Raw genomic sequence first — 288,358 nt, 5'->3', positions numbered from 1 at the left:
TGACTAATAGTCACATAAATACCACTTGTTTTATGAAATTGTGTTAAATTCAGAGTGCAGTTGGTCACACTTTTTTAATTTTTCAGTAAAAGAAACATTTACTGGAACAGTGGTAAAGTTTAAAAAGGAGCTGGCAATTGTAAAGTTAACTGTTGTGCGACTAAAACTTGAACAAAAACTTGAAAACAGAATTTTTTTTTTAAGACACTATAGTCTGATAGAAGTTCTAAATATGTTTTATAGAAAATACTACTTGACCTTGAACAAAGAAAAAAACTATAGCCTTGTAAACTTGCAAAAAAAACCTGAAGTTTTCAGGGTGAGCTGCATGTGTGAACGCAAACAGCTGAATTTTTCACTCGAACTTATAAGGAGTTTCTCCTGCCAGCCCCCTAATATTTGTCCACATGAAGTCTGAGTGAGCTGGTGTGGAGTGCAGCAGAATATAATCTGGAGAATTCACTTCGCGTGAGTTGGAGTGGGTGGTCAAGTTTATTCCCCGAGATCAAACAACTAAATCAGGAGGATTTCAGGGACCGTCCTCCTGAAATTCTCTAGAAATTAATCAGGAGTGCATACGTAAAAGAGGCTTACATGTTGACTTTGTCAAAGACTTATTTTACAAGATTTTTCTTTTTTGAATGAATGCTATCAAGGCATATTATGTGATATATATATATGTATATATATATATATTTAAAAAATCAACACTGACTGTTGATTAATCGGCTGTGTATATGCTTGCATGCATCAGATATTTCTTTTGGTGTTTTTTCCCCATTTTTATTTTTTACATAGCAAGTTAAAATGTTCCACTGAATATTAAAAATCTAGTTGCAGTTTTGTGATCACCCTCTCCCAAAATTAAAATAATTGTTAAAAAGAATATATGGTGTAACTTTCATTAAGACTTACAGTTCAATTAAATGGAGAACACAGACAGGACTTTAAATTGCAATCATGTCTATACCTGAGAAAAACTGAACAATCTCCTCCTTGCTACAACCAAAGGGAAGGCCTCTGAGTCTCAGCATGCAGCCACTACAGCTGTCATAGTCGGCAGGACCGCTACGCTTCAGCACCCAGTCCATTTCACTGCGGTTAGACTTGAACACTGATTTAGAACAGAAAGACACTTGTCACAATCACACTACAGAACGGGTAATATATTGTTCAGATACTGTCTGGGAAATGTGTTTTTGTAGAGGAAATCAATTTAACAAAAACAAAACAATTCTTTACATGCATGGGAAACACACGGGCAACATCATCTCCATGGTGGGCTAATATGATGACAGCAACAGAGTAGGTTGCACTTTTACTTTTGTATCGGTAATGTAATATTATGTCCCTAACCCTAACTCCACACAGGGAAAACACTTAATGTTGTGTCATTCCCTTACGATGGTTATTTCTTACCCTCTATGTATCTGTGTCCCATGTATTTACGGTCCTTGGAAAGGGCATTCTTGAAATCCTCTGCCGTTATAAGCTCAATAAATGCCTCTCCACTGGGACGGCCTTCTTTAGAGTAGGTGAAACACACTCCATTCACTTTCCCAACGATGTCACAGTCTGTAAAGAAGTAAGAATACAAGATTGTTTTGTAATTGATGCCTACTCATGGACATTTTCTGGCATAAAGTAATAACTGAAACGGTGGACAAACTTCATTCAATTGTATCTGAGCAGTTAGAAGATTGTAGAATCAAATCTGACAAATGTTTTATTCACATCACCACTGAGACAGATGAGCAGCCAGGAATCAACATACTTTTAACACAAAATAGAGTATGTCTTTTAAATGTCATTTAAGACAATATATTCAAGCCTCAAGCTATAATGAAATCTGTGTGTACTCTCACCTGAGAAGAAACTGGCAACCTCCTCCTGTGTGCAGGACCAGGGTAGTCCTCTGATCCGGACAACATAACCCTCTTCATTCAGAGACATCCTCTCCCCCTCAGACAGCACAATACAGCAGCAACACTTCAAATTACTGTGTAAATGTCTTTTATTTATTAAAATATAAAGACACACCCACCAATTGTCAACATTAAATGAAGCCGTGCTGCATCCTCTGCCCTGCCTAGTCTTAACTCAAGAATGAACAAAGTTTCATTATAATGTCTTTATATTTCTGTCTGCCTTTTTTAAATTAGAAACAGTGTACCTAGACTTAAAACCACATGATATATGTAACAATGAAGCATTATAATGTGAGTTATGTGAGTTGTTAAACTAGTTAAACGCGCTAACATAAACATTAGTTACTTCCTCTTTGGTCGTGTTTTGGTTGTAAAGTCTATTTGTTGTCTTAACAAACGTAACCTCGGTCAAACTTCTACTCACGTTTAAATCTCCAAATCCTGACAACAAGACGGTATATTTCCACTGGTGAAGTTACTTCTCTGAAGTTCACCAGAAGCGATGTTATATATAGAGTTCAACCTTCACACCGAGTGAGCTAATGGTGCTAATGTTAGCTTGATAACATGAACAGTTAGCAGGCTACATGCTACATGCTAACGGGAGGACTGTCAGCGGTCAAACGTACAAGGCAAACTGGTTCAATTCCCAAAGGTCGTGCACTGTCACTGTTTGACAAAACAGGTTCTCTGATACAAATGTGTCAGTCGGATACAATAAATGTCAGAAAACTATGAAAATAGCTTACAGTCGTCTCTTGTCCCACGTCTCCTGCTCCTGTCCCGAGCCTCAGGTGTCACTTCCAGCAAACCAGCGCAGGTAGTCCGTCTTCTCGCGAGAGTTGGAAAATAAATAAATAGCAAACACAAAAACAAAAAGTAGTAAAGGTAATAATGTCCATTTTATATTTTACCTATTATATACTTATGAGGGGAGTTGAAGTAAATATATTTACTGTAGTTTTTGCACAGCCTAATAAAAGTATAATTTTGAGGAGCCTTAGGTCGCGCTTATTCAACAACCGAGTCATATTGTGATTTGGTAAAGAAATTAATTTTTAAGCTTTTCAATTCACTTAAAAATCCGAAAATTTTGTTATATTTGGCTTTATAAAGCAGCCCACATTTTAAATGTTATAGGCCTACTAGCTTTGAGTCATTAAGTAAAATTACCAACCATGCAAACTTTTTATATAAACATTATCAAAAATGTATAAATGAATCACACGTTGTCTAGACACCGTAATTATGGATCTGCCTGGCACTGGTTGACTGGACCTATTAATGAGTGTCAACCAGCCAAGCTGCTAAATCTCAAATCTAGGGGCAAATTATATAGCCTACTATACTCATATAGATATAGAATATCTGGCAACGCTGACGCTGAGTATGGAGGACGAGATCTGACAGAAGTATAAATAAATAAATACTGGAATAAAAGAATGAATAAATAAATAAATAATTAAATGCGTGAATAAATAAATAAAAACTGGTAAATAAATGGGGCATAAATAATTAAATGTCTTAAATGTATTTCTACATGTATTTATTTCCACATTTATTTATTTCTACATTTATTTATTTCCACATTTATTTATTTATACTTCTGTCAGATCTCGTCCTCCATAGCTGAGAGAATGACGCTGGGGGGCGTCTGCTGTCACCAAACTAACAGGGTAAAGTCCCCTGACAGCACTGGGACAACAAAGTCCACACTCGTCCTCAGTGGAAACTTTAGTTTCAACCCAGTTTACGGTGTACAATGGAGATTTCAGTATTTACGGTAGATGCCTTCACCAATTTACCTTTCAAAGGTAACCCCGCGGCTGTTTGTCCACTTTTGCATGTGAGTAAGAATATGTTGGTTAAATAAAGTAGGCATAATGTTACGATCTGCAGAAGAGGGCTTTGTGCATTTGTTTGAAGCATGATAATCGGACTTGTACAGTCAATAGATTTGGCAAGTTTTAGTCTCTCGTGTGTCACATCGTTTTATAATTCACTTCAACATAAACCACCGACATGCAAAAAACAGGCTGTTTAGATTATTTATTCTTATTTCGTGTGACAATAATATTTAGGCTAGTGTTTGTGTCGTGTCTATCATGTGTCTATCAGGAGGTGAGTGATGACTTGTATCAGAAGATAGCTACAGAGATGAACCTGGCAGAAACAGCCTTCATCACCAAGATCAACCCCTCTGACAATTTCACAACAGGTAAGGTATTATCAGTTTAACATATTACAATTGCATAATTTCATTTTTTTATCACAAATACTGCTTACAGTTTTTTAAGTGAAGTTAAGAGAAATACATTTTTCTGGGACATGTTAACATTTCATTGTAATAATCCATAAAGTTTTGCAATCCTGTATGTCCCATGCTTTGTTGTTGAAGCTGTTAAAATGGGGAATAAAGAACTGATCTATTAATAAAGATGTTAATAGCCGCCTGTGAGCAAACCTCACTGACTCTTTTCCTCTACATTGGGATACGTTTTGAAAGTCTAGGTTGACTGAAATAAAACAGACATTAAATGATGAGGGAAAGAAAGTTAATAAAGGACATTTTAGACCATGTTTTAAGACATTATTGTTACATATTAAGCTGTGGACTTCTTTACAGTTGAACTGAGCTTGGTATACGTGTTCTTGTGTGTGCACAAAATGAAAAAAGCATGTCCTCAGCAGGTAACACTGTTCAAAACACAGCTAAGAGTTGCATTGTTGTGACGGAGAAGAGCTGTGACAGTTCAAAATGCAGTGAGCAGTCATTTAGTGGTTTTGCACACCACTTAAGAATCTAAACTATGTTGCTAGATATTACATTTGGAAAAACATTTGACATTTAAGTGACGTTAAGCACGTTCCCTTTGTACCAAAAGACTTAAGTTTGGCACTATCAAAGGATTAGTATTTTAGTGTAATGAAAGCATGTATGTAGTACCTCCCATCTAAGAAATGTGTCATTGATCACTTATTACAACCCATCAACATTTTATTTTCAAACAGTCGTGGTGATAGTGTTGGCTGGATTTGGTAAACTTGATTTATGAGGTGAACTGCTGCTGAATTTAAAGTTAACCATTTTCTTTCAGCCGTTTCAGATAACTGTGGACTTTTTTACAAGTTATATGAAAATGTAAGAGTTAAGAATCTTTCTGACAGTGGGATGTGTTTAACAGGATCACGGTTCCGCCTTCGATGGTTTACACCCACCAATGAAGTGAATCTGTGTGGTCATGCAACTCTGGCCTCTGCAGCAGTGCTGTTCCAGAATAAGAGTAAGACACAGAACAAACACAAAGTGAACATGTAAATCAGTAAATCAGGCTTAAATTAATACTTAAAACAGTCAATGCATTGGCCTTGTCTGGAAAACTGGGAAATACACACAAAGAAGCATTTTCACCCCCGTAATTGTTTTTAACATGTAAACACTTGAATAAAGCTAGCTCACCAGCCGCTCTTTGAGCATTAAATTGTATTTGTGTATGCTATGTCTGATAGAAAATGAGAATTCTGTACTGGTGTTTGAGACCAGGAGTGGAGACCTGGCTGTCACCCATCAGGGAGAGCGGTACATCCTGGACTTTCCTCTTAATCCGCCTGCCCAGGAGGTACACTATGTCTCTGTCTACAGTCTGTGTCCTTGATCATTACATCATGATACAGTAGCAGAACCAGGCGATCCTGGTTTACTTCCACATTCATTCTAATCTGTCATTTAGTGTAGTATGCATTGTATGGCCTGAAAGATATGAACTCATAATTAACCCAATTCTATTGGGCTCCTAAAATAAAAGAACATGAACCTCCCCATTTCAGTCAGTACTGTTCATTCTTTTCATCAATCACAACCCTATTTCAATCAGCATCACTGTTAAACGCACAGCTTTTCTGAAACCCAAAACACACTCCAACCGTCCTACAACACTTTAACTCAAAGCTGCATCACTCATATTTGCTATCCTGACTTTGATTTCTCTCTCTCTCTAAAATGTGATTACTCAGGATCCCAATGACTTCAAAGACATCATCAAGGTCAGTCAAACCTATCTGTGAATGCAGATTCCTGTATCACTGTATACTTCAACCCTTTATCACTTATAACACTTATAAGATGTACAAGTGTGATTGTGTGTGTACATAGTGAACCTTCTCTCTGCTCCTGCATGTTTGATAAAGGCTGCAGTGGGAAATCACCCAATCCAGGATGTTTATCTGTGCTCCAACACCAAGAAACTTATGGTTCGACTGGCTGACAGCTGTGACAGGTTATAATAACACACACTCACAAATGGACAGATGGATAGACTCGGGTTGATGTTGAGGGACAATCTGGGATGAGCTAGAACGTTGATTTGTTATTTGGCTCATGTGCAGCATGTGTGTTTTCTAAAGGTCAGTGCTAACCAGTCTGAAGGTTGACCCTGCTGCTCTTCAGAGCAGTGAGAGGAGCGGGAGAGTCAAAGGACTAATCCTCACTATGAAAGGTAGTTTCAGTAGTGACTCTGTTGTATCATAATGTCCTCAATATACAACATGATAACAGAGCATTGTTGAGAGCAGCACTGTATGAAACGTCTAGCCATGTTTGATTAAACTGCCTCTCCTTTAAAGTCTTCTTTATCTGTCAATAGGATCCCCAGACTGCCAGCCAGGATACGACTTCTACTCTAGATATTTTTCCCCATGGAACGGCATCCCTGAGGATCCAGTCACAGGTAGACCCCTACTCATACAGCCCATACTAATGGACACAGACAGACCATCTTTGTTGGGTTACATTGTGATATCATGTGATTCTATAAATGGCTTGAATTGTTCAAGTATGTAAATTATGTTGTTTTTAATTACTAAGGCTCTTGTGAGATTTTAATAATACAGTTGTCTCTATAACATAATCCAGCCCATAAGGAAGAACATAGACTATTTCTGTAAAGTTATAGTCAATGTCTGAAATCACTGCCACTGGATCTGTGCAAACACGAGGGGCAGAATAGCACGCTGTCAAAACAACCTTTGTTTACAATTTTCCAAATGTAGACAGTTGTACTGTTGTGACCCTAGAGTGTTGCCATACTCTCGCGAGACTTGCAACACAAACGTGACTAGGCATGCAACTGTTGTCATGGTGTCAGTACGTTCACCTGGCACGCCAGCGTTCATGTGAATAAAGGATTCGGTTGGAATTCACTGACTCAGTCAATTAAACTACAGCAAAGAAAAGTTAAGAAGTAGATTTGATAATGAAAAGACAGGAGCATTTCTTCATTACATAATAATACTTAGGGATGTATAGGACCAGATAGGCAAAGAGGTAAGAGGAACTGCTTAGTCCACAGGTCTTACCATGATCGACACAAATTTAAGATCCTTAAGCAAACTTTAAGAAATCTGTATATTTGCATACAATTAACATGTTTTGTAAAATGACAACAAAAAAAACAAACTCTTTGACCAAGACTACAGATGTTTGACTGTCATGCAGTTGAGCTGAAAATGTAAACTTCCAATGTGCCTCTTGTGAAACGTGCCAGTAGATGTTATTAATGTCCCTGCAGGGTCTGCCCACACTGTGCTAGGAAGTTACTGGTCTAAGAAACTGGGAAAGAAGAAACTGCTGGGTAATATGATCATTCAGTATCGTAATTTATCACTTGTTCAACTCTCAACTAGTTCAAATTCAGTAAGCCATGAAACAATTAAGGTCAGAAATGAAGTAACTAACGGATACTCATTCTGTCCTGTGTGTGTTTGTTTTTGTCTAGCTTACCAGTGCTCTCGACGAGGCGGGGAGCTGGAACTAGAAGTGAGAGAGGACGGAAGAATCAACATAGCTGGACACGCTGTCTTTGTACTGCAGGGAACAATCACATTGTAGCCACACACACACAGTGTGTGCGGAACAGTCCTTACATTTCACTGCACATCTGTATGAGCATGTGACAAATAAAAATCTTGAAACACGGGCAAAGGAGAGGGCCATGGAGGATGGAACATAGTTATGTAGCTCATTTGATGAAAGAGATGGTTCAAATAAAATAAAACAATGTCCTCCAGATCGATTATAACTACTAGAACATCACTCATGCCAACATATTACAGGATGGAACAAGGAGCTCAAACTTTATTTGGACTGGAATTATTTATTCATAAAACACAACATCATCACTTACCAAATTAAGAGACAAAAACAAAACACAGAAACAAAGCATGGAAATATTGCATTCAACCAATCAAAGGCAGAATCACAGTTACTCTGGTCACTTTCGGGTGCTTTCGGGTATGACTTGAAATGTTCTATTACAGATAGTGACCCACCTTTTTTAAATAAGAAACAAAATGCTTCTAAACCCTTTTGTTCAGATTTTTTACTGAAGTAAAACAATAAAGTGAAGTGCCTTCAACTTAGTCATTGTCATCATTGACGTCCATCCACTTTATAAGAAATCACACAAAGCAGTAACCACCTCTCCCTTCACACAACATTCATTCAAGTTTTAGATGGTAAAATAAAGAATGTAGTTAAGACTTTAAATAGTACGAGATGTCGTGTTATTATATCACAGCTTTACTTTTCAGCTTTCAGACTCAGGTTTTTCATCCGTACATTGACATTCAGCCGACTGCTAGAAATGTCAGAGCTTATTTAAGCACTGTAGTCCAGTGACACTTAACTATAAACAAAACTGGTTTGGTTTGTAAAGGATCACGGAAAGCAGCAGGAGTCGAGCCTAAAACACTGTCACAGTTTATTGACTGAGGTATTTGATTGAAACTAGCAGTTAATAAACAGTAAATAATGTTAAATGAGTGTTGAGGCTCCGTACCCTTAGTGTCAGTTTAGCTGTACTGAGGTTTAAAGTACTCTTGTGTGACTCTACATTAGCCGTTTAGTTTCTCAATATCATATTTCATAGCATCAATATCAAGTATTTTGCATTGAAAACTGATAAGCGTCTTTGTACAAAGCTGTGGCTGGAAGGTCTCTCGTTCACAAAGCTTGTTGAGGTTCAGTCTTAGATCACGTTCATGAGGACCGGCCTTCAGCTTCCACTCATGTCAGTGAACATTTTTCAAGTCAAAACAGACCTGTAGATCTGCCGATGTGCAGAAATGGCAGAAGTTGCTGAATAGTGTTCAGCTCACAGTCATGTCGAGTTCTTTATAAAATAATGACTTTTATCTATTACAAAACCTAGAAGAGAAACTGTCTCCTTAAGTAGATCTTCAGTGACACTCAGGGGGGAACTCTAAATAACAGGAGGAGCTGTGACGTAAGGCGACAGGAAGGGATTGTAGGTTTGCATATTCCATTAAGATCGTTTTAATAGACTATTTATCCCAAAAGACAGAAATAAAAACAATATATGCTCTTATGTTTGATCACAGACCCTTGGCATTCAGTGTTTTTGCAGACTCAGGTGCTCCACTGACATTGAAACAGGCAGATACTGGCATCATGGAACAGCAGCATGGCTTCACAGACTTCAATCACAGGGACACGCTCGGTAAGGCTTTGTGGGCAGCCGGCGGGAGCTGAATAATGTGAAGTTAGCGTTAAGGAAAAAAAAACTGAAGACACTAAATACATAAGGTAAAAATGTGACAGTGACATGTTACACTGAAGCAGTTTTGTAGACACGTCCAGCATTTGTTTAAACATTGATGACTCGCTGTTCATCAGACTTTTAATTCAATTGCATGCCAAGATGAAACTGCTGAACAGTAGCAAAGTAAGAAGTGTGTTACCAATCTAACAATATATGGCTTTTAGTATCACATTTTGTATCTTTTAGCCATCTTTTAGTGAGTACCTCTCAGTTGGGATTCAAAGTCATTGTGACAAGTATGCCTTTTTGTAACGGTATAACAAGACCCAAAAATGTCATTTTTATGTTTAAAATTATTTTCTTGTATTTAAAGGATATCATGTTCTCCTGCTGGAGATGGTTCAGAAGTTTCTCCACAGGGGCGTAGCGTCGCAGTGTAGTGGCAGAGCCCACCATCAGCAGCTTGTGTTTGGCCCTGGTGATGGCCACATTCAGGCGACGCCAGTCCTTCAACAGTTCTCCTAACTGTGAGAATCAGTAGTTTATTTGCTTGTTCATGCAGAGATTTAAGCACAAAGAAAGGAGGAGGAAGAGGAGTTTAAAAAAAGAAAACACGACGAGACAAGAAACACTTACATGTCCCTCCTCTGCAGTGCTCCTGACAAAAGAAAAAATTATCAGACTTTTGTCTCGTCCCTGATATCTGTCCACTGTGTTCACCTCCACACCAGTGAAAGATGAGGACTGCAGCAGAGCAGAGATGCTCTTTAACTGCTGTCTGTAGGGGGCGATGACGCCTATGTCACTGGGTTTACATCCAGCCTGAAGAGAGAAAAATAAGCAGGACTCAGTACGATAAACTGCAACTGCATATATGTCTTTGTTTTCACACTTCTACTTTTATCCACTGAATTAAAATACTCATGACGCACACAAAAACAAAGCCAGACTTAACAAAACACTTCAATATACATCTGTTATAAACATGTCATACCTTTATCAGCAATGAAAGCAACTTGTGTATGAGAGCTGCCTCAGTGTGATTGCTAACACCTCCTTGCTCCACAGACTCGAGTGCTGGCACCTGAAGCAGGCAGAAGAGAAAAAAAAGATGAAAGAGCACAACACATCTAAAGTCTTTACTTATAACAATGTCCTTATTTGTAAAGCAGATGACTTATATCTTTAAACTTTTACAAGAAGTAGAACTAATAAACACTCTTCAGATCATCGGAGCTAAAACTAGCTGAAACACGTACCTCCTTTTGAAAGCATATCCCAACTTTTACATTTCAGTTTAACTCAAACTTTTGGAGGTGGATGTTTGACTGCAGTAACAAAACCTGTATTTACACAGCAGCTAGAACCTTTTATTTAGAATTCTAATTTTTAGGTCTAACCTCTCTGTCATTTCTACCTTATAGAAAACCTGTAGTGCAATGCAAATTATACCAACCATTGAGCAATCTAGGAAGCAAACAGGGTTGCTAGGCAACAATGTGGCCTGCACCCAAGCCAGGTAGTGCTGTGGATCAGTGTCAGAGCAGGACCTGAGCTCTGATTGGACAGAGAGCAGGAAGGGCAGAGTGAGCAGAGCCTCGGCTGTCCTCTCAGAGCCGCACTCCAGTCGACCCTCGTACATCAGGGAGTTACTGAGAGACATGATCTGCCTAAAACACAGAGCACACACACACACACACACACCCTTTATTATGGAGGGGCAATGCTTCTGAGTCTTACCATCTTGTTATGCATTTGTCATGTCGATACAGTTAAGATTTTTCTGTAATGCCAAAGCAGATTGTATTCAGTAAAAGTTTATATGATGAAGTTTAATGTGATGCTTTAGTCACGTAATGTTTTTTACAAACACAAATTGAAGCCTCATGTTCTCATGTATTGGTAGAAGAGCCTTAATGATGAGCTGATAATAAAAGACACTGTCAGTAGCACAGACTCAAACAGCTAACACGTGTATAACAATTGGTTAATGAGAGTCTTCACAAATTTAACCCCAACATCTCAGACCTATGTAACAGGTGTGGGGAGGACAAAGGTACATTTTACCATTGCGTATGGAAATGTCCAAAAATTAAAGAATTTTGGGATGAAGTCAGACGTGTAATGCAGTAGTTGTTATCATTTCAATTAGTTGTAGAACCTACGTTTTTTTCTTCTTGGTATCTACCCAAAAGGACATAGTATGACCCGGGTCTTTGTAGACCTCTGCATATTGCAGGCTAAAAGAACAATAGCATTAACATGGAAAACCAGTGGTAGATTTATCTACTTGTAATTGTGTGTCTTGAAAATGTTTTTAAAACTTAGTAAACATATTGTTAAAAATAAAAAGACACTGTCAGTGTGTTAAGAAGGTTTACCTGTTCATCCTGTACTGCACATTCAGTTGGACCACTGCTTCACTATGGAGCTCCAGTCGCTTAAACAGACTTTCATCCATCCCAAGTGACCTGCAGGAAAACATAAAGAAACATACAACTGCTGTTACTAACGACTCTCTCTTCTTTAGCATTACAAATCAAACTGAAGCTACAATATTAGCTACATGCTAAACCTTGAATTTAAACAGACACTTATGAGCAGAGTTTTGTGGTTGACCCTCAAGAAGAAAAACAACTTCTTACTCACCATGTCTACTTAAAGTTATTCATTTCTATTTGTAGAAATATGAACATGTTTTTACACAAACACATACTTTACCTAGCTTCCTGATTTTGCACTATTGGTGGCAGCTGTTGATGATCCCCGACCAGGACAAATCTCTTGGCGTAGCAGAGGGGTCCCACGCAGATTGGCTGGCTGATCTGTGAAGCTTCATCTACGATGCAGAAATCAAAGCGTCGGCGGGTGAAAATGGGATGTTTGATGCCCATACAGGTGGTTCCCACAACCAGCTGGAAAAGAGAGAGGAGCAGAATTGGGTTGTTGATGTTAATTTTTTTCATTTAGAAGTTTTAAGTTAAAAGATTTACATGTTACATATCTTGACAAAAATAACAAGTTTGAGATCAGATTTCAAAATGTAAAAAGCTTGGCACATTTGTATATCAATCAGGAAAAGTCTGAAGCTGTGGCAATGATATGCTGAATATTTACTCCTCACCTCCTTATTGTAAAGCTGCTCCAACTCTGACAGTGTGTGAACTCCCTTTTTCCTCAAACTTTCCTCTGTGTAAGGCCGAATGTCGGGATGAACCTGAAAAGGTGTCAGAAAGCAAAAGAGAAATCAGAGAGGTTCAGAGTGGCAAACACTGAGGGACAAAACAAGAGATCTAGACTTGATGTGAACTTATTTTAAAACTTCAAATGATTATGGAACTAAGATATTTAAGTGATTTTTGTTATACTCAGGATAGCTTTAGTTGCTAACATAGCTTTTTAAAGTCCATGTTGTGAAATACATTTTGGAAGTGAATAGTTATTTCCTCTACTTTTTGAATACCAATGTCAACAACAGCTCACCTTCTGCCCCTGCCCGAGACGCAGGAACCCAACCCGGAACCTCTTCAGCTTCAGCAGGATGTTGTCCACAGCAGAGTGTGTGTAGCTGGTCAGCAACACACTGAACCCACAGGCGTGAAGGATTCGAACCTGCAAGACAAATAAAGGGAAAGACAAAGTTTGAGCCTGCACCAGGTTTCTTAAGGTTTCGAAGTATAGGGGCTATTGCAGCTGATTTGAAAGAAGTGGGAACAAGACCAGAGGTGAGGGGGAAATGTATGATGACAATTATCAGGGAAGACAAAAGGGGTAAGCAGACTTTAACCAGTACAGTAGAAAGAGGGTCTAATGGACAGGTAGATGGCTTTGATTTCCGAATGAGGTCAAATATTTCAACAACAGAGGGAAGTTTGAAACTTGAAAGTGAGCGAGAGAGAGGGGGTAAGAAGACTGGAAAGAGATGAGATGTTAGGAGTCAGTTGCTGGTGAATCTTGTCTACTTTGGCAATAAAAAATGACATCAGAGAGTTACAATAAGCAGTTGAGTACAGATGAGGAGCAAGAGAGTCCGGTGGTCGCTGTATGTTGTTGACCATGGAGAACAGTGTCCTTGTATTCCCTTCACCTGAGCTGATGATACCTGCGTAGGGAGTTGATTTTGCTGTAGAGAGACTGTCCTTGTAGTGGAGAATGTGGTTATTGTATATTTGTGAATAACAAGTCCAGTTTTCTTGTAGAGACGTTCCAGGAGACGGCATTTTGTTTTGAGTTGGCAGAGTTCAGGCGTAAACCATGGAGCAGAGTGGGTGAAGGAAACAGTCCGGGTTTTTAAAGGAGCCAGGGCATTTAAGAAGACCATCATTGTAGTGGGAAACCAGTTCAACAGGGGGGATAAACAGTTTATGCTGGGGAGGCTTTCAATGCCACTGGAGAGAGCATTTAAGTTAATGTACTTGATGTTGCAATGTTAAATGGATAGAGTGATTTTGACATTGAGAGATATTAACATGTGATCAGAAATGGGAAAGGACATCTGTGACATCTTATTTGAACTTGTAACGGTCTGTACAGCTTAGTTTTTGTTCCTGCAACTCCCGTTTCTGAGCGCACCTGAATGCATCTCTCATTGTCTGAGCACCCCTGAATGCAGCACGCTGCTCACAGCGCGTCCCCTGAGTAACGGCAGAGGGAGACATGCCCTCTGCCGTCCAGACCTGTTCTATAGGAAAGTTATCCTTATGACTTCTGTTGTGATCTGGCGCTACATAGAAAATAAAATTAAATAACTGCGATTCGTTTTTTCAGAGTATCGACGTGAACCTTGACACTGCCTCATGATTAATCTTTACATGCCTACTAGAAACTGTTGGCATTTACAGGAGACTGTTAATGTCCATGGGCTGTCCTTCTCACGAGCAAATATGTCAGGCCAAGAAAGTCCTGAAGAATCACCTCCCTCGTCGATGAATGTTTTGAACTTTTTATGACTAAGGTGAGTTTTTGAGATCATAGTAAGACGGTTACCAGGGTGCAGATGGTGGTGGTTTTGCCTGTGCCTGGCATGCCAACAATCAGTGTGTAGTCTTTGGATAACAGCACCTTCTTCATGGCCTGCTTCTGGGGTTTGTTGAGACCTGCAAATCCATGAAATGACACAAGTCATCAGAAGTCACATAAGAAAGTTATGGACATGAAACGTTTCTATTAATGATTTAAAAAAAATAAACTTCTAGTAATTTTAATCAATAAAATGGGTCATTTATAGCAATATGGCCGACATTAACAGTAAGTAAAACAAACTTGAATTTGTGTAGGAGCATAAGGAAGTTAATAATAGTGATTAGTAAATGGGTAAAAAAAAAAGTGCAGAGAAACTTTATCACCTTTGAGGATGTTGGCCACGATGTCTTTGGCATCTCTTGGCAACACAGAACTGAGGTTTGAAATAAACGTTGGAGGACGAAGGTCAACAATCAGCTCCCTTAGACGATCACTGCACAGTCACACGAGACCAAACATCAAGATTTTTAACCATCAACCTTTTTCCCCATGATACGTTTGTTTTACTATAACATACACGTTTATTGACTATACCTATCCTGGCAGTTTTCCATCAGTCTGGAGAGGTTGGTTAGATGAGTGCTGAGGCCCACCACGCCTTCGTCACCATCCAATCGAAACAACACACCACTGAACTTTGACAAATCTCTGTAACACACATTTCACAACAAAATCGTTACAAATCGGGATATTGTCATTGACAAAGTCCAAACAAACCACTGTCCACTACATTTCTGCAGGTGTATGTGGGTTCACTTTCACCTGTCCAGGGTGCAGCTGACTGATGTTCTGCTGACTTCAGACAGGTATCCTGTTGCCAAACCAACCAGTCGACCTTCCTGGTCGCTAACAACAATACGATCCCCACTAGCCAAACCGCTGTTAGTCAAACCCTTCTGTTGACTTCCACTGCTCCGCTGGAAACGATGGAGGAAAACCCCGTCAGACTGCACAGTGACTGCACCGCTCAGCTGCACGTTCCCCAAACAGCTCCCACTCTTCTCACTAATGCCACAGGATAAAATAGGAGAATTTAAAGTCAACAGGTGCACACTAAAAGTGTTGAATACAATGAGTATAAAATGGAAGACTCCACGTGTCTACATATTAGAGACCAGCATCATACCTCTCCTCAGCTGTCTGGAGCCACACACGCTTTCTGCCACTCTTGGTCTCCATGGTTCCAGCCTCGAGGCAGCAGAGCAGCAGCCAATGGGAAAAGTAGTTTAGATGTTGTGGAAACAGGTGGCCTGTCTCCTGCTGCAAGAAGTCACGCACACCATCCTCAACAGCATCTGCAGAGCTGCTACCCATCGACCTGGATGAAGAGAGAGGGCAGGTGGGAAAAAAACGGTTGTCAGAAATACTCACCAAGACAAAGAGAGGGACTGGTGGCTGGTCTGACCATTAAAACTATTTTCTCAGGACTCTGCATTTGTATTTTATTTTATAAAGTTGGGTATGCAAGCTGATAGAGGTGAGATATCAATTCTAATGCTAGAGTTTTCCATTGCTTCAGCACTGGGTTACCTCTCATATAAAGCACAGTTCCTCCTCTGTGGACAGTACTGGCAGGTTTGTCTGTTTGTCAGGATGTCAGGAAGTCGCGCCAAACGACTTTGTTTCACTTCCTTCTCCACACAGTTGTGAATGTGATGAACCAAGGTGTTCCTCAGCTTCAGTAGCTCTAAATGAGAAGCGGACACAATGGGTCATCGGATGTTGAATCACAAAAGATAAACACATTTCCACCATTTAAAGTGATAAGAGTAATCTTTTTCATTTTAAACAACAGGTTGGTTAGACACATATGTATGGCTCACCTCTGCGGTCCATGTGACTGGCCACTACAGGGTGCATGTTGCCAGTTTTGAGGTAAAGCAGGAAGCCAGCTTCAGAGTTGTATCTCTCCATGCTCATCAGAGTGTAAAGAATCACCTACACATAGGAAAAACATGTGTGGGCATCTAAAGGCAAAAGTTAGTTACCTGGGCACCTCAATCAAATAAATGTGCCTTGGTTATTTAAAAACCTGTCTTTCACCAGTCTGTGTGTCTGTGTGTGTGTGTGTTTGTCGAGCTGAGCACACAGTGGTCTACCAACCTGACTGCGATGCTCTATAGAATTTGACTCCCGTCCAGTTTTCAGCTCCAGAGGGACAGTCCTCTCCTCCAGGGTTCTGTGAGTACCGTTTCGTGGCCTTTGGATTTGAACCCGTGCAGTCACATCGATTTTCCCCTTCAGACCAAACCTGGGTGACCACACATTCTCCTCTATGTCAGCCAGCTCTGTGACTGTGACCACTGTGGCTGAGTCCTGACCCCTGCTAGGAGCTCTGCTGCTGCTGCTTGGGCTGAAGTGTTTGAAACAGAGATCAAATGTCACACACTGTGTTTTCAGGTATTATGTATGACAGGTGATGAAATTGTGTTACTCTTTACTGCACTTAACTCAAACTCAAGAAAAAGTAAGAACAAATTCATTACACTGATTATCAGTTGGACAGCAGTCTCACTGAAACTTTGTTTATAACTCATCATGTGAAATCTTTTTTTTTAAATCCGTAGGACTGTGATAGTGTGTGTGTGTGTGTGTGTGTGTGTGTGTGTGTGTGTACATTTTGAGGCTGATAGCTTTTGGTGTTGGGGAGTTGAGGTAATCCTTCGCCCAATGCTCCAGTGAGGGCAGATATGCATGCAGCTCCTGCTTCATCTCTTCCTGGCTAACACCCAAACTGTACCTAAAAACACAAAGAAAACATAAAACACAAGGCGTGTAACGGTGTTGGTATGCATCCCAAACAAGTCACGGTACAGTCACGGTGCATAACAACCTCACAGACAAGTTAATCATGAATATGACAAATCGCTTCTTAAAGGCACACATTGTCTTATTGTACTTGAAATGTTTTTCATATTTTCAAATCAGGAGTTATTCATTTTTGTGTTGCATCATTTTGTTTTGCTTTACTCTCCTGTGTGTTTGATACACTACGGGCTGTAGCAACTATTGCAGGTCGTTCTAAACGTCAAAAGATAGAAAACTACTACTGTCGGTTCAAAACGAATTAGGAAAACATAGAATTATGCATTGTCGTTTTATTCCTGTTGTACTGAACTAGTGACCCCAAAAAGCAAAGTGTGTGTGTACTCTTACACCCCTAAAAACACACAACTGAACTAAGCCAAAGAGAAAATGTGATACATCACCCTGCAACACACAACAGAGCTTCTTGATGAGTCCTCTCTTCTGAACATCATCATGTTTCATCACAGAAAGGAAAGGCTCTGCAGCACCGTGTACTTTAAATTCTAACCACTCACATGTCTCCTAGGTACTGAGGACTATGCAGGGCCTGCTCAGCCAGCTTAGACAGCCCCTCCAAAGAAAAATCTTTCGCTCTAGCTGCTCTCTGGAAGACTTCATGGACAATGGTGCCGTTCAGCATTTGTTTGGAGCCGCCATCAAAACTCTGCAACACAGCAAACAGACGGAACAGGGGCAGATTAAAGTTTAGCGTTAAAGTTTGTGTTTAAAGTGTTCTGTAAAGTAGTTTAAATGTATGCACCAACATCCCACTTCTTAAATAAAACCCTGAAGAAGTCCAATAAAACATATTTTTAAAAGTTGAACTTGAAAATGATGACATTTACTGCAGGTTTATTGCATTTCATTGTAACACTGTTTCTGCTGATATGCATCGAAAGATGTACACGATTTGAGAACTTGAATGTGGCAGTCTCATTAGTGTGCATGAGTGTGATGTCATTAATCTGAAAAGTTAAAGTTAGCGTTCACAAAGTGCAGAGTGTTCAGTCCCCTTCAGATGTCGGACAAAAAAATACACAACAACCAACATAAACAATCAGGGAGTTAAATTCATTTTGTGTACAGCCTTCACCTTGAACATATCTCCCAGCACTGCTCGCCTCATGCAGCGGATGGAGCTGGAGATGCTGGTTCCTGAGATGAGACTGTCGGGTAGTAAAATCAGGAAGCCCTGCTCCCTGTCTACGGACCAGGACCCACCATCACGGCAGCCCTCTAGATGCACCACATCACCACGACAGACGGGCGTCATCTCCCTGGAAACACTCACAGAATCAATGAATAGGCATGCAAAGGGCTGACATAAATGTGGATTGAAGACCTATACTTAAACACACAAAACTACAGATGCTTATTTCATCAGACACTCACATTAATCATAGAAATCTACACATATACAGGGGCAACATATGACAACGTAAAGGGGTACGGAAACAAGGCTCTCCGTAAATAACTGTTTACATCCTTTACCTTCTCAAGCAGCGAACTAGCTTTGGGGGATGTTAGTTTATTTTTACCCTCTGATATTTTGAAGCTCATTTGGCTGATTGCTGATGCAAATACAGATATATTTTGAAGTGACAATTGCAGGGTGTGGGAATGAAATATGGGCTGCTTATGGCCCCTGAAGGGGAGAATGTGGTACACATGAGGATAAAAATGAGAAAATATGCAGCATTATGTAAAAGACAGCAGATCCCAAAATGCAGCATTACCATCCATCCTTCAGCACACACGTCTCAGTGGGATGTAGAGATTTGGAGCATGAGATGGTCAGCGTTTTACAGCCAGGCCTCTCCTCAATGTCTAAAACCCAGTAGCGGTTGTTGAGGCCTCCAGAGAGGATGACATGATCAGGCACCTTACTGTGGGGACAAAGAGCATTTTAACATACCTCCTTTCATTAAAGCTCATTTGTTAGCGGCCAACCTGAACAAACTGTTCTCCGAGTTAGTTAGTTCATGTGCTTCTTACTGGTGTTTTTTAGGTTTCTCCTCCGTCCCTCTGACAGGTCCTTCATTATGATCCATCTGGTCTGCAAACCAGCTCTCGTCCAGCTCCTCTTCATCAGGACACGCTGACGTCATTACTGTTTGTTTTTGTGTGGGAGGAGTAACAAAATAATAATTAAGGAGGAGATCAAAAGCAGCATGTACAGAAAGTGATGCATAAAAAAAAAAATCTGACTTTGTGTATCTGTATTATTGACATCATGATGCAACATTTACTGGTATTGTATAAGACCTTTAAAAGCATGTGTGTGTATGTTTGGAACAAAGAGTCCATAACACAAACACTTTGTGGTGCATGGATGGTAATGCTCGTGAAATCAGTGGTTTTTGATTAAAGATTCATCAAAGCAGGGTGTAAAAAGAAAAAAAAAAAGACCTGCCAATGTTTTAGTCAAAGTTGTGTAATATTTGATTAAAAGGCATACTGTAATTCTTACAATAATTTACTAAAACATCTTGCAGGTTTTGTTATCAAAATATATCAATGTACCTTCCCCTCGTTCCTGAACTGACGATGCCACTTTGTCTCCGACTCCTTTTGATGATGTCACTGCTGTTCTAACAGCCTCGGTCTCCTCTTCCTTTTTGTTGAGGTCGGTCTTTGCGCTGATTGAATTTCTCTTTGCTGCAGCTGTTTGTGTCCCTGGTTGGGCAGTCAGACTGTGAGTATCCTTAACCAGACCAGTTTGTGGATTTTCATTGGCTTTCAGTTCAGATATCTTCTGCTCTGATATCACCGTGAAACCAGAGTTGTTTTCATTCTTTCCTTCCTCTTGTTGATGATTTTTCTGTCGACCCTCTGACTGGTTACAGGAGAAAACAGGTGTCTTTAGAGGACCAATCACAGGCCTCGTCACCTTCAAGTTGCTGCCGATGGGGGTGAGTGGAGTTATTTGTGCGGGTGAATTGGGGGTTCTTGGTCTCTTTGCATTGCGGGACTCATGTGAAGGGCTGAAGAGCCTTTTTGAGGAGCTAGAACATCCCTCTTGTCTCTTCATTTTTGTTTCCTCCTCAGTCTTTACTCTCCCAACAAGCTGCCCTTTGGAGCGAGGACTACGACAGATAGGGGACAGATGGCCAAGCTTCTCCAAGCCTATCCCCCCTCTGCGGGGCACAGGACTCAGGCGACCGGGATCACTGGATGAAGAAGAAGCAGGTCTGATCTGACTGTTGGGGGTCTCAGGCACAGAGAGGAGAAGATCTGGTGAGGAGGGCAGGAGATTTTCAAGGTCCCCAAGGATACTCCTCTTTAAGGGGGACTGGGGTCCGATTGTTGAGGTTTGGCCCCGTTTGATCTGAGGTTCAACCTTGTAGAAAGCAATACCAGATAGCAAGTCCATAAAGAAGAACCACAGAGATATAAGACTTTTAGTGCATGACATTAAAGTCATTAGTGAAGAGTTGTTTCAATAAATACCAGAAGAAATGCAAAAAGTGCAGAAAACAAGAAAAGAAAGAAACACACTGGAAAGTAAATTAAAAACAGAAGATGTGGAAAGAGCCAAGAAATGATATAGAAGAGATAGCATACATAAGATGAAAAGCAAACACAAATGTGTTCACTAAAAATAATAGGATGTAACAAAAACACCAGTACAGTTAATCATCTGTCCAATCAAATGACTCATTTGTCTCAAGTACAAATAATGTAGTTTAGCATTATTATTTCACTTTTTTGACAAGCCTATGAAGAGCAAGTAGGTATTAGACAGTAATGAAAGGAAAAGAAATAGAGATATTTAAATAAATAATAAAATGTACCATGTGCTGGTTTTGAGAAGAGAAGAAGGATGAGATGTTCTTCTGTCCTCCTGGTACCTGAAAAACATTTCAACATATGTCCCAGATGCTTTTTACTTCATTTTTCATTCTGATTCAAAATAACAACATTCAACATATTTATCAATATCTGAAACAACTTGAAGTGAAACGTGAAGTCAGTAAGTATAAATACATGAGTGTTAGGAAAGATTTTTTTTTTTTTTGACTAGATAAAGAAAAGATGGCTGTATTGGCTGAATCAATTAAACCTGAAGGACAAACATACTGTTTAGTGACCAAGAGGCAGTAACACAATAAAGGAGGATAAATCTGGTTCAACTTGTGTCACTCTCAAACAAAAACAAATGTAAACGGAAACCTTCTGAGCTCACCTTTGATTTCTTTATCTTTGTCTTGTTCATGGTGATTCTGGTTGCAGGTGTGTGTATTTATAAGCAATTACTACCCGACGGCAAGCTTGTCTTCAAGAGGATCATTAGCGATATTGTTTCAGCTGACAAACCGATATTGTAGCTAACCGGCAGCTAACATCACAGATAGAGTTCATATTCCTAACATCTTCAAAATCAAAATATTATTGACTTCCGTAACACTTCCGCGATAGCTAATGTTACTTCACTGCCAAAACCAACGACCTAATTCAATGTTTGATTCATGTTTTTCTACGGTCTTTCTGCTTATTCCTCCAGTGTTATCGAGATGATTTCAAGTCTGCGGCGCCAAAGTTTTAGTTTCGCGCAACGGAAGTGACGTCAATTCACGTCCGCCTTCTTCTCATTATTTTATTTTGGCGGAGAACGGTAACGGGATCCAGTTTTACAAGATTAAAATACACAAACACCAATAACAACAACAAAAACAATAATTATAATGGGTGAAATAAAAAAGTAATTAAATAAATAACACATGTATTCCTGTCCTATAAGCATGTAGGCCTACAAAAATATGCATATAGGCTATAGACTGTATTCTAAATTAGTCACTTCTTACTAAGTAAGCTATTATATCTTTCCTGATCTCCCTAGTTCCCTCTAGTTAATGTCATAGTTAGTGAACTATGGAGCTGCTGCACAGTCACATCACTGTCTGGTGTCACTTCTTATCAGCTTCCATCATCTCAGCCGGATAAACCTGGAATAAAGTGTCAGTAAACTCACCTACATGGTGGTTGCCAGCTGCTGGATAGTACAGTCTAACAGTAATCATTTCACCGCCGCAAAGATCTAATCAATCATTAACAAGTCATAGACTATTACTACACACATCAGGAAATAGTTAGCCTACTTAAAAGGCTGAATTTAGTAGGCCTACAACATTTAGCACAGTATTCTGTGACACTCCTAAATATTCTATGTAAAGCAAAGCACTATGAAACAATATATGGTTAAAACAAAGTGCCCCCCCCCCCCTGAAAATAATGAATTCTCCAGAAAAGACTGAATTCAGAAGTTTGATGTTTTAGCTATTGTGCTTAATGCGGCATATTTGCATAGATGTGTATTGTTGATAAGTTGATATATGTGCACTGCTCAAGTCAATAAATTAAGTCAAAATACATTTTAATAAGTAAATGAGTAACTAGAATAACACAAACATTGTATACATGTCGTTGTGTTATGGGGAACTTAGCCTGCACTATCATTTGGACTGATTATATGGATATGCAAAGATTGTGCAAGAGTCGTCACTGGCTTTATTTTCAGACTTTGCTCATTTACACAATCCATGCAGGTGATGAAGAGCTGCCAGGTGAGGTGTGTGGTACAGACAGAGTGTAAGGCAGCCACTGATGTGTCTCCACCTGGCTCAGAGTTGGCTTACAAGTGCACACATTCTTCTTTGAGCTTTGTTTTATACATCACAACTTTTAGGTTGGAAGCAGCACACCTCTCTTTCAGGCCCTGTATTGTTTAAATGCAACATTTATAAATGAGACCTCCAGATCATTTCTTTGAAGAAACTCCCTCAGCTGGTTCATGATATAACAGAGCGTTTTAAAAAAGTAAAACATATCTAAAAGATTTACATCGATAAGCAGAATGAAGCTGCTCCGAGCTATGAGACTCTGAGCGGGCTGGCAAGAGGATTTAGCAACAAACACTTCTTGATTTTTTAAAAGGGATTTGGTTAAAATGAGAAAAAGAATCATCTGTGAATAAATGAAAAGACACCAATGACCAACTGATGCTGTTCGATGGAGGTCAAAATGACCGTTTCTTTATTTCACTAGAAAAATCTCTCCTGATTGAACTCTATACAAATGTTGGTCCCTTAGAAGAGGAAACAGTTTAACACCTTTCTGTGTGTATTGAACATTACAAAACTATATATTAACAACTTGTCAAAAAACGGATTTGTACATGATGTCAATCCTTTCAAAAGGGGGAAATAGACTTTATAGATCAAAACCATTCCCCTCTGCTTTGTAAGTGAATTAATACCAAACTGAGTCATATCTAAAGTCTAAAGATTTTCTCTTGTGTGAGTCTTCATATGAATGATTAAATGGGAGCGTCGGAAGAAACTTTTTCCACACGTGGTGCAACCAAAAGGCCTCTCCCCTGAATGAGTCATCATGTGGCGTGTCAGATTAGACTGAACTGTGAATTTCATATGACACACGGTGCAGATGAAGGGTTTCTCACCGCTGTGAATTACTCTGTGCTTAATCAGATCTGCCTTCTCTCTGAAGCTTTTGCCACAGTCGGAGCAGCTGTGGGGTTTCTCTCCCGTGTGGATGCGGATGTGGGCCTTCATGTTCCCGGCCTGTGTGAACCCTCTGCCACAGAAGCGGCACGTGTACGGCTTTTGTCCGGAGTGAGAGTTCAAGTGGGTCTGCAGGTACGAGCGCTGGATGAAGCTTTTGCCACAAACGCTGCAGCTGTGCGGTTTCTCTCCTGAGTGTGTCTTCATATGGCGAGTCAGGATAGATTTAATCTTGAAAGTCTTTTTGCAAACGCTGCAGGTGTACGGCCTGTCCGATGCTTCACCAGTCTGCTGTAATTTCTTACTTTTACCCCGAGAGTTAAATTCTCCACGCTCTCTCCATTCATCATCACTGAATCCACTCGTCTGGCAGTCGCTGGTTGGCTGAGAAACAAAAACATTAGGATCAGATTTTAACTGTTCACATGAGTTGCCAGGCAAAGAGTCTCCTTTATTTTGAAAGTCTTGGGCTTGATTTATGATCGGGTTTCCATCGTCACCACTTCTTTGCACATAAATGATATTGAACAAAGAGTTTTTGGTGTCAGTCTCCTGGTTTTCACTTTTCTGAGCAGCCCACAGTTCCTCCTCTCGTTCTTCTTTAATCTGCAGCGGCTCCTGGTCTTTCTCACACAGATCAGTCCTCCCACAGTGATCCTGCTCAAAGGGAGCATCATCCTCCTGGACACACAGCTGGAGGGGTGCTGACAGAAGCACACATGAGAAAAGAAAAGGAGGCTTTGTTTTACATCCCATCATAATGACACGCAGTCTAACAGCATAGAGGCACATACAGAGGCATTAAACCAAACTGCACACCAGTGTGATGGAGGTCAAATGATCAGAAAAACATCTGTCGCTGTATGTTTCTGAACTGTAGCTTCAGCATATTAGATTCACAACAAGCCTGTTTTATTTGACTTTGTGGAAAAGATTATTTGTAAATATATGTGTGTAACCATCTTATCAATGTTAATTAGACCTTCTTTAGCCACCACACATCAATAATTGTTAGATAAACAAAGGGAGATATTTTATACTAATAACAATGTTTGCTGTGCATTAACAAACACTTGTTTTTATAATAAGGAGATCATAGGCTACTTATAAATATCTCCTACTGACAACAAACAGCAAATCAAAAGGCCTTAATGTCCCATCTTCTTTCTCTCCATTCATCCTTCATCTCCTCTGACCTCTCAGGAGGTCCAACAGAGCTGGAAGAGAAAGGAAGAAGGTGATGCTTTTGAGAATGAGATACAAACCCTGACGCCATATTTCTCATTAATTCATTTATTCGGCAACTTGTGAAGACATAAAAACGTTTTATGCCCCTTGTGATTGTGAGTGACAGCCATTTTGCATCCCCCTCCCTTTAAGGGATGCAAAATGGACACACTGTGTGTCTCCTGTTTGTGTAGGAAGCTGTCAGGGAGACTGAAAGCTCCAGTGTACTTACAAAGATAAAACACTGAATACATGAGTCCACAGTTTGAGTCCTGTGCTATATGTTCATCGTTAACCTGAGTGAAGTTACCTTGCCACTCAACCAGTCTTCCTTGTTGTTCTTCCTCCTGCTTTGTCTCCTCGTAGTCCTTAAGAGTTTCCTCAAAGAAACTGAAAATCTCCTCAGCAGCCGCCGTCATTAATCAAAGCTCTTAGTTTCTCTGTTTTGAACATTTCCGCGGTTGACTGGGAGCTCTGGAGTCTTTTCCTGACTGGTTTATAGTAGACCGGACCGGTTAGCTGCTTCTTCTTCTAATGGAAATCCAGCAGGCTGTACGCTACAAGATGTAATGCTACCCTCCTCTGTAATTCAAATGAATTTATTAATAGAAAATGAAATAGAAAATGTAAATGTTTTTAAAGTAGGCTAACAAGAAACTGGTCAATTAGGACTACTGTATTAGGCTACATCAGCTGACAATGAACACAACTTCCTCATTTTTAATTAAGGCTTTAATTGGGTTCAAATTCAGGCAAGTGCAATTGCCCGAATAACAAGCAACCCACTGAACAAAGGCGCTTATTATAAACGGACATGGCAACAAAGGCTCAGTACTTCAGAAAGATAGAGCTTTGCTGCCACCCACTGGCCAATAAAGGAATCACTGAAGTAAGAGCAGATGAATTCACAACATAATGAGATAACTTTTCAAGGTCATTTGCCAGTTTATATCAGGTCAGAAATAAACTTCTGTTGCAGTTTAGATCTAATGTGAAAATTTTAAAGGATAAAATAAAATAATAAAAAAGAATTCAGGACTGTCAATCATGTGAAAATACCGACATACTTTACACCTAAAGAGACCTCAGTTCCCTCCTGCCTGCCTAGGTGAAAATAAACACCATTTGCAGTCTGCATCTGGACCAGGAGATGACAGCAAATATCAGGGTTAAAAAACAGCGACATATGACTTTAAACACACAAACAGACGAGGATATGTTGGAGTCACGTTTTGAGACTCTTTACTGCCTGATGTTAAACCTGATCCTGACTGTTTTGGCCATCCTTTTGCTTTTAGTTTATCTTAATTTCTGTGCTTTTTTTTTAAGGATTATATTATATTCTAAACTGAATCTGGCACAATAATACCTCTTTAGTATGAAACAAGAATGCTTTCTTCCATAACTACATTGTATAGCTTTATTATATTTTCCATACAAAAATGTAATCACATCAATGTATCTCTAGTATCTTTTTTTTACCTTCAAAATGCTATCTTTTTTTTCTTTAATACTATTTGTGCATACTTTAGTGTTACATTTGTTCTTGTTCAATTAAGCTAATTTCTTTATGTGTCTGCCAGCCGTTTGAAAAATACCAGACGTACCATTCATGGTATTGTTAGTTTAGGCGTGAGGATTAAAGTCCACTGTGTCAGTATGGTCTGACAATAACATACCAGTGAGGGGCTCATGCGTGCACGCACGCACACACACACACGCACACACACACACACACACACACACACACACGCCAGGGTCAGCCATCATGTAAACTTTACATGCCGATGTGACAGATGCTTTATTTCTGCACAGACCTCAGTGTGAGGTCTGTGCAGTGTCTGTACTGTGTCTGTTCTGTTCTCTGAGTCCTGCTAAAATGAAAATCCCAAGGTGATATAAAGTATGGTTGTCTGGGCTGGCAGTCCTCACACGTTGCACGGATGTTATATGGGATAAAGAAAAGTCAAAATAAATAACTTTTTAGTGAGTGTGTTCAGAGGTCGCACTGTAGTGAATATTAGTTAGAACATCCTGACACAGTGTGTTTACACTCTGCTGTGAGCTGGTTTAACATAAACACTTGCAAAAGAGGAGACGGGGTCTTTTAGCTGACACGTGTTACTTTCTAGTAAACAGCATTATCAGTGGTGTTGGGACAGAGAGACTTTTTTCTGTTTTCTGTTAAATCAATTAGTATTTTGAAAATAAGTTGGCCGACTGGACAAATTCCCATGATTGAATCAAATACACCAGATTGCTCTGCCTCTGTAAACAGCTGCCTACAAGACACTGTGATGTAACTTGTAAACTAGAGCAATCAGGTTTTTTTTTTTTCTTTCTACTGCGCAGTAATATAAGGAACGTGCCTCTCAACCACAACATTACTGTCTGGTGAAAATATTCCAGTGACATTTATAACATATATATCAAGTGTTCACCCTTCCTCAGCGTTTACTTGAGGGAGTCATGAGTGACCCTCTGAACGACTGGTTTATTAGATGTTGCTCTAGAGTGCAATTCACAGCTCCCTCAATTATTCTGCGTCTGGTAGCAGCTGACACCATCCTGAAATGTGACACTGCCTTAGTTTCTTCTTTTTAGATGCTATGTAAGATGCATGTTCATGCTTTCGATTTGATCAATCATTTCTTTGAAGCAACCTGTTCAACAGTACTTCTGTAACGTTTTATTTGCATAGCTTGAGACATATGACAGTGCTCTGATAAGGTGACTCAGCTGACAACATTAACAGTGACATATCAAAAAACAATATTAAGATAACTGTGGTGACATGGATGTCATAGAAACACTAATGAACACTCTCTCAGAATTAGCTTAATTATTGCCCAATGATCAATTTGTCATGACGATAAGAAAGAGACGCTTCCTGTTTGTTTCATTTACAGCTCTAATCACAGCATACACCGAAGATAATCCAATCTATTTACTTTTCTATCCTTTATTAACGGCAGAGAAAATAAATGTAGAATGGATTTCCTTTGTTACTCATTTTTATGACTGGTTGAAGCCCTAAACTAAGATGGTGATGCCTGTTGAGCGTTGTGTATAAATCTGCATGAGTTTAGCTGTAGGGTCACTGCTGCTGTAACGTTTGTTAGCTGTGGTTTTTATTGCATATGACGCTGTTTAACAGTGGTGACATACATTTCCCTACAGTAAACTACAGCTGTTTAAAAACAGGAGGCATTATGGACCCTGTCAGCACCTGAGTCCCATCAGACTTAAAGCTGTTTGTTTGCACTTGTTTCATCCTCTCTAGATCCTTGCTTGTATACTTACACTCAGTTGTATTTAGCTTTGGACAAAAGCATCTGCTAAATAAAATGTAGAATTGTAAAATATTCCAGTTCTAAACACACAGTGGAAACTTGTTCTGCATTCTTGTATTTTGGTTGTTTATTCTGAGCTGTGTGTTGATAAAGAGAACCAAGTGAGTTCACTCTAAAGAAATGTGATTTTGAAGTTATATTGTACTATAACACATTCTGATCCAGGTTCTCCGCTCACACACTCATTCATTCATTCCCTGTGTTTTTCTCTTTGTCTCTGGCTATGCATGCTATCCTGCTGTCAGCACAACTTTGAACAAAGGTCAAAGCCCAAGTTAAAAAAAGAGAAAGAAATAAAGGAAGTGAAGAGAGAAAAAGACAGAGAGGTAATGGTCTTAGGCAGACTCATTAGCAGCAAATACTTCACAAAGCCACCTGGATACCTGACTAAACTGACCTTTTGATCTCTATCTGCATATTAATCATTGAGCTTTTTAATACGCACAGTCATGTTCAGCTAATTAAACACTTGAAGTGGTTTATCAAAGACTTGATCCCTGAAAAGCCCTTCTCTAACTCCACAGGGCAAAACATTGAACTTTTGAATGTTTAAATTTGGCTCACAAGGAAAGCTTTTATTCCCTCTGAACTTTTACCTTCTCAGTTTGCACAAAGGGTAACGAAAGCCAGAGGACAAAATAAAAGCATTGATTAAAGAAATAGCAAATGAACATTGTTGGATTTTGAGATTTAAAGTCTTACATTTTGAAAATTAAAAAAAGGAGATTTTACTCAAGCTAATGTAAAAAAAAAAAAAAACTGAAGTGAAAAAGAAAAAGAATTGCTTCAGACGTATTTGAGCCCTCTATTTGCTATCAGGGAACCACAGTTTGACTGGAATGTGTTGTTGCTCTTTACATCTCTGTTTTTACTGCCTGACTTGCAAATGCAATGTACACCTCTGCAGCACACTTTGATGCAGGAGCATCCTTTTAATCAGGAAAGTATCTTCATTCTTTGTAGCTTTAATTGAGAAATTGAGAGAGTGGTTGAGATGAAAAAGAAGAGATTCAAAGAGGTGTTGAACAGACACACAACATGGCAGTGAGGCCATGCTTTTAGCTGATTAGATCTTTTTTAGTTACTGGCTGCTGACATATATTTCTCCTTCTAGGCAGTACACTGACACGCAATGACCAAAGAGTCAGGTGTTTCCATGGAAACACTTGAAGTTTCTTGACAGATGTCTTTTCAGTCACTAAAAAGGACATTGATTTAATCGTTGTCTTTTTGATTGTGTCAGTCTGGGTCTTATTTTCAATATGCAGTTCTTTACAGTATCATTTCTACCGTGGCACACTTTGAAACACAACCGTTTCATGGTAAAGAATACCAAGTTTACAGTCTTCAATTATTTGTGTGTTTTTGTTAGAAGACATCACTTCATGTAAGGATGGTTAACAAACAACTCATTTAGTAGAAGCAGAACATGTCAGTGCATGAAAGATGTTGGCATGCTGGTGCAGTTAAAGAATAGTTTTCTTTTATTTTGTATTTTTAAAGAAAACACGACTCCAAACAATACACCATGATGTATTAGGATTATAAAAGACAATATAAAAGATTATGGTGTGGTATGTGATGCTGCTGATGACCACAATGTGTGTGAATTTGGTACTGACGACTCTGTGTATGAAATGAGAGCGTACCCACACCAAAGAGGAGAATAAGGAATTGCTCTCCACTGATATTTTGTGAAGGTGCCTCGTGTTCCAAACGCTGCTGTGTGCCAAGACGGACTATCAAAAGCATAAAGAGTCCAGAACAAGTTTTGTGTGTAATTAGAGGTTGAGGCTGTGTAAGGCCTGTTTTTGATCTAGAAGCTAGTTATTGTTAGTTAGGTAAATTGATGGTGATTTCATAAATGCCAAAGTATTTCACTTGAGGTCATATTTTCATGACACAACACTGATCCCATTGGTCAGTTCTCCTGAATGTGTCCAACAGAGTAATCTACTTAAGTATAGATCATGAGCTTTCTGTGGTCAAACAATTCCAGTTTAACTGGAAAACCTTATTTTATTGAAATGATTTAATTCAAGAATAAAGTGACTGGTCAGCTGTAATAATGATTAAACTATGGAAACACAATCTACACCCATGCAACAGCGCCTGTCTTAAAGCCATCAAAAACCATATATCAGAGCGCTCTGTGCTTTATTAAGAGTGACAGATTCCAGACTCAACACTGTGACCTGTATAAATCTGTTGGTGTGCCGTCATTGGGTCAAAAGAGAAAGAAACATAGTATTCTGTTTATGCATAGCATTAACTGCTACACTCCCTCTGTAGGCTAGTCTCTAAAGAAACATCTCAAAACATCCAACCCCATCTCAAAACTGGGTCACTCTAAAAATACCAAGGTTTAGGACAGAAACTGCCTTCAGTATTGCTGCACCCATTATGTGAAATACATTTCAAACTAAACCCAAGCTGTCCCCCCTGTGTTCATATGGTGTTTTTGAAGGGGCTGGACTGGTAGAGGGAAATACTTACAATTGTTTTCAAGTGTGCAAATACAAAAAGTGGCTTGATTTGTAACTCTTATTTGTTATTTATAATTGTTTAGACTGTCTTTGTTCATGTAGCCTGTGTTGAGGAAATTACTAAGACTTGACTCCATACAATAAAACTCAGTTGACTCAGATGGCTTACGTTGATGAAAGTTTATACATAAGAAGAATACTCATGAGGAGACATGGATCAACATCACACTTCTGTACTCGTGTCTTGCTCAATCACATCTGCAGAACTTCTCGAAAGGTATCGCATATATCCTAAAATACATTATCATTATCAGGGTCGTGTCACATTGACCCACCTAAACTAATCTGTGATGTCAATTACACTGGAGCAGACAATAAGTCTACCAAACATCCTTGCAGATATCAGGAAAAACAGTTGACACTCTCTAAGCTTTACTTGGTGTTCTAATAACAGCTGAACTCTGTCAGGTCTGACTGACACTAGAGAACAGTGAATAAACCTAATGACGTCTGTACATTATAATCTAAATAACTACAGCCTGTATTTATTTATGCTCTATCTTGTACTTTTTCAGTGCATGGCTGGTAAAGAGATCAGACTCTCTTTAAAAATACAGCAAACATTCAGGTAACACCTTTTGTCAGAGTAAGCGCAGGGTTGTTGAAGTTATTTGTAGGGTTCTCTACCTGAGGATGTCTACCACTCAAAGGAACTGACATATTATGACAGCTGGAATTTAGCTGGAGACCTTTATACATGTCAGGTTCTGCTCTCTCTCCCTCTCTCCCCCCCTCTCTCTCTCTTTCTCTTTCTCTCTCTCTTTCTCTCTCTCTCTCTCTCTCTCTCTTGCCATGTTTTGTTGTGAAAAAAAAAGTGATTGAAGCACATCAGCCATTTTTTTGCAAAGGTCATTGTCGCATAGCGGTCACATGAATGAAAGTTTGTCAGATGGTGTGAACCCCCTGCAGCTCATTCTAAATAATGTGCTTTTAAGAGCAACAACGGCATACTTGTGCTTTTTGTTAAAATATGTTTATAATACATTAAATGCTCTGAAGAAAGAAAACTTCTTCTCCATGTATTGTTGTGGTATATTTTATTGGCTATGTTGGATAATCTTTTTAAGTCAGGGTGAAAATCAGGGTGCTTTTCTCCAGTAATCTGGAAAATACCCTGATTACAAATGATAGCCTACTTTTTTTCACATCATACTTTTGACCAATGAAATGTTTTCACAGATTCCGGCCTGAGTGAGGTAACCCCCCTAAATCATTACGTAATAAAAAAAAACATACCTGCCTTTTAATGCCAAATACTCCTGGTTTCAGTCAAGTCTCGACCTTCTGTTTTTGACACATAAAACACAGGAATCAACAAAAACAGAAGCTCTAAAAGGCATTTGATGTTTGTACGCATGCATGCAGAAGCTGATATATGTGTGACTGTCTCTCTCTCTTTGTGTATGTGTGTGTGTGTGTGTGTGTGTGTGAAGGCATTTCTGTTGTTAACATGGTAACATGAGGGAATCTGACCAATCATAACAATCTTCTGTTGATGGAGCCAAAGAAGCAAGAGATTTATAAATGTCATCCTGGAAACAGTATTGTGGTTGAAGAAAGACGAAAAAATCATCAGACCACCTTCAAGCTGAATCTATAAATTGACACATTATGAAACATTTTCCCACGTCACGTCTCAATATTCTGAGCTGTGAATTTTCCATTTATTTTTTATTATCAACTGAGAGTGGTGATGCTGCCATCTTAAAATCACAGCGTTCACATTCCTTCAAGTCCTATAATAAAGTAACTTTACAACTGCTTTTTACATTATTCTTTCCTCCGTTTACACTGAGTATAATCTCCATCTTTTGTCATTTCTCTAGAGACACTTCTCTGTCTTTTTCTCTTTTCATGATGGGCATTGAGAGTTTACAGTGGGGTTGCAAAGTTGACTTGTCAGTTTCCAAAGTTATTATTTTCACACTGGGACATTTTAGAGATATAACAGAGAGTTATTAAGAATGTTTAGTGAAAACTGAGTTTGTGTGATGTCAAAAATGAACTTTTGAAATATGTGGTCATTGAAAGCATTTTTTGTCAAAATAAACCAACTGAGTTCAACATGGTTTTTTTTACACTAGATACTCTGACTTGATATATTAGTGCAGGAGTTACTAATGACATAAGCAAAGGCTCTCTATTATTCAAGTTTGAACCACAATGTGTGACATTATGACCCTGAAACCAAGGAGGCTAAATAGAATACAGATATTAATGTAGCTATTATAAATGTCATATTTTCAATAGAAGAATACATGGGGAGCTGGCAGATGACCTTCAACTTGCAATTAGAACACATTTAATGAACCTTTACATTTAGACATAGATTTAAACACCTCATGCAGTATGCTGTCTAAGTTTAACCAGCCGGAAATCAAGTGAAGGAATGAAAACAGACTCAGTGCAGAGTGGCATCAGGGCGACCTCCTGCACACAGACACCTAGATATATGTATGTGTGTGGGCATGTTGGGATGTGGCACAGGTGGTATGAATTAATTATATTTAATGAGTTTACTAGAATGTCAACACATATATTATTATAAAATGCTCTCTCTCTCTCTCTCTCTCTCTCTCTCTCATTTTTTTCCATAATAAAACTCTCTCTTATAATTTCTAATTTAATCTTTACATTCTTTAGGTATTGTATATCCCAGAATGTCTTAAATGGTATCACATACATAATCGGTGTAATTTCTGGCATTTACAATTTATGTGAGCATTGTTTGCCTACTTTTTCCCACATAACCGCTAACAAGGTTGTGAACCAGATCGTTTACTCTTTATTTTAGGAGTGGGGGAGAAGTGGGTTAGGTTTTTTTTTTACCCATATTCCCTCCATGTCCTCAAATTAGTTGTGGTGTTGTTTAACCATCTCCGTTGTCATTTCAGAATTAAGTTCCCTCTTCCTTTTTAGGTTAGGATATCTGACTGATACGGCCATCTTAGTATCCTCCCACTGTGCGTTGTAATCTTTGTCACACCACTTGATGACTGGTCTGAGTTGCGCTGCACGATAATATTGCTAACTTGTTTTCATGAATTGCAAATCGAAAGTGAATATTAAGATCATGTAACTCAATGCTTGATCTGAGGCTGGTCTTGTGCATCGGATTAATAAGCTAGTTAGTACTTTTAAAGACAGAACTTGTTAACTGTTATTCATCTGAACGTTGCAGACTTTAAGCGTATACCCAACAGCATGGATGAGCATAACAAGAATCATTACCACGCCATCAACTTAACAAATCTTCAAGGCAATGAAATGTGTGGTGGTTGGACATTTTTGTGTATTTTTCCTGGTTTGCTTTTGGTTTGGAGCTTGTGTTTTTTCTTTTAGAGGCTGGCTGTGGCTTATTGGCTGCTGGAGCTCTCTGCAATCACTCACCTGATCGTCATCTGTAATCACCGGCTGCAGCATTTATACCCTGGTTCACCTCTCCCAAGCTGCCAGATTATTTCCGCCTACACTGTGGTAGATCGGCTTTTCAGAAACAGTAAGACTGGCTGTACATTCGAATTACCTATGACTCATTATCCCTTGTCTTCTTTTTTCCCCAGTGCCTCCAACCAACGAGCTCCAGCGCCTCACCACCCAGCCTCTCATTCAAGCCTCTCATTTCAAGCCTCACCAGCCTTCACCAGCCTCACCAGCCTTCACCAGCCTCACCAGCCTTCACCAGCCTCACCTTAATAAATACCCCTTTTACCCACCACCCTGTTTTCCGGTCTTGCTTTTAGGTCCACTTCAAACCTTTTTAAGAAATGCAGAAATGCATGTCTTCCTTATTTTAATGGTAAGAGTTACTCTTTTCCATGTTACTGTTGTGTGGATTTTTAAACTTTAATTTGTGGAGTTTTCTCAAAAAAATATGCATCCTTTCCATTATTTTGTATATTTTCTGTCAATTAGACTCTCACACGTCAAAGTATCTTCTAATGCATAGTAACACAAACATGTGTTACTATGTTTTTACAGTTAACAGGTTTGCTTTTATGAGGGGTTCTATTAAAAATGAAATAGTTCTACCTCTTCACATTAAAAGAGTACACCCTCTACATTACAGTGTTGGCCATTGATCAGCTCTCGCAGAGCAGGTGGAAGGTGGCATCGTTTTCCAAGGACATCCAGACAGAGGTTATTTAAAGAGGCGAGGATGTTTTCAGCCTATTTATCAAGATGTACCCAGCCTTTAACTCTAGCCAGCGAGTCAAGGTCACAAGCCTGCCTTTTGTCTTTTCAGTATTCATAAACTACTGATCCTTTAGATCCTTACCACACGTAATCTCTGTACTGTTTCACAGTCACTGCACAGTTCAATGCTGAAAATTGGATTCCATTCATCAAACATATCGTGTGACAACAACCTGTGATAAAACTTTAATGAAATTCTACAATGTGCAATCCTACAAACCTGTACCACTATCACCTCCTCCTTCACCTCAGACAGAATAACATCATCCAATAAAATGAACTTCAATGAGAGTTTGTGTTATTTTCATAAAAACTAAACTGTTGGCAATACTGTCACAGCAATGCCCAATTTCAGAATACAATGATGATGCTATATACCCACATAAGTACATGACACCAATCATTACAGCAGCTGTGCAAATCACACATACTAAAGTGTGAATAGCGATATACAGCTGCAGATTATATGGCAAACTGTTCAAGGGAATTTCTGCCTTCAGGGTTTTCAGGTTGTCAGAAAAAAATGCTTCCAATAATGGTTTCTACAGAGCTCAAAGAGAGATCACTCAACTGTAAAATGTAAAATATATTGGAAGTGGTTGTCAAAGTATTTAAGAGTACTACAGGAGAAGGCTTTTACTATAATATATGGACTTCACTTATATAGTGCCCCTGTGTTGTGCAAACCATTGACAGTGCTTTATACCACATGTCATTCACTCTGTTAAAGTACACACTCACAAACCCATAGCACAGACCTCAATTAAGGGTTTGGTGCCCAAGGACTTTCCATTGCGGACTGGAAAAGCTGATCTTTTGATAAGTGGACAACCTGCTGTATACTTTGAACCATAACTGTCCCTTGGCCCAGAGGTAAAAAGGTACAGTAAAGGAAAATGCCAAAACAAATGAAAAACAAATCCCCATACTGCTGTTGTAGTTACAAACTGTGCTACACAGTTGGATGAACAGTATGTGGCATGATTTGGTTTTGTATTTTGTATATTTTCAGTGTTTCATTCTTTCCTAGTGTTGTATGTTTCCTAGTGTAGTCATTAGTGTTTCCTGGGTTCTTTTGTAATTTCTTGTCCTTGTGTCTCTCTGTGTTTTAGTGTGTTTTGTTACAGTCTTGAATTCTCTGTGTTTCATGATTTAGTTTGTAGTTGTCCTCAGTGTTTCTTGTATTGTATTCCTGCCTCTGTGTGTTTCCCTCCAGTGTTGATTGCCCTCATTGTCTTCACCTGTGTTATTAGTCTCACCTGTGTTTGATTACCACTGTGTCTATTTAGTCTGTGTTCCTTGCCTCGTGTTGTCAGATCATTGTTAGTTGTAAGTTGTTGTATGGTGGTCCCAGATGTAAGTTCTGCTCTTGCTCCTGTGTGATTCCTTGTGGCTCCCTTTGTTACCTTTTGTTGAGTAGTGAGTCTTGTTTTTGACTTTTGACTTTTTATTTAAATAAATAGTTAAGTTTGATTCTGCAATTGGGTCCACCTCCTTAGTTATTTCCAGACCATGACGGTATGATGGCAACAAGGCAGTCAGTCTGTGGATTGATCAACCACTTTGGTCCAGAGACAGATTGAAAAATCTCAACAACCATTGGTTGGATTACTATGCAATTTTGTATAACCATTCATATTTCCATAGGATTATACTATTTCATGAATTAAACAAATTCACCAGAAACCACCTGAAAACAGATGTATTGAACTTAACTCCTTCCAGGTCAATAGCCACTGTGGGTACAGAAGAGACAGGAAGAAAGGCTGCAGACGAGTGTTGACTGTGTTCCACCCCTCATAATGAAAACAACTATTTTCTACTGTGTTTTCAATTATCCTGTGATTACAGTTTTGATTACATCTTTGTTATGCTCGTTGCTGCCTCTCAATTTATTCCTCCTGTTAGATTATTGAGTGTTGTTGTCAGTGAGTAAATACCAGCATCACAGCGATCTGATTACCAGACTAATAAATGAGTCTCTCTTTGTATTGGTTGTTGGGTCATTTGGTTGATTTATGCAAAAACAGTATCATTGCTTGGTCTCCCTGCTTTTTTACTTTCCTATATTTAATGTTGACGTACATGAAAGCAAATATAAAACATGGCTGGCTGATGCAAGACTAATGACCAATCCCACAACAGTTATTGAGACATTTCTTGTTGTGGTTGTTGTTACTGTTACTCTCATTTCTACCCAGAACAGTTATAGGAGACTGCACATGTTATTTATGTAGCTGATCATCAGTCAGTTACGGCCAACTGTGTAAATAAACCATGTGGCTCTAAAGACCAACCTCAACCTCTGTGTTGTCTATATAACTAATTGGGTCAGTTTGTTACTGTGTGCAGGGCTAAATGTCAGCATCAAACCAGACACTGGGACAGCTACCAGACTAATAATAAATGACCAGCACCCTCCCACACAGTATTGGACACTTCAGGTGAGTCATGAGGTGACTTCCTTTGATTTGTGTTTCTTGTGAGCAGGAAGCCGAAAGCAAACTGTTAAGGTAAAAGTTATATTGTACATAAACTAGTTTAATCATTAATTTTGCTGTGACTAAAAGTGTCGGGTAGTCATTAGTAACTGGTAAAAGAGGTACATAACAAAGACAGATGAGCATCTTTGGTGAAACCTGCAGCTTGAAATCGAAACATGCGAAATGGCAAATCACTCCCCCAAACACATAAACAATCGCCCCCTCTTCACGACTGGTGACAGACAAGACCAAGAGAGAGTGTCATGGAGACCTCTGTAGTACTTCATCAAACAACCTTACTCTTTTTTTTTTTTTTTTTGCAACAGTGAGCAGATAAGCCTGCAGGTAAATGTACACAGTCAGGTAAGTATAGACCAATCATTTGACACATATCAGGCTTGTGACAGCCACAGGTACTGCATTTCTTTCTGTTTTTGACAGACCGTTTCAAATTATTGATTGCTGATGAGATGAAAAGAATTCTCAGCGCTTACGTAACTCTCATTAGTTACAGACACTGGGAGGAATTATGTGATTAAATTAAAGCTCCTGTTTGGAGTATTAAGCTGGTTATGAAAGAGACACTGAAATTAAAACTGATGCTTCTGTTATTCCGAACGCCTTTGACAGCTGCCATGGGCTGGGTGTCAGACAAGCAAATAACAGCATACTGAAGAAACAGCCTTATTTAACATCCATCTTTCCATGAAAAATATTCATAGTGAGTGATACTTTCGACCGTTAAACGAAAGCAGAGTAGGATTTCTATCTGAAAACAATACTTCACATATACAAGAAGAGTTCAGACAATAGATAAGGTACCACTTCGCCCACAGGGGGCGTCAAAATCAACACACACTAAAGCTCCTCACACAAGCTCTAATGACACAGATACAAATATTGATGTTTGCCATTAGGTTACGTCAGAATATGTTAGGTGATATATAAAATACAACATTTATTTTGTTGCATCTTTTCAATATAAGGAGGAATTTCTTCTGGTATATCTCCCCACAATGCTAAAGCTGTGGGGACAACTTTAAAGGCAAACCAAACAAAGGTAGGACGGCTTAAAAGCGACTGTCTTAACTTTTAGACTTGCTACATTCATCTTGGAGTATATATATTAAAATCTAGATAAGTTGTTTTGTATGATTTTGCACTGCTTTAGCCATAAACGTATCAATGCACAGTGTGTCACACCTGCAGCTAGCCGATGAAAAGGCAGATGGCTAAGTCCTTAGACAAGATTTTACATTGAATTAATGAACATTGATGGTGATAGTAGATTTGACTGGACTTACATCTGCCAATAAACTGTAACAATCAAACATCATACATATAATCTGAAGTCACATTTTAGCTGCTATTCATCATAAAGCTTTTCTTGAAATAGTATTACTTTGAGTCTTTGTACATTTCTCTTTGTATATTGATAACTACTGACCCAATGTGTGATTTTGATTAGTCCAATGTGACATGAAACACTTCAGTTCACTCCTTCACTACACTCGCTCTGATTTTTTATAGCATTGTCAACCATAGCAGATTTTTGAATTCGACAATACAGCACTTATTCTAGGACCATTAACTTCAAACTAGGAGTCCATTAGTAGAGGTTAAAGGGAGAAGAAAGTGTATTCTGTGTGTGTTTGTGTGTCACTAGAGGGGTGTGTGCTCCTGCAGTGTTATTTATCATCACTGTCAAACTTCAACCCAACTAAAGAAATCGGAAAAGTCACACAAGCTGTATTTTTCTGCTCTTTGTGGGACACTTTGGACCCCACCAAGCTAGCAACACACTCGCTCTCTCTCTCTCTCTCACACACACGCACACACACACACACACACACACACACACACACACAAACACACACTAACACACACACACACACTAACACACGCACACACGCACACACACACAAGCGCTCTCTACCTCTCACTTTATTTCCTCTCTCCAAACCGGGTCAGGTTCGACTTAACGTTTCAAATCTTTGTCAATGGGAGATGAGTTTGTTCAAACAAGGAAAGAAAATGTGTTTTTTTTGCTTCCACTACTCTTCTACAAGACAATTACCCAGTCCAAAAAACTGTTTTCACAAATAAAATCAGTATGTACCTTCTGGAATCATCACACAACACACGCCCTCATACAGCTTAACATTGAAACATATTTCAGTGGTGGATAACAGCGAACAGATGCGATTTTAAATTTCTAGCATAAGCAGCTCGAGTGAAATCTGTCAACTGGCCCTGAGCTGCCAGACACACTGAAGGAGTATTAATGCTTCTGCTTCAGTGTGCTATCACAACCTATAGTATGTTATTTCATTGTAGGGTTTGATATGAAATCATTAATGCTATATCAAAATATCCTGCAGAATTATCGCAGTAGTGGAGTATAGTTCTGGGAGAAATGTGAAGCAAACATCATCAGACTGGGTGGCTGACGGAGCAGCACATCCCTCTGCTCCCTGTACATCTGTCTGCTCATGTAGGTCAGAGTGAACAGCTGAAGAGTTGAGCTGGAAGTCAAGGGCGAGACAGATTGAGAGTGAAACAGCAGAGAGGACCAAAACTCTGTCAAGGTTAGTGACGGCACATATTGAAGAAACAAGAGACAGAATCTTGTCACATCTGTGGTAATGATTAGTCAGTGTTTGTTAGTAAAATAAGTCATATACATAGAACATGAAATAGTGCACTTTCCACCCTACTAAAAGCAGATAATTCTTGGTAAGACTGCAACTCTCATGTTGATAATAATTTCATACAACAATATCAAAAACTGTGTGATAAAGAAATCGTTATGGTAACTCTATAAGCCTAGTTATGTTTATTACCCTGAAAGAGGAAAGTTGAAACTCTGGCAGCTACAAAACTCAGTGATGTCTGTTTGAAATACAATATTTTTTATCTAATTTTTAACCATAATAAAGATTTACTATAGATCAAAAATATTGGTCAGAACTGACAGGTGAAACAGACAGGAATACATGTCAAAAAATTAAATCCAGTATTAACCTCCCTGCAGGAAGCAGTGAGTCCTTAAAGGAAGAATGTGCAACATTTTACACATGAACACAGCAGAAATCAAGTATACCCTGTGTAAATGTCTCTCTGAGTCATGACTGTCTACAATGAGTGAGAAGCGTGAGTCCCGCCAGCTGTACTGTTGTCGTGTTTACATCATGTTTACATGGATGGGACGGCCTTACGTATAAAGCTGTTTCAGTCAAGGACTAGAGAAAATAAGAAAGACATAACCTACTCATTGCTTATTTGGATGTCACGTAAGTGTGTGTAGATCATGCGTCAAATCATGTGCAATATGATACCACAGTGTGCTAAGATTAGCTTGCTAACACAACAATGCAGACCAAGGGATATTGCAGCGCAATTTTGCCCGCCGCCACGTGATCTACCTCCCTTTTTAAAAAAAAAATTAGTCTGCCTGTAACCAATCTTTCTCTAGTCTTTATCTTACCATTAGTGGCAATGAACAGACATAAAAAGTCCATAAGTTGTGGACTTTTGGGAGGAAGGATGTGGTCAATCTCATGCTCATGTTTTTCTCATAGGCTCCATTATATGACCACAACTGTTACTGGTGAATCTTGTGACTTCCACATCGTCACTGCCTGCACATGACATTCTGTATGTGTTATTTGGCAATTAATTTTTGAACATATTGAAAAGCTGCAACTTTCTTATTGAAATAAAATACATAGAAGGTGCAGCTTCTGCGATCGACTTGTAATGTTGAGAGTGAATCCACACAGCACAAAGCAAACGTGAAGGCTGACCTTGCAGAGAATGAGAGCAGAAAATCAAACAGGTTATTTTAAGCTGTGTGCTGGTGAAGCAAAGCAACAGGAACTCTCCTTCCAGACCATTCGTAACAGCTTCCTGCCTCCATGTTGTATATGTAGGCAAATAGTTTTCTACTCAATGGTGGTGGTAGGAGTAAAATATTAAAATGTACCAAGCAGTGGGAAGTCCTGCAAGCAGCGGGAGAAAGAAAAACGAAAGATAAACATCAAACCTCACATCAACAAAGTGCACTCTTCTTTGCACACTTTCCACACAGGCTCCTCTGATGTGTAAAGGCGGTGAAGATGTCAGACCAAGTAATGCTGAGATGACCCATAGAGAGTGCTCGAGTTAGAGAAGCCGTATGGCATGGTAATGTTTTCATATCAAACACAATACTGCCCTTGGTCAGCAACTCATTTAGTATTTTGAGAAACTGAAATGTTAAAACTCCCATGTAAGGAGCTTTGATTATTTGACATGCTGATGTTTGTCATAAATATTGCTGTCTCAATGTACACTATGACGTACATAGTTTTATAGTGTTTGCTCTGCAGAATGAAACACCTGTAAAACAAAACAAAAAAACTTTAACTACACCATACCAGTCTGAAGCATGACATCTCTAAGGTGACATTACTCCTACCATGTAGAGTCCACTTGTACATACACAGCATCTTATTGAGATTTGAAATGTGATTTGTAAAGTCCTTTAACAGTTTTTCATCTGTTGTATTTAAACCTTTCACAAACACATTGGCGTATTTATTCATGAAAAATGTAGACACAGCTTTAGACACAGGGTGAAGCCTGCCCCAGAAAACACACAGTACGACACTGTAACAGTCATCATTTATTTAACAGAACCCAACCCCCAAATACCCCTTTACATGAGGATTTATTCAGACAACAGTCAAGTCAAAGAGAAAAAAGAAGAAGCTTATTCTCCAACCTCGCCAGGCAAACGATCTCAATTAATGTGTAATTTTCAATTAAATGACTGAAGATGATACTAAACTTTAAAGTCTGAGGATTCAGTCTCCAGTGGACACTGTTATCATACACTCTGGTGATAATATCAACATATAGGTCATCATTTAGGTCATTATGTCTTTAACCACATTCATGAGGCCACTCATATGTGCTGTACACTGCAAAAAAGACAAGTTTGGACTTTCTTTGGTACAACAGTTTTATACAGTGCGGTATATCTACACAAAATGTAACTATATACTCTTGAGGACATGTAAATATTCAAAATTTTATCAGAGCAGGGTCAGAGAATTCAAGATAAAAACAAAAAACAGGTGAAATAGTTTGACAATGAATAGTTTTACTTTAAGCTGGTCTAAAGCGAGGCAGCTGAATGTGGGATGTCTTGTCTTGTTGGTGAAGTTCTGGTAGTTTTTTCATTAAGCAAGTACAAAACAAAATCATTTTGTCTAAAGTTACATTAAGACACAAAGGCATTTTAACAAGAAGAAATTCACTTCAACAAAGATCAGGCTTTTTAGTTTCAGGTTCAAACTTCACATCAAACCGACAGAGTTCACTAAATCATGACATTTATACTTGATTATAACAAAAGCATGTATGCCACCATTCAAACACACTGGATTTTAAACTGAGGGATGTTTTTAGGGGGAATCTAAAATGTGTTTTGAGGTCAATGTAACTGCTACTTTGTTTATGTTCAGAAATGCATTTGTAGTGAGAATGGTGAAAAGTTGTTGTAAGGCCACTGGATGATCAGAGGGCACAGACGCTGTTTTCAAACTTACGACACATTTTTTTATTTTTTTTTATTGAACTTTGCAGATTTGTACCTTTCTGTCGTAGTGATTAAATATAAATCAATGACATGTCCTCACATATCTATTTTCTGCTGCTAATTAAAGGAACATAAACAAAAGTTTGGATGAGACAGACCTGCTGTAATGAACAATAAGAATGAGATATCAGCTTGTTGCTGCATTATAACTCATCGATGAAATCATCATGAAGCATAAAATCTGTCTGATAAGCAGACTCTCTCACTCCGCGCAGCTCGGCCTGCTAAGCATTTTCTCATTTCTACAGTAAAAACACTCTTGATGAACAGACAAATGGTTGATTCAGGTTTAAATTAAGTTTTGAAACATGAAAATGTCTGTAATAATTCTAAGATTTCGATACAACACTTGTATGTGCTGGACTCATCTTGGAGATTTAGTGAGCACTTGTGGTCACAGGGAGATACACAGGGTTGAGGAAATATTGATTCTACTGGCACAAATGTTTAAATGAAACAGTGTCTCCAGTTCTTCGTACAATTAAAGTGTTTGTGTTCATCCCTGAGACAGGTGGAGGCACATACTAGCTAAAAGCCCACGTCTAAATGAGCTCTTCTTTCCCTCTCGTGCATCAGCACACAGCATGCCAACACAATAATGAATTATTGATTACACAGGGGACCTTGCAAACATTACTGTTTCGGACGCACACAGTATGTAAAACCATAAATAAGAACACTTCAACATCAACCTCTATTTAATTTGGCTGCAAAAAAAAAGTATTATTCCCACAACAATAAAAAACACTTCAATTGGTTGATTGAATGATGATAATAAACCTGCAGTTTAGAGGCAGGCGCCTACAGTGGCTGCAGCAGTATCTGAATTGACTGCAGCGATTTAACAAACTGTAAGTGATGGTTGTAGTCCATTAGTTGTAGGGTGTGTGTGTGTCCATCAGTCGGTCTCTGGCATACACAGAAACCATTTGGCCATGTGACCCTGGCTCTTGGCTCCTTTATGTTCTGCATTTGAGTTCAGTAGTCCATCAGTGTGGTGACTGCACTCACTGATGGCATCTTCTACACGAGTGATGTACAGCCAGCTGACTATCACACCAAAGAACTGGAGAGAGAGAGAGAGAGAGAGAGAGAGAGAGAGAGAGAGAGAGAGAGATTGGCTAATTTGAAGAATGAAAAGAAGGCAACATTTTCCACTCTGCTTTTGTGTTTTTGTTTCAGTCTGTCTTTCATTCAACACTATGAAAAGATGTAGGAAAATGAGACTATAAAGGATTTAAGGAAACACAACTTTTCTAACATGCCAATTATATATGAATTCTCACATTTGTAGCTGTCAGTGTGTATGGGCCTGTTTGTATTTTAATGTACTGAATGGGTTTAAAAGGGGATGTAATAAAGCAGAAATGGTTGATGTCTACCAGGCCCACTTCCTCTAATGCAGTGATTCTGAACTGGTCTAGTCACAGGACCCACCAGCAACACCTTCATGACCCGAATTTCAGATTTTTCAAACAAACAGATTTACAGCATATCCTGAAGAATTGTGAAGTTTGGGCCTCAGATGGTAACAAAAAAGAAACGGAACAAAACAAGCACGTTAAAAGGCGTTTCATAGAGTTTTTACCCAATTATTTTTCTAGGCACACATTTGCGAACTAACTTTTGGATCCCGACCCAGCAGTTGAAAAACACTGTACTAATGGATCGAGTAAAAATATCTGGATATGAAGGAAAATAGACTGGTCAAAGTGAGATGTTGGGAATGAGTATTAGTTTTTTGTAGATGTTTTTTATTGCTTGAGAAATACAATGGTCTATCATTTTCCTGATTGTGTATAACAGAATGCATGTGTCAAAAATCCAGCCTCTTTTATTTCAATGCACAGCATGGCGCTAAATAAATCACACAGCATGCAAAGTATTTTGTGGAAATTTCTGCTCATTTTATCACTGCAGGTGCAGTTGAGTTTTCAGATGTACCTGAGAGGAGGACATCTACATCTCCCACTTAGTCACCTGGGTCTTGGCTAAATGTTTTGTTTTTTCATGGGCCTCTGACATTCCCGGACATACTGATTCTGAAGCTGCATTTGTTTAATCGCTGCCAGCTGTGAGAGTTTTAGCAAATGTTACAACAAGAACAAAATCACAGGTACACACGAACTCTTAACTTTGAGTATCGCAAAAGCTTCATTTAAAACATGAAACCAAAACGTTAGTGAGGTAATAGGGCCACCACAGTTGTATAGTTGAACATGTTGTGACGACATGGGCATTTTAAAGCCACAAAGCATCCCCGACAATGTAAAATAATGAATTCAGGGGTTAAGATTCAAGTTTGGTTTCGGGGTTGAGTTTGAAAGGGAATTTGAGATCTTTTAAGATCTTTTTTTTTTTTAGAAATGATCGGATCAGATTTGTGCGCCCAGACATTACCAACCTTTCTGCATTGGTTGATGTAACAACTGATTTCCCCCTCACAGGATCAATAAAGTATATCTTCTTATAAATAAGGTGTAATAACTCGTTATGGGGCTGAAGCATGAGAAATGTAGATGTATCATCACACCCTCCAAACAATCACATAGCCTCTCCGTCCCACCAGACAAACTCACTGCTGGATGAGTTCATTCTGCTGCAGAGACTCTGATCAAATCTGTCAGTCTGGATTGGAGGTTGTAGTGTTGGGAGTGACACCAAAGACACTTTAATATCAGATTTGAACAGCAATGTGTGCTTGACAAAGATGCATCTGCAGTGTATGTGTGAGTTTGCGTGTGCGTGCGTGCGTGCCTGTGTGTGTGTGTGTGTGTGTGTGTGTGTGTGTGAGTGTGAGTGTGAGTGTGTGTGTGTGTGTACCTGTGGCAGTAGGATCCCTAGTAGCAGTCCAGCCATAACCTTATAGTTATCCATCAGCCAGATAAAGAAAGCATCAGTGCAGCCTCTGATATGGATGGTGTCAATCAAATCCAAACGCTTCAAGACAAAAAAATCACTTGTTATACAAAGTTGTTACTAAAATATAGAAAATATGTCTTAAGGTCAGATCATTTTTAAAGACTATGTGAGAGCTTTGCTAACAAAATATGCAGTGCACAAAATCACTGTTGGTTTGGTATCAAGTTATTACGTTTGAGAGTTTTTTTAACTACTAAAATGTACTTTTGATGTTTTACTTTAAAAAATAAGATGAATAGAAAAACCTTCAGGTGTTAGACGTGTAAATGGTTCTTGCAGACTTTGTTCCAGGTGAAAAAAACAACACTAGCACTAGATCTATTACCTGACATTTAAAAGGAGGCGCTGCACTTTAATGAATGAGGTTACATCAGTGCTTTCTTATCTCAAACATGTAGTAGGTGAGTCTCAGAGGTCTTACCTCTTTCATTAACACCTGGTACCCACACAGAGTGTTGGCAACTTCATTTGGCTTCAGGGGGAGAGAGAGAGAGAGAGAGAGAGACAGAGAGACAGAGAGGTGTAAGAGGTAGACATACTGACAGTCTCTGCTGTGTTTGCAGCTGTGTAAGCAACTCTATCCTGCTTGAGGTTTTCCATATCAAGATACTAAAATGTGTATTCGTTATTCAAATAATAAAAGATAAAATGCCAGTGTCTTGTGTCGGGGCCCTCTGTAATGTAATATACTCGCAACATAATGATTAGTTTAGGACTCATGTTTACACACTGACTCTATAATTAATACATTGATAGGAAAATAATAAATTACCTTGCCATCACAAGTCACTCATAATAATGTTAGAGAGAAAATTAAAGTTCAATAGATTTAAAACACAGGACACAGGAGCGGCAGTGTTTCATGAGTCCTGCTAAGCAGAGATGGCATGTTCATCAAACTGTTTTATGTCCAAGTAAAAACTTTTGTTTGTTCTGGCTTCCCTCATAAGCTCTGCAGAGTGTAGGTGTATAAATAAAAGGAAGGGCATGTGCTGTTTGGTGTGGGAGAAAATTGCCTGTGTGTGTTTCTGACATGGAAAAGGCTTAATCACCATTATAAGGATGCTGAAATGCATTTTAAACCTAACTCCCCATTATTACAGCTATTACAATAATGACATAGAAACTGAGTATTCAAGGATTCAAAGAGCCATTATAAATATATAAATAGAGAGCTTGGAATGATGTAACATGTGCTTTATCTAAGCTCTTTGGGTAATGTTACATAAGCTCATGTCTAACTTTGATCGTCAAACCACAAACATGAAAGACATAATGACTACAATACAGCTTTAGAATAGATATTTTACATCAGTAGGTGGCATTGGCATATGTAGCAGCTGTCCAGTTAGCAGGTGCATTGATGATCAAATGGGTGAATAAAATCTATAATTATTGTGAACATAATGCACTGCAGTTGAAACACTTGTGCAACAGTAGTGCCTTAAGGATTAAGATAAGATAGGAATGTAATTGGTAATGGTGACTACACCTATAAACCCATAATAGACCCATAATGGATTGGAAAAGTAACAGCCTCAGCAGTTACATTAGTAGGTAATAGTAGTGTTATAACAATCAGTAATGGTAGCGTTAGTGATACCTACCTCAGTAGTAACGCAGCAGGTATGAGGGACACCGCAGGACAGTGGACCATTCCCAGTACAGTTGTGGTACATGTTGACCCCCCAGTCTTTATACTCTTGACCTCCACAACATTGAAACTGCCAGAGAAGAAGAAGGTGTTGGAGTTAAAAGGAGGTTAAGAACTTGTTAAATAACATTTCCTGATGTGCTGGTTTAATGGTTAGTTAAACCAGTTAGTTTAGGCATATTCTGGGATGGAAGAAACCACGATAAAGAGAAACGTTCAGGTGATGCTCCATTATATAAGTGTGTCTCCCTGTATATGTTTGAAATCTATATTATGATATTACAACATGGTTTAGTACTGTTTGAACTCTCCTGCTATTTGTCTTAAACATGCACCCTGCAGGAGAAAACAGCAGCCACACAGAGTAAAGTGTTTCCTCCTGAATCAATAATACCTTTAGCCCAAAATAACTAAGTAAGAACTCTTGTTTTGGTTCACAGGCACAAAATGAAGCAACACCAACCAAATGATCTTTTATTGCTCTCTATTTCCGCCATTACTGTCGAACCCTTGAGAGGAAGAAACACCATTATTTCACGGGGAAAATAAATGAGCTTTGATAATCTATCTAAAGGAAGGTAATCATTATTGGTATTTGCTTAGAGGTTTAGAGTCAAGTTGACTTTACTTTCAACTAAGTGTTAGCTGTATGAGAAAGCACCCTGCTGGGCAAACAGAAGTGCGAAAATTAATTTAATGTCCCACATAATATAAAGTAAAAAAATGATACCAGTAATGAACAGATATTGTCATCGCAATTAAAATAACAACAGAAAACTTTTCCAAGTTATCCAAAGACTTTTCGTATTAAAGCCAAAGCATAACAAATAACGTTAATTCAATATATAAATTGACTGCACAGCTGCCTCAGAGAGGAAATCCTCCAACAGTAACCAAAGAGGAACACTAAACCTTATTTGTAGTTATTCACTGACAGAAACATAATAAGAAAGATCATTTTTAGAAATATCAGCACAAAGGGTCAGACACCAGGAGACTATAGGAAAGGAGGGGCAGAGAGATAAAGACTCAAGATGAATACATGAATAAATATGAGGTTGATCTTTGCGAGGCAGTGTGATCAGTATGTGGGCATCGTGCCGGCGTGGTAAAATGTTACTCCCCACACTCGCTGGCTTGACGCCACCAAGTGCATTTTCCAGCTCTGCGTCATAACAAAGGTCACAGGAAGGCAAAGTCATTAGATGTGATAAGTGTCTACAAATGGAAGGTAAGCTCAGCAACAGTACAATTTCAAACCCTTTTTCTGGGTGAAGCTGGCAAGTGAAAATACTTCAGCGGGGGTGACTTTAAATCCGCAAGAGGTCGATCTTCATGACCGATCAATCCAAACACCTGCTGACAACAATGAGACTGACGGAGACGAGGGGAGCCTGCTTCATCCTGTGAAAATACAGAAACACTCTCCTGCACCCTTTCATAGTGATAACTAAAGTTCACAACTAATTGATCACTTCAATTGTATAGAGGTACCGTTCATTTCTATATATTACCAATTATTAAAAATTACATTATTATTATTATTTGATATGGATGTGAAAAGATCACTTTCACCGTTGTTTGGTCTGGCTTAGTTCACTAAAGGAATTACAGTATAGTCTTAAAAGAAGCGCAGCTACAAACAAGCTGCAGACGAGCCGAGAGGCAGATACAGCCTTAGGGCCTAATCACACAGAGAGCCGTTACTAGGAAAGGGTCACCAGTAAACCATTGTTTTCTCATGCTACAGCGTGGTCGCCAGGTGCTCTTCTCTGCTGCTGCTGCGTGATGTTTTTTGCAAGCACAAAAAAAAAGTAAGAGTCTCTACCTCCGCTTTCTATTACATTTTCCCCCTCCTCTCTAGGAGCAAAGCAACAGCAAGAGCTCTACATTTGCTTGAATCATTTTTTCCCACTTGTTTATTTGGTCACTGGTATTCACATGCAGCTCGACTCAACAGTGCTCCCAGCTGTTTTTCCACCCAGAAGAAGCATTTTAGGAGAGGTGCGTATCTCTGTTTTTTAAAGATTTATTTTTGGGCCTTTAATGGAGAGACAGGACAGTGGATAGAGTTACTCAGGGAGAGAGAGTAGGGAATGACATGCGGGAAAGGAGCCAAAGGTGGGATTCGAACCTTGGAGGACTATAGCCTCCATACATGGGGCGCATGTAAGTGTAAGGTGATTTAGACTGTTTATTGGGAATAAAAACACTGCTGGTAACCGTGATATCATATCCCAGGCAGAATCAGTGGTCTTTCCAAAAATGATATGGACCTCTGAAGAGCTCTACTTTTAGTCAAATAAAACATTTAAAGATTTAACTAAATGATTTTCAGTTTGAGTCCAGTGTCCAATCGTAATGAAAAAAAACTGAGTGAAATTGAAGTTTTTTTTTTAACTGTAGTGGCTTTAAATAAAAGGAAAATAAGAAACATTGTCCACATTATGCGACCGTTATCGTTTTTTACAGTCTTGTTATAAAGCTTTGGTATTTGAGGACCGGGGTTCGGCTGGGATTGATCCTGTCACTTGTAGTATCCCCCCGTGACGGAACATTGCTAAGATGCCTTCCTGTGTACCTCTAATTGCACTCCCATCAGACCAACTAGGGCTTTGTTTCCCAGGAAGTGCCTCACATCCATTATCCATCGTCCTGCCATATGAACTGTTTATATCGTTTACTATCGCTCTGCAGTTAGAAAGACAGCAGCAGAGGAAGCCAGGGGATTTAAAAACACACATCAAAAAACAAATGGGTTTCTACTCTCCAAAATGATTTTGTTACTGTAACATATGTTGATCAACTTAAGGGGGGGACACTAGGCAGGTAATTGCAGGTTTTGGTTAGAGAACTTTTTAACAGAGCATGTTCAAAGACTAAAATGTCAACATCTGCTAAAGACTAAGTTCAAACAGTTTTTCTAAAAGTCTAAAGACTGGAGCCTGAACCAGAACTGACTTAAGTAAGCTGCTAAGATAAGTGATGCTGTTTCACAGAAAGAAAGTTTTGTTTGGTGGACCAAAGACATTATGTCTTTTAGATAGAAAATACCTGCAGCATACAGTCCTTCATCGATCTGAACAAATTCCATCTTTTCCTGCAGACATTTCCCCCTAAGTTTCATCTTCTGCCCCTAACAGCCTATTCCCTTTATGTTTCCCCTGAGGAGAGTTGTTTCTCACATATTCACAAATTCAGGATCTGAAAACCACTGCAGGAAAACTGTGCTTTCTCCGTCTCCCTTTTCTGCCTTGTACATTTTGTTATGTGTAGTCTCTTCTGGTGCAGTAATGCCTGAGCGGCTACTTTGAACAGGGGCACCTATACACAGCTTTTTGGTCATGTTAGACCTGCTTCACAGCATCAGAGATGATCAAATAGTTAAATAAATATTAACTTTAAAAGAGATAAGAAACGACCTGAAGCCAATCAAAACATAGACCAACTACTTAAGCCACAACATTAAGATCATCTTCACCTTACAATGATGCTCTGCTGGAGGATAATAGTCTATACTTATAAAAGAAGAAGCTATTTTCATGAGAAAGAGGACACAACAAAGACCTAAGGAAACCGGAGCAAACCATCTATAGTACGACATGAATGATGGACTGTTCCCTCCAATGGCAGGGCCGCTCTATCTGATGGATGGACACACTTTGAAGACCAAAGTGATCAATAATTGCTCCTCTAGCTGTAATATCTGAAGACAAGTGCCAATAACAGACAAGGGGAGTGACTGATTTCTTCTGAGAGGGCAGCTTTACATTTCAAATACAGAGATGAAAACAACAATTCATCCTGCGGTTAAACTCGTGTCTTAGGTGATACAATTACACCAACACCATTCCTAGTGTGCCCTCTGTAAATCAAACAATTCCACAGGGCATTAATGTTCATGACTGTAAAAAAAGAAAAAAAGGCAAAGCAGGTGTCCAGTTGTAACCACCCCCCCCCCCCCCCCCGCAAAAAAAAATAACTACTACTTTTCATAAAAACCCAATCCAAAAATGTCATATGAAAAGTGTGAGGTTTATCTATGTGTTTTTCTGTTTGTTTATATTTTTCATATATTGTTAATCATATTTTCATAGACCCACACCACTTGTTGCTGTATGCATTTTAACGAGAAGCACATTGAGTGAACCTCTAGTACACGTCCCTGTAAAATATCAGCTGGCTTTCCTGACGTTACCTTGAATGGCTGTTGTGATGAATCCAAAATGAACTTATAAATATGTATGATCACATCTGTGTCAGAGGATCGCACAGCGCTGAGGAAATGAAGCCGGTGTTCAGATAAGTCAGTGGCTTGGTTGTGTTGTGTTGTGCTTTTAGACTTCTTCTGAACCCCGAAATCCTGATGAAATCATTGTGACCACTCTGAACGCTGACTCTGCTGTGGAAATTGAGCAGCGTTGCTTCCATGAGAGTGTGAAGTTGTCAAAACTTCCTCTAATGATTGAAATAAAAACGTCCAGATTTTTGCCATGAGACTCAGCAGTAGCAACTAATACTTTTTGATTAAACATGCAAGGTTAATATCAGAAAACAATCCCTCAGTGTCTTCCCCTGATCCAGGCAGTAATTTCTGAAGAAATAAATGTCACATTTCCATTAGAAAATACCAAGGCAGCATGATGGGAAAGGTCAGCTTGAAATTAACTTCATATAGGATGTGCTATAACCTGCCTCTTGGTCATTAATTTGTGTTGTAGCTACTATATGAGATATTTCTCATTTCCTGCTGTTGCTAATATCAAATAATTAACGGCTACACAATTTCACAACCAGGACAAAAAGCTTAGATTGGACTGCAATAGGAGAGCTTGACTCCTTGCCTAATGTGGAAGTGCTTTTCAGATCTTCAATTTATAAGAGTGACTGAGTTATCAGTCACAGGTTCACAATTTTGTTCAGATTGGCCCAAATGATGGTCAGAAATGATGCCGTCAAGAGGGCAGGTGTCCCTGGCACACCAGAAAGAAAATAAAATGTAATAACTGGAGTACTTTGGTTTGCTTTGGTTTATTTCTGTGCTCCCAAATTAAGCTCTGTGCAGAGTTTGGTAATAAGGAAACATGAACAGGCTGAGAGAGACCCTAAAGGGCGCAAAATATAAATTGATGTGTAGGAGAAGATTTCAGAATCTAATAAGCATTAGGATTCAAATCATCAGTATCAAGAACTCTGAGAGGACTGTGCTATTGTACACAGGGCAATACAGGAGCATAAATATGGACGGCTGAGAACTTCATGAAATGGCTCTCTAATCAACCCTGGTGCTCAAAGTTTTTACCTGGAGTAGAATTATCAGCTGAGGTCTCCTTTAATACAAAAAAAAAGACCTGGCCCTTTAAACAGCCCTGAGTTAGCATGCAGCCACCAACCCTCAAAAGTCAAAGGATTTCGTTCCCTAATGCTACAGAGAAGAGATGTGCCAGTCATTTATTCAATACAAACACAAACACATGACCATGACTCACTCAGGCCAATTCATGGTACTGTGCTCGCAAACACATAAATCCAAAAACTCTATTTACGTGTGAAAACAACCTCAGTCCCCTCTCAGGTTGTCTTATGGTCTTTTCGTCTTTTCATCCAGGAAAACCCTTAAATCTCTCTTATAGCCAACATGTGGGCTCTCTGGCAGCTTTATAGCATGACAGGAGAAATATAATGTAAGCGCTTCACACAGCTGCACTATATGCGATATCACAAGAAAACAGATTGAAAATATGGACTTCTTTAGTTGGAAGTGATGATAAAATGCTTTTAAAGGTAATAAAAAAAAGTCTAACATGAATGTATAAATCTTGCTTTATTTTTTCTATTTAGATGCTAAATGCTACAGGTGTTTAGGTGTCATGCTGCACTATGTCCACCAGCTTACCAATTTTGTAATCCTGTTGATTGGTCGTAAGCTGGTAGTGTAGTATTTAAAGTTTTTTCTGTTGAAAATGTTTGCCTGCTACAGTCAAAAACAACAACATGTCAACAGTCTTTTGTGGGCAATAAATTTGCAAACCAGACAGTTAAAAAATGAAGTCAAAAAAAAGATCTGTAGAGATCAGCTGAGGAGTCAAGAGACATCGCTCTGCAGGTTCACATTCATTACATACTGTCATTTGTTACATTGTTATCAGAAATAGAAAAAGGCTGCTATGACTGAGCGTTAAAGACTAAAGAAATAGTTTGATTGCTGTTCAACAAAAAGGATATAACACCTCAACAGTCATCTATTAACATTAACACGTTGCTACATCCTGATTGTTGCACAGATGCACAAGACAAAATCTGGCAAAGGAAGAGAAGAAAAACAAAGGCTCGTGTTTCAAGCTCCATCTGCTACATTTCCTAACTAGCTCCCTCTAAACCAGCCAAGTATCAACTCTTGGGCCTTCAAGTGTCCAAAATATCAGTAAAACAACAAGCGTTGGTCACTCTGCACACACGCCTCCATAGTTAATCAGTCGCAGGCTGCTTCTTAATTGATCAGTCTGCAGCTCATGGACTCTGTTCCCTCATGTGCTGGATAGAAGTTTGTAATGAGATCTTCAGCTTGCGGCTGTGTGTGGCAGCATGATGAATTCTGGGAGCAGGTGCAAAGAGATGGCACTGCACAGCTCTCTGATTATATTGGACACAACTCAGTTCACTTTAGATGCCTTTTCCCCAAAATAAATCCACACTCATGTTGCTGTGCTTCATAGATTATTGTGTGCCCTGCAATAAAGATACAATATGTAGAGTTTATACTCTAAATTAACAAAAATTGGAATAAACCTGTTATATATTTTTTGAGTATCAAAGCCAGAAAAATCCCTAATTTTATAGTTGTAACGGGACCTGGCAGCCACTATGACAGAGCCGCCATGACTGACAAAACATGTCTATGTCGCCCTGGAAACACCAGCTGTAACGTCAAAGATTGCTACATAAGGAAGCAAGAACTGCTACTGAAAGCTGGCGTACTGTGGCTGTATGTGCTGCTGTGATAAAACAGTTTAAGTGTTTACATGATCTGTAAACGTATTCTCTTCCTCAGGATTGTTTCGCCTGTTCATCTTGACTACAGTTCAAGTCCGAGTTGGTTTCATCGGGGGTGGAATATCAGAGATAATCACTCCCATGATTCCCCGCCAGCCTTTTCGTCATCTTTTGTTATTGTTTTGATTGAGAGCCCCCTGGTGGCGAAATTTACGCAGGTACAACACATACCTGTTATTTGTTAACAGGAATGTTCAAAACAACATAAAACACAGAGTGAATTCAACCTTACCTTCTTTTGTACGAAGTCCATGATGTTTTTGAAGTCCAGGTCATCGTAGTAGTTGACTATGCCTCGTCTAATGTTCTTGTTCAGTAACTCCAACGTCTGTGGCAGAGAGAAAATAAAAAAAGAGAAACAGTTTGTGAGTGTTAATGGGACGAAAGAGTCTAAAAAACATTCAATACACAGCTGGTATAGAGTCAATGTGTCAGAGATTAAGCTCAGGAGAGGAGAAGCTCTTATTAGTCAAGGTGACCAATCTAGTGAACTGGAATATTAAAATATGACAGTTGGACAGCTCACATCTGTCAGTCACAATCTGGTGCAGCAGGGTCACATTAGGATATCACTCTATCATGTGACTGAGAGGGAATATATGCAACACAAAACTTCAGTTTAATGGAGATCTTTTATTGAATGTTGTCTTTGAGGGGGCTAATCACACGCTGACTCCCCTCTCTGTTGTGCAGTCTTATTATCTAGGAATGTATTTTGTTGCTGCCGGGTTTTTGTTCATTTATGAACAAGATTTGTGAAAACTACTGGTGAAATTAAAAAAAAGTATTAAAGTGTTTAGCATAGGCCAGAAGAAAACATTACATATCAGACCAGATCTGCAACTAATCTACACACAAGCAACAACTTGTCTAATTCATAAAGGCTCCCAATACTAACATGTCATTTTTATGGTCGACTCAGCTTTTTCAAAACGAATATTAAAAAAGGATCATGTAGTTTGGGTAATTGATATTTGTGCAGATCTACATATTAATCAAGTCTTTTAAAGAGTTACTGGTTATGAAGCAGACTGAATACTGATGCCTCTATATGGCCAAACAAAGTAAAACAATCCATCAGGAATGAGACTGATTAGTTCTATATGATTATTTTTACTGCCTGGCAGCCACCACGTCGCTTTCAGATAAGTCGAGTTATCCTTGTTGCAGCGGCTCTAAGTTCAAATCCCATCTCGGCCCTTTGCTGCATGTCATCCCCGACTCTCCCCTCCCAACATAATAAAAAATCACTTCAAAAAAGGAGGTGTTAGGTTATTAGGTATAGTATAAAACTCACAATGTACAGGACAGGGAGAGGGAAGAGATAGGAGGGACCAATTTGCCCAAGACTAAAATAAAAGTTCCTCAGAATAGCTAAAACAAACATTTTAGAAACGTTATCAGTTTATTGCTTTTCATTTTTATAGTTCTGACGACTTATTGCGTTTGTGCTTGCATGTCAATCATAGAAGACTTGAATATGAGCTTTGGTGGAGGTCAGTGTCCTGTGTACCCTCTTTGTTCAGACTTGATTTGAGAGGAGGGTAACAGGCCTTCCAATGCTTAGTGAACTCTCTTTATCAATAGACTAAAAAGATGAGTGGAGAATGCTTGCCTTCTAAGATGAACACAGATTGAAGTGGCTGAACCTTTCTTTTCATTTATTTTCTTCCTTCCCTGAATGTACAAGGTCTTCATATTGAATCTATAGAGACAGGGCAACCACATGAAACCACAATGGGCTGATGCAGAGTCTAGTCTAGTCTGTCTAGTGAGGCGCTCCTCTTTGAGACAGAAACATTAAACCTTTAGAGAACCCCCTATGAGCTCATAAAGCCTTATCAACTTAAACATGGTGTTCATGGAAATGAGAACAGAAAGGGAAACTCAATCTTTGTTTAACAAAAATCTACCTTTATGAAGGAACTGAGATCAGATTAATATGAACACATTTTCACATGCATGAATCCGTCTCTCTTTTTAATCTCAATGTAAATGAGACTTTTAAATGAAGTTATGACATACTAAAAGCTCAGTCTTTATTGTATTTAAAATAAAACTGCCATTAGAAACCTGAACTGTACATCATGATGTTGGTAATTTAGCTTCCTTGGCAAAAATATACTTATATGAAAAAGCACCTCAGGGTAAATGAGAACGTTATTCTGAGACAGGAAATTATTAAATAAATGCAGTTAATCAAATAAGACGATTCAGAGAATTTTAAAGGGGCACTAGTCCCCAAGGAGACACATAAAGAAAATAATTGCTGAAAACGTATGTGATGAATTTCTCAAAATAAGGTTTATATCGTCATACAAGTTGGGCTTCTTTGTCATAAAGTATAACAACATTAGCAGTAATCCTCCATCAGCACCCTAACCCTAAAAAGTCTTTATATTTCACTGTGTGATAAACTTCTTTGTAAAGTCAATCTAAAGACTCAACACATTTATTCTCTTACTTTAACAACTAAAAAGTGGAAATGCTTAGATTGATCTAATGTAAATGACAGAGAGAGTAAAAGAATAAGAATAGAATACGAAAGAATAAAAGAATACAGCTACACATTCTGTTAAAGGAAAGGCATTATCAAATACTAACCCTCCAGTCGTCACGTCTCGTAATCATTTAGTCCTTCTGTCACCTTTAAGTCTTTCCTTAAGAACTAATAACATTCACTAATAACAACCTTTTTTTGGAAACTGGACGCCTGACAAATCCTGCATAAAATATGCCCAATCGTGCCGTGTCTGTATGCATAGGAAGGAACATTATTGGATTTGATTGCAGGGACCGAAATTAGATGAGAAACTGAGGACAGAGATCTCAAGCAAGACAACAAGAGACAAAAAGGACTATTAGGAGGGGTAGGAGGCAGTCATCACAGGTGAGATAGACGGGGAGAAGACAGAAACACAGAGAAACAAAGACAGATCAGGGTAAAGAAGAAGGTTTCATCTGTCTGCTGATGACATACAACAGAAATCATGACCAGCATGGTCATTGTCATTTTATCCCTAAACATACTTTTCTGTCAATGTGTAATAACATGCCGTTAGCCATACCTCATCCATTCATAATATTTAAATAATGTACACTTGTTTGTTAAGTTAGAAGACACATGTAGTGAAGAACTATGTGGGCATATCGGTGGACTGGGCTATGAAGCTTTGGATATATCATGTTCCACCAATATAACAGGAGGTAAAATGTGACTCTAAAATGCTTAAACCGTCCATCTGCTGCTGAAAGGTCTCAAATTGTCAGATAATTGAACACTTTGGATAGATCACCTGGTTGCGAAACACCAGCGCCAATATTCCTCCCAGCAGCTCCAGGATCAGACACACAGCCAGCGTGTACATGAACTGTGAGCAACCAGAAAAAAGAGAAGAAGAGCCATTATACACGTATATTATACACTTCATGCTTAAGTGTGTACTCTTTAGGCAAAAAACAGACAAAATGAGGAGTGTTTTTTCTACTGTTTACAAATTTCCAGTAACTTATTTTTTTTATTTAACCAGGAAAGAAAACTCATTGAGATTAAAAATCTATTTTTCAAGAGTGTCCTGGCCACACAAAAACACATAGTCTGGATTCACATCATGTCTCCACATGAGACACAGTCATGGTGTTCAGAGATCAATGTATTCTACTTTCTAACATAATACATGTTACACATTCAAACAATCCTCAATCCTTTTTGAATGCCTTATTTTGAAGCACAAAGGGAGGCATACTGTATGTTTACATACACTAAATAAAACACTGTATATCTTTTAAAAACTCTGTTCTTGAGAATTTAAAGCTCCCTCCATATGGGAGGGGTAGCTCAAATGTTTTTCTTTTTCGATCATGGCCACCTGGTATGCTGCTAGAGCATATGGAATTATTTAATTAATTAATAAGTCAATTAACATTGAACTGATCCAAACAGATGAGTCCAGGAATCAGCCAAATACTGCATCCATCAGTAAAATATTCCATATCAGAATGTGATTGCTGTGCTGTGTTATATTGTGTCTTCAAGTTTACATATGGACCTTTCATTTTTGTTCTATTATGGTGTTTAATCACTATGGCTACTTTTTAAATAAGAAAATAAACACAGTAAAAGTATAGTTCTGAATGTGAGGGATTATAAAAAACTAACGTTTGATAACACATTCACCACGTCCTAAGCATCATAGCAGCCACTTTGTGTTTTTAGTCGAGATAAATGACTGTGCTCGCAGCACACCACTCACCACTTTCAGCAGGGTCAGATTGTCCCTTAGTGAAGCCAAGACCCCGATAAATGAAACTATAAACATGGTAATTCCCAGAAGGATAAGGATTAAAGCCGGGGCCAAAAACATGCCCTCCAGAGTCTTGTAGCGTTGTCTCTCCACCTCAGCATAGATTCCAATGGCCAAGATAAAGCCCCCTATCAGCTGGAGACACAATGAGAAGCAGTGAGGACTGGTTAGTAAGAACTGTACAACACATATAGTTACAATTTCAGCAGTCTTAAATATGACCAAAAGAGGAAATCATTCAGTTTTACTTTATTTTTTGTCAAATGTAAGGCTGCTGGGTTTACTACAACAACAACAACAACAAGTCATATATCCAGACAGAAACAAGCAGATGATGAACAGTTTCATATCTCTTCATCAATTATAAAAGTGTGTCAGTAATTTAAAATTAAGTAATAGACACTTCATATTAAAGAATTGAACTTGAAAAATAATTTCCAAGATAACACATTGTTCAGATACGGATGACTTTGAAGTTACTGTTGTTCTGTGATGATACAATTTGACTCTGACCCAAAAAACCCTTTACCAAACATCTCGTCTTTATCAGAGTCACCTTCTTGTATTGTGGATGAAAGCAGGGTAGTGATTAGTAACAGATAAGTAGAATGAGACATTTGTATTATGAATGAGATGTTTCATATAAAACACTTGTTTATCTTGTAGCCTTACTGAAATGTTAATGTAAACAATCCTGTATGGATGACTGCTGTCCTCTTGACAGTGACAGAAGTCATTCCATTACTGAAAGATTAATACATAAACTTTAGGATGTTAACACTGCGGGACATTCAACAAACTTTTACAGACACTATTTTGTTTTTTAAACTTTCTAATCCATGCTAGTAGAGAGCCTTCAAGATTGGAAATGCATGTCGTGGTCTGACAACTTGTCCCGACTGCACATGTTTAACATGTTTATGTTTTCATTCTTGTTGTGGACATAATAGCATGCTATTTTTAGTGTCCAGCTCGAAGCACTGCTGTGCATAATTATAGCCTCACGGAGCTGCCAGTGTCGCTAGTGTGGTTAAAGCCGCAGTGGACCAAATCTGACCATCAGATAAATGACCTCCCTCAGCATTTCACAAGTTGTGAATTATCTGCTACTGAAACCAAACAGTCTGAATTGTAGCTTCATTTATTCTGCAACTTCATCTTACCACAGTGGAGTGGACTTCATCAACAGATAATTCAAAGTTATTAATACAAATGACAGCCTTGTGTAATTGGCTCCACTGAAGCACAGAAGTTTTAGATAAAGTTATGTACATTGGGCAATCAGTGCTGTCACAGGGATTTAGAGCTCTGCTTAGACCAAGTATCGGTTCAGAAGGGGACAAGACAGGTGTGAAGCAGGAGAAGAGTGAAAGGGCCTCTGCTGGACCTCTTCATTAATGTTAGATGCTGAGCAGACAGCAGAGGTGGCAACAGGTACGTAGAAGAAGCGTGACAGCATCTGCGTAAAGAGCAGAGCAGGGCTGCACTCTGTTGTGTGTACGTATGTGCATGAAGCTCATGCTGTTTGTGTTGCACCTCGTTTGCCTCTGCAATGATGCAACACTGTTAAATCACACACTGGGATCTCCAATATAATAATGTTGCTAGTTTAGTTTAAAAGTAGAAAAGTAATATAATCATGGCAAGCCAAACCTGGCAGGAAATTCACCCTTTTGTAGGAAAAAGTCAAAGTAAGGGTGATGATGTTTCAGCTTCTTTACGCCACTGTTGCAGAATTGCAAGGGCTTTAGACGATGAACCACACCTCTGTTGTTAGTTTGAAAAAGAATGATCTCAAAACAGTGAATACCAATAACCCTTAGCTCAAGCAGGGCTTTCACTTTTACATTTGTTAAGCCAGCTTGTTTGTTTTAAAGGTCATGTATTATACTCCTTTTAAACAAGTTTAAATAAATCTCAGGGCTCCCCAAAACATGTCTGTGAAGTTTCTTGCCAAAAATCCGCAGCGATCCTGTTCAGCATGTGAATAAACCCCTCTATTTCAGCCCTGTTTAGAGCAGGCTGTTTCTGTGTTCATATCTTTAAATGTAAGTTAACTGTGTCTGAACACGCCTCTCTGGAAGGGCTCGGGTGCCTCGGGCTTTTTGCACCATGACCTGTTGTTTACAGTGAGATGACAGACTCAGAAGACATAACAAACACCTAGCTGTGGGAGTGTCACCCTCAACTTCCAACAGACACAGTGTGTCACCTGTCTACCTGTGTGAGAGGGGCGCTTCTCAGTGTGCGACCCAAAAGAAGTCTAAGTCTAAGTCTACTTTGCGTGTCAGCTCTGCTCCGTTACAGCCCCGTGCTCCCTCTCCATCAACACCCACAGGCTGCGTTCTCAGAGTGAAGTACAGAGTCGCACCGCCGGACAGCTGGAGTCCCACGAGCATGTTCTCAATGTTGTCAAAACTGAGGGTTTTTTTCTGAAAATAAACCTCATGTTCTAATGTTGTTTCGGTGTCTGACTTCCCATCCCGATTGATCTGCTCAGTGTTAAATTAACACACAGAGCCCCGGCATCCAGCAAGAATAGAAGCCTTGCGTATCTTCTGCAGAGGGCTCCAGGATGAGCTGGGACGCAGCACAGCTGAGCCAGTGGAAGCACACACATTGAATAAAGCTGCCAGGGTGGAACAGAAATAGACTGAACACGCATCTGGTGGAATTTGGCAGTAACTGATCTGGGGGACAGGTTACTGCTTTTTGTGATGTCACAAAGGTAAAAACTCCAAACAGCCTGTTCACACACACATTTATGAAAGGTTACCAGAGAGGGTGGGGGTGGGGGTGGATGTGCTGGTGGCGCAGTGGTTAGTGCGCGCGCCCCATGTATGGAGGCTGTCATCTCAAGCGGGCAGCCCGGGTTCGCCTCCCGCCTATGGCCTCCATCCCGCATGTCGCTCCCCACTCTCTCTCTCCCTGGTTTCTCTATCCACTGTCCTCTCTATCCATTAAAGGCACAAAAAGCCCAAAAATAAATCTTTAGGAAAAGACAGAGAGGGTGGACTTTTTCTCATAATTGGGGGGTTTGTAGACAGGCTAGGGACATACATATATATATATATATATAGTGTTCAAAAAACATTGTTAAGTGTATTTTGCATAATATGTGACCTTTAAAAAGACCAGTCAGCAAGCTGAAATGTTCAGTTCAGCAACTCAAAACCTACAGCTCCACAACATTCCCTATTAACCTAAGGATACATCTGACCAAATCTTGATAACAAAATGAACATTCCTGCAAAGGTCAACTTAGATAGTGAGAAACATTTTCTATTAAGGATCACCACCTGAAGAATTAACTGCTACACATTGACAAGTGTTTATACAGACCTGACCTCACCACACAACCGCACAATGACAGGGGAATCACTAATTGAGACAAGAGCTTAATCCTGCAGTCAACAATTATGTGCAGGGCAGGCTATCCATGCAGTGTTTGTGTCCTTTAACCCATCCATACAATTTCATAGTAACATTAACATGCATCAAAGTCCCATTAACATATGTTAATGCTTCAGCTGCATCTAATTAGTTTCTGAAGCAGCTAATCAGCTATCAGCTACTGGTCACATTATGAAAGTGAAGGAAAGCCTGAAGGGTCAGTTCATGGAATAATAAAGAAAATGGCAAGATGTTATCTTGTCATGCAGATGATAATAGCAATATTACATACTGCAGAACCAAAATAACAAAGGGTGTCATCATTATAGACATTGTCTTTGACTGAATTAGAAACAAGAGCCAACTGAGATGTGACCCTGCTGTTCTCAGTGTAGTACAGTCATCCTAAAAGCATGGGCGAAATGTAGAACCTTGAGTCTGATGTGAAGAAAACCATCAACAGACCTTGAACTCATACACTCCAGTCATGGTTGAACATGTTCATGTCGATCTTACCCTTTTCATGATCGGTTGGAAGAGGCCTAAAATACTCAAAGTGATGAATTTCTGGTAACTCAAGTTTTTCCCTGTTTATGTTTACCAAACTCAAGTATGTTATAATGCATGACATTCATTTTAACTGACCAAATCAGTCCATGTAATGACCTGATCTGAAATTAAAGAGACCACTAGTCAGAGCAGGCTCAGGTCCAGGGAACGGTCTGTGCCACAGGCCCGTCCATACCTGGTTCTTGGCTTTATTATAGTAAGTTATATTACAGTCTGTTTACTGAAAACATCTGTCTTACATGTACAATAATACAACAGTTCACATGGAAGCTGCTACAGCAGCTACTAGCGTATACTCACTGCACACAAGATAAAAAGTACATCAACTTTTTTAAATGTAAACCGTGGTTCATTACCACTTGCTTTTGTGTTCAGGGCCTCGTTAAAATGTGTTGTGACAGCACTGTACACTGAAAACTAACTGTTGTGCTCATGGAGCACATAGACAATGCTACAAATTGACAGGTTAAAAACAAGCTCACAATTGGGAACGGGAATCATATGAGTGAACGCAGTCTACAGATACAATATCAGCTCTATGCTACATGGAAAAGCTGCGTTTAATATTAATGTTACAAAAAACTGAGCTTACAGAGAGAGGATGGGCAGGACCGATTTCAGCAAATTTCCCCCCGGGATGAAGTACGGATGAGTATTTCAGATTCTCTCCACCCCAAGAATGTGATCATATTTCCATGGTGGGATGAGTACAGAATAGAGAGCTCAGGGTGCAGAGTGCAGGGTGCAGGGTACAGGGTGCAAAGTGCAGGGTGCAGGGTACAGGGTACAGGGTACAGGGTACAGGGTATAGGGTACAGGGGAAAGGGTAGAGGGTACAGGGGAAAGGATACAGGGTACAGGGTATAGGGTACAGGGGAAAGGGTGCAGGGTACAGGGGAAAGGATACAGGGTACAGGGTACAGGGGAAAGGGTACAGGGTATAGGGTACAGGGGAAAGGGTGTAGGGTACAGGGTGCAGGGTAGAGAGTACAGGGTACAGGGTAGAGAGTACAGGGTAGAGAGTACAGGGTAGAGAGTACAGGGTAGAGAGTACAGTTTAATTCCGTGGGAAACACAGACAATGTTATCATAATCAAGAGATATAATGGAAAAAGCAAGATAATTGAAGCCCATCATGTACTAAACATATTTTTCTTTTAAATAAGGCCTGGCAATTATGCAATACACAAGTTACAATAACACACACATAGACTCGGCCGCATACCCATACACCACAGCTTGTTGCGAATACAAACACCTCATCCTTTAACATATTTGCTGCTATTTGCTTTCTGCCACTCAATCGCTTATTCAGCCTTCTGAAATGAAGACCAAGTCTCGGAGAGGGGTAGCAAGGGAAAAGGATTTTCTTCACATTAGTTCTCATGTGAGTTCTTATCATGATGTGTTCTCCTTCAAGTCCCTGCTTGCTGTCTGTTATGGTGTCACATCAGTTGTCACGTTGACGTACTCAAGGGCACTAAAGCAATAAACTGAGAAACTCTCAATTTCTATGAGAAAATAATCATGTTTGATCATCTTTACAAATAATCCTGGCAATTCAGGAATCACTCTGGTTTTTGGAAGAAAAGAAAGTAAAGTAACTCAGACAGCTATGTGCTAAGCTGCAGATAGCTCAGTGACAATTTATTGTCTACATTCTCAAGCCATTGTATTAGGCCAAGGATAAGTTGTATTATACAACCTATTACTCACACTGTTAAAACAACTTCACAGTGCTATTAGTGTGCTCGACTAACTGCTGTGGGGGCAAACAGAGCAGAGGTGCAGCTTAAATTAAGCTCTGAATTCGGCTTAAAGCTGCACACGTGGAACAACAACTGCACTTACAAAAGGACTCAAGAGTCAGACTCATTGTAAGACTGTGACTTAAGTAAGCTAGAAGAAATTAGCTTCATAGCAACATAAATGTATTCACAGATAGGTTATATAAATGGCTTTACAATTTATTTTGTCCTTGACTTTTTTTGGTCATATTACATTTCTCAATTCAGTCACCGCCCAATTTACAATCAATGCACATGAAATGGGTACAAGCTCCTGTTACATTTAAACTGGTTGGCCATTATTGAATCTAAATGATGCAAATTAAGTACCTTCATATTAATCTGTCTGTTGGCCTGTCCACCAATTTGGTCAAGCATCCAACTTCGACAACTTTTGAAAGGATTGCCAAGAAATATGAAAAACATTCTTAGTCCAAAGATGAGGAAATCTATTGCTTTTGGTGATCAGCTGACTATTGTACAGGATAATTTAATGTCACAATATTGTTCCCTTAGCTGTATGTCCCTCATCACAATCCAGTCTAAATCTCATCTGCCAGAATATTTAAGTTCACACCAAATACCTTCAGAAAGAAAGTAGTCCCTTAGCATGCAGTAACTTTCTAACTGAAGGTTAACGTGGTTGACATGATACATGCTAACAGTATTTGAGACCAATGTTACGTGGACTTTTTAATTATCTGTAAAAAAAACAAAAAAAAACTCATGATTTTTATATGAGGCATATGAGGCAACATCTAGCTGATACTATAAAGACATTCAAGGAAGTATAGGGAGTGAATTTCCCGGGAACTACTTAAGTTTTGTTCGTCAGCAACACTCAAAGTCCAAAATTACAGAGCAATTACAACTGCTCAGTGGACAAAAGTTAAAGACGTGCACTAAACCAGGAAGTCCAAAATATGTGTGTGTTTGTGTGTTTGTGTGTGTGTGTGTGTGTGTGTGTGTGTGTGTGTGTGTGTGTGTGTGTGTGTGTGTGTGTGTGGGTTTATGTGTGTGTGTGTGTGTGTATGTTACGTGAGTGTATGAGCCACGGTTAAATAAAGTGTGCTAAGTCAACCTCTAAAGGGTCAATAAGAGTGAAGAAAAAAAGATAACCTCCTACAGCAGACTGAAGTGAAACCAACCAACAACTATCAGTTTGGAGCTGAGATCACAGTGAAGAATGTTATCTTCAAATTGCATAAAAAAACAACAACAGCAACTCCACTTGCTTCAGGAGTAATTTTGTTTCCAAATTTCACCTAACAGAAGTAAATAATTTAGAACAAATAACAAATTGATATTAAAGTTTTAGACCAAAATAGGAGATTAATATTTAAAGATATTTAATAACATATAATACTTTTTTTTCAACTCTGAGCTTTAAACCAAATTCTAACACTACTCTACTTTAAAAAAATCATTATCACAATGACTTTCTAAGATGGTACAACATGATCTACTGCTCTTTTATGATTTAGTTTTGCTTTCCGTTTGTATACTTACATGTAACACATTAGATCATAAAGTATAAATCTAGATTAGATCATGTTATTGTCCCTGTTGGACTCGAGCAGTTTTCCACAGGGAACAGGAAAAAACAATTCTTCTACTGTACATTGCTCCTCCAACATGTGCTATTTCACTTGGCTGTTTGCTGCCTCAGCAGCTGATCTCAAGTATAGACTTCCTGTTCTGCCGGACACTGAATCAGTGTGAAGAACAAGTTATTTTAGAAAAAAAAGAGAGAGATTATTAACGTTCAAATAAATAATAAATAATACAAGAAAAAACAAGAAAACACAAGTTATAGTTCAAGATTTCAGCTGAAACATGAGACCTAACTGTCTTGGTTAGAAACATCACCACTGCTGTCTATTAAGCCAACTGTTGTATCATCAGCTGTTTGTTCCATAATTACAAGAAATGAAGGGAAATATTGCTGATTACAACACGCAGCCAGATGAATATTAGCTTTAATTAGTCCCAGACCTGATTTATTAATTATAATGGCAGAGAACTGTTGCTTCTGACTTTAATTATAAGGAAACCATTGAATGCTGTCTGTGAACATTTACTGCTGTCAGTGTTTCCTGTAAGATGTGTTAATGTGACTGTATCACGCTGAGAAACACCACATTCCTTGGTTGACAGTGTGTGCCTGTGGGGAACATATCTCTTTAGTATGACTGAATTGACAAGCTGAAGGAGCCAAGTAAATATGACTATTTAATCTGTTTCACGCTCCCCTATCACGGAAGCATTTATTCTCCATTTTCAAACCTAATAATGACTCCTCTTCTGCTCTTTGCTGCACCCTCCCAATCCCTCCTGCTCTCGCTCCACAAAAGAAAGTTTCACAAATGTTTCTCTGGAGAAACAAATAAGCGTTTGTTAGTGTGTGCCAATCAAGCATCTGTCTAGCTGCACAAATATATAATCTGCCACGCTTGTCTGTGAAAGGAAGCAGCTGCTGAGTTTGGCTACTGTATGCTGCATAAAGAAACAGACATAATGAAAGCCATCAGAGTATATTGTTTCAGTTATGTGAACATCTTCTCAGGATATTTCTTAAAAACAAGTGTCATCTGGGTAAGTCATTTATTTAACCTTAAGTGGCCACCTTTGATAAACAGTCACAAGTAATATATAACCATTAATGCATTTGAATCTTTTTGACAAATCAAAGCATCCTATAACATGTTAAAACACTGAGTGACTTAAATTTGACAAAAGGTTAAGACTGTGCACCTCTGCTGGAGATCTGTGACTGTCCTGTCTTTATATCAAACCACAAGTCGTTACAATTATATTTATTATGGGGAGGTTCAATTGCTGAGATTTTTATTTTAGTTTTTCTGCCATATACTCACCATGCAACAAATTATTAAGTAGGTAGACAAAGGCATTTCTTCATTAAACACAGTGTTTATTTCATCTGACCTCTCTGGAAACAATCAAACATTCACTAACTGAGGCAGTAAGACTAACATTCACTCTGTCATTTGTCTCCATCGAATGCATGGCTTAATGTGTTATTTTCAACAGCTAGTCATTACATGGGTTGGTCTGCTGTTTGGCGGTAAGCAAGTAGTGTACAGACAACACAACACTATCAGAGCATTCACCATATCTACCTGGTGGGCTACTAAATAGGCAGTAAGACAGTCTTACTGCTACCTGTACCAGGTAACTTCAGAGTCTGGTTAATATGGTGGTCAAGTAACAAATTGTCCTTATTTCACAACTTTTCGCTTTGAGCAATTGACAAGATAATTGAAATGTATTTTTTCAAAATAATCCTGAGGGATTCTTACTGGCTGACATTAGCCATAACTTTTGAAATCGATGAATGTAAGGATAAATCGGTGAACATTTCTATCTAATTTAAATGTTACCTAGCTAGCAGAAATGTAAACCATATCTCAAAATGAAATTACCTTTTATTACATATAGGGCCTCTTTTTTATCTCCATAACAAACTGAAAAAGTGAGCGCTTTAACTAGGCTAAATGGATCCATTTAGATTTACTTTTTTTTTAAAGTTTCTCAATTCTGTACAGCCACCACGAGACTAAGGAAGTCAGAGATCTGGTTTACTGCTAGTTATTTTTGAGAACTCACTGCTTATTTGGATGTCATGTGAGTGTCTTTAGATCATCTTCATTCAATTTATGTGCAGAATGAAGCTATGGATACAGCAACATAAAAAACAGTATCTCTTGAATGCTCTTTGGTGACTAAGGCCCAACTTGTGGCTAAAATACGCTTACTTATGGTTCAAACATTTGGCTGACTCCTGCTTATAGAACATTTCGTTTTCTGAATGAAGTGAATAAATTGGAATTAAAAGGCTATCGGGGCCAGATCATATTCCACTGACTCAAATAGGCTCAAAAATGCAGGCATGTCTCTGAAAGCTTTGGGCTACTGAATGAGGTTTACCTCGATTGAGCCTGCCATGGAGATTTAATAATATTGTTTTATAGTTTTACTGTAGGCATACATGACAATTACAGGACCAAGTCGGTCATTTTGAGTAATTTAATGCTGTCTGAACACATGTTGCTGCTGTCATGTCAGTCTGACCACAACAGGACACACTGAGTATTGTTCCTTTTTTTTTTTTTTCTTATCTGCTCTGTCACTGTGTTTACCTGGAGTAGCTTAGATCAGACAGGTAATAGTAGGGTAAAGGTGGATAGAGAGGGTGTGGTCACATCGTTAGAAGGACATAAAACAAAGTCTCGGTCTGCAGAAATATCAGGTAGCCTAACACCTGCCGCTACAAAGACTAGACCACATTGCCATGCCAACAGCTGCAATTCAAAATGTGGAACAAATAATGTTTCTTAATTTTTCTCTCTTAACAACAAGAAGAGTGTTTTTTTTAATGGTGCCGATCAGCAGCCCCATTAGAAAACCACAAACACACCCAGTCTGCCCCCCTCCACACAAAGCGCGCTGCTCTTCCACAAACGATCTTGTTGACGTTACTCACCCACCAGCCGATGGCATAGGCGAACAGCGTGAATTTGAGGACCAAATAGGAGAATCTGTGACAGTATCTGATATCGCCGGTGTCGGTCATCGTGTCTGACTGAGGACAGTTGGTTTCAGCGGCTTCCTGCGTTACTGTTGACAACACACTTCCGCGTTGTCAGCGTCACCACACCTGGGAGCGCACATGAGCAGGATGGATTGACGGATGGGATGTTTACGATAGTACAGAAGCTAAAAGCGACAGCGAAGGGAAGTTTTGTCCTGCCTTGTGATTATTTTTCTTTACAATGATTGATGTGCAATAGGTGAAATACAAAGTGTGGCTGCCGATCCACACACAATGAATCATTAGTCCTATGCCTCAAAGCTCTTCTTTAACCAGAATGAATGGAGCTCATTTGTCTTTAAACAAGGTAGCCTATCTTTATCTTCACTTTATATATATATATATATATATATATATATATATGAGATAAAGTTATTAACCTGCTTTTCAATATGGGTTTCATGGAAAATACTTTAAAAATTGTCTTGAACTTTTTGAGTTCACTCCCCCTCTCTACAGCCAATCTATCCACTTTATTAACGACTTATACCATGTGCTGTTGTTTATTTTGCCTATTTATTTATTTATTAAGCTTTTGGTCCAACATGTGTGATACGAATGTGTTTGTTTTCACACAAGCACATGACAACTCATTTGTTTAACAAATAGCCTAAATATCTGTTTCAGATAGCTATACAAGTAACTCAATTTACATCAGACTCAGATAATACATTAAGAGTGATTCTCACAGGAAGGTCAATGCATGTAGTTTATTTCATCAAATAAAATTGTATCTCCACTTTTTTAAATCCTATTTTCTTTGTCCCACATTTTTGTTTACGTTCTCAAGCCATGTAACTTTGCCCCCTAGTTAAGACCCTTTCATGTCAGGGACTTTATCATTGATAAGAAATATGAATACATCTTAGAAGTTGCTGAGAAGTGAATGTGTGGGCTCCTTGAATTGTGACTTTTTGATTCATTTCTGCTTTTGTTGTAGGCCAAAGTGCACCGCCTAAAGCATACACTGACTACCTACACAACTAAGAAAAGTTTATCCTCTTTAATGTAAATCAATAAATTGATGACTTAAACATCTCACAAAACAGTAACTGCGTAGAAAAACAATGCATGCTGTCTTCCTTGGTTGTCTAGAAAACATTAAAATCGAGTTATTATAGGGCTGTCAATTAAAAAACTGTGATTTAAAAAATTCAACCTAATGCAGGTGAAGATGCATCTGTGCACCATAAGAGACATGCCAACCCACTGATTACAAAATTACAAAAGTAGAAAAAGAAAAAAAACAGGCAACCATCTTTGCGATCGTCAACCCTACTCAGCTGTCCAGTCTATTCTCATGAGTGACTGCTTTCACCCAAGAAGTAGAGTGATCTATTATTAATCGCCTATTATGATCTTAGTCAGCAAGTAGAGGGTGGCTGACAACAACAATGCAATGGATCTTATTTGATAGTCTGAACATGTAACAAGACAAATTAATCAATTAAACTTTGGCATGAAGATAGTTGCTTTTGTTTTTGTTTTTTTTATGTGATGGTTTACTAACTAAACTGATTGGTGAGGATACAAAAAGTGTTGCGAGGGGAGGATCTTAAAAAAAATGATATTTGCAAACTCTTGGATCTAAGATGTGCTAATTTGTCAACATTTAATTGAAGCAAAGAGGCCCTGTGAGTCCATAGAGCTATTTGTCTTTGTCTATAGCTCAGGGTCGACAGGCTGTACTTCATCCCCTCCTCAAAGTCCTAAGATAATTACAGCTGTTTTTCCTCTTTCTGCAGTGCCTCAGGTTCGCATTAACTCAAAGGACCACATACAGCTTGATAAAAACTTATCCCCTGCCTGCATGTACCATTCAACACGCCCTTCAACAGGCCCTGCTACCCATAATGATTTGTGAGCATGTGAAGGTACACACATGCATTGCAAACTCTACACACACCAGATCCCTACCTCTATCCTTTCTTTACAGTGAAAACATGAACAAACACATACAGCAGATCTCCCTCAGGAGGGAGGAGAGAACAGAAAGAGCACAAAAGTGACAGAACATAATGTGACAATAACAGCAACAGAAAACACAAGAAGTGTTACAAAAGTAAGAAACAGAGGCCTAGAAGAAATGACACATTAAGGCACAAGGTTAGTGTCACCTGCTGTTTGCTTTGTAAAGCCATATTGCAGTCATGGAGAAAGACTAACGGTTCAACAATTATCAAACACCAGCCTCTCTAAAATCCTGGAGACATTAGTCAAAAATCAACTAAAATCATTCCTTTCAAGAAATTCTGTATTAAGACCTCACCAGACTGGTCAGATGGGGAATATCAAGGGAAATACTGTGCTGCCCTTTTTGTTGATTTAACTAAAGCTTTAGACACCATACTCCCGCAGAGGCTACATGATGTTGGTTTTGACAACTCCTCATTTAGATGTTTCCAGAATTATCTGTCCAATAGATTGCAATGTGTGACTGTACAATCTGATCACTCTGAATACTTACCACTATCAAAAGGCATTCCACAAGGTTCTGTATTGGGTCCTGTGCTGTTCACAATCTACATTATTAATATTGCTCCTGTATTTACAAATTGTAAGGCCCATCTCTACACTGACGACAGAGTTTTGTATTGTTTTGCTGAGACTGCACATTTAGCAATGGAAACTTTACAAGAAGCACAAATTACAAAATGCACTCTTTGACTTAAAATTATCACTGAATGCAGACAAAACTAAATACATGCTCTTTACACGAGCCAGAAATACCACAGACAATGACTTGCATATAACAACTCTGGAAGGATTTGGTACTTGAAAGAGTACCTCATTATAAATATCTTGGCATCAAACCCTTTCGTTTAAATTTCACATTAACCACAAAGCTACGACAGAAAATTGGACACGTGTACAGAAACAAAGTGAACTTCCCTTTAGTGTGTAGAAAGCGAATAATTGAAGCCATCTTCCTATCTGTTCTGGACTACGGGGATGTCATTTATAGACATGCTTCTGCCTCCACCCTAAAATCATTAGACACAGTTTATCACTCCGCCCTCAGATTTATCACTGGTGACAAATATTCCAATCATCATTGAATCCTGTACGACAAGTTGGTTGGCCTTCACTAACAGTTAGACGTGAAAGGCTTTGGCTGCTATGTATTTATAAATCACTTGCGGGTAAACTACCAGCATACATCACTTCTTTATTAATCTGGGCTGATAATCAGTATCAGACTCGATCAAGTGACTGCCTGTTTGCCGCTTGTTCTTCTGGTCATATAATCTATTTTGTCTAAGTTGTTTTTTTGTCTCTTTTAATCGTTTTAATTGTACTCTTGACATCATTGTAAATGTGGGCTTGCCCTCAATGATTCCACGAGAATAAAGGTAAAATAAAATAAAAATAAAGAAACATTGTGAAACTACAGCAGGTGTTCATGAGTGTCCTGATACCGTATGGTACACGAAAGGGTTAAAATTGATTGACATTTATCTTCTTAACGGTAGATGCAGTCAATGTGTTTGAGGAAATAAAAGGTCAGTACAAAATGATTCATTGGGCACTTGAACATCCAGTCATATTTTAATGCTTTTGTTTTTCATGCTCATATTTTTAGCACATACACACTAACATATCTCTTGGGCTACATTTAAGTGTTTTGTCATGTTTGAGATGCAGCAGCAGTTTTTCTAAATGTGTGACTGTCAATAACTGCAAACATCAAGCTCTACTTTGGAAGTGCTTCATCACTGATCATCAACCCTTTTTTTGTAGATTTTCAGATCCACCTGTTGGAACCACTGCAGATAAATTAGGCCTCAAAAATATACCCCATCATCCCATCTCTTTGAATTTTTACAGAGAAACAGAACATATTAAAGGACAGTGATATTTTTATGACTGTAAATTAGAGATTTTTTTTTTATTCAAAATTTGTATTGGTTTTTAAACATGGAATCACAAAAAATCCAATTTCCCATATCGTACATAGAATCTTATACTTAACATACAACGTGAGAGAAACGGGCATAGACAAAAATAAAATAAACAAAATAAAATAATAGTGCACACACTGTTTCCCCAGGTTAAATACATATGTCCAATATCAAAATGAATCAAATTACTAAATTATTAAATTGACCTCTTAAGTTACAGACACTGAAAGCCAAGCAGTAAAGGGCCCCACGTAAGCATATATTGATCTAGCTTGTCCAACAGAGAATATGTTACTCTCTCATAAGCTGCTAATTGAGCCACAGCTGTGGCCCATTCATAAAGAGGTGGGTGTTTCCTCCTCCAGTGTCTCAGAAGAATCCGTTTAGCTATGGTAAAAGCCAAAATAATCCATCGTTTTTCAAAAGAGGACAAGCCACAGTCTTCAAGCTCCGTGGTCGAATCCAAAATAGCCAGTTTAGCAGAGACTTAGGATAGGATAGGATAGGATAGTACTTTATTGATCCCCAGAGGGGAAATTCGGGCGTTACAGCAGCACAGACAAGAAAGCTCAAAAATACACATTAAACAGAATAGATAACATAAATAAAAATAAAAATAAAAACAGGGGGTATATACAGTACAAAATGAATGATGAAGTTAACTGGGGGGAATTGAGAATTGAGACAGTATTTGCAGAGACTTGGAATAATTACCTCGTAAATTACCTGTTGTATATTGTTCCACTAGTCTTTAATTGCAGAACATGTCCAGAGTACATGAAAGATAGAGGCACCAGCCTCTTCGCATCTCCAGCAAGAGTCTGTAGGTATTAGTTTCCACTTGTATAATTGTTGAGGCGTCCGATGCCACCGGTGTATTAGTTTCAATTGGATTAATTTATTGTCAACTTCTTTATACATTGTATTCATATTTTTCAAACATGAATCCCAATCCTCAGGTGATATGTCCACAGCCATGTCCTTTGCCCATTGTTCTTTTACTTTTATCAAAGGATCACACAATTGATTGTGTAGTGAATGATAAATCTTTGAGGCAGTGCCTCTGCATGGTGAGGATTTAGTAAGCAGTTCTTCAATTGGGCTGCCTGTGGGGCATATAAGGGGGCTTTCTAACCATTTTGATAAAGTACTTTGCACTTGGACATATCTCCAGAATTGGCAACATGGTAGATTATACTTATAAACAATTTGGTTGAAGCTTAGAAATTGTTTAGTTTGGCCATCAAACAAATCTGAGATGTACAAAATCCCAGCCCTCTTCCATAGAGTCCAGTTAACCGTTTTATCTCCAACAAGAATTCTACTATTGTTCCATAAAGGTGCTAGATTTAAAGAAATCCCTGCGACCAGCTCTATGTAGTTTATTCCATATCAATCTAGCATTAGCAATAACAGGATGTTCTTTTTGTTGCAGTGATTTTGGACCAAACAGACCTGACCATGGGGTTGACCCATCACAAATTTCAACCTCTATCTGTAACCAGCTGGGGTTGTCCCTCACTTCTTGACCTGCTAACCAGGTTCTCATGTATCTTACATTGATAGCCCAATAGTACCATTTAAAATTAGGGAGAGAAAATCCCCCTTTCTTTATGTGGGATTGTAGTTTCTTTATTCCCAACCTATGTTGTGATTTGCCCCAAAGAAAATCTAGAATGAGACTGTCAAAGTCCGTGAAGTAAGAATCTTGGCTATGTAAAGGGAGATGGGATAAGATTGAATAAATCACTGGTGCAGTCATCATTTTAATTGATTGTATTTTGACCCACAACGAAAGATTCATTTTTGCCCATCTACCAAAATCAATGTTCGTTTTCTGGATTAGTGGTTGAATATTTTTAAGGACCATGTAAATTTAAGATTTTTTTAAAAAAAAAACATCACGCTGCACCTCAAACAGTTGAATACTGACACGAATGACTAGGTTTGGATATGCACTAGAACACACTAAAAACAAAAATACTTTTTTCAGCCTTAAGAGAAACAGCATCAAAGAATAAAGAAACTCAATTCTGGCCTCTTCAGCTTTGTCAATGTAACAAAACCACAGGTAACTGAACTCAAATGCACAACTCAAAACACAGTCTTTGGTTGGGGGGAAAAAAACAGTCTTTACTTCTTACAAGCAGACAGAATCCAAAAAAGTGATCCAAGAGGAAACAAACGGCTTGAACGCTTCACACAGGGATCAAAGACAAACTGGCACAGAAGGAAGCGAAGCCACAGACTAAATACTAAGGTGAGGGGGAAGACAACGAGATGCAGCTGGGAACAATCAGGGCGGGGCAGACAATCACACAGGTGGGAAACACATGAGGGCGGGAAGTGAAGGATCTGAAATGAGAGGAGAGGTTAGTGACCCAAAACATGAAATAATACAAGTGGAAATTAAAACATAACCTAAGACACAGAGCTGGACATGACAGTCAATAGCCACAAAACAGACCCCTTGTGATCAATCAGGGCTGATTGCACAAGATGATGATTGAGGCTTACAGTTTGTCCACTAAACTGGACCTCTTTGAACTGATCCTGCAAGCTTTGATGAAAAGTTGAGATGTTGTATTTATTGTTATTCTAAAATGTGTACTGTATGAGTTGTCTTTGTGTGTTTTTTTACTCTGTGTTGCTACTTGCCAGGTCTCCCTTGAAAAGAGATCTGTGATCTCAACGGGACTAACCTGGATAAATAAAGGTTAAATATATATATTTTTTTAAACATGCATGAGTTTCTGATAGTAAATAGTTTAAATGTCTACAGAAATAGATATCTGCAGCATTGACAGGCATTTACGTTCACTTTCTAAAAGTATCTCCAAGTATATTTCTCAATTCTCTGTTTGACTTTTTTTTTTGTTGGAGTCATGCAGAACCAACGTGTCTGTAATATATGCCACTTTTCTTATACTCCTTTCATGTGAACATCTAAAAAAAAACGACTTTTTGCTTGTTGCATAAAACAAGAATATGATAAAGAGCTGTTGATGTTATTTATATGATTTTGTTTCCCATATCCATCTCTGTCTCTTCATCACTCTCTCCTGCTGTGCTTGGAGTTGGCGAAGCTTCACGCGCACAGTCTCGTGTCTGTGCTTCTCTGTAGCACTCATAGGCTGGTAGCGTAACAAGCTACGCATTCCTGGAGAAAGATTAAGAGTGTGTGTATGTGTGCTAGAGAGAGAGGGAGAGTGAGCGCGCACAGAGAGGTCTTGAGATGTCTGATGGATTACTGGGTGGACCTGGTTGTCCGTTACGCAGAAGGAGTTTGATTTTTGGACATTGTTCACGATGGATCGGACAAACTGACGTGAAAACTGACAACTCGCTTGCAAAAGCGGAAAGGTAAGTCAGATGAATGTGATAACAGAGTGCACATTCTGTATTATTTTTGTAAAGATCATCTTTCATCACTGGCGTGTCATCCACTGCATCACCTCACCATTTGTGCTGGAGGCTGTTGCGCTCACCGCAGCCAAAGAAACATCATATTGTGAGTCTGCCCATCACTCTGATTGACTTCTATCTGAAAAATGTTTTTTTTATTAGTAACAGTTTTCAAAAGTATATTTGCAATCAAATGTGAACTGAAGTGGAGTGCGTTGAGCTTTTTTTTGACGCACTAAAGGGTAACCTAGGTTTAAAAAGAAACAATTCAAAACAAAAAATAAAAAAGATTCACAATCAAAAGTGCTCGAGAGGAACAGAATGTAAAGCATCTCATGCATTACATTATATTTACAAGTTATTTTGGCGACTCAAACATTTGGCTGTTGCCTAGAAGAAGAAAACGAGAAGAGTTATAATTTATAATCTATTTATACATATAGCAGCTTTCCACAAATAGACAAACATTTTGACCTTTAATTAACTTCCTGTCATCCATCAAGTCATTACGCATGCATGACGCATATCGCACGTGCATTTGTACTTAAGGTTTTCACCAGCCCAGGTAACCCGGGGGAGAAGATGGACGCTGAGAGTCTTGTTCAACACGTTGAAAGAGACGCGGGGGCCACTTTGTGGCCACTCTCAGAGACCACCGACTGGCCCGAGGACGGAAACGAGACGTTTGGGAATCAGTTCCAGCAGCCGGACTGGCAGGTGGGAGATCAGCGGGATCTGAAAGGACACTAGATGATACAGAGCTTTCTCTGGGTACTCCAGAGCCTGGAAGCTTTTAGAGGAAACTTTGATGAGAAACTTTGGAAAATTAGACAACATGAAGAAAAGAGTGCAATTAAATAATACAATTATCCCATAAAACCTTCTACAACGAAAAATATGAGCTATGTGTGTAAGATGATATGTTATCAACGATCTTCACAATAATTTGAAATGTAAACACATCTGTATTTGTCTTTACTAAATCAGTAAAACAGTTGTATTCATGTCTGTCTGCCCAGGGACTGAAGACAGAAATAAACATTATAGGAAGTTAAACATGGATCAATAGCTATCTGTTCTACTTTATAATAAAATAAAATGTTTGTTCAGTCCCTTAACACTGAATATGATCAAAATCTAAATTAACACAACAAACAAAGTATTTTGTGGACGATCTAACAGATTTTTTTTTACATAATTTGAGCTTTTACTGTTTATCATACCAGTGTCTTGTACAATTATTATTCCCTCCCCTCCCCTCCCCTCCTCTCCTCTCCTCTCCTCTCCCCTCCCCCCTCCCCCTCCTCTCCTCTCCTCTCTCCACTCCTCTCCACTCCTCTCCTCTCCACTCCTCTCCTCTCCTCTCCTCTCCCCCTCCTCTCCTCTCCTCTCTCCACTCCTCTCCACTCCTCTCCTCCCCCCCTCCTCTCCACTCCTCTCCTCTCCACTCCTCTCCTCTCCTCTCCTCTCCTCTCAGGTGGCTCTGTGGGCTATAGCGTACTCCCTCATCATCCTGGTTTCCATCACTGGGAATGTCACGGTGATCTGGATTATTCTAGCTCACAGACGCATGAGGACTGTCACCAACTACTTCATCGTCAACTTGGCCTTCTCAGATGTTTCCATGGCAACCTTCAACACTCTTTTTAACTTTGTCTATGCGCTTCACAATGACTGGTACTTTGGTCTGGGCTACTGCAGGTTTCAGAACTTCTTCCCCATCACTGCCATGTTTTCATCTATATACTCGATGGCTGCCATCGCAGTGGACAGGTAGGAAAGCTGTTTCACAGGCTTACATCAGAGTTCAGCTGCAGCTGTTCTCCCACTCCAATTGAACAAGTGTGAACCTTGGGAACTGTTTTCCTTCATCACACCATTTAACAAGATCATATAATAGTGATAAACAACCTCTTAAAAAAACTCAAATAACAAACTTCACTGCTACGTGTCTCTCTCTGTATGTTATACTGTAGCTCTTTCTTGATTGGTGTAAGTTATGGTTTATAATTTTTAAATTTATGTTGACAAGTAGAACATTTTCACGTGTGTAGCGTAGACTAGAAGGTAGGACCCAAGCACAGATGGTGACAGGCATTCTTGTGCAGTTGTTTAGTGTAACAATGACTTGCAGGCAGGCTGGAAAACTTGAACTGAGAAACAGGCAGGCAGGCAGGCTGGTTCAGGATACAAGAGAAAAGAAAATATCCAAAAATGGAAAAAACAAAGCCATACATTTTAAAAGAACATTCTCGTTTGTCCTATAGGACATGACATCACTTTTGCCATTCATGTGTTTAGGGCTTTCAATTTTAGATATCCTTAGTGTCATTCTTCTAATAAACATTCAAGATATCTGCAACTGACACCTTCCTGGGAAAAAAGTATTTTTCATAACTACAGTACAATTGTTATTAATACAATTTTATATTACAATATTACAAAATATTCAAAATGACATTAAGGATCTGAAATATATTTTTTTCATTTTGTAAATCTGAAATTAGAATTATAACAAGTAACAATTAGATTGTAGATATCTGAAATGGGAGTTTTCCCAATAAGAACTTTATTGAATATATAAACATCACACAAAAAGTACAGAAATTTGTTTGGTAGATTATTTCTTTGTTGTAACAATGCTTCTTGGCAATAAATCTTATACCGTTCAGAAAGCCTGTTTATTTCCATTTTAAATGGGGCCACATTTGTAAGGTTCATGCATTTGTGGGATAAGCAGCAGATCTGAGTATGTGGGTTGCGCCCATGAAAAACTTGCCAAATCGTCTCTGCCAATGCCATCTCCTGTCTCATAGGGCTGCCCTTCACTGTCAGGCCCGTTTGCGCTAGTGTCAGCAACATGTGCACTGGAATCTGAACAGGTGGAGGAACGTTATGTTCAGCGATGAGTCCAGATTCTGCCTATGGCAGTTCGATCATAGTGTCAAAGTGTGGCGAAGACGCGGAGAGCCCTATGCTGATTGTTGCACCGATAGGGTAACAGCTTTTGGAGGAGGCAGTGTGATGGTGTTGGGCGGCATCTCCCTCACTGGAAAAACGAGGCTTGTCATCATTGGAGGCAATCTCAATGCAATCAGATATTGAGATGAGATTCTGCAGCCAGTGGCAACCCCATATCGCCACAGTCTGGGACCGAACTCTATCCTCTAAGATGATAACACTCGTCCCCACAGAGCGGGGTTTATCAGAGACTATACCTCCAGAATTTGGGAGTGGAGAGGATGGAATGACCTGCCTGCAGTCTTGACCTCAACCTCATTGAACACTTGTGGGATCAGCTAGGGCCTGCTGTTTCTGCCAGAGTGACCAACACAACCACATTGGCTGACTTGTGACAAATGCTGGTTGAAGAATGAGATGCCATCACACAGCACTGTGTGACCAGCATGAGGAGGAGGTGCCAGGCTGTTGTGGCTGAGCATGGTTCTTCCACACGCTAATGAGGCTCCTGTTTGTTAAATGAATAAATTGTTAAATTGCCTATGGGTCTTGTTTTTTCAGACTTCAATCATCCAATCCAATGTTTGGCATTGGCAGAGAAGATTTGGCAAGATTTTCATGGCCGCAACCCACATACTCAGCTCTGCTGCTCATCCCACAAAAGCATGTTCCTTACAAATGTGTTCTACACTGGTACACTGCAATGCAGAGACAGATTTATTGGAGCATTTCATTACTCTCACATGTGTGCATGACATATGATATATGGTTCCCTGTGTCTCGGGGCAGCTGTATTGATGAATAAGGCATATATGTGGCTCAAAGGTGTTAAATGCTTAGAACTCAATTGTTCCTCCTCCCTAATTTTCAATTTGTCAAATCATCACATTTTGCAGCCATTTTGCTCTGTGTTATTAGCAGCAAGCAGAAAACAATCTGTGAAACATCATTTGCATTATTAAACATCACAAGATGTAGGATTCACTGTCATCTCCACACTACAGCAACAAAACCAGAAATTTCCTTCTAGCTTATGTCTGTTGGTCTGATGTGACAAGATACTTTGTGACTTTTGCCAAACAAAACAAGTTAAACAGTGTGGCAAATTTATTCTTGGCTTATTTCTACTGTTTCTTTCCCATTTGTTTTGTTTGTAATCCTTTGTTAAACATGTAGTCTTCATGTATCCTTAACAGTGCATAATCTAAGAAAAGAACACTATAACAATGAAAAAAATGTGTCATCAACATGTGTTTGTTGCAACACAAACTGTTATTATGAGTAAAAGTAGCATAACTTTAACAACATTCATATATTACTATACATAAAATGTCTAGAAGCAAACCTGTGGACTATCCGGTTTTATACATAAGGGGGCGCTACTTCTCTTCTATATGGTTATATCTTACGCTATCACACATAGGTTTTTTCACAACAGATATGCAAATGCACATAGTAGCATTTATCTATCATCATTCATGGGAAATTATATATTGTAAATTAACTGCAGTCAAATCATCTGTCTTATTATTCAAGGTTCTCTGTCTTGAAAGTGAATACCAAAGTACCCTGGCACAAATGATTCACATAGTTCCAAAAAGATAATTACGAGACATAACCATATACACATTTTATATTATACCTTTGATATTAAGGATACAAATGCAATCTCTGTTCTCCTCATGCAGGGAGGAGTAAATTGTTATTTCTGTGGCAGATCCACAGCAGCACCACAGACAAATAGAGACAAACAGGCTGATAAATTAAGATAATAATATATTTTAATATTTAATCAAATGAGGTTCTTTGCTTTATGACTCTTTAAACTGTTTGTAGCTTTGAAAAAAAAGGATCATTCTTAAAACCTCTCCAAATCTAGAGGTGGTATTTAGAAAAAAAAAGTGTCCCTTTCCTTTTCCATTTGAATTTCACACTTCTCCGAATACACATCAAGTGGGCATAATCTATGCCCTGCTTTAATCAACATTTCTCTCAGAGTGAAACATGAGGTCAGTGCTCAGCTTTCAGGACGAATAACTAATATATTTAAAGGTGACACAGCTCTCATTCATCATCGTTAGTCTGAGTTACAGGATATTTGGATCATAAAGATTACAAAGTTGAGAATAGCATGTTCAGGTCAAGAGGAGGGAAATCACATTTACCACCTCACACTAACATGATTATACTGTTTCATCTTGGTTACCCTGACTGATGATATAGGCCTACATGTTCCCAGTCTAGAATAAATGAATAATACCAAGTGAAGAGATTTAACGTAATTATTTCACATTTATGATTTTATCAGTAAGTGGTTGGAGTGGTAGGGAGTTTCTCTGTTGTTTCTTTTTCTTTAGATTTAACATCAAATTCCATCATGGAAAAATAGCCACATGACTGAATAAACCTTTTATCCCCTTTCAGGTACATGGCGATCATCCACCCTCTTAAGCCCCGCCTGTCCTCCACCTCCACAAAGGTTGTGATCGCAGTGATTTGGATTGTGGCAATCTTACTGGCTTTCCCACAGTGCTACTACAGCGTGACTAGATATTACTACCCCAGAACCGTGTGCATGGTGGACTGGCCTGATGATTATGGAGGAACACATCAACTAAGGTGATAGAAAAAGAGACTTAGAGACTGAGTGTGACAATTTACAAAAAGGCAGAACTATATTATGAAAAAAACAGGTTATTATTCCAATACACACACATACACACACCTAAACATACAAATGAACTGTATACAGTATTCACATGGACACTTGGTACTAAAAAAAAACATTGATAGAAAGACAGACTGACATTTACGACAAGGAAGATTAATATTATGAAACATATTGTTTTTTTCCTGTGCATACACAAACATACAAATGTAAAGGATTATATGGTGTAGAAGAAGTTATTATAATACACATACATATATATAATACATGTATTTAAGATCTACTCAATTGTCATTCTTGTTATCAACTTTTAAAGTGTCTTAGTCTAAGAATGGTGTTGGTTTAAAAGAAAGGTCATCTAAATTGGAAGAGGATATATATCATCCAGATTAATATCATAATCCAGTCATTTTTTCTCTCTCTCTCTCTCACTCTCTCTGTAGTTACCAGTATGCTGTGATTTTGCTGATCTACTTGCTCCCTCTGTTGGTGATGCTTGTGACCTACAGTTTAGTCGGCCGCACGTTGTGGGGCGGACGCATTCCTGGAGAGGCGACAGACCATTACCACAGCCAGATAACAGCCAAGAGAAAAGTCACTTGACTTTAATTTGCTACTATGTCTGGGCTTTTAATGTGTCAACCTCTATATTATCAGATGGCTAGATTACCATGACACAATTAGCTTAATGGAACTGAACTGACTGATATCAAAGTGGACTTTTAAAAACTGTCGTTCTTCTCCTCTCTGTGATTTGAGACAGGTGGTGAAGATGATGATTGTTGTGGTGGTGACGTTTGCACTGTGCTGGTTGCCCTATCACATCTACTTCATACTGGGGTCATTTAACAAGGACATTTATAAACAGCATTACATTCAACAGGTAAGCAGCTGTTTGTTTGACTCTTTAATGTTTGATTGATTCACTGAGTGGCCTCATGTTTCCTTTCATTGTCAGGTGTATCTGACCATATTCTGGTTGGCGATGAGTTCAACAATGTACAATCCCATCATCTACTGCTGTCTAAACCAAAGGTAAAAAAAAAAAACAGCTTCAGGTCTTACGTTTCATTATCCATAAAGAGAAACCAACTTCCCCCCTTTTTCTGCAGGTTTCGTGCTGGTTTCCGTCACGCGTTTTCTTGGTGTCCCTTCATCCAAGTGTCAGAGGAGGACAAGATGGAACTGCAGCACACACACACTTTCAGAGTCACCATGACACGCAGCCACCGCAATGACAACACATACACACACGCCTCCGTCAAAGCAAACACCTTTGACACAAACACTGACAAGGGGAGAGATTTTTGCATTCAGCTTCAAAAACAAACATCACTGGGAACAAACAGCACACATGACACACACGCTGTGAGGAGGCCAGACCATTCAAGATCTGCATCTAACAAACTCATGGAGAACAACCACTGACTGTTGATTGGAAGGAAGATTGGTTTCCATAAAGCTGCAACAGAGTTAATCATAAAAAGACACAGAAGAAGGAAGAAGGAACATTTGTAAAGCACACCAAGGTTAAACCAAGGAAAAGTGTCGAGATAAAAGTTATTCATGGGACTTGACTTTGAACTATTTACTTTTTTTTTTGTTAAGGAGGAAGATGAATGAATGTGACTTTCGATCTCATGGATGTTAGCTGTTCTTGCCAAAGTGATCAAATGTTTATGTGTAAGTATAGCTATAAACATACTATACAACAAAAGATGCTTTTTCATGCATTGTTAGAAAGTGTTGTAAAAATCTGAAGAAAAATATGCCCATCATTCCTTTTCTCTTCCCTCCATTCTTGACATATTTTCTTCTATCAATGTTACTTGTTTTGTTTGTTTTTTTGCAAAAAGCTGTGAACTGTGAATATGTTTGTGTACCTTAAGATGTTTTTATTCAGTGTTTTCTGGTTTTCAAGAGCACTGACTAGAGCACAGAACAGTCGACTGGCATCAGCACCAAGCCTTAACTTTGTTGTTTTTCTGGGTTTCTTTTTACTGCCTGGGATAGTGGACTGAAAGAGATTTATTCACTTTCTTCCTCTCTACCAGTCATTGTGATTCAAAGGTAACATTGTTGATTTTAAAAAGTATATTGTTCCTTGTGAAGTGCTTGTTTGAGATGCTTGAATTTAACTGTTTGATACATTAGTGTGACAGCTTCTCAGATATTTTCTCCTGTACTTATAACTGCAGAGATGTTGCATTAATCAGGGTTTGATAGTAAGGTTACAATTTCTCTTACAGAAAAAAACACTTAATGAATTTCACCATTTATTGTTTCACATGTTCAACATGTGGAAGACTTTTGAATTTCAAAATGTTAGTTCATTTTTCAGGGTATAGGAGCTAACAACATCCTGGTGCTTATTATAAATACACGTATATGAAACGCTGAAAACTTAAACTATGTGTGGACTTGCTGGAGTTAGGTTATTGGCCTTTTTTCATTCATTTATTCACATTGATACTGTGTTGAAGTGTATCAGTATAACCACTTTCATTAGCAGTGAGAAAGTCATCTCCTGTTTCTTATATAGACATCATCATCGATATTGACCATTGTATATTTTAAATCAAAAAAACTATCTTAAATTAGTCTTATTTCTCAGCACTTTCTGGATGTTTCTGTAACGGTATAGCACTATTCCTTGAACATGGTGTACATTTAGACAGTGTATAATAGTTCTAAAAAAATGCTGTGTAATGTGAAATGTACCATCAACTGAGTATACGCAATGTAAAAAACTGGATTTGTGTAATTTTCTCGACAGTTGGCTCATGATATTAATGAAACATTTTTACTTTAACAGATACGCAGTGACATTTTGAGACATCCTATCATTGTTGACATGTTCTTAAATGTGGCAGTATGTGTATGTGTGTAATGCCCTGAGAGTTTTTCACTAAGTGTTAAATAAAGTAAAAACAATCTCTGAATACATTTATAGCATCACTGAACTGAACACAGTCCACTGTAAAGGATCTGAGAAGAAAACAACCACAATATATTGACACAGGTTTGTCTTTATTTAGTGACTTTGATTGACAGTGTTGGACGGATACAGTCTGTGTTTGTGAGCAGAGGAAAAGAAGAGATTTTAAGTTTCTGTGGAGTGTGAGGGCTTCAGTTTTCTACATTTGAGGGAAGTCTGAAGGCAGGGTAGCTTAAAACCTGCAGTAGAGGCTGACCTCTTTCCTTCTAGCAGTTTGAGTAATAGTGGGAATGGAAGCTCAGTTTGTTTGCGGTGATTTCTAGGATTCCCTAAATACATTAGCTCTAGGGTGGGTCTATGCTTATCTATCCCCACACGTCAGAACTGCAACTGGGTTTACGACAACGGCAGTAAAATGTACAGCAGCACATGGAAGACCCCTCATTGCACGACAACAGTAACCTGCCCTGACCTTAAAATAGGAACAAGTTGACTACTTGAAGTCTAAGTTTTAGGTTTTAAAAAGACTTGACCCTACAATGAAGAAAGCCAGTGAAAGATTCCATCTTTCTTAATAAGCATCAATCATAGTTATAATACAACTATTTAAGAATATAGAGAAAAATAAATATTTGACTCTGCATGAATGTGTCATAAGAATGTGTACAGCAGTTCCCTTAAGCCCCCTTCAGTCTGCAGGATCATATGAATTACAGTGAGTGACTACAGGGACACAATTTAGTTCCAAAATATTTAAATTCTCCTCTATGTTTCCCTCACTTTAAATATTCTTCTCATACAGTATTGTCATTTCTGATCCACTGACTTCCATGTTAGCACCACAGTCCTGTTTCATGGCTGTTTTTCAATAAGCAGCTAGTCTCACTCTGGAGTAACGACAACTTCAATTCATCAACATTCCTGGTTGTGCTTAGTATCAAGAACCAGATTTTTTACTTACAAAAATAAAACAGTTCTTGGAGAAAATGTTACAGTAGATTTGATTAGAGTAGAATAGGACTGCTGTTATAAATTACACTAAATGTAAATTCTCAGCAAGCATGTGACATGGTGTTCCCTGCAGATCAAGCATGTCTTGTTTCTGCACTAATGTGGTTCATCAAACGCTCCATTAAAGAATGGGTACAGACTGAAGGGACTCTGATAATAGTCTATTGCAACAGTAACATTTTCGACCTCTCCAAATATAAAAATAAAATAAATAGCAACAAGGTATTTATTACATTGTTTTATATCTGGGTAAGATATTAACATTTTAAATCAAAAATATTCCCTTTTATCATACATCATGTCATATATCTCTTTATGTCTGGCTGTGGTGAGAAGCATACAGCAGACCCACTTTGGTGATTTTGGTCTAAAACAGTATTATTTTATGTTCCTGCAGCTACTGAGCATCTTGCAAGAATAAATATTTTTCTGCCTTTGGTTATTGTCTTGCAACTGTTTTACTTGAACAGTTTGCAGTTATTAGAGTGATCCTCTAGATGGCGATGATAAACTGCTCATTGGTGCGTCATAGGAGTGATAGAGCTTTTTCTGCCCTGGAGCTAAATGTGCCTGAAGTTTCACCTCAGAAATAACAAAAAATGATCAAATCTGGGTATTGTTATAATGGTTAATCAAACAAACTCTAATTACAACACAGTACCTGACAGTCTGCTAAGACAGCAGAGGAAGATCTCCTCTCTGTGTCATATGAGCTAATGCAGCCCCAGGAGCGTAATGCATTTTCTGGACTGGTGCGATTAAAGAGGAGAAGGGACAAAAAAAAGGGGCTGAGAGAGCAGGTGGACGGAGAAGGAACACAGAGAAGTGAGGGGTCAACAGTGAGACAGGAGTTCATTTCTATTTATTGTTAAGCTCCTGTCTCAGCCGGCAGCCTACGGCTGTGATGAGTGCAGCTCCTTTCCCACTACCGTCCTCTGAAAGCAGGAAGTTGACATTACATTGAGGAGCCAGTTCATTTACCGTCTGGTGCATGATCCCCGAGAAACTGGCAAAGAGAAAACATTTGCCATATTATTAAAGAGAAAAGAAGAAAAACGAGCCAGATTGGGTGCAACATTGAGAAGGTGGAGATCTGGCTTTAAAAAGGTAGCCAGTGAGAAACATGATAACAAGTTAGACAGCATTGCTGTGTTGACATGTATGACAATACATGTCAATACATGTCAATACATGTCAATACATGTCAATACATGTCAATACATGTCAATACATGTCAATACATGTCAAGCTGTTACATGAAACGATCAGTTAAATGGTCCACTGCATGTGCTTAATATATGTGCTACATCTAACATGACCAAAGGGTAACATTCTTTAAATAAATGTTTCATTAAAGGAGTTTTTGAAACAAAAGTTAAGTACTGCATCGAGTTCAGGTGTAAATTCAGAGCCGTACTGTTGTATGAATCAATGTAAAACTGGTCAAAGAAGAAAAACTAGAAGTGGTTAAGTCTTGGATGTACTCAAAATAAAGTTTTAAAAAGTAGCTAACAGACTCTTTTGTTGAGCCCTACAGCCTATAGCTCTTCTTACTTGTCACAACTGGTTGAGCTTGCCTTTGTTTGTATTTGCATATTTTCTAAATGGTCGTTTCACCTCAGGGATGACCAACAGTTGTCATGTAAATAAGGTGAAAGTGTCTTTCTACTCACTGAGGATGTAGTTTGTAGAGAGTCCCGTCCACCCCTACAGTGACGTTCAGGTGGTCCAGTCCTCGGTTCTCTCTGATCTTATCCACCACAGCCGCCATTCCTGCCCCACACAGCTGAGCTGCCCGATGTGACACAGCTCCACATACCTGTATTACAATGAAAACTTTATCATTATTGCAACACTTAACAGACTGTTGGTGCCACAGTTTGCTGAGCCAGAAAGTCTATCAATCAACAAACATTGAGAATAAATATAATGTAACATGTCTGTTTCTGTCAGCTTTTGTAAAGTCACATATTCCTGCCTGATAACAATGTACTATGGGTTCAGATTTTTTCAGTGTCCACTGATCACTTAATAGGTAGGTACACCTACTCAAAACAAATGACTTTCAGTACAACAATTCTGCAATATTAAGGGGCATGCATAGCTTGGATTTGATGCTACACATTATGATGATTCAATTTGGTACAATTTGAAGAAATATATTTTAATATGTAATATGTACTGCACTTGATACAACGCTTTTCCTTACCTCTTTGACGATGATACTGTCATCACAAGTGCTGTCCAGCCCTAAGTGTTGTAGGATGGATCTCACCTGCAGCAGAGCCAATCTGTCACTGGTGTTAGAAAGAGAAAAAAATGACAATTGGCAGAGGTAAAAAAAATAATAATTCAACCTAAAAGATTCAAGTTTATTGTTAAAAAGCATCTGTTACCTAACAGGGAAATATGAAAAGTTATTTGTTGCTGTTTGACAAAGGGGGCCCACTACTGGCAGTGATTCTGTCAAATAAACACATTTCACTATTCTTTACCTCTCTATCTGTGAGAGGAACTTTGTTTCGAAGATACTTCTGGTCTTCAGTGTTTCAGAAATCTGTCCTCTGAACAGGAATCCTCTCTTGGTCATATCTATCAGGATGTTCCGCACAATCTCACCGAGATACATGCCGCTGCACATTTTCTCATATCTATAAAAACACACACAGAAAAAAAACATATAGATACATCCACACATAATCAACATCATATATAGGGATAGGAGTCCAGGAAATAAAGGGTTAACATGCTAACAGGTGTTTCTGACTTGAGGAGCATCAACAATATACATGTCTCTGTGTGTGTGTGTGTCTGTGTGTGTGTGTGTGCGCGTGCGTGCGTGCGTGCGTGTGTGCGTGTGTGGGGGGTACCTTTGTTTGCCTGGATTGAGGGAGAAGTCATCCACAGCACGGTCGTACTCTGTCCTAATGTCATCAAGGCATCCGTTGTCTCCAAAAGCCCCCCACTCCATGTTGACACACATCTGCCCCTCATCTCCCTCGATCATCTCAACGTTCCTCATCTCCTCCATGTAACACGCATTACTGCCAGTGCCTTTAATAAAACACACACAGTACATTGACAGAACTCAGATGAGTGGAAAAAGTAGATTCCTTATCCAAAATAGTCAAAACAAAGGCAACCAACCAGCAATGAGTCCAATCTCGCAGGTAGGTTCTTCATAGGCACAGGTCATCATGGTTCCCACAGTATCATTCACTACCGCCACCACATCCAGCTCAAATTCCTTAAGAAGAAACACACAATATGATGTAACATTACACTTTTCTTTTCATTTTTTCACAGTTTTAAAAAAGCGGGTTGGTTGTACTCTACCTCTCTCCTCTTTATGGCCTCCCTCAACAGTCCAACCACATCTTCTCCTTCACAGTCTGTTGCCTTGAAGCCCTTAGTCCATGTCACCAGAATGCCCTGCACGCACACATTAAAAAAAGGTGTCAACTGTCCACTCAGCGCTCAAAAACGTATGTTCTTGGGTTGATCGGGAGGTTCATTTTTGTTACACAACTTGTTTATGACTCCCAGGGATGTAGGAGACAATACAGTGTATCATAGAGAAAGGAAGACTCTGAACTCACAGCGTCAAGGCTCGTCTGTCTGCAGGGGAATGAGAAGGTGAAGCCCAGAGGAAGACGAGTGTTCTTCATCCCCATGTAGTCCAGGAAGTCACTGATACAGTGCACAATGTGATCAAACAACTGGGGGGAAAAGGACAAGAGATATAAAGCTGCAGTTTGTCTTTCATTAACATTTACTTTTGCAATGTGTAAATGACTGAATGTACAACTGGAAATCACAAAGCCTTCACAGTGTCCAATTATAAAGAACTGTTAAATACGTTTTTTAAAGTTTTCTGTCTTTTATTCGTTTCACTGTTCAGATCGATGTCTCTGCTCTGCTTGCATGTTCCCTATCAAGGGCGGGGCTTATCCAGGTTCAACACACAGAGACATGGTACAAAATGCAATAATAAGCCCTGCTCCATGCACCAACACAGCTTTAAGCAGTCACAAGCAAAGGGAGACGGGCTTTGACCCATCTTGACTGACAGAGAGGAGATACTCCTCCAGGCTCTACAAGACAGATATAAACCCTTAGGCTCGAGTTACTTTTCAAATTCTATAACGCCATTAAAATTACAAAAGGTATATTCACATCAATTGACAGGCAAGGTTACGCAAGCGCCAGCACAGTTGCATCCTGGGAAAGAATCTCGGGCGCAGTAAACACACAGAGGCTGATGATCATTCAGACGTGAGCTTTCTGTCTTGGATATACCAACAACATTTGTCATATAAACTGTTGAGTCTGTCGCCATCAGAGAACTAATTAGCCAAATACCTACAAATTGAAAATGGCTAAAATGTTGTGACATTTACGAGTTGTTTACTTACACACTGCCACAGCAACACTAAATGTGTACACTAAAATTAGTATTGAACCAAAAAAAAGTCAAACCAAAGTTACTTTCCAAAGTAACTAGCTACTTTTAGAATCCAGTAACTCAGTTAGCTGTACATTAGCCTCAGGGTGCCTTGTTTGGCTCAGGAAGTACTGATGCAGTAATTCAGCTTTTAACCTATATCTAAAATCTAAAATCTTTGCTAATATGGGGACACCCTGATGAGTCTGCAAGCCATTTAGGAGGTTTGGGACTGGATCTGTAAAACCTTTAATTCACTTGATCAAACTGTGGTATCAGCTGAGGATGTAAACCAGATTTCTCCTTTTATCCAGGGGAAAAAACTCTGAGTTTTAACACCTCTCCTTTATAAGACCAACCTACATGTTTTTACTAGAGGATATTTCCTGGTTCATCAAGTTGTATCAGATGCCACCATCCCCACTACTTTGTACAACAGGTTTTTGACATCCCCAAAAATAAACAAATTCTGGTCAGACATCTTCAACACAACCTCATACATGTGAAAGGAAAGTTGATCCAGTCCCTATCATGGCAACTTTTGGGGTTGCGCCTAGCAACAGTAGAATATCAAGGCATCAATCAGATTTAAAAGCATTCCCAACATTGTTAGTCTGCAGGCTTATTTAGCTGGAAATCATCAACCCCACCATCTCAATCGTGTTGGATTCACAAGGTTTAAGTCAGTTCTAAAACTAAAAAAAAAAACAGATGCACGGTTCAGGAATCATTGAAAAGACACTCTCGATCGGTAGCCCTCCTCACATCTACCCTCCCTTCTCTCCCATTCTCCTTTTTCTCTTTCCTGCTGATTGTGTTACTTAATTTGCCTCCATTTACTCATCCTGCTGCCATTACATATAGAGGTATTTCATGTGCAAAGTATCTAAGAAATGTAAACCATCATATTCAGGAACAGCACGCACACAACTGAGCTTTTCTGTTACTTTTTTTTTTAAAAACCTTTTTTATTTTTGCTGTTTCTCTTGTGATTGTGGTTAGTTCTCTGCATTATTCTACTGAAACGTTGAAGATGTGAAGAAATGCGGCAGGAAGTGTTTAATAAGGCCACAAGATACTCATAAAATGTTGAAATGTGCGAGATAAAGGGAACTGTTTGGGGAAGTGTGAGTCAGGTAAAATAAGTGAAAAAACATCTGTGGTATTACTATGAAACTGTGCCATTTCTATTCTGACTTTCTTGTCCCATGTACATCAGGAGGCAGAGAAGCAGGGGGAGGAATGAGAGTGAGGGTGAAAGGCCAAAGTTAGAGACAGGTTAAGCTTCAGTCTGAGAACACAAGTTCAAATCTTTGTTTTAAAGACAGTCAATTCAACACTAATCTTAACCAACCTCTATTTCTGACCACCTTTAACCACCAACCGTCTCCCATGCTTCCCTTTGATCTCCTTATCTCTGAGCCAACAAGGATCACACCCCTGACCTCCCACACGACTTACTACCCTTACATTTACAGTGCCAACACAGTTTAGTTCAATGTTCCTCCCTCTTGTGCATTGTCTGCATCACCCTGAACATTTCACCACAGATTTTAGGGCTGACGACTGACGGTTCTCACCTCCTCTCCTGTGCCCTGCATCACTTCTAGAGGAATAGCGTAGATCTTGTTGTGCATTTCTACTGTTCTCCTTTTGCCAGAGCGAATCTTGACCAACAGAACTCTGAAGTTGGTTCCTCCTAAATCCAATGCCAGGAAATCCCCATGTTCTGAATAAAAGGCAGGCAGACAAATAGAGGAAAAGATTAATTAATTTAACAGTAGCCGTGTATAAAACACCTCACAGATATACTCTGTTTACAGAACAAAATTAAAAGTTGAGGATATGAATTTAATATTTGGTAGGACTAGGTTTTTCCCCTGAAATGTTCATTTATGAAGCTCTTTTTCTTATCTTGTATTCTTTATAGAATAGAAATAGCTGTGTGGCAACAAGTATGAAAACATTTTGAAGTTGCACAAAAACTCCTCAAGGGTAAGAAATCTGATCAAAAGTGGCATCAGTGCAGTTCAGCAATTGTGCATTTTTATTGGCTGAGAGCTCTGTCAATCACATAGAGATGTGACAAAGTTAGTCAGCTGAAATAAGCTGCTTATCTGCTGTGTAATGATATCAGTTGCTCACGCCCACACATAAAGTCACTAGCTTAAACATAAAGACACCTACTTATGTGTAAGTTTGTGTGTGAGCCTGTGTGTATCACCTGTGCCATCAGGAGTGCTTTGTACAAAGGTTGGCAGCATCTTGACTGTAGCCGAGTCCTGAGTGCTCTTTGAAAGGCCGTTTTGCATCTCTATCCTCATCCGGTTCTTCACCTAAACAAAAGAAATCCCAAAATGTAACTCATGTTGTGAACTCCTGTACAGTGACAGATGCCTGAACACATAAATCACACCATTCACAATCTTTCTCTCCTCACCTCAAGCAGCTGTTCTTTCGTCAAGCGGAATTCAGAAAGTGTTTGGGCAATATGTTTCGACTGTTCAGCAAGTCGGTAGGCCACCGCCGTCACCATGGCGGCCCCTTTTCCACTTCCACTCTCTGACAGGAGGAACCGGACATCACAGTCCGGTACCAAGCGACGGACTGTCTTATGGAGACGACGCGCATATCTAAAACACATAAGGCTTCTTATAAGCATTTTTAACAAGAAATGTGGTCTACAGAAAGTCTATGCTTAACATAATGTCAGATATTCAGTAAGACGTGTAACACCATTTCTCGATCACTTTTATGGAAGGTAATAAGCAACGACCAACATACAATTAAAAATCTTTTGTGCTGATAAGACGACGTAAAGCATACATTTTGGTATTTTATTAAATTCTTTGGTGACTCACTGTGGGTGCATCTTGTATAGAGATCCATCAATGCCTACAGTGGTTCGCAGTCGTGCCACTCCTTTGTTCTCCTTTATCCTCATCAGGATGCCTGCCAGTGTGGCTGCGATCAGGTTTGCAGAGCGGAAAGACACAATGGCACAAACCTGAAGGGGAGGAGAGCGATTTATCAATCAGCACATTCAAATGTTTATTTAGTCAACAGAAAGCGCCTGAATTAATCAACTTTTTTTCAGTCAACCTCAGGTCAGATACTTAACCTTCTGTAGTTTATATTATTTTATGATCATATCTCGTAATTAAAGCATCTAAAAAGAAACACTGAATATTATATACAATAATAATAATAAAAACAATTGTAATACACACATGCTGCACAGCAATACAGTCTTCAGCGGTAGGATCCACACCAAGTTTGATTAGAATCTCTTTGGCTTTGTTCAACCCCTCCTTACTCCTAAACAGAAAACAAAGAGAGAGAAGCTGTGATGCAGCAGAAATATACATGATTCAAAGTTTTTATAGAACGGCTCCATTAAGGAAACGAGTGAAATGAAATGTAGTGTGACTCACTTTTCTATGGCTGAGATGTGTTTGGTCTCAATCCTCCCCTTTGTGAGCAGCTCAGGTGTGATCCTTCCCTCAAACAGTTGACCCTCTCTCGCCATCTTCACTAGGATGAGACGAACCAGCTCCCCCATGTACATACCACTGACCATCTTCTCAAATCTATCATACAAAGGAACAGAAAATGGAACCTTAAATTATATTGGTCAAATGTCCTATGCTCTGGACTAATCTGGCTTACCATAGTTTCTAATGATATTTGGTATACCATAGTATTTATAGTTTTTAGCAGTAGTTTTTATGATGATGTGCGTCCTTGCATTATGGTGAGCCTACAGGCATCAAACTGTTTTTAGAAAACATACTTCTCCTCCCATCTGGGAAAAGAAACCGGGAAGAGAGCCAACAAGGAGTCTTTTCTTCTCTTCTTCTCATTATTTTATCTCTATTGTAATTTCTTGCTTCATTTAATTAATGTAAATGTTTGTTTTTTAAGTTTTTTCTATTTTTACTAATTATACGACTGTTTTTGCGCTGTTGTAACAAAGAAATGTCCCCCAATGGGGAATCAATAAAGTTTATCTTTATCTTTAACAGAGAACAGGACTTCTTCATGTTTTGTAAACACAGGATCATTTCAAATGAGTTGTGTTCTTCTTAAACAGCAGGATTGTAGGTACATTTATACAAATTCAAATAAGTAATCAAGACCTCTTTATTGTTATGTTTTTGTTGTGATATAAGAAAATATGGATGATTCAAATTGTTTTGAGCTTTATCCTACAGAGAACACTTTACAAAAACTGTGTGAGCAACTGACAGCTAATTATAGCAGACTCTGTGGTTCCATAGCAGGATTATTAAAATATCAGCTTATTAATATCATCTCAGGAATGAAAAAATCTGTATGAATTATAAATTTCAGATTGACATACAGCTGTTTTCCGGGGTTCAGGGATCCTCTGTCTATCTCTCTGTCAAACTCTGTCCTGATGTCCTCCAGCCTGCCGTCGTCTCCAAAAGCTCCCCACTCAGTGTTCACACACATCCTGCCCTCGTCTCCCTCCACGAGGTCGATGTGACGCAGCTCCTCCATGTAGCAGGCATTGGTACCAGTACCTAAATACAAAGAAAACACCCGTATATTTATATCTAACATTTGTTATGTTTATCATTTTAACTGACAGCAGTTATTTTCTTGATAAATGCAAAGTGGTTGGTACTCACAGCTTATTTTAAACAAGTTATGCAATTGCCATTTTGCTTCTTGATTGGCTCGAGTCTAATTTATAACAATACTATACATTTTGAATGCAATTGATCCCTCGTGCTTTCAAATACACTTAGCTGTAGTACCGATGATAATGCCGACTTCACAGCGTTGGTCGTCAAATCCACAAGTCATCATCGTTCCCACAGTGTCATTCACAACTGCCATGATGTCAGCATCATAGTCCTAAAAGTGCACATATGTAAGAATGTATTTTAACAGGCTTGCTGAATGAAACTGTATTAGAATGAACCATTTGATGCCCTCAGACTTCAGAGCTGAAGTCTGGCATTATATGAGTCTAAATGAGAAAAAAGATAAGACTCACTCCTCTTTTCTTAATTGCTTTGTTGAGCAGTTTGACGACGTCCATTCCCTCCACTCCATTGGCTTTGAAACGTTTTGTCCATGTGATCAGAAAGCTCTGGAAACAAAGAATTGGAGAGCCATCAGGAAGTTATAAAAGAAAATAAAGATTTTATGCTCAAAAGAGAGGTCTCTGTTACAACTCAGTTTCAAAACTGCATGGTAATCACAAACATGGTAATCACTCTCACATGTGTCACAAACAAGAGTTGACTATATAGAAAGCTGTACTATCAAGAAGACTACTCTTGAATTTTTATTCAACTAACCTCATCTAGTTTGGTCTGCTGGCAGGGAAAGGAGAAGGTAAATCCCACTGGAAGTTTCTTGTCTTTGATGTTTTGTTTTTCCATGAAGTCCCCGAGACACTCTGCCACATGGTCGAACAGCTGGAATAGAGGTAGAAAAGAGGGGGAGGTATGCTTTAGGTTAGCTGAAGAGACGTGCGTGTATTTCTGTCTTTATTTTAGCTTAAATACCAACCCGTGTTCCACTGCCGTGAATGATGTCCTCTGGCGTGTCATAGATCTGACTCTCCATCTCAACCGTCTGTTTCTTCTCGTGGCTCACTTTGACTCTGAGGATGCGAAAGTTACTGCCTCCCAAATCCAACGCAATGAAGTCTCCCTTCTCTGTCAAGACAGAGAGGCAAAAGATAGGAAAGGACGGGGAAAGAAAAATCAGACAGAAGTGTTTGTGTTAAATACAGCGCTCAGTATTACTGTACAGGGAACTGATGTCACATTTTGCAGCAAACAAAATAATGTGCATGGAAATGAAAAGCTGTTTTAGCAAGCTTTTTTTGTTTTTTCTTCTGCTAAAGCTGTGGACTATAGTCATTCAATTCACTAATCTAATCCAGAAAACAATCTAAGGTTATTTCTATATTCATCCATTAAGTGTTTCTATATGTGTATGCTGGCAGGTGTATCTTAGATGCACTAAGATCATTTCTGCAAACTTCCTGTGCAGTTATTGGTTAATGATTGCTCAACCACACCACAGGCGAAACAGTAGCCATATCACCAGATCAAGAGCTCATCAAAAATTACCTTTATTTCCCCTTGTGGGATCAATAAAGTAAATCTTAATCTTAATCTTTATGAGTAAATCAAACAGTCACATTACAACTGTGAGCAAGCAAGTAACGAACCTGCACTAGAGGACTGTGTTCTTTAAACAATGACAGGCTCAGATAAAATAACATGTCCTAAACATTGTAAGCAGTTATTCTGTCTAACCAACCTGATTTTCATAATTGGATAACATTGTATTGAGTAGACAGTGTGCTGTGCGACTATGGCTGTTGAGCTGTGATTAGGATTACTCCCTTAATGTCAAATGTTAAATCTCATTTTAATCTATGATCCAAAGTCATTCAGGACTAACAAATCAAACTGTAACTCTTCAACGGCAGTGCTCATTAAAAAAGTACATAACAGACGTCATACAAGTCAGATGACTGAGGCAACCTTACAAAGATTACATTTTTACACACTTCTCTGAAATGTCAAACTGCCACATGATGTTGTTTCTAAGTACAGGTTCTATTTGTATAAGATAAATCCAAAGTACCCAGCAGTGTAGTTTCATATTTTAATAATGACACAAGGTCAGGTCAGAGATATTTTATCAGAAAGTAAAGTAAGTAAAGCAGTAAAGCAGAGTAGCTAGTAGAAACAACTAAAGGCTGGTGCCATCATGGTACTTCTTTTTAATTCCAGTCTTTCCATTTTTTTTATTTATTTTGTTATTCTGTTCGTCCGTAGGAATAAAAGACACAGAGTGAGGAGGACACGCACTGTAATTATGTTAGGCCTTATCTGTGCATAATAAATAACTGTAATTAGAGATAACCGATGCAGGATTTTTCCATTCCCCTGCCAAACAAAGCTTCTGTAAGCCTAAGCAAACTATACAAACAAACTCAATATTACAGTCCCTATAATCACTGACAGGCTGCAGTTCTTCCTCTGCACTCACTGACATACAGTAAGTAATATTTAGTGACTGAAATCTAACAGAGCCATTTATTCACCTTTCACAAGATCACGATGTGACTAATACGCTACCTTGTATTCAAAGGAGTATGCTTGTGTACACCTTTCTTACAGTCTCATAAATACCTCATGCCTATCATAGAAATACTAGTTCAATGTTTAACCAACTAAACCAAATGCGTTTAGAGCACAAGGAGAAACCAGCAGAGATGTCATTGTTATGATACCAGAGAAGAAGATGACTCATGCCCAGACAAGCTAATAACGCAATGGCAGTTACTGGAAATATGCTCCCATTAAGTTCTGTGGAAGGAGCTGATGGCATTTGTGCAGCATGAGTACAAGACACCATTACGTGCAGAACAACAGCTACGTGAGTGGAAAAGATGCAGCAGAATTGTGCAAAACAGCTCTGTGTGTGTTACTACAGACTGTTGGACAGCTCTCAGCTCTCATTCAGAACAGGGCTTTGAAGACCGCTGTCCTCCAGACAAACAGTACTGATGAGCGACACACCACAGAAAACTTAAGAGGACCACCAAGAGGTCCGTGTCTGACTTTTTGTTTTTCACAGTAAAAAACTATATAACCAGTGAGTATCTGAGTACTCGTTCGGTTCATAAGGTAATGCAAGTACTCGAGCATTTAGATTACTGTAAATGCCCATTATCCATTAATGCCCAGTATCCATTAATGCCCAGTATCCATTAATGCCCATTATCTTCATCTATGTGGGTATGTCTGCAAGAGTTTGTCAATCGTTTTCTCTTTAAATGCCGACTGGGATCTAAAGCTCCATGTTGACAAACATTGGTCATGATGACATATCTATTAGTGTAAATAAGGTATTTTAAAGCTTACTTAGATTTCTAATCTTGTTGATTTATTTATAAAGAGATAAAATAGGCTAACCTGTGTTGATACTGATTTCATTATATAAAGTGCTTAAACCGATTGGTTTCAGATTACCCGACTATATTTACAATAAGGGTTACAGTAACTAACCTGATCCATCAGGGATTGATCGTACAAATGTTGGCAGCATCTTCAGTGCAGCAGTGGGATTAGTGTCCCGACCAAGTCCTTTGGCCAGCTCTCTCCGAAACCGCTGTGTGATGTCCAGTACCGTCTCATCAGAGAAACGCATGAAGTACAGGTACTTATCAATCTGGGAATAGAAAAACAAGTGTGTTATCTTCAAATTTAAGCTGGTCTTCTTTCGAATATAACACAGCACCATCTTGTGAACTGAACAGGACAACAACAAAAAAAACCTTCTCCAAAATAATGCAACAATCTACCGAAGAACACATTATTAACACAGAATATCATACCAATTGTTTTCCACCTCTGATCAATACCAAGAGCCACACAATACCATCCAGACCCAAACCCATTCACACATGCGTGTACTGGTTAATTACCTTTAACCTTTATTTTTTGGGAGCAAAGTTAAACAGTGAATATGATGTCCCCATCCCATAGTGTTTCATTGATCAATGACGATAGCTACACTTCCTGACCTGACTGAAATAAAACTCAAGTTATAAAAGTAATACAGTCACTCAACAAAGGGCCTAGTTTATTGCCTTACTGCGAAACAACTGTGGATATTTCAGGTAAGTTCTTTTGATACACCTACTATACAGTTGTCAAAATGTAATAAAAGCACAGCATCACCAGTGTGGTTCAAAGTTAGACCAGGAAGAGGCCTACTCAATCCAGGCAGTAATGTTGCAAGGATGGAGATGGTTTATGACTCTATTTAGGGTAAGACACATCAGGTAGGCCTATGACAGTCTCAAATAAAGTCCTGTCACCATGAAGGTACAAACCAGTGTTGACCTGCACAAATTGCAAGTATTGGGAAACAGACATGAAGAGATATTATCTGGGCTTTAACTTACTGCTCCATGGACTTTTAGCTCCTCAACACGTATTAAACTGCTGGCCGCCTGTGTTTGTAACACGTTGCATCCTCTAAATCGATAATAATTCAACATATCAGTAACGTGGTTCTTTTTCAACACAGTCTCTTCATCAACCATGTTTTCCTTGTTTCCTCCACTGTACGCCATCGTGTGTCACCGAGTCACCACCAAATCGAAGCTAATTAACGTGGACAGCTGGCGGGTTAGCAAAGACTTCGTCTGATTGGATAAAAGATGCGCATGCGTCCAGGACTCCCTCTGATTGGTTGAGTGTGTAACCTACGTTACTATTTGTTTGGTTCAGTGACAGATACGACATAATGGTACAACCAGCTCAAATGACAATATGTACTCAGTACGATTTAATCCATGACTAAGTGCAGTAAATTAGCATACTCAGTAACGTGATTGTTTATGTCAGACAGACTCCTGTTTTTTTAATATAGCCTATCTGAAATTAGAACCATAGTTGAAATAGAAATATGAAAGATCTTCAATTAAAACAGACTATCAAATGAAACATTTATAAATTAAACATACATTCAGTATGATGGGCTTTATTGATGTTCCTGCTTTCTTAGAGTGCAGACAGAGGCATACATACTGTCTTTTAAGTTTTTTATTAGAACAGATTTTAAAGTCAAAGTGCCATGATTGTTTGATAGGCTATATCCCCCATTAAATCCGCATAAGCCATGCATTAGTCAGGTATAGGTTGAAAAGGCCTGTACCATTACTTCAGGCTTTTAATGTTTAGGCCCTATTTTTCTTTTCACCTGCTTTCAGGCTGTCTTTTGATTGTGTTAACGTTCACAATGAAAAAGTGATTTCTTGCGCTGCCATACAGGTGAACGTTACAATCAGCTCGTCTGAACATCCTGTAGATCTTAAGCAGACAGAGTACCTGATAAAACTGCACACTGTACAACGTGTCACAGATACAACACAAAACAGTCTGAGCTCTCTGGCCTTACAGAACAGGATGTTAAACAATCCTGGTGAAATCCTTTGTTGCATCACACTTTCTGATAATGCAAAGACTCACTTTATTTGTGAGCAGCAGACACAAAGCTCCTGTTAAATGTCATGACTGTAGGAGGATTAACTCTTACTGTCCCTCGTGGGACCCTTAACTGGATTACCGTCAATTGGTTTCATGACAAAGACAACAAGAATATGCTAGATATAAAGTGCAGAGATAAAATACTCAAACGGTCAGCGTGATTTAAACATACATGCTAACATGATTAACACAGACAAAAAATAATGCCTGTATTTACTCAGATGTCCATGTGACAATTCATCAGGATTAGCCTACTTCTTACTGGAATGTTGTAACTTCCTGTTTAAGGAGTCACACATTTACTGTATTTCCCAAAAAGGTTTAGGACAATGAAGACAGTTTAGGTGTGAGTGTACTAACAGGATATTGCATGTGCTGGTCACAGATAGTTTTTGAGTGAAAAAAATAAGGTGTGTCAATAGAGTTTTATGACATGAGGTATACAACCAACGTTTACTTAATTGCACATAAAACAACATCACATTATTATTGACAAATAGCGGCTCATGGAAATAAAATGAAAGATCTACAGAAAAAGAAACATCAATGAAACATAAAAGGGACTCTGCCAGGCTGTCAATTTGGCTTTCATCATACATTAAATGACAACTGGAAGGTTCCACAGACATTATTGATCTGATTATCCATGCTGAATGGTATAAACAGGTTGAATTGACATCAACAGAGAATGAAATACCCGAGAAGAATGTTGTCCAGATGTTATCTTCTCTGTTTGTGGAGGTGGTAAATTCCATATTATCTGTCTAAATGTAGCATCTCCTTATGATTTGAAAGTTCATTAACACATCGTCTTGTCATACAGGAGCCCACAGCTGAGTTAAAGTGGCCTCTCACCATCAAAAACTCAAGAAGTAAGATGTATTTGTACTCTATACCTAATGGATCATAACAGAATACAGAAAACCTGACATGTGTTTTCTCTGAGGTTTAGAGACATTTTAAAACACATCTGTGCTGCAACATGCACAGTGACACTACAGCCTGCCCAGCATCTGTTTCTTTCAATTATACTGCACAAGATTACAGACAATCAAAACAAATGCACTAATTCAAGCTATGCACATATCTATACGGAAAAATTGCACTTCTCTTTAAATAACACCTTGTTTATGTTCAATCTTTATGACAGTGACATCGGAGCAAATGATCCCTGTAATGTGGAATGGCTGGAAGTCCTGGTGATTCCATTGACAATCAATAGTTCAGTCTGCAGCTCTGTGCAGTTTGTGGATCACTGTTTTAGTTCACTGATGTGATTTAGTTCATCTCACAGAAATTTCTCAGAGGCCAATGCTCATTCAAGGTAACCATGTCCTCAAGAAATGCTAATTCAAGAACACATCACAATTCCATTTTACCTTTGCATAACAACCATTGCCTGTATATGAATATGGTACATTCTAGCTCGACATTGAGTGATGATTAATCCTTGAAATGTGCACTTTTTGATCATAAATATTGGATTCTTCACATACTTCACATACATTGTTTGGGGAGCTCTGAGACTTTAAAACTGGCTGAAAACTAGTATAATATGTGACAATAAGTATTAACAATGTAAGGCAATTCTTGTCGATGTCTCATTTTGGGAACAAAATAAATACAAAAGAATTTACAGTATGATCTTGACCTTTATATTCATTATCATTATCATTATTATTATTATTATTATTATTATTTAAGTGTCACTTCAGTGTGGTCTGACACCATGACATTGAGGTATAGGAGTCCGCTTCAAAGGTGCTTATTCGCTGAAATACAGTGCTTTTGTTTGGTTTTGGTTTTTGAAAGTATAACACTGTTACACATTTAGGCACATGAAGGAGAACATGTAACAAAATGACTCACTGGCGTCCATGATTTTATCAAGCTTTGGTGATGTGGTATCCTGCTGACATCAATCTGATTAGCTGCATGTGTATGTTTAGCTTGTAGGTGGTACATCAAAATCGTATGACGCATCAAGCACTTCAATTTGTATTCAAATGACCGGGTTAAAATAAGAATGTGTTCCTAATAAGCTAATTGAATGAGAATGCCTTCTTGGCCAGTCTACTTAAATAACAGTGTGCTCCCAGCTGACCAGGGATGTGACAGGTTACAGAGGGGATTAAAAGCAGCCATTGTCCACATTTGTCTATAAAAGCAAGGAGTTTCTCTGAGCCAGGACACAATTTAGTTTCTGCTGCAGAAAATGACAAATGACTCAGCCCTCCTCAGTTTAAAAACCATGACTAAGCACTTTAGCATTGCTCTTCATCATCTGATCTCACATTGCTCTGAGGGATACAGTATCTCTGCTGTTGCCTGTAGAGGGAATACAGTGCACAATGAACATAAAATATATTTATCTTTCAGAGGAAATATTGAACTTTTCTTAGTTTTATGATAAGATTTTTAACCAAAATCAGTTTAATGCGGCGCAAAATGACATTCCCTGAGGCGACCTGAAGCATATATGCTTTGGACACATGAGTCTGTAAGGGCCATGTTTCCCCCAAACACACCTCTGACACATAACTTTCTCTGTAAACGCCCGCAGAAGGCTTAAGTTTCAGGAAGTGATCACTCTCTCTGTTTCTGCCCTCTGCTTCCCCCTCCCCTTTCTCCTTCTCTCTCTCCTTTCTGTTTGCATTCCTCCCCTTAACAATGCCTCCTTTTCCACGTCATTGACATACTGTTCGAGGAAGCCCTGAAACCCGACTCTGTTGTGTGTATATGTGCATGATGTTGGTCACACACAGCCCCGCCATGTGGAAAAGTACTGTCCTCCACACTGCCCTCTCCTGTACCTTCCTTTTTTTTCCTCCTCTAGCTTACACACACTGACTGAATGTTTCATGTCATGTACGTCTTGTAACCTGCTACTGGATGCTTTGAATTTCCCTCAGGATCAATAAAGTATCCATCTATCTATCTATCTGAACTCTGCTTTGGATGACCGCTACGCGCTGACTGTGTGTCAAAGAGTGCAGTCAAGGACACTGCAGAGGAGTGAGTGAAGGAGACACACTCAGCTGATTGAGGCACTTTGACAAATGCACATACACATGTTTTATCTGTAAAAGCACATCAGTGATGAGATTGTCTATATTCTCTTTTGTAGGTACTTAAATTCAAGTGTGTTTCAAAATTTTACAACTAGAAGTTGCTGCTCTTTGTAAATAGAGACACACCTGGAAGTGTGTAGGTGTGTCAATGTAATTGTGTGTAAGCCTTCTTCTCCAGTCACCTACGGTCACATGGTTCAAAGCTGGCCTATTTTAGTCAGGCAGGGAGAGGAGAAGAGTTAGGGGAGGGAGATGTGTTGTATTACATCAGATCCTGGCTGCTGATAATGCCTTTTACTTTAACAGACTCTATTTGACTGCACAGCAAACATGTACACCTGAGAATTACAGCTTTGTGAATCTCTTTTGTAGGAATAAAGATTGCTCAATGCAAATGAACTGAGGAAACAAGCAGTAAAGAAAATAGAGGAAGAACCAATAACTTTTTCCACTACTACAGGGAAACAGACAAGCCAGAATCTGCCTGATGACATGTGACATCATCAGGAAGTAACCTTAAAGTGACATTACACCATAATGAGAATTAGAAAGCACATGTTAAAACAGGGCTTTAAGATTAACAATAAAATAAACTAAATGTGATGATGTAACTCAAAAAATCTATATATATATGACCACACATGAGGGATTCTGAGAGTATTTCATCTTCCTCTGACCCAGTCTAACGTTAATTTACATGATAGTGCTTTGCAGGTTTCCTGGCAATATTATTTTATAGTATTCAATTAAGAGCTTCAGGGAAGCGTTAAGGTCTGAGTGACTTTGGTTACACACAAACATGTCTCTCAGGGTGACTAAAACTGGTCTGGTCAGTTTTGGGCCAGAGGCTTTACAGCGGGGGCTGCTCAGCTGAGAAGTATGAAAGACTCATTCATAGTCTAAACGTCATGTTTTCCTCTTTCACCTTCAACTTCTTCATATTACAGTCAAGCTGTAAAAAATGTAAGAGCAGAAACTCTTCTCTTTTCCCTCCATTAAAATATGCACATGGTACAGGAATAAGAGTCAACATGACATCTTATTGGATGGACAATATTTAAGTGGAAAAGGGAGATACAACAACCCCACTACATTTCAGTTAATTATCAGTTAAAATTGTGAGAGCTGAAGTCTGTCTCCTCTTCCTTTCTCAAAGCTGTACTGAGAAAAGTGAAAGTGAGAGGATCATTTTAAAGAGAACATAAAAGAAACTCAGTGACCCCTATATTGACTTGGCACTTAATCCACTTCTACCTTCTCATCCCACTGTACATCAGTCCTTTCATCATCACCTCTCACTTCTTCTCTCCTCTTTGCCACACCTCTCACAGCTCACAACATGGCACCTATCACACGCCTGTGTGTCATGTCTTCTAACACATCATAATACAGAAACACACCTCTGCTGTTTGTCACGTCTCAATTAGCCTTTTGTTCACTTCCTGAAAGAGATGCATCTCAAATCAAAAGATTTCCCAACATGTGCTGTAGTGGGAAACCACAGTTTTACAGCAAAGTTAAGATGACAGCAGTATGAGTAAACTCTATGACCTCTACAAAGTCATGCCCTCCTCTCCTTTCAACATCTGCTTTTTAACCACAACCTATCATTTCAAAGATGGAGGTAGAAGAACCAGGAAGCACTCACCTTTTTAACCTGGTCATCCTTGAGCTCAGTGAAGTAATAGGCAAGAAGCTGGGCGGCAATCATCCTTGTCCCTTTATTCTCTTACACTGACATACAGACTCACTCAAACTCACACTCGTTCTGTTACACACGGGTACACAGACACACACGGCCACCTAAAGTCAGATGGAAGGATCCAAGTCAGAGGAAAATCCAAAACAAAAAATGGACAAATACAAATAGCTAAAACTCGGCTCTTGCTCATGTAATCTGTAATAAACTGGAAAAGGAATAGTCCAGCCTGTTGTAGTTTAAAATAGACAGAGCTGCCTCATGTGCGCCTGAGACTCTACAGCTCCCCTCTTTCTCTGTGCATGTGAGTGAAGCCAGGAAGCATGAGTGAGACAGCAAGTTGAGCTGCAGGAGGCAGAGAGAGAAAGAGAGAGAGGAGCGGGGAGGATCAGATCTCAAGCCCTGCCCATTGTCCCTCAGCGGCTCATTTTATTGGCTAGAGTGGGAGCCTCTGTAGGGGGGTTGAGTGCCACATCCCCTTTTCAACCACTAGCCGGTCTGCTGACGCCTTGGAGGCAAACTACAGTGATGGAGGAGGCAGGAAGAGAGAGAGAGAGGAGCCTGCATAATTAAGTGTGTGAGGAGGGAATTCGGGCTCTACTGTTTGAAGGAAGTTGCATACCATTCAGCTTGCAGTAAGAACATGACTAACTCTGTTGTAAAATTAGTGAGAAATATGGTTATTGACAGCAGAGGAATCTGTGTTGGAGGGTGTTTGAGTGTGCTTCTGCCTTAAGGGCACACACTCTGCAGAGTAGGTTTTTTTTTTCTTTCATAAACTGGATCTGCCAGTCATGGAGTCCCACTCTGGTTGGATCTCAGTTTTCAGGGCGTAAAATTTGGGGATGGATTCTTTCCTTTGTCACATATGATAGAATATTGAATTTGTGTTTTGTTTTTTTACTGTTTATACAAAAAACAGGGAATATGATGTTGCTCTGAGAATTCCTTCTGTCTGTCTGTCTGTCTGTCTGTCAGTCTGTCTGTCTGTCTGTCTGTCTGTCTGTCTGTCTGTCTGTCACTCACTCACTCACTCACTCACTTACTATCGCTCCCTCTCTCTCTCTCTCTCTCTCCATCATTCTGAGAGCAAACCACTTAGACTGACACTCACTTAATCTGGCTCCACTGTCCTCCCAGACAGACGTGACATCATCACAACAACAGCTGTGTGTAGTCTGGACTCTAATGAAAACAACCACAGACACAGAGGGCCAGTAATACTTTTTATACACTCACAATGTGGGCTGTGTCGTTAATTCCACCTCAATAGTTAGGCAGCAGAGACACAAAGTGAGTAAACGGGGCCAGTTCAAAACCAGCTGAAGTTTCCTTCAAGATATGACTGCATCTTTAACAGAATAAAACATTGAGAGAGAGCCAGAATAATGTCAATCGAAACAAAAAAAGGGACACTACATTGGTTTACTTTAATTTATGGTATAAAATGTAATTTAGTCAACTATGATCAGTATGATTAAATTAACATAAAAAAATGTAAAACCCAAAACCAAAAAGTTTTATCTATTGCAGTATTTGTATCTCTCTTCATTTCATTTCATTACAAGACAGAATACAGAAAAAAAACTTCAGTTTGCTTCATATGAGACTCCATGCCTTGAGCCATTCACACTGTACTAAAGTTTCTCAAAGGGTGGCCTGGGGCCCAGAAACATTATGTTTGGCCCCTGAACACAACATGAATGAGTCACATTGTAATATAATCATCACAGTTTTCATTTAGTTTCACCTTCACAAACCCTAACATGAAACTGCACCCCCTCTTTAAAGCATCTTTCAAGGTAAGAATCACAACTTGAAGAAAGCTAATTGTTCCATGTCAACTAGTAGCACTACATGTGTAACAGAGATTACTTTATGTCACTACTGCTGTAGTGACATAAAGTATAAGCCTCTGGTATGTTGGTGAACAAACCCAACAACATAGTGTGCAAATATGAAAGAACCATCATGATGAAAGGCTTTATGGTTTAATGAGGATTAAGGAAAAATGTTAATTGAACATAACAGATACAATGATCTATGTTACCCACACACACACTATTGAGAAACCAATCCTCATGGCATCTTAATATTCAATAAGTAAATTACTAGTTATTTTAATATTTTGCATTTTACATTTTTTCTCGCAATCATTTACCTGCTCAACATCTTTTCATAATTGCACAATTAAATCCCGCCTGATGACCTGTCTGGACTTGTTGTATTCATTTAAGCAGCAGTGGGAGTTGCGCTGAAACTGACTGGTCTGCAGTGAAGCCTGTCACCTGAGGCTGATGTTTCTGAGCATTCACTCGGTTTCTCTCCAGTAAATTGATCTGAATATGATTTAATGTAATACCTCATGTCTTCTATATTTGGTGACCTATGCACTGAATCACACCAAAAAAAAATCCCTCTTTAAACTTCCATCAGCTTCAGCTCTTATTAGTCACTGAAGTCTTCTCTTAATCACTGAATACTTACCTTTCTGCTACAGTGCTGGTAAATTCTCAAGTATTCATTATATAGGTCATTGTGAATATTTAGTCAAATGTGGTGAGTTTAAAAAGAAAGCTAAAATTATTAAATGTGTTTATGTCATAATGGCTATTGTGACACACTCTTTTTCTCTTTAGTCTCTAATGTCTCATATCCCCTCAGTATGGATAGCACACTATATTTTACGTAATCATGCTCAGCGCCCTCCATCTTCAGTACATCATCCATTTCCAGAATTTATTTGAAGCGTCTTTCTGCAGATGCACAAGTATACTTCTATTTCTCATTCCTTACAACTCCAGCTTCAACAACAACCGGATCATAACTAATCCCACCAGCAGTTACACGTTCACAAATAACCCTGGCAGTGTTAAACCCTCCAGATTAATATACCATGCAGATAATTTAATTACCTTCATTGATAAAGTTTTCCGTCGATCAAGTGGATCAAAATCTATATCATTGTGGCATTTCATTTTTCCACCGTCCATTCCAATTAAAGGTTTAAATCCAGGCTTGAAGCATCCCTGCATTGGTTTTTTGGAGGCCATAAATAGATGAAGATTTAAAAAGTTAAGGTTGTGTTCCCTGAAAAACACCAGAAGAAAAAACAGCAACAGAGCAGAAGACCGCAAGGAAAAGGCCAGAGAGTGTCCCTTTATAGGTCCTGAAAAACCAGTGTCCAAACTCTCTCATCTGATGTGCTTCTTGTGTCTGTGTGTGTGTGTGTGTGTGTGTGTGTGTATATATTTGTCAAAGCACTTATTGTTGGCTTACATTGGAGACAAAGACATACTCACAGAACCTTGAACCTACTCAAAAAACCCACTCACAAAGAAAACCTGTGTATAATAAGGCTCACACACCTTGCTCCCAATGATCCCATGCAGGAATATGTGTTGGCCATTGTTTTAACCAAAATAGAACCCAAAACAAAAAGGTGATTTACAGTAAAGGTGAGGTGTACAAAAGAGAAGAAAAAGACGGATTCAAAGAGACACTAAAAGGGAGACAGAGACAGAGAAGTAGTGTCAGAACTAAGAGGAAACAAAAGGATGCCAGTTTCTGTATCAGTCACTTGTACTGCACCAGCTGCAGATTCAGCAGCCCCGCAGTTTGTGTGTGTGTGTGTGTGTGTGTGTGTGTGTGTCTGCATTAAAGCTGCAGAGTCAGTGCTGGTGTGGTTTAACTGTATAGGTCACCACTAGGACGGTGTGGGATTACAGTAGTGTGTGTGTGTGTGTGTGTGTGTGTGTGTGTGTGTGTGTGTGTGTGTGTGTGTGTCTGTGTGTGTGTGTCAGTGTGACGTAGCCCTCAGCTGGTAGAATTGCAACATGTTAATCCCTGTCAGATTAGCCTCGCTTTCACTCATGCTAGCACGCATCCCGTCTCAATACATTTCCTTCCTCCTTTGTTTAAGCCATCTGACATTGCTTAATTCCTTCACTCTTTCTTTCCTGATGCTTTGCAACGCCCATCTTAAAATCAACATCTATTCTATCAGAATGGATAAATAGATATACCCTTACCATTGCTTTGCTAATTCCCTGTCCAGCACGGTCAAATCTAAAGTTTGGTTTTAAGACTGAAATTTGTGAAAATAAATGATAAATTAACAGTCTGGACTTTCATAGCCACAGGAATACTGTATTCTCTAAAATTCTGTCATTTGACAACACATAAATAGTCTTGACAAAATACCAAAAAGCCTTTGAGGATTTCTCTGGGTTTACACCTGCACTGTTGTTTCAGGATGGAGCATGCAGACAGCCAGATGAAGACAGAGGCCACTGGGCAATGATCCAGCAAGACAGATAAAGAGGACAGACTTAAATTACCTAAACAGTACAGATGGACAGACACTCTGACAGACAGAGACTCAGACAGACAGATGGAGAATAGAGAGACAGACAGGCTATCACAAGGACAGAGAGTCAGTCCAGACTGACAGAACAGAGTGCTGGTTGTTTTTATCGTTGGAAAATGTGGTCAGAGGCATTCCTGTCCTCCTCCTACCCTTCATCAATACACTCACTCACTCTATTCTTTGTCTATTCTTTTGGAAGACAATCTGAAATTCTGCACAGGAGTCATTTGAATCAGAAGAATAAGTGCACAGTATGAACACAGTCAGAGAATGGGAACACATTTTAAGCAGGCCTCAGTGTTTAGTTTAGTTTATTTGGTCTCACAGAAAGTGCTAACCTAGATCAGTCTGCAAGGTGTTATCATTGTTATGAGTCTGTCTTCCTTTCCAAAACCGACACTCAGCCTTCGTATCAACGACTAATCAGTGTATGGCGGGTGTTGTCATGTGTCTGTACAGGGTGGGACACTTTTCCCACCACCAACTCAGGATTGGTTTGAATGTCAAAGGATTTGTTTTAAAGCATCAAGAACCAAATATACAGCCCAGTTTAATGTTCATATTGAAATGTAGGAACCCTGTAGTCCATCAAAAAATATGACGGAATAAAAAATAACTGAAGGACGAATAAGAAGCTTTTCTCAGCAGAGATTCTGGCTGATCAGATTTATGTTCATTTTGTAAAATCCAATATTTGTTATTCAGGTCTTTAAATATCTCTCATGACTAGAATGTAATCCCCGGCAGCGGTGTTATTATTTTAGCTGGTTGCACAACGCAGAAAAGTGGGCTGTATGTCTGGGAAACCTGAGAGGGATCAGCATGTGTCCTGTGCTTCAGATGAGTTACTCCTGCCTTCAGGTGTAAAGAGGATGTTGTTGAATCTGATTTCATCAGAGCTTCAGAGGCAGACACATCACTGTCTGCAGGACGGTATTCCAAACAAAGAAGAATGTGAATATCCATTCAAATCCTTTTTTCCAGTCATGTGTAGTTACATCTCCTGCTTCTGTCGGGCAACAGCCGTGATGAGAGCAGCACCTTTCCCGCTGCCCTCCTCTGACGGCAGGAAGGTCACGTTACACTGAGGAGCAAAAACCCTGGCAGTCTCTTGAAGGACCTGAGAGAAACTAGAAACAGCAGCAGAAGAAGAAAACATCAATTCTGTTCAGTTTTTGTAAAGTTATTTGAAGAAACATAATAAATGGGAAATGCTTAAAGTAGCTCTTAAATACGAAGAAAAGCATCAATGCATGTATTTGAATCAAAGCCTTTTCAGTACTTTCACACCACCATTAGAACCAAGAACCAAAAACTAACATACTGAGGATGTAGTTTGTAGAGAGCCCCGTCCACCCCTACAGTGATGTTCAGGTGGTCCAGTCCTCGGTTCTCTCTGATCTTATCCACCACAGCCGCCATTCCTGCCCCACACAGCTGAGCTGCACGACGTGACACAGCTCCACATACCTGTATTACAATGAAAACTTTATCAGTATATTGCAACACTTAACAGACTGTTGGTGCCATAGTTTTACAAAGTCAAAAAATATCAAATCACTCCTCAGCCAGGAGAGATAAATGTTACTGAATCCAAAAGTCAGATTGTATTGTAGTTCATAGAAATGTAATCTCCTAACCTTTGTCTGACATTTTAGACAGGTTTGAGACAATAAAACAGGGTTGCACAATTGTGCTATTCTGCACCTTATTTGAATAAATGGTATAACTGTTTAAGAGACGGTTTAAAAGTTTATAGGTATAATGTGTCACATTATCATCTTAATGCTCCCTGTAGTTTGCTTATGGCCTATGGACTGATGGATATAAGAAAAGGTACATTAATATTGGATGTGTGACATTTACATAGGACTAATGTTATCAGTTAGACCTGTGATCTTCCTGCAATTACTAAATATCTGCTGTGAGAAAGACTGAAATTCTCAAACATAGTGTATGCAGTTGGCTAAACTAGTGAAATGCACTCTGTTTCTCAGAGGCTTTAATTTTAGACTGCTATGAATGCTAAAATATCAAAGAATATTGCTTAGATATCTATATATGTCCTCCATCTTCAGGTACATATGTAGACATTATTATTATATATATCTTAACATTTGACTTTGTTAGATCTTGTCCTGCTAATTGCATTTTATTTAAAAGTAAAATTGTCTACAAGTTGATAAAAAAAAAAGTCTAAAACAGCTGCTCATGTTTTATTTCACATACCTCTTTGACAATGATACTGTCCTCACAGTTGCTGTCGAGCCCCAGCTGCTGTAGAATACATCTGACCTGCAGTAGAGCCAGGCGGTCACTAGAGGGAGACAGAACAGTTATACACACAGTGGATACACAGCTACAATGTTAGTGTCATACACTGTGCAAGGGGATTTAAAATGCATCATTACAAATTGTACAAAACTCAAATGTCTGACACTGAAACACACACACAAGCAGTTCCTCTTACCTTTCTATCTGTGACAAGTATTTTGTCTCAAATATTCCAGGTGTTTTTAAAGTCTCAGTGACGTGTCCTCTGAACAGTAAACCCCCTCTGGTTAAATCCAACAACACCTGACGGACAATTTCTCCTAAATACATCCCACTGGTCAGCTTTTCAAACCTGCACATTCACACAGACAACCAATTGATATATTTGTTAAAATCAGAGAAACACAAGACACAAACCTCTGCCTAAAGAGTATGAAGTTCACAAAGAGACACTGTGAGTGTTTCTTACCTTTGTTTCCCAGGGTTGACTGAGTTTTGGTTCACCTCGATGTCATAAGGTGTGATGATGTCATCCAGAGAGCCATCATCACCGAGGCCCCCCCACTCTGTGTTTATACACATCTTTTGTATCTCAGCATTGCCCTCCTCCTTCTCTCCTTCAGACCCATCACCCTGCTGCAAGCAGACACATATAAAGTGGTCTAACATGTGTAAATATTATCCCACTTGTATTAACCTAACCTCATCCCACTGATAAGACAATCAATCTGAAAGTTCTATAAGACTTCCTCAACCTTATCCTCCTCGCCTTTGGGTGTCCCCTCTTCTATTTTTACTCTTCCCGTCTTCTGTTCGGTCTTCTCAATGTTCTTCAGTTCCTCCATGTAACACACATTAGTGCCCGTTCCTGTGAAACACGGTCAGAAGCTTCATTTTCTGTCCAAGAACAAGCACTTGAAATATAAACTTAAACAGCAACAAGTTACTGATGACACATCTCTAAACATCAACCATCCATAAATATAATCCCAACCCAAGTTTAAATAAATAAAAAACACACAAATGAAATGAACACCAGTCAAAAGGTCATCTGTCTGTAAGTCACATACCAGCAATCAGACCAATCTCACACTGAGGGTCTTCATATGCACAGCTCATCATTGTCCCAACGGTGTCATTAACCACGGCTACGATGTCCAAGTCAAACTCCTACAGGCACAAACACACATGTTTATACAAAAAAGGGTACCCCTAACACCCAGACACATCGACTGTTTTATTTTTGTTACTGTGCACTGCAATTATTGTGTGACGTGACTTCATACAGGTCAATTCTAAGCTTGATCCACAGACAGCTGGACTTTGTTGAAGTTGGTTGAAGTTGCCTTTGGATCAAGCTTAGAATTGACATGACCTAGATGATTGAGAACCTAAAAAGACACTTCATAAAGGGCCGTGCAATAGTTTTAACCCCACTTGGACTTCCAAAAAATATAAAATGTTACAACCTGGAATACAAATAGACTTTTTACTTTAAGGACTAAAAGCTTTTTTAATCTTCTCACTGTAAATCATTTAGAATATCAATAAATATTACCCCTTCCTACTTCAGAACTATTAAATATTTAATGTTCAAAGTTTTATCAGTTACACACAACCCCAAAGTAAAGAGACAACATGTGAATTTGTCAAAGGGGGATAAATACTAAGGCACTGTAGGTACAAACACATAGATGTGTGTTTTCAAATAATGTACAGTAAAATAACACACCCCACAGTGAATAAGGATACATTTTGTCATCATGACTTCAGCTATTGTTTCTAACTTGCATGAAAAAATAAGTCCTATTACAGAAGACTGCAGCATTTCTCTGTCAAAACAGCTCTTAGAAATCAAGGTCATCATTATCGCTTGCTTCTTCTGTACTCACGTTGCGTCTCTTGATGGCCTCCCTCAGCATTTCAACAACATCATGTCCTTCACAGTCTGTGGCCTTAAAGCCTTTGGTCCAGCTCACCAGCGTGCCCTACAGAATGTACAAAGGTTAAGGTGACAAACTTCATATTTCTCTTTGTGGTCTATGCTATGGCAAGCTGCCCTGAACTGAATTCACTTAAGCCCAGAACATAATAAGATGATTTCCACACTTACTGTGTCAATAGCCGTCTGCTCACAGGGGAATGAGAAGGTGAAGCCTGCAGGGAGACGAGCGTTCTTCATCCCCATGTAGTCCAAGAAGTCACTCACACACTGTGCTAAATGATCAAACAACTGTAGAGAGAAATAGGCAGAGACAGGAGGAAGAGCTTAATGAAAAAAAAAAAATGTCAGTCTTCCTGTGCATATTTGATACTATATCTTACTTAAACAAACATGTCCTACCTCTTCTCCAGTTCCTTGCATTATCTCCAGTGGGATGGTGTAGATCTTATGGTAAAGTCTTGCGTTCTGTTGCATACCTTTTTTAAAGTTCACCAGCATTGCTCTGAAGTTTGTTCCTCCAAGATCCAATGCAAGGTACTTCCCATGCTCTGGAAAAAAAAATGGAGCATAGTGTACTGATAATCTGATTCTGATTAATCTGTTCAGTTCATTCATCATCTGCCTCCAAATACACATTATGTTTAAAAACGTTGTTTTGTCTTGAGGATAACATTATCTTACAATGTACTTGTTCAGCATCCACATACTTGACTAAAGGCAAGAGGCAAAGACACATAAATCACATGATCACAAACTAGACGTCTTTTTTCCTCAAAACTGGAAATAAACTCTCCAAGAACCTGCATGTGAGATATTTGAATGTGCAAATAAAGACTTTGGAAAACTTTGTTTTCAACAAATAGTAATTAATTATGAAAATGATCTTTTCCCTTGTGAGTTCCAGATAAGTTCCTGACCTGTTCCATCAGGTGTGTGGTACACAAAAGAGGGCAGCATCTTGATAGCAGAAGGGCCTTTAGTCTTTAGCCCCGCCTCTAGCCCTGCCCTCATCCTGGCTTTTACCAACTGCAGCTGTTCTCTGCTCAGTCTGAATGGACACAGCGTCTCATCCACCTGGGATACAGGTTACACAGACACTTTCAAACACGATATATAATAGTATATAAGTTAATGTGTGTACACTTTTTTACAGTCACTTACGGTGCATAAACACACCGAGCAGCCTCACCTGTCTCTTTCGTGATGCCAGTCTCTGAGCAACTGCTGATACCAAAGCGGCTCCTTTGCTGCTGCCGCTGTCTGAGAGGACAAACCTGACGTGGCACTCTGGAAGTAACCTGCGCACTACTTTGTGAAGACGTTTAGGATACCTGGAGTGGAAAGAGATATTTATTTGAACAGGAAAAATAATTTGGATCAGTTAGAATAAGAATTCATTATGACGTTTTCAATATCAAATGGGGTGAATTTGCCTTACAGATAATATCAAAGATGTGAAATTGAACCCTAGTTACTTTCAGATACTGTAACTGGAATTATTTCAAAACTTTTAAGGGGGAAAGAAGACACTGTTCTTCAGGCCTGAACTCAGGTTTTGACTTCTCTCCCCTCTCCCACCAACCTCTGTTTAATCAGCAAAGCTGGACTCAGTGTTCTCTGTTTCAAATGTATAAACACATATTAACTTGACGTCTGTTCAAACTTCTTATGTATATTTAGTTGTGGCTTTGACTCTCCTTTGTCTTAGGTGACAGTTTGACTTATCATGGCAGGAAAGGGTCATGTAAAACGTAAACATCAACTAACTTGAGGTAGTGTCATTTGAATTAGATTCTTGTCATATATATCCATAATAACTTACTGTGGGTGTGTCTTGTACACGGTTCCATCCACACCTACAGTGATCCTTAATGTCCTTAAATTACGGTTTTGCCTGATTCGTGTTAATATGGCCGTCAGTCCTGCAGCCACCAGATTGGAGGACCTGAAGGACACTATGGTGCTGACATGTTGAACAGCAATACAGTCGTCCTTTGTTGGGGTCAGATCAAGGTCTGTAAGGAGCTTTTTGGTGTTGTTTAGACCATTTTTGTACCTGAAATAGACACATGTTTATGTTGTTAATGTTTTCTGAAGTGTGATAAAAAAAAAACAGAGGCAGATACAAAGAGATAACTCACTCCTCCATGGCTGCTACATTTGCAGTGGTGATCTTTCCTTTAGTCCTCAGGGCATCAGAAACATGGCCATCAAACAGAAGTCCAAGTTTAGCCATCTTCAATACCACCAACCTCACAATCTCACCCAGATACATCCCACTGACCATTTTCTCAAAGCTACAAACACAGAAACAAACAGGTTTAAGGTGGAAATTATTTCAATAATGCTGTGCAGTATAATGAGAAATTCTGCTTTCCTCACATTTGTTTCCCTTGGTTGCTAGAGGCTGCATCCACATCTCGGTCAAACTCAGTGATGAAATCATCCAGAGCCCCGTCGTCTCCAAAGGCGCCCCACTCAGTGTTCACACACATCCTGCCCTCGTCTCCCTCCACCAGGTCGATGTGACGCAGACCCTCCATGTAGCATGCATTTGTGCCTGTACCTAAAGACAAACACGTACAAGAGGATACCCATGTATTAGTAAACACTGTTAATGTTCTATCCTTTAAGTCCAACAACATGGTACACTTGGCTAAATGATCTAATCCTGAACCGATGGAAATGTATCTCTACCCTGATTCTTATCATAATTGTAATCCAACAGCTATTTACCTTTCTTGAGAAATTGTCCAGAGATGAAAAGGTTGAATCAAAGAAGTTCAAAAACTGTATACAAATCCCCATGCTCATGCATGAAGACACTGAACCACTAGAGGGAGCAGTTCTACAACAAGTGACTGGATCACCCTGGACGTGATTCAACAGAGCATGTTCAGTCTATGGTTCAGTCACAAGCTGATCACCCCTGATTCTTAGGAGTGTCTCAGTTCAATTTGTTATACATTTGAGCCAGTTTTTATTTTTTTATTTATATTGTATGTATCACATATTGAGTCAGATATGTTATTTGTAGTTATTTTTGTCTCCTCACTGAGTACATTTTGTTTCAACAATTTCCTTTAAGGACAGCACTTACATATTTTTGAAATAAGATTTTCAGTAAATTATTTTTGACTTCAAACAGTGAAAACAAGCTGGTAGCCATACTTGACTAAACATTCTTCATACATTGTCCTCCACAAAGCAGCATCCAGGAGATTTTAGAAGCTTCACTTCATTTGGCTGTGTACTCGCAGTTCTATTGTATAGTTTCTGCTTATTATATGTCTACACTCATGCACTTTAACTTATGTCAATACTGTCCATTTACGACTCTGTTTTTGCACATTTACATTTAATCTTCCTATTTAAGACTAGTAATGCTTAGTTAAATCCTGGTTGTATATATTCACATTCTTAGTTTTGATATTTTTAATGCTTGTTTACTTTGTATTTAATATTATATTATGTTTAAATTTGCTAACATTGTGTTTTTTACTCATATTGTGTGTTTGGATAACCTGCTGCTGTAACGCCACAATTTCCCAGTTTGGGATCAATAAAGTAATTCTATTCTATTCTATTCAACTGTCTGCTTCATTAATTACATACATTTCTCTGAACATGAATGCACTCACCAATGATGAGTCCGACATCACAGTAGTTGTCATCAAAACCGCAGGTCATCATGGTTGCTACAGTGTCATTAACCATGGCTAACACCTCTACATCCATACCCTGCAGAGGGAATTACAGAGACAAAGTTTGAACATGTTACTCAGTGTTAAGATGCATTGCATCAGGGGCACTGCTTGTCAACAGACAAGGCAGACAACCGCTTGGGGCCCCAGGCCAGTAGGGGGCCCCCAGGTCTGACAAAGTTTAAACTGCACCAGTGAAAAATCTTTATATCGTTGTAAAATAATGCTTATTTAGAAAGTCTGTACTTTTTTTTTTCAGTTCACATTATACTATATTTTTGTTGGTGTCAGATCATTTTGGCATAATGTTGATAAATGCTGGATGGAGGGGCCCCCAGTAAATTTTTGCCTAGGGCCCAAACTGACTCTAGAATCACCACTGCATTGCAGTCAGGTAAGTGTTGACCAGTAGACGAGGTTATCAGTATTATAGATACTTGATTTGTTTTTTCTGCAATCCTACAGTTTAACCGTATGTTGAGTTCCTTTTTCTGTCAGTTCTGAAGTAATTCATCACTCCTTGTAAACATTTCTACAACCTAAAATATGAGTAATATTTATTGGTTTGTCCTTCTTTCAAAATGACTATAATAAGTATAAGCTGCGTGCCAGGAAAATGATCCTCAATAGTCATGTCTTTGAGACTTTGTGACTAACAAATGTAAAATAATGTATGGGTCATTCAGACAACATACCCCAGTTCTGTCGATAGCGTCTCTGAGGACCTGGACCACATCTTTACCCTGAAGACCTCGGACTCTGTACTTTTTACTCCAGTTCAACAATAATCCCTGCAGAGGAAGAAAGGAAATAACAACTCAATATACAACAGTAACATATTCAGCAGCTCATGAAAACCAGATGAATGTTTGAGGTGTTATTACTTGATCCAAGCTGGACTGTTCACATGGGAAAGAGAAAGTAAAAGCCAGAGGATGTTTCTTCTCCATGCTGATGTTTTTCTCTTGCATGAAGTCCTTGAGAGACTCTGATACATGGTCAAAGAGCTACAGACAGAGAAAAGAAGAAGAAGAAACACAATTCAGGGTTTAAAATATGTCATTTTTTTTGTTGTTGCATACCTCTCACATACTCGTCAAAATCAGGGGGCTTCTGGATTCCTTCTTTCTGATCCCTTTAAACTCAACTCCCCTTGTTCTTCTGTTTTTAACTGCTCATGTTTCATGTGTATCATCTCCTCCTTTGCACCTCCTTACCTCTGTTCCTCTCCCAGTCAGAAGCTCTTTGGGTATCGGGTAGGTCTTCTCCTCAATCTCCACTCCTCCTTTCCTGATCCCCATACCCTCTCTCACTTTCACTTGGAGCACCTTAAACTTGGACCCTCCGAGATCCAATGCCAGGAACTGTCCTTTCTCTGCCGGAGAAAAGAAGGGGGAGAAAAAAAGATGTGTGTGTATTTTATATGTTTCTTTGAAACAACCTAAACCTTCTAACCTTCTGAACATTGTTAATGAGATGTACCTGTTCCATCAGGGGTGGAGCGAACATGTGTCGGCAGCATCTTCACAGCCGCTGCGGCGTTGCTCTCAGATGAAAGCCCTTTCTTTATTTCAGCCTGGAAACGAGCCGAAATGTCTCTGAGCTGGTCGTCATGGAGTCGCATAGCATACAAGAACCGGTCCACCTAAAAACACAGAGAGCAAAAATAAACTAGGAGTTGGGATATCTTTTCCCTCTGACTGGACTGACACAGTGAAAACAAACAAAGTAGATCAGTTTCTTCACTGATGATACTGTCGTGTTATCCTGAAAGTTTACGTTTGCCAAAAAATAACATTGCTGCAAATTATGCAGTTGAAAAACTCAGCTTAAGCACTTCTTTTTAAAAACGTATTTCAAGAGTTAGTGTTAGAAATGACCTGAATTAAGAGTCACTTTTTGGTAATAGTCTTTTTTTTTTACTCTAAACTTATAGTTTGAGTGAGAAACAAGAAAACCGTTGGAAGGAGAAATGTATCAGAGAATCTTCCAACATTTATTCCCACACTGTAAACTGAGCCTGTATACGTGTCGGGACATGTTGAGGGGACAAGGTCACTCTGTGGAAGCACCTGGCTGTATGTCACAGTGATTGTGTTCTGTTGGACTATTATTTAACTCTCCTGTAAGGCACTTTCAGTATGTGTTAATTTTGGTGCCCAAAAACGTTGCTGATATAGTTCTAAAAATGGGTTTGAATTGCTGTTGTTTTTTTTGCCAAAAACTAAATCTCATTCTGCTTTCTTCTAACAATCAATGTATCACTCATATGCCATCTTTGCTTTACAATTATGTTGTTTCTTTACTTGTTAATCACTTTATCCCACACATCCCCAGACAATAAAAACTCAAACTCTTAAAGAAGTCAATCTTTTAGTGGATTCTCGTGTTTGCTTTTGTTGTTGATACAGAGGCATCATCAGTAGCTAAAACATCCTCATGAGAAACCTCAGTCACAGCCAGCATCACTTTATAAAACAAAGATGTCAACCTTGTTTATTTTACCCTTTAGAGTCAATATTTTGCTCCTGGGAAAGTGTTTTGATTGGATCTGAAGTAGTGGCACTGCCAGTAAAAGTTAATTATTTCTCAGAAAATACACATTGTGACGGAGGAAATAATGATTATGAGTATCATGAACATACTACTACAACACATGTCTTCTGATTTTGTAAAGCTGGTTGCAAACAGGTTGGAAATTCTTCATAATAATATCAGGATTTCACTTTTTCCTTGTAATACTGTAATGTTAACTCTGCCAGAAGTTCCCAGAGTTAATGATGCAGAACTATGGTAATGTATCAAACTGAGGCCAAAAAATGGTTTGCTGAATGAATGCTTGTTCAGGTCTAAGGTAATTTCTTCAAATGAGAGATGGAGGATGTTTTATATAAAACTAGGAACACTTCCAATATAACAAACAGGACCTATTTCTAATTAACTGAAAAAACACTCATCCAGTGCACTTTTATGAGTTTAAGTATACAATGATTATTTTCCAATACATGATAATGAATGCAAGTTTACCATGTTCAAATTTGATTGACTCACATGTTCCCATTCCCCTCTTAAAACCTGACAGCAATCTGTCGTCTAATATGACCTTCTCAGCAGCACATTTCACTCGTGTTCCACTCCCGGTCCTGACGCCTTTTTGATGCATGTCATCCCCCACTATCTCTCCCCACATTTCATGTCTTTCTAAAGCTGTCTTATCTACTAAAGGCCAACAAGCCTGAAATGTACATGTTGAAAAATTATTTTTAAAAAAAACACTGCTGCTGGAAGAAAAGGTTTAATAAGTTGTGTGAATGATGTAACCCTGTGGATTATCTCTTACCTTCTTTGTGGGATCCTCCTGAAGTTTGGAGAAGAAGAAGGATACAAGATGAACCGCCAACATCTTGACAACTCGGTGAAAACTTCAAGTTATTTTGTAAAATCCTCTGTATTCCTCACAGCTGCACACACCACTGAAACATGGTAAAAAAAAGAAAGAAAAGAAAACACCTACACGTTCACTTTGAACACATTAAAATGCAAACGGTATAACTTCCCTGCCTTCCTGCTCTGATAGTTTAGTTTTGCTGAGTCAGTGAGCAGAGACCAACCTCTAACTTAATGATTAACATGCCAAACCCCAACTATATCATCTAATCTTCCTATCTTACTGCCAAACCCTGTCTGCTTATTGTTTTCAATCAGTGTCTCTGATGACTTAAACTGGAGCTTAACTGAAGGTCTATTTCATTAAAATAAGGAAGTGGGATGTTTTTTCACATGTTCAATATACTCTAATCGACTGAGAACGTTGGAAGGCCTACGTTCTTCATACTTTATATTTCTTTCTATGTAGGTAAACAAACAACTCAATCAAAGATGCAACGGCTTGGCAACAAAAAGTCCAACAGTTGGCCAATCTTTTTAAATGCATGCAGATGAGCCCAACAATGCACGACCTCAGGAAACATTCATTTGACTTTTCAGTGAAGTGCTTGAGTCTTAAAGATATGAAAAACATGAGCTTCGTATATATTGCAGAGATGTGTAAAAATACAAAATAACAAAATCCATCCATCAGTTATCAATACCGCTTTTCTCGTCCTGGGTTGCGGGATGCTGGAGCTGATCCCAGCTGTCATTGGGCGAGAGGCTGGGTCAGCTTTTCACCATGTTCAATAATGATTTTGTCTTTTGTGAGCTTCATATCTCAAAATAAACATGAATTTAAGAAATGTAAAACACAATAGCGTTTTAATAAACAATATACAAACAAGAAAAAATATGGCATCCTATCTGTATAAACACTTTACAGTGCTGAGCTCAATTCGGTCTGTTCAAACTGCTTAAAGAGACGCACAATATTTCAGCTCTGTTAAACTTTATCACTTCATCACTTTATCCAGCTCGTGCTGTTCAGAGGTTTTACTTTTCAGTCTACTGAGCAAAACGACAGTGAACTGATATAAATCCTGCAGAACATGCATACAGTTAAAATGATTCCTGGTCAAAAAACATCTGAAACAGCATTTTACAACAGTGTGTGTCTCCAATCAAACATTAGGGTAGTCAAAGTTGTTTCATTATTAGCAGGTCAGTTTGTAATTGAGTGAAATAAACTGTGTATCATCAGGGAACCATCAGTGTCCGAAGTGATTCACTCTATCATCTTATTTTAACAGGGAAATGTCAAAGAGCATCACTATTCTCCCAGCACTGGTTACAGTTAGAATATATGTAGGTTGAAGGAAACATATCTTGTGAGTCTTTAGCACAGTTAAAGAAGATATGACAGCCCTGTGATCACACTTTTTTCCGTTAATCTCAGTTTTTAAGTTAACTGAATTTAAACACACACACTGATGATGTCTCAAAGTCTAGTAATTTGGAATACTTTTAGTGCTTGAATTGTGAATAGTTTCAAAGATTCAAATCCAGGATAATTTAAAAGAAACCAGCAGATATTATGCAAGGTGTAGATAACACGTGGGTTCAATCAGTTCAATTCATGATCTCCATGGAAACATCTTTGCTCATGTACATTGACCGACACGTCATCGTTTTCCCCTTTCATTTCTTTTTCTTTTTTTTTTTCCCTTTGGTGTCATTATTGTTATCATCTGGATGGAGTGCACTCTGATTGCTCATCTCCTGCTTCTTGTCTTTCGACCACTCCTTCTGAAGCTGCTGGAGCAGTTCAGGAGTTAGCAGCCCGTCTCTGACCAGCCGACTAGCGAGAGAGCTGTCAATCATCTCTCCTGAGCCTCTTTGCCCCCTCAGACTTTTACGGCCAAACAAATAGCCACTGCTTGTGGCTCCATTGTAAGTGCCAGTCTGTCTGCGCCTGCTGCTCTGGGTCTGCAGCGGGGGGGCGATGGTCGGGTCTGTGGCCTTGATGAGACGGGTGATGTTTCGGACGCCCTGTTGGATGATGTCATCAAGTTCCTGCTGGATTTCTCGCACAAAGCTCGTGTCTGGGAACATGTCCATGAAACGGTAGCTACAGAAGATAGACAGAGGAAACAATAATGATTAGGATGAAAAACAAAGTCCTTTACTTATCTAATTTAAATACCAGGCAGAGGACGTTACCTTAACCAGAGGTACAGATCTAACACATCATGAACGGCCTCCAGGTGAACCAGGTCTTTGATGTTTTTGGGGGCAGCCAGAGGCCAGCTGACATGACGGCAGACCCAGTCAAACGTCAGGGGTTCGTCTCGACTGAACTGACGGGCAAACTGAAATAGAAATGACTTATATTAGTGCATCGAGACAGTATTACAGGGCCGTTTGTAATGTATAACTGAGAAGCAAATGAAGGAAATATGTTTCAAAATGGCCTTGAAGAGAACGAGAGTGTAATCATGTTAATCAAATGATAAGAAAAAAAGACAATAAAGCAACACAACACCAGAACTATGATGCATTATAACTACATTATTACTTTATTAAACTAATGAAATACTTTTATTAAGCATTTCATCTCTCCACAAGCAAGAATCACCTTTCTTCTACTCATACTAATTAGCACCTCTGAATCTCAAAGGTTAGCTGTTAAGGACGACTTTAATACTGGAGCGACTATTATCAGTGTTAGAAAACCATAAAGTATGGGAGCAAAGGTACACTGCCTATAAAACTACTTTTATTTCTTTACAACTCTGAATCTGAGTCAATGGTTTGATAAACAGAAGAATCCTGAACTGCAAAGTAAATGCTAAATAAAAAACTGGCCTTAAAAGCAACAAAAGATTAGAAAGTAAAACTGAATGTGTTAATGTTCAATTCTGAATCGAATAGACCCAGTGACTGGTGTTCTCGTTCGTCAGCCTTATTTCTTTTTATTCTCGCTCCTTTAACCTCGTCTGATCTCATGCACTCTGCACTTGTTAACCTTTCCTCATCCTCACCTTTAGAAAGGAGGTGCACACAAAAGGTTGTTTCTTGTTGATGGGAGCAGTACAGAAGACGTAGCGTGACCTCAGGTTGAGCGGGATGTGCTGAATCATGTCGGCTAGGAACTTGAAGTCGTCAATGTTGCAGACAAAATACATCCCGTCCACCTGAGAGAGGCTGACAAAGATGTCCTGCAGGAAAGAGATGGAGAGCGAGGAGAGAGTAGCAATGTTTGTCAGGAGAAGCAGAGGAGGCTCCCCATAAATCTTAAACTGGGGAGTTTCAGTGAAATATGTATTTTTTTTAAACCAATGTTTAAAATCTTGAGCATTGTGTTTGTGCCTTCATATATGTAGCTATTGGACTGAGTGACTCTGAATATGTTTCTGCTGATAGAGAGAGATTTCTAATAAGACTAGATGTTCAACACCTGAGCACACACAGCAGGTGGAAACACATTTGACAATCGTTCAGAGGGACCGAAAGGTTGTGATTTTTTTTTCTAATAAATTGGAGAGGCTTAGCACGAGTAGTGTACAGGATTTTTTTCTTTTCAAAGTGATAGTTGGATGTCCTACACGCCCACTTCACAAGTTAGTTGGATGTGCGAACACATCCTTTAAAAAAAAATCAAAAAACAAACTTTTAAAACTTCAAGCAAGAATGTAAACAATGAGTGTAGAGCACCCTTCACTGTTTCACTCATGGTCGTTATGTTGTCCAACATTTTCAGCTCATGATGATCTCATAATGTTGCTTCAATGCTGAATAAAAAAGGTAGGAGAGGGACTGAATGTATGCGAGTGCTCACCACAAGGTTGGACAGTGTAGCATCAGGTAGATGATAGGCGAACATCTCTATCTGCTCCGCTGTAGGATGCAGCCCTGCAGTCTGAGACGGAGACAAACAACAAACAACATTTCAGCTCACTATTGAACTGATAGAACACACAGTGAGGCTTCTTCCAGGCTTAAAGTGAGTGTTTTAGAGCATGTCTGTGTAAATGATCACCTCTATGGCGTCTACAGAGTGGCTGAGTATTTCCTTCAGAACAGGCAGATCGTCTCTGTGCATGGTGGTGGCTTCACCCTCTTTGAACTTGGAGGAGAACCTGAAAGAGGAGGCAAGTTTAAAACCATAACTGGACAAAGTCAAATGTTTTGAATTCCTTTCCTTCTTAACATATAGATATCACGTAGAGTGTGACTGACCTCCCTGCTCTGCCTGCTATCTGCAGAGCTTGTGATGTGCTGATGGTCTCCATCTGTTTCTCCCCTTTCTCGTTTATATTTGGCTTCACCAGACTGTTGAAGATGATACGTTTAATACTCCTGCAGAGAGGGGGCGGGAGGGGGGACACAGGCAGAGAAGGCGATAGATTTGAGCTCATGAATTGAATTGAGTTGCTGCTGTCTTTCAACTTTGTTAGAGGTATCTATTATAATTTCAGTCCATTTCACAGCCTGTTAAATGCTCCTCACAGTGGCTTTAATAGAAATCTGATCATTAGATAAAGATAGATGTAGATAGATAAAAGTTACAAACTGGAGTCCTGTTAAAGCTGCAGAGGGTAGGAACATGAGATGTGTGATGACCCCTAGTGGTGAATGCTGAACATGCCGGGGAAATAACAGAACAATGAAAAGGTACTAGATAACTAACATGTTGAACTTTCCAGATAAACAAGATGGTTACAAGCTGAAGGTGGGTGCAACACTTCTATAGAATAGTGAAAGCTTGACTTAACAAGGCTGTGAAAACATTGGGAAATTCAGATTGTCTTCTTTAATCTTTTAATTATCTACAGCCCTATTCAGACGCCCGTTTCAAGCCGCGATATTGACGTCCCTGTGACATTTCTACTTCAATCTCAATGTCAGAGAGGCGTAATGGGGGGAACTGCATGTAGGACTTTGTGTCTATGTGGAGCTCCAGCGGTGCTGTGCTTCCGCAACACTGAAACACAACGTGAATTCACAGCACTATTACACCGTCTGTAACCTGGATCTATCTACGGTTAGGGTTAGGGTTACACCGATGCAGAATCAATATGAATGAACAAAGACAGGATGATGGCTGAGCTTAGTTGCAGGGCTTTTGCAACAAAAAAAAATCTGTCTCCAAAGTGCCAATGTTGAGGGAGGGGACTGCACAGTAATAACGTGTGTGATGGTATTTACAGGTTCAGGCCCATTCCAATGGCATCTGTAGCAACCAGGATCTTGCAGGGGTCATCGGGGTCATTGAACTTCTTGGCCTGTGAGAGCTTAGTGCCTGAAAATCATAGAAAAACTTTACTTTTTTCTCTATGGCACAGTTTCTTTCTTTACAAATAACTCAAATATATTTACTATGACTGAAACCAAGTTGAAATATTGGGTTGCAACTTAAAGACAAACTTACATCCTACGTAAAAACTCACCTGGAGGTAAACTCCCATAAATGACTGCACATTCCTGCCCTCTGGCCTCAATCTGCCTGCTGATGGAGTAAATGTCATTTTTACTGAAGCAGACAATACAGTCTCCAGGACTCAAGTTGTCTAATGAATCCACAGCTTGGTCGAGGATTGTGAATGGAGTTAGACGCTTGTATGTGTTCACCTAGGGCAGAGAGAGAGAGGAGAGAGAGGAGAGGTCATCCAAAGACAATCATTGAAAGAATGAAAGCAGTGACCCTCTGCTCTTCCTCCTGTACAGCCTCACCTCCACCTCCTCTCCCGTCGTGTACATCAGCTCTCTGATAAAGTCTATAGCTGCAGGTTCACCACACACATGAATCTCCTCTGCACACAAACCTACACATACAGAAAAAAAAACACAATGTAAGAATGTGTAAGGCAACGAGGGGTGACCATGACATAAATGTTGTGTTTGATGTGTGATGACATTCAGATTCCTTAATCCTTGCTCGATTATGATGGATGTGTTACAAACCCAGTAGTGCTCTGGTCCAGGCCCAGCCTCTGGAAGGATCTCTGATCATTTGAATTTCATCGACTACAGCCACTTCATCTAAAAAATAAAAATAAAAAAAAATCAAACATTGACACACAGATGATATTTCATAGAAGGCTATTCAAGGCAAACCACAGGGACATTTAGAAACAATGAACGATAAAAAAAAATCAAGATCACAATCAAATGTTGTGGCCTAAATAAGATGTAGATCGTTTTTGTCCCTTTACCCCCACCCCCCTTGAATTCTTTGAGATTTTAAACTAAACAGAATCAAACTCAAAGGCAAGTTCAATGTGAATCAAAACAGATCAGCTGAGGTATATTTATGTTTTCATATACAAATCTTTTTGTAGTGTGTTTTCTTACAAGGTGTTGTCACATTGCACATCTCAATGGTACAGGCCACATGACCAGACGCTCGACCCTCCAAGTCAACGAAGGTCCTTTCCTCTCCAGTGACTAAGTCACACGGCACATCCTGCAAGAGCATACGCACAAATAATAAACAGACACAGAAATAGTAGATAGTACAATATGCTGAGGAAGAAGAGAAGAGATGCTTTAAATAGATAACCCCAACAATAAGAATCTCTTTGCAGACCGTTTTAAAAAGGGAGAAAAACAATGCAGCAGAACAAGAGTTTACATCTCTTTTATTACAACTATTTTTTTCCTCGTGTTTACCTGGAGCATACATTCCTACATTTTACCCAGACTGAGCTGATTTATAAGACTTCACAAAACTCCCTTTGGTTTGATGAATTGTTTTTCTATAGTATCTTTATGCAGTGGAACTACTTTGAACAGATAAGTGAAACTTCACTTCAGACAGAGCAGAGGACAGGAGAGAAAAGAAACATACAGCATTGTTGCTCTTCTCAAAGATCTCGTGCGCCAGCAGCTTCAGGGGGCCACAGTACACTCCAGTCTTCGCAGCCAGGTAGCGCTGGATGGCATGGTAGGTTTTGCCACTGTTGGTGGGACCAGCATGGAAAATGATCTTCCTCTGGATGGCACGTGCCTCTGGGTACCTGACAGAATATCACACACGCTGTAACCACATAGTTATATTGTTCATGCTTCTTCAAATATTCTGTGAAATATTGTAGAGGTACAGGTGTAAATCAACTTAAGAGGTTTAAACATCATTTAGAGTAAATGGGCCTTACCAGTTAGCCGGGACTCTGAGGTCTGAGATCTTTCTCAGGTCGTCCATACAGTCCAGCATAGGGAAGATTTGCTTAGCATGACGCATAAAGTATGGATAGATGTCGTCTATATGACCTGAAGCACAACAGAAATTAAATTAAACAAAAGGTGTACTCAAATTGATTAATATATTATCTATCGACATGACCCCATTTGGGGGAATAACGGAAAATGGTCAAACCTGCTCCATAGCAGATGTCACTGAGGATGATGTGCAGGTCAGCGGGGATATTTGTCAATTCCAGGATGTACTTCCTGAAGCTAATGAAGGCCTGGTGAAACAGACGTGCTGTGAACACATAAAAAGAGAGACTTAATGCTAACCATACAAAGCATGCCGGTTACGGGGCGCCAGCGGATTAGTGGTTTCTTTGCAGGCCCCAATGTACAGATGTGAGTGTCCTCGAAGCGGACAGCATCGGTTTGAATCCCACCTGTTGCCTTTGCCGCATGTCATTCCCCACTCTCCCTCTCTCTCCATCTCTATCCACTGTCCTGTCTCTCAAATAAAGGCATGCTTGTTAGGTTGTTTTCAGTCGTGTTCATTCACAAAACACATTATAAAGGTAACAATAAGGTACCGTCTACATTTTTGGAAGCATACTCCAATCAGTGTGTTACTCAAAGACACGTTGAACTGTGGAAAATAGGAGCAGTGGAGTGAGCCCCCAAGCCTTAGAGATAAACAGACAACCAGTTTGTCATTAGTTTAGTCAAATGAGTCTTGAGGCATATCATTTTATGAAACTAGACAGAAATTCAAAACCCTGTAATCTGCAAAGAGCAATTAATGAGGTTTTTGGTGACTGAGTAAAAGACTGACAGATAAGGCGAAGAAAGTTGACCTTGGCTCTGAAATTGGAAAACAGTGTTTTTGACATCTGTGAACTAATGTGAGCTAATAACTTCTCACCATCCAGGCCACTGTCTGCTGCCAGCTTCTGCATCTCCTTCCTCCTATAAAACCTGTTCAGAACCTTCAGCAGCTCACCTGAAACACAGACACAAACAGCAAAGAGAAACAAGTCTCAGAAAACACAGGTGTTTGCATTCATTTCTTTAAAGAGAGGTTCATGTGGAAAAACTTGTATCTGTCTGTGGCCCTGTGCTCAATTATATACCAGAATGAAAGACACTACAGGACAGTCGATTCTTTATCTATGCTCTGTATAACAACGTAAGAAGGAAGGAATAGATACTGTTAGATCGTTGTTTTTTTATTTTACTATTATATATTTTTATTATTATCATTATTTTTCTTTAGTATTATGATATTATTTTTGTGTTGTTGTTTTTTCTTTTCTATTTTTTTAAATTATTTTTTTGTGTTTTGTGCTTGTCTTTTCTTTTTGCCCCCTGGTATGGTTATGTTATTGTAATGTATATGTCTATGTGTGTGTATATGTATGGGCGGGGAGGGGGAGGAGGGGGGTATGTGTCATGCTACCAAAAAAGAAAATTGTCCTTAATGATTATTGTATCATGATACCTGTCAAATTAATAAAGAGATATTGTAAAAATAAATAAATAAAAAAGAGAGCACTGATATCAAAGAAACGTGAACATTGGACATCTCAGATAGCTTTAGTACATTAAAAAACACTTGACAGCAACAATAAGGTGTTATTATGAAGTGCAAGACTCACAGGTCACTGACATTGTTACTCATAGACCAGCTCAGGTGAATTGACTCACTTTTCTCCAGAGGTTGGGTCAGCTCTGCTCCCACACCTCCATCTCCCGAGGGGTCAGGCTTCAGAGAGACGGGGACAAACAAAGAAGTGTCCGGGGGCTTTGAAGATGAACTGTTAGACACACTCCTGCAGCAAAGCACTGAACAAGCCCGATGTTCACTATGTAACAAAGCAGACTCTGAAGACACATGACTGCTACCAGCGGTGATGCGGACAGCTCGGGGATTAATGTGGCGTCCAAGCCGAGAAAAGAGATTCAAACACCGGTTTACAGACATCACTGCGAGTCGGTGGTGTCCCCAGCGTGAGCACACAAACTGTGCTAGATGTGTGCCATGCTGTTCAACAAGTGTAAATATGTGGATTACACAGCACCGCTACAGAGGACGGTCAACACACTCCACTTCCGACGGACACAACGTGGGCCAGGACCCGCTCTTTCTCAGCTGCCCACACATGTGCCTGTGTGAATATTGAGCACAAAAAAACAGACTTGTACTCAGTATTGGAAGCCGCCCGCTCAAATAAGACAACCTCGGGGAAGATAATGAAGAGAACTGACAATTGAATTTATTTTTAACATACAGCAGAATGGACAGGAGAGTATGATGAACAGGCAAAAAACATGAACTCCTTTGTCAATAAATCCCAAGATCGTATATGGAACAACGAAGATGTCCCCTCCGTCTATAAAATATGTTCCAGTTTATTCCTTAGCACAATCTGTATAGACGATCTTTGAATGGGTCCCGTGCATAGACCGTAAATATTAAGGTCCTGTATGGTCGTAATATTTACAGTCTATGTGGTGCATTGACTGTGCCTCACATTCAAACGAAGTCACTCTTCAGAAAAGATTTTTAACTGGATTGAGAAATGTAGGCGATAAAGTGTACCAACTCCTTTTTTAAATCAGGTTTATTTATCTACAAAGCTATACTTTCCATTTAGTTTGTCTTATGCTGTAAATAATATCATGTGATGTTTAAATGCTTAAATTGAAAATCAAAGTGTTATTTCCTTTTCAGGTGACTGAAGAGGTGGAAAAGAACTATCAACAATTAATACAGAGATCAAATATTGAAATATAACAATGTGCAACTGTTCTAGTTTAAGATTCTATTATATCTTGTACACTTTTGGAAGGTGCTCTTCTTACAAAAAGCCTGGGCAAACCTGATGAATTTATAGATATATAATATATAATTTAGATATTATATATATACTCAGTTGGTAGAGTCGTCGCCTCTCAACCAGAAGGTCGAGGGTTCCATCCCCAGCTGAGCAACATGTCCGATGTGTCCTTGGGTAAGACACTTAACCCTGCATTGCTCCCGCTGCTTCGGTGGCGGTGTATGAATGGATTAGTGTTGTACTTACTCTCTGATGTACGTCGCTTTGGATAAAAGCGTCTGCTAAGTGAATTGTAACAATAATATATAAATTAATTGGCCACTGCTCTGGATCTCCTGAGAGCTGAGGGTTACTTTCCACTTGGAAGTCAAGTTGGATACCAATGATTTTATTTTTTTTAAACACACGCTGGGGTTTACCTCATAATAATTGAGCTAAACTCTCCTTTTCATTTGTGGTATCAATAATCTTTCAAATAAATTGCTCTTTAAAACTAATTCAGTATAAATTTGCTTTATTCATGATTCATCTTAGCTATATATTTGGGTCTGGTGAAAATTCACATAATATCATACAACCACACACACGCGCACACGCACAGATTGATGGTATGATTAGACATTGTGTAAAGATTAACATGCAGACGATGAGAGAGAGACAGACAGATGTAACATTTGAGTTTCTTCATAACCATTTTTTAGGCATTAAAAATACAACAAACCCTTCATGTAGTGCTCAGAATGACAGGAAGTGTTTGACAGCAGGAGTAGAGGAACCATGACTTTATAATAAATAACACCGTTTCTAAACAAAAGACCGGAGTGCAGGGTCAACAATAGAAGCTGTAACAGTTAAAGTGACCAGAGGTTCATGTAATGAAACATGTAACATGACAGCACAACTTTCAAACGTGAGAGGAAAAAAAGCTGTTGTCAATAAAAGTGGTAGTGATGTAGAAATGACAGTATTGTTCTCTCTGCTACAGACACAGGAGATCTCTGAGGTGTGGTTGTCCTTGAGTGATGTTCAGTTGCAGCTTACATGAGCACTTTAAACAAAGTGAAGAATCAGAAGAGAAAGTGCAAAGCCGGCCACAAATCAGAACTTAAGAGCAAAATCAACCTACACACAAGTCAAGTAAAATCACCAAACGCTGTGTACATGTGTGTGTACGTGTGTACGTGTGTGTGTGTGTGTGTGTACATGTGTGTGTGTGTACATGTGTACATGTGTATACGTGTGTGTGTGTGTGTGTGTGTGTACATGTGTGTGTGTGTATGTGTACATGTGTATACGTGTGTGTGTGTGTTTCTTCTAAGCAGGACCTAAACAGCCGGTCTTAGTATCACAGTGGAACAATGTTGAACTTAGTGTTTGATTCTGCATCTCTTCCGGTGTGCACAAGATCCAACATGACCATTTTAGAAGAAAAAAATAGTGTTCAGAAAAAAGAAAACTGCTGCTAGCTTAAAAGAGGGATGTGAAGCAACAAGAACAGTTCATCACTGCTAGCTTAGCATCATTTCAGCTACTTAAACATGGTTTTAATTTAAAATGCTAATAGAAACCATGTGTAAGTAGCTGTTGAACATCATTTCAACATTTTCATGCTTTGAATTTGAGAATCTGTAGACATTTTTTTTTTATACATAAACTGCAGTAAGATGAGCCGTGATTCAAAGGTTCAGTTCAGCCCAACTTCAAATAAATACATTTTAGCAACACAGACTTAACAAAATACAAGTTTTAAGATCTCTCTCTCGTTTCCTTGTATATTTCTTCTTCTGCCACAAGTCAATGGAGGTCAATGGAGTACCATGTGGTGGCCCAGCTCTGATCTTGTCTTACTTTATTCTCTCTCCACATTTGGATACATAAAGGATCAAACCAAATGCTCAAAGCCCTAGAAACACCTTGAATTCAAGAAGACATCAAGGGGACCCTTAGAAACCTTACAAGGCAGACATATAGTTAGGTAACAGACATCACCAGTGAAGACTGCATAAATATTCATCTTAACTATCTAACTCGTGTGCATGTTTACTTGAAGAGCTGCAACTATTAGTGGGTGATTTGCTGCTGATTGAACATTAGCTTCAGTCGTTTTTAACGGAAACATTTTCATTTTCTTACCTCCTCAAACATTTGTTTTCATTTCTCTCCTTTTGAATATTTTTTGTTGTTTCATGTTGACTTCCAGAGAAAACAGATAAAACCCAGATGTCCTCTGAGTTTCTGGAAAATTGTGAAGGAGCCTTTCACTTTTCTGGGCATGATATAAAGACTAAACCTTAAATCAATTAATATGCATCAAAATAACTGAAAGAACAATAAGCTGCAGCGCTTAAGGATTTTTATATAGTTAAATAAGATCTAAATAGAGTAACATTGAAACGATTGTGCCCATCATGACTCAAACCCATTACTTGTATGAAATGAGACCAACAAAAGAGAAGATGAAATTTGGGATTAATGGACAGACAGACTTCAGCTGCACTGAACCATTAAGCAGATATTTGGGTGGAAAGAGCAGCCTGGAGCATCATGGCTTAAACACAGAGTTTGTGAATAAACACAGAGTGCATGTGTTGACTCATAGCTAAGTGTCCTTCAGGTTGTTCCCCACGTCTTGAATATTTGCAATCGTCGGTTGACTCCAGGGAGATCTTTTTGTAACATTTGTGTGAGGGAGGATGCCAGAGGAACTCCTGTAAACATCTGTCCAAATATGCAACAAAATAAACTCCTGTTGCAGGTGATCGGGACACTGGGTGTGGTGGCTGTCTGTAACAGTCTACTTCTTTCTTCTTTTGCTCCTGTTTTATGTTGTGCTCAGAAAACTGCAGCAGTAGGGGACTGTTTGGCTCCACTTGTTATGTGTGTGTGTGCATGTGTGTGTTTTCAGTCTGAGACACCAGGGTTACATTTGCCTTGACTTTTAGCATTCAGCCGCCTTGGATTGCATTCTTGTGCATTTGTATGCAAGTGTGTTTGAGTCTTGTAGGGCAGCGCGACGGTGGTCGGACAGCTCAAATCAGAAGCTGTGAAGCAGTGGGGGGGAGGGGGGGGGGGGGGGGGGTGTTCTGAAGGTATGTTATGTGTGTTCATGTTTACAGACAGTTCTCAGTCCAGGGAGAGAGTGGAGCGGCCCTCACACCTCTGGCTGTTCAGCAGTGAAGAGTTGCGGTGTTTCTGTGTTCAGTTTCAGTCATTGCTTTGCCTTCACATCTCGGGCTGCTCTGCGGTGACTGGCTGGGGTCGGGGCTCAGGGGACTCGTAGCGCTGATGGAAGTTTCTTTTCCTCAGCTTCTCTGGAGCTTTTCTCCACAAAACAATCTCCTAAACACACAGAGAGCGAGAGAGAGAGAAAGAGAAAGGAATAGATCACTGAACACCTTCAGAAATAAAAAAAGAAGACGTGATTGTATATGAGCACTTGAGTTGTGGCATCACTAACATTCATTTTGTTAGTGGTACCAACATTATAATGTTTAATATCAATAATGAACCACAGTTGTAATTTTGCTTGACATAGAATCAAACCAACTAGACATTCAATGTGCAGCTGTGTCGTGTGTCATTTCACACAAAAATATAAATAAACAGACACAACTAGATGATTCTAATTTCCCATGAGTGTCTCTGTGTGCTGGAGAAACAGTAGCACTCATTGATGCACATTACTTTTGCTGTGGAATAGATGCAGGTGTTACCTGTTGTTTGAAGTATCTTCTGTCCTCTTCATCCACCAGCACCAGATTAAGAAAGTAACGTACAGAAAACTTCTTGTTGACGTCCCTCATGGTGGGTGTTAAGTCATATCCTGTTCAGAAACAGAGCATTAGTATGCAGTCAGTGCAACAGAAAGTCAAAATATGTTTAAAGGCTTTAATGATAGGAACGTTGTTACACACAATCGACAACGCCTACTGTGAACTCAGCTGTTATAAAATTAAGAGAGTAAATTAAAGTCCCAATTACAAAATGTTTTTCAGAGAACAGAAGAGAAAGATCAATTAAGAAGATGAATTACCTGCCAGAAACAGTCTGATGGGGATCGACTCTCCTTTAACTGGAGCACCATCCATGATCTCGTACTTTGCAACCGTCTCTGTTTCTGTAGTAGTACTGGGACCTGAAAATGAGGACAACCGTTGCATTACGTGAGACATGATACAATGAAGTGGAGCAGAGCTGACAGGCTCCTTTTGGGACCCAAACACCACACAGAGGAGAAAACCAACAGCCGTTCAGCATTTTAAAGTTGGACAAAGCTAAAAGATGATGAAAGACAGAGTTAGCACAGATTGGTGGGTTTCCATTTAGTTAGTTTCATTTTTTACCCAGGATTAGTACCTATTCCTGTTATCTCCTTCTTGATGAGCTGCAGCTCCATGTGTTGGATCTTGATCCTGACCAGCAGGAAGTAGATCTTCCCAACGATCACGTCTTTCAGGTGATATCTAATAAAGAAACACATCAAGAGGAACCCACTGCTTTATGATATCTCAAAGGGCAGGGCGATTTCTGATTTGTAGGTCCAGACATCAAAACAAACGGAGTGAAATTGATCTTACTTTGATTTATTGTATTCAAACTCAATGTGCAGACAGTCTTCTATGCCAACCTCCATCTTGATCGAGTTGTTGACGTCTGGGTAGGTGGCTAACTGGTGGACGATCAACTCATATTCCTTCACAAGATCAGACAGACGACGAACTATTGTCACCCTGAGGAAATACCTACAAGAAGGACACACAAACACAAACACAACACAAGCTGAAACATTGCTGAACACGCTGTTATTAAAACACGTTTCACCTCTGCATCAAAATATGACTAGCAATAGGAAATATGCAGGAGAAATAACTCATAAAAATGTGTCAGAGAGACGGCTCCCTGCTTCACCTGTGCATACCTAACTCAAGAAGCCACAATATACTTCATTATGTTTTTACTGCTCAGTGCAACTCTCACACAGCTAATGCTGTTCTAGAGGATTGCTCGTTGTGTTCTTTTATACAATGACAGTAAAGTACCTATCTACCTTTCATTCTAACTTTAGTCAGAGTTAGGCTGCCTCTAAGATATATTATTCAAAATATATGATTAACCAAAATATAAATAAACCAAACTTTGTTGATCATAAAATTAAAAAGCAAAGAAAGCATTTTCAGAAGTCAAATCATATCTATAGATCACATAATGCAGAGGAAGTTAAGTCTTTACCATCAAACTATTTCATCTGTAGGCAGCAAAATCTGATATTTTCAACTTGTTGATAACCAAAACAACTGAGCACATTCTGTGCATTTTGTGAATCAGAGTTAACAGTTCAAGTGAGAGAAAAGCTGCCCTGCTGTTCTCTGTTGCTAAAGAAGAAGAAGGCCATCAAAATACGGGTTAAGAACCCCCACCTCCCCAACAGTTTGACTTCTTTGAGACCTTTTAATAAACATACCTTAGCCTGACGTTGGCTCCAGTGTAGGATTCATAGGGCTTCTCCACCTGCATGAACTCAAAGTCGTAGCTCCTGTTCTGGGCGAGTTCTCCAGGGAGAGCCAACTCTTTCACCAAGTCCACAAACTCGTGTGTGTTGCTCTTATCAGAGAACAGCTCTGAAACAACAGGCAGCAGACAGCAAGGTCAACTTACACTTCTTAGTGGACTGTATGGTTTATGAATCTAAAGAGTTGAGTCACACTAGGGCTACAGGAACAAAATTTGAAAATCTAATTATATTCAAAAATAAAAACAATATTTGAATGCTTAATTGCCATTCGAATATGTCATTTTGTTATAAATAAATAATTGGTTTAAATGTTTTGGATAACAAGTGAATCAATGCAGGTGAGGATGTTAAATGTTCCTTAAACAGTTTTACTAAAGTAGTCAGCCTAGATGTATTTTACTACAAACACCCTATCTTGAATTAGGTCACTACCCCTCTAACTAGAGCCCGCGAGCGTTTCATGTCGTGTCTTGAGGCTGGCTGTCCTCACTGCTTCATTTAAATATTTCATTCTTTGCTCTGTGAATTTGAGTTCCCCCTTGCAAACAGAATGACATCTAGTGCTTTGTATTAAAGTTGGACACGTGGATGTGTTTCGTATTGAGGAGCAGCACAACACACAGAGGCTCACGGTGAGCCGAAAAAAAAAAGTTTTCTCCGGTGTTGTTGACACAAGTCAAAGCTCAACATTTTAATCACGGATTTGGATATGATTAATGCATCGTTATCTCCACGTTGTACAACAAGCCAACAAGCTGTGCTGAGTGAGAAAAGCGAGTGTCAGAGCCTTGTAGTCATAGAGCCCCCCCCCCCCCCCTCCCCCTCCGAGTGACAGAGAGGGAAAATAGAAACATGGCGTCGCGCTGCGTCGCTCTGTTTGGGCCATATTAAAATGACAATGTGCAATGCATACATCCAAGTGAACGTTAGTCTGTGCCACAGCTTCCTGATAAAGAAAAAGACATGCAGTATGTGAGCAAAAGAAATTGCCTTAAGTTATCATATAGGATAAATAATAGCCTACAAAATTTTAAGCATAAAAAAAAAAAAAGGATTATATTTGAATATTAAAAATGATAAAGCATACAAATTTGAATATCTGCAGCTCTAAGTCACACTATAACAAGTTTAATACAGTACAGGCTTAATTTCCAGATTTCATATTCTTTCAACACACTGGCCTCGTTACCCTACTCCTTCTACAAATTCAGTGGGAGGAGGGTTTAGCTCCACTACAGCAGGCTGCACATGATGACCACATGCTCCGTTAAACCCTTTAGCCACATGAGAAAGCGAGCAGTCAATTGTTGACAAGCAGTTTTCCAGCTTTAACGAGCAAAGCACCTTTTGCAATTAATGTTGTGAAAGGCAATCTAGAGGTTTCAATTGTTAAACAGCAATATGAATACGTAACATTTTAATTATGTCTATTATTGCACTTAGAAGGAACAAAGCATTAGCCGTTGCAAAAGCCGGGACAATGCAAACAGATCATAACAGAGACATGAATCACGCTCACCTATCTGTCCAACAAACTCGATGCGAATGCCCTGATGCTCCAGACGCTTTCCTCCCTGCTTCACATTCAGATTTACCTGGAGAGCCAGAACTTGATCAGATCATTCAAACAAATGAACCAAAGGCCTGTTTGTGAGTATATGCTACATGAAAGAGAAAAACTAGAAATAGAAATGGAAGAACTGTCCCTGTCATGCACAATCACATCTGCTGGTAGTGCATTTGTAAACATTTTAGTTCAGTGTCGGAGCTAACAGCTTCAAGTCTTATGAAGCCTAGAAACCTATTTTCAAACTGTACAAGGGGAACACGCAAGAACAAAAACATCCCAAGAGTAAATGTGTGGTGGGTAGACTCCAGTACTTAAATATAGCTGATATTTCAGCTGACAAATTTGAGGGATCTGAATCATAGATGTTGACTTTGTCCTGAAGTCAGAGCAAATCTTGCACAGACTTGAAAAGAACCTTTATTTCCCACTGGGCTCAGTGGAAGAGAGGATCCCTTAATAGACTGCAGAGAAGTCCAATATATGCTGACTGAGCACATTTATCTTAAACATTAAATGACAGCTAATCTAAATCATGACCCGTGTGTGTAGCGTCCCCTTAATGAACCTTGTGAAGCTCTCCTCACCACTTTAGAATTCATGAAAACTTGGCTTACCTTGCCAGAGACAGACTCTCCGTCATAGAACAGATAGTGTTTCTCCACTTTCCCATCTTCTGTCTTTAGCTCGGCGGTCTTTCTGTTCTCTGCATCGTTCAGCAGAACGTCGATCTCACAAACCGGCCCAAACAAACCCCCTAGGAAACTCTGCAAAACACAAAGCACATCATTAAAAACGGCAGCGTCACATTTGAATACATTTATGACTGATAATAAATTAACCGGCTCATTATTTACAGAAAAGATGTAACATGGTAAATTCTTACTAAACAACCCTGCAGTCATGTGGTTGTGAAAAATGAGTCGTCAGACCGGAAACCCTTTTTGAATACTACTTAAACAACAAGACAGGATTAACTGTCGAGTTGGGAAGCTTCACATCATATGAAACTCAAAGTAGCAGCATCATGGATGATAACTGTAGGAATGTATTGCATCTCAAATGTTTACGTATACTTTATTTAACACGGTATGAGGTTATAAGTAACCATTACTTGCTTGCCATGTAGAGTGGCCCAGAATAAGGTGAAAAACACATTATTGAGTCTTCACCAATAATTTAGCCGTGTGTTCACAGTAGTTATTTGAGGGAACGTAAGAGTGAAGCAAAAAAAAGTGTGAGACAAAAACAACAATATCAATGTAAGAATACACACAGCTGAAAATGTTAAAAAGCTCCGAGCAATAAAATACAAGACATCTTCGTTGTCGCATCCATGTTGTTCCAACAATAAGACTTAAAGCTCACAGAAGAACAACTGAGAAAAGTGTCCATCTGAGGAGTTTCTTAACACATGTATGATGACTGAGTGCCCATGTTAGCTGACCTGCAAAGATTACAAACACCACGAGGCTGGCCAAGGTTTACATCTATTTGAATATAAGTGTGTGCACAAATAAAGGTGACTGATGGGTGTGCATGGAACAAGTTTCTTGTATTTACCATGTAAAGCTCAGAACAGAAGGGCAGCCCTTTACATAACTTGTCACCAGCTGCACAAACGCATATTTTCCCTCTTAGCTGGCATAAACACACAACACAACACAAGATAAATCTGATTCAATCATTAAAATGTCTGCAGGAACTAATACCTTAATAATAATAATAACTATTTGATTATAAAGGACACGTTTTTTTAAATGATATCATTAGGATGCATGTAGGCTATTAAAACTAGTATTAAATAAAAATGTCATGATAATCCAAGCAACAAAACATTAAAGTTAGTGATTACCACATTGTTATTAATGTAATTTAGTAGTGAGCTAAAGCTTGAAGTAAGTGTGTGATGTTATCCGACGTGCATGATGTGACATACGGTACAACTTCTCTTCTCTCTTTAACCTCCCTCCAGATACTGAAAACATAAAACTACATTAATAAAGCTCTAAAACTTAGTGAGCACTTGGAGCTGCTATCATCATTCACACAAATGTTTGCTGTCAGCAAAACATGAGTGAAAGAAGCCGAGACGGCCTCGTACTGAAGCTAACACAGCTAGCTTTCCTGTCAAAACTTTCATGTTGAACCGCAGCTGTCAAATCAAACACGTGTTAATGTCAGGGGGGGGGGGGGGTCACACAAATCACAACAGTAGTTTATCTCAAAGTAGTCCGGACAAGTGATGCATGTTGTTTGACTCACCATGTCTGCTGTGTAGACAGTTGAAGCTAACAGCTAGCCTCGCTCCGTGTAGCCTGTCTGACTGAAGAGGTAGTATCGAGACTCCCCGTCATGTGACCCGGGTCACGTGGCGCAGTGTGTGTGTGCAGGGCGCTGACATTTATCTCGATTGCATAAAACACACACACTGCCAACATTTACACTTTAATGTTTTCTCTCTTTCAGTACTGAATAGAATGTTGTTTACAATGCTGAACCATATGATGGCGCTCTTGAGCATCACTATCCCAGTTTTGGACCACATCCTATTTAGGAACCTTAATTAATCTAATTCCTACTACCGTAAAAACTTCTAGGTTTTTACTTCAGTCTATGACATTATCCTGCCCTTATTTAAGACAGGTGTCAATCAAAGACTGAACATTCAATATTTTCAAAGTAAAGACTAAAAAAATAGATTTACATCAGATATAATATTAATTGTGCATAGAAATGAGGGTCTACATGAACAAATTACACTACAAATAACTAATCAATTCACTAATGAGGGCTGTGTTGGCTTATGGAGCTGTGTCTTTAGCTGCTAAAAGCTCATGTTATAACATGAACATGTGGCTTGAGAAAAGAAAAAACTTTGTTGTCATGGTTTTAACAATTATTTCCATCTCTACAGCCATCAAGCTGATAGTGTGTCTTGCTGCTTTTTCTTCTTATTTTTGATACGCAGACTATTTCAACACTAAATGAATAGGGGTCTTTAATTGAGAGCTGCCTTCATTTGTCAAAATGTGCAATAACATCACCATGCTATAGTAAAAGGGACTGAGCCTTCATTTTGAATGGCCTTGGACAATTTACAGTAATATTAGTTTCTGGTCCTCTCTTTAGAGCACATGTTGCCTTTTATTGCCACGTAATGCAAGGTCAACTTCTCAATAACCCAAGACTTGTCCCCATGGTGAGGTCGACGTTTCCTAATACAGCATTGTACTTTTTTTGCACTTGGAATAAGCTTCTTAATTGTATTACCACTGGAGAACTCCAATGGATGAAAACATTGTATGGTCTTTTACAAATTACCCATGAAACAAGTTTCTGTTTTACACAATCCTTGTCTTGAGGTGGAGTTATTTTTCTGTGGTCTGTGTATTCTCTCTTCCTTCACCATTTCCTTCATTACTTGTATTTGTTGTAAGTGTATAACATTTTTTGACTATATACAAAAAATAAATACATTATTCAACTGGTACTGCTTGAAACTTCCAATGCAGTTATGATGGGATCTTGACTAAGAATAAAATACATGATGAAATAATGTAAGCATAATATTTTCTTTTCAACATAATCACTAACATTTTTCACAGAGACAGTGTACAGTTTGTTATAAATAACTGACTGACGAATCAGCACCACCTGGTGGACAAACTTACTACTGCAATGTCTTGAAACTCATCGACTCACTGGCCAACATAACAAAATATAAAACAGGCCTATGTGAAAGGTAATGTTGATCAGATATGGGCCTTATCATTCCTCTGACTTTATTGGACTTATGGTTGTTCCAACAGTTTCGGGTATTTATTTTTGTTTTATTGTTATTATTAGGAGTTTACACAATAGGGAAGATGCTTTTATTGTATTGGCTTTGTGCTGTTATTGTCTTTAATGCCCTAAGCAATAGCAAAAATGTACTGACAGGTGTTTTGTTATTTGTACTGCATTAACATACTTTCTTTGTATGAGAGAAGAAGATTTATCAAATCATTAAGGTTTAAATTGATGTTGACAAAAACTCTTTTTTTTTGCAACAAAGCATACAAAGAAACAATCTGAACAAATAAAATAACAGGTTGAAAACCTTATAGCACACTGTTGTTATCAATCCTTTATTTATTGAAGTATCTCAAATGCAAATTAGACAACAGAGCGCATGTTGAATTAGGTAAATGTGTCGAAAACATATTTTGAACATGTTTCAGTTCACAGTGGTTAAGGTTGCATGAATAAAGTCTCGAGGGATTTGAGTTTGCAGGATTCTCTCGTTCAACATCGCAGATCTGAAGTTCCTTAAAAAGGTTGCATAATCATACTTGGTTAGTGAAAAGTATAAAAACATTTGAGACAAAGGGATCAAATTACATAAATATGTTTTTGTTTTTGTGCGTCTTAAAGGAACACATGCCTTACAACTTTAAAAACAGGTCATCTTATTGCACTGATATCACAAATATTTCAAGGCATGTTTTGAATTTCTATTAAAAAGCTTTGTTTTTTGTTGACACCAAATGCAGGTCACTGTCATCAGGACTGAAATGTTTTCAGACAGTATCTGTCTCTTTAATGCAGACAGTTATTCACTTTGGCAGACACTTTTCATTCTTTATAAAAGTTCTTTTGATGCAAAAATATAATTTCCATCAGTGTTAATACAAAATATATATTTGTATACATTTGGCTTTTGTCAAGATTTTTGCTGCAATATTCAATAGACAGGGTGAAAATACAATAGATGCTAGCCTTGTGTATGTGTGTGAGTCTGATTCTGTGTGATCAGTCTACAGCTGCAGCAGGTGGTCTTCTCTCAGCTCCTGCTCTTCTGGTTTTGCTTCACCAACAAAAGCCCTGCTCGGGAACAAGCGCCTCATGCTCCTCGATTCCCCATCTTCAAACAGAGAAACACGACAGCTCAGAGATCATGGAGCAGAAAAACAAGGACACAGAACACTATATCAAGAACGTTTTCAACCAAATTACCTTTCTGAAGCTCAAAGTATTTCTCTGTTGAGGACACACCAGAGCCCGTCTCAATGGCCTTGTCTGCCATGAATGTATCTTCAGCCGCAGAGCCCTCATAACCTCCGGAACCTTCCTCATAGACGTAAACAAAAGGTGACTCCCCCTCTTCACTCTGCATCGGTGTTTCCTCCTCTTCCTCCACCTGCTCCTCGGCCCCCTCCTCTCTGTCTGGTTTCTCATCCTCCACAGGCTCTGCATCCCTGCAGACAGATTAAGAGTCAAACATTTAAGTGTGTTAATGGAATCTGGTGGGCTGAATCTGTCTGTTTTACTACAGTATTCTGGTAATTAATCATTTTTGTTGATGTCTGACATTTTAGCTGATTAGCCACAATCAGCAAAGAAACATGACAAACTAAACACCAGGCTCTCCCTAAGTGTAGCTGAACTTCAACTTAAAGATTTAACGATGAACATCTTTCCACATTTCTAGACCAAAAACACAAAATTAAAGATTTTGGATGAAATGTTTTTTAACGCAACAAAGTTTATTTAACAACATGGAATCCCTTAAAGCCCATTTACTCTCTACACCTCGATGTAAACAAAATGATTTTCAGTGCAAGATGTCATACTCTACACAGTACACAAATGTGAAAAGCGTAAGTCATATTTAAATTTAAATGATTTGTTCTCTGCATCATGTTTTGCTGAACAGGATATTAAATTAAATGACATGATCTTGAATTCATCTCTGACATCTCTCTGCTGAAATAAACATGTCATCTTTAACTATTTCTTCACATATAACATTTTGAACTGTGACAGTAACAAAAACAATATCACACTGTTTGTAAAAGTGGGGCTTTAAGACCCAGTGTTGATGTTGTTTTGTACTCATGATACTGTTTAAGTTTAAACCATTGTTTGGAGGTTTAAGGAAACAGCTTGTGAATACATGCATCAGGTAAGAAGATGATGTCACAGGCTTAAAGTCCTACACAGGTGCTCCCACTTAAAGCTGCTCTGAGAACTGCGTGGGTGTTTTTATGGACTTTATGAACCTAATGTATTCTTGTTAGGCAACCGCCTTAAATTCAGGCTTATATAAGTAGAATATAATCAGCTAGAATATTATCTCTATGAAAAAGCCTCTAAACAGATGTTGATGATTTGTGTCTACGGACGTAAGAGTTGAAGACGATCAAGAATCCAGCAACACTGCTACTGTCTGAGTCTTAAACAGCTTTCTATAGATAAACCTCGCTTCAGGTGTTGTTGAAACACATAAGTCAGAGTAAAGATGGCAGTTTCTAGTGTAGTTACTTGAGTTATTGTATCATTTTTAAAATGTAATCTGGTATTCTCTGAACATCAGACTAACGTGGCACTTACACAGAGACAAAACAATAGACCAGAAGCAGCAGCACACCAAGCGTCACAGCCCACTTCCTCTCAACGCTTCCCTCCGGCTTCCTGTTCGAGGAGAGCTGCTAAGGTGAGCGCTGAAGCTGAGGCCCGATGTTTTTAAGCCAAGCTGATATGATGTAGGAGGCCAGATAAGACTCAGACTCTAATTCTAGTACACCGTGTACCTCGTGCTTTAACTCACCGATGCTGAAGTATAAACCCGTCATCCACCTTTTCCATGTATCTTTGTCTTTGCCATATTATGTATAACGAATATGCTTTAGATTAGATGAGATGAAGTAATGAAGCTGTGTTTTTGTGAATATGGTTAAAGATGAAGGGCTTTCTGTTGAACTTTTAATAGCCCTGTGTTTCTACAGTTACGTGAGGGTTTACGTTGTTATCTATTTGAATTGCTTTAATAATGCGACAGCTCCTTTAAAACATCCTTAACATACATCATTTCAACATCGCAGATGGATGGCTGCTAGATAAAGTTTGATTTGTGGTCTTCATTTTTGCAAGTCTGCTATGAGGTCATTAACTGATAGGATCAACGTCTTGTAAGAGGAACTCTAAAAGAGGAAGCTTCTAAGAAGTCCCACACATTTCTAGAGAAACTATTTTCATAAGTGGGCTACCATATATGCTAAACACACACATACTGACACATGCAAACACACACACACACACACATTTCTTTACAGGCTCATTAATTCCCGACAGTTACTGTATTTATATCAAATAACACAACCTGGATTGAGAGTCTGTATAAGAATTTAATTATTTTGATGAAAAAAGTCAATCAAATATAATTCGTTACTAATGTGAAGATGGTGATGTAGAGATGCTCGGAGTAAACTGTGAGGATTTGCCTACCATACAAATCACATGATCAAATGAAATGTTGAAAACGCAAGCAAACCACTATTGCTTATGTTTATCCTGCCTCTGTGCTGTGCTACAATATGAAACCGAATGTGTAGATCATTTTTTCCCTTATTGCACCTCCTCGCCTGCTCTCTGACAGGCTCTCACTCTCTTTCTGTTTCTCTCCACGTTGTCTTCTATTTTGGCTTTTCTTGGCCTCCAACCTCACACTTATACACTCTAAGACACACACAGCAACACATGAATCCACACAGAGCCTCACAAAGACAGAGATGGGTTTGCCGGAGTTGTGTTAACCAAGGTAACAGATCCAACGCAGCATCAGCATTTCTATATTTACAGTCTGCATTTATCTGACAAAAGCGGGCTATATGATCACAGAGACGGCTGATTTTGGTGAACTCTCTTCTAACTCTCTCACCTAACTCTGAGCAGCACACACAATAAATCCACCATCACATCATGACCTCAAACACACACACACACACACACACACACACACACACACACACACACACACACACACACACACAGATGATAATACTTACAGGTACCGTGCAGTTGAAGCGGGCAGTTTGACTGGTAGCTCTGGACTCCATGTCATTTCTGGACTTTGTTGAGTCACACAGCCGGCCTGGCCGCCCTCAGGGTTACATCTCACAAACTTGTACACAGCTGTCCTGGGAGCTCCTGTAGGAGGAAAGGTCATTTTTTATGTTTCATTGAAGTCTCTTAGTTGTCATGGAACATTTAATGCAACAGATCCCAGTCTTAGCATTCCTGGGCAACATCTGGATGCTCATCTGGATCAGTTCAGTGTGTCAATTAGGGATTAGTGGTTCCACATTTCAGTATGTTACAACATTATTCGGCAACAGGGTGAAGTGACAGTTGTTTCGGCCCCAGAGTTGTTTATTCTTTTCAGTTGTGTGATAGAATAGGAAGTAACGGCTTCACAGCACGTCGCAGCAAGTTCATCACACAGCTTATCTGACATTTTACACTAATGTACTGTGTCAAAACTCCTTTGTTTCCTAACAACAACAAGTTAATAATATTAGCTTATTTTTGGCTTCTTATGTCTTTATTTTAGAGATAGGACAGAAATCAAGAAAAAAGACAGAGTGGGGAATGACCAGCAGGAAAGGAGCCACATGGTCACATTTAAACCTTGGCCGCCCGCTTAGGACCACAGCCTCCGTTCATGGGGTGCTCACACTAACCCCGAGGCGGCTGTCGTCTCCATCAACTATAGTTTTTCATATTTATTTTCTACTTTGTCACCATATTGAATGTCCTCTTCTCCCTGTCTGTATCTGTATGTTTTGCTGCTGTTTGCTTGACCATCTCTCTTTAGAATGAGACTCTTTATCCTTCTTCTTTTTTATGCTATTGGTTTTTGTCAAATCACTTTTTAACCCCTGTTTTTAAAGATGCTATATAAATAAAGTTATTAATTGAAATGACCTCTAAGGAAATAGAAAAAAGGGGTTAGATAATCTATTTATATTTCCTTTCGAATTTAACTATTGATACTTATACAACGGGATTATTGGTTCACATAAAGGTGTAAAAAGCAGATGTTTGCACAGACAATGCTGATTAAAAAAAAACAGTACAGTTTATATACAAAATATCAAAACATTATTAATTAAGCACGTGAAAGGATTATTGTTGTGTCATTTCTTTGGGGGTACCCCCTCTAGAATCTCATTCTTCTATATTTGGAAAAAACACTAAAGGAAAAAGTCCTCTGATGTGATGGGGAAAGTCCAGAAAAACTTTGACATGTTTTCATTTTTCAGCCACATCAAAACTGATCTGAAAAAACTGAAACTGAAACGTCTCTTTCCGTTCAGTTTGTATGAACTACATCAGGTATCGCACACACATATTTCCCCTCATGAACCCCAAAGTGTTGACTCTTTCCCCCTCCATAACATACTCCAGTTAGAAAAAGAGTTCAGTTTAATGTTGTTTTTCTTTGGCACACCCCAGCAATAAAGGACCTGACTGTAAAAAATGAGTCAGAAATCACATCATGTTGAAACAAAAAGGGTATCAATGGCATTTGGCTTGTCAGTCAGGGACCCCTGACGGCCCTCAGACCGCAGCATAGCAAACTGATGCCCACGATAGTGAGAGTCTTATAGCCTACGCATGTCAAGATGCAACATTATTTTTTAACTCTTTCCAGTAAAACCTGTCTATATAACTCGACTGTGTGAGAGCTTTTCCTCTAACAAAAAGTCGACTTACCCTTTCCGATATCAAAGGCGAGGAAGGAGATAACGACGAACAGCAGGGGTTTCATCCTCCGCTTTGTATTACTTCAACAAAAGTGCAAAAAAAAGAACCAGGTTGTCTGCTGCAGAGTGAAGCGTCTTGGCGTGCTGAAGAAAATGCGTAAACTGTCTCAGACAGCCAAACTCCCCCTAGAAGAGCTCAGCCCTCCGCCTGCGTCATGGTTTCCTGAAGTCTTCTTGGGTAGAAAGTGGCTCAACATCCTCAGTGGAAACTTTTGCATTAGCTGCCTCAAATATCAGATATCAGCACGTCGCGGGGTTTGCGTAACTGCGCACTTTGGCTAAGGAAATACCAGAAGATATCATCGAAGATTCAATCAGAGTTTCTGATAATAAAACGGTCGGGAGGAAGCTAACGTTTTTCTTAATTGGCTGCGAGCTCATTTTGTAGTGAGATAAAAAGTTTCTGAGAGCTTCAACAATAATTTACTTATTTGTGCATTTTAGCGTGTGATTGACAAACAGACCAAATTAGGTCTTACTTTCTTTAGTTGTGTTGATCTCACCTAACTTAATGTTGGGTCTTCTAACTCCAAGAAGCAGCAGAGAATAAAGAGGTAGCACAAGAACAGCATCAACATTGGTGCAGTGACAAAACGAAAAATGTTTATGGCGTATTGTGGGAGTCTGTGTGGTCGTTTTGGTACCTGACCTGTGAGTTGCTTCAGGTCACAGCTTCATCTCCCTTAGATATAGGCAACCCCTTGTAAAGAGCCTTAAGATTGTGTAAATGTTTGAATGTGTACTCAGTTTGTTTCAGGGACAGGGGATATGTGGGCAACAGCTGTATGCCACAGGGCTCCAGCTCAAAGAACATTTTGAATTATGTAAAACTGTCTCTCAAAGCATTTCCAAGACACTTTGTAAGCTCTTCAATTTTCTTCAGTCATCAGGTAGTGGCACATCAGGGCTGGTTCTGGCCTGTCAGATCAGCCCCTACCCATAGGGTGCTGAACAAAGTGAGTAAAAAGAGTAAAAAGAGAGGGGTAAGGGGGTCCGCCCCCAGAAAGTTTGAGCATCCAACACTTAATTCCCTGCACTCTGGTAAATATTCATGAAACAACTTGTAGTGGAAAAAAGAAATGCTATTTCCTGCATGAAGCTCACATCCTTCTAAGTTTTATCAGTAATTTGTCACACGTATATTTTAAAAGTGAGTAGTTATTGTAACACATTAACAAATCACATAATAAACTCTGTTTACTGATTTAACTCCTGAATTAAATACAGATAAAGACTTCCCAGAGTGTTGATGTTGAGTCACAAACCTTTCATGAAAGCCAAAAAAACGGTTAAAAATGACCAAATTACAAATATATAAATGTTTATCATATATTGACACCCTGAACTGGATCATATGGCACAATAACTTATTTACTTCTGTTCATTAAGTAAATGTTGCTGCTGATACTTCTGTACTTTTGCTCAAGTCAAATGTTTAATGCAGGACCTTTTTATGTAGAGTTTATTTGTGCTCGGGTACAACTACTTCTACTTCCATTAGGTAGTATATTGAAAATTTTCCTCCTGCTCTTGTATGATGTTTGTCTCTCTTTCTCTGTGACGTAACACTTTGCCCTTAAACACAAGTTGAAACATTTCAGGTGTAGACAACTGGTCTATTCCTGTGCCTCGGGCAGATGAATCAATTTATCAAAATAACTCATGATGACTCATATGTTCGAAACTTCTTGAGCTGGAAGAGGAAGACAAAGTAAAAAACAGCAACATGGGTTTGCTGGTGTTGAGAACATGTAACGCAATGTATGCAACGCAATGTCACAATGAGGAAGTTAGTAACAAGAAGAAGAATGGTGTCCAAGTTGTTTTTTCAGTCTTACAGCTGACACCACAAAATAAATGTCTACCAGGTAGCTCAGTAAACAAGGCTGTTGCTAATACGCTGTGAAAACTAAGAATGCGGTTCGAACCTCTACATACTAATGACTGAAGGAACTCTGATACTACTAAAACATTGTGTGATTTTGTGAGAATCAAGAGTTTAATCTCAAAGCTTTCTATCTTCTGCACCCCTTGATTGATTATCAGAGTGTCATCAGATTCTTCACAGTCCAGCCTCTCTTTACGGAACCAAACCAACTCTCACCTAACATACCATGTTTTAGGGTGAGGCATCAAATAAGAGTTTCCCAAAACCAGGTTTGTATAATTTATTAATCTTAAACATTTTTAAAAATATATTTAATGCTCTTTTAAATTTGAGAGTTACAAGTTGCTCTCATACACATGGACTAACACACAATACAAAACAACAAACACAGGTTTATGAGGTTTGAAGGGCTTTCTGCTGGGGTTCTGTCATACCCAATGACCTGTGGGTGTGTGTGTGTGTGTGTGTGTGTGTGTGTGTGTGTGTGTGTGTGTGTGTGTGTGTGTGTGTGTGTGTGTGTGTGTGTGTGTGTGTGTGTGTGTGTGTGTGCATGTTACTGTCAGCACTGTGTCAAATATTTGTTGAGTTCTTGTACCACAGAGACAGAGGTGGCTCTGTGGTCTGAATACTTCACTCCTCTCTTTGACCATGGTTCTCTTCTTACTCCTCTTCAGTGTCTCTGTAAACTCGTAATTCTTTTCAGTGTCAGACAACAAGAGAAGAAGACAGAGAGAGAGAGAGAGAGAGAGAGAGAGGGAGGACTGGCTGTTCCAGCTGACACATCAGTATGATGCTGCAGGAAGTGGTAACATCAGTAGTTATCATTTTCCTGCAGGAAATGACACACTAGCACGCCCAGCATCGCCTCCACACACACAGACACAAGGGTACATACTATAAGTGACATCTTCATGTGACACACACTGTAGACCTACTAACACATATCTTGCACACTTGACACTCACTTAACTTAGCTTGTCTTCTCTATAATAGCATGTGTATGAAATGTAAAATGCAACAGTGCCTATAACAACAAACAATGTTTTTTTTGTCAATATATGGTAAATGGACTTGAGCTTATATAGTGCTTTTCTAGACTTCTGACTACTTAAAGTGCTTTTACACCACATGTCACACCTACACATTCACACACTGATGGTAGTGATTGCTATGTAGTATCATCCATCTCAAGTAACTAATGCCATTCATACACTGCCACTGAAGCAGTGGGAGTAATTTAGGGTGAAGGACACATTGGCATTGACATGTTGCCCAGCTGGGGATTGAACCCTCAACCATCTGGTTGAGAGGTGGTGACTCTACCAACTGAGCCACAGCCACCCCAATATAGGTCTTTCCCTGCAACAGTGAGTATGTTACTTGCACTTTATAAAGTCAACTTTTATAGGCATCTTGGTTTCCATCCCCACCCCTTTACATTATTGTATAATTCAAGTCCATTGTCTGAGTTTATGGAACCAGTGGCAGCACTAATTTTACTCTTAGACAGAGATGACAAAAACACACAACAGGATCATTTCACCAAACTGCATATCAGAGGTAAAGCCAGCAAGCCTTGACTAGAATCTACAAAGACCCGAGTAAGGGGGAAGTGGAGCAGTGACTAATAAAAAATGAGCGACAGTAATCAAATTTCAAACATGCATGCAAGACTAAAAGTTCTTGAGCAACTACATTTGAGATTTTGTCAATCTTCTGTGAGAGGTTATCAAAATGAATCATGAATACTATACTCTTTGATGAATCACATTATCTCATTCAGATCAAAATCATTTTTTTAACCTAAGCTTGAGTACTGCAGAATAAAACAGAACAGAGATGAGACAGAAAAAACCCAGCTCAAAAAACCCAACACAGTAGCATGTACGTAGCCTAAGCAACAGAAACAATGATAAAAAGCCCAAAAGAAAAATAAAGGAATAAATCCATTAATGGGACGGTTGCATTTTCATGTCATTTATAATAAGTTTCATATAATAAAATAAAAATAATAAGTTCAGATAATACATCTAGTTATTCTTAGCACAGGACCAAAAATGATCTTACCTTTACTGAATGAATGGAACCCTAAACTTACTGCCTCAGTGAGTAATCTGCATTTTGGCAGGTTTTCCAGTAAACGCTGAATCACAGCAAATGAGTTTCAGGTGTCTTATGGCTGAGCGGTAAGTCAATACATGTTTTGACAAGCATCAGAAAAGGTGAACAGGAGCATAAGTCGAAGCTGGAATTGTGGGTTTTGATATGTTCAATCATTGCCAGTGAAGAAGCCACAAATACTGTGTCACACAGTTTATGTTTAGTATTTCATAAATCTATTTTTAAAACTGATGAGTTCACATGTTTCTAAATAATTGATGGAGAAGGAATGAAAGCTTAACGAGGCCAATGCAGACATGATGTAGCGTGCTTTACATGATGGATTTATACAAAATAAAATAAGTACTGGGTACAGATTGGTTTGAGGACAAACTTTCACAGTGTACGTATGACATCATTTCCATCATTATGTGTTTATTGTGTTTTTTTACATATAGAAAGAATAAACAAGGTGAAATATTTGCCAACCGCTGGACACTTAACCTTTGATGTTAATGATGCTGCTATGCCAAAAGAGTCGACAAATTTGACCACATATCCATCTATTAGATCAGTGTTTCCTATAGTGGGGGTCCTGAGCCACCAAGAGGGGGGTAGCGATATGCTTTTCAAAATAAAATGAAATGTGTGCTGCGTGTTATATGCCTCAACCACCTCCAGGGGCAGTGGGGGCCACCAGGCTCTGGCACCCTTATTTTGGGGGTCACGTACTGAACTAGATAAAGACACTATTTGTCCTTAAGTAGCCCAGCTTCACATAATGACTTCAGAAAGGAAGCAAGGAGTGAGCCAGAACTACATGGCAGTAAGATGAATAGGAAATTAGTCATGAATCACACAATAACTACCCCTGTTGCAAAAGCTTCCTATTTCAAAATCATGCATCTTGAGCCGAGAATAATCACAAAAATCTCTTATCCAGCAATTTAAAAAACGTGACATGAGAACCAAATGAGAGACTTAATTTCAGATTTTTTTACTTGTAAAATAAAAGTGAGTTTTGTTTCTTCCAGCTGGAACACATCAATGCTTATTAATCAACAACAAAATGTAAAAAATGTGACCAAAACATGTCAGCAGAGATACACTGTAACTTCAAAAACAGTGTCTCAGTACATTGAGGAGATAGTTTGGATTAAATATGCACAATTTTCTCTGCATTAAGCATTAAATGAACTGGAAGAAAGTTCCAAACTGAAAGTGACATAAACTACAAACTTTTTCAAATTGAGACCATTTGCTGTTTTGCCCACCAAACTAGAGTTGTTAGAATCAACTTGGTAGATCGAAATATAAAGGTATCAGAAATGACAGAGGAGCAATTTTATACTCAGCAACAACAACACAGATTTCAACTGTTTGTTAGTAGGCTACATATATAACGTCATATGTGCATCAATACAAGCAGTATCTACAATACTGCTAATGGATCATATTGTTATACGTATCTCAGAGACAGGAAGAGAAAAAACACATTTAACTGGATGAAGCTTGCTTCATGCAGATTTTGATGAGTAATGAACCAGCATCATAGTAATCAAAGACACTTCACTTATTGGGAGGGTTGGTCATACAGTCTGTACCTCTCACTGCCTATAGTTAGAGTCATGTTTAGGCTGCACTAACAATGGTTACATTATGTTGTAATATAATCAGAGACTGAAGTAAGCTTAAGTTACGTAACAGAGAGTACCGGTAAGTGTGCTGAAGTGATTTAAACCAACTGAGCCACATTTAAATAAAATCAATGTAATTAACAATAGAGAACAAGAGTGGATCTCACAAGACTTTTTTCTTTTAGTCTGTAGAGAGTTCGTCATGTTTTTTATGCCAGCCTAATTCAATGTGAATGAAACACACATTTTAACTATGCAGAGGAGAGCAAATACGTACAGCATGTAATGCATTCATCTGCAACAATAAAGGCCTTCTGCAGTTCAAATAAGCAAGAGAGGCTGTATATCTGCCATCCAGTTTCTCTTATTGTTGGGAGTGTCCATTGACTTTAAGGCGGTAAATTGAAAGTGAGTGGTGTATGTGGTTAAGTTACTAGGGGAGACCAGGGACAATTGTAACAGGGGGGCAATCGTAGCACACTCAGTTCCTCCAATAAAAGACGAGCTAAAGTGATGAGACTTACACCATACATGCTCAGTTCAGATTCTCTCTGTGTCTGCTAAAAGGAAATGGGATCATTTCACAAATTCAGACGTTTTTTTTAACACAAAAAAATAGTTTTGAGGTATGAAAGTTACTTGTTGGTTGTGAAGTATTTTTCTTCTGCTGGCTGAAGTTGAGTTGACTGACTGAAACATTTAAACCTAGATCAGTTTGATCTCACTATCTCTGCTGAAGATGTTACTTGAGTAGCATCATTTGCCATAATTTCCCCTGTATGTTATGTCAATAGTGTATTCTTGTGAATTCCTACTGGGACTGATATTTCGTGTGTATTATGAGCGCCCTCTGCTGGGCTCCCTTCAGACTTGAGCAATTCAAAATGTGTGTCACTGCCAACCTGTACTACTTTGTCCCAACAGTAGGTTCATTTTTGATAAGCTCTGCTAATTTGCTTTGAAAGAGTTTGTTTTCCTTTTTAAAGTTCTCTTTCCATGTTGAGGAGCTTTAGTTTGACCTTGTTTGTACCCTTTAATTATCAATATGTAGTAGTCTATAATGCAGTCTATAATGCAGTCTATAATGCAGTCTATAATGCAGTCCCTGTGATAAGTGTAAAAGTACCTCAGGGCTTTTCTATAACACATTCAAATGCAAATGATATGATATTCAAATGATATATTCAAGTGAGAATAGGATGTCATTTTACATAACCAAACACACATCAGGGTTCTGAATATTGATTTAAACACGACAACCAGAGGTCCCTATATCATGTTTATCTGCTTTCCCTGTTGTGTTTGTCAGAAATAGAATTAAGTAGAATAAATCCAGACTTATCCTGTAAAGTGACAGAAATGGATCAACGTATGAAATCGAGAAAATAAGATCAAGACGTCCTCTGTCCATACATTCTGTGTCGAGATAGCCTATAAAGGAATAGAAAAAGATAAGAACTGATCAAGTTAAGGTAAAGTATTGACAGGAAACAGATTCACACATCAGCAGAATCATGGTTCTCTATTTTTTACAAACAATTCAAAGTTCACTATGGAATATATGTTTTGAAAAAACAGTGTGTTTGTGTTGTAACCAGCCCGCATAATATGAGAAGTGATCAGATTCAGTGATCCAACAAACGCGCTCTTTGTCTCTGAGAGAAGTCAGAGACTGAGGCCTTACTCTCACAGACACTCACTCACACAGACAACCTTTAACATGGTCAGCTTCATGACTTTATCTCTACAAGTATTATGTACATTTGATTTATTATGTTATTAAAAGTCAGGTTTTTAATATTGTAAAATGTCAATTTCAAGCATAACATCAATTGTAGAAGTGTCTACTTGAGACCATAGAAGAGCAGACAGCTGATACTTTTTCTTCCTCGATCAAACTGATGAAAGCACAGCATCCTACACCAGTTTGATCATCTTTAATTATCCCCTCACGCTTGGTGTCAACAGTAAAACAGAACTGAAACATGGAACTGAGTATTTTGTCAGAAGCCTTGCGTTATTCAGAAGCACTAGAACGTAACACCCATCAAAATCCTGTTGTTTTATTTAGTTAAACCTGGTAAGGTTCGAAAACAAACAAGTCAATAAGTTATAGCTGACAAATCCTCTCCTGACTGGTTTTGGCCTCGGGATGTTTTGTACAAGCTGTTGTGAAACAAGAGGGCTGTGACGGTCAGCAGAGCAGACACAGACAGCACAACATCTCTTATTTATGACACTATGTCTGAATATGAAAAGAAAGCTGAGGGGATCATTTACCATTCATATTCACCCACACACCCATCACCTGCTAAAGAAAGGAAAACCTTAATAAAAACAGCACTCAATCACATGACTCAAAGTCCATGATTGCTCCTTTGTTTTATTTAAGAAAGAAAAAAATACAGTGACAAATAAATAGACAAAACAATGTAAAAATATAATGTTTCAGAGATCTGTGGGAGGGAATGCAAGAACTGCTTGTTCTAATAGCAGGATGTTTGTTTTCAGATTGGTCCCTGGTTTGGTAGATATATAAGAGAAATATTTCACAAAGTATCCTCATAGCACCGTAGGGAGGTCGTCAGGCCTGCGCTCAGCTCTGTCGACCATGTAAATCACAGAAATGAAGGACAGACTCAAAACAATGAAACAACTGAATTAGCTGTGGAAGTTTCGAAAAGGGCCACTGCTGCTTACAGTTTCATTTCATATAAATATAATATATTAATTTATACATTGTACACTAGAATGTCTCTATACCACATACACAACTCAGGTAAACACGTGAATAAAAAGGCAGCTGACAATTTTTAAAAAACCAAAAGCTGTGGGGGATTTGAAATTAAGTCTTTTAGCTGCACTGCTGAAAATTCTGAAATCAAGATGATTCTGTGCAGAAACCTGTGCTTTATTAAGACAGATGCACACTGATACCACTTGCTCCAAAATTTCTGAAGGCATTGAGAACATTTTTACAATCTTAAGGAGCAAGTGACAAGAAGTCAGTGTTTTTGTGTGCGCTAGGTTTGAGTATGTGCAAACATTCAGTTGATGACATGAAATTATTACGCCCTGAAATCACTACAGATTAAGCTCTTTGTTGTTTCTTGCAGCACTGATGGTAGAATTTAATCATCTATGTAATTTAGCCAAATGAAATGAAAACATCTTCCGCGGACGCAGAAAGCTAGCTAGCGCACCAGGAGGAAAGTGAGTCCAGCAAGGCCCACACCAGCCGCAGCAAACAGTGCCGTCTTCATGGACGAGTCCTGGCTCGTCTCTCTAGCGCTGCGGGAGAACTGACAGAACCCCTCCTAAAAGAAAAGCAATAAAAGAAACATTCAAAAAGTTAGGGCGAGAGTAGAGAGCATGAAAACCCTTGACTTAATTTACAAGGACAAATGTATGTGCCGTTTTATTCCAAATAGGATAGTTTAAGTAAATAAATGAGCTATAAAATGACTTGTACAGAAACTTGACCCGTTTGCTTAGAGATGATAGAGAAATAAATACATTGTTTTATATCAATTATAAACTCATTTGATCTACTTCTGCTACCCTAGGAAACGCATACAGTTAGAGCAAGTTAGTCAGATGTTGTATTTCTGCATCATGTTTTCTAATTGAAGACACAGTCGACCAGTGAGTGCACCTGCTCTCAGCTCCAGGTGCTTCGCAGCTGCTTGTTTTTCAAGTCATACTACGCCGACTCCCAGTATGGCTGATGCCAAACTCAACACACAGAAGCTTTGACTGTTACTACAAAGTCCATCTGGCTGAGCTGGTTAAATGTCTGTTGAAACCAGCTGCCAGCTGAAGAAAGGAGGGGTTTGTGCGTGTGCGTGTGTGTGTGTTGGGGGGGTTAGGCAGTAGGCAGACCCATTCATAAAAGGAGACATTAAACTCTTCTGCTGTTCAGTTTTTGGGACAAAACTTTCCATCCTAACTGTCCCTTTAAGTATTTCCAGTTAAACTAGCTTCACCAGGGTGGTTTGAATTGATCTTTGAGGCTTTTATTTGTAGTGTAAGAGATTATACATTCATCACAGTTTTACCTTTACAGTACAAAATTCTGATAATCTCAAGTTTAGCACTGTCTGATCACGTCCCTCAATTTACACTGCTGAGGTTTTTCATTTTGTTGAAGCAAACATTCCTTAGAATCTGGCCTATTGCTACTCTACAATTCACATAATCACAGCAGCCACATGAGACCTCTGAGAGTCTGTCTCATCCACATACAGTAAAGTAAAAAGGCTGCATCTGAACTAAGCCCTGGCCGTGTTTAAGCCACGTTTACACCCATGGAAGTGAATATAAAAGCTTACTTTAACAGGAAGCAAACATGATCTGATTAAACTAGGTGGTTTCCAACGAAAAAGATCCCTTTTCCATGCAAGTCTCACTGGAATTTTTTTTTTAACGGGTTCCTTTTAATCTGGTTTACTGTCCTTGATACCATCAAAACTCTTCCCTTATCTACAATGTTTGTATTTTAATCAGCTGAGCACTTTCACATGTATGAGTCAACCAGTTTAGCAGCCGACATGTTGTGACAACTCACCCATCCGTCATTCTCCAGAAGCCAGTCTTTTTTCTCCTCTCCCAGGTAGTCAGCTATGGTCTCTGCCAGTCCCCTGCAGTGCCCGGGCCCCTGTCCCAGTTTCTGCCCCTGCACAGGGTCCAGCCCCAGCTTCACATCCTCCTGCTCCTGCAGTTGTCTGGCCAGCACCCCAGTAAAGGTGAAAAGGGATACAACCCTTCCCCAGTTCAAGTGTCCATCTCCCACCAGTTCCTCCATCACCTTCCTAAGACCGGAGCAGGGGTCCGGCCCGCACTGCCTCAGGAAGGTCTGAGCCAGGGATTGGAAGCGGGCCTGGTGCTGCTTCTCCATGTCCTGGGCCAGGCGCCTTATAGCAGCGGCTGACATGCTGGGAGGTGGAGGGGCTGGCCGTGGGCTTGTGCAGCACAGGGACAGGTAGTCCTCTGCCAGAGCCAGGGTCTCTTTCCACAGCCCGCACGACATTTTCTAACAAGGGGAGGAAGCAGGTCATATATTTAATAAACTCAATTACAAGTGACATGTAGGAATTAGAATTGATCGGCTGGGAGAACAAATGTAAGGTTTGTTAATGTCTTTAACCCAAAAGAGTAATAAATTACTTTGTTATACTTTCTTATATTTATACTAATCATTTATTTACAACATAATTTCATAATTTGTTTGGTCTTAAAAAAAGATTACATTTAAAATTACTAAAATATAAAACAAGTTGCTATATGTTGTTGTAGAAAGTACCTGGAAAAGAGTGTATGGTCTTATTTATTAATTATCTTTTGTAGTTTTTGAATATAGCTTATTAAGATATTATTTCCAATTAATCAATTAAGCCATAAACTCTGCCTATTCATAGTGAACTTTAGCTTTTAACACAAATTACCTGCAAACATCATACCGACTTAAATACTGGGATATGATGGTGATTTTAAAAATGTAAAAATGGTTATTGGTCCTAGAGATCCTGATTCAGTTTCGACCACTTGAAGGTTTTAGCGCTACGTGTTGGATGCTAACAGAAGGCTAGCCTGTTAGCTTTGTATTCTCCGTCAATACAAGCCGGAAGATGCAGTCGGATATGTTCACTTATCAAAGCACTTAACAAAGACGACAACACAGTTTTAGAATATGCGTCGCATAAACCGATAATTTGTGTATTATGACAAGTGGTGAACTTTCATTTGGCTGCTTTAATCCTGTGCTAACAGAGATCTGTCACAGAGCAATGGAGGACACAAAGGACTGCGTTCACACAGGATGCTACCTCATCTACTAGAGCCACATACACGCATTTACAGCTGTTTCAAAACCAATATATGAACACCTTTCTTGTGGCGAGAATATTAAAATCTAAACAGGACACATTTACACGTAGGTATAAGGTGTTTTTCTGTAAGTGAAAGAAACAAAGCTCACCCTCCCAGCGATATCAGACTGCGCTCTGCACATACGGACGGCGGAAGGACACCCTCGGTTCACTCACAGCTTCCCTTACAGGCTGCACATTTATCATATAACTCCGCCTCCACTTCGCTTTCATTACGCACCACGCACAGATTTGCTACCCCCGCAAAAAAGCCCCGCAAAAGTCCCATCATAATACATTGAAAGAGCCATCGCCGGTCTTATTGGAAGTAAAACTCTCGTACATGAGTTGTTATTGTAGTTATTGTTTACACCATAGAGAAATGTAGGTAAAGTCCAAATACGTTATGGATACAATAAAACGTTTTGAAGCTATAAGCATGCATTTATTAGAATTAAACTGTCCATACAGTAACACAATAGGCTAGGCTATTGAAAGCCGTCTTTCTGCCTGTCCACTGTTCAACATGAATAACTACATAATCTTATAAGGCATATAGGCCTTTTTCAATGCAGCAAATCAGCCTTATGTCGGTCTATCTTTAGCTATAAATATGAATGGCATCATGGTAGCCTATAGATTAAAAATAATAAATTATATTCTACAAATCCCAGTCCCTGACAGGCAATGAATCGCTGAGTTTATCTTATAAGCATCAATAAAAAAAACACATCTTGTCCCTCAAATGTGACTATTTGCCTATAAATTAATTGGTTTTGTTGATCCTTATAGAATAGAATATAATTACTTTATTGATCCCAAACTTGGAAATTGTGGAAATTTCACCCCAGTTCTTGCCTCCTTACACTGGCTGACAGTCAAGCTGCGGATTGATTTTAAAATACTGTTGACTGTGTTTAAGGCATTAAATGGACTTGCCCTCGCCTACCTCTCAGAACTCCTGTCCCCATATCAGCCGGTGAGAGATCTTAGGTCATCAGCACAAAACCTTCTGTCACTGCCTAGATCCAGGACAAGGTTCAATGGGGATCATGCTTTTTCTATTGCAGGACCAAAACTGTAGAACTCTTTGCCTCAAGACATCCGTCTCTCTCACACTATTGGTGTTTTTAAAACTCGCCTTAAGACATATTTTTACTCAACTGCCTTTAATGTCCAGTAACCCGTCAAGCACAAAAACCCAGAGCTCTGTTAGTCTTATGTTACAAGTTAATTAACTGTCACTTGTTCTTTTCTTTTTTTTATTGTTGTTGTTCTTGTCTGTTACTTTCTAATGATTCGCTTCTGCAATGTTCAGCACTTTGGATCAACTATGTTGTGTTTAAAGTGCTATGTAAATAAAGTTGAGTTGAGTTAAACTTTAAAACTGACATGATTTTATAGGTAGGCCTACAGGATTCAGTTGTGACCGAGAAATAAGGGAAGCTTTATAATCAGTGCTGAAAAATTCTGAAATCACATAAAGAAGTTCTTGAAGAAAAGCATGATTATTTTACAAGAAATACAATGTTAGATTTTGTAGACTTAATAAGACTCATTGGTCTTAGATGATGTAAAACAGACACTGTTGGCTTTTTGCATCATAATAACTGATGACCTGATGTCATGGACAATGTTTGTTTTAACGTTTTCTGACTGGTCTTTTTAACCTGTATTGTCATGTGTTATATGCACCTATAAGCTGAATCACCTCTCTGCACAACAGATTTATCTTTAAAGAAGCCTTAACCTCAATAACTTTTCTCTATTCCCAAATAAATGTATTGATGGCATTTTCAAGTGAAATGATCAAATCTAAATAAAGGTCTTAGGAGGTAATTCCAGGTTTCAGTTCTGCTCTGAAAAAAATGTGGAAGCAGACTTGTGATCTGGTTTCATTCATCACCAAACAGTCCAGCTCCTCTCACTTTCAGTGAAGCACACCACACAAATTCAGTGATGATTGATATGAGGAAGTAAAACATGCAGAGGATGTGAACGGCTCACACTGGCATATCTGGTGACATTTTTCGGTACTTTCTCTTTGTGGTAAATCCCCCCCCCCTGTCTTCGCCACCTATATTTTGTACTCATGTCTTTTTTCAAACCTATTTACCATCTCTCCCTCTGTGTGGTTTCCTTTGTCAACAACAGGAAACATTCAGGCTTTATGTTATTTAATAGAACAATTATTAGGGTAACAAATACGAGGAGAAACAAAGGAGGGGAAACAAAGTTCTCCAGAGGACATGTGTTTTGTGATAAGAGCTGCTTGAAAAATCAATGAATTAGCTAAGAAGAGAAAAACAGAAAGGTCTAAGTGGACCTCAGACTCACAATTACATACTTTTAATATAGACATTTTTTTTTCCATAAAGATATTGTATTGCAGCATTGGATCTCCTGTTTAGGATTTTCAGGTGATTTTTATGCTTTCCTCCTCATTTAAATGACAATCTAAAATGGATTTGTTTACTTTCCAAACAAAGGGGATGTTACTTAAATGTTACATGAAGAGATGATGTGGATGAAGACGTCTGACCTTTGAACACTTTCAAAAGTAAATAAAGACGTGTCAAATGGAAAGACTATTGTTGCTGGTATTGCTGTTTCTTGTTGCAGTTACAAATCATATTGGCGATGTTTTTCTGTAATTGATTTCCTTTGTGCTTTGTTTTTCCTCTATCTGCGCTGCTCAGCACTTTGGATCAACAGTGTTGTGTGTAAAGTGCTATATAAATCAAGTTGAGTTGAGTTTATCAATAACGTTGTGTAGAAACAATTCAACAAGAGAAGTGATGTCTCCCAACATGGATGCTCAAAATACAAACAGATACTGGAAGAACTGAGTGTTAAATTGAGGTTCTTAATCCTCCCTCATGATTACACTGGTGTTTTTTGAATCTATGTTAAATACATTTAGAAGCAGTGGTCTATTCGGTTGGTAGGGTTGCATTTGGTAAAGAAAAGGGACTTTGTCACTGAAGATAAAATCCAGAGATAAAATTAATGTTTTTCATTCTTCTGCTCTTTGACATATCCAAATAAGTGACACATCTAATATTTTCAATTGATTTTATTGATCACTGATAAAATTCAATAACATCACATTAATCAAAGTACTAACATTTCAAATCATAATTTTATTGCCATGTCAGAGAGATATTGAAGTCATTAGCCTCTATTTGGGCATGAACGTAATTTGAGGTTTTAAAATTTCTCAGTGAAATCAACTCTAAACTGCTTCTTGTCATTGAGTTATCATCACACAGTGACCGGCTATTTCAAAGGATGAGAAAGCAGCCATTGCTGCTACAATTGTAGTGCACTGCAATGCCTCCTGGTGGGAAAAAAAAGTCCAACCAAAGAAATGTTATTCAGTAAAACATTTATACAAACCTATTTAGTTAGTTATTCAAAGTTTTGAAAAAGTTGAGTAGGCAGCAAGAACTTTTATTGTTAAATGTGGCTATGAATATCATCTGTGAAACACACTCACACAGAATGATGTGTGAAAAAGAGCGGATGTCAGAGTCTGCTGGCACTGATCACAAGACGATAATGAAAAAAATCCTACACCTTCATAACAGAATCATTAGGTTTGGGACATTCACATTCCCCCCCTCCACACTAAAAGAGAAATGCATATTTCAGTTGTTTGGATTTAATCTAGGTCTACTTCTGTGTCACACAGGCTGTTCAGACATGTCCCATCTCTTCATCTGTATTCACTGCAGCTTCACCTCTACATGAGCACTCCCCTGAGGCTGTAAGAAATGAGTGAGACAACACAAAAGGTACAAAACCAAAAAATACTTAAAGTCTTCTTTATTTTTCTCACAAGATATCTCCTAAATTGCTTGGTATGTATATTAAATGAGAACAATCTGTGGCTTCATTTAAATTAGTGGCATGACAACATATTTTTCAAAGTGACACATAAACAACAACAATAGTGTGTACACCTACAGTGTGGTGTTGCAGACAGGTGTGTGTCTCAGGACAGATGAATGTGAACTGATACACATAATTTACAAGATGATTATTGATGTCTGTAGGTTTAAGCAACAAGCTGCTGGTAACTACAGGTCATTTTGGCTCTTTACACTGACAATTATTCCTCCTATATTAGTGACAATCATTAAATAATTATACAGTCTGTCATCAAGCTAATGATAACAACAACGATTAGGACTCAGAACATGATCAAATGTCTAATGAAATAAATAACTTATCAAGAAAGTCTGACTATGAACTGATATATCCTCATTCAGAGGAGATATTTGAGGTGGTTTCTTTCTGCAGTAGTGTTGATTATTGGCAGGGAGGGACTTGCTGTCAAGTCATTCACATGATGCTGGTGCTGTCTTTTTATGGATCAGGACTGTGACACAAACTCTACGCCCAAATCTGCACAAGAGAATTGTGAAGGGAAAAGCCGTAAGTTGAAAAAATATATGAACCTTTAAATAAATAAAAAGTTACAACCTCAAGATGAAAACACATATTTTGACTTAACAAAGCAAACGTTAGAATACAGGCCTTCTGCATTCTTAACTTTTGCTTTTAACAATACAAATGTAACCCTGCTTATAGAAAAAAGGTTGTCATGTTATTATCTTGCATTATGTACAATATGTTAAGAGGTCAGTCACAAGATAAGAACAAAGCTAAACACGTTCATAATTAAAAACCTGTAAGACTTTGAATTTGTGTATTTAGCCCATCGGTTATGATGCTGAAAGTGAAAGTGTCTTTTGAATGTTATGTCTACTGTATTATATGTGAATTGATTGTGACCCCAGATGGTTTAGTAAAAACAAATAAGAAACAAAAAACACAGCAGGGAAACTCCGGCTCACCCGTAAGGTGTTGTCCCAGGAGGCAGAGCAGAGCGCCGTGCCATCAGGCGATATTCTGACTCTGCTGATGCGATTCTCGTGGCCAAAGAGGCATGAGACACGAGTTCCCTTTAGAACATCCCACACGTTGATGGTGTAGTCGTTATAACCAGTGAAGAGCAGACGACCTGCGAGTGTGGGAACGGACATGAAAGTATGTCAAAGAGGAAGGGGGGAAAATAGAGCAGGAAGTAGAGAAAGACAAAAGATAAGTTTGCATTGAACAAGCAGAAAATATATTCTCTTAAAAAAAGAAAAGGTTAGCGCTTTAGAAGTGCCAAACAAATTTGATATGTTTATTCATTTCAAAGAGCTTAACGGAATAATCACCGCTTAGAGAGAAGTCCACAGTGGAGGCACCGAATATGATGCTGTCCTTCTGGTAGACGGCTACCTCACGGTCAGCTCGCAGGTCATAGAAACGGCACTGAGGAGAACCAACAAACACACAGAACACAGTCACACACAGGACTCACAATGATTAATCAACTGTAGAAACATTAGCCTGACAAATGTCTACAGTAGGTGTATCATAGAAACAGGCTTACAGATTGTCAGTATATACGACTGCACCAAAGAAATGGCATAAGGACATGTTTAGAAACTCTCAATGATGTGGCTGTATGGAGTTTTAACGACATCAAATGGCAACACAATGATAAGCAGGTGATATAAAACAAGACTCACTGTGGAATCATCAGAAGCAGAAGCAAATGCATCTCCACTGGGGTAGTACCTAAAAAACACATGTTGCATAATATAAGCTTTTTAATAAACTAAATAATTTAAAATAAGTGAGAAATCCTGCTGCTTGAACTGCCTCACAGGGCTGAAGGTTTTTCTGTACAAGCTGTAAACACCGGGGTATTGATTATAATGTCCATTTAGTACAAGTCAGCCTTTCAGCCTCCTCAAATATTTTATACTTTCATCCACAAAAACTCAAATTTGAACATGCAACCCATGTCAGAAGGTCATGATGAAATATAGCACAGCTATGTGTCTAGAGATTGGCTAAGGTAACTCTTTAGTTGGTCCAACTGCAATTAAAATATTTTTTTTTTCCCAAAAAAATCCAGACAACTGGACAAGCTAGACTTAATTCCACTGGTCTACAGTAAGGGCCCGTCAGTCATTTATTAAAGAGAGGGAAATTAAAGAGTAGGAAAGTGCCTCAGATGGTCTCTATGATGTTGAGCAGAGTCACAGACATGTGTAAAACACATTTGTTCATTGTGTAATTTCAGGAACTAAGATGGAGTATAATCATTTATAATCATTGTTTCTGTTCATAATAGTAGTAGAAGAAGCAGAAGTGGACACATCTTTCTCTTTCTGTTTGTGACAGGTTCAATCATCATCTCTATTAGAAATAAAATCTGATAGACACTGTGAGACATGTTTGAAGAGTTGGACTCACTTCACACAGTTGACGTCAGACTCGTGGCTCTCAAAAGACTGAACGTTCTGTCCAGAGCGCATGTCCCACACGTTGGACTTCTTATCACTCCCCTGAACGAAAAAAAAACACTCATTGTTTAACATCAACGCCAAGTCAATATCAGTTTCAGTGCTCAACTAAATTAAAGAGTCACAGAGTTTTGCCATGACTAAATGATTGAGAACACTTTTGATCTCTGTCTCTTACCCCAGAGACAAAAGTGTTTCCAGTCTCCGATGGGGCGAGGTCCAGGGACAAGACATCAGCTGTGTGTCCATGGAAACTCTGCAGCAGCTGCCCGCTCTCTACATCCCACAACGCACATGTACCGTCACCACTGGAGGTCAGGAGCTAACAGAAAAACACATGTACACATGTAGGAGTACACCCACATAAAAAGCACACAAGAGAAATACACATAACATATGTCCAACATAAATACAAGAAACACAAAACAATCAGCAGCACAAAAAAAACCACATTTGATTAAAGTAGTACGAAAATGTATGTATTGATTTGAAGATGAAGAGTTCTCAGTTTAGAAACTTTGTTGAATTATTTGTGGATTAAATTATCTATATTGGTGAAATGAGTAAGAATTAAGATCACTTTATCACTGCAGGTGTTCTAAAAAATGAAAAATTATAAAAAAAGATGACAAAATAGACATTTTATTCATGCTATAAATCATTATTCTATTTTAAAATGTGACTGATTTAGAAGACACGAAAGGCTTTTTTTGTTGTAAAAAACCTCCACAATTGATTTGATTTTACTTGATTAAATTTAAAGTAAAGGTTATTCAAGCTAAATATTAGTTTTAATAATATGATTATTTAGAAGTAACTAGCGGCTTTAGATGACCGACATGACTTAATCTAAATGCACGGGGCTGACACATGGTACACTAACACACACTCAAATACACACACATACATCATACTATACAAGCCAAAGGTCAGCACCTCCCTCGACCACTGAAAACGCTCTGCGCATCATGCATCATGCATCCACATACAAACAAGCACACATAATGCCAAAATGTCAGCAGTGATTCCTCTGATGAAAACGGATTATGGGCACTTAGGGACACATGCAGGCATCAGAGATCTCTGCTGGCTGCTGGATTAGAGAGCTCCTGCTGCATGACCTCAGGCACAAAACACACCACATCCTGCCTGCACACAGAGGTAGCTCCAGTTTCAACAATACACACACACACACGCACACGCACACGCACACGCACACACACACACACACACACACACACACACACACACACACACACACACACACACACACACACACACACACAGGACCTTGGTGATCCAACAGAGTCTATCACCATATATTGAATACATTCAGGTGGTTAATTAGGTTACCCACTGGTCCCATATGAATCTTACATTTAAAAAAAATGTCTTACAAGTCACCAATGTTTAGCTGACAGACATTTAAGCATGTGCATTACTGTAATCACAAACGTTTGACACACACACACACACACACACACGCGCTGCCTAAAAAGGAAACAAGCCTTTCAAAAAACAAAAAGTAAACACTTCTGAGCCCTCAATGTAGTCCACAGCTTTGTGCTCTCAGGTCTATTTTAATACCATAAAAGCTGTGAGCTGCTCATGTGCGTGTGTGTGTCTTTGTGTGTGAGACGGAGAAGAAGAGAAAAGATGTGTGACAGTGTTGTTTGTGTGTGTGGTAGTGAAAGAGACCAGAAGGACACATGCGTGTGTGTGTCTACTATGTGTTAAATGTTCTGCCCTCAGGTCACTGTGTTCCTCTCTTTCTCAGATAAAAGCCACTCAGTGTCCATTAATACACCCTGCACACAGGACTGTCACCCCCCACCGCCTCCCTGTCTCTTCTCTGCCCCCTCCTCAGCCCTGCCATCCATCTCCCCTCACCTCTTCCTCCCTGTTCTCCCTGAACATTCTGCTCCTCTACCTCGCTGAGGGCCAGAGAGAAGCAAATAAGTGAAGGCAAATATCTGAGGCTTCATGCTGTCATTTTTCAGTCAGTATCTTACCCTTCTCCTACTGTTGGGGAGTCACAAATGTGGTCCCATAATAATGATAAATAAATAAATAAATAAGTCCTGGAGGAGCTCTGCTGTTGACTTTCCTAGTTTTTGTGATTTGGTGGTGATTTATATCTTTAGTGTGTTAACTGTACAGAATATGACCTGCAAAGAGAACACACCAGGACCACACACTCACAGGAACGTGGCTTGATAGACAAGCTTTTGACCACATTTCACACAGTGGCTATTTGCATTTGACATCATGCTCATTCCCTGTTCTAGTTGTATACCACTGTGTTCAAGGTTTGCAAAGTGGGTACTGTAAAATTAAACCAATTCCTAGCTAAAACTACGGTTTGATGGCTTCATGTGATCAAAAGTAGAGGCCTTAACCCCTATCTCACCAAATTCTTGACAGGGAAATGTGGACTTTCCTGTTACTGAGCTTCTTGGCTCGCTAAATGATCAGCAAAGCCTAACTAGTGTGTAGGCTAAAATGTTCACCCTGCAGTAGATAATGACAATGCAAGCTAGAAATGTATGTCTTTACTATTGTGTTATGTAACACTATCAAAATGTATTATAGCTTGGAGATGAGTATTGATAAAGTTCATTCATTCGGTAAGCACTGGAGTTATAAATATTATTTCACAGGCTGGGACTCGGTAGTTATAACTTCATCTGAGCTTGCCACATTGAGCAGTACTCACCTGCATGTCAGAGTTGGTGAAGGTGCATCCTGATAAATAGTTGGTGTGCATGGCGACAGACTTCTTCTTTGCAGCCAAGTTCTCGTTGCTGTCCATTGACAGCGGAATCACGGAGCACTTGTTATCCAGTCCGCTTTTAATGGAAATAAAAAATATCAGAGGTCAGTTGGTCTGTTCTGACCTCTACTACTCACTATTTCATATTCAGCTGTATACAGTCAATATGCTGAGTGTAGGGTGTTGATATGTCTTAAATGATTTAAGATGACAGACTCAATGAATGAGAATACGATCATTATGATTCAGTTGAGTGAGTACAATTATGCACCACAATCAGAATACATTTGTTAAAAGTTATTCCTAGGAACATCAAATCTGCTCATGCACATTCATACACATTTATAGACATTTAGCAATCAGTTTCTACAATACAGTATCATTCTTTTTAAAGATATCACCACAGAAGTTTGAAGCACAGGGTTAAAAAAAAAAAAAAAAAAAGAAGAGCAACCAGGAACATTTGCTTTTTCTGTTCTTTCATTCTAAATGAACCAATTCCTCCTCATAAACTTGATTATATTCTGCAACCTGGCTTGATCAATCAGGGAATAAGGACCTCATTGAGACATTGCCTGATAATGACAAACTTGTGCATTTCCCTCAAACTAACAGGAGGGGTTGGTGGTTGCAGCCCTTACAGATGTATTTAACTGTAAATCTGTGCCTCTTGGAAATCACCTGAGGTTTGAACATTGAACTTCTTCTTAATTCTGTTTTCCACTGTGACTTACTGTTTGTTATCCTCCTTAAATCACACAGGGTTTCCTAGAAGAGTTTGATGAATATCTATATTTATAACTGATTTCAACCGCTTTATCATTTCTGGGGATTTCAAGATTCATGTTGACAACAGCAACATTTCAGATAACAAATACTTTCTGAGTTGTTGAATAATTTAGTTTTAAACAACATGTCACTTAGTCCGCCAATATTAAAGGACACACACTTGACCATGTCTTTTCTAAAGGTCTAGACATTAGTGATAATAACTGTGGTGGAATTTCTGTACCTATTTATTAAGATTTAAGTGTACAAACATCATTATGTTTATTCACTGTTCTCTGATGTCAGTCAGACCTGATAGAGTTCAGCTGTGACTAGAAACCGGGCATATATCTGCATGTTTGGTAGACTTAGTGTCTGTTCCAAATTGTACTACACAGATTAGTTTAGGTCAATGTGACTCTGACGTCAGTGAAATGTATTTTCTATATATTCAAAGCCTGTCAAAGAGTTTGGGAGAATTGGTATAGCAGGGACACAGCATCAGACGTGTTCTTGCTACTCCATCTCTGCTCCGGAGTATTCTTGTATAAACTTTCATCAACGTAAGCCATCTGAGTCCACTGAGTCTTATTGTGTGAAGTCAAGTCTTAGTAACTTCCTCAACAAATAATAAACAATAACCCACAAGCATCAGTCCTTGGGCCATGGCTCTTTAATTTATACATGCTGTCGCTCAGTACAATCATAAAGAAACATAACAATCTTACCATTATGCTGGTGACACACAGTTGTACATTGCTTTTTCATAATCTTAGTCCTATTAAAAAAAACTAGCATACTGCATAAAATAGATTTACTCCTGGATGGCGAGCAATGAAATAAATGAGCAGGCCAGAATTCTTGATATAACTGGATTCTGACATAAGCTTTGAAAATCACATCACCAACATTACCAGAACAACCTTTTAACATTTAATGAATACATCAAAACTCAGAGCATTCATATCCCAAACAGATGCAGAGAAATTAGTCTATGCCTTCATGTCAACCAGATTAGACAACTGTAATGCTCTCTATGCAAGATTATCAAAACAATCTGTAGGACAGCCAGAGTCCTGACACTTACAAGACAATTTGGACACATCACTCTGGTCCTCAAAACACTTTTTTGGCTCCCCATACAATACAGAATCCTCTCTTTCAAAGTCCTTTTACTAGTCCATAAAGCTCTCAGTGGTTCAGCTACTCAGTACATTTCTGACCTGCTCACGGTCTACAACCCAACCCGGCCCCAGAATTAGATAGAAGGCCGGAGAGGGGGCCTTTAGTTACTGTGGTCCTTCCCTCAGGAACAAACTACCTGTGTGGTTATTGTATGTGGTTTGTTGTTTAATTGCTACATTATGTGATGTTGATTGATGTATTCATGACTGTGGAAACAATCGTCAAAGGAAGAATGTGCGACTTTTTGATCCAGTAGATGTTGCCCTTGAGCACCAGCAAGAAACCAAAACAAGCTGCTGTTTGGCGACACCTCCGCCTCACTGAACCATCCGCTCTCCTAGAGCAACACACCTACAACCCCTCTCCACTCACTCATCTTAATAAATAAAAGTGCTATTGTTAGAAAAAACTCGATAATAATAACACTCAATAGTAATGCAAGTATCACTTGAGTAGTATACTTTAGTGTAACACAATATGTTTAGAATATGTATGAAGTCTAATGGACATTTTGTATTATAATGTACTTAACAAAAACATTGTTGATTTTTTAATTTTGGAGAGAATAGATTGTTATGAATTCCAGATGATAAAATGAGAAGTACTCACCCACAAGCCACAGCACACCCTGAAGGAGCATAAGCACACGCCATAACCCATGTACACGGCAGGCTCACCCCATGTTCCTGTAACACACACACACGCACACACACACACACACGCACACACACACACACACACACACACACACACACACACACACACACACACACATTTTAGAAAGGGAGAACTCTTTCATTGGGGAAACAAACATTATTCTTTTTAATAAGCATTAGTTAACTTTTCTCTTACACACACTATGTACACATGTGTAGCACACTTGCACATGGTGAGCATTAAAGGGATTATGTTCACTGTGGTTAAGTCTGTTCCATCAGAAGACCTGATGGTCAAACCAGGCTGGATCCTGGCTGCCATTTGAGTGCACTCAGACAAACATGGAGGGCACTGATGGATAGATAATCTTTAAACGCATATTTCCCTGTGGCCTCTCTCTAAGAGGAGTGTGGCAGCAGAGGGTGACCCACCAACCCACTCAACACCCATGCATATGGCGAGGAGAACATGAGCTTGAAAAACACAACATGTCGCCTTACATAACAGAGCAGAGAAGTGGGTAAGGTTAGACTGGGCAACCCAGCCCCTGGAAGTTCATTTTGCATGACCTGCATTTCATCTTTTGGGATGAACAATAAACTCAGCTACTGTATACGATACCTATAACTGATATTTGTAGATGTTGCTAAATTCATTTGTTATTGGAGAATGGATCTGGTGGATGAAGTTTAAACACTATTTCTATGTTTGCTAAGTCTCATGGGTATCAGCGACACTGGAATTCAGTTTTGGTTGGAGATGCTGAGAGAAGACTTTATTCATGATGACATCATACTATGTGCTGCACGAATTCACATTTTCTGAATTAATTTGAAAGTTTAGGACAGCAGCTCATACTGATTTTAGAACATTTTACTCTTTAGAACAAACTTCACACTGGAAGTTCACACGTGTCCTATGACCAGTTTATAGTTTATGATAAACAAAGCAGTGAGTGTGACAAGAAGAAGCACATGCAGACATACATGAGCTCTCAGCGCACATTAGAGCTTTTTGTTAACAGAGACAACAGTCTGCAGTGTTGTTCACACACTTAGCACATAAACGGAGTATTATTAGAGCCGATGACCAATTGAGGCTTTCGTTTCTTGTCCCACTACCTATGTGCACAATAGCTCGTCCCTCACTCTCGCTCATCCATATGAGCTCTTTCTCCCTCTCAGAAGTTCTTCCAAAAAGGAATAATCAACTAAAAACTCCAAAATATACAGAAACCTCTAGATATGCTGATCTGTCTGACTGGATGATTGCAGGTCTTTGATTACTTTGATTATTGATTCTTTTTTTTTCTTTAAATACTTTATTTATCACTGAGGGAAATTCTGATTTACACTTCTCACACACATAGGCCCGAATCACACACATGCACAAACGAGATCTGTGGACATGCATTAGTGGAGAGAAGTCAGAGTGGGGCTGCTACGCAGGGATCACACCAGAGCAGTTGGGTGTTGCTCAAGGGCACCTCAGCAAAACTCGGGGCACCTCTCCAGCTACTAGAACAACTTTCGTATTTTGGTCCACACCGGAACTTGAACCAGCTACCCTCCGGTTCCCAACCCAAGTCTCTACAGACTGAGCTACTGCCGCCCCAAATGTTATGTTGAAAACCTCTCCAAAACCTCTCAACGTGTGCAAAACGATAGAAGAGCTCAGACCTGCTTTGAGTTGTATGAGTCTGCAGGGTGTATTATAAACAAGTTACCTACTATTATAGTAAACTGAAAAAAAAGGGATCACACATAAACAGGGTAAACAGACGTCTCAACGTTTTGATAAGCAGATGGTTTGGATTTTGTCTGATTTTAATGGGTGCAACAGCACCGCTACTTCCCAGGTAACTGATGGATGTCGTACTATTAAGTTCCCTTTAAACATCAAAGTAGTGGAGAAATGATTTCCTTAGAGATGATTGTCATAGTATTAATAAGAGATCAATTATGTCTGTCTGTTACTGAATTAGGTATTTAGATAATAATTAAAACTTTCAGACAAACTTGTCACATTTCCCCCCAACTAAAGTTTCAGAACTCTATAAATGTAACTTTGATAAAGGGAATTATTTAAATGTATGTCCTAAATTTCAATAAAAATAAACATTTAATCTAATCTACTTTAATCTAAATCTGTTTCATAATCAGTCACTTCATTTATGGTAATTATTTCTCAAATTAGGTCACACATTCTCTTATATGTGCACAGAATCATCACAGAGACCTGTACTTACCTTATTTAGAGTAAAAGCATCCCAGACAATCAGTTTTCCATCCTAGATGAGACAAACAGGCATTACTATTGGGTTACATGAAATGAAGATTGTTGTGTCATTAAGTGATATTCATTTCGATGCGTGTGCATGAGAGCAGGTGTAGTTTACCTGTGAAGAGCTAACGATACGGCGTCTGTCTTTACACCAGTCCATACACAGCACCTTGTTGCTATGACCCTTCAGCACACGTCTGGTCTTTAAGGACAGAGCTCCCAGCACCTCGATTTTCTCAGCCACCTGGTGCACTGAGGTGAGAACACAGACACACAACCCCTCTGTCTTAAATATATATCATCATCTTTTTTATATTTGAACTATTACATAAACAATGAATACATGTTGTTCTGTTTTTGTTACTGGTTGACATCATTGGAAAAATTTAAATGTCTCATAAGGAAAAGTACAGAAAATATATTTTACGTCTGAAATACTTATTATTAAATCATAGGTTGATTGTCAGATAATTCCTATGCTAATGTTTCTTCCCATCATGGTACCATGGGGCTTTTGCTCTTGGTAGAAGTGAAAGCGTGTCCTTTTTCAGACAGACTTTTTAAAATCCAAATCGGTGGAAATCATCATCACTAAAAATATTTTTTTAAAAACCAATCACACAATAACAGCCTGCTTTATTAAATGACACAACATAGGCTACAATTTACTAGAAGTAATAATGCATTTGAAAGCCTACATATAGTCTGCTTGATGTTAAGTCTAAATTAAACGTTTGAACATGACAAAAATGGTTTAATTGCTGAAAAGACTTTTCTAAAGGGATAACTTTGTAAAGCTTATTTTGTCCAACCAACAGACCTAAAGCTAAAGGCTCTTTACTTACTATCAAAATATATCTTAACTTACAAAATATTTTGCAGGTAATTTACTTTCAAAATTTAGTGGATTATCACTAAATTAGATTTTTCGGACGATTATTTCTGCAGCGTGTTAAGATTAGACTTTTAACATCCTGCCTCGTTACCTGCCCCACAACTATTATTCATCTGTGCACTATAGTGAGGTGTAAGTTTAAAATAGTAAATAAATACTTGTAGAAGGCTGCAAGACGCCTATCTCATACTTTGTGTTCAGGTGTAATAAGTGTATGGTAGACAGTGTAGTTGCAATGTTATCATTAGTAAACAACTACACAGCACACCTCTTCATGGTTAAGCATTAAGTCGTTTTTTACGAGTTATTTTCGCCATGTTTCAGGGGAAAATGCGGCTAAGAGATAGGTGTAATGCCGTTTTGATAGCTTAGTTATTTCATTTTGGGACACTTACGCTCCACGTCGTTGAGCTTGACCCGCTCCTCCTCCAGCTTCTTCTTCAGAGACTCGCTCTCATTCTTCAGCGACGACAGGGTTTCCCCTCGCTGGAGCCCCTTACAGGCCATCTTTGGAAGGAAACAACACCCCCCAAAAAACACAAACAAAACTCTCAGATAAATATAACACAGGAAGGAGAAGAGGAGAGGCAAAAATCACGAGGAGAGAAACGGGACGGTCCTCGAGCGCGACAATGATGCAGCCGCGCGTATCAGAGGCTCGTGCGCTGAGTGTTGTGAGACCCCTCCTCCTCCTCCTCCTCCTCATTCTCCTCCTCCTCCTCCTCCTCATTCTCCTCCTCCTCCTCCTCATTCTCATTCTCCTCCTCATCCTCCTCCTCCTCATTCTCTTCCTCCCCCTCCTCCTCATCCTCATCCTCCTCCTCATTCTCCTCCCCCTCCTCCTCCTCCCCCTCCTCGTTCTCGTCCTCATTCTCTTCCTCCCCCTCCTCATCCTCCTCATCCTCATTCTCCTCCTCATTCTCTTCCTCCCCCTCCTCCTCCTCCTCATTCTCCTCCCCCTCCTCCCCCTCCTCCTCCTCGTCCTCATTCTCTTCCTCCCCCTCCTCATCCTCCTCATTCTCCTCCCCATTCTCCTCCTCCACCACCGCTGGCACATGCACAGCACATTTAACCTACAGTTTAATCATCGTAATGAATTACCCAATTTGAGGATATTTTAATATATTTTGTGTCTAATGCTTAATTTATTTTTACATAAACTGTTCTTTACACATTTTATCTTAGATTAGTATGTTTTGTATAATGACTTATTTCTGCTCAATGTCATGACTTTTAATGCTCATAATGTTATCAATTCTTTGATTTTGTACCCCTGTAAGGCACTTTGAATTACTTTATAGCCTATGAATGGTACCATAAAAATAAACTCCACTTGCCTACAAGAGACTTAATATTTGTCTATATTATACAGTAAATACAAATTGCTACTTGTTCTATCACTTGAGCTTGCTTATTGTTAAAACATCTGTTAATACACTTAAGTACTGATGCAATGCATACGCTTGTTTTGATACAGAAAAACAGTTAAGGGTGATGACCATCCTCAAATAATGGTAACTTTGTTGTTCATTTCAGCAAGGTCATGCAACTTAAATTTCTAGATTTTGTATGAAGTGGAAATCATAAAAGCAGAAAAATATATCCAAAAAGAATTGAACCTTCATGTGTAAATATGTTACTATGTACGTACCATTTCCACACAGAAGGAGCAGTAGTTGAGGGGGTCAGTCTTAACGTAGATGTTCATAAGAGGACTGGCCAACCCACAGCTCTCACAGGGGCCAAAGGTGACCGCCACGAACGTCTGGTCACACATATCTGCAGATCAATGTCACACCTGTGGAAAAATAACAGCCATAAATGTTCAAATGAATTTAACAAGAAAGACAAATGACTGTTTCACTGAATCTTTTCCAAATAGTGTTTCTGGTTGTGACCACTTGGTCTGTTTGTGTGTTCATGTGTTTGTGCTCGGAGATAAGTCTTTGGTAATCTGCTCCGACCTGATCCTTCTCTGAGCTCCAGAGAAGAAGAGTGCAGCACAGCTATTCTGGGAACTAAACATATAATGAACCAACACATTCTATGATAAACCAAAAAAGAACATGTTACACGATTGTAAAATTATCACTATTGAACATTTACTGTATGTTTACCCATAGCAGCTATTTCACATTCCCCCCAATATAAACATAATATAGCCTACTTGTCAAGACATTAATGTCATTAGATACTGATATGGATTTTCTTTTATGCAGTTCATCTTTTTCTCTTCGTTTGAAATGTTCCTCTTTTGTACTAAAAAGGTGAAACAATGTTTAAAAAGTTAAAAGTAGCCATACAGGCTACAGTTTATGAGAAGAGTTCATTATAGTTATGTCTTAAGCCATCATGTATACTAAACACTGAACAGTATGAATATATTTTTGAGTAAAATAATGTGATATTATGGTTGTTTGAACAGAAACTATGAATAACTTCTGATGTTCATACACAATTATATCTTTGATGACTGCTGAATGCCAATGCTCAGCCCATTATGAGTGAACTTTAAATGCAGCTGAGTTCACTGCAGAGATCATACCTGTGCAGAAAGGTAGGATTTAAACATTGTCAAGCTACAAAGTTGTCTAAATAAGATTTCTCTTTCAGCTTTACAGATTGTTTAATCACAAGTTATCTACTCTACACCCTCTAGTGACATTTTCAAAACATTCACAACCACACAATGAACCCATATGTGAACACCTTACACACAAACATCAGCTTCAAGAATTCCATTCAAAAAGAAACAGCCTCATCAATGATAAGATCTTACCTCACAAGAGAATTTTTTTACGCCCTCCGTCCAGCAGGTATTTGTCCGTAGAGACCTGAGAAGGGTTTTTCCACCGAAGAGGATTGTGAGAGAGGTACAGAGAAGGAACAGTAAGCTTGTTAGGTGAGTGTTTAAGCTGCGACTCTGCTCTCATTTTACCTCCACGCTTCAGACGGCCCTGCAGTATTACCTGCAAGGCCTGGTGAGGTACATTTACAGGGTAACCCCCCCCTCCCACACACACACACACACACAGGTTTAATGTACCCACAATCTGCTGGGATTACATATAATATAATACTGTACAGTACATCACCTATGTTCTTGTAAAATAAATAAATGTAAATAAATCGTCTTCTTTTTGCACAATGTTGCACATTATAGATATGCTTATTGTCATCAAATGTGATTTTACGTTTACTAATTGCCTGCAGTCTTAAGATCTTGTGATGTAAGTGTAAAAGCTGGAATTAAACTCTCACATTACAGGAAGAATAAATCTAAACACAGAGTCTCTCCGAAACAGATCAATACTTAAGTTCTGCTTTGTTAAATGGCCAAAGACTTCGTCATAGTGTCATTTTCCGCCACTAATAAATAATTTATTTTAAAAATTACAATTTTTTGGAGGATCTTTTGACTGGCTTTAAGAATGACATAATAAAAAAACAGAAATAAATCTCCCACAGACAACTCAACAGTGCTTAATTCTTTTATTTGACTTTTACAGATTTGACAATTTATTCCAAGTTTCTTAGTTTCTTGACGGTGAACACATTCACTAAGCACAGCTACCAGAAACTACAAACAGTCCAGTTTGTCAAATGTACACATGGGTCAGAGAGGAAACATCTGGTTCTGGCCTCAGCATGTTCACACCAGTAAACCACTGTAACAGCTGTGGTGATGATATAGTGTTTTTTGTTAACACACTTCTTTAAAATGGCACATTCAACGCTAGTGCTGATAAGAACGATGGTAATTTATAATGTCGACGTCGTATCACACAACCAACTCTCTCCGTAATGTGAAAATGCAGCGTGAGGGGATGACGTTTTCTCCTGCCTGAGTACAAGAGAAGATGCTGCGCTGCTCAATTAGACAAACCAATGAGTGAATGTTGTGTTTATTTGACCTCTGAAACTAGAACGACCTCACATCAGCCCACTAAGATTCAGTCTGATGCTGCCTTCATTAGAGTGTCTGTGTACCTCTGGCCTGCAGTCCTGCTCTCACAGGACAGGGAATGTGCTAGAGGAAGCTAAACGGGCCAAAGTTGATCAGAAACGTGATTGGAACAAAGGCTCTTTAATGTGTAGTATTTCCTTTTACAGTCCGTATCCATCTATATGACTTCATAAGTGATGTCTTCATGCAGGCCCTATTATCGCCCTGCAGAATATCTAAGAAGCCTACATATAGCTGATATAGAACTTTGTATGACATTATTTTGTTTATGTACTTGTAAGAGTGGCAAACAATATACAAGTTAAACATAATCCAGAATGGGTTTACTTTCTGTGACACATGGTCATGCAGTAAAGACGTGATCTTATAGTCATTAAATGACACACACTCACACCTGCCTGTACGCACTCACTGAACGAGAGAGAGAGAGATAGAGAGAGCGAGCTATGCTGCACACATTAATTGCCAACGTCCGGACCTCATTGGAGTTCCAGTGCAAATCCAAACGCACAATTTATGAAACCATGCCCACAGACTGCAAATCCGTGCACACGGGCTCCATGCAACACGACAAAACTACTGTTTAAAAAAGTTTCACTGTCAGCAGGATTGTTCTCAAGACGCAGAAAAACCAAGAACGAGAGCAGAATCACATCAGCAGCAAGCAGCCGCACAAAACGAAAAAAAAAAAGAATGGTATTTAAAGTTTTGTTTGTCGGACGTTGAACTTGCACTGCGACAAGTGCATTCAAAAAGACTCAACAGGAGACATCTCTCTCACTTTCTCTCTCTGGTCGCCTGCAGAGCATACAGACCTGCTACATCTAGGTGAGCTCGATCACCTAAGGTGGGAAAAACTGCACACTGCTCCCCTACGATAGTGAAGTCGGAGGGTGCGTGTTAGTCAGTCGCCTTTACTATAAAGCACCGCAGGAAACACTGACTTACCAGCAGAATATGAAATTTGCTTTTGCCAAAATAAAATAAGATAGCCAAATTACTCTCATTGTTATTTTGTTTTTCTTGATCGGGGCAATGAAACTTCATACCTGCCCTCATTAGAAGTAATAATAAATAAAAAAAAAGGCCTGAACAAGCTCAAGCCCCCTTAGCTCCCCCCCTCTGCACGTGCCCGTTAGAAAGTGCAGTTTGACTGACAACTAAACAGTGCCACCCATCTGAGACACCAACTGTAGGACAAAACACACCTCATCAAAATGATCACATTTGACATTAATATTCATTTTACAATGAAAACAAAACAAAACACTACACCGACAGACCAAAGCAATGTCACACTGTTGATTCTGTCATTCAGATAGCAAATCATTCAGATAAGGCTTTGTCCACGATGTGCAGCTAAAAACACTTCATTAACAGTTTTAAACATTCATAGGTTAAGTTATTCCTTCAGTCATTGTCTTACTTTCTACAACCTGCAGATATGTTCTCTTTACACAAAGCGCACTCTAACATACCTAATAATCGAAATGATATAACAAAAGGCAGACTGATAACACGTGGTCCCAACGAGATCAATGGATATCAAATCCTTTTTCAAATACAAGTGCAACACAAAACACCTTCACATACTAACTTATCTTTACTCCACCTACTATTTGTTTGTCTTCTGTGGCTTGCTCCTATCATAGTGAGAGTAGTCTTCCTAATGTCCTATAAGTGTGGTTAAGCAGACACGTTTTGATCTACACTTCCTGTTTCTTTGAATCATTTCTGAACTAACAAAGTTCTACTTGGGACCAGTCATAATCTCCTTTATTGATAGCACCTTAACAAAAACACACATGTATCAGCAACGTGAAATATTTTCTTTGAGAGGATAAGGTAATTAAACCGAAATAAGGTGGGTGAGAGGCAAATGTGGTTGAGGGTTAGTACTCATGGCACAACAGGAAGTAAACGAGCAAAAGTGCTAAACAGGAGGCAGCGAGGATAGACTGAATACAAAGGACTTTTTTTTTTACAACATGGGCAGATTCCCTGACACTCGATCCAACTAACACCAACTACATCGAGGTTGTTCTGTTTAAAGCGACAACCAAAAGTTTAAAATCATGCAGGTTCATTTCTGGTTACTGATATTGCTGGTTGAGCAAAGATCATGCAGGTTAGATGAGTGCAGCAGCAGTAGAGCATGCTGTTCAGTTTTTGTATCAAATTGAAGCTAGATTTGGTTTAGTGCTGGGTGTAATGTAATATCACCATCAGCTTTAAAAAGCAGGGCACTATTTTGTTTGGCTATCTGAACCAAAACAACCAAACAGAAAAGACAGACATTTCTTACCTTTTCAATAACCTGTAACTTCAGCAGCAATTGATATGAGGAAAGCGCCAAAAGTCAGATGTTGTGGTTAAAAAAGAGCCCATGTTGTGCATTCTTGGCAAACAAAAAGAAAGGCATAGGGTGGATATGCAGGAGAGGAGACGAGAAGAGACGAAGGATTCAGTCCTCAAAGCTGCAGTTAGTGTTTATGTGTAGCAAAAGCTTTAAACATTGTGGTTAAGCTTGACAGGGTTGAAGCAAACCCTCCAAAACCAACTTCAGAGAATCCTGTCTACTCTGTCATACATGGCTTTTAAGTTATACAAAACTTTGATACTCAAGAAAATGACAATACTGAAATAAATAATTCCACAACGATAAAAGCAAAACATGTCAAAGCTCTGACTCGATCCGTGACCAGAGGAGACGAGTAGAGAAACAGAGCTAGGAGTGCAACACTCCCTGATTTTACAGCAGTAAGCAGAGTGTAACGTTGTGCGTGTGAGTAAATATCTTTGTGCCAGTGTCTCCAGTGACGATCAGCTCACAACTGTAAACAGTTCAGGGTGAATCAGGTTAAACTCTTCCTAGAGTTTGAACCTCATATCTTCTAAATCTCACCTTCACTTGCCAGACATGCAGGATAAACATGACAAAGCGGCATGTCTAAGTCAAACCTACCAAAAAATCATGATCTGTGCCAGCAATCCATAAACTACATAAACTACATCATATTTACCTGATACTGACATAAAAAGCCTACAATGGATTTGAACTAAAATGGTTCTAATGCAGCTGCTCATCCCGGGAAATGATGGACCCATCCTTCATTCTGAAAGAGGAATCTTCTAGTCTTAAAAAGGAAAAGGTGGGGACGGAAGTTGATGCAATAAATAAAAAACAAGATATATATTATGAAGATTTATATATATATATATTTATATATGTATAAATAATATAGTACAGACGATGAGTTCTGTCTTGGCTTGACTGTGTTCAGAGAGTAAAATGATAAAAAAGACAGAACAAAGCCTGATCCAGGTTACATCAAAATGGGGTGGAGAGAGCTAACTTTAGCGTGTATCCCTCTGCTGGTTTTGTACTGGGACTCACTGCGACCCAAACATCTCAAGCTAGACCACTTCCTGATTCAGTTATATATCCTAATGAGATCTCAGCGCCTCCGCTCGGGCCTCCTATTTGTGTGGTGTGCGTACATTCTCACTGGAGAACAAGACGATGATGAGAAGAACTACCTGAACGACTAGTTGAAACAAAGAGAAGGGAGCAGGGGTGGAGACCACTGAGAAAGACCCCCCGTGTCAGTGTGAGTAATGGAGGCTTTGATCTGGTCATGTGGCTTCTACAACAAGTAGGCGTTTATACAAGCGATGGATGGACGGTGGTGTTTTACAGCCAGGTTTGATCTCATCAGAGACTGTGGGTGTGTGTGTGTGTGTGTTGCTGTGTGTTAAGGTGAGTGTAGGCGTGTATGTCTATGTTCAGTGGATGGAAGTATTTTACAGATGTTTCTTGACAGTTCAGCATGTGTTGGGGATACGTGTGTTTAATTAAGCAGGTTGTATTTGTGAAAGTCCAGGTTCAGACCAGGGACATTTTAAGAGAACAAGATAGAGAGTGTTAAGAATTAGGAGCACGCTATTTTTTGGACATATGTGCGCCACTGTGTTGGTACCAATTCTAATTTTTAGTTTGATCTGTGATGCTTTAAAAATTGTTCACTTCTTTTGTGAGGGCTGTGATGTACGGGGGAAAAAAGTCATTTTTGGCCAGTGGGAGTGTCATTTGACTTTCAAAGCTAACGGAAGCCAAAACATCGAGATCACTGCAGGACACTGTGCCGTCCTGTGGGACCTTTTTTCACACACGGGTGAGGAACCCCAGGTTTAGCGAGCCGGGGATCTGGATGGTTTCCAGGGCGAGGGAGGACGGGCTGAACGGGAAAGTGACAGGATAAATCATCTTTGTGTCCATCAACAACTGGGGACTCTCACAACGGTCTCGCAAGCGAGTCTGAGGTGAAAAAGAAAGAGAGAGAGAGAGCAGAAGAGTCGGCAGAGTTAATATGCAGTCAGAAAAAAATTCCTGAATCAATTATACTTCCAGTTTTCTTGCACATGGGATTGCTTTGCATTGATACTAGAACACACATTTGTTATGACTCACTCTGCAGGGATAAGCTACTGTTTGAAAATCAGAAAATCAATTCAGGATATATGTTACATTTCATCCAGAAATGTTATCTCTCAAACACACTGGAACTTAAGGATAGGATAACTACACTTGTTTGAGTTGGATACTTCACCACAGTGAGCATCATACTGCACCTGCTTTCAAAGTTATTTCAATTCTAATAGTTTACTGACCTGAAATGGGCACTTATTTATAACTAAAGTAAATGTTAAAGGAACGGAAACCAGAGACCTGCTGGCTGGAAAAGTACATTTCATAAAAAAATGAAGAAGCCCATAAAATGCAAATTAATTAATTAAAGGGAGTTAAAAGTTAATCACTACTAAAACTAGCATAACTTCATTCACTAATTGCTATAATTGTTGGAGTTGTTTTTCTTGAATTTAAGCATATTAGGATGAAGAAAACAGCGCTCATTATTCGTTGTGAAGTGAATTACCTGTATGGTTCGAATGAATGCAACTGACACTCTCTCCTCAAACTCGTTGACTGGAGTGTAAAGGTTCAGGACCTTCACAATCTAAGAGAGAAGAAACACAGCGAGGTTAATACACGGAAACTACCATGGAGAAAGATGATTATAAAAGCATTTCTAATTTCTTGGACATTTACCTGAGCGGTGGTGAGGGCCAGACACATGGAGCAGATTGCGTCAGCGTCCTCGTCAGTCTTTTTCTTCACCTGCAGCAGCTGAGCAGCCTGAATCAGAGGCTCCAGGGTCTCCTTAGCTCCACACACCATCAGACCTTTGTCTCTGAGCCACTCTTCCAGCTGGCTCACATTGTACCTGCACACATCAGATAAGTTCAATGGTCATAGCAAAACAAAACAAAAGACTGAGAGAAAAATACATCCAGCACACTATGTAGGTCTTCCCTGAGCAGCAACGTCCCCTACCTGATCTGCATGCCTTTGCTCCAGGAGCACATGTCCTTGCGCAGCAGCAGGTTGTTGAGGGTGACAGCTCCGATGATGTAGAACTGCTGCTTCACCACCTGCTTGATGAGTTCAGGGTCGGTGCCATGCTGGCACATGGTGGAGTGGAAGGTGCTGAGCTGCCGCAGGATGGAGTCCAGGGTGTAGGTGCCCTCGTCTGCGATGCTAGATGTCCTCTTACGTAGTCCTGTGGGCTTCACCCCTGACACGCCCTGGATGGTCTCATGTTCCAGCATGCCAGAGACTGCAGGGAACACACACACATATTAAATCAGCGTTCATATCAAGCAGATAAGCAAATACCTTGTACAAGCACATACCTATCATGGGCTGCAGGATGTTCTCCATGCATTTGATCAGCTGCTGGTAGATCTGGATGGCGAGGTCACTTATCACCTGTCTGTACTCTGCCAGGTCGAAGTTTGACAGACAGTGTTCACTCTGCCGCTGTGTGTTGTGCTTCATGAACGCCTGAGACACAAATAAAAACATATTTAAATCTGACATTTTGAGCATGTAAGCTAGAAATATTTTGACTTTCCTACTTTCCAAAAAAGTAATTCAGTCATCATTTCATTTCAATCTGATATTTTGAAACATTGTTTGCTGATTTCTAAAAAAAAAAAAAAAAGCAATCAAAACAATAGAGTATTAATTTAACAAACCCCACTTTTTTATTCCACAGTTAAGTCAGATGATGTACAGGAAGCTCTTTTTAATAGTTAAATGTGCAAAATCAGTGATTTACTTGTAGTAACCACATGCAATAAAAAAAGAGAAAAAAAAGATCCATATTTGTGCACATATTTCAGACAGTTTCAATGTTTGTGTGTCAGTGTTTGACGCTCACCTCGTCTCCGCTGTATTGTTTCAGACAGTGTAAGAAGCGACAGGTGTTTGCCAGCCAGAAGGAGACCGTCTCAAAGTCATCTCCTCGTTTCTGACGGAAAGAAGAAACAAAGTATGAAGAAGTCATATACACAAAGTCACATTCGACCCTCTTAAATTCAAACATCTTGCTAATTGAGCTGAATGTTTGCAGCCAACAGTAGTAACAGTCCAAGACAAACTTCCCCAAGGGGAATATAAAGTGTAATTACTTAGACACAAAACCTTACATCCTCTGCTGATTTTCCTTTGCAGAAAGTTATAGTTTTATTTAACAACTGATTATTTTGTTACTTTAGTGAAATAGCCCTTTAAGCGCATAACACTGACTTTTATTAACAATGTGCTATAGACATCCTGCCTGTTTAGGGTGATCGTCATTATTACACACACATTATACAAACCTTTAGGATCTTCTTAATACTGTTGATGGTTGATGTGAGCAGAGTGCGGACCTTCTGGTCGTCGTTGACATAATCTGCATGTCTCAGACACATGAAGAGGATGTAGGCTGGCAGACCTGGGATCAGATTCACAGCTACACCACGAGGTTTTAACTCTGTTGGGGGAGGAAGAGGAAAGAGTTCAGGAATGAACCGAGGAGAAGATGTCTGTTTATACTCTAAATTGAGAAATGGGCATCAGGTATTGAGGTCCTGTAAGGATATCTTTGAAATTAGAAAGGTTTCAAGCTTTGTGATTTGTCAAACTGCAAATTATTTAAAAAAAAGGGGCTTCAATCCCTCTCTGTTAAGGTTATAGATAGTTGATTTTGAGTGTTTCTAGTTAGTCTTTATATCAAGTTCTTACCAAGGATGAGGTTCTTGACCAGTTTGAGCTCATCCTCCTTCTTGTACTCCAACATCCCCTGGAAATCTTTCTCTCTGCGGGGGATGTTGACAGGATGGATCGGCTCATCCACCATCTGTCCCGGAGATGTCTGGCCCTCGGTCTGACCAGCTGGGAGACAGACATGACATGAATGTACTGCAGCACTTAATTACCTACAATATTTGCACAGATTCTCAAGCCTTTGCTGAATGTTGCTTTCTCCCGTACCTCCCATCTCTCCAATCCTCTTGGAGTAAACCTTCAGCTGCTTCTTCAGCTTGCGAATGGTTCGGTCCTGTTTCTCCAGCTGCTCCATCAGATCCTGAAAAGGGAGGAAGTGATGGAGAGGGATGGATATAAAGGTGAAAAAAGGAGTATAGTGAGGACAAATGTAAGCCTCTGACTTCTCAGGCTGCTTCAAGCTGTCAGTGACAGTGGAAAACAGTATTTGAAAAGTCCACTTTGAAAATGTAAGCCTTGGAAACAACAAGCCAACAGGAGGGGTTCAATCAACATGAGAGCTGCTCTGCCTGATTTTTTCAGAGGAAGAAGAAGTAGAAGAGAGCAAAGACTGGTTGGCTGTTACAGAAATAAAGAGGTGCCAAGCTGCTCCGCGGTGAGTTACTGCTGTGGAGAGTTAGAGCTATTCAGCTGTTCAGCGCCATTTCATTCACCACACACACAGTCTCAGTTAGTTCATTCCCATGCTGACACACACACACACACACACACACACACACACACACACACTGCATCTCTACATACAACCATCCGTCGTAAAATGATGACTCGAGCCTCTCGGGATGCTGTGGGGTCTTCAGCCAGCAGTTCCTGTCAGGTGACACCATCCACACCATCATTGTGTATATGTATGTGTGTGTGTGTGTGTGTGTGTGTGTGCCAGCACTATAGTGGCTGCTTTACTCTCTGCAATGTGTGGCTTTAGTGACAATGAAACCAACAACTCAAACAGCTTCAGTGACAGAATACAAACTTCATCAATGTGTAAATCCATCACTTATTAATCCCTCTGCTTTGAATGATTTATTCTTGGAAATAAACTTCACTATCTATCCTATCCTAAAAATTAAATCCACAATATGTATTATGTATGATTTCCAATGTTGGCCCTTTATAAAGGACTCTGAAAAACATGTTTCCTGCCAGGTCTGCAAAGTGAAATGAGCCCTATGGCCTCCATGCTGTTAGGAAAATGATGATCTAGTTTTCAGGTTACTGGTTGAGGTTGACAATGAAATGTAGGTGAGTTACTGGTTAATTCCCATCAGAGTTGGTTTGTTGGTTGTTGAATGTTATTTTACTCTACTTACAGGAAACCAAGAGTGATGACACTCTTTCTCTGCATCTACGCTGTATGCACAAACTTGCTTAAGAACTGATGACAATGGATTTTGTAACAGTTTCCCTCTGCTTTCAGTCTTTTTGTGAACTAAGCAAATCATCTGCTCTGCTGAAGCTTCATTTATGTGTAACAATATGTACCATTCTCTACAAAAAAGACACATGATGTTTAATCACTTGACAGTAAGATGTAGACATTATAATCTCAGGAATAAAGGTACAACAAAAATCTTCTTTCCATTTGAGTGATGCTGTTTAGAGAGCAAGAACAAGACTGTGTCATTGTTGAACTTCATCTTGGCCACCTGCATCACATAGATCGAACCATGTGGAAAATTTAAGAGATACTTAAAATGTTGATGTTAGATTAAATTAAAAGTTTGAATATTTCCATTTCAGAAAAAAATCATTTTAACTGTAACTGTTGTGATATTACATTTCTTTAGCCTCCATAGTGTTGTAATGTTATCAATGTTGTCTATGTGCTCTCAATGTTTTGAGAGTGTTGAGACTGAAAGGGAAACCACTTCCCTTCTTCTTCCTGTGTGTGTCTGAGTGTGTAGTGTCACGTACCAGGTTCTCGTTGGTAAGACGTGTGATCTCGTGTTGCAGACTGGCTTCAATTCGAGCTTCTGGAGGCAGCTGAAGGTTTTGGGCCAAGAGCTGCTGCTGACGGTTGTTCTCCTCTTTGACGTTCTGCAGCTCCCCGCGCAGAGTCTCCACCTCGCTATCGTAACTTCTGCGCTGAGTCTGCAGTTGGTGCTCCAGTAACCTGGGAGTGAGAGATGAGACCAGGGGGGAAGGGAAAGGCAAGGAGGAGCATGCAAAGATGAAAACAAAAGAAAGGGGGCATAAGGGAAAATTAAGTATGTAAGTATGTAGTGGGCAAGAGGATGAGGGAGGACAGGAAGATGATGAAGGGAGGTAGATGAGTAGGAAGAGGTTGGGATATTTAAAATAAAGAGCAGAAAAGAAAGAAGCAAAATAAACAAAGTCAGCATTACAGTGTGAGGGAAAGACCATAAACCAGTGTGCCAGAGAAAGACAGTTGAGGTTTTCACCATAGTGTGGTGATTCAGGACAGCAGCCGTGCAGACATAACCAGCAGCCCAGAGCCGGCCTCGCTCTACACTTTCCTTAAAGTCATTACGCTTTACTGTCAAATAAACTCTAACCAAGACAACGCTGAGGTCCGACGTCAGGCTCACTAATGGAGCAGGTGAAGCTGACTGAGGCTCATTTCATTGTTTCGGGGGGAGGTTGTTTAAATACAATCATGTGGCACATACTCAACAAACATCGAGTGAGACTTCCATTAATTCACATGAACATAACAGTAAGAACATGTAAAAGTTGTCTAAACTCTGGAGAAGTTTAGTTTAGAAGTCTCCATGAGTTATGAGAGAAATCAGTAAGGTTTAGCGTTAACACATTATAAAATGATGGAGCATTCAAAGTGTACGTTTGATAAGGTTCATTCTACAGACAACTTTTCTCCTAATGTTTGGATCACTTCTACATCATTAGGTGAGCTGTTAGTAATGAAACAAACAAATCACTTGTCAAATCAAATCCCTTTAGCATTAAAAATGGAATTCTTCATGGATTGAAAGTATAACACACTGTAAACATTTAAAGAAGCTCTGCAGTGAAAACTGAGTTACAAGAAGAGGTTGGACATTAAAAATGACTATACCGAGGTGAGTTAGGGGATGGGATGCACTATCTCAGACATAAAATTAGATCATTCAATGAATCATTTTATAATATGCAACATCTGTAAGAAAACAACCTATTGTAGTCTTTTATAGTGCAGGTACTGTACTTTGTGAATAAGTTATTACATGTACACTGCAGCAGTATTATAGCTGCACATGTAGATGGTAGTTATTTAATACATCATTACTTTTGATTTGATTGTTGATATTTGCACATTACTATACATTTTCTGTTATTAATCTGTAAACGTGTTTTTTCTACATGGCTGTAGCAATGTGAATTGCTGCTCACACCCTCTGGAACTCACTCCCAAAAAAACATCCGAGACTCCCCCACACTCACCTCCTTCAAGAAATCCCTAAAAACTCACCTCTTCATCACTGCCTACAACCACTAACTCCCCCCTTACCCCTTACATTTCTTCTTTGTTGTACTGTCCTTGTCTTTTATGTTTTGTTTTGTTTTTTCGGTTGATGTTTTTGCCAAAGCGTCTTTGAGTACTAAGAAAAAGTGCTATATAAAACTAATGTATTATTATTATTGAATTGAATATGAATTTAAATTTGAATATCTGGCATGTCAATAAAGCTCATCTGAATTTGTAAAAGGGAAAAACTAACTATTTTCATAAAACATATTTTAGTTGAAAATAACAGCAGTATCAGCCCTTGTTTTTAAATGTGTATGGTTTTGTTTAGAATTTGGCAACAAAACCAGCTCCTTCATCTATAAAAACCTGTGATTCTTCTCAAAGACTATCGAGGAAGAAGCTATATGCCCCCACACGTGCCAACTCAAATAACTGAGAGAAGATATGTGAATGAAGAAAAACAGAAAGCCTCTTCCTGTAAAGAGGCAAATATTCATGCTTGTGTTTAAAACACAACTTTGACACCTGATGGTTTCCTTTAAGCCCTGATTAACCAGCCACAGCTCTCCGTCCTCATTCAGCTTATGGAAGTCTGGAGCAGCAGATCTGACCGACACACAACACAAAGAAACATAAACAACAGGATGACAAAAAGAAAAAGAAGGGGTGGACAAAACAATAAGTGTATCTGTTTTATATAAATAGCTGTATGTATGTGTTAATGTGCTGTATCCATAAACTCTTGTTCATCTGAAGCAACATATATACTCTGAGGTGTATTAAACACCAGGAAATGGCTTCATCCACCTTTTTGTGGCTTTTGGATATTATTCTCCGCTGATTTAACTATGAACATTTTATATGCCACAGGGATAATGAATGTGATGTAAATGTATCTGTTATTCTTTACCTAATTGATCGCATCAATTGATATGCTTTTGTATGTGTCATTGAACTGCTGATCTAAACAGTACAGTCCTCTACTGTCTATGTTTTGTGTGGTTAATATTATTGACTGTATCTCTAATTTCAGTGTATCACAAGATAAACAAAGGATGCGACATGGGACAGACGGAGGTAAAGGTGCAGTGATGCACAAACACCCAAACAAAACAAAAAACAAACAAAGTGGGCTTCATGCAGGTTTTATGCCAAACTCATTCCATACAGCTGAGACCTCCAACAACCAGCATCACATCGTCACTGCTGAAAGTCAGTGTGTGAAGTTGTAATGTTATACACCAACATGTTAATAAAGGCTAAACTACAGCTAGACTGACGCAGGTACCACATTGGCTAAGAAATGCCCATGCTCTCATGCCGTACATAGTGTAAATACTGCCGTGTGAAGTTCTGCAGCATCTTCAAAAACAGACCTGTACTGAGCTGCTGAAGCTAAAGAAAACATCCTTCTCTCTTTGTTTTTAGGGGAAACTATTTTGAGTCAGTTGAAGAGATTCTGCTTTAGTTCATGCTGAGCTATTTAATCTCATGCAGGCCTATGTATGCTATAACTTGACTCCTATGCCAAACACGCATTCCTTGACCTTTTATACTGGTAAACACAGTGTGGTAGAGCATTAGTAAGTCCTACACTGTTGCTACATTATCCAACATGCTGTTAGGGCAAATAAAATCGCTACGCAAAGCTACCAGAGATTTATCAGAAGAATCAGCTGTTTAATCTTCAGTAAAATCTGTTTTTCTGAACATTTTCAGCGTAGAGTCAGCGTGGCCATGCATGCTCTGCGCCATGATGCATAGGCCACGTCTCATTGGTTACCTCAGCCTACTCAGGAGGTCACTGACTTCCAATGGCTTACGCATGAACCGAGGAGATCTGCACAGGACAAGACAGCGTTCATACAAACACACACACAGTTCTTACACTTACATCATAGTTATAATAATGATGCAACAAGCGCTCCGTAAGAAGCAATAGTGGGACTAAGAAGGATGACAGAGCCGTCGATTGGAGTGAATGTTACACTGATGAAAGTGAGAACCTGTAGACTGGGAGGAGTCCTGGCTGTGACAAAGTACCTGTTGGTGTCTTTGAGGCCGATGCAGGCCTGCTTGAGTTCGTCAGCATCCTTTAGTTTGGACACGTCCTCAGCATAGATGGATGGCTCAGTCATGGTTTCCTAAAAGAAGCAAACAAACAAAGAAGCGTACATGAGGACCACATTTAGAGGCAGACATGGCTGCTTGTGATGCTTCATCATGAACAATATCAGTCAGTCATGAATGTGAATTCTCAGGGGGGTGTTGTTCAACTCCTTGTCAGCATCAGCGTAGCTTCTGGCTACAGCTGTCCTTTAACTCTGACAATCATCAAACAGTCGGAGCCTACAGGCCATCAAATGAAGCCTCTGTGACAGTCGTCTATTTTGGGTGAATGCCACTCCACAGTGGCGGCCTTTTCTTCCAGCTTTCAAGAGACAAGAGGTGCTTTCTGTCGAGGCTGACAGTGCTGAGTATCAGCTGATAAGTAAACCCAGGAAGTTTACTCATGATCAAAATGTTTGAGCAGGCTTTATTTGATGGTTTGATATCAAGAACGGGCTCATTTACCAGGAAATAGTAAAGGAAATGTGTTTTTCTGGGTAGCTACAGCAGAACACAGCAGAAATACCGTCACACAGTTTACATAGATCAGAAGTAAACAGCTAAATAAATGATCTTGGTTTACTCGAGTGCAGACACAAGCCACTGCACCAGGTCTGTGTAGTCTGTCTGATAAACTGTCTGAGTACAAACAAGGTTAAGCTGTGCCATCAATATTCAAGGAGCCTGGTAATACAGTTTGAAGTGATATGTTGTAAACTGAATGTTATATATAGAACTTTGTACGTGTCTTTAAATGCAAAATTGAAAATGGGTTTAGTCTTTTTAGTGAGTGTAAAACCATTGTATAGGTCTTAAATGTTAGAAACACAAGGTGAGTTCACACACACATCAATCAGCACAACAAAGATGAGATAATCACACATCGCTTTGAGAGGACAGTCTGTATGTAAACCCTCATATTTGAAAAAACTGATCTTTAGTTGTATCAGTGTTTTGTCTTTCCTGTGCTTTAGAGCTTTAGGTTTTATTTTTGGTTTTAGGTTTTATTTTTGATCATCATTTCTCCTGTTGTGACTCCAGTTCTAGTTGTTGTTTACCGTAGCATAGAGGGAAATTCCACTCAGGGATGTTCTAATATGTAATTATCTACTTTCCCTCAACCTGCTCACTTTATTTACCTTCTTAAACTGAGTTATAATTTTCTGATGTTTCCCAGAGAGGAGGAAATCCTTTGTGTCATTCAAACGTAAAAACACAAATATTGAGACCTCATGAGGGCCTCAGAGGGCCATCTAGTGGACAGCTGCAGTAGTGCTGCTGTAAAGTGGTTCCATTCAAATATCAATTCTTTTTCTTTTTCTTATGAAATCTTTTTAATTTTATATCAATATGTTTGAGTTTTCACGTAAGTAAACATGTCAAATTAACAATCATTTTTTGTGATCAGTTAAATTTGAATATTACCACAACAATCATGAGGTAGAGACCAACATGTTGTCTTTGTTAGCTAGCCAACAGTCCCTGAGACGCACTCACAAATTAAGTTGTGTACAAGACAATCATGCAAATCATGAGAGCTCCAAATCTGTGTTAACAAAATGTGTCACTAACTGCATTTGATGTGGATATATAATTGCTGGCAGTAATCAGCAAACTTTTGGTGAGGGGAGGTTTTACACACTAGACAAAACATAAAGTGAGACAAACTCATGCAGGATGTGTTATTTTAACTGTACCTTCTCATCCTGTGGTAAGCATGGATGGAGGAGAGACGGTGGAGACAGCAGAATTAGACACAGTGAAGGTAAAGTGAAAACATTCGCAACAAACAAGTGTAAACACACGTGACTCTTCATGACGTTTAGAAAAAGTAAAAAACTAAATGGATCATTTTTACTTTGTCAGTTGTCTTTTAGACTTATCAGAACAGGCTCCAGGTTTGAGATTAGCTTGATATTTATTCATTAAATTTATATATTCAATAATTATGAAGATCTAAGATCAGAATCACTGGAAAAATGCAATGAAAGAGATCCTCAGGAGGAGGAAATCTGTATCTCTTTGTCACTTTTGGAGGATTTTGTGTGAACACACGGACAAACAGAGAAGCAGGCATGTGTGAAAACACAACACACAATGTAAAAAGGATGGGTTCAAGCAGGAGTGTAACATCCTCTGAAATCTAACTTGTTTTTAGAAAAAACAACAGCACCAGGTAAACATTGTGCTGAGATATTTCACAAATGTTGATGATTAGAAGCCACATACCAACACAGTGCATGTACATTCTCTCTTTGAACACGGAGAAAACATGACACAGAAAAAATATTTCTTTACCTTGTGGTGCATGGCTTCCTTCTGGCTGACCAGCTGGGAGCGTAGGATCAGCACCTCTTCCTTGCGGACGTCCAGTTCTTCACAGGAGGAGTTGAGCTGCTCTAAAAGCACCTTGTAGGCAGGTGAGCCCGGAGCCCCAGCGCCAGCAGCTTTGTCACCTAGCAGGCTTTGTCTCATCTCAGCAAGGTTATGTTTCAGCTTCTTGTTCTCAGACTCGAGCTCCTGACGCTGGAAGTGAAAGAATTCAGCAGCAGGGGTTGATTGCCAAAGCTCTCCAAACCAATGGCATGTATTTGTAATAAACGTAGGCAAAAAGCACCTTTGTCATACATTATTATTTTTGCTCTCTTCTGACTGCTTACCTTCAGAGACTCGTACTCCAGCTCTGCACCACGAGCCTTTTTGAACTCTACATCATCCTAATACGAGGAAAAGACAATGGTAATGAGGAGGTGTGTTGGACAGGGCCAGAGTCTGTAATGATGCTTCTGACAGGACATGTTGAAAAATGTGTTAAAATATATCGAGATATTTCAGAGCTCATTACCCTGGCTCTAGCCCGCTGGAACTGATCCTCTTTGTTTTCCAGTTCGTTGCGCAGCGATTGCTTTTCTTGCTCTAGTTCTGTGAGACGTTTCTGCAGCTTGAGTGTCAGTGAAGTGTCGATTCCTCGAGTCACATCCTACATGTCCAAGAAAAGTTAAGACTGAGACTGGTGTCTTGGCCATGACTGTAGCTGCTCTGACAGTGTCATTTCTTGTCAAGGATTAAAGTATCAATCTAAAGACTCTAAATACAAGTCAGCAAATAAAAGGCGATAAATGTTATCAATTCAGACTTACAGTACAAGTCATTATTGTGTAACTGTAGAAACCATTTATTTGCATTTTTCTTCATAAATGTGTTCATTCTTACTTCTCTGGCACGGGAACCTTCTTCCAATTCGGCGTACTCTGAGTTGTAGGTGTACTCTGATTCGTTGCTGCTGTGGGTGGAATCTGTCCTCCTGTGGCCAGGCTTTGAAACGTTCTGCAGGGGAGAGAAAAATCAGCCTCCTAACTTTAAAACAATAGACTCATGATGTGTTGTTGTATCTGCAAATATGTGTTGAATGTTGAGACTCTTTTGTTTCCTGCTTTTGCTTTAAGCAAATGATATGTTTAGAAATACTTTATCAAAATGATTTCACAACTGTAAAGGTGGACTGTAATTTATGCTCATAAATAAGCACACAAGTATAGACAAGGTTTGTGTGTTCCTCACCGAGGAGGCCATCGCCTCCTTTAGGTCGTCGTGTTTCTCCTCGAGGCGACGGTGTTCTGTCAGGAGATTCTGGTAGCGAGAGCGCTCCTCGTTCAGATCCGTGTCCAGCTGCTGAGTCTCCTGTGCTATTGCACGGGCCATTTTCTCTGATGAGGCAGTGAATACAGAGAAAAGAGTTGAAAATAGGAACAAAAATAATGTATGAGTTTAGAAGACGAATTAATGATTCTGTATTTCTTAATGGATGAGTTGAAAGAAGTCAGTATAATTTATTATGTAATGTTTGTATACCTGTCATCTGCTGACTCTGTTCCTGAATCAACCTGTTCAAGTCGTCCTTCTCCTTCTTCAGAGAACCATTCTGTTCCTTCAGCTCCGAGACCATCTACACACACACACACACACAGTTTGTTAAATCTCATGTTGTGTAAAGATGGTTATCATCTTGAATGTGAAATGATGTCTTAGATGGATTCTTCACATCTAAATGTAACAGATCATCTAACACGTTATTGTTACTCTTAACTCTCAACACAAATACTTGTCATCGCTACAAACAAGCTGGGCTACTAAAATACAAAATAAGACAAACAGACTTGAGTAGAAAGTTACACACTAGAGTTAACACTCACAGTTCAGTGACTATGTCACTAACACACTACTCTATCTCCTGCTCTCACCTGCATCAGGGCAACACTGCCCACTGATCTCACTGCGTGAACATCTCCCCCTGGATCGCTTTTGCTCCTAAATTGCAGGAAAAATGTTGCTTTCTAATGCAAATATGCATATTTATATTTAAAGTTTTTTTTGTTTAAATATGAAATATATACAGTTTATTTCTGTAGGCCACAGCCACTGTCTTCAAAATACAAAAAAAAGTTCAGAGGAGAAGGGGCAGGCAAGCTACTTGTTTTTCATTGAGCTTCTACAAAAAAGGGATTTCTGAAAGTCAAGCTCTAAAACGGTTTTCTCCAAAAAAGGTTAATGTTCGCCACAAACAACTAAGAACACATCTACAATCTTAGTGATATATAATGAACTTCAAGAGACGAATAGTGGGACATAGAACACCATTATGCAAACAATGCTCACAGCGAGGATCAGGACAACTACAGGTAAGCGGACAGAAATTGATATCCTGTCTTACTTTCTCCATTTCGTTCCTGTAAGTCTGGGCCCAGTCCTCGATGGTCTTCTTCTCCCGCTGTGTTGAGCTCAGCTCCTTCTTCACCCTCTCCAGCTCCTCCAGCAGCGAGGTGACCTGGTTGGTTTTGTTCTTGGCCTCTTCCTCCACCCCACGCAACCGGTTCAGCTCCCCACGCAGACGCTCGCTCTCTGCCGTGTGGGAACTCTCCAAACCAGCAAGCCTTTCGTTGATGGACTTGTTGTCCTTGGCCTGGAAGACGAAGACGAATCATTCACAGAAAAGTCAAAAATCAAAAGGACAATAATGAATCGAAGGGAAGGGAAGCAGAGCTCACCTGCTCGTCGATTCTTCTCTGCAGCTGCATGATCTTGTTCTCCATGCCTTTGTTGAGCTTCTTGAAGTGTTCCACTGAGCGAGCCTCGATCTTCAGCTTCTTCAGCTCGCGTCTGGCCCTCATCCTGCGGATGCTGCACTGCAGGACGAGGATGGAGACGAGGCAGCGCTTGTACCAGCAGCGAGCCAACCAGCCACGAACGTGCCTCTGAATGATCACTGCCTTGTGCTCCCGCAGCAGCTACAGACAGAGACAGACACAAAGTCAAAGAAAGGCAGAGGGAGATTAAAGAGCATGTTAAAAAAACCAACAAGATTTCAGATTTTGCTAAAAATGCTTTGTTTTGAGATGTGTGCCATACCCCTTGGTACTTCTGTCGGGCCATGTAAGCTCTGAGAATTGTCTGCATGACCAGAGCAGCAGCCTGTTTCTGCCTGTAGCGCTTCTTCTCCACATACATCCTGCGATACTTCTGGATGATGGTGGCTGCCTGAGTGCGACGCATGAACTTGGCCAGGCTAAAAAGAGCAGAGATCAATAACTTAACTCACAGGTATTTGTAACTTTAAAGGTGTTTACAGTATTTATTTGAATAACAGTGTAAAAGCATAGTTTTACTCATCATTGTCTTGTTGTGCAACAGAATCTAATGTTGTGAAAGTGATAGTTCTGTTTGAATGACTGGATGGATGCATGTGTTCAGGTCAGCTGACTCACCAACGAGCCTGGTATCCCCTGGTGAACCTTTGGATGGTGATGGCAGCGTTGCGTTTGCGCAGATACTTCTTACGAGCCAGCCAGCAGCGGATGGTTTTCTGGATGCGAATGCAGGCAACACGCAGTTTGTCTGCCCGCAACTTCTCCAAGTAGGCAACCTGGCCTGCCCTGAAGAAGATTTTTGTCTTGCCAAACTGATATTTATCCTGATCCTGAAGGAATCAAGGAGAGCACATATGGGTTAACATAGTGATAAGAGGGAAACATTAAGAAATACATTAGTTTGAAAGCACTCATACAAAGAAAAGTCAAGCCTATGGTCCATCTCAGTGCCATTCTCTAATGGTATACCAGATAAAAAGAGAAAGTCTGACGGACCTGCACCAGTTTCTCCAGAACATTCCTGCAGGTCATTTTTCTGTCAGGCAACACATCCTTTTGTACCATCAGCACCCTGTAACGGCTGAAGAACTCCTGGTATGTCCATCTGTGACACACACACACACACACACCACACACACCCACACCCACACACACACACACACACACACACACACACACACACACACACACACACACACACACACACACACACACACACACACACACACACACACACACACACACACACAGATAAGTGCCATGTTACTTACTACAGGTTGTTGGGTCAAGTCATTCTCGACAGAGGTAAAAAACCAGCAAAAATCTAAAAGTTTGTGGATGCAGAAACCAACAGACAACACATCTGTATATATGGTGCCGTATTCATGGAATGTGCAATGTGACTCGTTCTGTCTGACAGAGTAATGAGCACTCTCATAAGAACCAAACAACAACATTTTCATTTCACCTTTCTACGAGAAACCTTGTGGATTTTAATACTGTATATTGTTAGATTATTTTTAAGACAAAACCAAAATCACATGTTAAATAAACATGCTGTGAAAATTCATTTTTTTCCAGCTCTAAACATATATGAGAATTATCTGGGGTTAATTGCTGAACTGTCAGCAAAAAGTCAAGGATTTACATAAATCACACAGATTATAATAATTATTTTTTTAAAGCAGGAAGGGGTAAATATCACACAGCTGAAATGATGATGAAGAGTTGATTCTACAACATCAGAATAGATAAATCCTATCCTATTAACACATTATATTTATATAGCAGACTCTCAGCTGCAGGTACATTTCAATGATTGACACTATATTTTTCTTTGAGGACAACAAATTCTAATCATATGAGGGTTTATGATAAGAAGTAGAAATGTTACAGTGATTCAAGCGTACCGGGATGGGAAACCTGCAGCAGAGATGCGGATGGTCTCCAGGACTCCACAGGCTCTGAGCTGCTGCACTGCACGTTTAGGATCAAAGCTGCCAACGACAAATAACCAAAGACAACATGAATTACACCTGAGCGAAGCAAATCATTTCAAGAATGCAGCAATGTTACAGGTGAATATTTAATAACTTCAAACTTGCCTCAAATTAGTTTTTTCACAACCACAAAATAAGAAAACTCACGTGAAGGCCAGCTTGAAGTCGTTTGGTTTGATGCAGCGAACGTAGTGTGGAGTGGTGGCATTCAAAGTCTCCATCAGCATTTGCAGAGAGTTACGGAACTAAGAGAGGAACACCACCACCACCATCATCATCATCATCATCACCATCATCATCACCATCACCATCAATAAAACCATCAAACTCTTCTGTGATACAACCTGACTGCAAGTTTCAAGTTCTGATATTAGCTCAGCATCAAAGTCCATATAATCACTATTAAACAGTCGAGTGGATCATGGAGTCATTTATAAAAATAAATCTTATGGCTTGATATTAAATAAAATGAACTGAGTTTGTTGCAACTCTAAATCTATAAATATCTGCACTGAGTGTTTAAGCATATTGGGCATCAGTGTCATTAACTCAGAAATTGAGAGAGACATCAACCTGACAGCCGACGGTCTTCTTGTGCTCCTTGCTGCTCTTGTCGCGGCCCTTGTCAGGTTTGACGCTGAGGCGAGTTCGGCCCCCGGTGCCAGGGACCTGACCAGTGGGACTGGTGGCTTTCTCCTCGTCCTGGAACAGCTCCACCAGCAGGTCGAACTGGGAACAGCATTCCACTTACAGTTACAAACTGAACATTTGAAGACTGCAGGCATTATGGTTTGACTGAAACGTTAAAGTCAGAGCACTAGACTCTGATTAATGAATTCAAAAGTTGTTTCTAACAGCTTCTCTTTTACTGCTTGCTTGCAGGTTTCTCTTACCTTATGTGTAAGCATCATCGTGACAGGCTTAATGAAAGCCTTAAAAAGTTTCAAGTGAATAAAACTCAACATATGATTCTAATAATCTAGTGTTGGCACAGTTAGAATGTAAGTGAATGAATCCAACTTTTCTGACATTAAAGTAGTTAGTTTTTGTTTCTTGATTTGTTGATTAGCGTTTGTTATCCACAGTCAGAGTTGTTGCATTGTTATAAAAGCCAATAAAATGATGAAAGGTTATATTTGTCATATATGTAGAGAACATATATGCCTGCATGGCTTAGTTTCGCCACAGTGTGTTATGATATAAACAGTGTCATGTATGATGTATGTCCTCTAGTAAAGCAAACACACATCAGTCATGGTCCATATAACACTGAGGTTATATGAGGAGGATGCTGTGTTATTTGTGCTTCAGGTCCTCCCGCTTTGCTCACAGCGTTGTCATGCTGCCTCTCTCGCCAGCGTCATTAAGCAGTACAGCCACAGCAACAAAGGCTTTACGTGCTGCTCGATCTCAACATCACTCTGAAAACATAAAAATAGCCCGCTTCTTTTGTCCCTCCTTTTTCTGTGTGCAATCCTCCCACAGTGCCTCCAGTGCTCCCCATGCAGCAAACACACACAAAACTGAAATCTTCTCAGTGCTGCGAGAGCGATAATAACCCCGTGCCAGAAAGAGAAAAAGAAAAGGGGGAGGTTAAAAGAAGCTAAAAGAAGAGCTACAGGCGGACCAGCGTTATAAGAACGCCTCTGTTTACCTTCTGCTGGCAGTGAAGGGTTGTCATGATGAGGACAGAACCAAACATACATGGACAACATATGGAGACACATTGACACAAGAAACACAGATGGCATTAAAAGGAAACCCAAATGTCCAGTTCAACTCCAAAATCATAATCTCCCATCAAACACTATAAAGCACATGTATAAAATCAAACGGAAAAGCAGATTCACCCAGGCAGGCAAATGAAGATGTTAAAATGGATTGAAGGAACATGATGGGAATGGTGATTTTTTCCCCCCAGTGAACATTTTGTGATGCATTTCCACTGAAGTATGAGCATGTCTTTGGTAGACAGACAGAAACACTGAGTAACTTTATCCATTGTTGGTGCCACGACATTCCAAGAGTCCATTGCATCATGGGAAATCTCATCCGCATTTTAGCATCAGAAATTTGTTGAGTACAGCGTATTGATTAGACCTGCAAGCAGACGTCAGTATGAATGTGAGACTCCTGTGTGTTTCACTGGTCCCAATGCAGTTTTGAGCAATGCAGGTACTGTGGAGACTTTTAAAGTTTAAAGAGATACGCATGAAATTAAGTTCTTGATTTTTCAGTTATGCTTCTTTGATAAATCTAATGTGGTTTGACATTCAGATTGACTTTCAGATGATGCAAAGTTTTAAACTAACTTTAAAATTCAGCTGAAAGTAGTCAGATAAGAAATGGAAGGCAGCAGTGAAATCATCACATTTTACATTCTGATTTTCTTGTGTAACTGAGTTAATGTTGCTCCAATAGTTGTGCACACACACAGACGGTTTTCTTGTGAAATTACAGATTATTGGCCAAACTTCCAGCTGTGATCACTCTGGGCTAAGATCATTAAAGGGATTGAGATAATTTGGCTAAACTGTAAGCGTGTTTATATTTATCATCTGACTGGCGCAGTTTGATTTTTTTTACTTTCTCGATCAATGTTGATCGATCAGAGATGATAGACAAAATTAAGAGGCTCAAAATGATCACAAGTGTGTCAGGGACCCATAATCCTGAGGCATTCCTATGTTTATCTACACAAACTCCTCCACGCCTCATAGTGCAGTTATTCTGCCTACTCCCTCAGTATTCTACATGTTAAAGTGTTACATGGAGATGCACTTAGCTGTTAATGTTTTTAAAATAATGTTTCATTACTACTCCAAGGGCTGAGGGTCAAACCCTGGTCATTTGTTTAAGCCTGCTAAAAATATATAAAGTGCTGGAGTCCCATGTGGAAAATAATGTTTGGCTGATTAATCACTTTTTGTTTCTTTCTTGTTTTTCTTTCTGCTCAATTTACGGTATGGACAACCAAACAGCAAGCTGTAGCACACACACACACACACACACACACACACACACACACACACACACACACACACACACACACACACACACACACACACACACACACACACACACACACACACACACACACACACACACACACACACACACACACACACACACACACACACACACACACACACACACACACACACACACACACACACACACACAGTATTGTGATGGGATAAGCTTGGCAGAGAAGCAAAATAAAATTTAATTAGACTAAATCTCATTAAGAGCTCATTACCATTTAATCCCAGTTTGTTAAATCTTACTGATTTCCATGGCAACCTTCCCATAAAGTCTGTGTGTGTGTGTGTGTGTGTGTGTGTGTGTGTGTGTGTGTGTAGAAAGTGGTTGTGTTAGAGGTTAGAGCAGACAGTATTTCAACCCTTACCCAGTTCTGATGTTGTTGAAGTCTATAAGAGAACAGCCGAAGGTCACTGTGAGCATTTTAGACAAATACACTGATTCACAGTCTGTGTGTGCGTGTGTTTGTTTGTGTTCATGTGTGTGCTGCCAAAACAGCAGGAAGGATTTAAAGACCTAGGCTCTTTAACTGAAACCAGGTTTTACACACTGGTCCAGAATCAAGCCTAAAAAAAACACACAAAGACTCCCACATGTAATGTTAATGTGGACCTGATGTGACCAACTGATGCTTAATAGCATGTGTGATGTATGTGTAGGTGTTTGTGGAGGATTGATGTCGTAATCAACAGAATTTTCTTCCCACATAATAATTATCATTTCAAAAACAGAGAGAAGAGGAAAGATTTTGTAATAAAACATTAACATTAACATATTACCATTATTAATTTGAAATCAATTTAATCATGCTTTTCCAATATTTCCTTTTTATACAGAATGATCAACGACAGACCAAATCAAACAAGGCCCAACTGAGCCTTTCTGAGCGCTTCAAGATCGGATATGTGTATGTCATACAAGAGAGACGATAAAAAGCAAAACAATGCTCAGTTATCATTTTGACGTTGGAGAAGGCGCCATCGATTCACGGCATCAATTCATGCACTGAGCAATATGAAAGAAATCACTCCACCTTAACATTTCCGGTAGCTGACAGATAGCGGTTATAGACAATGATAGGAAATTGTCTCTAAAATGGAGAACAACACAGAGACCATGACTGCAACTTTACAGCTTATTTCGATTTGTTTTGTTCAGATATGGCCTACTTACTATGGCTTACTATCCTGGATTTCCTCGACTATACAAGGCGGGGATCAATAAGTAATGTCCACTTTGCGTTTTTGTTTTTGTGTTCTACATTAGCATCTGTACCGTACCGAAGCACACTTTTTCCAACCGTGCCAGGGCCAAGGAAGTGTACTGTGCTTGAGTGGGGTATGGAGCACTCAAACTAGTCAAATGAACTGGAATTTTGGGGTCAAATGTGCTTGGTCATGGTACGGATTGCCTACTGTGAGTGATGTGCATACACTTGTCAAATTATCCTGAACCTGGTTTTAAAATCATCTAAGCTAAAACAACACTCAAGTTTAAGGCGACTCTGTTAAACTGACCAAGATGATGGCGCAAAAACACTTTACACGAAGACAAAGCAAACTCTTACTCTTTTGAGTTATTGAATATAGGCTTGAAAAATCTGGGAAGTCTACATATATAGAAATATCAATGAAACAACAAGTTTGGCCAATGACATCTATTTTATTGTGTGTGTGTGTGTGTGTGTGTGTGTGTGTGTGTGTGTGTGTGTGTGTGTGTGTGTGCGTGTGTGTGCAGCTTTGTCTATACTGTATAAATTAAACCAAAACCTCTCATACCATAAATCTGTATAGAGCATTTGTCTTCACTACCTCCAGATGGCCAGTGGAGGGCGCTGCTTCCTGAGCCTTCAGGTGGGGTGCACAGTCTATAAACAATGGCCTATTTTTCACAAGCAGACCAGGTGTAACCACTGCTCTCTATGAGCTGCAGGCTTCCTGACATCATAGTCCTACAGTTGTACATAAGGGCTGCACAGTTGTGTTGTTATTGTGTGATGTTGACTGATTGTACATTGTGTTGATGTGTGTCTGTGTTTGTACTGCTCACCTTGCTGGCCTTCAGCACATTGATCTGTTCTTCATTCACTGTGTCCTTGTTTTTCGCCAGGAAACCGTCACACTGGTACTCCACCTTAAGAGCATAGTTTGTGTTACTATAAGTGTGACGATTCTTCAGTGGGATTAATACAGCTCATTCTTTGTTTTTGGTAGCTTACCTACATTCCTTTGCATGTAGGTATTCCTTCAAACTTTCCTGCAGTGTTGTATAAATAATCTGACCCTGTAATAACGCTATCTTGACTCAGTAAGTAAATCTTTCATATTAGATCATGCACAGTCCAAACTCCCCAGGCCGTTTTTCTGTTACACAAACGTCGATATCAAATGTGAGAAATGTTTTCAAATGATCCCATTTTCATATCAGGGGACCTCTTGGGAAAGCCTGCATTAGTCCTTGACCCCATTTGTCTGAAACCTTATAGTGAGGATCTAAAAACAGACATGAAAATAACACTGTGTCATCCAGCACCTCATTACAGTGCAAGATGTGTCTAAATAGCTAAAGGGAAATACAGCGCAAACATTCACTCTTTTAACACTTCACTGCTAGAGTACTTTTGAAAACAATGATAAAAAAATCATCAGTCCTCCGGCCATCCTAAAAATATCTCAGCAGCTCTGCAGCAGCGACTGCACTCCATCTGCTCCTAAATGCTAAAGATGCAATGAATCCCAAAACAACACTACAACAAACCAATGCCTGTCTTATCAATCCAGCTCAAAAATGGACTGAATTCTGATTACTCACTTTCTAAACATTACATTTATGAAAACATGAAGCAAACACAACGTCAGTTGAGCCCACCTTGTCAGCAAAATGTTTGACGATGAAGGCGCGGTTGGACATGCGTGGCTTCTCGAAGAGGGAGCTGGTCTTTAGGTGGGTGTTGTAAAGTTTCTGAGCCCATGAATCATCTGAACCTTTGGGCATCTGGTATGAGAAAGAGACCGACACAAGATGTCAGTAAGAAAACATGTACGTCATCATCTGTCTCTACAAATGTTCTTTTTCTATAAAGAGAGAAAGTATTAGAAATGATCACTGTATTGGATTCACATCCTATAAGTGGTTCTTTTTTCTAGTTGAACTGGACATGAGGGACATTTTTTTGTCTAGATATCTTCAGCAACAAGTCAAACAGAATTATGATTTTGAATCACTGTGCAGTACTCTCAGCAATGTGGACCACCTCAAAAGTCAACAGCGGTGTGGTTTAACGAGAGCAGATAAGTGTAAATGTTTCAGATATGAGTGCTGTCTTTACTCTGCAGCGGACACCAAACACTCGTGTGTTTAGTAGGCCTGTAACTAAAATGTATCTTTGATAACTTTGATTAAACTTTAACTTTGAAGGATTAAAAAAAAAATTATAATCAAAATATGATTTTTTGTAGACTTTTCTTTGATTGGCCTGACTGTTGATGTTTATTGTGTCATTGTCCTGCGTCCTGCCTTTGCCTCGTCCTCGTCTGTCAAAGCACTTTGTAAAGCTCTGTTTTGAAAGGTGCTGTATACATACAGTTGGACACATGGAGTAATAGCTTGTTTTTTGTTATGTTCCTTCAAATCAAAGTAACATACCTGAAGTTTAATGTCAATCAAACCACTGAAAATAATTTTAGATCAAAGCACCTTGCACTCCTCGTCCAGCAGGTCCAGGATGCCCATCTTGGCTTCTATGAGGTTGATGCACGGCTGATTGTCGTAGAAGTCGATCAGAGTCCAGGGGATCTGTTCCTTCATGTACTCCTCCTGCTCCAGCTTGAACACATGCTGCACACATAGACACACAGAGTACAAGCATATTAACAAACACAGGTGAATAAAATACTATTTTCACATGAGCAAGTAAAATGTTTAAACCAGAGGTGACAACAGAAATTGCTCACCATGTTGAACTGTTGCTGGAGTTTCTCATTAGCGTAGTTGATGCAGAACTGCTCGAAGCTGTTGATCTCAAATGTCTCAAAACTGAAGAGGCAACAACAGAGGAATCAACCCAGTGTAAAAACATTCATTATTTAAAGTATCATAGCGTGGGTAAGTGATTTCTGCTGTCTTTGTTTCACAAGACTAAAATGTGTCCGCTGTGTGACACAACACATTAGATGGCCGATTGCACAGACATACCCGTAGATGTCGAGGACCCCAATAAACGAGTGTTGTTTGACGTTGGTAATGAGGGCTTTGTTAACGTGCTCTACGATCCAGTTGAAGAGCTTGGCGTAGATGTGTTTGGACAGTGCGTCACGGGCATTTGTGGCCTGCAGGCGGGGGAGGGTCTTGATATAAGTCTCGGTGGCTGTCTTCAGCTTCCTGTGGCACAGCCACTGAGTCATGTCCTGGTAGCTCACGCCAACCAACTCACAGAATGCCGTCAGGTGGCGATTGTTTGGCTGCATGAAAAAAAAAAAAGAAACCAATGGGGGTTATCAGTGAAAAATCAGAATCAGAAATACTTTATTAATCCCAGGGGGAAATTAATGAAGTAAGATAATAAAGTGGATTTCTCCCTTTGGTGTCATTCATCAAACTTTAGGATTTTAATAGATGTAGATTAAAGCGTCTAGCAAAATGTACCCTCACAAAATAATAAACCTTGTTATATAATCAAGGAAGTGACTTCTATTTGTCTTGTATTTCTCACCAGGAAAACATTTTGGTTTTTTTTAACTTTCTGTATATTTCAGAATACAATTAACTACACAATAGTTACATCAGCATTTAACATTCTGCAAAAGAAACGGTCAGATCTGTCCTTACAGATGTGAATAAGAGCACACTGTCACTGTGTGGGAGTCTTTTCATCGACCAACACATTCAAAAGGGATTTAATATTGCTCTGTCTAATAATTAAAAGATTTATTTTTTGAAAGGCAAATCTCTTTACAAACTTTTAACATATAAGCCTTTGTTGACACTTTCTTTACAAAATGACTGACTGTCAGTCATCATACGATCATTAATCACAGAAAGGCAGCTGAATTCAATTTCAAGACAATTTCCAGAAAACAAGAGCAGAAAAGACAAAATAATGAATATAAAATAAATAAATGAAGGAAAAAAATCACATGGCTACAGATACTGAGTTGTAGATATCATGCAATCTGTTTCCATGACAATCAAAACTGTAAAATCAACATGATCCTCACAGGAATGACGCTGCTGTCCGAGTCTCTGTCCTTTATCTCCACATTTCCCAGATGAAGAATAGCAGCCAAAACCTGAAACAACCCCATCTGATAGGTCTCATTGATACCTGCAGAGGACACACACACACACACACACACACACACACACACACACACACACACACACACACACACACACACACACACACACACACACACACACACACACACACACACACACACACACACACACACACACACACACACACACACACACACACACACACACACACACACACACACACACACACACACACACACACACACACACACAAAAACACTGGTTATTGGGGGCTGCCCGCACAGCTTTCCCACGAGGATATATTGTTAACATTAAAATAGCTGAAGACAATGAACCAGGAGATTATTCTTTATTTTATTCTGTAATGCATGCGCGTCCAGGTGATACAGGAGTGGTCTTTTGTTAGTGTGAAGTTGTGCATTTTACCCAGCAATGTGAAGGCGTGGCGAGTGTTGCAAAGCTCCTTGGTGTCGTCCACACCGGCGATAACGGGGCTGCGGCCCTGCCTGGTGTACAGAAAATCGTTTGCACTGCCTGAGTAGAGACACAGTGGGAGAAAATGAATTCAGAAAAGCTGCAGAGTGTGTAGTTTCACATTGTGCAACTTGGGTGAAACTGTGCTATCAATCAATGCATACTCCTTTACAAAGCATCCTCCTTTCATCATGCAGAGCTGAGTTATAGAACAATATCTACATGATTTCAGAGATAACAGGTACTTTTAAATAGTTTATTGTTTCTGATTGGCTGTATATTAAAATCATTAATTGCCAGCAAAAGAGTTTTCATTCTTCTGCGTCAGTGCTCAGTGTAGCTTTACAAACAACAAGATCAACAATGCTCAACTGTCAGTTAAACCAAACATACATATCGTGCAGGCCATGATAAATCTTTTCCAAGTAATGGACACAAGAAAATAAATCAGTGGAATATTTCCACATACAGATAAAGCCTGGTTAGTTTTCAAAAGTGTAACACCAGGTCATTCATAATGTCATATGTCAGCTTCAGACCAGCAGACAGACTGTCTGACACCCTGAGCTGGTTTTACAGATTGTTCAGGGTTCTTAGAAAAGACTGAAATCACTTCTGTGTCAGGGTGGTTTTAGTTTTACTTTCACATGATCATGGTCCTTCTTTTCACACTAAATTAAGACATGGCCTGTTGCCTCGCAACACGGGACAGAGAGGTGACTGTGACAACAACTCCATTTACTGAGCCAGGAAGTCAGCAGGAGAGGAAGAGACAGCAGCTGTGTGTGTGTGTGTGTGTGTGTGTGTGTGTGTGTGTGTATCATGACTTGGACGAGCAGGTGCTGGTCCACAGTGTGAGTGCTCTGTATGAAAGCCTGTGTAAACCAATGAGTCAATACGTTTTGTACGTCTAAACTGATAAAAATCTCATATCTTACAAAGCTCTTCAGACACCTTGATAACCTTTTTTACCTTAAGTTGAAGAAGGAAATATTATGGGATGGCTGGCTTGTTGCAGTATCAGCTCCAGAAGAGGCTGAAGTTCAAAATGGATAAATCCATCCTAAAACCTGTTAAGTGACCTGTCCCTAATCCCGCCCATTTTCATTCTCAAATGCTCGTTAAAAAGTTGAGCAAGCCTAATAAAATTTACCACTTTATGCAACTAAGCAACACTGACTGATGGGACGGGGAAGATTGGATAAATCAGCAAAACTTGATTTATTTTTTCTTTTGAGGAATCAGACACTGCAGCTGAAACAATGTTTTTACAAAAAAGTCATGTTGTTATGTTTAATTCAATGAGTCTATCTATATCAAGTGTTGATGTTGCATGGCTGTAGCTAATGCATTAACCTTTTGCATGAGCAACGCACGAGAGTCTAGGTGCTGTGGCCCGTTAACCTTTAACTGAAGATCAGAAAATGATGAATTGTCCCCTCTGTGAAAGAAACTCAGTAGATGTCAAGCTGCTGTTTGTGTTACTGCCAGATGTTGTGAATGTAAGGGTTACAGACATTGTCCACTGGGCAGCTGTGTGTGTTTGGATTTGTACACATGTGTGACTTACTCAGCTTCAGATTCTTGTACTCAGGCAGGTGGGATGATGCACAGAGCTGATAGAAGACATGATAATTCCTTTCCTCGTCCGCCTAAATGAAAGTATGAAGATAAAGTAATGTGAAGGAATCGCAACATGTCCACACATAAATGTTTAAGGACATGACATGAATGGTGGTGATCTGCTCAGATTCAATCCTGTACAACATCTTTTGTCAGCAAATATTCATGTACAGGAAATCAACTGTGTCTGCATAAACATATGATCATATGAGCTTACAATTATACAGTTGGACAGGTTAACATCTGGTAGCTCCACTGAAGCAGTTGGTGATTCAGTATATTGCTCAAGGGCATGTCAAAGATAACACTGACTCATTTGAGATGTTTTTTATATATATACAGTATATTCACAGCACAATGTGTGTCACACCTGAAGATATTTAAAAGAAAATCATGATGAGGCCCTACCTGACGTATCTCACAGTACACGGGACTTAATAATACAACTTACTCATGTCATACCAACAGAAACATCTTAAACAACCTTAACAGTAGTGTGCTCTTAAACGACTACCTGTGTCCTACATTGTTGCTGCTGCACCCAACACACAATTCAAACACACCCATACCTAACAAAGGGTGTTACTGCAGCCAAGCACGTGAAAAATGTGAGGAGGAAAGTGTTCACGCTTTTCTGCGAACATCCTCATTCCTAAACAGTGCAATCTGTGACACCTCTCATGAGCAGAGTTATAATATGCTTGTTCTTTATCTTTAAAACTGCTCTACTGGCTCCACCAGAGAGCAAATACACCCACTGTACATACAACAAAGTTATATAAGAGAATATGTAAGGCAACTCCAGCTCAGTAGAATCTAGATTTGAGCTGTCCTGCTTGTTAAACACGGACTGATTTGACTTCTCTGAAACTTTGCAGCTCTGTAAATAGAGAAAGAAAAGGATTCAGTCCGATGGGGGATAATTTATTTCACACCATCAGAAGGAGAAGAAGACAAGTGCCATGCTGTAACCCAGTGTGATGGATGGATTGTTTGTAGAGTTTTGGGTTTACTCTGTTTCCTCCTACCATTCTTTGTGGAAAATGTTAGTGCTGCATATTTTTTCAGCTCCTGAGGACACCGGGAGAGATTTTACGAGTTCTACTAAACGGACTGCTTGGGTGTAGGCGTGTGTGATGCCTGCGGGTCTTGCTGACGACGGTTGTTCATGATTGATTACAAGCAATTGAAAAGCACTGAAATATTAAATTGTAAAGACCAGTGTAAGATGCATTGTTGAATAAGAAAGGCTCTGTAGGGTTGTTCACACTGAAGCTTTACACAAGTTAGCAAGAACTGGTGACCCTTTGGAAGAAAGGTTAAACATTTTCAAGAATCTAAATAAAGTGGAGTTGATTTACTTCTGACATTTTTCTCTTTATTTGATCATGATTGTTGGGCTTGATAACTAAAACACAGGGGAAAAGAGGGGGTCGTGTAAACCTACAAAAAGGTCCCTGGCTGGATTCAAACTTTGGACTATACTAATGAAATTAGGTTGTTTTGTTTTCATGTTTTAAAAGCTGTTTCCACTTGAATACAATTCCCAATTCTAAGCTAATACTCACTCATTCTGGCTGCTATACAAACCTTTTGGTGCTGACCAATGAAAGCCTGAGTGTGTCACATTTATGCTGCAGTACATGGTGTATATACATAGGTGCTGAGTCAGACTCATACTCAACACTTTCAATGTCAAGGAAGTGAACTGATCATGAGAAAGACCCCTCATGACTTAATAAACAGCTATGAAACTCTGGTGATATGACTGAAGCACACAACACTGTGACTTCAGGCTGTGCTTTGTCAACCTTAAAAAAGTAGTTAGACTGGAGCTTATTGCATTTTTGGTTACTTCTACTCATGAGTGAAGTTTAGACCAACTGTAGAATTGTATTACTGACTCTGAGCTATTTACCCAGGAAATGTGATGGACAGAAGCACAACTAAACATGTCTCTGAGAGATCATGCAACCTTTTATTTGTATTTGTGCGCTCACCTGAAACACCACTCGTGATTTCTCCAGCAGATACGTCCTCATGTTGGCACCAATGATACGGAAGCGGGTGTCGAAGCCAATCTCGATGTACTTCCCGAAGCGACTGCTGTTGTCATTTCGGGTGGTCTTCGCATTTCCAATGGCCTGAGAGACAGACGACAAAAGAAAAGGTCGAACCAGATGAAACATTTTTATGAAGATGGCATTTCAATTTAAACATAGCAGAGGGTGAAGGAGCAAAGCTTTAATGGTCAAATTTGGCATCACATCTTCAGTTCAACCAACTGTCACAGAAAACCACAACAGTCAAGAGTTAAAGGCAGTTGTTTGTCTGCTGATTGGTGCAAGGGTGAAGCAGAGAGTACAATGAGGCACAGTACTCAGCATAGTAGTGAAAATGTTTTAAGTTAATTTTTTTTTGCTGAGTTTTGCCTTTATCAGATAGGACAGCTGAAGAGAGACAGGAAGTGTTGGGAGTAGAGAGTGAGGGATGACATGCAGCAAAGAGCAGAGGTTGGATCAGAAACCACAGCCGCTGTGGTGAGGACTATAGCCTCCATACATGGGCCGTGCGTCATAACTGCTAGGCTATCAGCGCCCTGTAGTGAAAATGTTTATTGGATTATGGATGGATGGGGGATATGCATTTTTGCTTTTTTTGTAGAGATTTAGAACTGCAGATTGATACCATTCTTTTGTAATGTTATGTCCTGGTGGGGGAGCAGGGCAACATCTTAGCAGGGTCCTCCTGGAGTCTTGTTAATGCAAGAAATAGTCTGGCACATCACGTTGCACAAACTGCAATGGTACTTTTTAAGAAAATTTGTTAAAAAGCAGGACACAGTCTGTAAATTAAAAGTGTCATATGCGACAGTAGACCGACTTTGTTAGCTTTGTGATGTAACAGGCTACTCTTTTTACCCCACTTTCCATTCTCTATGATAAGCTAAGCTAACTTGATGTTACTGGTGGCTTCCCTTTTATTTAACAGATGTGTGGTTGGGAAATCAGTCTTCTCATAAGTTCTTGGTTTGTTCATCTACAGTCAATTTTCAAGGCACTAATACACCTGATTCTTAAACGGACATGCACAGGATCCTGCCTGTTTGGCTTACAACTGAAAAACAGACTATTTTTGGTTGACCCACACTTGACAGATCAGTAATATTTTAATGAACTTCTGTCCCTCCACAGACAGAAGTTAGATAAGGTGAGGGGAATTTGCTGCTGAGATACTTTGCAAATCATCTGCAGTCAGCAGCCTCAGTTCAATACTCAGCATTGATCAACGACCCTACAAGGATTTCTCAGCAGACGGGTGGGGCTGCTTACACACACATACCCACCCACCCACCCACCCCCACACACACACACACACACACACACACACAAACACCCACCCACAACCAGCAAGCCAGCCAGCAGTGAGATGGTGTGTGAGCAGTGAGCACAGAGGGTTCTTGCTGAGTTAAGGCCAAACACACACAGTCTTTCACTGCAGACAAGGAGTCTTTCAGGTATTAAAATCTCCGCCTGCTTCAGCCAAACACATTGAAACACTGTCCCTCTCTCTCACGCAGACACATCCATGCAGGTTTTGTAAACCAAAAAGCTGATGCAACCATCTTCTCTGAATCCTGTTTCAGAGGCTGAAATGACATCACTGCAATGATATAAAGCTTTCTTTTCATTCTGTCAGCTCATCTTTGGTTGGCTGAGGGTGAAAGAGGTGGACTAGTGATTTCAGAGGAGCGGTTTGGAGGACAGAAAGGGTGGGGGGTGGCAGGAGGTGAGGGAGAGGGAGGAGGATGATGGCAGTGGCATATGGGCACAGGAGAGCTCTCCAACCCCATGTCCTCATGACTCAACTGGAAGAAATACAAAACACACACACAGTTAAGCCTACGAGCTGTGTTATCACAGCAGAGTGCAGCTCCAGGCCAGAAAGACAGAGTGAGGAGGGGAAACTGAAGGGAAGGGAGGAAGAAAAAGTTAATGGACAGGGAAGCAAATGAGCAAGTCAAGAAGAGAAAGACAAAATGAAAAGCATTCAGCTGACATAATTCACAAATTTGTCTGTGAAAATAATTTGAGGTAGATGGGCTTACAAAACAAGCCTCTATTCACAAACAGCCTGGAAAAAATTATGCAACACTTTTAGGACAAATTCACAGCTATGGGGCAGAGCTTAATCCCGTCCTTAGGACAAATGATACAATTCCTCTTACAGCTTTTGACCTGCAATTCAAGGAAAACAGGTTGTGAAAAGAGGCTTCAAGTTATTCAATGACAATGAGTGCAACCGTCTCTCATTTAACCTCCTATATCTAGAGTGTATGCCAAATAAAGAAGGTTCATTGTTATGTATTTCTATAAATGTTCTGTGTTTCTGTTGGTGTCTTTCTCTTCAGAAAACCTTCGGTCCTCACCTCCATGATGGGGTTGGAAGCCAACACTTTCTGCTCTACGTTGGCCTCGCTGGCGGAGCCGCTGACTGTAGCAAAGTATCTCATGGCGTATTTGGCTGATACCGTCTTTCCTGCTCCAGACTCCCCACTCACAATGATTGACTGGTTCCTCTCATCCCTGAGAGATAGAACAAAACAAAAAAGGATTGATCAGGGTTTCTGTTGTTAGTGAAGACAGTGACAGTGCAAAGGTTCACATACAAAGTAGGGGTGAAGCCCTTGAAGATTACAAGAGTCAGGTGCTTTTATCAAAAACACTTTTTCATTGCTCACAAGTAGAACGTGTTATCCCTAGAAGTGAGATCAAATCCTGACACTACATTGCCTACTTTCTCCTCTGCAGCTTTTCTTCAAAATAATCGCACATCTTGATTTAATAGCTGAATCTGTTGAGACTTTTTTCTTTTACAGTTGGATTTTTCCATCTATTGTTGTTTTAGCAACCTTTGCCCTTAAGTCATTTGAAATGTTTCTTCAAATTTTGCTCTCATGATTTTTTCGTTCATCATATTGTTTTTGTGAGTTTATCTAAATTTGTGTTTCACTGTCACTATATTCACTGTATACGTAACCTAATCCTTCTAGCTTTAAATGAACCTGAACAGGAACAGGGGCATTACTTTATATCTTATTCAGCTTTCCCATATAAACCCTTTATAGAGTTTCAGAACTGCTCTGCTCACTGTTGGGTTTACTTCTATTTACAATTTAATGACAAGATGTCTTTTATACATACTTTATTACAGTTTCTAATTATGATTTATTTTACTGCCCTATGCTTCATGACAGATCCTCACACATGCTTCAGCTTCAAATGAAACTGCCCTGAATCGTTTTTTTTTTAGTAAACATGCATTTGTTGGTATCAGAGGGAGGCTGAAGTGGTCTGCTGGGTTTCTCCTGTTTGTGTGTGTAAAAGAGAGAGAGAAACAGGGAGACCACCATGAGCCTATTTCTGTCTCAGCTTTGACCTACAAACACAGATGAGAGATGGGAGGGGGCGAGCTATGACAAAAACCAAGGCTACTCAGGTGACACACACACATGCAGCCACACACACACACACACACACACACACACACAAACCTGGCCATCTGTTTGTAAGCCTCCTCAGCCACAGCAAAGATATGTGGGTCCATGTCTCCCATGTTCTGACCACTGTAGGCGTTGATGATGTCTGTTCCATATATCGGCAGCGGCTCATATGGATTGATGGCCACCAGGACGATTCCTACGACAGTGAGGGAAAGTATGAGCTCAGCTGCTGTTAAACTCGACAGCATTAAACAGGTAACAAACTGAGACGCTTCTTTCCAAACTTTAAAGAATTTTCACACAAGAACAGTAAGCAGTGTAAATTCTTAAGAATTCAAATTCCCAAGGTCTTTTTGTTCACAACAACTTGAACATTTAGTATAAAACATTTAGAGTGATCTCACACTGCTACAGATAACTGATTATATCACATGCGCAGATCTGTATTGGGCAGTATTGTTTTTATTCTAATATATAAGATGTGTTGGGATTTTACTTTCTGAGACATTAAATTACAGTATTGATCCAAGTTACCCTTAGTAAATGTGTTGCTGGAGGTTGATTTGTTTTTGTCTCAAATAGATTGTCTTTTCATAACATGTATTCGCTGAAGGTCAAAACAAACACTAGACCGAAAGCTAAACTCAGGTTGATGGAAATAAGCATAATGTTGCTTCAATAACTGGAGGTATTGTCATTGTTTTGAGGAAGATTTGGACTTGAAAGATGCAGACATAATTACCCTCCGTTGTACAAACTTAGAGCTGACAGCAAAATACTTTCAACATCAAAAACATACGTCATCTCACATTAAAGCATCTGATAGGCTAACACAGCAATGCAATACTAAATGAAAAATAATTCACATGCGCTTTCAGGGAAGTATCTTTTGACAGTGTAGAACAGATCAATTTGAATTGTACTAGAAGACTTGATGGATTCAGAACAATGATAGTACATATAATGATCTTAATTAAACTTGACTAAACAATGGTCCCAAAGATAATCACAGTTTAGAGATAATTAGTTGTTCACTGCATTTAATCATTAAAAAAACTGTCCACAAAGATTTATTGTATGTTAAATTATGAGAAACGTGTTTCTCTTGGTGAATGGTAAAGGGACTTGGACTTGTATAGCGCTTTTCTAGTCTTCTCAAAGCTGTTTTTACATGTCCCATTAACCCATTCACACATTGATGGTACAGGCTTCCACATACGGTGCCCGGGGTAGAGTGAGACAATATGGTTTATATTGATATTAGTTTATGTTGTGTTAAAGTAATGTTATACATTTTATTGAATAGAGCCACCAGTTGTCCTTGTCTGTCCCTCTTCAACATGCTCCGCCTCTCTACCTCTGAGCAAAATCACCTGGATAATAATTTATTTTACAAACGTCATTTTTGTGTACATGTTGACATTGTGCAGCTGGCTGTTGATAAAACTGCATGTCTGATATTTGGCATTTAGCCCACATGCACGTGACTGAGGACAGACTTTGTTTTGTGTTATTTCTTTAAAGAAAGACATATAGAGATATTTATGACATTCAACTAAATAATATCAAGATATGATTTTTGGCCCATATCACGCAGCTCTACTGGCTAAACCACCTGCGTATAATTCACTTCGACATGTTGCTGCAGGAGCTGGGGATCAAAACCCTGACCTTCCAGAGAGACATAAGATTCTACCACTGAGCCACAGCCACTCCTCATCTTGATCCCATGATGGCTAACATGCACAAGACTTAAACTCTTTCACAGAGTTTTACCTCTTAACTCAATACAGCATGAGCAGTCTTTTCTTTACATCACCATTCCTTCAACGGAGGAAAGTAGGATTCCATAACAAAAACAAACAAAGTGTTATTCCATAACACACAGACGAGCTATCAGACGGTTGTGTGTCACCTACCGCAGTAAGTGTAGATGAGCTTGGAGTCGACGAAGCGGACTTTGAGGTTGTGCAGCACGGCCGGCTCGTGGAGGTAGCTGAGCGCTGTGAGGTCATTCTCGCCCACCAAGATGTCCGGGTTTCTCAGGTAAGGCAGGTTCTTTGTCTTGGGGTCCAGTTTGTGCTCAAGATTCTGAAGACGGATAGCCGACAGCAAAGACAGTGGATGAATGCAAATACTGACCCAAACTGAGTAAAGAGTTAGATATACTTGATGTTTCTTGATCCAAACACAATAAGAACTTTCAGCATCAATCACCTGTACACTGCATTTCATATTTTTACACTCACCAACCTAGGAGGGAGATACATCTCTCTTTTATCGTCAAAATCTGACAGTGAGAAAGTTTCTTCCCAAAAACGAAGTCCTGTGATAAATTGCATTGTAGTGTCCCTTGCAGCTGCACACCTGAAGGCTCCTTAACATGTTTGCCTGTTGTGTTTCTCGAGACCTGGCTGTGTGTGGATGACTGACAGCAAAGAGCTCATCTTTTAAATGATCAATGTCAGATGTCCACTCCCACCGAAAGCTTTGGAACAGTATTTTCATACGTATAAAACACAAATATGTTCTCAGAATTGTCATGAGACAGGCTTCTGATTTGCTTCAGCTCTGGAGCAGAACCTTCAAAGCTGTATTGTCTCGCATTCATCTTGTTTCTCAGTCGAGGGAAACTTCAGCTGGAATGCGTCATGCAAAATAACATTTTACATTTGCAAACTCTTATTCAATAGATCCTTCCCCGATGTTTGCTTGACGTTCTGTTTGATTCATTTAGAGGGAGGCTTTTAGCAAACACGATCAGGATGATGAGATGGCTGGACATACAATTAAATGAATTATTTATTTATTTGTACTTTGCCTGTTATTGTGCTGTCATTTATTCTATTCTTGTCTTTTGCTGTTCAGTCTTGAACTTTTATTAATTTAATTTGTGTGGATTTTAAATTCATGTTTGTATGAGTGGACCCCAGGGAAAGTAGTTACTACTTAGGAAGTGGCTAATGGGGATCCAAATAAATAAATAAAATAAATACATTTCTATAATATTCAGCAGAAGATACCTGGATTGAATCAATCAATATAGGGTGCACTCAGAGAAAGAGCATGACTCCTTCAGAGTTGAACAATCATCTTATCATGTTATTTTATTGTAATCAAACATTTTGATTTTGGATCTTCACATAGATCTGGATCACTATTAGGACTGGATATAATAACACTCCCAGAACGTCTATACTGACACATATATAGTACTTAATTCACCCCTTTTTTTCTTCTAAATTAAATTCCCATCATGTGAACGGAAGCTTACAGTTGTGTTTGAGGCCGCCACCACCACTCCTCCTCCTTACAATCATTTTTACATGAATTAATTTAACTGCCAAATCCTGTTTAAAACACCCCCAAACTTAAACACTGTGGGCTGTAGCTGCTGTGGGGGCTTAATGACGCTTCTCATTAAATTGAAGAACACTTGTGGTGATTGGCTGCAAGTAAAACCCCACCATAGCATTTCACACCAACACTGTTGTTTTGTATGTAGCCATAAACAGACATCTACACTAGCCATGCTGATCGTTCTGTTTAAATTTAAATATGATCACATAAATAGTCAATCGTTAGGAGCAATATGGCAAATCGTCCTTCCAGCCGCATATTTTCATTAGCAGAAGTGCTTGTTAACGATCACCAGAAGTGAGAACTGCGGCGTGTAGCTGTGTGCAGTCAAAGCTGAAGAATTACATTAACTGCTTTACATTTAAAAGGCTCCCTGGGGCAGCTTTGTTAGCAGGTCTCATTTGTGGGGAGTACTGATGGTAAAACCAACAGCTGCTAATGAGACTGAGCCCTTTGAAGTGCCTTGTGGGCATAGAGAGAGAGAGACAGCAACAAAATGAGCTGAGAGAAGAAAAAACATAAAGCCGGAGAGACTGACTCCTATCCTCCCTTCTCTCCCATTCATCCTCACCGTTCCATCCTCCAGCATGAGTTGCAGGGAGGCGTCGCCATTTTTGTAGTCCCTGCTGAGCTCAGCGGACTTCCATACCTCCTCTGTGTCCGGGATCCACACCCGGGCACGCTGAGAGACAGGGGAAACAAAAGGAAAATAGAGTTTAATTGAAGACATGTCACAGTACTTCAGGAAAACTTATTATGCCAAAGTTTCACATTACCATCAGATTCTCTCTAAAGAGGATATTTAACAGGAAGAATCTAGCTTTTGTATTGTACTTTCAGAGTAAAACCTGACAGGCAGGCGAGACATTGGGACGGATATAACAGCGAATCTTGCCTTGCAAATAAGCTTAAATATGAATCTTAGCTCTTTTCTGCTCAAGATGAAATGTGTTGATGGGTGACTTTCATGATATTATTGGATGAAATTGGTTAGTTCAAGCTTATGTAAGCACACATCATGTCTTGTTTTCAGAAAGAGCACACGGTTGGATTTCAATACAAGCATACAAAGACATTTCTTGGTTGTTTTTCATTTCATCCGCATTTTATTTTTATGCATTAAAAATAAAAAGAAAAGAAAAGAAATCAATCTTTAAGCTAATGCTCGTTTGCTTTAGAAGAATGAAACTTACTTCCATAGCTAAGGGCAACTCAGCTCAACTAAAACCCCTTCTAAAAAGAGTTGTTGAATTCCTTTTTTCCTGATCAATCAAACATGTAACCTCAGGGAAACACTGGCCTCTATGTTTTCATGAGCACATCTAAATGGTTAGTTAAGCTGTGAGAAAAACTGTTGCAGAAGAATGCAGTTCTGGGTATTGCATGGACATAACTTCAAATTCACATACACACTGTTCCGTATAAAACTGTCTCAGGCCTTACAGACTTGTGACTGCAGGCGATCAGCTGATCACAGACATGTGGGAAAACAGTGATGAACACTGGCAGTCACATGGCTGAGGAATCCAGCTCACAAACGTACACACCTAACCCTTTCTTCTGATGCTGCAGCAGGAGTTTGTGTGAGTGACTGGAGAACCAGAGAACCACAAAGTGACCTTAAAACCCAGCCAAACAAGGCCTGCAGTGTATAAATGTGTGTGAGTGCACTGAATTGATTTTCATACAGTAGATGTGACATGTTGTAAGGGGAAAGAGAAGAAGTTAATACAACAGACTCAGGTGGCGGATTTACCCGCTTAACCTGACATTTGTGTTTATGTATGTTTTGTGTCAGTTAACAAAAACAAATTCATAGTTAACAGCCTGTGAGTGAATAAAGAGGATTGATGGTGTATACCAGTATGGCTGTGATTCAGTCATAGATAATCACAGTATGCTGATTTTTAAGTTACTACAAGTTTTTAAGTTTGATTTTCTTCATGTTCAAGTTTAGATATTAGTACAGTGTTATTAACAACAACAGATAATATTATTGATTTATTAAATCATTCATTTTTTATCTGCCACAACACATTTACAAGTTACAGTAAAAAAATGTGTTATGTTATATGACATGCATAATCTGTTTGTTTACATGTATCAGTAAAATAAGAGTCTGTTGACATTTATTTAATGTTATTAAAAAACATCTGAAGTGGAGTGATACATGTAAATGGTACTTGAGCTTGTATAGCGCTTTTCTAGTCTTCTTACTACTCAAAGCGTTTTTACACCGCATGTCACACCTACACATTCACACCCATTCAAACACACTGACGGCATTTATGTAAGTGACCATCAGAAGTAACTAATCACATTCATACGCAGCAGGAGCAATTCTGGGTTAAGGGTCTTGCCCAAGGACACATCGGACATGTGGCTGCAGGAGATGGGGATCGAACCCCCGGTTGAGAGACGGCCAACTCTGAGCCACTTTCTCAGTACTTTCTCAGTGCTGTTGTACTCAATAACAGAACTCTTGTCCGATCAGGTTAACTAACTGCTGAATAAAATATCAATATACGATGACAAAACTAGAGCAGACTTTTTATGTCTTTGTTAAAATATTATTCATGAGCGTTTGATAATATAAACACCCTAGAATTCACACACACACAAACCTCAGCTAGAAACTAAATCCTTAATGTGTTATAATCTCATTACACATGAGGATTTTCCCTGCTGAGCCTCATTTATTTCAAATACTGACCACAAACTATGAACTTCTTATACAGACACTTTCTTGATTGGGACTCGGGCAACTGAAGCACATGATGATGAGGAACTTTTAAGAGGTCCGTCATTGATGTCACAGGCTTCGTTACATAAACTGTTAAGGGCAATATTATAGGAAAGAAAAAGAAAGACCTTATTGTACACGGGCACAATAGAGGAGAAACCGCTTAATTCAGCCTTCTGCTTCACTCCCAATCATCTGAATCATGATGTCATGGTCACACACACACACACACACACACACACACACACACACACACACACACACACACACACACACACACACACACACACACACACACACACACACACACACACACACACACACACACACACACACACACACACACACACACACACACACACACACACACACACACACACACACACACACACACACACACACACACACACACACACACACACACACACACACACACACACACACACACACACACACACACCCTGTCTCTCTCCCTCGCTCTCCCGCCCGCCTGTCTGTTGCTCTTCCTGTTTAGAAGAGATGTGTTGTGAAAATGTAGAGTGAAAGCCTCTGTGATGGAGGATGAACACAAAACTAGACTTAATTGTAGAAACTAAGTGCAAAATATTAAGAGTGGAATGAAAAGCCTCGCTGGCTGTAATCAAAAAGTGACTTTTTCTTTAAATCTCTTATAAGCCCCCAGGTCTCATAATCTTTTACCTTTCTAAACTATTCTCTCGCTCTATCCCTGCGGGATCACCCGGCTGTGTGATTTGTTTGGTAAGCTAGTGTGTCGTGTGGTTTTCCACTGAGTGACAGTTAAAACAGGAGCCATAAAATCTTTGCATGTCAGATAAAAAAAACAAAAAGCCACAACGAAATGTGTTAGATTAAAAAGAAACAAAAGAACGAGGGGCTGCGATGGGAAACGGTAAACAATAAATGTGTGGACAGAGAGACTGTGTGCTACAGCCCAATCATTTCTGCATGTATGTGCCCAAAGATGATTCCATTGGGAATGACAATAAATATGATAAAAACTATTTAAAAGATACATTTATGTGAGTCTTTGAGTGATTGTGTAACTCTTTATATTCATATCACCAAGACAATAACAATGAGATTCATTGTGCAGCATTATCAATTCAAGGTCATTTTATATTTAAAATATAAAGTTGTTACTAGTCTGTTAGAACTGTTGTTTGAATGACTTACTATAATACTGCCTTTGGCATACTTTCATTATCACCTGGCACATACACTGGATATGATTATATGGAATATATCCTGCACTTTCAGTGTTAAACAGTTAAAAACAGTTTTATGCACCTTCGAGAATACAAGAGAGAGTAAACAGTTCATGAAAGTACAAAACTGATGTATACACGCTTCACTGCTGACACATTCAGCTTCAGAGGGGCAAATTCAAATTCAAATCTTTGAAGTATAAACCAGGACAATGTTCACTGGCAATAAAAAGTTACAACTTGTCTTTAATACTAAATTCATAGTAAGCAGTTGTTTTTAGTTGCTCTCAGTTTTTGTCATTGATTATTTAAAGAAAAGTAATGCTGCAGGTAGTTTAGTCATGACAGTAAAGTCATTACATTACTGTGTCAAGATAAACATTGTTCAAACCAGGATATCTATTCTTACAAAATGATTTTACATCATGTTTTTAAAAATGTCAAAACTATCAGACGGAATGACGAATCCACCAAGAGATTTGGAATATTTCACAAAACTTTGCACATTGTAAATTACTGTAAGTAAGTACAGCTCCGGTGAGGAGCTGGAAAGATATGTTTAAAAAAATAGGAGAAATGTTGGTCTGTCACTGTGTAAAAAAAGAAAAGATCTTAAAATCCACTCTATGGGAGTCTCTGAACTCACAGGTTGAATTTATAATCACAGGAAACGCAAAATCTGAGCCTGCCTTTCTCTGTCACACTTCCCATTTCACCATTTTGTTAGTTTTTGCACCTTTTTGGTCCCCACAGGAGACCCTCCCAGCAGCCTGCCTCCTAGCAACAGAGAGAAAGAGAGCGATGGGAGCAGAGAGAGAGAGAGAGAGAGAGAGAGAGAGAGAGAGAGAGAGAGAGAGAGAGAGAGAGAGAGAGAGAGAGAGAGAGAGAGAGAGAGAGAGGCAAAGAGACATAGAGGGGGGATGGAGGCTAAAAATAGCTTCAGCGAGTTTTGAGCTGCATCACACCTCTCACAGACATCACTGCGCTACAGAGCACACTTCCTGATCTCATAATCATCCTCACAAATTCACACTTGCACGCACGCACAAAGACACACACTAAAAACACACACATGCAGACACCTGTTTCACACATCAGTAAGTCAGAAAGATACCTCCAGTATGCACATTTCTTCCTCTCCTATTAAACCAAAAACAATCCGAAAAAAGTGGATGTGCCTGAGTGTGTATACCTGAATATGTATGCTAAATAAATAAAATAAAATGCAGCTGCTGAGGCAATGAATCATATTTATAGACCAACAAAGTCCCCTGGGTTCAGAAAACAAAGGACAGATGAAGGATGAAATCCCAGCACACACGCACAGACAGACTTCTACATGTTTCAAGGACAAAATCCTCGACAATGAAACACAATCTGAGGAAGAGGAGAGAGAAATGTGATGAGTCAGAGAGCCGCCTCTCTGTCTACCTTACAGAGCAATGGATGATGGTCAGACCGGTGTATTATGGGCGGCAGTCAGAGAGAAATAGAGGGGTGACGAAAATGCAAAAGACGTCAGAGGGTCTGTGACATCAGAGATCACATGACGAGAGAGAGTCTGCATTGAGCTTGCCCTGCCGACAGTATTCTCAATGCATATGTGAGACATGTTTTTCAATGCATGACTTAACAAACTGTCTGAATTAGAATAAGATTTAACTGCATATGATTGCATTTGATGAACATACTAAATGTATTGAATGTGTGTGCATACTGCACTACAAGGTCCAATAAGAGGCTTCTTTATTTTCTTATTCTTTCCTTTCCCACAGGGCTCGGGGTGTGGTCGCACTGATACAGACTCACATGTTGTTTCTAAGAGTAAAATGTGTGATGCTTTAAAGAAAAGGATTTAGAGCTAAATAATTATCAAGGCCAATCAAAAAAAAAAGGAAATTATGATTGAATTATTTTCAACAGATCATAATTTGTAGAGCATTCAAACCAACACTTTATTTATCTCCTATTTGCATTCAGTCAGTTACAGACATATTCAAAGTCTGCTGGTGATATATTCAGTGATCTTAAGTAACTTTAGTTAATACAGTGTAGATGAAAGGGGAACTCTCCAGCAGTCAAAAAAGGGACCATATGGTTAAAGGGATTCAGCAGGAACAGATTAAGTAAGAATGGTCAGAAAACATGTAGAGCTCCAAAAACACTGGATCCTTTCAAGTCCTGTAATGCAACCCGAGTTTCTTTCTTTGGTAAATGAATGAAAGTCTATCAAACAAAAACTGACAGTCTCCAGTCCAGACCCCAAGATGAGATAACCTTGATGACCTCATGACATCATCTGAAAAAAAATAATGATACAGCTACAGTAAAGATGTCTATAACAAAAAGTGACACAACGCCCTTGTGACACAGTATTAAATTTCACTTTTTATTTTATATTGAATGATAACTTTTGAGTATACTTAATACTCAGAGTTCATCAGCAGAGCGTCAGTTCAAAGCAGGGAAAGGCTGCTCAGAGGTATGAGGTTGGTCTGATGCTAATCCTGGTTTAACAGTGGCAAAGGATCAGGACCTGATTAGGCTAACTCAGGGTTTAACACAAGCTAATCTGATCCAAGTCAACTACACCAAGATTGTATGACTTTCTCATGTGGCAATAAGAGAACCTTAAACTACTCTTTATTCTTGTTCTGAGCCACAGACAGAAACAAGCAGAAGAGAAAAATAACTGCGAGGACTATTTTATATTTATGATGATTGATGTGATATTGTAAGATGGAGAAAGGTGATCAGGTCAAATTTTAAATTGTATGGTTTTGCTAAATGTGTCAGATAAATGAAAGTCACATTATTCCCACTTAAAACTTACATCCCTTAGCTCTTGATCATACAATAAAACCTCGACAAGGACATCAGAGGAGGACTGAGGTTTGGAGGTGACATTAGAGATCAAGGCATTGGGACAGTGTGTATGTGTAAAGTGTCTGCAGTCAGTATATGTGCAGGTGTGTGTTGGAAGGAGGGCTGTAACTGAAGGGCGGGGCATCCATGACAAGTGTTTTCAAATCTGCACAAGTCAACAGCAGCTTAGAGACTTCACCTTGCTAATACTGAGCTCTGAGCTTTCACTGCGAGCAGCTGTGACTCCTGTGAAGCCTTGTGGAGGGTTTCCTTCGACTTACCAGAACTACCACAGCCAACTAGTCCACTGATAAAATATACATGGAGATCATTTCAACTTTATTTGTCTGTTTTTTTGTTTTTTTTGGGGGGGGGGTGGGGGGGGTTTCTAAAAGGTTGCTCCTGTTTTTATTATTAAGTTTACAAATGTATTTCTTAATAAAATACCTGAAATTATTGTGGCCCAAAAGAATGAATGTTAAATATTGAATAATACAGACAACCCAAGAGAAACCATTAACATCTTATGTCGTACTTTTTAACAAGCATCAAAAACATGTAGTACATTCAAAGTACTTTGGCTTAGTCATGGACTGAACACTCCTCTGCTCTGTAATGTACCAGTATGCAGTGCACTAGTGTGTTAAACATCTTTAATCTTTTGCTTTATCTAGGAGTGAAGGGACTTAAGAGAAGAAAACACTGAAACAAGTGGAGCTAGATTAAAAGCTTGAAACAGACATCACGGTCCGGCAGAGATGACTATGTGGACAGCTGCAGAGTGTTTTGCTCACATATTCTCAATGGAGGCCCAGACTGCTGAAGCCTCGTCACATGATGCCACTCATGTGAGAATCTGCTGTTTTTCTGCTCAGCTGGGCACACGCAGCATGACGCTGAGATCCAGAGACCTCACTGTGTCTGAGAGTTTAGTCGGAGAGTAACTGTGCTAGAATCGATACACCCAACTGTGCGTCCTAACTAGGATTTGTGGCACAACTAGCGTGTCAGTGTCCAGTGGTGGCCAAAGATCAGAGACTCTTCCTAACAAGCTGCAACACTGCCCAGCACCTAATCTCATTACTTTAGTCAGAGCTGACTCTCAGACTAGTAGTTCACTTCTGTATGTTATGACAGGGCCGGAAAGTCAATGCACAGATGTGCTTTATGTTTGTACTAGACAATTGGCCTGTAATGAAGTTTTACCAATACTGAAAAATATATACACAATAAAGTAGGAAACAAGCAATGCTAAGCTAACCAGCTAAGTTCAGAGATACCACAATAAGGCTCTTCTTCACAGCCTGCTTAGTAATCATTGAACAGAAGATAATATTGCTTCTTGCGACATGCAGTCTTACATCTACAGAAGTTAGGACCCAGTACAAACAACTTTCAGTGATTCAATTATGGCAATTGGAAGCAAAGATTTTGCTGTTATTCAAATACCAAAACAGGCTAAAATCTGATTTGTCACTAATCGATGGCTGCTGCTGCCCGAACTTTCCTCTACAGAAATGAGACTAGAAGAAGGGTGTGCCAGGATCATTGCTTCTTCTCCACTCTTCAGAAACAATAAAACAAGTTGATGACTTCCACATAACTAATTAAGGAACCACATAGAGCTCAAGAGAGACTTCTCCCAACAACCAAAAGTTATAAATGTATTTTAGAGTCTGTCTAATTGTACAATTTTACAAGATAACTCTAGGCTACATATCTTACTTAAAATAAGAATGGAGGGTTAAGATGAAGCTTAAAATAAGCAAAAACTCACTTGAACAAACATATATTCCAACTCCCGGTTCATCTTGTCTCTTTCTTTAGTCTCTAGCTCATGCTGTGAGTCTGCTGATTACACGGATGTTTCTGGATGCACACGCGCCACAAGACCAGACACAAGCTGATGGAGCACTGAGCTCCAGAGCTTGCTGTGCTGAATGAAACCTTCCCATTGTGCCTGCAGACACAGGCAGAGTTCACCGACGTATCCTAAAAGTCCCCTGTCCTATGACAGACCACTGGGCATCCCTGCTGTCAATCAAGCAGCCCCGCTTCCTTTACCGATCACATGAGTTGTTAGACAGAGACTTCATGCAAATAAACAGGACAATCCCACAAACCACAGATTTGGCTCCAAACAACAATGTGTGGCAGATGCACAGATGAGCCGAAGAGACACTACATTAATTAATATCCAAACATTTAACTAAATGTAACTTCTTTTACCTTATGTTTGTTTATGTTAGCGTTGTGACTCATATTATTTGCTTCAGGATAACCTTATGGAAACTGATGCAAACTAACAATGTTATAAAAGAAGGTTTGTTTCCTTCTGTGCATCCACTAGTGCTAGGCAATTAATCAACTTTCAAATTCAAAACAAAGATTTTTGCTTCACATGATCTTGAAAACAATATAATCGAGATAAAATGATTACTGTGGTGCATGCACAGTTGTGTTTGTTTTATCCATGGGTTTATTATTGTTGCCATAATGGAGCAGCCATAGCATCCACTCTTGGTGCGTTTGTCTGCGTTGGACAGGAATGCAATGACTACAGGCCAGAGCATCAGCATATATAACATGACTGCACAATTACTTTAACCAGGTTATCTTATCTGAGTAATCTAAAGCACATGCTCTCAACAAGAGCAGAAAGGAAACAAATGACCTACTGACATTAGATCACAGAAAATCTGACACCTAATGCAGCTGATTTGACACGAAGCAACGTTTTATTAATCATGTTTACTACCTTATTGAAGCATGAAAACAATTGCTATTATTAGTACCAAACAAAAACAGGTCAGGCTGATGGGAATGTGATTATCTCCCAACGGTTTGGTTGAATACATGACAAATACAAATCTAGATCGGATGATGGTGCTACATAAAAAACCCAATGATCACAAAATGTCACATTTTATCACATGCATGTTGGTAGCAAATTGAATTAAAACTTGTTGAACATTTTTCATGAATTAAAAGTCCTAATATGGACTTAACAAGGGTGAAAGCAACACACATTCATCCTCTGGGAGGCATGAATGTCTGCACAATATTTCAAGGCAATTCAGTCAACTGTTGAGAATACAATCCAGACCAAAGTGGTCGACTGAACAATTAACTGATCAGTGTTATGTATGAAGCCATGCTGCCTGCCGCCATCATGGAAAACTATAACCTAGGGTGTTAAAATGAACTGAACAGTTAATCAAAGAAAACTACAGCTGCACTGCTTTCTGTGGGTTGAAACAGTCAAGCATGCTGTGTTTTTGGCAGCCCCCAAGCAAATGATGTAACGGCAGGTGTTTTTTTTCTTTCTGTCAGCTGTTCATGACAACACTTGCTCCCTCATCAATGAGCGGCATGCAGTTGCAGCAGGCTTCATGGTTTTAACCAGCCACTGTTTTCTGACCCACATTCAATTCTGATTTACCGTGAAGTCTCCCATCTCTGTACTTTATGAATCTTTACTTAAACGTCCAAACAGTCACACAAGAGCCTTTAAAGGTAGGACAAATACTGTTCAGTCCTGCAAACAATACGTTAAATACACTGCAATGATCCCTGCTTGTTTTATAACTTATGCCACATACATTTCTTTATCAGTCTCTCATTATGGAGAGCGTCATTTCTTTGTCATGCATCATAATGTACGGTGTACCTTCATGCTTTGGACTGATTGCTGAGCAAAACATTACATTTAAGAAAGTAACCTTGGGGGCTGAGAAACTGAGAGCAACATTTTCACAATTTTAGATGATTTACTGACCAAACTTTTCACTGTTTTCTCTAAAAAAAAAAAAAATGAATCTACCAGTAAAAATTAAAATGTTTGCATCCAGCCTATCCATTTTACATCTATACTATTTTCGAGGAACAATACTGTATCACAAACTAAACACTGTGATTCCCAAGTGTAAAGCAGTGACAATAATGCTGCAGTTTTCTTTTTGCTAAGGTTCGTGATTTGCACTGAATCTAGCAATTTAGAAATAAAGCATGTTTAATTGTTTTGATACTGATACTTGTTTAAGACGTTTAAAAGCAGTTTGTATTTCAGTTTTCACTTCCATTTCCCCACGAATATCCTCCCTCTCGTCCATCTCTACTTTTAGATACAAAGCTCTGTTTTATTCACATTCAATTCTTCCTACAGTTTTTGATCCTGATTTGATTTGGCTCAAGCGGAGGGAACAGACTGAACTCTAATCTAATAAAAAATGTGGATTTTATTTTGTCAATGAACTGTTTATAAATGTTGCAAACTGCAGCTTTGTCCTTCTCCTTAAAGTTATGAATTCTCTCTTCACCTCTAACTCACCTCTCTTTAAACAGGAAGCCAGGTCAGACAGGAGCCAAGCATAGATTTAAGCAGAATCTGATCCTGGGAGTGTGTGTGTGTGTGTGTGTGTGTGTGTGTGTGTGTGTGTGTGTGTGTGTGTGTGTGTGTGTGTGTGTGTGTGTGTGTGTGTGTGAACCAAGCTGCTCAGACCCCTCAATAGGCTTCTATAAGTCTGACTCACACACACACAAAGGGCAGAGTGTTTTCCTCCCTGTGATGGAAAAGTAAATCAGAGAGGGGTCTGACATCAGAGGCCGACTCCTAAAACTGACTGCACCATTCAAAGCAGAAACTAACTTTGTGTTACCCAGCCACACTGACACAAAATGAAACCAAAGCGTCCCTTGTTCCCCTTATTTCTGTGCCATTTAAACCAATACAAAAGTTGAAACCAGCAAATACTCACATTTTAAAAGCTGGGACCAGCTGAAACAAAAAAAATAGTTTTTAATTGCTTTGAAAACCAGATCCACAAATAACGTTATTTCTATTACGTTAATTAATTAATTTTAAGAAATTATGAAATGAACCCACCAATATTCGGTTCTCAGTAGAGGAATCCAGTTTTCATATTTAAGAAGAATAAATAAATAAACTGAATGGATAAATGTATCTAGTGTGGTTAGGCAATATTAAAATGTGTCATTACTACACACACACACACACTCACCTAATGCCTTGTTTGAGTAATTTCTGAAAGGTCAGAGGTCAGGGTGACAACAGCAGACCACTGAACCAGAGTGACCATTTTCTGACACTGGGTTCAAACTGGTGGTATCTGCTTTAAAAGACAGCCTTTGACCACATGTAAAAGCTAGTCAAGAAAATACTTCCAATGCTTCAAACGTGTACTGCTGTATGTAATGTGCTGCTGATTAGAAAACAAACAACTGAAGTATTTCAACAACAATCGTCACTTTTTTTTCCCTTCGTAACAGCCTTTACAGGCACCAGCTTTCAAAGTAGGGGGATGGGTGACTCATCTTCTTCTCCCTCAAACACACAAACACACACACAGCCACACATATACACAAACACATACAAGCACACACACATGAAATAATAGAAATACAGCAGAAGCCGCAGCACTTATGACCTTGTCAGTGGTCAGTGTACCAGGCCTCCTCAGCAGCATCAGCATCATATTCTCTACTGTGATGCTGCTTCACTGAGGCTGCAGGGCCTCTGTTCAAACATCATCCTGCATGCTAAAGGATGCAGCAACGCAGCATCCCAGCGGTACCCAGACTACAGCTAGAGCTAGGACATATGAGAGACGAGGTCATGAGATTAAGACACGCCCGAATATTGACATAAAGCAATTGAACAAGGCTATATTTATGCTATGACTCGAGCTAACTCATGATTTACGGGTTTTAAAAGCGTAAAACCAGAGCCTCCATGATGGCTGGCACCGCCTTTGCATCATCCCAGCCCATTAGCTTTCTTGAGGGGAGGATTGAAATATATATATATAAAAGAACCGGGAGATGATGATATCTTCATATTGGAAAATTAAATTAGACATAAAAAAATATAAGGAATAAAAGGCAGATTTTTAGTGATGTTAGTGTAAGAAAATGAAGACAGATTAGAGAGTATATTTGTCTTTTGTCAGCCAACACTTATTCATATTTAAACACCACGACCACACTATTCACACCAGCGTTTTTAAAGGCTTTCAACATCGTTTTCATTCATTTCAAGCAAGCACGAAAAATGCTACTGAAAAGAAACACTTGACAAAAACACGAAACTGTCAGATTATTTCCTGGAAGAAAATGAAGGACATTAACGTCGACCCGGCGACGAGGACAGTTTCTGTAGCCGACAAGCTAGCAGCAGTTATCATATAAATATACACAGTTACCTTTGTGTACAGCTCCGACGCTGCCATGACGGTCACTCGCTGTGTCCTTACTCCAGTCTGAGCTAAACCTCCGGCGGCTCTCCACCCTGCATGAACTCAGCGTGTGTTTTCCTGCAGCGGTGCAGGAGAGGGTTTTTTTTTTACGCTGCAGAAGCTCAAGCAGAAGATGCGTCTCTTATCGCCATGATAACCTGAAAACAAGCTCCGGGCTGCTGAGGTTTCTGTGTCTCACTTTGCATTCTGGGTATGATGGATGAAGTGATTCAGCCAAACTGGAGGGGGTCTGCTGCCGCGTGGAAAACTGCGCCCCCTGATGGTCAATGGTTGAAAATACATCAACAACAAAACATTTTTTCCCCCCACGCAACCAAGTAGCACCTGAAACATCTAAATAGACTGAAAAGGATATATCTGTATCAAGTTTGTTGATATTCCAACCTGGCATTCATGATGCCTTCTTTTCCACTACTATCTTCCGTGGTTTTCTCCCTCGGAAACCCCACCTTCTTGATATAAATCATACACTACATACATATAAATACAGTCTTTTATCAGTAATTTGTCAGGATGGTCATTATCAGGCAGTTTTATAAATGTTTTAATGGTAATATCTAGTTTGAGTAAGAAAATCAACATCGTAAAAAAAAACAAAAATTTTTTTATTTTACTTTGCATTTATTTTATATTTACATGTTTTATATGCACACAATTTTTCCTACATTTTCTCCTGTTTTTTTTCTCCAACAAAACATATAATTAAGGAAACATTATTCCCAATTTATAAAGAAAAAGACAATACAATTTTGCATTCTCAACTGAATGAATTTGCAATATTTTTGACCATTTTGCAAGATCATTTATCAACTCGGTTAGCATTATATGCTATGGGATTTGAAAAGAATATTCCCTTTTCTCTGATACTTCCGATTTAAATTTATAGAACGACATGAGAACGTTTTTAATGATTATTTTTAACACATTTATAAAGATGCAACACAGCGCTGGAGTCACAAAAAATGAAATACTGTTTTGTTTAATCTGATGCAGATCTCGGCATATTGCTGTCCATCATGAGCCTGGTGTTATCCAAGATTTCTGCCTCTTAATAGGAAGGTTTTCTTGCAGCTGTAACTTTGCTAAATGTTGCTAAGTGCTGTGCTCATGATGGATAAACATTGGGTCTCTGTAAAATATGAGTAAGGTCTTTTACCTGCTTTTTTTAGTCTCAAGAGAGTGAGACTAGAGTGAGAGAGGCGCTACACAAATAGAGATTGATGACCTCAGCACAAGGCAACTGCTTTGTGGCTGCAAGAGGTCCTTCTGTTAAGCTATTTTTTCCTTCCACTTTAAAGTTGTTTTTTTACAAGTACATTTAACTTTGTCAAAATGTCTGGTTTAAGGTATAAATTGAAATTGTGAAATTAAAATGTACAAGTAATCAAAGTAACTTGTTAGGTCCATTAATACGAGTTAGTGTGAAATGTACTCATGGAGCACTTTTGACACAAATTCAAAGTTAAAAACACAACATTTCAACATTTGTGCAAAACTATTTTATTTACAAAACAAAATGGCACAAAGTGACAGCAGGGCAGCCATATACATGCACAGCTCAGACTGATGTAGTGTTAGCTTAGATTTACCACATCACTTTTTTTAAATCAATCACACTTTTTTGTTCCCAGTGCCAAGTGTGTTCCCAGTAAAGTTTTACCATGAAATAAATCTAATCGCACAGATTACAGGAAAACAAAGCCTGGTCTCTACTCACAGGTCCCATATAGTACTCTTTTTGAGCATGATGATTCATTCATGATAACTTGGAACCAGACTTTGGCCCGAGAAGAGACTGCGTCATCATCTGAGGCTAAAATGCTCAACACACCACAAATACAGTGTTAAATGTCAACAATGCAGTTCAAATTGAGACAACACCCTCCCTTCCTCTATCTTTTATTTCAAAAGTAGAACACTTCCAAGTTTTAAGATGTCTTGAACGCACCTGGTACATGACGACACCCAGTGCACCTGAGTTTACATGCTCAGTGCACTTTGAGGAATTAAAATGGAGCTCATTGAGAATCATTTGCATCACACATGCAGATCCATATGAAGCAGTTTTCTCCTTTATTGTGTGGTCATCCAGCACGCCTTTCTTCCCCGATTCACAATCAAAGCGTTTTCAAAACTGAGCTTGGCCTCTGGATTACTATATTTAGTCAATAACTCAAGCATATTGACAGCATAATTTAGAGTAAGGACATACAGTGAATGATACAAGTCTGATGTCTGATTAAACATTCTAAAAGGCTGATGTCTGCCCTTGTGCCAAACAAAAGGAATTATATATATTTACACAAACTTCCAAACGGAGGGATCCTGATGGCCTTACTAAAGCCCTCCAACCGTACAAGACACAGCTTCTTCTGCTCGCTCCTCTCTTCAGCCAGTAATCAAGGTGGTTGTAAAAGAGGTGTCTAGTCTGCTAATCACACTCACACACGGATGTCCTGTCTTTATGAGTATCTTACATGGAAGTACAGAGGAAAATGAATAAAGGAACATGGGAAAGTAAGCGGACAATGACAAAGGGGCTGTAAGTCTGGGGGAGGTAGTAGAGACATGGCCAGATGAGGTGGAAACAAAAATAAAAGGTCTGCTGGGTGCTTCTAGGTGTGGGGTGGGATCATGTAAGGTTGGGTCCAGGCTTGTGAGGAAGGGACGGGTAGTAGTGTGAGGGGCAGGAGAGGTATATTACAGCTTTGAGACTTGAGTGGAAGGGTTAGAACTGGGGAAAAGGGTGGGGGTGGGGGGGTTCTAGTGGGGCTGTGTGGACATCAGCCTGCCAGTTTGCTGGCTACCAGAGAAGGTTTCCTCTGGGGCAGGTCCTGGGGGGTGGGGATGTGGTCCCCTGTGATCTCGGTCTTCTCTGGTGCAGCTGTCGGCAACTGCTTGTTCTTTATTTTCGCTTTAGCCATGTTGTAATCCCCAGAGTCAAAGTACTTTTGCTGTAGAGAGGCAGAAATAAAAAAACATTTAGAATTGTGTCGGATCAAAAAATAAATGAATAATGTTAAACAGTTAACATTCAGACTAACAGAAATCTTTAGTATGCAAAGAAAAGAACAACAGCAATCATAATAAGCCTATTTTTTGAGGATGATTTTGATCAAATGATGACAGAAAAATATGCATACTCTACAAATTGGGATCTTACTTTGAAGATACTCTGTAAACCCCTTTTTGTCATATGTCAAAAGCACAGCATGTCATTTTAATCTGGACTGAGAACCTAGCCTAAAAAATCCTGCGATTTTTCACTTACTTTTTATTATTGTCAACCTTGTTTCTTTTTTTTTCTTAAGGGGTACGGGTGGGGGTGAGGGGTCTAATTGTTTGTTTGTATATATGTGTTTATCTTGTTTTTTTATTGGAAAAAAATACACATTCTGTACGGACATTACTAAATGGAAATATTGTTAATATGTAAAAGCAATAAAGAAAGTTTAAAAAAAAAGAAAAAAGAAGATACTCTGTAGAGTTTTTGACAAACAGTAGTCCATTGAGCTCCCGCCTCTCTCTCTCTGGATGTATTCATGTTCCAATGTCTCATTGCATGTATGTAATTATAATGTTAGGAGAAGAGGCAGTAAACTTTTTATCAGACACTACTGGCAGAGCTTTAGGAGCAGTCCTTAAACATGTTAAACTAGGTTAGGCTTTTTATAATAGGTTTCTGTAAAGAATATAAAAAAGAGTAACCATAAATCTGTATGCTCTTGTTTTTGCTCTCTTTGTTTGTCTCTATCCAGCTCTTTCTCTCTCTATCTCATTGCCTTTGCTCATTCTCTCACAGTAGATTTAACATGAGTTATGGTTCTGCTCAAGGTTTTCTCCTGTTTAAAGAAACTTGTGGTTTTGCCAATGTTGCCAAATACTGACAAGTGCTTGCTCTTGGTGGATTTATGTTGCATCTCTCTTAAGAATATAAAAAAAAGAGAACAGTATACCTGCTTTTTGGTAAGTATCCTGAAATATCTTTTGTTATGATTTGCTGCTATACAAATCAAATATAATTGATTGATTGATATTAACCAGTTCAGGATCTGCATGCATCAGGGGGAGCTGGAGAAGTAATACACAATTTTTCTGATGTTGTGGAAGTATTCTGCTGATAAGCTAACTCAGAGAAAAATGCTGAGATGCACCAACAAAGGAAAAAATTATCAAACCTACATTTAGTTTTACTGTATAAATGACTTAAGTTACATCTTGTGAATCAAGAAAGCAATAAATAAAATGAAATCAAAACAGTTTTTCAATGCTTAGCCAGTCAGACAAAACGTCCACTTTTTAAAATAATATATTTATAAATAAACACAGGCTTTTATCAATTACAAATTACAACAAAACCTAAAGTGGTTCAACCATTTTTCTATTTTTATTGATCAACAGTCTTATTATTCCCAGTAAAGGCAGCTAGTAGTTTTCTGGTATGTTTACTTGGTAATAACTGAACTGTCATTCAAATAGTTTGTCAACATATTTTATGTGTAAGAACTAATCGTTTCCAGCACTGTGATGATGTAAATCATGTCAAAGTATATGGACACAGTGTTATTAAACACTTGGTTGTCAAATCATGTGAGGTACACCACACCTTGCTCAAACAAACAGTGCTGACAAACATCCTTCTAATAAATCCTACATTCACAAAGTACAAAATGTTCTGTTTTAAATGAAACTGTAAACATTACTTGGTGTTACTATATAGTAATTTGATCTGTGGATTTGTACAGTGTTGTAATGACATGTAGTCTGTCCTCATTGATAGAAGTGCATGCTCCTTAAAAATCTAGAAGGTGACCATGAATTAACATTCACTTGCTTAACTGCATTAGTTCAAGTATTTTAAAAAAATCCCTCTAAAGAAGGACAGTGGATCTAATCACTGCCCTTTAGTGAACTCTGAATGTTTTGTAGAAAAACACAAAAGATAACTCACCCCCTTCGTGAGGCGTTTGCGAAGCAGATCAGAGCCTCCATGTTTGCTTCCTAAATTTGGGTATCTGGCCTTTAGTTTGGCCTCCTCTGATTTCTCAGGGCTGATCACCTTGTCCTGAATCTCCTAAAAACAAGCAGATACACGATTCATGGAGAGGGGGAAAAAACAATATACTGCACATCAAGAGATTACATTCATCAAGTGCCTTCAGGCCCCCGCTGAAATATCTGTCAGCTGATTGCACTGCGGTAATCTGTCCATGTTAGATCTATGGCTATGAATGCAATGGTTAACAAAGACCCAGATATATTAGAATAATGCTTATTAACAAGTGCTGAACTATCAATTTATGATAACCAGATAACCTATTCACGCTTTTATTCAAGTTCAGACTAAATACTATGGTTTTATACAGATTTTCCCTCCTTAAAAACTTCTTACCAAAAGGCTGGTGTTTGCTCGACAACCCACGCACAGTATCCCCTGAAGAGCTGATCTACACCGGGGTGAGCGTGCGTGCGTGCGTGCGTGTGGGCTGTGCAACCTTAACCAAACAGCCCACAGGTTGCTTGTAACATTGCGATGTAGCTATAATGGTGTTAGCTGGGTAATGAACAGCACGCAAAACTGCAATGGCTTATGTGGAAATAAAGATAAAACCCTACCAACTCCAACACAAGGCTTCAGGTCACGGTGAAGCAATCGTTTGGTTTAGCTAAAGTGAGCAGGTGAGCTAACAGTGTGTGTGTGAATGTCATGACAGCTAGCTTAGCGGCAGGGAAGCTGCTAACATCTCAGTATGTGTGACATTCACACTCAACCAGCTGACAACATTTATATATTCAATACCACAACAACAGGCCAGCCTGACGGGAATGCAATGCCGCCACATGAAGTTTGACCAAAAGCAGTCTTTATTGTCGCCACAGCTCTTGAGCTTGATATGTCAACAATGACGAGCGCGGGGCTAAAGAGGCTAAGCTACATAATGTAGCTTCAACAAAGTCCACGGTGCTGACTGCTGATGTCAGATTGTTAATGCGCATCACCTTTACCTTTTCGTCCATTGAGGTCTCTTCTGTCGTTTGCGTTTCTTCGTTATCCCCCGACATGTCTATGGTACCGTAAAAATCAGAGCGGAGATTTCCCACTAGTTGACAAGTGATCCACAAATCCCCTGCTCTGACTGTCCGTAACCATACGAGTCCTGCGCGCACTCCCGCTCAAGAACTACTACGTCACATGCGGAGACACCAGGCGCGCTCCCGTTCGTGCGCGCACACACAGTGCCGGGATCGGATTTACATTACGTAACATGCTGATCAGCTGTTAGCTCCATGTGCTGCAACACAAATCCAGGTTTTAGTCAAATAATCCTTAAATCTGGATCAAGATGAATGCACTGCAGTTCATTTTATGTTTCCTCATATTAACAGTGTTTCATAATGGAGATTGCTTTGTGGGAGACTGAAACATGCCGTTGCCATGCGGTGTAATAGACAGCAAAGCATTAATATGTAAAACACTCTTATAGGGCAACAGTATCAATATAGCGTATTGAGGCTTTGCAGATTAATTTAATTTTCATGACCATTACCCATTTGCAGCTCTGTGTGCATTCTGACTGCAAGAGCCCACACTTGTGAGCTGTTGTAAATAGCTGGGCTGTTACAGGTGTCACAGCCTGTTTGAACAGGACACCTGCTGATTGCAGCTGCACGGAGTTGTGCAATAGTAATTATTGCTATAAATATACCTCATAATATTGAAATACTATGGAAGTGCTTTCCTTTCAAGGGACAATCATATAATTTACTGCTCTTCTTCTTTTGATTTCAGTTTTTACCAACTACAAGAATCTTCTGTTACTGAATTAATACATTTATATTCTTCACCTCCCAGGTGTTAAGTAAGGATCTATAAGTTGCTCCCAAGTAATAGATCCTTACTATTAACTTGTTTAGTCTGCTGCCACTGTTACCTGGCCGATGTATGGATGGATTAGTGCAAATATTGGTGGGTGACCTTTGGCTGTGTTGATCCTAATTATATAGACAGTGAAACAAGTTTTGACTTAATCTTAATCTCAACTGCTAATACAGGTCAGACCAAACTTATATATTACACAGTACAGCTTGTATCAATAGAACCGTCCCTCTATAATTGAATTCAATAATTTGATTAATTGATTAATTCTCTTGCATGGTCCATTTCCTTTGTAATGTATTCAAGTAGGTTGCTTGTAATGATCAAGTTCTAGTATATTTGATGAGCACTGCTATTTGCACAGATGAGCTCACTCTTACATGTGTATAAAAACTATGTAGCAAGAAAAAAACAGAACTTAATGTAGGTTTTGAGCCAGAAAGTGCATTTATAGTGTTTCATATGAAGGTCATTAGCAGTATATCAGCTGTCACACCAAGCTCATTATTACAGTTATATGAGAGCAATGAGGAATGTTCTGACTTTTATATAACAATTCCTCATTCCTCATTTACTTTTTTTGTCAGTGGAGAAACCTTTATTATATTTTTTTCATGAACAATTCCCTCCAGTATGACTCTAAGCAGATGTAGTGAAAAGGAAACATGATGAGGAAAATCAGAACACAGAGAGACAGAGAAGCTTTAGAAGATATATTTATATATTTTTTTTCAGATTTGAATATTAATGTCAAAAATACATACTATGATATACAGTTTGCACTACATCATCTTAGCATGACAGACGTCACAAGTAGTAACTGAAATATTAATTTAAATATTAAATAAACTGATGGTTAAGTAAACTGAAAGTGAATGTGTAAACACTGTACTAAGGTTACTCTTCCTATTGCAACACTTCCAATAAAGTGGTTCTGTAACAGTACAAAAGTATTAGAATATGACTATTTTCTGTTTCATTTCCAGTTATAATGAGAAAAATAGATCCACAGTGTACTTCTGATGATCTGCTATGATGCTTTCAGTTGAATCTAGCTTGATTGCTTGTTTGACTTCTTTAGTGGTCCATGGTACATGTTGTTTTTTGGACGAGGGCATGGCGCTGCACCAGTCTTCCTCTTCCATATGCACTCCCTCTGCTCCGAGCTCAGGAATCACAGGGACAAAGCCGACTGCACTTTCAGTTCAATCAATTTGATCTTCAAAGATTTGAAACTAAACAAGTCACAATTAAAAGGGCCTGGTATTGCATTTATAAAGACACTTGGATTGATCATTTATTCATTATGTCAATAGAACATCCAATCAATAATTTGATTTTGAGCAAACAGATTAACCTGGACTCTTGCTTTTGTAGAGACAGTTCTCTACTCTCTTGCCAGATGCTGGAGGATACACACTCACAGCTATCATATCTGCCCTTCTTCAACAGGAGAATACAATCTTAAACATTACTTTTTTGACTTTTGAACCAAACTCTCGTATTTTAGCAGAGAACAACGTTCATTTCTGACGAGTCTCCTAGCCTCTTAGCACCTTCTTTGTCAGTCCTGGGTGACAGAAGGGATAAAACTTAACATTTTGGGCACAGGTCAGGTGAGTCTTGTTGATAACTGTCCAGAAGTTGCTGCTTTTTTTTAGCCTTTTCATCTAGCCATTGGCTGAGTCAAAGTCTATCGCTGGCATTTAGGTGTGATTGATGATACGCTCGCAGCCTGCAGGGCGGAGGGAGCGAGGAAGTCGGGTCTCAGCAGCGGGGAGAGAATGGTGGGTCAATAGGAGACTCTGTGAAGGACTGGAGCTCGTAGGCAGCACCGCTGTCCACCTCCATGGACTTCCTGGAAAACAGCAAACGGATGTCCCTGTGGAGGTAGATCTTCCCAGACTTCGAACTCTGGAACCTGGTTGTGATTGGAGAGGGAAAGAAAAAAAACAGGGACGATGAATAATGAATAACGGAGGGCAAACAGGATTTCTAAAGAATACATTCCAGTCTCATTGGTGTCCTGAAGACAAATGATAGCCTACTGACCTCAGATTAACGAGGTAGCGTAAAGTGCGTCCGTGGCTAAGGGCAAGTGCCTTCCTGCTGGTCTGACTGTTTGTGTCACGACGGACGGGAACAGAGAAGGTCCTCTGGCGAAGGAAGGTCTGGTGTCCAGCTGGCATGGCTCTTAGATCATACATCACAACAAACATCTTCACCACTGTCTTGTTGGGGTTGAATAAGGTCTGGATGGAAAACAAGACAGCAGGACTGAGACAGATTTCTAAAGTCTATGCAGACACAGCAGAGCAGTAGAGGCTGTTTTAAATAAATAAAGTGAACATCCCACTTAACATCCTAAAAATGTTATTAAGTATAAAGAGGAAATGCTCTGCTTATTAAGAAGTAAAAATCAGCATAAATGAATAAAAACATTCCCTTTAGTCTGCATGTAAAGCAATACAGCCTAATTATAACCACTAGGGGTCTCCCTTTCCTTCTTTTTTATTTATTCTTTGTTCTCAACTTTGTGTACACAGTGATAAAAAAATACAACTTGTTTTTAGGACATTTCTTCGTTGTTTATATTTCCTTACCACTTGAATGGTTCCTGATGGAGGTACACGGTAGCCTCTTTTCCCCAGGGACTCCAGGTTTATCACACCCTGTGAAAAAACACACACAACAACCACTGTGTCACAAACAGGTTCAATAGTACTCCAATCCAGGACTTGGATTTGAGTCTGACTTGAGCCCTGATTTTCAGGACTAGTGACTCACTGACTCATGCACCGTGCCATCTTATTCAGCCACAGTCTGTGTTGTGATGATGAGGAGATTGCAGTCAAACAACTATGAATTTTTGGCAAACAGTGTCATATAATTTAAAATTCAGATTAATAACAGGTAGGTTGCAGGTATTTTTAAGTTTATTAGACACCTGCAGTGATCCAACCGCAGCAGAAACGATCAGTGCGTCTCCCCAAGACCTTAATGCACAGCGACAGTGGTGTAACTTCATTCATAATTTAAATCTCCAGACATGCTGACAGAAGTCTTTGCTATGCAGGTTGTGGATTTCTTTCAGTTCCTCAAATGTTCCAAAAATAATATTTTCATGAAGACATTCAATGTTCTCAATCCCCTTAGAGTGCCACCCTTACGGAAGAAAATCTTCCCCTCCTATTTTCAGTTTTGGGTTATTTCAAATTGAAGCTGATCCTATAAAGAAGGGAGATGATCCTTCTTTCTTGTGAATATGAAGCCAGATATTCCTAATGTGAGGGATTATTGGGTTTTGGGTATTAGTCCTAGGACATTGGTTTAAATAATCTACAGCCTTAAACAGTGCATTCAGTTCATCTTCCTTCTTACCAAACAGGCCTATTTTCTCTATTTACAAGAAGTGATACTATCTGTGTACCCTGGAAGTCTTCCTGATAGAGTCTCATGTTAGGAAGTCTCAGTCCTCTTTTATCTATTTCAGCCTGGAGTCTTTGAAGTTTCATGCTAGCCCTTTTCCCTGAATTGACTTATAATTGTATCTATAATGCTGAAAATAGATGTTGGGATACTAAGTGGCAGCATGCTACGAGTTCAGTTTAGAAGCAATAACCATTTTTATTGGGCTCTCCAAAAAGAGAAAACTAGTGTGTGTACTTCCAGGGAAAATGCATACAGGTGCAGGAAAAGAAATGTACAAACTGCAGAATAAAGGAAAAAGGTCTGCACACTGTTCAGCTCCCATAGGGCAATTTTATTTATACTGAGCAACTTACAAGATCTTCCTCAGGCATGGTTAAGAAGCTAAACAGTGTGCAGACCATTTTTCTGTTTTCTATTGTTTGGACTCTCCTCCATTACAAAATCTGTAGTTCATCCCGTCCCTTTAGAGGTAGTTGTATCTGTTCAGTGCTTGGTCAAAATGAACAGATATAATGCCTTCAAGTCCTGGGTTCAAAAGTTTCAAACCTGAGGTTTTTTGGGACCCACTGGAATTTTCAAATACTTTTGTATTAAGACTTTTGTAGCAGAACTTAGAGAAAGGCGTCACCTAACATTTGGTCCAGTTTATTTTATACCACTATAAAGAGAAGTGGTGATAGTACTGTCACCCTGTTTTGTTCCACAACCTACCAGGAAAGCAGATGATCTCAAACCGTAAGTCATTCCTATAGATTTTTGCTGTTTAAATAAGATTTAATTACATCCTGAAACACCAAATCCAAACTGGGTAGGAGTGCAATTTAAATAGCTCCAGCTAACGTGATGGAAAGCCTTTTCATCATCTAGAGAAGAGCAGCTATTTGGGTCTTTAGGTCTTTAGTCTGAGGCTATCTGAAGAGGTCCTGCACTTGGTCAGGGTGAATAATACGACATTGTTAACTATCATTGCAAAAATCTTTGCAGACAGTTCACCATCACAGTACAAGAGACTAACTGATTGATAACTTCCACATCCTAGGGGGTCTTTCCCTTTATTTAATCCTCTGATTCTTATCATTTTTGTTTCTCCCTACAGAGGGAGAATTCTGCTTCTTTTTTTTTTTTTTAAACATAAAGTTATTAAGCTCATATTTTACCTTCGCTAATCTGGTTTAACAAGGGCTTTGCCAGTATCCCGTGTCCTGGTTCATAATTAAAGACTTTGAGTTGATCTTGTTTGTTAATGCTGATTGATATAGTCAGACTCTCCTGATGTAGGCTTTAAACCCATTTGTTTAAAGATTGATGTGTTTTCTTTTACATTTAGACAGAAGGCCTCATTCTGTAGAACACTGGTGTTCATTGGTTAGCCTTTAGATCTCTCTTTTTGGCGTCCCACATGAAATAACCAAGTCTACAGGTCAATCAGAGAGTGTGAGATCCAAAAATAATTTATGCGAGAATAGAAAAAAAATTCAGTGTAATCTTGAGCAGTTGGGTTTAGTGCTCTCCATCCATCATGTAGTGTAGTGTCTTTACATATGGCCTTTATAGAATCCTGAGTCTTAAATGGCTTAAAATATGATTCTCTGATCTAACTTACAACACATCAAGCACTTGGTTATAGTCACCCCCCTTGACAGTAGGGAAATATCCAAATTCCAAGATCATTTCCTTTAAGTTGGAGATAGAAGTGTGGGTCCTCTATAGTAGGTGCGTATATATAGTACAAGATTATTTTTTGTTCTGATATATTTACCACCAAGTATTATTATTCACCTCTCTTGATCTTGGTATTCTTTCTCTACTCAGCACTTTTTTGGTTAAAAGTATTGTGGTCTTATCAATCCATCTTTCATAGATTATAATTGTATTATTTTCCCAGAGGTGTGTGTGTTTCCTGAAGCATCACAACATCTAAATTTTCCTCTGCCCTGTCAAATTATAATAGTAAAAAATGTTTTTTCTGTTTTGCTGCTTAAATATCTCGTATTTACTGCAGTGACATCACTGCACACATGGAAACATTCACAGGGTAATGGACATGGGAGCTCACATGTATATGGGCAGCTTTCAGCTTAAGGTTCAATCATACAGACTGTGAAGAAAAATAATGTATGGAGGCTGTCGTCTCAAGCGGGCGGCCCGGGTTTGCCTCCCACCTGTAGCCTCCTTCAGGTCATGTCATTCCCCACTCTCTCTCCCTGATTTCCGACTCTATCCACTGTCCTATCTATCCATTAAGGGCACAAAAAGCCCAAAAATAAATCTTTAAAAAAAATAAAGGACTGATCAACTAATTGGAAAAAAAATGATCTCACCATATATGGTGATGGAGCATTGTCATCGGAGACACTGTAGAATGACACGTCAACAGGTAAGGTCAGGTGACTGGGACAGAAGGAGCCGCTGGCCCCGACCTCAGCTGTAAAACCATCGACCATCCCTAAAGGCTCCAGGCGATTGTTCAGTACACACTCCTAGAAGAAACAACAGTTATGTTTTTAAATGGTAAATATCACTGAATTCCAGGATTTATATTTAGAAGTGTTGTCACTACTGTGTGAGCACTTTGTTCAGTTTAAATGATCAAAGTATGGAAATTGGCCTGAGTAAAAGAAAAAGAAGTACTGAAAAAAATCTGAAGAAAAGACACGATTGCAAGTTTTTATCTAAGTTTACCTCAAAGTTTCCCAGCAGACTGAGACTGGCAGGTGGAGCGCTGGCACTGAACAGCTGCTGTGACTCATCTGTGCAGCCCTCTCTTTTTGGACACACCCTAAAGGGTGAAAACATGCACACTTATTAAACAATAAACAATCAGACAACCTCAAAAATGTTCATTATCACACATTAATTACTAAAAGAAAACACAGATTGTGTCACAATAGAGAGACATAAAATAATTGATTATATGTTTTTTTATGATCCGAATCTTCAAGAATAAAACGTACCAATAAAAAATGAAATTGCCTACAGATCATAAAGTGAATTTCCACCTCAAATGCTCAAATCTTGTAACATCTGCTTTATCTGAAGCAACACTGAGTTACCACCTACGCCTGCTGTGTGTAGGCAGTGCCATGAAGCTCAGTGTATTTGTAGCCAATTCAGCACTGTCTGCCATTTTGAGCAGAATGTGTGTGATTGTGGAAGCAGTCACAGTACAGCAGAGCTTCAGCAGGTGGCAGCGTGAGAGGAAGAGTCTGCAGAACAGGGCTGACCTCACCTCACCATTAAGAACAATACGTTTATTGTGTGATCTCTCAACATGCACAAAATACTTCGAAAACCTGGTGTTGATCAAATATTTTTTCTTGTTTTTTAAGTGTTTTAGAGTGAAAATAGGGTAGCTGTGGTAAATCTTCCTTAAATAAAGGTGTAATGACTTTAGATAGCTAGAAAAATACTGGTGGTGAACTAGAAAAAAGGACATCAAAAAGCCATCACAACAAAGTTTGCATGGTTGGCAGATAAGGCATAATAACAGCTGAAATGTAACAAAGTGAGAAAAACAAAGAGGTTCCTAAATTATGATGCAAAATATGAGTAACTTGATCCAGATGGCACCACAATAAACAGATGATGTGGGAGGCAAATGAAAACAAATAATCCTTTGTCCTTTTAACAGTTAGTAAGACTGCATTAAAGCTGTGAATATATCCTTACAGTTTCCTTGTTAACAAACTCTGTTGCAGTCTGGTTAACTACAGTAACACACACCACAGATGAGGAGAAGCGTACCTTTTCCCAGAGGCCCAAGGCAAACCCTTACAACCAGCCAGAGAGGTGTCAAGGTCAAAATAGCCTGTTTGATTTTTCCTCTGAGGAACCTGCAGCACACACACCGGACATGAGTATCACATGTTAGAGCTCGGATGACAACATTTACATTTGAAGAAAAAAAAACATTACAAAAAAAGAGAGAAGTAAAGACAGAGTAAGCCAAGTAAAAGCTACTTATTCAAATGTAAAGCATTTAAATTTCACTATAAATGAATATATTTTTAATAAATAAATAATGGTTTGATCTAGTGTAAAAGCCTTAGATGGAAAAACATAACATACTGTGTGTATTATGAAGTGAAATGTTGTGAGCTTGTATATTGGTGAGGCTGAGTGTGTTTAGGACTGTGAGTGAGAATGTACAGAAGACAGGAAGCAGCAATGATCAAGTGTGACTGACTAACTTTGTAAAACAACTTACCAATGAGGCACAGTTGACTCACATGCCTTACTCACTTACTGCCTGTTTGTGTGTGTGTTCTTGTGTGTACACTAACCCTAGCAACAATTCAGCCGCCAGGCGGCAATAAAAACACCTGCCAGATATTTCAGAGTCTCTTTACGGCAAACATTCACAGATCCTCCTCTTACGCTGGTGAAAGTACCGTGAGTAATGCTTCAGATGGCGTTAAAGAAAAGGGGAGCGAGTGTTGTGTTATGATAAACACAGCTGCACTGACACCAGCATGGACTGACTCAGTAAGTGTTTGAGTGTGCCTGTTAGCCTGCATGTGAAATCTTAACAAATGCACAAAGCAGAAACTGACAATGGCTGCCAGTTACACAATGTGGATGAGTGGATGTGAGAGTGTGTGTGTGTGTGTGTCTACTCCTTACAGGGCTGGAGAGCAGAGGCAGGCCTGTACAGGGGTGGAAGGCCTTGGTTGCTGTGGCGTCTAATGAGTGGCGATTGTGTTTCTTCCAGCTGTTGCAGGGACGTAGGGGGGAGGGGCTGTGAGCTCGCTGGAGCACAAAGACGGAGAGATTTAAACTCTGCAGGTAAACTGAAAAATCTTTTACTAATTGTATGATGTTATTAAAAAATCATTTCATTTCATTCACTGTTTTCCTTGACTTTTCAGTTTCACCTGCTCCAAAGAAGACTCCAATTAAAACAATGTGAATTAATGAGGAAGTTCTTTCCAGTTTGAGATGTCTGTTCTTACCTATGCAGATGCAGTTATCCTGTTTATTCAGAGTAATATAAAACATGTTACTCTAAATGTAACACAAGTGTGAGAACAGCTGGGTGTTAGCTTAGTTAAGCTATTGACTAAGGCTGTTAACAGTAGTGATTGAGTGACATAACTCCCCCTGGACTAAAACCAGTACATTTAATAAGCTTATTGAAATCTAGATTGTTTTTAAACCTCAGTATTATTAAAGACATCTGAAGCTGGTTTAATAATTCAGCTTAAGAGGTAACAAGAAGTGGGAGGATTTATAATGTTTGAACAGAGCAAAACTGGCTATCTTTACTTAGCTAAAGTCTTCCCATCTAAACTATGCTAACTGGCTGTAGGCTGTAGCTTCATATTTCAAGTACAGACATGAAAGTGGCATCTTCTTATCTGACCCTCACAATTAAAACAATAAAGATGATTTCCACAATGTTAAACATTTCCCTTTTAGAGCTGCATTGAAACCAAGAATGATTTAATCATGGATGGATCATGGCAACTTGAATAATTGTAGAATACTAAATGGGATATCAATCCTTAACAAAAGAGATATGAGGAGTCCCTTACCAGGACAGTAGAAGGAGGGGTCATGTCTGGACTTGAGGTGCCGGAGCATCCAGAGTCAGAGGGTGCCTGGTTCTCATCCTGCAGGGCAGAGGCTTGGGCTGGTGCACATGTCTGCATCTGCATCTGATACTGAGGCTGAGGCTGGCTGTGGTTGTGGTGGCTTGTGTTACAGTTCACAGCTGGGCTGGCATCATTGCAAGTCCAACTAAAGATGTGGGTATTCCGTAGGCTGTTCTCAAGGACAGGGGTGCTAGGGGGGGTTTCATGGCTGCTGGGTGTCCTGACTCTGAGTTTTTCCTGTGGGCGAGTTCGTAAACACTGACCAGTCTGGATTTGAGGCTGGCCTTTAAATGAGGGTTCTTCAAGTGTAAAGTGAGCACCGTTTCGGGCCCGGGGTGAATGGCATTCTGCCCCCGGATCAACTTGGGGCTTGTCTGTGCAAATGGGCGCGTGTGTGGCAGCAGTGTGCGTGCTGCCTCTGTGAGGTTCATGGCTTGGCATGTTACCATTAGAGTAGCCATTGGTGGCAGTGTGTGAGGCTTGTGGGCTATGCGCTGTGTTTGAGTATGTGCGGACCGTGTGGGTGATTGTTGTTGTGTGCGTGTGGTGCAGTGGGCTGCCGCTCCTGCTGTGCCTGGGGGACAGAGAGGGTACAGACAGTCTCTCCTGAATGAGTCTGGTAATGTCTTGAACCGCCTGGGCGATCAGAGAGCTGTCTCTACCACTCTCCTTCTCTTTTGCTCTCTCCGTCTCTCTGTTTCTCTCTTCCTCTATGTCTCTCATCTCTGTCATTTTCAGCTTCCTGCAGGCTGCAGGTTTAGGGGAGGAGCTCTCCCGTTTGCAGTACGAAGTGTCAGTCACAGGTGTGTTGAAGGGACTAGGCCACACACGTCCCACAGATTCATGGGGCGGTACCTCCGCCTCTTTGGTCTTACTGGCAGTTATATCGTCATGGTTACTGCCCCACATGGCTTTGGGAGGGTTGTCAGAGGCAAAAAGGCCAGGAGGGAGGGGCGGTGCTGTGGGGTCGCAGAAGTTGAGCCTCTGTGCAATGCGGGCGATGACTTCCTGTCTTTCCTGGAGCAGGGAACCAATCAGAGGGTTTGTCTCAGATCCAGAGGGCCTTGGAGAGGGGCAGCGGGGCGGTTCAGCCAAGGAGAAATTCTTAAATGCTCTCAATGGCTCAGGGATGGGTGCCTTTGACTTGTCAAGGCTGTTGATGCCAGGCCCATGGTCCTCCACTAGTGTGGGGTCAGATGAACCATTGAGAGCCGTGTACAGCCACTTCCCCGCTTTGCCTGTGCGGAGCGGAGAGGGCGAGTGGGAGCGGGAGGGCTTGGGGGAGTGAGAGGATCTGTGGAAGAGAGGGGAGCCCTGATGTTGGGGGATGCTGACCTGCGGAAGCTCTCCGTTCTGATACGAGTGATCTTCAGCAGGCTCCTGGCTCTTCTTGCTGTAAGGATGTGGCACTACAGTTTGTGGAAGGCTGTTAATAGGGATGTTGTTGATGGGAAGATTAGGAATGGGTAATCCATTGAGGACAAGGCCAGGAGTATTGGAGCTTTTGCTGAACATGTTAGAGTTGTGAAGGAGGTTGTCTTTGCTGAGGTCCTGGCTCTTTTTGAAGGTTGGCAGACAACTGTGGGTGTTGAAGTTTGGACTGAGGCTGGAGGTCTTGCTGTAAAGCGGTGGGAGGCCCGTATGGATGCTGCAAGCCAGGGTAGGGTAGGTGGGTTGGCGGGGGAGCGACTGGACATGAACCTGGAGTGCGACACTCTGGGATACATTGGGGATGGGGAAAATGTGCTCTGAAGGCGGCTGGGAAAACTGCCACACCAGCTCCTCATCAGCAGCACTGATCCTGTTTGACAGAGAGAGTAAAAGTGAGATTAAATAGAAGCATAGTTTGTAAAATATGGAAGAATTGTCAGAACCTCCAAATATTTAGATTAAACTACTCTAATGGAATTTTCAAGCCAACACAGTACACAAGATTTGAAAACATTTAAATTTGAAAACAAAATAACTTCAGATCAGGTTTCTTGGATTTTTAATAATCCTCAGTGAAAAGCATTCAGCCCACAGGTGTCAAAGTCTTGAGTGAGTGTTATGTCTGACCTGTACAGGATGTTTCTGGGGACGATGCCATGGGAGGCACTAAGCCAGGCGCTGAGCTGGGAGAAGAAGACGTAGGAGCGAACAGCCAACAGTAGGGTCTTCTCCTCAATGAAGCGATCACCGCTTCTATTAAAACACAGTCACAGAGAGGTGGAAATGTGCCAGTATGTCAGGTTAATGAGGAAACATTTCCAGGATGTGTGTGTGTGTATGTTTTAAACAGTGTCCCCTGTTGCTATGTATGCCAGTAGGAAAGTGGGCCAACTTGTGAGGCTACTTAACCCTCTAAGTGCCAAACCTTTTTTTTTAAATTCTTTTACTTTTTTCTTTTAATTTTGTTAATATATTTATATATATATATATATATATATATATATAAAGAGATTTAAAATGCAATATATATATATTGCATTTTAAATCTCTTTATAGCTCTAAGTTCTTAGTTTTAAATGGCTCTAGATCCGTCCACCATAAAGGTAAAGCATCTGTTTGTGTGTAACCTACTGTCTTGGAACTGGCTGCAGGGTCCACCTCTCTAGCAGCAGAGCATCTTGTTTGATGACCGGGTCACTGATGGGGTCACTAGGGGGGCACTCATCACCATAGCAACAGTCAGGCAGGAGCATGACCTCAATCATGATGGGGATGCTGTTCCTCCAAAGCAGGATCACCTCAGAACGGGTTCGCCTCGCCTGCCGACACTGGACGCACAAGCAGAGGCAAACAGAGGTGGAGGGTTAGTGCTCGTTAGTGAATGTCAACACCAGGGTAGTGACACTTCGGGGCAAAGCAGAAGGGACCCAGAAAGAGCCGCACATTCAGTAAAAATTTTCAGTGTTTTATTTTGGTGGTATCTTATTTTACAACTTTTAAAGCTTGCGGTGGTTAAATTAAGTTTGTGGTTTCAGTGAATGTTACAGCCCTAAAATAAAGAATTCATTAGGGAATAAAATGTCAAAATGCTGTGTAATGAACTTCTATCATTTTTACTCAGTTTAATTCCAACTATGTGTCAAATTTCTGAAAAAGTACAAGTATCAATAGTATCCCTATTAAATAAAAATTTATGTTGCATCCCAGTCGATAGGTAGGCTTAATTTAATGCTTGTTACTTGAATGATGCAAATCAAGCACCAACCTCCCCTAGAAACAGAACAGACAATCTTCTGTTTACACACTAGAAGAGACGTTTACACAGATGTGTGTTTGTGCACGTGTGCTACCTGGGGCAGTTTGTCACTGCATTCATGCTTGTGAAGAGGGGGCATGGCCGACTGAGCTGGTGGACAGTGCAGCCCCTCAGTCCTGCCCTTCACCGAGTATTCTGGAGTCCTTCCCTCTGTGATGAGCAAGGTCAGGAACACCAGAAGTTCCTCTGCATCATACTCGAAAAACTCCTCAGTTGCATCTAGCAAGGCAGAGAAAGAGAGGGTCAGCAGACCTTCTCAAAACACTGTACATCTAAACAAAAATACTAAGACTAAAATTGAAGATAAACTACTATTTTCTTCATCCTGTGACAGATGCATGGGGAACATGTCACCTGAGCTGACATGAAATGCACATGAATGCTTTGTTTACGTTTGTTCTCAGGGCAAAACGTCTATTTAACTTTGTCTGGAAAGACTTGTTTAGAGAAGGGGTGTGGGGGAAGGCGACTGATGACACAACTTTTCCAGCTTGGCCACTTTAAAGAATTACATTCAGAACTGTCATGTCAGCTGAGCTTCATACACATAAACACACACAAATTAGAATAGGAAATAATAACTGTGACGTCATTCAGTCATTATCAAACAAAAACTCAACCAGAACATGAGGACAGTAAGGAGCAGAAACCAATTTAGCAAGGGTGGGGTTGGGTGGGGCTGGTATGGTGACCAGGACTTGGCAGGACAGAGAACAGAAGTATGTTTTCACCATTCAGGGAAAAAACTTTTCCCTTCTGAATCAACACCGTTCAAATTTATTACTCTGAAGAAGCAGAAAGACCATTGGAAAAAAAATCTTAACTAAATGTATAGCTAATGTGTAATGTGGGGACTCTTCATGTAAAAGACCACTTTTCAAATGCCACTAAATGGAAGCTGTGTCTCGTGGTTTGTCAGTCTCATGCCAAAACAAAATTAACAAAGTCCTGCTCTGTTTTTCTTGTAATTGAAGCTTAGATGTAAAGCAGGGGTATTTTTAGCAGAAGGTTGAAGAGCCTGCTTTAGCTCTCTAGCTCTTTTACCCCTCCAGAGAAAACTCCTAGAATCCCGCAGGAGGTCTGCTGATACACAGCAGCTCAGAGAATCACAGCTTTCTTTCTTTATAGCACAAATAAAAAGACACGACTTGTAAGAGAGGCCGCCTGCTCTTCAATCTGAAAACCTGCTGCCATTCTAATTTTATTTACACAAATTATATTTTTCAGTTTTTTCAAAACATTTTAATATGTTTTTAGGTCCTTATGAGACAGGAAGTAGTAACAATACACACACATATACATACAGCCTGTCCTCCTCCCACCAGAGCCAGACTAACTAGAACAGAGTCCCTCTCAGCTGGCTCTGCAGAAGCGTGAGCTACGAGCTGCTGCTGCTGCATGTGTGTGTGTGTGTGTGTATGTGTGTGTGCGTGGTGTACGTATTGCAGTCAGCCAGTCACGCACATTCCTTTCAAGGAACTCCTCCTACATGCCTTTGAGCTGCTTCTGCACGTGGAGAGAGGCGCAGTCCAACACAAAACATGAGGAGGGAGGGAGGTAGAGGAGGGAGGGAGAGTGGGGGTCTGTTAGCCAGCTGTAGGCTGAATAAGCTGAGGGTGAATGGGACGTAGAGAGAGGATATATTCAGGGACAATCTCCTTTTTTTTTTATGAGCAGCAATCAGAAAGTCTCACAAAAAGAGAGAGAGAGTGATTAAGAGTGACATAATTAGAGGGATAGGAAAGCAGATCATAAGGTTAAAATATATATGACAAAGGTCAAGATTCAAGGTCATGGTGTCCATCATATTAATATAAAGGTATGAATGTACTCCTGTCTGTGGTCAGGATATATTCCCAGTCCGAAGTGGAAAGGCTCCAGATCCTGGCTCTATCAAGAGGATTTAGGTTAATGGTGATGCACCACGAAGGAAGCAAAGAACAAGTGAGAAAGGAAGCTTGGAGGGATGAAGGAAGGGAGGTAGGACACTGTTTAAGGGAGCAGCCCCAATCATCTGTGCACATTGGGTGTCAGATTGCTGCTTTCTAGGAAAGACAAACCCAAGAACACCCACATGTGTGCCCCTAAAACACATAAAAGAAAAACACACATGAACGCACTGAAAACATTCTCACACACACACACACACACACACACACACACACACACACACACACACACACACACACACACACACACACACACACACACACACACACACACACACACACACACACACACACACACACACACACACACACACACACACACACACACACACACACACACACACACACACACACACACACACACACACACACACACACACACACACACACACACACACACACACACAGCAGTGCAGGACAAAGGACTAGTGATGGAGGATTTAGTTAAGGGGCCCAACAGCCTTCGTACACATAGATGAGATCTGTCATTCTTTAGGGCGTAATGCCTGAATAGAGCATTCCTAGAGAGCCTACGCACACACACAAGCACGTCTGAATGGAAAAAATCCATAGACTTCAAAAGAGAACGCTGCATTCAACATGCAGATTATTGTTTACCAAACTGAGACCTAGTTTTGTATTTTTAAAAGAAAAAATCTCATGTTGTTATCTGGGGTGGGGGTGGGTGGGCAGAGGTTTTTCTTTTTTTATCCTGAGGCAAGATGCTGAATCCCTAGAGTCAAATCAGGCACCCTTTGAATCCCTAGTTTGGTATAAATGGTTAATATATTTTGGGGATTTGTGTAACAATCTGTTTGCCAATCATTAAGCCTTTAAAGCTGGGCTCAAAGTTCAATTCTGTGTTTTTGTCCCCCCCCCCTTCACCTTCCTCCTATCATCCCCCTCTGGTCCGTGACTAATTCGTTCCTAAATCTCCATCTCTTTAAGATTAGGAATCTGTCTTTTATCAACTTGAACTTTTACTTTATCTGAATGTGTTTTCTTCCTTCTCCCTCTGTGTACTGCTCCCTCTTGCATTAGTGATTAAGAAGTACCATAGGAACTGCTAGCACTGCTTGAGAAATGCAAACAAAATATTTCAGGCAGAAAAACACAGTCAGGTTATGATCCACTGGTTCAATAATAAGAGACATCCTCGCTTATCAGAAACAAACATGTAACAACAAAGGAACACTGATTGTTCTCTTTTCCATGTGCGTGTGACCTCTCCTCCATCAACCGATAACGGGTGATGTGAATTATGTAACAGGTTGGATTTAGATTCTGGCGTCTTATTATTAGACCTGTGACCACCTGCCACCAAGTGCAGCTGGAGTCCCGTCTACTGATTGGTTTGTTCTGCCTGTATACACAAACACACGTTCATACCCCTTTCAGGCACACACACCTCTCAGCTGTCTCAGTGTGCTCCGGCCAGCAGATCTGTAAAGAGTCATGTGGGTTGGAAAAGGCCTCCAGGACAAGAGCAGAGGGACCAGCCTCAATAGCAAACAGTGCTCAGAGTACACACACCACAGTACACACTGACACACACTTTGGTGTGATTCACAATTACCTAAGTGGCAAATAGAACATGTCAGCGCCTGGTCAGAAGAGGATGACCTGCGGCCAAATTCCATATGTTCGGTCCGTCTCCGCTACGGTACGGCAGCGGAGCTGATAGGTTTTCAGTTTATTCAATGTGTGTGCTTCACTGGCTCTGCTGCGTCTCAGCTCGGACAGTCAGGAGCCCTCCTTTGCAGATATGCAAGGCTTCTATTTATGCCTGCTGCCGGAACACTGCGTATCAATTATCATAGAAAAGATCAAGTGGGACAGGAAGTCAGACACTGAAACAACACTCAAACATCGGGTTTATTTTCAGAATAAAACACTCTATTTGGCTGATTCAGAACAGATAGATAGATACTTTATTGATCCCGAGGGGAATTCAAATTTGCCTTTGCTCTGCCATTCCCAGTGGTCTTTCGTCTTCTAGACATGTTGAATATCAATTTATTTTCGGTAAAGAGAATACATTTTTGACCATTGACCATATGTGTGTTTGTTTCTGTGTTTTAAATGGTTTTATACCACATACATAGTATGATCTCGCACTGTTGCGGGTAAATCTGTAAAATTACCGTGGGAATTCCTTTTTTCTCTGCACTCTAGTTGTCCGTGCTGCGAACAGAGAACGCAGTATGTGGGTGTTGACGGACGAGGGTGCACAGAGCCGTAACGGACCGGAGCAGACACGCAATGCACAACATATATCTGGTGGAAGTTCTGGGTTATAATAGTTATGTTTCGATATGTGTTTGAAGCTTTTCATTGCTATACATGTTGCTGGGATCACGTTTTGCATTTGATGTGCAGTAGTGTGAATGCTGTGACAGAGAGACAGATGGGAAGAGGGACACAAAGTGGGAGACAGATACGCACACATTCAGATAAGCCGACCCATTAATCTGTGCACTGTGGCCACACAAGCACTGCGTGGTTGGCCCCCTTTCCAAAGCAAAGCTCCTCTGGTCTCCACACTCATTTACACATATACACTCACAGCTAATTTGAATGCTGTGTAAGAACCAATATGGTGAAAAAAAACACTCCCATCCTCCTCTGCACAGCCAGCACTGATTCTCTACGTGTGTCATTTGTTTATGACTATGCTTCATTTGAATGAAACAGGGATCATATTAGAGTCCTACTCTTTCCTCTTTAGTGACACATCTGTGCTGGGAGACCAAAGCCTGTGGCGGATGAGACAAAAACAGAGTCTCAGATCAAAGACACAACACTGATGAGCTCACCTACAACTGGGCAACTGGTTATGAAAAGATAATAAGAGATAAAAGACTACAGGGCAGCAACCAGTAAGAGCTGAGGCATACTTCAGAGATATATATATATATAGAGAGAGAGGCAGAAGGTTTATACAGATAATGGAATAAGCATTCAGAGTGATTTAGAGGGCAGATGGGAGACATGCACAGTTCGCCCAAAAGGCAGACAGGAAGTCCTAAAAATTATGTTTTTTGATATCTGTCTGTCATGAAAATTTCACTAAACATTTGGTGGCTTTCGAATCAGCTGAGGTGATGTTAAGCTAAGTTTAAATGTCAGACACTAAGTAAGACACATCAACCAAAGTATGTTATAAACTGGCAGGTTGCTGTTGTATTACAGTTATGCATGGCCTAATAGCAGATTTTCACTAACAGGAATGTCACATGGGAAATTTTCACATCTATTTCAAATTGTTTGACTAAAAAGTAAAAACTGTATAACTTGTGAGTTGTCTTTTAGGACAAGGATAAACAAACTGAGGGTATTTTAAGAAATTTAGGAAATTAAGTTTACGTATATCAAAGTCTCAAATTCCAACTTATACCTAAATGTTTAGTTTGCCAAAAAGAATCTAACAAATTTTAGGACTGGCTAGTTGAGTAACATTGTAATTGTCCCTGTTAACATTGTTTCTTGAGCAAGACAATAAACCCCCCTACTATCCCACTGTGACGAAATCCATTTTCTCAAGATGATTAATTATAATGAAACTAAGAGTTCAAAGGTCTGACCAATTTCTCTATGAAAATACAGTGTCAGAAACAGCAAAGGATTTGCACACTTGTGCAATGCTCTCGTTCAGAAGTATTTTCTCTACGTCTGAGACCTGAAGACTCCAGATAAGCAGCCTGCCAGGAGGCTGTGTGTTAAAGATGTTCCAATGCAGCATCAGTGCAGCAGAGCCAGTCTGCTGAGCTCACTGAGGTGTGTCAGCTTAGCACACAATGATATCTAACTCACTGTGAATGGAACCAAACAGTTAAGGTTCAACCTTACCATCTGCTAAATTCTCAGATGTGTGTAGTTGACAGTGTGTAGATGTGAATAGTCTGGCATTGAAGTATGCATGGATATGTAGATTAGTCTACGTGCTACGTACATGCATGTACAGTGTGGTACACAATATCTTCAATGTTATATGGTTGCAGAATATGCAAAAAACCTTAATTGCCTCTCCCACATATACATTAACAGGAATCTCAGCTGCATATAACAAAACATGGTATCTTTTTTTTTTCTCAACTCGCAGCAACACGAGATAAGACTGCATCAAATATGTTGAACTGTGAGCAGCTAAGGCAGAAACAAAAACAAATCTAAATATATCACAAGCTCTGTTCTGCTCTTGCTGGAAAATGTTTTGATGTGTTTGTTGGATGAAAATAGTCAAAGGCATCTCAAGGATCTCAAGGATCCTCTAGCCACAAGAATTACGAAGAAATGGGCTGGTATAAAACTATGTTGAGCACCCACACATAACATAAAAACATCTACACTTCTATATGATGAATACAGAGGAAAAATTGGAGATTAGGCAGACAGTTCTCACATGTTTAATCTTCTTACTCCAGCGCCTGATGAGATAAATATAGGCATAATTTGATTGCTCTCAATTTCAGTTTTTCTTTACAGCTCATTTCAAAGCATTAGTTCTCCATTCAACTTTTCGATGACATTCTAACATGCTGTCAGACACCATCAAAAAGGGGCTTATGCAGTGAATGCCTGAAGTCAAACATGGCGATAAAATTAATTGCTAAGAAAAGTTCCAACAGCAATAGGTTACTTGCTTAAATGCTGACACATGTAAAGTTGTGCTGCTTTGATTTTTACGTACTCTGACAGAAGAAAGCTACAATTTCAATGTACAAGTACCCCATCTTCCCACAGCCCAAGACAGCCAACTCAGCGATTTCTTCGGATATAACAAAGGGACTCCCCTAAAATCCACCACTGTGCTGGGCTTTTGAAGGCTGCCAGGACACTATCCACCATGTGGATATCCCCAGAGGACGAGAGCGCACAGACAGTTTAAAAGTATTGAAATGCACTGGTAGCAAAGCAGGTGGCAGATTTGAAATGTCAGCAGCTCGTGATACTGCATTTTGCCACCCCGGGAATTGTTTGCAACTTCGTCTTTTTCTGTTCCATGGCCAGTTCTGCAGTCTGACAGACTATATTTGGAGACCAGCTGGTCTGCAGGACCAAATAAACTAAATCTCCTCTCCCATATAAGGGAAGGAAACTGCTTTATATATGTCTTTCAATATAAGTTCCTTACAAACTCTTCTTGTCCATGAGCACTTCAAAACAAGAGTCTGACTCCAAACATTTTGTTTGTCCTGAAATATACAAAACACAAAATACAAATGAGAAAAGGCCTAACGTGACGCTGCTTGAGAGTGTGCAGTCTCAATCGTCACTAAACTGTGCACTCATGCTCTCTGTGTGTATTAAGTATCAGGTGACAAAACTACAACGCACCCAACTCCATAACCTTTGCATTGACATACATTCAGCTGTTATTCAGGACAGTCGTTAGTAAACAAAACTTTCTTTATTTGAATTGGAGAAATGCTGAAATGAAAACTAGTCATGTGGTGCCCAACATACATTTGTTTTTAGAGGGCAAGTAGTTTCCTTTTATTAATAAATGTATTAATGAGGAGCTTGTGTTAAGCATTCCAATCTTGAAGAGTGTCTATGTGCAAAAATTGGCTGCGCTATAAGCATATTTCTGTGACAGTGACCTGACAATGTGTGTGTAGACAATGAATGGTGCTGCTGTGTTCTGTGTGTTCTGTGTGATGTGCAATGGGTATGTATACAGCATTTGAATGTTTTGTGTTGGAGCATTCTACGATGTACACTGAGATAGTTTGTTGTGTCTGTGGAGTTGTTTATGTGATCACGCTGTGTGCGGCGCTGTGGCTGTTATTTAAAGTGTTTATGCCACTCTAAGCCAATTGCCGATAATTTTAAGTTTGAATAATAGGGTCAGCTGTGTTTCCATAGTGTTTTATAACAAGAATCACACGTCACTGCCAGCTCACCTTTCCTGTTTTTGTCTGCCTTGTGTTACAGCACTAAAACACACTGGGAGTATTGGCAGAGTGGGCCAGACTGTAAAGAATGGTTAAGATCACTTGTTATCTGGGTTGAAATTAAATCATCACAAGTAATCCTAGCAGACTTTTTGAAATGTTTAACTCTTTATATATTTATATTTTACCAATATACTTTGGACTCTGTTCGTCATCTACTTCTTAATACCAGAGAGTTTTGTAACGGTAACATAACTTGTTGTGGTTTCCTCAAACTTAACTCAAAAAATGTCCTCAAAGCTATGGACTTAGGCTCTCTCACTAATGTATGTGTCCCGCTCTCCCACTCTACAAAACACAAAGGGGCAGATTCACAGCATACACAGCAACAGGCCCTGATTGGCTAAGAGGAGTTAGCACAGTTCCAGCTGAGGAGAACCCTTCTTCTGTTTTGTAAACTCAGCTGCCATTATTCTCCAACATTACACACACTCTGACACAGACTCACACACCACCTTGCCTTCTCGCTAACAATCCGTCATCGTCAGGAATACAAGCCACTGTTGTTTAAATGCTGAGCAACTTGCATGCTAGAGAGCATGTGGAAAAACTTTTCAGCGCAAGGCATGACCTCCTGACTGACAAGACTCGACTCACCTGATGTGTAAAAAATAATTCAGGCTCTCTGTCCCTTAGTTCACTCAGTATTTTGACAACTGACATGCCTTTGTCTCTTTTCTTCGTACATACTTCTGGTTCAGTGTTAGGGAAGACTTTTTTTTGGATGGCCAATTTGACCGTTAACATCCAAGAATTCTAGCTAGACAACTACCGGACATATGCTTTGAATAGCCATAGCCCACATATTCCTGATCTGCATTTAACAGCACTAAATGCATATAAAATAAAACATACACTTGTCAGGTATACCACTTGACTGGCAGGTGAAGTTTCACATGGCTATTTTTAATGCACTTTTGTTCGTGTTCTGCAGAAAGAAGTTCATTCACACAGATCCAGGTTATAATCAAATCCTACAGTATTAGATCAGCACTGTATGATGAAATTACTGGTAACAATGGTAGCCTATCACGGTTAGATAACCATCGTTGAAAGAGTTCCAATAGTCTGCAAGATTTATAGCCACCACACACTGAGCCGTCTGATTTGGAGTGAGAAACACTCCTTAAACCACACAGGACTGGAAAACAAAATCAGCTGTTATAGCCTTTAAATCAGAAGGAAACTCATTATGGTCAGCATATTCAGTATGCTCTCTTCATCTTTGAAAACCATAGCAACTGAAGTCCAAGAGTAGTGTACTTACAACCCTTATTATTCAGATGAGTTGCTTGATTACTAAAAGAAGAAGACAAAACAGCCTGGCTGCTTCCAGGTGTAGTTTCATTAGGCTAAGCCAAAAAGGTCATTTATATTAAGCTCATGCTATAAACATTTCTAAGATGAGGCCCATTAGGATGGTCAAACTACAAAAAGGTAGGAGTGCTTGTGGCTAGAGGGGCTAAAGTGTTTACAATGTGCTAACAAAATGTATTTTGATCAAAACAATTCATTACAGCTCCCTTTCCTAATCTCATATTTTCTCATAAATGCATGAAAAAATCAAAACTAGTAGAAGCAGTGACCTGAGGTTTGCTATGCCCTTTTTGACCTTACTTTCACATACTGTAGCTGGGACCCCTAAGCCCCTGTTATTCAGGCAAGAGTGGTCATTTGCAAACTCATTGTTTACCTAATACCTGTTATATAACAAGGAGTGGAGTGAGTACACGAAAAGGTGAGGAACGTGGAATTAACTAACCCCCTTCAAAATAATGCAGTCTTAACCTGGACTTAATTATATAACAATTCTAGATATAATAATAACATATTATACTATGAAAAAGCTTCAAATAAATGAAGCACAAACCATTATTAAATGAGGTGTATAAGCAGGAAAGTAAAAACCACATCATAAACTCCTAATCAGAATAAAATCTCTAGGGAGGTAACTGAATCGTGCAAAATAAAATAAAGTACAACTTTTTTTCCTCAACTGGTGACTTTATCAAACTTTTTCTATGTATGGGATCTCCTTACGCCATTTCCTTTTCTTCTAGAGGCAAAATCTGACAAACACTTTACCATAGAAGTTTACATTTTGATGAGCTGGCTGATGGTGGCTACAGGACACTAGGGCAGTAGGACAGACAACCCTCTCTCTGTAACCAGAAGCACCCTGCTCAACTTGAATGTACAGGCCTCTGACCTCTTCTCTGTTGCCGATGCCAATTTCTAGTAAGAGGAGTCCGAATTGAGCAACCCGAGCAGTGCAGCTCCAAGGCCCACATGGAAAGTGTGTCAGTTGTGGCACAGGCAGTTTGAGGTGGTTTGTGACTGGAATTAAACACCAGGGAAAAGGAAGAACAAGGTCAAAGTCTTGAAATGGGAAAAGATTTCAACTTGTATATAAAGCTGTACAAAATTCTATTGTTGACCTTTTCCCCTTTTATGCTGCTTCTTTAATTGTACTTGTTTGAGTTATCATTTAAAACTTTCAAGTATGTGTGAAGCTCCCAAGTTGGAGCTCCGTCACCCCCACATTTAAAACCAGCATGTATTAAAAACACTGGAAATCAGCTGAGTAACGTAGAATTGAAGAAAATCAAGCTGGTTAAACAGGAAAGAGAGTGTCAGCTGCTTTGTTGTGAGGGTGAAGCGCTGCTGCGGGGTGATAGGGGAATCAGCCGGTTGTGGGCCAGGAAGCAATGACATGAGACAATGGAGAAAAGGAGAGAGGATAGTTGAGACGAGTCTCCAATTAACTTCACCTCCCGCTGCTGTTAATAAACAATGTGCTTAACGCCTCCAGAAGGAGACCCACAGGTGCTCTCTGTTAACTGAGACTGAGAGCCAGCATGTGTAATGAGTCGGTGACTTAAAGGAATAGTTTGAATGGAAGGTAGATCAATCAAAACTTTATAAGTATTAAAGGGTTAATAGCAGATTTCTCTTCATTTGACTACACAGATTTACAAGTGAAATAAAACTAAAATGCCTTTATTACTCAACCTATCTTGTTTCTTTCTTGTTCTCACTCCATACTGTATTCAGACATTTACTTACTTCATCTTCCATAAGGGTCTGTTAGTCCTATAACCCTGTTTTTCAGTCCGGCGTATGAACTTTATTAAAGTGCTGGCTAACAGCACACTGTGTGGTGTCTGGTGACAGACCCTGAATGCTGAAGAGGATTCCACTCCTTCAGACCAATGCAGACTCTATGTCAATGTTAGAATTAAAGATAGCTTACAACTTTTGGACCTGGACTGCCTTGATAAATTGCAAAAAGGTTTTTTTCCACACATAAAAAACTGGACAATGTCCATTGAGTCATGTTCGGAGTTGTCCTGCTACACACAGCGGGGGATTTATACTCAAAATCTTGCACTATGATAAAATAAGGAATGGAGTCTCAGTAGAGTCTGCAGAAGGAGGAGGACTAACTGTTGTAATGGCCATTTTGGTGGATATCAATTCAACATGTATTTGTGGGTAGCTACAGAACAAAGACAAACGTCAGGAAAATCAATACAAAGCTAAACAAAAGAGGTTTCATTCTGTGCAGCATCAACAACGTCATCAACCGGCCTCTCTGTTCCTGCCCAGGCTCCAGACAATTACCTCCTGTGTTGGTCCACTTAATGACCAATTGGACTAATTGGACATTACCAGGTCTCCTAGGGGCTCGCAATCTAAAGTCGGTTAAATGTCCAGTTGAACAAATCTGACACTTGTGTTCTCACATGCAGGTCCTGTGGGTAGTCTCTGGAAAAATCCAGTTGGTAGTGTATGTGTGTTTATGATAGTAAGTCAACCTAGACCTATTTCTGTCAATATGCTTTTTGTTGAGATATAATCAGCAGATAGTGGTGGAGGTGTGAAGTGTTGAGGTGTTAACAGCAGCTGAAGCCTATGTGAGGTGATTCAGAGGACAGGGGAGAAGAAGCAAAGTTGGGGGAGGAATCTAGGAGAAGTACAAGACAATCAGTGTACTCAGGACTGGCAAAATTCATTCTCTACAATGTTGGGAAGAGATAAAATAAAATAAAAACTTGTAACTTTAAAGCTATGGGATGAGAAACTGTGTATTTTCTTTTGTATAGGGTTTGGGGAGAAAGCATGATGTTCCCACAGAAATGACAGTACATCTACTTACTCCACAGGGATTAAACTAGAGTGGAAAGTATGATGCACAACAGAGGTCACCAGTACATAATATAATATCATTCTAGCAACTTTATTCAGACTTTGTCAAGAACCACAGACCATGAAATAAGACACAGATATAGAACCAGAGACAATCTGGATATTCCACAGTAAGACAGAAATAAAGACACAATGATATCATCCTCACCACAACAGCAACCCTACCAGGAAAAAACCACCAGGTCCAGATGGCTCTTCCTGTTCCTGCAGAGACGGCTGCTGGTTGGCTATAAGGAGCCACAGGGGCGGGAGCATGTGACGGACTCATAAACTATGACATCACTGGCTCAGTGGCACCCTGGCAGCAGAAACTACACACATGCCGCTACTTTCAGCCAGTCCAGCTCTAAATCTAGAGGGTTTATTTCCATGTGTCCATACAGGTTGTTAACACTGAGCCTTCATCAGAGGAGTTGTACTGCCTATGCACACTTATGTCTGTATCACTAAGACTCAAGTGACCCTATATGCACTTTATATGTATCCATATAAAGTAACAGTTCAACAGTGAATGTTACCCATAAAGGGTAGCTGTGCTAAATAAAAAGATCCAGCATTACACAAGAGCATTGGTGGACTGGGGGGACTGGGTGTCCAATCCCATGCAGTGGCTAGGCACGGCTAGGCTACTTACAGTGAAACCTGTCACAACAGCATTGATTTAGGCTGATTACTCTCAGGGCCAGGGCAGTAACTCACAGCTGAATGCCTCCCCAGTATTGGTATTCATTGCGAAAGGCAGCTCTGAATCTCACTGCACAATGGGGAGTCCAATATCCATGTTCAGTACAGCTGGGTCAGCAAATGGCAGTGGTGTTGTATTGAAAAGACAATATGGCCGAACACTTAGATTAGTTGATTCAATGAATTTCTACTGCATGATAATGTGTGTTGAAACAGGTTATATTTAGGTCTTGTAAAGAAAAAGAAGTTGCAGCTTTTTACTATATTTAAATGTATTTAAAAGTTTTTGGGGCGCTCGTTGGCCTAGTGTTAGGTTGCATGCCCCACGTACAGACAAGAGGCTGCAGTAATTGTAGCGAGCAGCCCGGGTTCGACTCCGACCTACAGCTTCTTTTTTTACGCATGTCATTCCCTGCGTTCTTCTCCCAATTTCCTACTCTATCCACTGTCCTGTGCTCTACATAAAGGTACAAAAAAATTATATATATACAGTTTTTCAATGTTTCTGTTATTCTGAGTTTCCTAGTGTCATACATAGTGTCATTAATTTTGGAATCAAAAGGACATCAGTAACTATCTCCTCAGATTTAATTTTGCTAAAACCTTGAGAACAGAGACTGTCAATCAAAAAGAAGGAGTATAAAGGTGGACTAACTTGTTGAGAGGAGTAACATAGAGCAACTGTTCGGCTGCCTCCTGCAATGGGGTAGAATCACTTCTAAGAAGGAGGAGGCAAAAACAACACAGGACCAGACAGGTGCTGTGCGGGACAACAGGGTATGTCAGTCTGTTATCTGGGTCTCTCGTCAGTGAGAGTGTATATTCTCTGATCCGTGGCATGTGGCTGGGACATCTCAGGGCAGCTGTAATCTGGCTGAGCTCTCAGTAGAAGGGAGGCAGTGGAGAGTACACTGGGTGGGGGTGGGTGGTGGACTCTATTCAACTCCTCTATAAAAGGACTGATGGCTCCAAACAGGATGTCCAACCACCAAACAAACACACTAAATAATCATACAGAGAGCAGGAGCAGAGGGCTGACTAAGTCTGACTCCAATATGACTAGCTCTGAGCTCATTTCTGTGTTGGCTGTTTAATGCGCATCTAAAAGGGGTGAGAGAGCTGTGGTTAAGAGCATAAAGGAGGAGGCCCTCAGCCATCATTCTCAGCCCTGTGCTCATACATTTCACCATATGAGTCCATAACACCATCTAATAAAAAGCCTGTTTTATGCCCCTTCAGCAATTTAGGATTCAAAAAATTACCACAACAGAGAAAAAGCTGCCTGTTTTATGATGTAAACAATTCCAACATGGTTTTCAATCAAACATATTTCTTCTATATGTCGATACAATCACATGAAAACAAATGACATTTTAAAGGATACCAATAAACCGCAGTCAAACAACACTTCAGCTGAAACAGTTTTCCGTCTGACTGGTGTAAACTGCTTTTCCATAGCGGCTCTTTATGGGACCTGCAAGCTGTCACTTGAGCCACATGGTTCAATGGTACAGCTTATTAGGGCCAATAGCAATCTGTTGTGTTCTCTCTGACACACTCACCCTGTCCTCGCACTCCTATACACACACTCACATGCCATCCTGACACACAGCTCAACTCACAGAAAAACAAGCTAGTCAGATGACTCTTGTTGGGCCCCTGAGCAGAACATTATTCTCCTTCTTTTTTTAACAAAAACACGGTTCACAAAGTGCCACAAAGACATGCTGTGTGAAAGGTGTGCTCTTTTGGTTTTATTAGGAGCTGAGGTCTTTGAAAATAATGTGTAACTAGAGAACACAATTTAAGTTTATGTGGTGACTTTCATACAGTATTGTATTGCACTTCTGATTTGTTTTGAAAATTTCCAAAAAAAAGTTCCAAAAAAACCCCATTTATAAAACTGTACAGCAGTGACTGTGAGACAGCAACTGAATTGTATTTGTCCTAAAAACCTGATAATCTTTTATATGACAAGTTTTAAGTGACAAATCATATAATGTTTTATTGCTTTGTTCATATCAAACAGTTAAGTTAGTAGTGTTGAATGTGAATGTTTTATAATGGTAGCAAATGGGTTAACAAATATGTTGTTTTCTTGGAAAGATGGTTCCATACAATTGGTAACCTGGAACATCAAAAATAAGTTTAAATAATGGCATTTGAAGATCCCATCCTGAGGGTGACTTTACAAGAAAATGGCAGCATTACATGTTCATCATCTAATTAAGAGGATTGATGACATCCCCACAGATGCAGATTAAAAATGCTGGATTTAACATCGCTAGTCAAAAGTGCAGTTTCTTAAGGGGGAACAAGAGTGTGTAACAGGCCACAACCTGATTATATCACCTCGTCATCATTACCATCACCCATCAAAAGCATTGGCTTGATATTTCACACCCCTCTGATCAGGAGGTCAGGGCTCATGAAACTTGTTGCATGAGTGTTAGGGTCAAAAGCACATGTCTGGACTTGTTCAGCTCCCCTCCAAACCTGGGACCCTCCAACTTACGGTCCTGTGTTCAATTTGGTCTTGCGGTTGTTCAGCCAGACTGCTAAGTAAACGGCTTCTCTCAGTGTCTTTTCAGAAAGCAAGGAGAGCAGAGATGCAAAAGAAAGATGGCATGTGGATCATAAGCAATGTGGTATCTCCACCACAGGGACTGTACAATATGTTCCTAATAACAATAGCTCACAGTGTCTGCCACTCAAACAAGGAGCTACTGCTGTGAAGCTCACATAATAAGAAACATGACAACCTGACATGGTGAAAATGCACGAGGAGTAAAGAACAAATTTGGTGTAAAATGTGCCTAAGGCAGACATTTTTTCAATCTTTTCGGCTGACACAAGGCAGCTACGCACACACATACACAAAGTGTGTGGTTGTATATTACCTGTATATCCCCCAACATGAGAGTCATAACCCCAACCAATGCTACAACATACAATATCAGTGCTGCTGTTAACACTTGACCCAGCATGCAGTTCTGCATTATTAAACTATAATTACATAACAGAGTGCCAGTCAGTGTGCCCTTTACTTTAACAGTCACATCACACAGATGACCGGGTCAGTGCTTCTATAAAAAGGCTAAGGGTCCTACAGCCAAGGATAGGGTTAAAACGTATAGGCCCATATATGGCACATTGTTTATTGTTTGTTGGAGAGTCAAATAACCAGCTTTTGGTTATGAGTGAGGCCAGTCAGCAGCCAGACAGCAGTTTCATAACATAGGCAAACACTCAGACTATCTGTGATTGACCGCAGCTAATCTCACCATGACTGACAACAGTGGCCTTTCACTTCTTCCAAGTATGGTGCTGTTTTGTTGTTGACAACAGATCATGTTGCCAGTTTCGCTGGATCGAAGAACTACCACATACAGTCTCTCACAAAGAGAAACGTTTATCTTATTAACTAAAGGAACTTGTACAACACCTAATGGTAATTGTGTCAGGGCACAGATTAAGCTACCGCACTGCCCTTAACAAATTAATGCAATGGAAAAAATTTGCATAATCACATTGGAACAAACAAGGCTGTCCCCTCTGCCCCTGTTTTGCCTCTTGCTGCAGATCCAGCAACATATAAACAGGTTGCAGAGCATATGGAAGGAGCCGACTCCCTCAACAGGGTGGGTGTCAGGTACATTTTGCAGTGCAAGAGACTCGTCAAAACAAGAGCTGTTGGAAAAAGGGAACAGCAACTGGCAGAGAGTGAGATCTTGCAGGTTATATGTTGATGAAGAAATGGGTCAGAGAAACAGCTGATATTGCACTAACATCCCCAACTGGAGCAGTATATTAGCTCTGAATATACACGACCTCATTTAGTGAGGTCAATCAGTGTGAATTCATATAACCAGTGACCAGGCTGACCAGCTGTTACATAACTATCTGGCCTGATTCTGGTCTCAGGGGAACGGATACAGTCGACGACTAAAACTGGAAACTGCACAGCTTGCCTTCACACGCTGACCATCAGGTTCCCCCCACATACTATATGTGTTTGTGTTGCTCCACATACCTCGCTCAGTCTTCATGTTGTCCAGTGTCATCGGGATGCCTTCAGGTCCTCCAGTGGAGACTTTTCTTTTTCTATCACACAGCAACACACAACGTTGTCTGCACCCTACCGAACCTCTCGGTGACGGAGACCTGCTGTATTAGCTAGGCAGAAATATCAGCTGTGAAGCCTGCGTGTTGGTGCCAGGTGCCCCTACCCAACAACAAAGCATCGCTTTGTTAGCATGCTACTGTACGCTTCCATCGAGTCGCACTGTATTGTCCAGCTGACTAACACAAAGACAAGCTGATAGCAAACGCTAAGTTACAGTCAGCGTTAGGTTATACAGTTGTCAATCTGCTTGCTATCGATCCACCCCCCCCCCCCAAATCTGATACTACTAGTGATTTAACTAGCAAGCAAGCTTCCCTCACTGAATATCTCAAATTCCTCCACCTGAACCATAGTTACGTCGCGATGCATCTCTCTGTCTCCTCTCCTGTTTCGTCGGCTCCGCCAGTGCAGGGCTTTGCTAACCCAGCAGTGTGAGCTAGCTGGAGACTTAACACGACCAACTAACTTTATCGTGACTGCTTAGTCTACAGGAGACCCCCGCAAACACCCAGCCCCCACAGCTAGTCGCAACTCAACAAACACAAACACTGATTTTCCGACGACGGACCGTCTCGATATTGTGTTTTCATTAAAGAAATGTTAACCAATATCAGCCTGACATGGTCCAGTTTCTTCCCCTCCACACTGCTTGAACTGTCTCTGTATACGGAAGGTAAGAAATGCCACCTGTACTGACTTCCTTTGCGAGCTTCATTAAAACTTTTCAAAGCAACAACAAATGGTTCGACTCCGCTCCGGCGCTCCGGCTACGACGACGACGACGTTTCCCGTAGCAACAGCGATTTCCCCGCTGACACGCCAGCTGACAGCCACGACTAGAAGACTGTGTTGATACTAATAACATTCAGCCGAAATGCAGATAAAAGGAACAGCGAGTCCTCCTTGTCGTGATGCTTTACAGTCTGCCTGCCCTCCTCACTTCCCTCCCCACTGCTTGTCAAAACAGATCAGTGCAGCTCCAGTCACGTGTCCCAACAACAGCCCGTGTCGTCACTTCCGTCACGGCCCGGCCAGCCTCGCATGAACTCGCAGCCATAGCAACCGCCAACTTAAAAAAGTGGTACCAAAACTTGTTGGGAGGAGGACGCTCTGGTTGTGAGGGGAAGCAGATGTAGAAATAAAACCCCGCGACTTAAATATATATTTTTTTACAGTCCTGTCACATTAATGATGTTTGAGGTGTAGAAACGGGACAAACAGAAAGGGTCTGCTCTCAGGAAGCTGATTGGTCAGGGGAAATTCTGTGCGCGTTCACGTGTGCACGAGGGTTCGCTTCCCGTCGTGAACATTTTGTTCTTCCTTGCATGGCCTTGCATGATGCCAAAGATCGTATGTTTGATGCAATGCTGTTAAATGTTGTATCACAATGTCCTGACTGGCTACAGCAAAATCGCCTACTAGACGTTCCGTTTAAATGTATGACATAATAAATATCGTTTTGGATATTATATTTTGGTTCTTGTGACTAGTAAGTTAGTGTTATGGTAAGGTTGGTTAATGAAAGTTTCAATAGGCTATTTGTGTATTTGATACAAATAAACTGTCATACTACTGTCACATATTTTTCTGTTTTGGTATAACAAAAAGCCCCGTTTTGCTTTTTCCTTCAAACGATAACAGAGGGGTTGTAGCCTAAAACACAAAAGGGCTGCTGTTTGTTTGTTTAGAATAAATACATTAAAACCCTGTCCAATTTGGACCCCACCTGAAAACTTTGTCAACAGACAACATGAGAGCTAGGCTATATTTAGGCTGCTGCATGGTATGGCAATGCAATTAGGCTAATAAACGAGTAAAGAGAATTATTTTAAAAAAAAATAAAAAAAATTCTTAACACGAACTTTAGCATTTGGAGATCATGTGGTTTGAATACATGTTTGGTCTAGAACCAGTGGTACTGCTCATTACTAAATGCAGGATGACGTCCATCTACTGGTGCAAATAAAAAAAGGTCAGAGGGAGAGCTCTGTGTTATAATCTCATCTCTGATTAAACCTCTTGGAACAAAGGCAAAGGCCAACATGAGGACACTATCTGCTTCACAAATCTGTTTGGCAGCTGCAATGGCACTTTGTGTGTTATTGTTGTTTGCAACACAAAGGCAGATAGGCCCACTCAACTTATCAAACTCGAGTTTAATAAGATACCATACATTATTTATGGTAGACAGCTTTCATCAACCTACCCAAGTCATGCGCTAACAGGGCATTTAACAGTTTTATTAATTTTGTGCTTGCTTTTCTGGGAATCTATTCAATTTCAAATGTTGGTCTACTATAGTCCCCACATTTTTTTAAATCAGGGACAAGTGACCCAGATACTGTAGTGTTATAAAGTCCTCAATAGAAATCCCAATCTCTAAGGTGGATTATCTACAGTCATGTGGCAAGGGAGCAAAGTTTACAAAGTATGTCTACTGTCACCTCTATGACAAAACCAGAAGAAACCAGGGGGTCTCTGTTGTAAACATTTCTGAAATAAAACATTTTCCCTGATAAAGCAGTTGTCTTTTAGATAATTATTAACATACAGTTTTTACGTACACATTCAGTTCAAATGCTTTCAAAAGATAAAATGTGAAGTTTTAACTTCATAGATAGATCAGTCTCATATATCTGCTAGCAGCTGAGTGGAATGTTTTTAAAAAGAGATCCTTTCTGTTCAAATAATATACACACTCAGAACAATGTGTATACCTAGCATTCTGACAGTATCTTTCTTCTAGAGACAGTGTTTCTAATGTTTCTGTGTGTGGAGGAAAAAGATAATAGCTTATCACAGAAAGAGGAGAGGGCACTGATTTTAGGTTTCTCACCACAGTTTTAGTCAAGGTTTTAGCTTATAGAAACAGAGGAGAAAGGGGTGCTTTGGGGGTCATTTGTGACTCTCAGGGGGATACAGATACTGTTTCAGAGCCATTGTTCAGCTGTGGTATAAGGGCTCACAAGATATTTTATGTGAACAGAATCATATAAAGCTGAAAAAGATAGACTTGGATAATATGAGTTATATGTTTAAAGAGAATTTCTAATAACTTTTTTTTTTAAATGAAACCAATATTGTCCAAACACATACCTCTTTTGTTGAAATGCCTTGCCTACCTTAGTCTAATTTGATTATTTTATTTCCAATGACCACGCCTGCAGAACTTTTAGGTCTGTGGAAATGTGATGATGCAATTCAGAGATAAAACCTGGAGTTCGTACATAAAGCTAGCATTAGCAACCAAAGCTTGTACAGTGTCCATGCAGATTTATTTTCAAAAATGTGAAATTGGGAAGATTCACATTCATATAAGGCTGATTCATTTAATATGTGAGTCCATAGTGTACAGAGTCAAGCGTAAATGAACTTGAAATGACCCAAATCAGTTCATGTGTTGATGCTTTGATTTCAAATTAGGGGATATAGCTTTCATGTCAGTAGGTATTAATTTTACAGTCTAAAAGAACAAGAATACCAGGATTAAAGTAATCTTAATTTAGTGTGAATCTTCCCTTTAAGGATGTTGGCAAACCCAAACAAAGAAGGTCTTGTGTTCGTAAAATAATACATACTATAGCCCCATCTGGTGGCAAGATATAGGTTGTGCAGCAAATACAAGACCGATATCCATTTATCCTATCTATCTACATTTCATAGGAATGGAATCAGTGGAAATTCAGAATGGAACTCTAGTTTTGCAAATATATTTCAGTTTCAACAACTTACATTCACCAGTTTGCTTTCAAACATTTAATTGCTGTAATCAAGTTCAGCTTTCCACACTTGATTACGAATAGATGTTTATGGGAGTTCAGCATTACTTTTCAGATCAACAAATGACTAAGGAGTTGAAGTGTGGATGTATCAAATTATTTGTGATTCAGTGTGACCTAGGGTATCCAGAAATGATTAAAATGATGTTTGTGCATTATGGTTTACTTAAAGGGCCACATTAAGTAAACCCTTCTTTTCTGCCTTCTAACGGCTGATCTGGCTGACTGTTTTCAGCAACTTTAGAGCTTCAAACATATGAAATAATTAAAGTTAGCTATTCAACCATAGCAATAGTACAACTGTCAGACGGAGTGGTATCATTGTGCAATCTTCTCAAATGTTTGCATTTGCATTTATTGCACAGTGAATGGTTAAAGTGGACCCCATATTACTTGACACAAAAATGTGTGTTATGGCTCTTTAAAAGTAGCTGATCATTTATCAGGTGGAGACTCACTTTGATTCAATTCAGCTTTGTTGTGAGTCCAATGCATAACTCTGATAATTGGTAAAAGTCCTCTCGAAAAAAAATAAAGAACCTCTGACCAAACTTTTACAATTTTGCTGATTACCTTTGTAAGACAGTGAGAGATTTTATTAGATTACAAACTACATGTATATATATATATTCATAGCCTGTATTAATAAAGGTGTGATTATAATGGTTTATTATATGTACAGGAACCCACTGCTTCTAACCCTGACAGGATATATAACATGAAGGACCTTCTGAAGCTACTTATCATGCAGGCTCTCATACAAGACAGACTCATATGTCTGCTTGTCTTGTCCTCTACGTCCTCATCTGATTTGAAGTTTTATTGATTCACTTTGTCTGTCTGAACAAGAAAATTGAAGACAAAACCCAAACATAAACAACAAAAAAATCAAAGTAAACTAATGATAACAAGAGGCAGGATTCAGTGGCTGGAAGTACCAACTGTTTATTTTTCTACTTTTTTGTGACTACAGAAATGTTGAAACATTTGAACACTGAAAAAAGCTGGATGACATCATCACTTGCTTCTCAATTTTCTTTCTTTTTTAAATTTGCTTAGCAATCACAACAGATGATATTGCACGGCACTGAGAAAGCAGTAGCAAAGCCTGGAAACAGCAATAACAAATCAAGTCATGAGACATGGCGTAATACAATTGAGAGTAACACCGACAGCAATGCCTCTCTGGCACACAAGCACACACACTTTTCCTCAACTGCGCACACACACACACACACACACACACACACACACACACACACACACGCACACACATGCATAACACACATACACACACACACACACACACACACACACACACACACACACACACACACACACACACACACACACACACATACACACACACATGCACACACAAGCACACACAGAAACTGAAGAAGCATTGTGAGTTGAGAAGGAGGTCAAAAGAAAGAGATCAAGTATGATAGAGCACAAGGTTGACAAGAGCGATGACATTTCATTTTAAAAATGCAAGTGCAAGATAAACTACTACTGTTATCTAATCCTAAATGTTTATGACAACAAATATGCTTGTTTATCAAAACCCTTCAAGCATCGTTGTGTATGAAGAGCTGGAGGACACCCCTCTGCGGGTGAGAAACTATAGTTCCCCAGCGTTAGAGATCCAGATGATTGTCTTAGGCGCTGCAGTATTGTAATGAGACTTGTAGCCAAGCTACCCATCATATGGGAACTCCTTAGGGTCAAAATAAATAACACAACATGTAAAAATGGGTAAAAAGTACATCCTCACTGTATCATATGTTCCCTCTCTATTACAGGCCTTTATTTTGTTACGTAATGACCTCTAGTTTGCTAAAAAAAAAAAGAATAAACTTCCACACTCAGTGACATAATGACTGCATAACATCAGCATGTTATATAATAGTAAGGTCTCTGACAACTAAAGGAAGTCAGACCTACTGTTGTGATATGCACAAATCAGCCACACACATGCACACACACCAGCAGCATACAGATTTAAAACAAAAGACGGACTCATCGTAAAGAAATACATACATGAGAACACACGAAAAAGGAATGAGCCAACCAGGTGGTTGTCCCCGTACACACTTGCACACTGATTCCTTGTTAAGGTTCTTTGCAGTTTTATTAGACTTTGCTCATAGTCATTACACGAGTACGTACCAAAATAACAGATACTAGGTGGAGCGAGGTGGCAGTGCTTCAGCAATAAAAACAGACCCAGCTCCACAGCACCGCCCCTGGCAGACCGGCTGCCCAGCCTCGACTCTACCTCACTCCGTGCATGAGACAGCAAAGTGGGAGGGACTTGCAGCCCTCATTTTTCAGATGCTTCAGATTGTACATTGAACAGGAGATTCCCCACATGGTCGAGTAAGCTTGTCTACACAGCCCTACGCCTTCTACATTCTATACCCGTGCGAATGGCAAATCAAAAACTCATCAAGTCTACCTCACAAATGCCAGTGCTTTTCAACTTTATACATATTTTTTGTCCAGTTTTTGGTTTGTTTTAAAAATCTTTGGATGTGCAGTATTACCCATAAAATAACTGTTTTCTTAAAAAGTCAAAAGAATAGTAAAAACACACACACACACACACGGACACACTGCTTTTTGCCAGCTGTTCAACAAAGTAGCTCCTGTATGACTTTGTCTGCATTGGCAAATCAACTGTCTAGGTTTCTGGCAGTGTTTAAAACACATTGAAATGCCGGCTAGGATTCAGCTGAAGAAGAATACAAACTACTCCTTTGTTATATCTAAGCGTGGGAAATAAGGCTGTAACATAAAACTGTCTTTTTTGTTTTTTTTTTCTTCCAAAAAACCTACTATATACAAATCTATAGTTTCTACAAATGCATAAATTAAAGCAGTGGTTAACCATTACAAAAATGAAATTAAATAAAAATCACAACACAGAAGTAGAGAAAAGGGAAAATATGAACACAATATCACAGCAGTTGGTTTTACCCTGTAAAAGCAATAGTCTACCGTCATAATATTGGCATAAACCAATGTCTGATAAAAAATACGCTTCTCCCTCCTTCCCTTAAGTTTCATACATCAACCCTGAAACTTGTCCTCCGCAACTTTGAACAGAGCACTTCTGCCAAAAAACAAACTTCAAAATAGATAATACAGCTTTTTTTAAGTAACAACAACAGTTACCACAAGAGTGGAGTTCTGCCTAACTCACAGATAGACGTCTCAATGCAGAACTCAAAGGAATTATTACTATGAGGTATTCAGAGACATTGGTACAGACATGCACGGCCAGAGTGCTGGACCTTTTTACACACAGCAGAGAGACGAGGCAGGTAAGGAGGGAAGGGAAGGAGGAAAGGAGGGTTAAAAGGGGGCAAGGGAGAGAAGAAACAAAGACCTTTGGTTTAATCTGTAGAAGAGGACAACAGAAATTCCTTTGGTAAGTTTTCATTGCATGGTTGCGCTGGCGAAAGCACCACGGTGTGATTTTAAAAAAAATGAAAAAAAAGGAGAAAAAAACGTCCTTGTTTCTTCAGTGGTGGCCCTTCTACAGGCTGAGGTATTCGCAGAGTCAAAAGTGAGAGGTCAACAGCGGTTTTACACTTTGGTTCAAGCAAGGCACTCGTCCTGGGAGTTTTAGAAAGATTGCAACACGTCTGCTTCTACTTTCAGGAACATGTCTGCCTATAGTTGAGTCAACAAATCTGCCCATGGATATGTCAGCTTGTCTGCCTATTGTCATGTAAAGATGTCTGACCTATATGCTGGATCAATATTATCATAGATACACACTAAGAGGCAGGGCCAAGGGCAAGCAAAGCTGCAACCAAAAGACACTTCTGCAGAGTAATCCATCACATTAAGGTATATTATTATGAAACTTATAAACCAAAATGAAATGTTCTTTTTTTTTGTCCCATTTTGCTGACTTTCCTGCCAATAAATGGTAAAAAAAAAAAAAAAGATTTGCTTTGGTGCAGCTTACAAGCTGCAAGAAAAACTGATCACATTTCTGGCGACATCCCCGTTCCCCTTCAGGCCCCTGTGTAGCCGCTTGTGTGTGTGTATCTATGGCTAGATCAGCACATCTGCCTAAAGCTACATCAGCATGACTACCTACGGAGCTGTAATCAGAGCACAGATGAAGCAAGAGCACGCATAGCAGGGGTGCATTGGTTGAGTGCAGGTGGTGGGGGGGGGGGGGGGGGGGGGGGGGGGAGGGGGGGGGGGGGGGGGGGCAGGAGAAGAAAGGAAAAGAAAGAGTAGACGGGAGGGGGGAGGGGAGACACACAACATCTTCAAACACCACTCATAGAGGCCGTGCAATGAGAAGAAAAAATCTTTGGTTATCTTTGGTATCATCAAAGTGATAGAAATCACGTATGGAACTTGAGTGAGGTAGCATCTTTGGTTCACACTATAAAACATCAGCAGGTCTTGACACATTTTTTGTCTCTTTGTCGTCTTTCAGGTTTTCCTTTCAGAGATGAGGAGGCTCTCTCTCTCTCTCTCTCTCTCGTGCGCGCCTCTCCTTCAGCGCTTGTTGATGAATGTAGAGCTGCTAACCCGGGCCATGAGGAAGATGAAGGCAAGGGGGGCAAGCCCCATATATTTAATGATAGACTGCCCTGGGCCCGCCCCGTGTAGTGCTTTCCTCTTAGTGCTGAAATGCATAGCTCACTCGGACAGCCGTAAGAGTAAAGGGGGGTTGGAGATTGAAGACAAGCAGGATGGGGTGTTTTTGTATTCAGGTGAGGAGCTGACATTGCTGTGTAAGTGCCTGAAAGTGATTTGATCATTGATATCATCCCCTCGGCCCAACATCTCTGACGAGGAGGATAAAATCAAAAAAAGGATGAAGCACACAGGCTCGACTCACTGATGCTGAATACTTATTATTAGAGCGTTGACACAGAGGCCGTCTGTCTCCCTCACAGTGTCAAGGAAACACAATTTCAGAGCCACCTTTTGTTTTCACCTTTGCAGAGAAAACACACGGCTAAATGGATTTGTTGTTGTTTTTCAAGCTGCTGGTATTTGCACACATTTACCTGAGGCAAATCTGTGGACAATAGCTAAACAGACTTATAGGAAAATTATGTTCCTGCAATGATAAATCTTTATAATAAGAGTGTTTTTAAAGATATATAACTGCAATAATTAGTTTGATTCAAGAAGGCATCAATAAGGCCAGTGTCAATCCATTCTTGGCAGATGACTGTCTACTAATAAATCTGGTTCAGCTTGAGGTATCTGCCTGTTAATAAGAAGTATTTTCTTGCCACGGTTACCTCCTGCGTTCCTCATTTGTGGATTAACGTTGAGTCTTTGTGAATAACATAAAAAAAAAAAAGAACATCAATGACCTCAGCTTTATGTAAAGTGTCATGAAATTAATTTTGTTAAGAGTCTTCATATGTAAACCAAAACTGATAGATAATATTTTCATTTCTTTGGAACATAAATTGAAGCATGGCTCAGTATGTTGTTATGGACTTTAAGCAACACTTCCTCTTCTTTGTAGTGCCTAACAGTCTTTCTTAGGAGTTGACTATAAAATATACTCTTTGGTTAAGTTTTTAATCTAAGATGAATGACCGGCTTTGGTTTGTAGAAGGCTTTGGTTTCTCTTGTTTAAATCATTGAACGCTTCAGCATGTTGGAGGAAAGCACTACTATGAGGGGTTTTTTTGGTTTGTGATTTTGGCTCGGGGTTAGCAGTCTACACGTGATGCATCTCCCTGTCTGTCTGGAATGCTTGATAGAGAGACAGATAGCTGGACGGACATTCCAACTCCACCCATCCAAACACAACAATCCAGTCGCTCCTGTAGGATTATCTTTGTCTTTAAAGTTGATTGGCCAATCCCACCGGAGCTCCACATTCTGGCTGTTTTTCAAGGGTGTGGACATCTGCAGACCAGACTGCCAACAGGCTGATTAAAACCTCCATCATTAAAACCAACCAATCAGATTAAAGATAAGGATGGTGAATGATAGATTGATACTGGCTGGGGAGGTAAAGTGGGGTATATTAAAGCTATAGACCAGTGACAGTGAATGTGTGTGTGAAGGGGAGGGTAAAACTATAGGCTTTTTGCAGTATGTTACACATAAACGTGTTGCTGAAACAAACATTTCAAAGCAGGTCAAAAAAAGAAGTCTTTGGTTTGTTTTTTCATCTTTGGATACTATAAATATCAATATAGTACAGGTTTAAGGGCAAAATGTTGCTTCAAGGTCTCTCTTAAGTTTCTCTTTGTTTCTCTAAAGTTTTAAAGCTTTTCCACCGAGGTTGAGTCAGTCCATGAGGTTGGTCAGATCAGTCCATCTTCAGGCTTTGGTGCAGATATTCTGGCCAGAGTTGACTGAGTGACCGGAACCGTCATCCACCCACTTATCTAGGCTCCGGCGACGTGCGTTCATAAAGAAGTTGCTGACCGTGGCCAGCTCTAGGCCCAGCTGTTGGGCGATGGTGACCTGCAGCTCTTTGGATGGACGCTTGTTTTCCTTGAAGATAGCATGGAGCGTCCGTCGCTGCACATCTGTGAACACCAGCCGGGGCTTCTTGCTCATGTTCCCCCGATCACTCCTGCCGTGGTCCTGCTCCTTACGCTTACATGCTGTGGAGAGTACAGAGGAGAGACAGAAAATGAGTGCATGTCATTTAGAAATTGCACGATATACATAAGTTGTGTTCAAACAAAAAATAATGTCAGAAAGCTACTGTAAGAAAATCACAAGTATTTTCATGGACTGACCCAAGAATGATCTCAGTGGTTCTCTGTACCATCTTCATATAAAACTCTGCAAGGTTTTATTCTAACTGGGACACACTGATAAGAATATTTAAAGCCAAAACGTATATATTATGTTTTCTATGCATTACCAAAACTAACTCTAAGGTGCATTGCTTAGGTACAATAATGAAGGTCAAACACAGGTGAAGGGTTTTGTTCTTTTGAGTCAACAACTCCTCCATTCATGTTTATAGTAAGGATACTGTATCAAGTATGAACCAAAAAATATAATGCACAATCATCCTAAAATACAACAGTAAAATAAAGTGTGGCTGATGCCTCTCAATCTCCATAATGCTCTGAAAACTGTGGATACAATTCTGGAAAGAAGCACTTCTAAAACCTGTCTCATGTGTCTTCACCACAACATGAAAACAAAACAGCTGATTTGAATGGGAAACCCACTTCTGCAGTTTAACATGCATTAACTGGTCAAACCGGCTGCCACATTTAAGTTAGATACAAACAAGTATACTACAGGATTCACACTGGAGTAAGCAGTGCATATTCAAGGCTCTCAGTGGGATCTGTAATGTTGGAGTTTTTGAAAAGGTGTTGTTGAATCCTTTTTTTTATTAATGCAAAAATGACCATAAATGTTATTAAGATACTCTTTTAAAATCTTAAAAACAACCACTTGAGATCATTTAAGCTGTCAGATATAACATGTACAGAGCATGTTGCATGTTGGATGTAGTGCTACTTTTGTTCAAAACATACAATCTGTCAATGGGCAAACTGTAAGGTTGCATGGGAAATAACAGCATAAATTAACTCTTTCACTTTTTGTCAATGGATCTCTGTTGGTCTGTAGACCAGAACAGGAGCTCTGTAACGCTTAAATGTGGAGCAGACATATAGGAGGCTGTCCGTCGGGGACAATGAGCGCTGTCCGCGGTGCTGAAACAAACGGACCCCTCAGTGGACCACAGCTCTGGAAAACTGAGCCACAGATCATCTTCTATCAGAAAAATAAAATGAATGGAATCAGTGTGACAGCAAATCAAACCTACTGTCATCCTACAGCCAATCGCTATTTAATTTTATGTTTTTGTTTTTTTTTCATTATTATTTCCTGTTAAGCCCTGGAAGACGGATCACCTGTGAGCAGAGGCCAGTAGGGGGCAGACGTGAGCTGTTTGAGCAGCGAGGCCCAACATGGACTCACTGGGAAAATTAATGAACGGCTTATTGTCACAACAAAGCAATTCTTAATTTAGCATGGCTTATTTTTAGAACGCGTCGGATGAAATACAACGTTGTAATTACAAAAAACTCAAAACTAAATATTATATTTTGCTAGGCGTACCATTTTTTGCAATATACCGAGCATTTTTTTAAATGTTTTTTTATTGAGCCAATTATGTGTTTACAGTGGCTTATTTCCTCAGGTTTGTATTTGAATTGTATTGTCGTTTTTTAATTCCAAATTTTTGATGCCATGTCTTTGCCACTAAACTCCAGATTTAGATAAAGTTAAGTAGCACATTTCAATCATATTCAAGGAGACATACAAATAGCCTACACGTAATAGCCTATTACGTCAGTATTTCAGCTGAGCGGCCGATCCCCCCATCTAACCTCCTTGAAGCACATATAGCCTACTGTCTGAGATGTGTGTGAAGGTGCAGTGCAGCATGCTATCCGCTTGGTCATAAACTGGAGAGTATTTGTGAGTTCGAGCAGCCCGGTGTCTCCAGTGCTGGTAAATATTAACAGAAAGCCGGAGCTTCTCTCTGCTATAAATCAGCATGTGAAGGCCACGCGGACAGCAGGAGCCTCCACAGAGCGCGAGCCTGGGACAGGAGGAGGAGGCCCGGGCAAAGAAGCAGCAGCTTTCCCAGGACCAGGGGGACACAACAACGACCTTGTTATCAGACTATTCACACACACACACACACACACACACACACACACACACTCACGCACGCACGCACACGCACACACGCACGCACTCACGCACGCACGCACGCACGCACGCACACACACACACACACACACACACACACACACACACACACACACACACACACACACACACAGTGTGTCTGCTGCCCCTGCAGCTAATCATTACAAATATACAGATAACTCCACTCAAACACACTGTGACATGGGGTGACGACATTACTGCGTTTCATAACCTCACAGAGAACAACAAACAGAACTGAAAATGCAGCAAATATTCAACTGGAAAAAAGACCCTTTGACCATTCACACAATATTTCAGAATTTTCTGTAGCCTACGAGGGTCATATTCACCCAGGATTTATAAAAGCACAGCAACGTCGTCTCTGAAATTACATCCAATTTAGCCTAGTTCTCATTCTACGATAAATGTCTAATTTTTATTTTTATTTTCTGTCCTACGCCAAATAATCATCTACTTACAAATCTATTCTATTCTATCAAATTATTTCACTTGTGTAATTGAATACGGAGAAAAGGGAGAAACGACCTGAGATTAATTTCAGAAGTCTAAAATCAATTCGTACAGCACATCTAGTTCAGAACACGATCACATATCTGGTTCACCAAGGAACGAACAGATCAATAAAAGAGGCTCAGACTATTCTCTCCAAATTCATTTAGCTTTTTAACTGTAAATTATTTTCTTTCCCGTAGATATTTTTTTGTGGGTAATCTGTCAACAAAAGCTCTTATTTATTAATTGTTCTATTTAAAAGGTTGAGATTTAATGTGATATGTTTTATTAGTCCAAGGAAAATTTAAAACGAAAAAGTTCTAACGCCGTCCTAAGACATCTATTCTCCCGGTATAACCAAAAACCTAAAAACCAAACACACTCATCAAAATCAATCAGTAAGCACTTGTTTCGATTGTTGAAGGCTGATCAAAGAAACGAACAAAATGTGTCACTTAGGCTACATAGCCACTTTTCAAACGTTAAACCAGATACATGTTCTACTAGTTTGCAAGTAACTCATAAGATGTGCCCCCCCCCCCCCCCCCCCATACATACAAACAGCAGAGGGGAAAACTGAAAAATAATCTATTGCCGTCACACTTAAGTGCACACACGTGTGAATGCCATACACACGCCCACGCACATGCGAGCGAATAGTCATCTAAGTGGCCGAAGCAGCCTACTTTGTCCAAAAGCCATAAAGACCATTTGTAGGACATTGATTAGACTCATAAAGTTAAAAAAAAATCCGTTGGGTGTCTGTGAACGCGCACGTGCGATTGGGGCCTCATTGCACGCTCTAATTGACTTGTGTTATACCTCAGGGACAGATTAATACAGAGGTCTATCAGTTAATTAGACAAACCTCAGCCGAGTCAGGGCTAGTTTACGACCAAAACACAAGCATGTGCTCTCGATTCTAAAACATTTAGCCTAAATGAAACTTCCCTCCACCTTAACCTTTATTTAACTTTAGTTTATTAAACTTCAAACAGCACGTGCACACATACACACTATTCCCTCTCTCTCTGTTTACACCTAGGACAACACCAAAAAGGCTGCTCAGTTGCATCTACACCTAAATAAACACATTCCCAATGATTTCTGGGCCTGGGATCAGCTTACGCACACAGTCCAGCGGTCGATATCTTGAGGTAAAATGACATGAGAACTTGTTTCACACAACACCCAAAATCCATGTAGAGTCAGAAAAGGATGCAAGTTTGATATCAGGCTACCAAATTGACGCACGAGCACCAGCTTTGTGCAGCACTTTGAACTTTTTACGTCTTTTTTCACCTGCCGTGTTGCATTTGACCACAATGCAGAGCTCATCCACACAGGCACAAAAGACAAAGTTGGAGGCCAAATCTGAAGGAACCAATTAAAGCATACCTGAGACACGTTTTATGAGTCGTGGAAACATAATGTTATGTGTGACTATGATAATGAACATTTAGCCTGCAGAGGGAACATTTGTCCTGAATACTACCATGGTTTGATTTTAGCCTTCATACACAGACAATGTTTTTTTTTTCTGTATATAATATAGAGCCACAAATACAGTTTTTGTCCGAGCCCACTTTACCCAATGTTCAATATAAAGTAGCATTCAGTTCTAATGTTTCAGTATAAGTGACTTTTTCCTCAGAAACACATTCAGAGAAGATGAAATCAAAAAGGGGGCTTTACCGAGGCTTCGCTCACCTGCGAGCCTGAGCGCACTCATGCGCTGGAACTCAGGCTCCTGCAGCCACTTCCACATGCGGCGGAAGGTCTCTCTACCAGACTTGAGCTTGGACCAGGGTTTGGGGTTTCTCAGCAGGTCGGACAGGGTCCCCTGGGACCTGCACAGGACCCGCTGGGCAAAGATGGCCTGAGGGATGCTGTAGCGCTTCAGCTCCGTGGTGATCCTCTGCGCCACTTCTTTGGTATTCACCTCCTCCATCTGGCCCCCAGAAACACCACCCCCTCCACCGCCTCCTTGCTGCACGGGCCCGGAGGCCTGCTCCCGGCTATTCCCCAGCCCCTGGCCGTGCCCCTGCGCGCCGAGGTGGGCGTGCGGGTGGTGATGGAGGCCGTTGATTTGTACCATGCCCGCCGAGGAGCTCATGTGCTGCTCAGTGTGTCTGCCGAGCATGGCCGGGTGGTGCGCCTCGAACCCACTGGGAGTGAGCATCTTCTCACCAGGCATGGCGGCACCGGGGTGGGCGTAGGGAGGGATGCCAGCCTGGGTCGTGTGTATGCTGGCCAGACCGGAGCCGGACAGCGGGGAGAGGCTCTGACCCATGCAGGGGTCCTTGTGATGATATGCAGGGTACAGACTGTTCATGGGTGCCAAACTCCGGTCCTCGCGCATCAACGTAAAGCTGCCGCTGACGTTTCCGGGGATCCTTTGGTGGGGGTGATGGTGAGGATGATGGGGATGATGGTGGTGGTGGTGGTGGTGATGATGGGGAGGAAACTTGTCGGACACGGTTGAGATGGGGGGTAAGGGCTGCAGGGGGGTTAGGGTGGTGTAGGTGCTGCTTGCACTCATGCCAGGGGGGGCTTCGCACATGCTAATGGCTGGGTGCAGGTGTCCGTGGTGATAGTCTCCGCTGTCCAGCAGGGTCGCCATGCCCATAGCGCGGTGGCTCAGAGCCCGGTGCCCCGGACGGGAATGTGGACTGTGGCCGCTCAGCAGCTCTCCGTGACCGGACACTGACTCATGGCTGACTCCGTGCAGGTCGCCAATATTCTCCATCGACAGCTGTGCGTTCATGATCCGGGTAGCGCTGTGGACCAACCATCTATCTGACCTACCTCAGGTAGCTGATGTCCAGAAGTCCTCACGTTCAGTAAAGTTCTATTTTCTTTTGTTGCTCTTTTCTTTTGGCAGCTGCAGCCTCCTCTCTTATTCTTTTGACTTTTTTGCTCTTCTCTGACGTTGTTTTGCAGAATGGAAACTCCTTTTCCCGGATCCCGCTTGTTCTTGTAATTTTTTTCTTGTTTTTTTTTTATTTATTTTTTTTATTTTCGGTACTCTCTTTATGACTCAAGCCCCCCCACCGCCAACCAGCTGTCCTCGCGCTCTGGTCGGGTGCCGCGCCATCTCTAGTTGTGTGTCTCCAGCCCCTCTTCCACCGCAGCACAGATCACTGTCTGCACATGCGCACTAGGAACACCCATCACTCCTATACTCTCTTTCTTTTTCTCTCTCTCTCTACCACACACGCGCACACACACACCGCCCCGTTGCTCTGACGTCAGCTACCTTATTAAGGAAGGGAGGTTACAAACCACAGGTCTGCTAAAAGCTGTTCTTCCCAATAAGAATTTCCGCTCCGTTTAGATTCTACTTAAACATTTATAATCTAAAAAAAGGCGTTTCTATTTCAAAATCCTCACAGGATGAAATATGGAAGCATAATGCTTGGAGCGCCTGATGTGTTATTAAGAAATATTGAGATTCATTAGGGCTCTAATGAGGCATTATCTTCAGTCCTCCTTAAATTATTAGGTGTAAATGAAGTTAACTTCCGGGTTCATTTGGAGTTGGTTAACTAGTGATGTCTTGGATTCAAAACATTTTAAACCTCAAGTTCACTCTCGCGGAATTCATCTCAATAAAACAAAAAACAAGTTTCAGAAATTCTAACAAAGCAAGATTGTTTAACTAGCAGCAAAAATGCTATTGCTGAAGTAAGTCTACAATTTGAATTGATAATCTCGACATGGGTTTATTTTTCTATGGTTTAAACTGCTTCCCCTTCCCCCAACACCCTTTCCAAATATGTGGCGGTTTAAACAAACGGAGAAGACTGTAGTACCTTCTCTTTTGATAGAAAAAGATGAGCAGATGTGTCTATTGTTCAACCATTAGGCTTAACGAACCAAGCCCAGCACACTGTGTGTGTGTGTGTGTGTGTGTGTGTGTGTGTGTGTGTGTGTGTGTGTGTGTGTGTGTGTGTTTGTGTGTGTGTGTCCTATATGAGGATATACACATGATGCACATATAATCCCGAAATTTAAAAACATATTAAAAACTTAATAATGACATGAAATTAAATAAAACAAAACCCCAAATGTGATTGATTCCAATAAGATAACTTTTATTTAGCCAACAGAAACTACCAGATGGTAGCCTATACAAACCATATACACAAACATCCACATTATATAAAGCCAGGAGAAAATGACATACTGACACATAACATGCCTCTCTGTGTTGTTGAAATGCATAATGCTGTATGCTGGATAAAAGCTGCGGACATGTCAGGGGCCGTTTATCCTAATAGAGCGGTATTACAGGGCGTCCTCAGCCGGCCGAGGTGACAGCTTGCAGCGGTCAGTGTCCTGCTGGACCCCCCGCTGAATGAGGGACATGTCAAAGGTGACGCTTCAAGACTCCCAAAGCCAACATCTGCGGGGGGACAGATTAACCTTTCAGACTTTTCCCTGTCCTGGACCTGCTAGGGGCCCCGCATCTGTCAGGGTCCCCACAATAGCCGCAGCGCTCGGTTGAACGAGTTAAATAAAAGACGAAGAAAAAAAAAGAGAAGAAGTTAAACTGTCTCTGATGTGAAGTCAATGTCAACGGCGTGTGTGTGACGTGTGTCGAGACAAAGGGCCACTAATTCCTCGAAGTGTGGCTGCCCAAGCGTGCAGTCCTGCGCACATAATGGACTTACGAGGCTGACAACAGGGAAACAAAAACACTGACAATATGGCTACACTTATTATAAAGCCTTATCAGGACTGCCAAGCTTTATTTTTGGTATCAACACTTTTATTTCATTAGCTTTTATACAGATAATTTTAGGTTTTATCTCCTGCTATACATTTTTAACCATGTTTTATAAAATAAATAAACTACTCTCTTTTATTTTGAAGCATGTTCCAAGTTCATTTCGTTTTTTATTGCTGCACGCCCGCGCGAATACACAAACGAGATGCAGAAAGACAGAGGAGTATTAAAGGCCACGGTTTGGCCTTACATGGAAGCAAACCTCATCCACACATTCTCATACGGATCGATATGCTGCTGCCATGTCTGCACGACCTGAGCCGTGTGTTTATGCGTGCTGGCTCTCTGTGGCCATTGTGCCGAGACAGGCCTGAGTGGCCCCTACGAGCCGGTGACATTTGCTTTGCAGAAAAGATAAGGGTCACGATTTTTCCGAGCACGTTTGAAAGACGAAACAAGTCAATGTAATAAGCATAAAGGATACCTAAAAAACGAATGCCTTATATCTATACATGTGTGAATATAGAGGAGTTGGGGATAAAACGTAAATTAAAACATTTGTGCCAGAGCAAAGTGAAGTAACCTGAATGCATCTTGTCAATGACTCAGGTTTCACACTGATTATTAATCCGGGGCATCTTTCCCGTGAAGCCCACGGCAGCAGATCCAAACAGGGCCAATCTGCAGCCTCGCGCACAGGACCGTGGATCAATATTTCTGCAGCTCTGCAAAGTGACACAGCGATGCAAGCGTTATAGATGTTTAAAATGACAATTACTGGTTGTTAGGAATACGCCTTTGCTAAATGGCATCGGGTAAAACTAAACTTTTATAAATGAGGCTTCTTGACTTTGGCCTCTGTGGTCATTTATGGCGAATGAACCCGTATGATGTAAGGGTGCATTTAGAGTGAAACTGAATTAGCCTTTTGAAATACATCTCATTGCTGTTATTAAATCCTTTTGAAGCAATAAACTAATGCAACAGCTCACCTTAACGACTCGAGTCCCATAAATATTGCTGCTCTGCAATTGTATTTCAGGAATAATCATCAAACCCTCCAATAAAATTATAGACATATAAGGGAGGAAAACACAAATATGTTTAAGGTTGAAAAATGTTCGAGGATATGAAATGATTCCTCTCTGACTTCTTTTATAGAAATGTGCATTGCGGTGTTTGTGGATGGCCTTTACAACATATTTGAAGTATAGGCCTTGAAAACACTGCACAGCGAGTAAATCAATACTGAATAAAATTATAATTCCTGGTGGAACCCAGGCGAAGGCCTACGAATAAACACACCTTAAAATATACATTTTTTAAATGCGGCCTGGCTGATATTTAAGGCATAAACTTATTATTGTCCTGCAGATGTTTTTAAACAAATAAGGTTATATTTAAAATTGTAATTAAATTGTTTATTATAAGACCTGACATAGCCCAAGTAGATTTATAAAAATTCAAACTGTATTTAAGTTGCTCAGATGACGACGCTTTAACGCGTTTTACTTTATCTTAGGCAGGTAGAAATGAAAGATGCATCAAATAAAAAAGTACCACTTTGACATGACTGAAAACCAGTCAGCAGGCGATAAGCCAAGATCACACTAAGAGCTAAATAGAGATCATCTTCTGTTATAGCTGCTACAGTTTTTAATTCCACTATTAGAGCATTTAAGACGAACTGGTCCAAACACAAATAATCACCTGAGCTACTATAACAGTTGCTTTTACTTTAACTGTCTGCATATATATATATATATATATTTTTTTTTTTTTATCAAGGAATTTCTTCTAAATGTTCCCTAATTAATCAAAATGCCTTCATGGCTGAGCAGCAGATGCCGGACCTGCTGCCTTGCTCAGGGGTAAATCAACTGCCTCTTCCCTCGCGTTATTCCGCGTCACTTGCTCTGATTCGTGCACTCATGTGAGATTAATAAGGCATCACTTTACATTAAGGTGTCCATATGCCGCCCAATTACTCCCTGTAACTTTGGAGAGACTCCAATTATGACAACAAGACCGTGTCAACGATAGCCAAACCAAAAACCAGCCCCACACTCAGGCTCAATGTGAACTACAAACTCAAATAACTTCTTCTGAAATGTGAGCAATATTGTTTATATTAATTAGGCTACCTGTTTGAGAAAACACAAATTAAAAAACGACCCTAACATCACTGCTGAACATTTTATTTTATGACAGCCTATTTTTTTTTAAATGGTTAAGCACAATAACGTAGGCTATAAGACTTTTAGATTATTGAAGCGTATTAGTGATTTGCCTTTGACCAAACAAATACAAGGGGAATCATTTTAAATGATTAGGCAGACGACAATCACTCAAATCAATGATATTTTACCAAAAGACCATTTTCGCCTATTTTTCTCTGAGATGTATTTCTATTATTGCAAATAGTGCTTCTCAATACCTGGTTTTCGAAATATTTCATAGTATTTGGGTAGCTGTTCTCACGAAATGTTGGTCTTACACTTATAGGAATTTTGCTTCGCATCAGGTAAATTTAGGTTTACATTTTATTTGATGGGAACACGAGGCTGGGGCTGGTTTCCAATGACAACCTGACAACATGTTTCCGGCTTTAAATCATCAAATAGCTCATTCTAAATTTCCCAGGTGCGACCTCTCAAGAGAAACTTGAATTTGTCAGAATAATACATTTAAATGACTTTATTTATTCATTACAAAACAGCTGAATCTGTGTGCCCGCGAGTGTTAGTGAATTTTAAATAGGCTATCACAGTTTTATTCTACAGACAAACGAAGCTTCTCGATGTAGTAAATCTATCCGATAAAATGACGCCCTGAAGCTGCATTATTATGCATATAATAAAGCTGATAGTCAAGTTATCAGAGATCTCGTCATAGTCAGCCTGTTTGCTCAGAGATCTTGCTGGTTACTTCGTGCCAGTATGCAGATATTAAAAGGTGGAAAATTGTCGCAGCTGCAGTAAGTTTGTGTTCAGAAGCATCAAATGAAAAGTGTCTGATACTTAAGCTGCTCTCTTTGGTCAACAATTCTTCTCAACGGGGTGCCTAGGTGCGAAATGACTTCTTTAAAAAAAAATCCTCTTCCTCTGCCCCACACATAAAAACGCAGGAGCGCGCACTGTGCGGACAACGCACACACCCACTCAGACTGTAGTCCCGGACTTTACCACAGCATCCGCTTTTATCATGCAACTTTAACAGCCGCCCAGCTCTCTCACAACCACAGAACATAAACATCATGATATTCAAACTCAACTCCAACAAACGAGTTGAAAGAAGCAGAGGATGCGCTCACATCTGCGCGTCTCCTCCGTGTGTGCGTTTCTCCCGTCCCACCCTCTACCCTCGACCTTCCTCCGGCATCCAGCTTCTCCCCACAGCGGCCAGAGTCCACACTTGTGCCCGCGATAAACATCCTCGTAGCCGCTGAACGACTCCCCGTTATCAGGTGCAAATCATCCGTCCGGTAAAAAGCCTCCGTTTTCCTCCTCCGGTGCCGGGCTTCTCTCCCTGCTTTTCTCGATGCAGGCGCATTTGAATAGCTGGCCGGTGTTGTTATGGATCCGTGCGCACTGAAAGAGAATCAGTATGCAAATTGTTTCAGTATCAATCGAAAGGTTCGATCCGCATGAGCGTCAGCCCCTTTGGCACGAGAGGCTCCTGCGCTGCATAAATGTTTATAATGATCCCATATATTAACACGAGCGGAGAGGAGAGGGAAAAACTGGAGTGTTATTAAGATGTAACTAAAATATTCTTTAGAATACATGAAATGTAAATGTAAAGATGCAGGGGGTCTCA

The 288,358-nt window shown here is 39.6% G+C and overlaps 16 protein-coding genes and 2 long non-coding RNA genes across 28 annotated transcripts in view; 4 read left to right on the top strand and 14 right to left on the bottom strand.

The window, feature by feature from the left end:
* The window catches only part of hnrnph3 (heterogeneous nuclear ribonucleoprotein H3 (2H9)), a 7,990-nt gene extending 5,224 nt beyond the window's left edge, over positions 1-2,766 (bottom strand). Inside the window, exons 1-4 of one of the 3 annotated variants that reach the window (XM_061039951.1) lie at positions 2,678-2,766; positions 1,866-1,962; positions 1,420-1,575; positions 971-1,114 (exon numbers count right to left, since the gene is read on the bottom strand). In XM_061039951.1, coding sequence (XP_060895934.1) covers positions 971-1,114; positions 1,420-1,575; positions 1,866-1,953 — 388 coding nt within the window. In that variant the 5' untranslated portion in view covers positions 1,954-1,962; positions 2,678-2,766. Of the gene's footprint in view, positions 1-970; positions 1,115-1,419; positions 1,576-1,865; positions 2,000-2,677 lie in introns of all 3 variants that reach the window. The other 2 variants (XM_061039959.1, XM_061039968.1) reach the window with 2 other exon arrangements.
* An 860-nt stretch (positions 2,767-3,626) lies between these two features.
* Positions 3,627-8,209, top strand: LOC132975447 (phenazine biosynthesis-like domain-containing protein 1). The gene is made up of 11 exons (XM_061039992.1): positions 3,627-3,774; positions 4,047-4,146; positions 5,114-5,212; positions 5,439-5,548; positions 5,943-5,972; positions 6,117-6,205; positions 6,333-6,424; positions 6,572-6,655; positions 7,496-7,558; positions 7,703-7,825; positions 7,904-8,209. Exons 1-10 carry the CDS (start codon positions 3,691-3,693, stop codon positions 7,813-7,815), a joined length of 864 nt encoding a protein of 287 aa, XP_060895975.1. The 5' UTR covers positions 3,627-3,690; the 3' UTR covers positions 7,816-7,825; positions 7,904-8,209.
* Positions 8,210-8,222: 13 nt separating this feature from the next.
* Positions 8,223-9,320, top strand: LOC132975464 (uncharacterized). The gene is made up of 2 exons (XR_009673272.1): positions 8,223-8,684; positions 8,720-9,320. It is a non-coding gene; the product is annotated as an uncharacterized LOC132975464 (long non-coding RNA).
* dna2 (DNA replication helicase/nuclease 2) lies at positions 9,246-21,683 on the bottom strand. Its single transcript, XM_061040004.1, has 25 exons — positions 21,504-21,683; positions 21,112-21,168; positions 19,841-20,657; positions 19,313-19,427; positions 19,054-19,203; positions 18,411-18,594; positions 17,833-17,981; positions 17,127-17,249; positions 16,613-16,862; positions 16,333-16,447; positions 16,040-16,196; positions 15,636-15,827; positions 15,272-15,514; positions 15,044-15,157; positions 14,833-14,942; positions 14,474-14,583; positions 12,971-13,099; positions 12,612-12,704; positions 12,209-12,402; positions 11,869-11,958; positions 10,944-11,157; positions 10,482-10,571; positions 10,124-10,309; positions 9,866-10,012; positions 9,246-9,482 (listed from the first exon to the last, which is right to left on the bottom strand). The coding sequence occupies exons 1-25, from the start codon at positions 21,531-21,533 to the stop codon at positions 9,429-9,431; spliced, it is 4,113 nt and encodes a 1,370-aa protein (XP_060895987.1). The 5' UTR covers positions 21,534-21,683; the 3' UTR covers positions 9,246-9,428.
* A 1,261-nt stretch (positions 21,684-22,944) lies between these two features.
* Positions 22,945-25,815, bottom strand: LOC132975441 (zinc finger protein 568-like). The gene is made up of 2 exons (XM_061039979.1): positions 25,376-25,815; positions 22,945-24,542 (listed from the first exon to the last, which is right to left on the bottom strand). Exons 1-2 carry the CDS (start codon positions 25,482-25,484, stop codon positions 23,596-23,598), a joined length of 1,056 nt encoding a protein of 351 aa, XP_060895962.1. The 5' UTR covers positions 25,485-25,815; the 3' UTR covers positions 22,945-23,595.
* Positions 25,816-42,892: 17,077 nt separating this feature from the next.
* tspan15 (tetraspanin 15) lies at positions 42,893-69,642 on the bottom strand. The gene is made up of 8 exons (XM_061040024.1): positions 69,476-69,642; positions 59,171-59,356; positions 58,214-58,288; positions 55,150-55,245; positions 47,818-47,934; positions 46,632-46,682; positions 46,112-46,228; positions 42,893-44,354 (listed from the first exon to the last, which is right to left on the bottom strand). The coding sequence occupies exons 1-8, from the start codon at positions 69,563-69,565 to the stop codon at positions 44,187-44,189; spliced, it is 900 nt and encodes a 299-aa protein (XP_060896007.1). The 5' UTR covers positions 69,566-69,642; the 3' UTR covers positions 42,893-44,186.
* Positions 69,643-76,570: 6,928 nt separating this feature from the next.
* tacr2 (tachykinin receptor 2) lies at positions 76,571-85,461 on the top strand. 3 transcript variants are annotated; one of them, XR_009673258.1, is made up of 9 exons: positions 76,571-76,848; positions 77,440-77,607; positions 78,368-78,663; positions 82,276-82,470; positions 82,963-83,113; positions 83,283-83,402; positions 83,478-83,554; positions 83,632-84,202; positions 84,453-85,461. XR_009673258.1 is itself a non-coding variant. In XM_061039876.1 (8 exons), the coding sequence occupies exons 2-8, from the start codon at positions 77,473-77,475 to the stop codon at positions 83,945-83,947; spliced, it is 1,290 nt and encodes a 429-aa protein (XP_060895859.1). In that variant the 5' UTR covers positions 76,571-76,848; positions 77,440-77,472; the 3' UTR covers positions 83,948-85,461. The 3 variants fall into 3 exon arrangements, 2 of the variants coding, with proteins under 2 accessions (XP_060895859.1, XP_060895872.1); XM_061039876.1 differs by having other exon boundaries at positions 83,632-85,461; XM_061039889.1 differs by lacking the exon at positions 77,440-77,607 and having other exon boundaries at positions 83,632-85,461.
* A 69-nt stretch (positions 85,462-85,530) lies between these two features.
* Positions 85,531-106,089, bottom strand: LOC132975351 (hexokinase-1-like). Of its 2 annotated transcripts, none has more exons than XM_061039849.1 (21): positions 105,690-106,088; positions 98,982-99,144; positions 96,460-96,608; positions 96,246-96,365; positions 95,939-96,034; positions 95,697-95,796; positions 95,276-95,459; positions 94,347-94,502; positions 94,143-94,230; positions 93,774-93,919; positions 93,353-93,545; positions 93,137-93,248; positions 92,493-92,641; positions 90,068-90,187; positions 89,805-89,900; positions 89,616-89,715; positions 89,339-89,522; positions 88,964-89,119; positions 88,678-88,765; positions 88,142-88,287; positions 85,531-87,474 (listed from the first exon to the last, which is right to left on the bottom strand). In XM_061039849.1, the coding sequence occupies exons 1-21, from the start codon at positions 105,750-105,752 to the stop codon at positions 87,327-87,329; spliced, it is 2,757 nt and encodes a 918-aa protein (XP_060895832.1). In that variant the 5' UTR covers positions 105,753-106,088; the 3' UTR covers positions 85,531-87,326. The 2 variants fall into 2 exon arrangements, 1 of the variants encoding a protein (XP_060895832.1); XR_009673257.1 differs by having other exon boundaries at positions 87,445-87,976; positions 88,030-88,287; positions 105,690-106,089.
* Positions 106,090-110,742: 4,653 nt separating this feature from the next.
* On the bottom strand, positions 110,743-121,545 carry hkdc1 (hexokinase domain containing 1). Its single transcript, XM_061039834.1, has 21 exons — positions 121,373-121,545; positions 119,515-119,677; positions 119,250-119,407; positions 118,917-119,039; positions 118,728-118,823; positions 117,970-118,069; positions 116,711-116,894; positions 116,470-116,625; positions 116,151-116,384; positions 115,518-115,659; positions 115,246-115,402; positions 114,728-114,876; positions 114,497-114,616; positions 114,276-114,371; positions 113,454-113,553; positions 113,139-113,251; positions 112,853-113,019; positions 112,580-112,735; positions 112,339-112,426; positions 111,434-111,579; positions 110,743-111,239 (listed from the first exon to the last, which is right to left on the bottom strand). Exons 1-21 carry the CDS (start codon positions 121,433-121,435, stop codon positions 111,104-111,106), a joined length of 2,847 nt encoding a protein of 948 aa, XP_060895817.1. The 5' UTR covers positions 121,436-121,545; the 3' UTR covers positions 110,743-111,103.
* Positions 121,546-122,264: 719 nt separating this feature from the next.
* On the bottom strand, positions 122,265-130,871 carry supv3l1 (SUV3-like helicase). Its single transcript, XM_061039864.1, has 16 exons — positions 130,297-130,871; positions 129,515-129,592; positions 128,783-128,890; positions 128,562-128,676; positions 128,255-128,423; positions 127,759-127,870; positions 127,369-127,446; positions 127,138-127,229; positions 126,855-127,035; positions 126,613-126,706; positions 125,644-125,763; positions 125,444-125,543; positions 125,243-125,323; positions 124,446-124,622; positions 123,625-123,773; positions 122,265-123,532 (listed from the first exon to the last, which is right to left on the bottom strand). The coding sequence occupies exons 1-16, from the start codon at positions 130,571-130,573 to the stop codon at positions 123,103-123,105; spliced, it is 2,361 nt and encodes a 786-aa protein (XP_060895847.1). The 5' UTR covers positions 130,574-130,871; the 3' UTR covers positions 122,265-123,102.
* On the top strand, positions 129,792-130,136 carry LOC132975386 (uncharacterized). Its single transcript, XR_009673264.1, has 2 exons — positions 129,792-129,993; positions 130,029-130,136. It is a non-coding gene; the product is annotated as an uncharacterized LOC132975386 (long non-coding RNA).
* Positions 130,872-131,926: 1,055 nt separating the features above from the next.
* vps26a (VPS26, retromer complex component A) lies at positions 131,927-140,911 on the bottom strand. The gene is made up of 9 exons (XM_061039821.1): positions 140,774-140,911; positions 139,126-139,275; positions 138,461-138,536; positions 136,891-137,047; positions 136,007-136,171; positions 135,786-135,892; positions 135,463-135,564; positions 135,143-135,252; positions 131,927-134,768 (listed from the first exon to the last, which is right to left on the bottom strand). The coding sequence occupies exons 1-9, from the start codon at positions 140,774-140,776 to the stop codon at positions 134,652-134,654; spliced, it is 987 nt and encodes a 328-aa protein (XP_060895804.1). The 5' UTR covers positions 140,777-140,911; the 3' UTR covers positions 131,927-134,651.
* A 15,169-nt stretch (positions 140,912-156,080) lies between these two features.
* On the bottom strand, positions 156,081-159,833 carry bcl2l10 (BCL2 like 10). Of its 2 annotated transcripts, XM_061039799.1 has the most exons (4): positions 159,701-159,833; positions 158,291-158,755; positions 156,927-157,040; positions 156,081-156,325 (listed from the first exon to the last, which is right to left on the bottom strand). In XM_061039799.1, exons 1-4 carry the CDS (start codon positions 159,731-159,733, stop codon positions 156,320-156,322), a joined length of 618 nt encoding a protein of 205 aa, XP_060895782.1. In that variant the 5' UTR covers positions 159,734-159,833; the 3' UTR covers positions 156,081-156,319. The 2 variants fall into 2 exon arrangements, with proteins under 2 accessions (XP_060895782.1, XP_060895774.1); XM_061039791.1 differs by having other exon boundaries at positions 156,081-157,040.
* A 3,570-nt stretch (positions 159,834-163,403) lies between these two features.
* On the bottom strand, positions 163,404-177,452 carry gnb5b (guanine nucleotide binding protein (G protein), beta 5b). Its single transcript, XM_061039779.1, has 13 exons — positions 177,302-177,452; positions 176,174-176,320; positions 174,918-175,029; positions 173,743-173,879; positions 173,593-173,634; positions 171,297-171,373; positions 168,678-168,810; positions 166,140-166,283; positions 165,912-166,003; positions 165,179-165,227; positions 164,822-164,918; positions 164,453-164,619; positions 163,404-164,000 (listed from the first exon to the last, which is right to left on the bottom strand). Exons 2-13 carry the CDS (start codon positions 176,297-176,299, stop codon positions 163,989-163,991), a joined length of 1,188 nt encoding a protein of 395 aa, XP_060895762.1. The 5' UTR covers positions 176,300-176,320; positions 177,302-177,452; the 3' UTR covers positions 163,404-163,988.
* A 547-nt stretch (positions 177,453-177,999) lies between these two features.
* Positions 178,000-230,918, bottom strand: myo5aa (myosin VAa). Of its 3 annotated transcripts, XM_061039759.1 has the most exons (40): positions 230,681-230,918; positions 218,197-218,307; positions 216,185-216,356; positions 214,317-214,461; positions 213,192-213,348; positions 210,763-210,906; positions 208,710-208,791; positions 207,092-207,199; positions 206,605-206,711; positions 205,583-205,848; positions 205,342-205,423; positions 205,085-205,225; positions 204,257-204,382; positions 203,438-203,521; positions 198,920-199,075; positions 198,494-198,591; positions 198,257-198,343; positions 197,343-197,451; positions 196,965-197,176; positions 196,609-196,765; positions 196,248-196,487; positions 195,914-196,162; positions 195,055-195,148; positions 194,764-194,909; positions 194,416-194,529; positions 194,048-194,182; positions 193,863-193,919; positions 193,501-193,728; positions 191,137-191,237; positions 187,578-187,776; positions 186,408-186,473; positions 185,871-185,964; positions 185,622-185,771; positions 185,216-185,370; positions 184,774-184,863; positions 184,244-184,394; positions 183,885-184,167; positions 183,600-183,774; positions 183,427-183,507; positions 178,000-182,807 (listed from the first exon to the last, which is right to left on the bottom strand). In XM_061039759.1, the coding sequence occupies exons 1-40, from the start codon at positions 230,705-230,707 to the stop codon at positions 182,655-182,657; spliced, it is 5,532 nt and encodes a 1,843-aa protein (XP_060895742.1). In that variant the 5' UTR covers positions 230,708-230,918; the 3' UTR covers positions 178,000-182,654. The 3 variants fall into 3 exon arrangements, with proteins under 3 accessions (XP_060895742.1, XP_060895733.1, XP_060895750.1); XM_061039750.1 differs by lacking the exon at positions 230,681-230,918 and having other exon boundaries at positions 218,197-218,936; XM_061039767.1 differs by lacking the exons at positions 186,408-186,473; positions 230,681-230,918 and having other exon boundaries at positions 218,197-218,935.
* A 1,292-nt stretch (positions 230,919-232,210) lies between these two features.
* Positions 232,211-236,915, bottom strand: arpp19a (cAMP-regulated phosphoprotein 19a). The gene is made up of 3 exons (XM_061039737.1): positions 236,741-236,915; positions 235,686-235,808; positions 232,211-233,688 (listed from the first exon to the last, which is right to left on the bottom strand). Exons 1-3 carry the CDS (start codon positions 236,795-236,797, stop codon positions 233,518-233,520), a joined length of 351 nt encoding a protein of 116 aa, XP_060895720.1. The 5' UTR covers positions 236,798-236,915; the 3' UTR covers positions 232,211-233,517.
* Positions 236,916-238,310: 1,395 nt separating this feature from the next.
* atosa (atos homolog A) lies at positions 238,311-267,775 on the bottom strand. 2 transcript variants are annotated; one of them, XM_061039713.1, is made up of 12 exons: positions 266,717-267,775; positions 249,919-250,103; positions 249,200-249,396; positions 248,696-248,821; positions 246,578-248,438; positions 245,667-245,792; positions 244,788-244,876; positions 243,726-243,822; positions 243,365-243,523; positions 240,215-240,283; positions 239,664-239,863; positions 238,311-239,532 (listed from the first exon to the last, which is right to left on the bottom strand). In XM_061039713.1, exons 1-12 carry the CDS (start codon positions 266,745-266,747, stop codon positions 239,379-239,381), a joined length of 3,294 nt encoding a protein of 1,097 aa, XP_060895696.1. In that variant the 5' UTR covers positions 266,748-267,775; the 3' UTR covers positions 238,311-239,378. The 2 variants fall into 2 exon arrangements, with proteins under 2 accessions (XP_060895696.1, XP_060895707.1); XM_061039724.1 differs by lacking the exon at positions 266,717-267,775 and adding an exon at positions 262,699-262,744.
* A 7,025-nt stretch (positions 267,776-274,800) lies between these two features.
* Positions 274,801-283,125, bottom strand: onecut1 (one cut homeobox 1). Of its 2 annotated transcripts, none has more exons than XM_061039691.1 (2): positions 281,503-283,125; positions 274,801-277,208 (listed from the first exon to the last, which is right to left on the bottom strand). In XM_061039691.1, the coding sequence occupies exons 1-2, from the start codon at positions 282,572-282,574 to the stop codon at positions 276,919-276,921; spliced, it is 1,362 nt and encodes a 453-aa protein (XP_060895674.1). In that variant the 5' UTR covers positions 282,575-283,125; the 3' UTR covers positions 274,801-276,918. The 2 variants fall into 2 exon arrangements, with proteins under 2 accessions (XP_060895674.1, XP_060895684.1); XM_061039701.1 differs by having other exon boundaries at positions 281,518-283,125.
* Positions 283,126-288,358: the final 5,233 nt, after the last annotated feature.

Source organism: Labrus mixtus, chromosome 1, assembly GCF_963584025.1.
Source record: "Labrus mixtus chromosome 1, fLabMix1.1, whole genome shotgun sequence".
Taxonomy (NCBI): Eukaryota; Metazoa; Chordata; class Actinopteri; order Labriformes; family Labridae; genus Labrus; species Labrus mixtus.
Note: the sequence above shows the minus strand (reverse complement) of the source record. Positions and strands in the feature narration are given on the sequence as shown.

Excerpts from the sequence above, each read along its gene's own strand:
- onecut1 (XM_061039691.1), bottom strand. The coding sequence starts at position 282,574 with ATGAACGCACAGCTGTCGATGGAGAATATTGGCGACCTGCACGGAGTC. Across the intron at positions 277,209-281,502 it reads CGCAGGTGAGCGAAGCCTCG|CATGTAAGCGTAAGGAGCAG; the intron begins GTAAAGCCCCCT and ends TACTCTCCACAG.
- myo5aa (XM_061039750.1), bottom strand. The coding sequence starts at position 218,355 with ATGTCTTCAATTAAACTCTATTTTCCTTTTGTTTCCCCTGTCTCTCAG. Across the intron at positions 196,163-196,247 it reads AGAGAAGAATCGACGAGCAG|GCCAAGGACAACAAGTCCAT; the intron begins GTGAGCTCTGCT and ends TTCGTCTTCCAG. Across the intron at positions 186,474-187,577 it reads GTCTTACCAACGAGAACCTG|GAACTGCTGGCTGAAGACCC; the intron begins GTACGTGACACT and ends GTCACCTGACAG.
- atosa (XM_061039713.1), bottom strand. The coding sequence starts at position 266,747 with ATGACACTGGACAACATGAAGACTGAGCGAG. Across the intron at positions 249,397-249,918 it reads GCAGTGACAAACTGCCCCAG|TGTCGGCAGGCGAGGCGAAC; the intron begins GTAGCACACGTG and ends TTGTGCGTCCAG. Across the intron at positions 245,793-246,577 it reads CCCCTCCTTCTACTGTCCTG|CGAGCTCACAGCCCCTCCCC; the intron begins GTAAGGGACTCC and ends TTTGTGCTCCAG.
- supv3l1 (XM_061039864.1), bottom strand. The coding sequence starts at position 130,573 with ATGTCTGTAAACCGGTGTTTGAATCTCTTTTCTCGGCTTGGACGCCAC. Across the intron at positions 127,871-128,254 it reads TTGAGAAGAGCAACAATGCT|GATGTGCCGTGTGACTTAGT; the intron begins GTATGTTTCTTT and ends ATGCTCTTGCAG. Across the intron at positions 123,533-123,624 it reads GATCTGTACCTCTGGTTAAG|CTACCGTTTCATGGACATGT; the intron begins GTAACGTCCTCT and ends TATCTTCTGTAG.
- tacr2 (XM_061039876.1), top strand. The coding sequence starts at position 77,473 with ATGGACGCTGAGAGTCTTGTTCAACACGTTGAAAGAGACGCGGGGGCC. Across the intron at positions 83,114-83,282 it reads AGATAACAGCCAAGAGAAAA|GTGGTGAAGATGATGATTGT; the intron begins GTCACTTGACTT and ends GATTTGAGACAG. Across the intron at positions 83,403-83,477 it reads AACAGCATTACATTCAACAG|GTGTATCTGACCATATTCTG; the intron begins GTAAGCAGCTGT and ends TTTCATTGTCAG.
- tspan15 (XM_061040024.1), bottom strand. The coding sequence starts at position 69,565 with ATGACCGACACCGGCGATATCAGATACTGTCACAGATTCTCCTATTTG. Across the intron at positions 55,246-58,213 it reads CGCTGGTGTTTCGCAACCAG|ACGTTGGAGTTACTGAACAA; the intron begins GTGATCTATCCA and ends TCTCTGCCACAG. Across the intron at positions 46,229-46,631 it reads ACCAGGTGTTAATGAAAGAG|CGTTTGGATTTGATTGACAC; the intron begins GTAAGACCTCTG and ends TTTGTCTTGAAG.
- bcl2l10 (XM_061039791.1), bottom strand. The coding sequence starts at position 159,733 with ATGTGCAGAGCGCAGTCTGATATCGCTGGGAGG. Across the intron at positions 158,756-159,700 it reads AGTCTGATATCGCTGGGAGG|AAAATGTCGTGCGGGCTGTG; the intron begins GTGAGCTTTGTT and ends TCCCCTTGTTAG. Across the intron at positions 157,041-158,290 it reads TTCTGGAGAATGACGGATGG|GAGGGGTTCTGTCAGTTCTC; the intron begins GTGAGTTGTCAC and ends CTTTTCTTTTAG.
- arpp19a (XM_061039737.1), bottom strand. The coding sequence starts at position 236,797 with ATGTCGGGGGATAACGAAGAAACGCAAACGACAGAAGAGACCTCAATG. Across the intron at positions 235,809-236,740 it reads AGACCTCAATGGACGAAAAG|GAGATTCAGGACAAGGTGAT; the intron begins GTAAAGGTGATG and ends GCTTGTTTTTAG. Across the intron at positions 233,689-235,685 it reads GCAAACGCCTCACGAAGGGG|CAAAAGTACTTTGACTCTGG; the intron begins GTGAGTTATCTT and ends GCCTCTCTACAG.
- LOC132975351 (XM_061039849.1), bottom strand. The coding sequence starts at position 105,752 with ATGATTGCCGCCCAGCTTCTTGCCTATTACTTCACTGAGCTCAAGGAT. Across the intron at positions 95,460-95,696 it reads TGAAGTCGGCATTATCATCG|GTACTGGTACCAATGCCTGC; the intron begins GTACTACAGCTA and ends CTTTGTATTTAG. Across the intron at positions 89,901-90,067 it reads GACAGACGAGCCTTGACGCT|GGCATTCTGGTGACATGGAC; the intron begins GTGAGTTCAGAG and ends GTGTGCGTGCAG.
- dna2 (XM_061040004.1), bottom strand. The coding sequence starts at position 21,533 with ATGAACAAGACAAAGATAAAGAAATCAAAG. Across the intron at positions 18,595-19,053 it reads TGTGTGCTGAAGGATGGATG|GGAGATGACGCCCGTCTGTC; the intron begins GTAATGCTGCAT and ends GAGTGTTTCCAG. Across the intron at positions 9,483-9,865 it reads ATCTCCAGCAGGAGAACATG|ATTATTCAGCTCCCGCCGGC; the intron begins ATATCCTTTAAA and ends CGCTAACTTCAC.
- vps26a (XM_061039821.1), bottom strand. Across the intron at positions 137,048-138,460 it reads CGAGTTTGTTGGACAGATAG|AGCTGTTCTCTGATAAGAGC; the intron begins GTGAGCGTGATT and ends CTGTTGTTTCAG. Across the intron at positions 134,769-135,142 it reads GAAGATACTTCAAACAACAG|GAGATTGTTTTGTGGAGAAA; the intron begins GTAACACCTGCA and ends CTGTGTGTTTAG.
- gnb5b (XM_061039779.1), bottom strand. The coding sequence starts at position 176,299 with ATGTGTGACCAGACGTTCGTGGCGGTCACCTTTGGCCCCTGTGAGAGC. Across the intron at positions 175,030-176,173 it reads GCTCCTTCTGTGTGGAAATG|ATGGCCTGTAAGGGGCTCCA; the intron begins GTACGTACATAG and ends TTCCTTCCAAAG. Across the intron at positions 166,004-166,139 it reads GAAACACTTTTGTCTCTGGG|GGGAGTGATAAGAAGTCCAA; the intron begins GTAAGAGACAGA and ends TTTTTCGTTCAG.
- LOC132975447 (XM_061039992.1), top strand. The coding sequence starts at position 3,691 with ATGGAGATTTCAGTATTTACGGTAGATGCCTTCACCAATTTACCTTTC. Across the intron at positions 5,549-5,942 it reads TTAATCCGCCTGCCCAGGAG|GATCCCAATGACTTCAAAGA; the intron begins GTACACTATGTC and ends GTGATTACTCAG. Across the intron at positions 6,425-6,571 it reads ACTAATCCTCACTATGAAAG|GATCCCCAGACTGCCAGCCA; the intron begins GTAGTTTCAGTA and ends ATCTGTCAATAG.
- LOC132975441 (XM_061039979.1), bottom strand. The coding sequence starts at position 25,484 with ATGACGGCGGCTGCTGAGGAGATTTTCAGTTTCTTTGAGGAAACTCTT. Across the intron at positions 24,543-25,375 it reads AAGACTGGTTGAGTGGCAAG|CACCCCTCCAGCTGTGTGTC; the intron begins GTAACTTCACTC and ends TGCTTCTGTCAG.
- hkdc1 (XM_061039834.1), bottom strand. The coding sequence starts at position 121,435 with ATGTTGGCGGTTCATCTTGTATCCTTCTTCTTCTCCAAACTTCAGGAG. Across the intron at positions 116,895-117,969 it reads TGATGTCGGACTCATCATTG|GTACAGGCACAAATGCATGC; the intron begins GTGAGTGCATTC and ends GTTTGTCTTTAG. Across the intron at positions 114,372-114,496 it reads AGCAGACGGCTATTGACACA|GGCACGCTGGTGAGCTGGAC; the intron begins GTAAGTGTGGAA and ends TACATTCTGTAG.